The sequence below is a fragment of the Enhydra lutris genome, unplaced genomic scaffold (assembly GCF_002288905.1).
Source record: "Enhydra lutris kenyoni isolate GAN:26980312 unplaced genomic scaffold, ASM228890v2 scaffoldscaffold27, whole genome shotgun sequence".
Classification (NCBI taxonomy): domain Eukaryota; kingdom Metazoa; phylum Chordata; class Mammalia; order Carnivora; family Mustelidae; genus Enhydra; species Enhydra lutris.
The window spans coordinates 7764350-8052707 of record NW_019154111.1 but is presented as its reverse complement, the minus strand read 5'-3'; the positions used below and the strand labels follow the sequence as shown (position 1 = coordinate 8052707).

The 288358-nt window shown below is 41.4% G+C and overlaps 4 protein-coding genes across 9 annotated transcripts in view; 1 reads left to right on the top strand and 3 right to left on the bottom strand.

Moving 5' to 3' along the window:
• The window catches only part of LOC111151902 (WD repeat-containing protein 91-like), a 6618-nt gene extending 3216 nt beyond the window's left edge, over positions 1-3402 (bottom strand). The window contains exons 1-3 of the mRNA XM_022510117.1: positions 3270-3402; positions 1911-2090; positions 1143-1350 (exon numbers count right to left, since the gene is read on the bottom strand). Coding sequence (XP_022365825.1) covers positions 1143-1350; positions 1911-2090; positions 3270-3392 — 511 coding nt within the window. The 5' untranslated portion in view covers positions 3393-3402. The remainder of the gene's footprint in view (positions 1-1142; positions 1351-1910; positions 2091-3269) is intronic.
• A 16722-nt stretch (positions 3403-20124) lies between these two features.
• LOC111151849 (stimulated by retinoic acid 8) lies at positions 20125-37375 on the top strand. The gene is made up of 8 exons (XM_022510063.1): positions 20125-20316; positions 22550-22625; positions 23210-23294; positions 25078-25290; positions 26130-26415; positions 32408-32481; positions 34118-34229; positions 37301-37375. The coding sequence occupies exons 1-8, from the start codon at positions 20125-20127 to the stop codon at positions 37373-37375; spliced, it is 1113 nt and encodes a 370-aa protein (XP_022365771.1).
• A 2762-nt stretch (positions 37376-40137) lies between these two features.
• LOC111151845 (solute carrier family 23 member 1-like) lies at positions 40138-91620 on the bottom strand. The gene is given in 13 exon segments (XM_022510058.1): positions 40138-40394; positions 40523-40669; positions 41668-41763; positions 41860-41968; positions 42350-42514; positions 47451-47704; positions 48518-48674; positions 49760-49877; positions 50730-50911; positions 56844-57003; positions 73636-73793; positions 89053-89199; positions 91579-91620. Coding segments are annotated over 13 exon segments (1992 nt in total).
• Positions 91621-118351: 26731 nt separating this feature from the next.
• On the bottom strand, positions 118352-258372 carry LOC111152086 (CCR4-NOT transcription complex subunit 4). Of its 6 annotated transcripts, none has more exons than XM_022510390.1 (12): positions 258136-258372; positions 197773-198038; positions 189359-189556; positions 181590-181676; positions 180762-180863; positions 179948-180073; positions 176146-176279; positions 156886-156943; positions 152828-153077; positions 150859-151356; positions 120418-120630; positions 118352-119750 (listed from the first exon to the last, which is right to left on the bottom strand). In XM_022510390.1, exons 2-12 carry the CDS (start codon positions 197944-197946, stop codon positions 119449-119451), a joined length of 2142 nt encoding a protein of 713 aa, XP_022366098.1. In that variant the 5' UTR covers positions 197947-198038; positions 258136-258372; the 3' UTR covers positions 118352-119448. The 6 variants fall into 6 exon arrangements, with proteins under 6 accessions (XP_022366098.1, XP_022366099.1, XP_022366100.1 ...); XM_022510391.1 differs by having other exon boundaries at positions 176155-176279; XM_022510392.1 differs by lacking the exon at positions 120418-120630.
• Between the last annotated feature and the right edge of the window lie 29986 nt (positions 258373-288358).

Below are 288358 nucleotides of genomic sequence, written 5' to 3'. Positions count from 1 at the left end.
TTTCTGCAGACTGGACAGTCCCGTGCCATGCTATGAATATCATTCTAGGTCAGGGTGTCCATCTTTCCCACCACCTTAAACAGCTTCAGTCAAGGGGAGCACAAAGCAGGCAAAGGGTCTTGGTCCTGGGGAAGTGAACTGTAGCTCAAATGTGTGTGACCTAGTTTGCAGGGCACTGTCTTGCACTGAAAAGACCTTCAGTGACATTTCCGATTTCCATAGAGGGCCCATATGGTCGTGTCATAACCACCACTGGGCTGAGCCCCCTGCTAGTCTAGCCTGAAAGCCCTCAGGATAAAAAGCAATAGGGGACAAGGAGGAGGAGGGGCTTTTATACCTGGCAAGAGTGGAATTCACCCTCAGACCCACAGCACAAAAGGAAGGGGCACCCTTCCTACCTCCACCAGCTGTCTCTCCCAGAGGCCGAAATGGGTCACCTGTGGGTGGGCCCATAAACACCCAATTTGTCAGTGACTCACCAGGCAGCAACCTCCAAGCCGGATTCCCTTTTCCTCCTCTAGAATTTCAGCCTAAAGGGCATGAGCCCTGGAGGATATCCTGGGCCTCAAGAATGCAGGCTTTCCACGACAAAATGGTAAACCCGGTGGGCTACAATTTATTTACATTCTCCCTCTCTTAACTATCCATACACACATTCTGAGAGCCGCTCTGTTTTCTGGCAAGTTGAGAAACACGGAGGTAGCTGTCAGAGAGTGACCCAAACGCGAACACAGGAAGGAAGCTCTAGCCCAAGAAGTATTCTGACCTCCTACCTGATCTCAACAAGGCAAGTAACACCCTGAGGGGCACAGGGCACGCACGGACAGGGTATTCTCCAGGCTGGCCAGTTGCAAAGAGCAGCAGCTGCACCAGCTCAGCCCTATCTGAGGGCTCCCAGCAGGGCCAGGCACTTGGACCTCATTGCTACTACTGTCCCAACTCGTGCATGTCAGCTACTGCTTCAGCAGCGGCACAATGAAGATTCATGATTTCCTGGCCTGCTGACAAAAATAACCACGGTCTGTCCAGCCCCCTCACATAACACATGACAACGATGCTGGGGCAGTGCATCGAGAGCAGCGGCCACTGATCACGCTGTCTGGGCAGACCAGGCCCACAGCCCCAGGCAGCTGGGAGGATATGCATGCACTGAAACAGGACGCTCAGGAAGTTGTGCAGGGACACAATGAAGGTATCGGCCCACTGTCGAGAGAAGTAGGTAGCGAAGGTGGGGTTGGTGTCTGGGGATGGCAGGAAGGGCAGGACAAACCAATCCTTCCACTCGGCCTGGTTCTGGAGCTCTGTGGCCTGCTTTGCAAAGAACTCTTGAGCTTTGTCATTTCTGTTTGTCTGCCAAGACAAAGAGGAGGCAGCAGAAAGGGGTACGAGACAGAAGTCCAGAATTAAGATAAGTCATTACTGCACAAAAGAGAGCCTCTAGATAGCAGCCTACCAGAAAAGTGGCCAAATATAATCTACAAATGCCATAAAGGATAATACTTTTCTCAAGTTCCTTGTAATTTCTAAGAAGCTGGTTTAAATTGAAACCCTGAAGATAAATGCCATCCTAAAAATTGATTCCTAGTTGATTTCCAAACAATCCAAGTGACTTATCCCCCGGGGTCAGCTATAATTTTTATTACTCAAACTTTAACCCAGCTACTTATATTCTTTGAAACGCCACCCAGGCTTATGTGCTTAAAACAAGAAAGGAAATAGGAATGAGGAAGACAGGTCAGCTGATCTACAGAGGAGAAGGGAAAAAAAGTAGGAAAACAGTAAAAAATAATTCGCACTATAACTGTTCCCCTCTTTCCCACAGGAACACAGAGTCCTCCCTAGAAATTAAAAAGGAAATCTATTTCAGGGTCAAAGAACTCTCTCCAAGGAATCCCGGAATGAACAAGCACCTGGATGGTGTAGACAAGATAAAAGCGGAACAGGCTGGTTTTCAGCTTGTTGATGGTGGGTCTATATATATCCTCCAAGCGACTGAAGAGTCGCCGTTCCAGGTAACTCCAGTAATCCCGAAGGGCAGCCAAGTCATACACCTGCATTAACTGCTGCAACTGGTCCACAATCTTGTCCACCTGGTGGAGAAAGATGAGATGGAGAATGTGGTGAAGGACAAGAGGGAATTTTCCCATCACTTCACAGAGCTAATACAGCTTTTTCCTCTTGCTGTGGCTTCTGATGTTAGAGGGTTTTTTGTTTGTTTTGTTTTGTTTTTTAATTAGCCATCTATAAAATGTACAAAACATTGTAATATAATAGCTTTTGAGTTATTTTCTGACGTTAGAAATGTGGTTTGACCCTGTAGCAAGCATGGAAATGTCAAGCGTAAAAGCACAAAGCAGGAGAACCTGAGTCTAGGTCTTGGATCAGTGTGTCTGGCTTATGCAACCAACTTGAAAATGTTACTTCAACTCTTTGGTCTCAGTGGCCTAAGATTTGAAAACAAAAAACCAGAGAGACAACCTCCATCATCCCTCTCCCAGCTCCACCATTCCAGGAGTCCTAGACTCAGGAAGAGATGCACTGACTGACCCAAATCCTGGTAGCTTATCAGACTGTCAACCAAAGAAGTCACCTCCATGTGAGAAATCACACCGGAGGACACAGTATTGCCTCTCTCTCAGTTCACCTGTCAACACCAGTTAGACTCAGCAAGCACACGAATCACACACATACACATTCCAAGAACCTCTAAACAGAAAATCATGTCTGAGCAGGGGAAATATAACGTTCTAAAATGTACAAGGTCTTCCTCAACTGCGGAGACAAAATTGCCAGTAAGTCCCCCACAATGCCATTTTAAACAAACACCAAAAGATACCCAGCTAACATTTTGGGCTGCAGACCCCTTTGCTCCCAATGCCATCAGAAGCTAACTTTTTCATATTTCTGTTGCCCAAACTTAACTATCTACCCAACCTTATCTCCTAAAACCCTTATCTTCATCCTGGCCAGTTGGCCAGCACCTGCTCGGAGACTGGCGTGGAGGACAGACACCCGGACCAGGAGTCAGGGCACCTGGGCTCCAGCCTCAGCGATGCTCCTGACTCGCTGGGCAACTTCAGGCAAGTCTCGTCCCCTCTCAGGACCTCAGTTCCTCATGTGTCAAGGGAGGGCCAGACGCGCTGATGCAGACGGTCCCCCCGGGCGCACTGACAGCGCGGCTCCCGCCCCGGAGGGCAGAGCTTGGGGGGAGCCCGCTCCAGTCTCCCTCGGGGCCGCCTCTGCCCGCGCCGCACCCGCCGGCCCCTCACCCGGAACCCTTTCTCCTTGTCCGCCTTGATCTCGGCGTCCAGCTGCCTCAGCGTGTGCGTAAAGCCGCGGAAGAGCAGATACTCCCGGACCAGCTCGTCAGTGCGCTCCACAGCCTCCGCCATCGCTGCGCGAGCGCCGTGAGCGGCCGCGGCAGGCAAGAGGCGGAGAGGCGGGGTCTCGCCGCGCGGGGCGGAGCCGGCCGCCGGCGCCAAGCACGTCACGCCGCGGCCCGCCTAGCAGCCCGCACGCAACGCGCGCCGCGCGCCTGTGGCCCCGCCCCGGTCCCGCCCCTAGCCCTGCCCAGCCACTTCCGTCAGCATCAGCCTCCGGGAGGAGCGACTGAACTACCCTTTGCTCGCCTGGCTTTCCAGGCGTCCCTGGCGCCGGCTTTGTGATCTGACTTATTGAAAGCGGCGGCTGCTGTCCAAGTCAAGCAGGGTTGGACCTTGGAGACCATCCCAGATAGTCACGAGGCGGGCAGGGGGTGAGGTGCCCTGCTCATTGGCATTCCATCGCGGAATCCTCTGTGCCGCGTCCTCGTTTTACAAATAAGGGAAACTGGAGTCCGGAGGGAAAGTGACTTGTGTGCAGTCACACAACTAGTTGTGTCATCACAGAGTGCTAGAGAAAAGCCTTGCTTTCATTAGTACGACTACCCAACTACAAGGCAAGATAACCAAGATAAAAGAAAAAAGAAAACAAATTTCAAAACAGTCTGTAAACTGCGGTCCCAGGTTTTTTAGAAAAGAAAAAAGGGTATGCGTGTATGCGTTTGTGTGTACCTTTTGAAACTTAAGGAAGATTATACAACTCACCGCTTATGGTTGTTTTCTCTAAGAGGTGAGACTATGAGGTACTTTCACTTCCTATTTTTTACTTTTGTTTGAAATGCTTACAAACTAATTTTATATATTTATAAATATTTTTGTAAGCAGGGAATAGCCAGTATCTTTGAGACTTCCATTTCTCCTCTGTAAAATAGTGACAGTGATATCAGAGTATCACTGCAGAATAATGAAAATTTAGTAAGATTGTTGGTGTAAAAAACTTAGCACAATGAATAGCCCATCATTCAAATGCAGTATTCGATCCCTTCTTCCCTCTAGTGGTATGGCTTTCTGTGTTTATCAAAGTACAACTCACAGAATCATTACCACCACTTTGTCTAGACCCTCCCACCCAAATATATGGATATTTAACTCCAAAGGGGGTCTGATATGCACTAGGGAGCCCCAAAAAGATAACAGGGAGCAAGCCACAATAAGACAAGTTTCACCTTCTGCCTGCTTTAGCTGTGTTCACAGGTGTCAGTATTCCCCAGGCACCCAGGCTTGACCCACAGGGCACAGAAGGAGAGTCACCGCTGTGACTAGTAGGAGGACCAGACCAAAATCCTACTTTGACTGGGATGTCAGATCATCGAAAGGGAGCTTGGGAAATCCCGAAAAGGAGCACGGGCCAAGACCTTTGCCAATAGGAGTGTTGCCAATTAGATTCTCCTAAGGCACCTGCAGGGCTCAGCCACAGCGGCCACCTCCGTCACCTCCACCTGCCCTGGCAAGTCCCAGAGCAGCACCTGTAAAATCAGCCACAGTTGCTTTTCTGGTCAATGCAAGGCAGCTCCTCCAGGCTCTGTCATAAGCTTTTTCCTCTGTCAGGGATGTCCTCTCCTGGATACCCACATGAAGGCGGCTCCACGCGTTTGTACTAACGTCAGCTCGGAAAGGCTCTCTCTGACCATCGTGTACAGCAGTCCTCTCATCTCCAGAATTCTCCCCCTTGCCTTGCTATATCTTTCTCACACTTATCCCAGTGTGACAAACTAGATTTTTTACTTATTTTTTCTTTCTCTCTCCTCTATGCTAAAATATAAGCTGCATGAAAGCAGAGATTTTTGCCTGAATTGTTTGCTAGCATATCCTCAGAACTTAGAACTATGTCTACCTTATGGGAGATGCCCAATAAATATTTGTTGAATGTATGAATGAGGGCAATTTCAGTGAGGGCCCAGCCACCTTCAAGCAGGATCGCCCTGCTAGAGGGAATATAAACTCTAGGATCACTCCCATGTATGGGCTCTATAGGCTTCTGGCCAACCTGGTCCCTGTCCAGAGCATTCCATCTTCCCATCTTCTCTCTGTACCATTTTGCTTACACTTTAAAGATTTCTGGAGACATTCAGCTGAGTTGTCTTTATGTAACTGGAGAGGGCACTAGATTCTCCAACTCATTCATTAGCTCTAGTTAGTTGGTCTGATTAATCTTTCACTGCTTATGGCTGCTCCGAAAGTAGCCTGGGGTTCCTTTAAGAAGGTGCTGTCGGGAGCCTGCAGCAGTGCCATTACGCAAAGCAAATTATGCGGCACCCACAAGGTGAACCACAAATTATCTTTTCTTCTAATCCAATCATCTCTCTTTGCCTCTGACTTGGGAGAGAAGGGAGAACAAGGATGGTGATGGGGGCGGGGGGACAGTAAATAGTTATGAGCACCTAGTCGATGCCAGGCACTGTGCTAGGTGTCAGGGACATGTTAATAAGGAAGCCCAGGGTGTCTGCCCTCAGAGCTAACTCCCCTGGGGGTTGGAGAAGCCAGACAACTGAAGTCTGAATCTCTCTCTCTCTCTCTCTCTCTCTCTCTCTCTCTCTCTCACACACACACACACACACACACACACACACACACACACCCTGGCTGCAGAATGGAGGCTGGATGGGACGGGGACAGGGCTGGAAGGAGGATGGAGGCCAGACAGGAGGCCGAGGCATTCCAGCAAGGGATGAGACTAGACCAGTAGCAGTGGGGATCAAGAGCAGGGGGAGGATTTGAGAATTCCCGAGAAGGGCAATCTTGTGGGCTTGGTGACTGACTAACACAGGTGAGTAAGGAGCAGGGGTCTTCGGTGATTGGCAGGTTTCTGGTTTGGGTGACAGTGCCATTCGTGGGCAGAGGGAACTCAGGAAGAGGAGACTGTGGGAATTCCCGACTGGTTTTGGTGGCCACTAAAACAGAGACCCAGAAACAGGATATAACACTAGGTCCTGGAGCGTGGCTCTCCCACCTCCCTCCCATGGAGGCTTCAACTATTATCTGTACAGCCCAAGTCTGTACATCGCACAATTTCTGAGATTCCTTTTCACCCAGTCCTTTGCCTGATGACAGCCCGTGGTTGTTCATTTGAACTCCTTCCATCCTTTGAGACTCGGCCTGGTTATCCTTGGCCCTTACCATCTGGTAGCACTGGGTGTTCTCTCTGTTCCCATGGTGTGGCACCCTGTACGTGCTGATCGCACTGCTTTGTAACCATCTGTCTGTCTTCTCTCCCTGGTTGTAAACTCCAGAGGGCAGAGAGTATGTCTTGCTGACCCTAGTGTCTCCGGTGACGAGCATGGTGTTTTGAAAGTACATGCTCTGCTGGGTGTTCTATGCAAACAATGAATCATGGAACACTACATCGAAAACTAATGATGTACTGTATGGTGACTAACATAACATAATTTTTTAAAAAGACATTAAAAAAAAAAAGAAAGTAGGTGCTCAATAGCTGTTTGTTGAATTAGTGAGGAAATAAAGTCCATGTGACTGTACAGCCTAGAACGTTGTTACATATGCAGTACAGAGTGCCAAGGCCAAGGGCAGAGGAATCTTTTCTACCTGTGGTCAGTGCCATAAAAACTATGAGTGCTTCTGACAACTGGAAGAGGTCCACCATGACCCACGTAGCAACTCAGTTTCCTTATTGATGCCCCTGGACTCTGCTTTCAGCCTGTTTATACATAAATGTTTAACTCACTGAAAGTTAATAGCATGCTCATTAAAAAAAAAAAATCCTCTCTCCACCTATCAAAATTGCATTTTTTAAAAATATATCGTCCAGTATTGATAAAAATAAAATGAAAGGGGTATTCTCATGAACTTCTTTTCCAGGAATGAATTTATAAATGACCAAGCCCCCCAGAATGTTCTTACTCTTGAACCCAATGATTCTACTCCTAAAATTCCCCTTAAAGAAATAATAAAAAATGACAAGATTCGTGCCCAATAGGGTTGTTTCTAAGAGTGTGAGTTATTTGTAACAACGAACGTTATTTACAGTAGTGGAAGTTGTAAGTACTTGGAGGCCAAAATGGTATGTCCCCCAACAACTGAATGAGGAAATTGTACTTCCCACTGAGTGTCAAACTGCAAAACCCTCTCAAATGATCAGACACCAAAGACACAAACTCCATGGAAAGACAGAAAAGCTAGTAGGCTCACAGGACTGGATTGAAGGGCATCAACTCACAAAATAAATATGGTGTCAGTCAGAAGAGGTTTTAAATGCAGAAATCCAGAGAGGTACTATAGGAAGAGCCCACTGAAACCCTCCTACCCAGCTCAGCCAGTGGATGATGTCCTTGTGCTCTGTCCTCTGTCCTCCTCAAGATGAGAAGGAGGCTGTAGGCCACCCCCAACTGGACCATTAAAGACACCTCACTCCCCTTTTCCTGGTTCTAAGTTCACCAAGGGCCCATCTGATTCTCCTGGCACTTGACTACATGAAGATTTGTGGCATCGTGAAGTCTTTCTCCTGGCAAGCTAAAAGGGAATTTCCGATTATGACAGCCTTCCAATGAAGGTGGAAAGGGATGTCGCTTATGTCAGTGCTCCCATGAACCCTCCCTGTCCCTGTGACAGTTGTATTGCTCATTGAACGATGAAACACGGGACACTGCGATGTCTCCCTCGGGGCCCTGTGCAACCAAGTCACCATGAATCCGTCCTTCAGAGCCTGCTCACCCCTGGCCACTGTGAGAACCAGCTCCAGCCGGCCTTTTCCCAAACCTCCACGTGCAGGAGTCTATTCATGATTTCCACGGGGAAAAAGAAATGTGAAACAATCAAAATATTCCACATTTGGGGAAAGCTTAAATAAATCATGCTACATGTATCCCACGCAATATTATATCATTGTTAAGAGTCATGTTTCTTTAAAGACTAATTACTTAGAGAAATAGTCACACAGCATGTCAAAAATGTATGATTCACACTGCAGAAAAAACTCCGGCAGTTTCTTATAAATTAAACATGCAATTACTGTAGGACTCCCTAAGGGTCCTTTTGAGTATTTATCCCAGAGAAATGAAAACTTACCTTCACGTGAAAACTTGTACATGAAAATGTATAGCAGTTTTATTCCTGATAGTAGAAAACTGGAAACCACTCAAATATCCTTCAATTCTTCTTGATAGAAGCTAAAATAAGGAGGGCCAACAGGCAATCCGAGAACCCAGAGCCAAGCCGTCCTACCTCACCTCCTCTGGATAAACAAACTGTGGTCCATTCATACCGTGGAATCCTATTCAGCAATAAAGAGAAACGAATTAGGAGCTCACTTTGGCAGCGCATATATGAAAAAGAAATGAATTAGTAAGATACACACAACTGGATAGATCTCAAGGAGATTTGCTGGAGAAAAAAGCCAATCTCCAAGGGTAACGTGCATACCAAAGAGGATTCTATTAGTATAACACTTTGGAAAAGACAAAATTTAGAATTTAGGGACCAGATCAGTGGCTGCCAGGGTTCAGGGGTGAGTTGGCACATATGTGAGGTCGGCGGTATGATTACGAAAGGGTCCAGCAAGGGCTCTTTGCGGGGATGGAAGTGTTCTGCATCTTCTTGGTGCTCATGTGTGTGTGAACCTACACGTGTGATAAAATTGTGGAGAACACACACGCACATGTGTACAAGTAAGATTGGGATATCTGAATAATATTAGTAGATTATAAATTTCAATATTCTGGTTGTGCTACTGTACTATAGCTTTGCAAAATGCTACCACTGGGGGAAACTTGGTACATGGATCTCTCTGTATTATGTCTTACAACGGCATGTGTGTCTACAATTACTTCAAAATAAAAAATGTTTAATTTGGGGGCGCCTGGGTGGTTCAGTCAGTTAAGTGCCTAACTCTTGGTTTCGGCTCAGGTCATGACCGCAGGGTCGTGAGATGGAGCCCTGAGTCGGGCTCTGTGCTTGGAGTGGATTCTGCTTGGGATTTTCTTGCTATCTCTAAAAACAAATATAAATAAATAGATAAATAAATAAATAAATAAAAAGTTTAATTTTGAGAAGTGTGCTACGTAACTGTAAATATTATATGGTTGCCTTATATGATATCTTTGATATATACGTACACACACAATGTCTATAATTATTGGCTATACATGCTGGAGGTGTGGATTTTATGGGTGATTTCTGATTTTATCTTTATACTTTTTAATATTCTTCAAATCTCTTACCATAAACATATTGATTTTATTTTATAGTTATGATGAATATCTTTAAACGTAGCATGTTCGTTTTTCAGAACCATATTTCCGTGTTGACACACACAAAGCTCTTATCAACTGTCCCCCCCGCAAAACTTTTAACTGCAAAATGCCGCCAAACTGAGAATTCCCAGTTCTGTGCTTATACAATTCAATCTTTGGAACAAAATAGAGGACCTCATACCTGAACTCTGATAATCAAGTTGTGACATTTCTCTGGCTTGCCTTCCTCATCTGTAATAAAGATCTCAGATCAGAAAGACCCTGAGGTCCTCCCAGCTTTTCCAGGCCATGGGCCTCCCTCTGGTATAAGGCACCTGCTGGGAACCGTGGTCTGTCTTTCTAGTGATAATGAGCCCCAGAGACTGAAAATGAACCACCTTTCTCAGACCACTGTGATCATATCCCCCCCCCGCCCCCCGAGGAGTAGCTCAGATCAGAGTGAGAACCTGCCCTCCCACCCCAGCCACGCCTCCATCTTCCACCCCAGAAGGCAGCCAAGTCCCATTTACAAGGGCAGTAAACAACCAATAATGGCCTTAGACTGCCAGGAGCAGGAATCCATAGGTTTATGAGTCTATAAAATCATTTACTTTCACTGCTGGGACAATCCAAGACTCCCAGGTTAATAAGTAATACCGCCTTCACAGACAGGGGAAGCCTGCATGAAGGAATTCCAACCCTATCTCCACACTTCCTAAAAAACAGCTCCCTGACCTTTGCAATCTTGCTTCTATCTACTATGCTGACTGGGGCAGCCCCTCTGCCGCCCACGGGTACATATGAGTATATACACATATGTATGAATGAATGTCCATAGATACTTTAGTTCTCTGAAGAACCCTAATACACATTGCAAAATATTTCTTCACTTCCATAGGAATTCACCTGTCCTTCATTGTTGTCCAGCACATGGAATACTGTGCAGCGTGAAAACCCTTCACCCCTGTCCTTTACCTCTCTGACCCCATGTCTCACTCCCTCACTCTGTTGTCAGCCACAGGGACACCTTGATTTGCACTCAGAACAGTCTGCTCCAAGACCTTTGCACACACTATGCCCTCTGCCCAGAACACTCTCCCCGCTGATAAACACACAGCTTGTTCCTTGGCCTCCTTCAAGTTTTGGCTCAAATCTCTTTTCTGAGGGCTCTTCTCTGACCACACTATTTAAAATGGGCCCCCTCCCCTGTACTCCCTATTTTTCTCTGTAACATACACACTCTCTCTCTTTTTTAAAGATTTTATTTATTTATATGAGAGAGAGTGAAAGAGAGTGAGAAAGAGCATGAGCTGGGGGAGAGGAAGAAGCAGACTTCCTACTGAACAGGGAGCCCAATGCAGGGCTCCATCCCAGGACCCTGGGATCATGACCTGAGCCGAAGGCAGAGACTTAACTGATAGTCACCCAGGCACCACAAGATCACATTTTCTTTATCCATTTTTCTGCCAATAGACATCAAGGTTGTTTCTACCTCTTGGCTATTGTGAATAATGGTAAATGAACACAGGAGGCAGACATCACTTTAAGATCCTGCTCTCAGTTCTTTTGGATAAAATACATAGAAGTGGCGATTCTGGATCATAGGGGAGTTAGTTCTACTTTTAATTTTTTGAGGAAACTCCCTACTGTTTTTCACAGTAGTTGAACCATTTTACATTTCCACGAACAGTGCACGGATTCCAAATTCTCTACATCCCTGTCAAACTTTTTTTTTTAATATATAACAGCCATCCTAATCAACATGAAATAATAGTTCTTTGTGCTTTTGATTTGCATTTCCCTGAGGTTTAGTGATGTTGAGCACTTTTTAAAATGTATCTGTTGTTTATTTGTACATCTTAAATAGAGAAATGTCTATTTAAGTCCTTTGCCCACTTTTAAAAATTTGAATTCAATTTAGTTAACATGTAGTGTAGTATTAGTTTCAGGGGTAGAATTTAGTGATTCATCAGTTGCATACAACACCCAGTGCTCGTTACATCACGTGCCCCCCTTAATGCCCATCACCCAGTTACCCCATCCCTCCAACTCCCTCCCTCCAGCAACCCTCAGTTTGCTCCCTGTAGTGAAGAGTCTTTTCTGGTTTGCCCCCCTCTCTGTTTTTTATTTTATTTTCTTTCCCTTCCCCTACGATCATCTTCTGTTTTGTTTCATAAATTCCACATATGAGCGAAATCATATGGTATTTGTCTTTCTCTGACTGACCTAAAGGTCATTTGTTTTCTCACTATGGGGTGATAGGAATTCCTTACATACTTTGGGTATGAGCCCCTATTAATCCCTTATCAAATACAAGATTTGAAAATACTTTCTCCTATTCCGTAGGCTGCCTTTTCACTCTGTTGATTGTTTCTTCTGTTGTGCAGAAATTAGTTTGACCTAATCCCACTTGTCTATTTTTGCTTTCCTCTACTGTGCTGTTGGTATCATATCCATGAAACCATTGCCAAAGCCAATGTTATGAAGGTTTCCCCCTACATCTTCTCTGAGGAATTTTATAGTTTCAAGCCTCAACTTTCTTTATCAGTATTTGTACAGGTCTTTCTACACTGCAAAACATTTTCATATACATTAAGTCCTTAAAATAGAAATCTCAGAAGGAGGTTCCTTGGAAGTTGGTGTTGCGTCATGATGACAGGCTCTGAGCCTTTGGGAGTTTTACTCTGGAGGTCAGGGGAGGATGGGAATTCTCATCCTAGGACATGTCTTGGGAATCCTATATCAGCTCTCCTACCGGAAAGTGTTGAGCCACGCTGGCTTAGCAATCCTGACCCCATGAAGGAGCTTACTGTATCCAGAGGCTCTCCTGGAAGCCAAAGTCCGGCCTTGTGCCAAGGAGATGGTAGGCAAGAGCCCATCTGGGATTGTGTTCCAGGTTTCTTTTAGCAGAAAGGAGAGCCCTTACCTGGAGTCAGAGAGTATGCCCTTCTGCTGACCTCTATGATTCTCATCTCTCCCTAAGAGCCACTAGCCACAAACCTTGGTTCAAAGCTGTGGGTCTTTTGTTCTGAAACTTATCAAATCATGTAAATTTCTCTCTGGCCTCAGGTAGCTGATACTCATCTCACTAACCATCACCCCAAAAGGCATGCAGAGCAGAGAACCCAAAAGAACCTTAGATGTGCGGACCTTCGGCAAATCACTGCCCTTCTCTGCATCTGGCTTCCCCATCCAGGAAATGGAGGTAAGACTCTTCATAGGCTTGCCCATAAGGACTAGGAACATAGTAGAGACTCAAGACACAATCCATCTCTCTCTCATTTCATTTGAAGTGTAAGAAAAATGGTGGAGTCTAAGGCCCCTGCCCTTTATCACGAGGTGGATAAAAACCAGCAATGGGGAAGAAGTACATAAGGCTGTCCTTCCGACCAGAAAGTCAGGGCTGTGGGGCACAGACCAGGGGAGGCCATACTGGGTTGGCATTAATGCAGGGATCTTTGCTAGTGGACCTGGTGCTGAGCTGGATCCAGGAGGTGGGAGTGCCCCCGACCCTCCACCCAGGGCAGGATCTATGTTATGGTGGGGGGATATTCCAAGGGCAGGATCTATGTTATGGTGGGGGGATATTCCAAGGGCAGGATCTATGTTATGGTGGGGCGATATTCCAAGGGCAGGATCTATGTTATGGTGGGGGGATATTTCAGGACAGGATCTATGCTACTGGGTAAGGTGGGTATTTCAAGGGCAGGATCTATGTTACTATGGGGGCTATTTCAGAGTGGATCTATTTTACCATGTAAGGGAGATATTTCAGGGTGGGATCTAAGCTGCTGTGTAAGGGGGAATATTTCAGGGCAGGATCTTCTGTCACTGTGGAGAGATATTTCAGGGTGGGATCTATGCCACTGGGAGGGAGGGGTCAGGGTCAAAAGGTGACAGCGTGTGTGGATGTTGCCGGGGAGAACTGTGATTGTATCAGAAGCCGAACAGAGCCACCAGGAGGTACCAGGGTTCATGAGCAGAGCCTTCCTCCTCACAGCTGTGGGGAAGGTTGGCTGAGCAGACAGAGATCTCCATTTGCAAGAAAGAAATCAGGCGGCTGCAGGTAAGGAGTTCTCGTAGTAATACCCCCTTGCCCCTGGGCTGCGTTTCTTCTGGGTGCAGATCTGTCCCTCAGTGGGGCACATCCGGGAGGCAGGTGTGTGTGGTAGTGGTTGAAAGATGATGTTGGGGGGGGGTGATTCGATAAAAACCTGGGGCAGGCAGGTTTCTGAACCTCTCTGTGCCCTCTCAGTGCCCAGACGAGGCTCTCCAGGACACAGCCTCTGCTCCCGGGGGCCCCAGCAGAGCTGCATGTGGGCCGGTGGTGGGAGGCCAGGAGCAGGACCAGGGGAGAGAAACCAGGGAGTGGGGGTAGAGGGGGAAAAGCAGCTCCTCAGGGGTGCTCAGAGACCCTGCATCCAAGGCTGCCCCAGAGCCAGAAGGGACAGGGCCTCAACCCAAGTGGAATTTGGATTGAAATGAACCGTTTACACTTACCCTGAAATCTCAGGTGCTTTCGATGGGACCGTTTCTTTAGACATAACACATAATTTAATGGTCCACCAAAAGTCTTTTATAGATGAGTCTGCCACTCACTGCAGCTGAATTTCAGGAGGGTCCTCTGAATGGCAGGTGCCCCACGGGCGAGGTTCAGGTAGGGCTCACTTACGGTCCACACAGTCACTGCCAGGGCGCGTCTGGATCAGATCGAAATCCGCGTGCCCCCAAGCCTGTGCCACTTCTGCTGGGCGCCTGACCCCTGTGTAACCCCTTGCCCCGGGGTGAGGTAGTTCACCCGCCAGAGAGCAGCAAGGGGGCGCCTGCCCGGCCAGTGCTCCTCATACATGGCCTCGTACTTGGCTGAGGCGGTGGACCCTCGGGATAATGTTAGGCCACCAGGAAATACCGCGGCAGGGGGATCCAGGGAAAAGTGGCCAAAAGACCAGAGTGTATTCTCTGTTTGGAGAAAAGGAATTTTTCCCCCTTAAATTGGAACACTACCTGCTTCCTCTTTTCCCAAAGAGTGACTCCTTTTTCCACCTCTTTTTGCTATTTTAATCTGAGCTTTGGACGTTCTCTTCTGTGCAACCCCTCTCATGCGCCGTCCCCAATTGTTTCTTACCTTCTCTAAAACATCATTCCCCCGGTCCCCCTCTCCTTCATGCGTCTGCTCCCTTCCCACCCACATGTCTGCATCTTTTCCCTTGAGATGGGGAGCCCCTGGTTCTCTGGACCCCGTATTTAAGCTGTCTTCTGTAAGCCTCAAGGTAACTCTAGACGGTAGGTGTCATCACCCCAAGTGACGGACGAGGAAACTGGGCTCCATGCCAGCTGAGTGGGACCAGTTAGGGGATATCCATTCAGTCCTCTGTGGGCACAAAGAGGATGCATGGGGCACCTGGGGTGGCAGAGGCAGTCCCCCCCAACCCCCACCGCCTCCACCTGAAAGGGAGCTACCACCCCCACCCCCACCCCCATCCCAAGGTGAGAAGGTCAGCTTTCCCCTCCTGCGTCTCCTGCAGACAACTCGTTACTTTCTTGCTTCCACGGCCGGCACCCTCATTGGCCCACCACCAAGCATCCCCATTGGCTGTGGGGGCCGGAGACACGCTCTGATTGGCCCGCGCCCAGTGCCCAGGAGCCGGGTCTGTCTCCCAGCTGGGGCGGAACCATAGTCCGCAGGCTGGCTGGCCCTCGGGACAACTGTCACGGGTGTCAGAGCTTCAGGTGGCCTCCCGCATGTCCGGGGAGGGGGGACGTCGTGAGCCCGGGTGCCTGCCTCCCTCCTCGGCGCGTGACTATGGACTAAACGCTGCAGGTCCCGTGCCTGAGCATCTTTGGCAAGGCGCCCTTGGCCGTGTGCTTGTTCCCGTACGTGCGGTGGATCCATGCCTGCGGATCCAAGCGGGCGACCACTGAGGTCTGGGGCCAGACTTGCAGTGAGCGTTTGTATCACCACCACAAACCAGACCGTTCTGAGGATGATTTTGGATTTTTTTCTCTGACATGGTCTGATAAGCATAGTGAACCAAAGGAAGATGCCTGTGGGTTGCAAAACATTATCCAGCGTATTGTGTACGTTTGCCTAGGGTTTGCTGAAGACAACCACACTCAGATGTTTTGTGGAGTGGTGCTTAAAAATGATGAAAATTTCTCTGAGTCTCAGAGAGGGTGAGGTCATATTTTTAAAAAAATTCATCTAGGTAGTTTTAAAAATGTCAGCTCCAATGGGTATCAAGCTGCATTTTAATACCTAAGTATTTGGTAATGTAAGTATGCTTTCCCTTATAGATGAGAAATAATAAAAGATAAGGCATGACCATGTGAATTGTCACAGTGCCTTTCCAGAAGAATGCATGGAGGCAGTGGTCCTCTGACTTTGTTAGACTGAAGAGTGTGCTTAGCACGCTGATCTGATGAACAGGTTTGAACACAGTAAAGAGCTTTTGAAAGGGAATATATATCAGAGATCTGCACATTCTGAAATGACTAGAATCTTTGGCCCCAGTTTCCTGCAGAATGAATGGGGCTTGCACAGAGAAAGTGCCCAGTGAACAGTTGTCCCTGGGGCCACAGCGCCCAGAATTCCTTCAGATGCAGCTTCCCATGCTGCTGTGGGACCAGTTAGGGGACACAGTTAGGGGACAGCTCTGGGCTCCATCCATGTCTCATGGGATATGAGCCGCCTGTGCTGCGTGCCTTTGCCCCAGATAGTCATAGAATCGTGACAATGACCTTAGAGAGGCTGAAGAGTTTAAACTATAATCTTGTGAAAGGCTTTCTCCCCTCCTTTCTTCAGATAAAGACATTAAGACCTCAGGCTTCTTGGCTTATATAAAGTCACACGTCTGCTTATCACAGAGCTGGAATTACAGCCCAGATCTTGAGCCAATCCCCACTCCAGCCTGCCTTTCCCTACACCAGTTTATCCCACTAGCCGGTACCATCTCCAGGTGTGGCATCAGGCATCACCCCACCCACGGTGGGTCCTTAGGACTAGCTTCCCTCCACCAACAGCTCTGTACTGACTTCCCTAGATTCGCATACATTTCAGTTGCCCAGACATTCAAACTCAGCCTCCGAACATGGCAGGTTTCCTGAGTCAGAATAGGATATCCATGTTCTTGCTCCGGGTAATCCCTCCCCAGCCGTTTTATGGGACAACTGGCCAGCGTTCCCTTCCAAAGCTTTTTAAACTTCTCAAAAGTGTGCCTCTCACTGTGAGTCTGGCTGAGAACTGAATTCAAGAGATCTAATGTTTAGGCTCCAGAGCAGTCTTTCGGGTTTGGGTCAGACTAGCTGTTATTCCCTGCCCCCAGAGTCTTTTCTTAATCCTATCCTGTCGTTACCCTGTTCTGACTCGACCTGGGGAGGGATACTTTAGATGCTGGATATGTGAACCCTGACCAAGGATCTTACTAATTTGTTGGCAAAACAAAATTAAGTTAGAAACTGGTGTGGATGGGACTGGGCGACTTCTTAGAGGAGATGGGGCCTACCCTAGGTATTGAAGGGCAATTTGGCTCTCCATAGGTAGAGACTGGGGGTGGGGGACAGAGAGAGGGGCCGTGTCCCCAGTGGGAGGACAGGCAGTGGGCCGCAGAATAGAGGGTGGTGGGCAGGAGAGCACATGTTTCTGTTGCTGGTAGTGAGAGAAGGGAAAATGGGGGGGGGGGTGGCTGCTCTTAAAATGCAGATTTCCAGGCCTTGGGGAATGACAGCTCAGACTATATTCTCTACACTGCTCTAATTCCTCACACCGATGGGGGCAGTCTCCTTAGCACGCTTGGCACCCGCACAGGACATTTAAGAGAAAAGGTTTGGTTTTGTTTTGTTCTGTATTAAAGAAAACATCCCTTCTCAACCTCATTTTTCCAGTTAGTTCTCCCTTTTCTAGCAAAAGAGCCAACCTGGGAAAAAGGCAGGAGGAGGGTCCTGCCTCCCCTCCCCACCAAGACTGTGGCTTCTCTGGTACTCATTCCTGGGCGAGCCACCCCTGTCACAGGTGAAGACGGCACAGACCCCCCCCACCTGTTTGATGGCAACAAAGAGCTCGGTCTGAAAATATCCACCTCAGCTCCCGTCAGGTCCCCGGCGCAAGTCGACAAAGATACCTCGAGAAGAATGCCTTCTGGAGATCACAGCAGATCGTTCCTAGCAGAGAGCAGGACGCAGCAATTAGGAGTAGGCATTTACAACTGTGTGAGGTCTTATCAGCCTTAATATCAGGTTTAATATCTGCTTAATACGTCTCACCATCCCCGCGGCTTGCCCCCCGCTCCCACGTCAAGAGCTTCTGACTCTGGGCTGAGGTGGGCAGGATGGTCTGGGACCGTCCTCACCCGCGGTGGCAGGCAGTGAATGCTGTCCCTTGGGGTAGAAGTAACAGGAGGGTCTGTCCGCTGTGGGAGAGGCAGGGAGCTGCACGCTCACACAGGACTGAAACCACACAGCCATTTAGGAATTTGGGTGGAGCATGTCTGGGTGGAAGCCTGGGAGGAAAGCCGAAGTATCAGCATCGGCACCTCGAGAACTCCAGATTCCCCACAAGCCCAGGACCTTTGGTGTCAGTATTCTGAGTTCATTAGAGAATTCTATACCTTGGGAGAACCCTGGCATTTTTACCTCTGTTCGTTGACCTAAATTCCCTGGGGTCCAGGCACATTCATTTCTCCCAAATTTAAGCAAATAAAGAAAACCTGTGTTCTTAGGTTCAAAAGGTTCCCATTGCTCTCTAGGCCATTCAAAACTTCCCTTGTTTCGTTTTGCCTCCCATTAAAGATGTGTCCCCAGGCTGGATGGGCCTGCATGGAGTCCACGGCTGCCCTCCACGTGCTGATGGTGCCTTTCCTGGTAATAAATGTTATAGGAACTTCAAGGTCAGGGCAGACCCCCACAGCGCACCCACTTCCGACATTGTTCTGAGAAGCAAAGCGAGGGCAGATACGCCGCTGGAGGAGAGTACATTGTTCGTAGAAGATTCACTTTCTGCCCTAAATGGTGTTTTACTTTATCTTATTTTTTAAAGATTTTGAGTAATTATTTGGCAGAGAGCACGCACAAGCAGGGGAAGCGGCAGGCAGAGGGAGAGGGCGAAGCAGGCTCCCCACGGAGCAAGGAGCCCGATGCGGGGTTCAATGCAGGGCTCGATCCCGGGACCCCGGGCTCATGACCTGAGCTGAAGACAGACACTTAACCAACAGAGACACCCAGGCGCCCCATCCTAAGTAGTATTTTAAAATCCCACACTGCCTGGTCGGCTTCTCTGTCTCTGTGGCTGAATTCTCCCCCCAGAGCTTAGCGGGAAAGCTTTTTCAAGCCTCCTCCCCTGGTTCCTCCCTCTACGGAGGAGAATCCATTCCCAGCTCCCAGCTGTGGTTCGTGGAGAGACGTGTCACTGCATGTGCCTCGCAGTGGCTCCAACCGTGAACATGGCTGCATGAGCTGGGGAGTAGGCTGCCCCCCAGATGCCTGGGCTTACCCTGTGAGATTCAGAGCCGGTGTTGTCGAAGTGGGGCCTGGGCCTGTGTATTTCCTCCAGTGCCCCCCAGTGGACTGGCACACATCAGAAATGGCAGGCCCCTGGTTGAGGTCGTGCGTGGTCCCCACGCAGCCGGACTGAACTCAGGGCCGCGTGGACCCAGCGGAGGGCTCCCGTTGTAATTCACTCAAAACCCCAGGCCTGAACACCTCTTGGGGGGACAGGGGTGATGAAGATTCAGGCCCTCTGTTCACAGAGCTGCCTGTCCTCTGAGTGGTGGGGTGAGCACCCGAAGGCGGGGTCCCGGCTCAGGTAAGAGACTCCAGTCCTTGTCTTCTGTTAAAACTGTTCTGTATCAGCCCTGGAATCGCCTCTCCTTGGGAAGGGCTCCTGGTTTGTAAACTCAGATGGGACAAGAGACAACATAAGTGTCATCTTCAGAACCCACTAGAAGCAGGACAAGGCAAGACTGCTTTCACTTCTCTGTCCTTATGTGACTTTTTGCTTTCACAGGTAGAAGGCTGCATCTCTTCTATTTGAGATATCAGATATATGTAATATTATATATTAAAAGGTTCATGACTCCAAGAAACACAGTTGGATCTCCTTTTGTATAAATACCTGTGTAACCGCTACCCAGATCACAGAGGGGTGATTCCCATGGTGGGCAAGTCCTCGGGGGGGGGGGGGGGGGGGCACAGGCCTGCACAGCGTCGCACAGACTGTGAGGAACGAGGTCTCAGGGCCCTGCTGGCTCTCCTCGGCCACCGCCTGTCAACTAACAACTGTCTGGTGATTACCGGCAGTGTTCCGGAAATTTTCCCGTCTGAAGCACCCTTTGGCTGTTGAGTCAAATAGGAGTGGTTTGTGTTTCTAGGAGTCCAGCTCAAATAATGGATTTTGTGTCATCTATTTTTGGGTATCTGTTATTGATTGTATTCACTGGTTGGGGCCCCGTTCCCTGGGAATGGTACCCCCTTTCTTTCTCCTTCGATCTTGCCTTCCTCTTTCTTTAACATTGTATCTTTATTATTTAGGGCCCCCCGAAGGGTGTAATATTACATTGCAGCTTCCCATGGCAACCTCCGGAGAAGGCGGAAACCCCAGTGGCAGAGCGCCCCCTTGGCCCCTGGCACAGCTACAGGAGCTCGAGCCACGGGTGGCCCGCCGACGCCTGTCCCAGGCCCGCCACCGAGCCACGCTGGCCAGGCTGTTCAGCAGCCTCAGGAAAACAGTTTACTCCCATTCCGATCTCACAGCCTCGAAGGTATGGGGAGCTGGGTGTGGGAGAAACAGTCTCCACACAGGGAGGGACTGTGGGGCGAGGGGAGGGGGGATTGGCCGGGCGCTCCCACTCCCACTGTCCCCTCTCCAAGGGCAGCAGCCTGGGTGGGTCAGGGATCCGCTGTGGGCATCTCCGATCGGCTGTTTGTGGCCACACGTGGGTACAGCAGGAGCTGGGCCTTCCCCACCTGGGGCAGACAGGCCTGGCACTGGAAGGGAAATAATAGGGACTGGCCAGCCTAGCCCTCCAGTAGACGGGGTGAGTCTCCAGCAGCAGCTTCTGGACGCTGCCATCTCCATCGCGTGCGCACACACACACACACACACACACACACACACACACGCAGCTTGGTTTTGTCCACCAGTCAGGTCTCTTCCGCAGGCACCGGAGCTCTCCAGGTCAGCATTTACTTTTTCCTGCTCTTGATTTCACCTCTATCCTTCTGTGGTTTCTTTCTTGCCTACTCGTGCCTCTGGCAGAGCATGGAGGAAGGTCCAGGTGGTTTGGGTGATGCTGGAAGGCATGAGCTCCTATCATTGGAGGAGCATTACAGGAGGTTTCCAACAGGGGAGGGGGCTCTGAGAGCCTGTTCCCTGCCCTCTCGTAACAGAGGAGGGACTGGAGTCTGAAAGGATGCATCAACCTGGCTGGGGGCAGGACGAGGAGAAGAGCCTCCGTTTCCAGCTCCGGGCCTCATGCTCAGAGCCAGGGCGTCTGGGAATGTGTCTTGATTTTAGTGGCGGCCCCCCAAGCACCTTGGTGCAAGGTGCCAAGTAGGGGTGTGAACGTTATTCCACCAAAAGAATCTGAGCAGAGATCCCATCTGCTCTCGTAGAAGGGCGTGGAAGGTGAGAGGTGTGGGGCGGGCTCTTCCTCCTCCCTCTGCTGAGCCAGGCGCAGGGGCTTAGGGCCAAGAGCCTGTCTAGCACGGCTCTGCACCGTGTCCCCTGGATGGACAGGAATAGGCTGCCTGTTCCCAGGGGTCCGTGGAAAACCCCAAAGTCCCGGTCACTGGCCCATGAAGAAGTGCACACAGTCTGGGGTGTAACCAGAGAAAGACCATGCGTTCAGGGCCCCGAAGGAAGGAATGGAAGTAAATGTAGAGGAAAACTCACCTGCACCTGCTACGGTTTGTACCTCACGACGTGGTGGCTGACAGCCTGGCGGACGCGCCTCCATCCGTGGGAGACATGTTCCGGGCCAGGCTTCACTTACCGCGTCTGTTAAACAGGCACGATAGTAACGGGGTCCTCAGGGGCCTGTGGTGGCCTCTCATGAGGTGGCTGTGTGCAAAGGTGTGGCGCCATCAGAGTGGTTTAAGTGTTAGCATTGCTTCCCAGCGTGTTCGCTCATTTAGTCCCTGCAGTTCCATTCAGATCACCCCATTTTACAGATGAGGAAACGGAGGCATCAGGAAGTCAAACCGTTTGCCTGGAACGGCACAGCTGGGAAACAGTGTGCAGACCAGGAGTTCTCTCTGTTCTCCTGTCTCGGTCCTGCTGGAGGGACAACCCTGAATTTTGCTTTTGTAAGATCCAAGAAGGCAGGATCTGAGCTACAGGAGTCCGGTGGTCCTGTCAGTTTCCTAGGGCTTTCGTAACAAGATACCAGACACTGGGTGGATTGATGCAATAGAAAGTTATTGTGGTGGACATCTGGAGGCTCCAAGTCTAAAATCAAGGTGTCCACAGGGCCACGCTCCCTCTGAGAGAAGCCCTCTCTGCCTCCCAGCCTTGGGTGTTTGCTGGCAATTCCTCACCGTTCCATGGCTTAGAGATGCCGCCCTCCGATCACATGGCCACTTTCTCCCTGTGTCTTCACCTCGTCCTCCCTCTGTGTGTGTTTGTCTCTGCATCCCCCATCCCGCCCCCCCCACCCCCGCACTCGGAGCTGCTTTTCGCTCCTTGTTCATTCCACCTTCGAGGAGAAGCGTATATGGTTGCTTGCCTTTTGAAGCCCTAGTAGTTTGCCGAACACGGCTTATTTCTAAACATTCGAGTATTTCTGGGAGAACCATTTCCAGAATACAAATTAAACTTCATGCCTTCTGTGCGTCCGAACACACTTCCCACCCTTTTTGTTGACAATGTCAAGGAATGTGGCTTGGCCTCTGAGGGAGGATGGCCTCAGACCGGGAATGGACTCCTGTGTCCTCCAAACCACAGACTGGGTGGTGGAAAGCTGGCTTTGCATCAGTGTCTGTCTCTGTCCTCAGTGGCAGGTTTTGAATAAGGCGAAGAACCACATCCAGGAGCTGGAACAAACCTTGGATAATCTGCTGAAGCTGAAAGGTAATAGACCCCCATCCGCCACCCCCATCTCCTTCCCATGGAAAGACTCGTTGGTTTTTCCATCGAAAACAGAGAGAGTGCCTTAGGCCAAGCAAACAGATACTTACTGCATGCCTACCGTGTGCCGGACGCTGGGCTAGGCCCAGGGGTACAATGAAAGTCATGCCCCTGCCCTTGGGGACTTTATAGTCTGGCAGGACAGACAGATGTTATCAGGTACCTGATCCCATCTTGAGATACCAGAGAGGACACAGACCGGCGCTTGTCACACTCAACAGCAAAGCCAAAAACATGGCTCCCTTTCTTGGCACTCAGTCTGGGACAGGCGGCGGCCTGGGAAGGCGGGTCTCAGAAGCTGGTGGAAACTGAGCTCTGAACGGGATGTTTCGGTGTCTTGATTGAGAAGGGCCAGTTCAAGAAGCTCACATCTAGAAGGAGAGGGGAAACTGGACCCTTGACTCCCTTATATTGAATCTGGGGGGGCTTAGGGACCACTCATGGTCCACCTGAATCGGGAGGGCGGGAGAGACTTGACAAAGACCAGAATTCCCCCTTTGTGACCCTTGCCTTTGCCTTCCCAACAGAGTCCTTCAACCTGGAGGATGGGAATGCAAATAGCTTAGAGGAGGTCAAGGCAGAATACGCCAGTGTGTACTCTGGCAATCCCAGGTAAGACTCCCAAGCATCACCTCACGATGGGCAAGGTGGTCTCAGCAAGGCAGACAGTTGCATTGGGGTGTCCCAAATGATTAGCCACTGATCCCAGCCACACTCATCACATAAGCCATCCTTTCCTTACCGATTTAAGATACACGCTTTATCCCATACTAAAATCTTACCAATACTTACATCGAGGGCCCACATGAGAACGGCTAAATTTCTTTTAAAATCATAATAATTGGGATTTTTCACTATCAGTATTTTAAACCCGCAACAATGAAAAGTATGGCATCAGCTCAGGAACAGATTACATTTCATAATTATTATATTTTAATTAATTACACTGTGAAGGAAATTCAGTGCCTTTGTTCAAGAGCATTTGTATTTCTTCCCGGGAACTTCTTGTGACTATTTTTTGCCCATTTTCCTGTTGGGTGGGTGGTCTTTTTCTCACATAGTTGTAGAAGCCCTCTACGTGTACCGAGAAATTAGCTCTCTTTTAGGACATGACTTGCAAATAATTATCCCTTGGTCGTTTGTTTTATTATTTTGCTTTTGATGTTTTGTTGTTGTTGTTTTGGCCATGCAAAAAATGAAGTCTAATCTGCCGACCTGCCCCCATGACTTAGGCTTGGGAGAGTACTCAGAAAGGCTTCCTCTGCTCTGAAATGGAAAAAAAAATTTTTTCTCTTTTAAGAAGGATCCTCCTCGGTTTTCTTCTGGTGCACTTGTATTTTGACTCAACATGATACCTCCTTGGGGATTATTCTTATCAGGATGAAGAGATTTGGGGTACAAATCCTGGTTTTCCAAATTATATCATGTCGTTCCATTCTTTTTTTTTTTTTTTTAAGATTTATTTATTTATTTTAGAGAGAGAGAGAGAGCATGAGCAGGAGGGTCAGAGGAAGAGAGAAAGAGAATCTGAAACAAACTCTGGGCATGGAGTGACGTGGGCTCGGTCTCGCGACCCTGAGATCACGACCTAAGCCAAAACCAAGAGCTGGGCACTTACCCAACTGCACCACCCGCCGTTCCGCTCTGTTAAAACTGCCTTTTGAAGAGCAGAATTTAAAAATTTTGATAAAGTCTAACTTATCCACTCTTTCTTTTTCAGACCGAACTTATGGTTTAAACCTAAGCATTTCATGTTTGGGGTGCTGTTGTAAGTGGTACTTCTTAAAATTTCAATTTCCAGTTGTTCATCACTAATATGTGGAAATACTATTGGTTTTCCTTTATTGACCTTGTATCCTGCCACCTTGCTAAACACGCTTCTTAGTTCTAGTCCCATATTTGTGTGTGACTTCTGCCTTTCCAATCTATTTATCTTTTATTTCTTCTGTTCGCCTTATTGGACTGGTGAGGATCTCCAGTACGATTTTGGATAGAAGTGGTAAGAGTGGACATCCTTGTCTTGATCCTGACCTAGGCAGGGAATATTCAGTCTCTTACTGTCAACTACGATGTTAGCTCTAGGTTTTTTGTAGGTGTCCTTTATCAGGTGGAGGAGTTCCCTTCTACTTAGTTTACTGAGAGTTTTTGTCATGAATGGATGTTGCATTTTGCCGAGTGCTTTTCTGTATCTATTGAGATAATCGTATGGTTTTTCTTCTCTAGTCTGTTGCTCTGTTGAGTTCCACTACTTGACATTCAAAGTTTGAACCAGCCATCTTGTACTCCTAGGACGAGCCCTGCTTGGTCCCAATACTAAAATTGTGTTTGGAATCTCAGTGTTGGTGTTCATGAGGGGCATTAGTTCGTAGTTGTCTTGTTTCTGTTTTCGCACTAGCCTGGTCTCAAATAAGGTTCTGCAGAAAGGTTCTGTCACCTGGTGCCCAATCCAGGCAGTCGGGAAGGATGCTGAAGTGGAGGAAGAGGAAGAAGAGGAGGAGGAAGACCAAGAAGAGGAGGAAGAGGAAGAAGAGGAGGAGGAAGAAGAGAAGAAAGTGGAGCTCTTACACTCCCCAGTCACCTTGCTGCCGGACCTCATGGAATTTGAACGGTGTGAACGGCTGGGAAGGGTGGCTTCACACGGAGCCTGTGGGGAAGGGGACAGAGGCTCTTTCTGAGCACACAGTGTCCTCAGTTCACTCTCAGACAAGAGCCATAATCAAGGAAGCTCCAGAATTTCCATATGGGAGGGGTTGGGGATGAGGTTGGCAGAGGGACTAGAGAAATCATCTTGAAGCTACATTGTGCAACACATACACTGAGCTTCCTTAGACCAACTTCCTTATTTGGAGTTGACTTTGGGGGAGCTGTTGATGGGGATTATGAGGACCAAACACCCCCATTCACACAAATACACATGCCCTACCTGTATTCCTGGTCTCATAGTAAGAAACAAGGTGAATGACTAACTCAGATGGCCATGCACAGCCCCTCTACAGACTCAAGACCCATGGTGGCCATGTTGGCCTCTGGAGGTAGGGGCCCAATAGAAGGAGGGTCCTTCCACAGCTGAGCCTGAATTTCAGGCCCTGAAGTAAAACAAGAATGTGTCTGCACATTCATAGGGCTTGTAATTTGAAGCGGTTTTCCCATGGGCTGAGAACTGAGCAGGCCTCACTCCTAGTTTTCTCTTCTGTCAGGCAGAGTGCTCCATGGGGACTCTGGGGAAGGACCTGGGGACAAGAGCTATATCATCCATGATGGCTCCTGCTCTCCAAGGGTCAGCGGCAGGCAGACTAGGAAGGCAAAGCCCCTGGTAACCCGCAGAGCTGTGGCAAGACTCATGTGCTATGGACCACAGCCTGCTAACGGAATCCTGAGGAGACGGCTTGGGGAGAGACCTTCGGCCACTGGCTTCAGGTCTGGGAGATGATGCTGTTTCTGTTACAGGTATCTCAACTTTTACAAGCAGACAATGGACCTTCTGATCGAGAGCGGGATTGTCTCCTTACACGAGGTGACACTCCCCATTGTCTCTGCTGCCATCTCCCACCTGTGGCAGAACCTCTCTGAGGAGAGGAAGGCCAGTCTCCTGCAGGCCTGGGCACAGAGGCACAGCGACCTCCAGGGCCTTGGCGGGGCCTGTCAGGAGCCGGCCTGTGCCGACGGCAGCATGAAGGACAGTGGGTTTGACAGCCAAGGAGCCAGCTGCTCGCTCGTCTCCACCCCGGAGGAGGTGAGCAGACCCTCTCTGGGCCGGGTGGAGGGGGGCGCAGGAACGACTCGGTCACCTTTGGCCTGGAGGCACCAGGGATCTGCTTGGAGTCATTTACCGAGTTTGAGGTAATGGCTGGATTCTGACTCACACAGTGAGTTTCTGATTTATCTGATGTAAACTCCACAACCACAGAATGGCCTTTCTTTTTCTCCTTCTTCTGGACCTTTCCATGGGGACTATAGAAGAGAAGGCTTAGAAGGTTGTATCAGTTGGGATTATTTTGAGACAAGTTTCTTGCTTTTTAAACCATGCAGAAATGTACTTCTCACAACCAGGGAGGTCCCAAGGTCAGGAGCGCTTCCTGCTGGTCTCAGGGACATCAAAATGGACCTGGTTCTTCCCCTTTCCCTGCTCTGCCTCATCGTAAACCTGGCTTCTCACCTTCTCTCCCCTCCCTACGTTACCTATCCCACGTTGACTGGGGAATGGCAGCTGGGAACAACCAAGCCCTCATCTCTCCTCCTCTACGTCAGGTCAGAGAGAGAAAGATTCCAGCGGCTTGTTTTTAAGGCTCAAGGAAGAACTTTTCCAGAAATTTCTGCCATACCTCTCCTGCCCTCTCATTGTCCAGAACTGGCCAGATGACTGAGCCAATGACTGACATCGTGGAGACAGTATTGTGTGTGGACCCGTCAGGCCCAATCCCTCAGAGGAGGTCAGTTCCCATAGTAAAGAGCATTGCTGCCATTCAGTGAAGGGAGAGGAATGCATGTAGAGAGGCAGCCATACCTTCATTACAAACGCGCTTCTCAGAGCTCCAGTTGTCGGAAGCCATGGACGGCAGTGCCATGTGTCTGGTGGCGTGGGGGGGGGGGTCACTCAGTGCTGAGATCCGAGTGGGCCCTTCAGCTGCACTTCCAGAATTAGGATGGCCTCCGGAGCCTGTGGCTACCACACGGGCCACGTCTGTCTGACCTGCTTCTCCAGCCTGGGGCAGGCAGGTCCTCGCTCTCCAGGCCTGTCTTGTGCCTTGTAGGACATTCAGTACCTACGGTCTCCACCAGGAAAATGCCTCCACTCCGGTTGGCCCTGACTTCCCAAACACCCCTCTGTGGGTGGTCCCTTTCAGGAGATGTCCTGTAGCCCTCTGGGGACCCTTACAGTCAGACAGAGTCCTAGTGCCCATGACCCTGGGGAATAGCCCTGAAAGGCCCATCCTTCTGGAACTTTCCCAGCCCTCAGGGCCCTGGGCCTGGAGAACAACAGAATGCCAGTCACCCAGTCCAGTGCTGCTGGTTGACAGATGAGGCCTAACGAGTGGGGTGACTTATCCAGGAGGCCCAGCTCCTGGATCTCCTTCACCACAGAATTTCTAAAATCTTTCTGCCCTTTGGTCACCTGTGTGTGGTCAACCTTCACCGTCTCCCCTGATGCTTCTTAAATGGAGTTTAGTAAAGAGGCAGGTACCTGGCTAATATCTCACACCCACTGAATCAGAGTTCCTGAGGGGGGCAGCTCAGAGCCTGCATTTTAAACAGGCAGCCCCGGTGACCAGTGGACGAGGGCATTGCTGGAAGGAACTCCCAGTTCAGACAAGAAACAGTCATCCATATCTGCTCCCCTTTCCCAGCCGTCCCTCTGGGGACTGTGGTTTCTCATCTGTTTGTCCACTAACGTGGGGTCCACCAGGAGAGAACCTGAGCTCTCCTCCAGTCCAAGCGGAGCTGGGAAAGCAACAGCTAAGGACCTCATACCCCTGGCCCATGTCAGTCAGCCTGGATGTCCTTGTACCCCGAAGTGCCTTTTCCCAGAGGCTCACACAAAGCAAAAGGAAAGCATCTGCCAAATGTGCGGACAAGTCTGTCCCACTGGAACCTGACTGTGTGTGCGCCTTTGCAGCACGAACTTTTCCTCAAGAAAGAGCCGACCCAAGCCACCGTCTCATGTCCCCAAATCATGGAAGCAGCTTCTCTTACCTTTTTCGGGAATGGCTGAGGACTCCCATTCTCCTGCTGTTGGGGTAAGCTGGCAGCAGTCCCTCGGCTGTGCCCAGTTCAGAGTTCTGTCACACCACCATCCCCAAGCTTGGGCCAAGCCAGGGCTGAGTGACAAGGTAAGCAGGACAGAGTGTGGTTCCGCGCAGGGCAGGGACAGAGACACAGCTACTCCCATGCTGGCTTCCAGATCAGTTGCATTGAAACCTCTGGTGCTCCTGGTTCATCCGGAGAGGTCGTACAGCAGGACAGTGGTGTCTGGGGCGGGCCCCTATGTGCAGGGTCAGCTGTGCCGGGAGGCTCTGAGAAGCATGGCCCCGTAAGTGTGCTGGGCGCTTCCGGACGGCCACGGAGCCTGGCAGTACCCCTCCCAGGCTAGTGGCAAGAGGGCTGTGCACAGGTGAGGACGGTGGCCCAGAACTTCAGTGGCTGATTGGCTAAGGCAGGAATTTAGGGCCCAGGACCCAGCCTCAGACCTGCTGGGGAAAGCACACACAGTGGATGGATGAGCTTCTGGACTGGTTCTTTCAGTGGCCTCTTTCCAGATCCTCTTCAAGATGAGCAAAGGAATATTAAAAAGAAGGACACCATGAAATGTCCAGAAGATCAGAAGAAGGGCCATCTACACGGCCTGAGTCCTGGGGGATTCAGTTCAAGGGAAGCAAATTGTAAGAAGATAAGAAGGACAGACACAAGACTTCCAGAGAAAGAGCAGTGCGTCCCAGATAAGGGGACAGGAGAGACCTTGTGGAATCTGCCAGAACCTGCCAGAACCTGCCAACTTGGGGCCAGAAAGCTCCCTTTCCTCTTCTTGGGGTGGTTGTGCTCATAAACAAGGTGTCAGACACAGTGAGGCGTGCCCAGTGAGAGTCTGGATGTAAGAACCTCCTATGCAATATTGGGCCCATTCTCACGCTAAAAAATGATTCATTCTTTATCTAAAAATTCAAACTTAACTCGGCACCCTGCATCTTTATTTGCTAAATCTTGCATATTTCCTAAATGTATATCACATTCCTGTGGAATATTTAATAGTCTTCAAGAATTAAAGCAAAGCAGGACTGAAAAACCCATCTAAATAACAAGATTGTAAAATTGGAAATACAGGCTATAATATGCCTCAGGAAATGACTGGAGGGAAATAGGTTAGTGTGTCAGCAATGGACCCCTCTGGCTGGGATGGTTTCTCAGTAATATTATCTGTTTCTCTTTTCCAAAATTTGCACAATAAACATGCGTCTCTTTTATAAAGCCGGTAATATTCAATAATAGCCAACAAATTGGGCATTATTATGTGCCTGGTGTTTCACGTAACTCATCTTTTTAATTCCTGCAACATCCCTATGGGTAGGTTCGGTTGCGATTCCCTTTGCATAGGAGAAGGATTTGAAAAACGAGGTCACTGCCCCGAGGTCACACAGTTTAGTGAGCGACAGGACTGGGAGTTGGCTCTCTTGCAACCCAACCCCGAACCACCAACCTCTTATCCTGCTGTCCTGGCACGAGACTGCTAGCTTGCAGATCCTGGGCACCAAGAGCCTCTGCTTCTTGGGAGGTGTAGATGAGCCCTCTTCTGGTGTACATGGAAGCTCTGGCTGTTGCATTGAATGTCTGAGCTCCCACCTTCTAGAAAAAAAGAGATTTAGGGGTGCCTGGGTGGCTCAGTCCATTAAGTGACCAACTCTTGATTTTGGCTCAGATCACAATCTCAGGGCCATGAGATCAAGCCCTGCTTTGGGCTCCTCGCTTCATGGAGCCTGCTTGGGATTCTCTCCCTCTCCCTCTGCCCCTCTTACCCTGCTTGTGCTCTTTCTTGCTAAAAAAATAAGAAAGAAGAAAAGAAGGAAGGGAAGGAAGGAAGGAAAAGAGAAGAAAAAAGAAAAGAAAAGATGGTAAAAGAAAAGAAAGGAAAGAAGGGAAGGAAGAAGGGAGGGAGGGAGGGAAGGAAGAAGGAAGAGATAACCACAGTCCCTGGAGGCTTCCCCATCCCTTGTAACCACCTCTGGGGTCGTGGTTTGTTCTGGGTAGACAAGAGCTCACTAGGTACTGCCTGGGAAGGTCACCAGACAGTGACCCTGCATTTGGGCCCCATTCTCTGCCAGCAGCCCAGAGCAAACACCCGTCCGCAGTTCTCTCTGACCATGTTCTTTTTTTTTTTTTTTTAATTTCTTTTCAGCATAACAGTATTCATTGTTTTTGCACCACACCCAGTGCTCCATGCAATACATGCCCTCCCTAATACCCACCACCTGGTTCCCCCAACCTCCCACCCCCGCCCCTTCAAGACCCTCAGGTTGTTTTTCAGAGTCCATAGTCTCTCATGGTTCATCTCCCCTTCCAATTTCCCTCATCTGCCTTCTCCTCTCCATCTCCCCATGTCCTCCACGTTATTTGTTATGCTCCACAAATAAGTGAAACCATATGATAATCGACTCTCTCTGCTTGACTTATGTCACTCAGCATAATCTCTTCCAGTCCCGTCCATGTTGCTACAAAAGTTGGGGATTCATCCTTTCTGATGGAGGCATAATACTCCATAGTGTATATGGACCACATCTTCCTTATCCATTCGTCCGTTGAAGGGCATCTTGGTTCTTTCCACAGTTTGGCGACCGTGGCCATTGCTGCTATAAACATTGGGGTACAGATGGCCCTTCTTTTCACTACATCTGTATCTTTGGGGTAAATACCCAGTAGTGCAATTGCAGGGTCATAGGGAAGCTCTATTTTTAATTTCTTGAGGAATCTCCACACTGTTCTCCAAAGTGGCTGCACCAACTTGCATTCCCACCAACAGTGTAAGAGGGTTCCCCTTTCTCCACATCCTCTCCAACACATGTTGTTTCCAGTCTTGATAATTTTGGCCATTCTAACTGGTGTAAGGTGGTATCTCAATGTGGTTTTAATTTGAATCTCCCTGATGGCTAGTGATGATGAACATTTTTTCATGTGTCTGATAGCCATTTGTATGTCTTCATTGGAGAAGTGTCTGTTCATATCTTCTGCCGATTTTTTGATATGATTATCTGTTTTGTGTGTGTTGAGTTTGAGGAGTTCTTTATAGATCCTGGATATCAACCTTTTGTCTGTACTGTCATTTGCAAATATCTTCTCCCATTCCATGGGTTGCCTCTTTGTTTTGTTGACTGTTTCCTTTGCTGTGCAGAAACTTTTGATCTTGATGAAGTCCCAAAAGTTCATTTTCGCTTTTGTTTCCTTTGCCTTTGGAGACATATCTTGAAAGAAGTTGCTGTGGCTGATATCGAAGAGGCTACTGCCTATGTTCTCCTCTAGGATTCTGATGGATTCCTGTCTCACGTTGAGGTCTTTTATCCATTTTGAGTTTATCTTTGTGTACGGTGTAAGAGAATGGTCGAGTTTCATTCTTCTACATATAGCTGTCCAGTTTTCCCAGCACCATTTATTGAAGAGACTGTCTTTTTTCCACTGTATATTTTTTCCTGCTTTGTCGAAGATTATTTGACCATAGAGTTGAGGGTCCATATCTGGGCTCTCTACTCTGTTCCACTGGTCTGTGTCTGTTTTTATGCCAGTACCATGCTGTCTTGGTGATCACAGCTTTGTAGTAAAGCTTGAAATCAGGCAACGTGATGCCGCCAGTTTTATTTTTGTTTTTCAACATTTCCTTAGCAATTCGGGGCCTCTTCTGATTCCATACAAATTTTAGGATTATTTGCTCCAGCTCTTTGAAAAATACCAGTGGAATTTTGATCAGAATGGCATTAAAAGTATAGATTGCTCTAGGCAGTATAGACATTTTAACAATGTTTATTCTTCCCATCCAAGAGCATGGAATGGTCTTCCATCTTTTTGTGTCTTCTTCAGTTTCATTCATGAGTGTTCTGTAGTTCCTTGAGTACAGATTCTTTACCTCTTTGGTTAGGTTTATTCCCAGGTATCTTATGGTTCTTGGTGCTATAGTAAATGGAATCGATTCTCTAATTTCCCTTTCTGTATTTTCATTGTTAGTGACCATGTTCTGTGCCTTCCTCCAGATACTCTTTGAAGACGCCTTCGATGTGGCCAGTTTCCTGGACAAAAATGAGGCTCCCAGTACATCCAGCTCTAGGTGAGGAAGAGGGTAGGACACAGTCTGGGGAGGGGGCGGCTGGGGTGTTTAGGAGCCGCTCCCCTGCTGCCCGACAGAGGGGTGCAGAATTCCATGAAGTTCTCAGAGATCTGCTTTGTCTGTGGTTCAAAGCAGGCTGGGCCTAGAATTGTGCGGCTGTCTGGGGAGGACTCGGTGTGGGGCTTTTGCGCATAGAAGGTTCTCCCATCCTGGCCCAGGATGGAGACGCAGCAGGTTATGGGCTGTGGGTTGTCCCTGTGCTCCATCTGCCCAGAGGGAGGGGGCTGTGGGCATTGCCACAGTGTCTGCTCTGAGAGCTGGGCAGGGGCTCTGGGACACCGAGAGCCTGGGCCAACATGGAACCGGGCCTGCGCCCTGAGCGGAGGGCTTCTCTGAGCTGTGCAGGGGGAAGCTGCTTTGCACTGGGCTTCTGAGGACAGAGGTGGAAAGAAGGGAGGATGGGATAGCTGACCCTGTGGAGTGAGACGACACAAAGCGGGATATGGAGAGAGGGCAAGACAGGGCTGGTTTAGGACTGAAATTCCCTTGCCATTTGAAAAGCTGTGGGCTTAGAGCCTGCAGGCACAGACCCTTAAGAAGGCTGAAAAAGGCCTGAACATTTTGTTTTCCTGCTTTGGGAGTGAGGAGACATTCCTGTCCTCATATTCCAACGACTACCCCCACTCTCCTCCGAAGCCATGCAGCCCCTGGTCACCTGGCTGCCTGGGGGATGGTGGGGGGGCACCGGACATCAGCCTGTCTCCCCACAAGTGGCCAGCTCCACCCGGCTTCAAGGGACTCGCCCAAACCCTCCAAAGTGATTTTAGGGGGTGACTCCCGCTCCCATCAGCTATGTGTGGGGTCTGGTTTTGCTGAAACGGGCTGGAGGTGGACTTTCCTATTTCTGAGCCAGGCTCCGGCCGTGAGAACTTTGGTAAGAAGTGGCCAGAGTGTACTTGCCAAGCAGGATCTGGAATTCCTTGCCCTGCTGATGGAACATGGAAACGGCCTACTAGAAAACGTTTTCTGCTATCCCTGGAGAAGGCAGGGATTGGTGCCAGAGGGTTTCTTTGTGGCTAGTGGGACCCACTTCTGAGAGAATGTGAGGTCAACACGTAGGCTGTCCCGGCACTTCAGGCTCCTGACATCATGGGGCTGCTCCCACGTCCCAGGAAGGCCGGGGGAAGGAGCCTGCCACACAGGCCACCTCCCTGCATCATTGGGGCTTGCCTCCCCATGGAAGGGGGACATCTCAGGGGACTGAGCTCCAGTGTAGCCTGTGCCCCTGAGCTCTCCAGGCAGCTACGGGGACCAGGACCGCGGGGCAGGGCTCTCTGAGGGGGACTCTGAGGGAGAGAGGCCATTTTGCTCCTTCTTCCACAGGCCACAGCCCAGAACACTAAATTAGGGCACAGGAGCCAGTCTCCCCAGGGTCTCCCTTTTCCCGTGGGTTCCACACGTGACATGGAAGCTGAGGCAACACAAACCTTCCAAAGGGGCTCCAGCCTGAGAATGAATTCAACGGGGTGTTTACGAGTGCCCAGTTCATGCTGTAATCCAGGAATTTTAGGGGGGGCCAGCAGAGGCTAAAGAGGAGGGTTCTGAGGATTGCTGTTCTTCCCCTTTCTGTCATCAGTTCGGTGTTTGCCGGCTGCAACCCAGAATATCCGGAGGAGAAGTTTCAGCTCTACATGCAGATCATCGATTTTTTTAAGGGCCTTTGCTGTATTAACCCTCAGTTAAAACAGGTAGGACGGAGCGGAGCGCGAGGAGACCTCGCCTCACCTCCCTTAGGATGGCGGGAAGGATCCTTGAGGCCTCCCCACCAGCGGGACCTCACCTCACACCTCACCTCACCTCACCCTGGGGGCAGACGTCCCTTCGTTCTTTGGCCTGTTCCGTGGATGGTGGGCATCAACCTGACACATCCTGGGGGATGGGAAACATCCAGGGAAACTGAGGGAAGAGGCACACGGATGGTCTCCAGGGCAGGACTGAGACAGGGGGTCCCCTGAAGTGTCGACCAGATCCCAGGGGCCTCTTTGCAGGCATTTGCCAACATTGTGTGACTCGTTTCCAAGAGGCTACGCTGTCCTGTTGTCTTCTGAGACCCTGTGCTATTATTTGCTCTCGGTGTTCGAAGGGTATTAATTTCCACTTCCCCAAAGCTGGTTGTGGCTTGATTAGAAGGGACATCCCAGAAACTTCCATGAGGGAAGGAGAGTTATGCCTGAATGGGACAGACCCTTTCAGATTCATAGCCAAGGATTTTCTCTACCAATTCAGCAAAGATACAACTGTTTCTTTAAAAAGGTAAGCAGTATTAATGGCAAGGTTTGTCTAAAAGTAATTGGGGCAGCTTTCCAATAGACCAAAGTATAATTTGGGCCTCTTCCCACGAATCCTTCGCTTCCCTCTGCCAGGTCCACTTCAACTCTCCACTTGGAGCCCAGGCCCCCCCCTCTGGCTGCTCCCCACCTCCCATCAACGCTTGGCTGGCCGTCTGGTCCTTACCACTGTGTCCCTGTTTCTCTCGGACACAGGGATGTCAGTCCACCTTCCCGAGGCCTGTGGAACAGAGTAACAGAACAGTTTTGGCTTTTCCTGCTTCCTTTCCCTGAATATAGTAGAAAAGAAAGCTCAAACAGGATTGGAGTATCCGAATAAAGTAGAGATGCTTGAACTTCAGTCGTCCTGGGAGCTAACTGGAAACACAGATTCCTGAAGCCCCAGCACCCCAGATTCTCATTCACTGTTGTGAGGCGGGGCCCCAGGAATCTGTATTTTGAACAAGCTGTCCAGGTGGCTCTGGTGTGGAAGGCCCCTGGCCTTGGCTATGCGGAGCTGTGAGGAAAATCTCATTCTCTTCCCCACCCTCTCCCCCGTCAGCATCACGAGGTCATTGGATGAAACCTTAACCAGATCCTGGACAGTACCTAGGACCGCTATAACAAATGACCAAACACAGTAGCTTAAAACAACAAAAACTGCTTCTCTCACAGTCCTGGAGGCTAGAGGCCAAATGAAGGTGCTGGCAGGGCCATGCCACCTCTGAAGGCTCGAGGAAAGGTCTCTCCTTGCCTCTTCCTAGCTCTGGGGGCTCCCGGCCATCCTCCGCATGCCTCAGCTCACAGCTGAATCCCTCCCACCAAGGCCTCCTGCCTTCGCAAGGCCTTCTGGGAGTCTCTCTAGCCCTCTCACCTTCTTCTAAAGACACCGGTCTTTTGGATTAGGGGCTCACCCTAAACCCAGGAGGAGCTCATTTTGCAGTCCTTAGCTAATTATACCTGCAAAGCCCCTGTTTCTGAAGAAGGTTCCAGGTGGGCATGAATTGGGGTAGGAAGGATACTATTCAACACACCTCAGCACCCAGTACCAGCAGGCACCTCTCTTAGCCTCTTGCTTTCCCAACCCTGTAGCTTAAAAATACCTCAGACACCATTTTCGGGGGCTTAGAGAACTATACCATTCTGAACAACATTCAAGCAGTCAGTGTGACAGAGACTCATGGGCTGTCCCTCCCAGGACTCTTGGCCTCCTGGTGCCCCCTGCGCTCCACTCTGCCTTTTCTCAAGCTTTGCTCTGGTCTTTACCCTGAATGAGGGGGCCCATGTGATTTTCCCGGAGACCCCCTGCTGCCAACCTGGCCGCTGGTCACCCCGGGGACCGGGTCCCACATTCATGGGATGGTTGACTGGGTTTTGGGATGCTTCCCAGGGCCCCAGGGGACCAACCCATGACAAACTATAGGGATCATTTTCTGCCAAGATGGGGAAAGACAGGAAGAGCGAAACCCAGGAACATCCTTTTAGGGGAAGAGGTGATGGGGGGTCAGAGAAGTCAGTGGGAGGTCATTATAAAGGGAATTAAATAACCTAGAGCTACTTCTTAAACAATTAGTTAGTAGTTGACCCACATACCTACTTTAAAACTTTAAAGTTACCAAAAGAAATACAAAGAAAACTCAGTCTCTCTCCGACCAGCATCCCTTCCTGACACCCCATTCACTTCCCCAAGGCGATCACCATTACTAGTTTCGGGACAACCACCCAGAGATAACCTACAGTGATTTATATAATCCTTCAAATACAAATGAGAACCTACACTACACGTTATGTTGTACCTAGCTTTTTTTTTTTTTTTTTAAGGTTTATTTGAGAGAAAGGACACAAGCAGGAGAGGGAAAGAGAATCTCGGGCAGATTCCCCGCTGAGCACAGGTCCTGAAAGGGGTGGTGGGAGGGCCTCGATCCCACGATCCTGAGATCATGACCTGAGTCGAACCCAAGAGTCAGACACAACTGACTGAGCCACCCAGATGCCCCCTCTTTTCTTTTTAAATAGTATATCCCCCAGAGAACGACCTCATTCCTGTTATTTCAAACAGCTGTGTGGCATCCCCTTGGTGGGCACCCTGCGGTATAATTCGCTGTCCTCCACAGAGGGGCATTTGGGTAAAGCTTGGAGAGGTCTCCCCTCTGTCTTATGGGATCCTGTAAGTGTCCAGCATGGAAAAGAAGCCAGTTCCCTTGTGCCCAGGAAAACCCTTTCTGAAGATCATAGAGTGTGGCAGTTGCGTGAAACGGAAATGGGACATCCCTCCCCCCCCCCGCCCCCACCTGGATCCCTTACTTCCTGGCCGGAAGCTGGAGAAGGAGGTGCAGCCAGAGATGGGGTAGACTCGGGGGTATAGCTCAGTGGTAGAGCATTTGACTGCAGAGATGGGGTAGACTCTGCGGAGAATGCCGGGGCTGTCCCACATGCCTGGGGCCTGGATTCCTTAACTACATGCTGATCCTCTGCCACCCTACGTTTTGCAGGAACCAGACCAGTCCATTGACGATGAGCTGGTAATGCTGAGGTGCCTGGAGACCTTTGACGATGAAGATCTGTGACACGGAACGGCTGGGACGGGAAGGGGTGAAGGCAGTGGGCAGTTTCCAAGTATTAATGCCGGCAGCCAAGGCTGTATCCACCTCCCCCTTCCGGGATATTGCAGAATGTCCCAGAACATTTTGTTGGTTTGAGGTTCTGATTATTATAAAGGCTTTAAAAGTAGTGTGGCTCTGTGTCAGTCTTTCAGAGTTGTTTGCCGTCATGTCACCTGGCCCGCTGCGAGGTACACACCTGCTTTTCCTTTGCTCCTACTCAGGGGGACCTGGTGCAGCCTGGCCGGAGCCCAGTCCATGGGCATTTCAAGAAAGAACAGGCAGGGGGTGCCTGGGTGGCTCAGTGGGTTAAGCATCTGCCTTCCGCTCAGGTCATAGTCCCAGAGCCCTGGGATGGAGCCCCGAATTGGGCTCTCTGCTCGGCGGGGAGCCTGCTTCTCCCTCTCCGTCTGCCTGTCTCCCTGCTTGTGCTCTGTCTCTCAAATGAATAAATAAAAATCTTAAAAAAAAAAAAAAAAGGACAGGCAGGGTTTGTCCCCAGAGGTACCATGACACCAGGTACTTTTGGCACAGGTTGGGTTTGGAGCATAGTTCTGATGGGTTCTAGAGAGTTCTGGAGGCCCCTCGCTCATCATGCATGCTGTGGCAGCCCAGGAAGGGTGCTGACCGTGCCTGTGCTATAGGAGCTATAGGACATGAGGGTAGAACGAGCTTCATCTGCCTCTTCTGGTACCTAAATGAAGCTCAAGCCCGCTCCTGCCGGGTTCTGAGTGCTTTCTGGCAAGGTTCCCGGGCGCGCACACTGCACGGGACAGTAGAGTCTATGTGTCAGCTTGACCAGGCCACCGTACCGATACTTGGTCACACATGATTCTCGATGTTTCTAGGACGGTATAGTGAGGTGAGATAAACATCTGAACCGGTAGACTTTGAGTAAATGTGGAGCGATTAGCCTCCTTGAAATGGGTCGGCCTCATCCAGTCAGCTGGAGGATCGAATCGAACCAAAGACTGACCTCCCACGAGGGGGAGGGAAGCGCCTTCAGACACGAGCAGCAACTCTCCCGCCACTGACAGACATTCCGGCTTGCAACGTCATGACAGCCCGCTCCTGAACATCTCTCCCCCTGCGTATGTGTGTACGCACGTGCATATCGTGTGTGGACGTGTGTGCGTGCACACACACCCACGTCCCACATCCCCAGGGCTCTCTTTCTCTGGAGAACCCAGACTAACCCGCCGGCCATGCAGAGAACGGCTTCCCCGGCTTTTTCAAGTTTCCTGTCACCGTGACAGAGGCTCCCGTGCCCTGAAGGCCTCTTGAATACTTCGGCTGTTCCATCTCCTCTGGAAGAACCTGGCGTGCGGGTCATGTGTTAGGGCCTGAGCGCCGTCCTGCCTGCCCTAAGCCCCCGGGGCTCACGCCTCCCCTCCGTCCCGTCAGCAGCCCACCCGCAAGGGCTCACATGGCAGCTCTGCAAGGACCGTAGGCAGCACATCACTGTTGATGAACCACCCAAAGGAGGGGCGGGCAGGCCTTTATCCTCGGGGTCGCCCACACGGGGGCTGGGAAGGAAGGGGAGAGGAGCACTCACACCTACCCCGTCCAGGCCCCCAAGGACAAGGTCAAGGACAATCCAGCATGTGGGAAAGGAGAAATCAGCCTTTACAGAGGTGCCTGCACATAGTAGGTCCTCAAGGAACGTGTGCCAGCTCCAAATGGCCCCCACACACTCCGGTGCAGCCCCCATTCCTGGAGCATTGTGCGGCAGGGGACCCTGGCCAGGGCAGACCTCAGGGGAATGCTGTGTCCTTTCTCCCCGTGGCCATGTGCTAGGAGTGTCCCTGCCTCTACTCTTCAGACCGAACAGCCCTCTGCTCCCCCCCCCGCAGGGCTCACTGGCTGTGGTGTCGCTTTAACATCCCCTCCGATGGGCCTTGCCCTCCCGTCCTCCCCACTGAGGCCTCTTCCTGCAAAGGTCAGGTATCTTCCTGTGTCTTGACTGGTATCGTCTCGTATGAGCCAGCACCTATCTGTCAGAGAAACAGACCCCAGAGGACAGGTAAAGGTACGGGGGTAGGTATCGGTTTAAGTATTAATGGTGGAGACCACAAATCTGAAATTTGCAGGGTGGACCAGACAGCTGGAAACTCAGGCAGGAGTTCATGCTACACTCTCGAGGGAGGCCATTTTGGTGGAGTGGGTTCTGATCCCTTGGCAGCCTGCAGGAGCAGGGCAAAGCCTAACGTGCACGTTCCAAGAAGGTGCACGCTAAGAACCTTCCATCGCAAACAGCCTGAGCCGGCGGCGGCCTGGAGCACCCGGAGATCAGAGCAGGCGCTGGGGCAACAGAGGGTCCTCATCTCTCCTGAAGAGCCAGCCCCAAGGGGCAGGTGCCAGGGAGGGGGAGGACAAGAGGGGCTCAAAGACAACTGTTCCTGGTGCCTTCCAGCAAACAGCCCTGCCTCCGTCCCCTCTGCCACCCCAGGCCTCTTCATCCCAAGGCATCAAAGTATGACCGAGAATGTGTGGGCCGAGCACGTCTGGGCGAACCCTGGGTCACACGGGCTGACACTGGAGGTGGGAGGCTGGTTTTCGCTGGAGCACGTGGAAGGCTGCGGCGTCCAAGCAACACCCTCGTCATGGCCTTAATCAGTACCCATCTGGCGGCCCCGCGTGCAGGGTGCCCACCCCTCCTCGCCGGGCGGACGAGCTCCTGGGGTTGGGGGAGTGAAGAGCGCATTGGGGCGGGCGTGAGGACATTCTTGTCACAGCTTGGTTTCGGAGGCGCCCCTCCCGCGCACTCCGGAGGGGTCCTGGAAGAGGCAGGCCAGCAGGTTCCAGCCCCGCTCCCGGTTCCCGGCTTCCAGCCTGGGCCAGAAGGGGAGGTACTGGGTGCAGGAGGACGTGCAGACCTTGGTGCCGATCCCCCAGGGCAGGCGGTACACCTCCAAGGCCTTCGCAGTCTCTTCGGAGTCCTCCTGGATTTGATTCCACACCAGGAGGCCTCTCTCCTCCAGGCTTCCTAATGGGAGACAGCGAAGCAGTCAGCCCCTGGCACTGACCCAGCACCATGGGGCCGGGGAGGCCTCTGGCGCCCCCTGCAGGCACTTGTGGGGTCTCTGCTCTGCGCCCTCCCGGAGCCAACAGCACCTTCTCTTCCTGGTCCATCCAGAGTCCCATCTCAGGGGCATTCCCTGAGCTCCCACTGCAGGAGGAAACAATCTTCTATGAGCACCATCCTTGCCCCACCTTCAAAGGGCGGGTCTTTCCACGCTGTGTTTCTAGAATGCAGGTGCACTTTACACGTGGAGAGAACAAATGTGGAAAAGAGAGCACCACGAAGAGGGTGTTATCCTAAAGGTTCTCTAGAGAGGCCATGGGAGGTTCTAGAAGAGAGCATTGAAAGCCATCCACGAGGGCGGCCTGCACTCCTCACTGCGACGTCCTCAGCACCCGGACCCTCGGACTGCTCCTCGCCACATGTATTACCCTCTATTCTCATTGTCTGTTCTCTTGTCTTCCTCCCCTGTTAGCCCATGGGTTTCTGGAAGGTGGGAGGCATGTCTTTCTGCTCTTTGTATTCTCAGGACACAGCCTGGAACACAGTAGTGTTCAATGGGTTTTTTAGAAGGAAAAGAAGAGAGAGAGGAAGGGAGGAAAAGAATGCATGTGTTCTCTCCCTCACCAACTAGACTTTGGGCTCTTAGCTGTTTTTCTTTCTGCTTCTGGTGTGTTTCTCACCTTAGGGCTTTGAATTGTGGTTCCCCACCCCCAGATCATAAGTTGAAGCCTTAATCCCACTGTCTCAGAACATGAATATATTTGGAGATAGGACCTTTAAAGAGGTGATTCCGTTAAAAATGAGGTCTTCGGGGTGGACCCTAATCTATTATGACTGTTGTCCTTATAGAAAGAGCTCAGGACACACAGAGAGACACCAGGGAGGCACCCACCAGAGGAAAGGCCATGTGAGGTCACAGCAAGAAGGCGGCCATCTGTGAGCCAAGGAGAGAGGCTTCGGGAGAAACCAACTCTGCCAGCACCTTGATCTCTATCTTTTAGCTTCCAGACTATGAGGAAATCCACTTTGGCTGTTTACACCAATCGGGAGTGCTTTGTTACGGCAGCCCTAGAAAGCTAATATGGACCTATACCTCCCACCCAGACCCAGGGCCTGCTCAGGATATGCTATGTTCAGCTTGACATGGTACTAAGGGTCCAAGAAGCCACGAGGGCCAGCCAGATGCTTCCGGTCTATCCACACCACCAGCCTACAGAGCGAAGGCGAGCCCTACCAGGGATGGTGTTGTCCAGGAAAAAGCCCAGAAATCCACCAACAAACATGCCCGTGGTCAGCAGCACCTGGATGACCTGGTCCAGTTGGAGAATCCCTGGAGTGAAGACAAAAGAAACAGGTATTCCCAGGGACCAAGGTCCCCACTGGCCTTGCCCCTGGGGCGGTCACAGTTTAGAAGACAGAGACTCACCTGTCTGGAGCTTCTCAGCGTTGTTGTTCACCCAGTTGGGAATGGCGAGCCCACAATAGATGGAGAAGCCAAAGATAAAGAGGTTCCTGGATGAGTTCATGTCCACATACTGCAGGAGAGAGGCCCCCATGGCAGCCCCAAGCCATCAGCACCTGTATTGCCCAGCACTCTAACTCCCCTACCCAGGGTCCCCTCCCCTCCCGCTGCCACCAGAGGTGGGGGAGGGAGGCCAGACTCAGCACCACACCCAGGGGGCAAACCAGGCACGGATTCCCACGTGGCCCTGGGAGCTGAATGGTCTGGATGACCCAATGCAAACCAAGGCAATTTCTGTTTTTCAGAAGCCTGGATGCTTCTGGCTGTTTCTGTCTTCTATTTAGAAACCACTGTAGTGTCTGGGACCAAGGATTCCTTTTCCTCCTCCCCAGCCCCAGCCCTGCCCCTTTTCAAGAGATGCACCAGCTGCTCTTCTCAGACTGCCAAGCCTCACCTGCAGATTGGAGATCCCCACGGCGGTGATGACCCCGAACATCACCAGGAACATGCCCCCGATCACCGGGGTCGGGATGGTGGCAAAGGCAGCCCCCATCTTCCCGAATACGCCCATCACCAGCAGCAAGCAGCCGGCAGCGACCATCACCATTCTGCTCCCCACCTGCAGGGCTCAGGAGGACGAGAGGGGAGCTCAGCACCAGCCGGGCCTCCACCCTGCTCCGCAAACAATACTCTAGGCGACATGACCCCAAAATGCACCCCCTTTGGCCCCACATGGGGTTGGAAAGGAAGAGGGTGTGACCTTGTGTCCCGGCATCTGGCCTCATCTCTTCACTCACTGCTCTCTCCCTGCCTTGAAGTCCTAACTCAAATGCTCCTTCCCCAGGAAGCCTTTCCAGTGAGGCAAAAGGCCTCTCTTGGAGGCAGCGGCGCAGGGCTTAAGAATGGGCACTTGGGTCAAAACCACAATGAGATACCACCTCACATCAGTCAGAATGGCTAAAATTCACAAGTCAGGAAATGACAGATGCTGGCGAGGATGCAGAGAAAGGGGAACCCTCCTGCACTGTTGGTGGGAATGCAAGCTGGTGCAGCCACTCTGGAAAACAGAACGGAGGTTCCTCAAAAGGTGAAAATAGAGCTGCCCTCTGACACAGCAATTGCACTACTGGGTATTTACCCTAAAGATACAAATGTAGTGATCCGAAGGGGCACACATACCTGAATGTTTATGGCAGCAATGTCCACAATTGCCAAACTATGGAAAGAACCTAGATGTCCATTAACAGACGAATGGATCAAGATGATGTGGTATATATATATATATATATATATATATATATATAATGTAATACTATGCAGCCATCAAAAGAAATGAAATCTTGCCATTTGTGACGACATGGATGGAACTAGAGGGTATTATGCTTATCGAAATAAGTCAATCAGAGAAAGACAATTATCATATGATCTCCCTGAAATGAGGAAGTTGAGAGGCAACATAGGGGGTTTGGGGGGTAGGAAAATAATAAATGAAACAAGATGGGATCAGGAGGGAGACAAACCATAAGAGACTCTTAATCTCACAAAACAAACTGAGCGTTGCCGGGGGGAGGGAGGTACGGAGAGGGTCATGGGGTTATGGACATTGGGGAAGGTTAAAAAAGAAAAAAAAAAGAATGGGCATTTGGGGACACCTGGGTGGCTCAGTGGTTTAAACATCTGCCTTCGGCTCAGGTCATGATCTCGGGGTCCTGGGATCGAGCCCCGTGTTGGCCTCCTTGTTCAGCGGGGGAGCCTGCTTCTCCCTCTCCTTCTATGTGTGCATGTTCTCTCTCTCTCTAGCTCTCTCTCTCTCAAATAAATAAATAAAATCTTTTTAAAAAATTAGGAAAGCAGGGGCGCCTGGGTGGCTCAGTGGGTTAAGCCTCTGCCTTCGGCTCAGGTCATGATCTCAGGGTCCTGGGATCGAGTCCCACGTCGGGCTCTCTGCTCAGTGGGGAGCCTGCTTCCCTTCCTCTCTCTCTGCCTGCCTCTCTGCCTACTTGTGATCTCTTTCTGTCAAATAAATAAATAAAATCTTTAAAAAAAAATTAGGAAAGCAAATTCAGCAGCACATTAGAAGGACCATACATTGTGACCAAGTGGGATTTAGCCCTGGGATGCAAGGACGTCTCAACATGCATATACAATAAATGTGATACACCACAGAAGCAAAATGAAAGACAAAAACTGTACAATCGTCTCACAGATGCAGAAAAAGACTAAATACATCTTTTTGTGACAAAAACTCTCAACAAATTGGGTATAGAAGGAACGTACCTCAACACATAAATGACAGCAGAGATGATATGATCTGATATAGAGAGAATCCTAGACTCAACCAAGAAACCATAAGGCCCAGTCAATGAACCAGTAAAGTCACAGAATGCAAAAATCAACATACCAGTTGCATTTCTATAAACTAACAACAAAATATCTGAAAATTAAAATAATCCAGTCACAATAGCATCAAAAACAATCAAATACTTAAGAATGAATTTAACCAAGGAAATGACAGATTGTGCTAAAAACTGTAAGATACTGATGAAAGAAAGCAAAGAAGACACAAACAAATGGAAAGATATCATGGGTTCATGGATAAGATTTAAAGTCAAAATGTTCATACTACCTAAAGCTGTCTATAAATTCAATGCAGTCCCTAATACAAACCCAATGGCATTTTTCAGAGAGATAGAAAAAAAAAAAATCCTAAACTTTGTCTGTAAATACAAAAGACCCTGAATAGCTAAAGCAATCCTGAGAAAGAAGAATAAAGCTGGAGGCATCACATTGCCTGATTTCAAACGATACTACCAAGCTGTAGTAATTAAAATGGTATGGTCCTGACGTAAAATAGACACATAGACCAAAAGGACCGAATTCAGAGCCCCAAAGTAAACCCATGCATATATGGTCAGCTAATATTTGGCAAGAAAGCCGAGCATATTGTGGGGGAGAGGATATTCTCATCAATAAATGGGGTTGGGAAACCCAGAGAACCACATACAGAAGGATGAAATTAGACCTCTATCTTGCACCACTCAAAAAATTTAACTCAACGTGTATTAAAGACTTAAATGTGAGATCTGAAACTATGAAAATCCTAGAAGAAGACATAGCGGGAAATCCCCTTGAAATTGGTATTGGCATTTTGGGAGGTAACACCAAAAGTATAAGCAACAAAAGCGAATGTAAACAAATGGGACTCCATCAAACTAAAATGCTTCTGCTCAGCAAAGGCAACATTTGACAAAATAGAAAGGCATCCTGCAGGATGGGATAAAATATTTGTAAACCGGCTACCTGATCAGGAATTAATATTCAAAATGTAGAAAGAATTTGGATGCCTCAATAATAACAACAGTAATGATTTTTAAAATGGGCAGAGACACTGAATAGACATTTCTCCCAAGAAGACTTCCAGATGGCCAACAGATCCATGAAAAGATGCTCAACATCCCTCATCATCAGGGAAATGCAAATCAAAACCACAAAGAAATATCACCTCACATCTGTTAAATTCAGTTATCATAAAAAAAGATTAATAACAAGTGTTGGTAGAGATGTGCAGAAAAGGGAACCTTTGTGTGCTATTGATGGGAACGTAAGTTGGCAAAGTCACAATGGAAAACAGCATGGCTTTTCCTCAAAAAATTAAAAATAGAATCACCAGATGACCCAGCAATTCCTCTTGTGAGTCTTTATGTCAAGAAACCAAAACATTAACTTGAAAAGATATCTGCAGCCCATGTTCATTGCAGCATGATTGACAAGAGCCAAGGTATGGAAAAAACCTAAATGATGGATGAGTGGAGAAAGAAATGTGGCATATATGTGGAATGTTAATCAGCCATAAACACTGAGATCTTTCCATTTGCAACAACATGGACAGAGTTTGAAGGCATTATGCTAGGTGAAATATGTCAAAGAAAGACAAGTATCTTACGATACCATTCCTATGTGGAATCTAAAAAAGCTAAAATCAGAGTGCCTGGATGGCTCAGTTGGGTAAGGGTTCAACTCTTGATTTCAGCTCAGGTCATGATCTCAGGGTTTGAGATCGAGCCCCTCCCCCCCCCCCCCGCCTTGGGCTCCATGCCAGCATGGAGTCTCCTTAAGATTCTCTCTCTCATTAATTAATTAATTAATTAATAGATGGATTAATAAATGAACAAATGAACAAATGAATAAAATAAGTAAAAAGATAAATAAGCGGGGCGCCTGGGTGGCTCAGTGGGTTAAGCCTCTGTGTTCAGCTTAGGTCATGATCTCAGGGTCCTGGGATTGAGCCACGTATCAGGCTCTCTGCTCAGTGGGGAGCCTGCTTCCCACCCCCACCCCCGCCTGCCTGCCTCTCTGCCTACTTGTGATCTCTCTCTCTCTGTGTCAAATAAATAAATAAAATCTTTAATAAATAAATAAATAAGCTAAATTCACAGATATAGAGTAGAGTGGTGGTTACCAGGGTGCTCAGGGTGCAGAAAATGGGGAGATGTTCGTCAAAGAGTACAACCTTTCAGTTAAAAGATGAGTAAGTTCTGGGGATCTGCATGTACAATATTGTGACTACAGTTAACCAGGCCTCCCAATTACACATTTGAAAGTTGCTAAGAGGACAGATCTTAAGTGTTCTCACCACAAAAAAAAGAAATTATAATTATGTAACATGATGGGAGTGTTAGCTCATGGTCATCCTGTGGCAAATCAGGAGTGTATCAAATAAACACATTTACAGCTTAAACTTAAGCAATATTATAGTATAGTCAAGTATATCTCAGTAAAGCTGCGGGGGAGGAGGTGGGAAGGAAAATCCGTGTGTCTGGAGTGCGGGGGGACGGAGACAGACATGATGAAGACCAAGGCAAGGCTCTACCATAAAGGGCAGTAAGGGCCACAGAGAGGAGCTAGAATGAAATCCAGACACAAGGCATAAACGAAATGCGGTGTATATCCGTCCACCGACAGTCCCGACATTCTGCTAAATGAGATAAGCCAGTCATAAAAAGACAAGTCCTGTAGGCCTACACTGTTAGGAAGTCCCTGGAGTCATCGAAATCAAAGAAACAGCAACTAGAATGCTGGTTGACAGGTGCTGGGGAGAAAGGGGAATAAGGACTTGTTTGGTGGCTGCAGATCTCACTTTTTATGTTGTATGTCTTTAACCACAATGGAAAGTATTTTTTTAAGTATCTTTCCCCACTCTAGTGGCAACTGCTGTGGTAAGAAAGTAGCAGATCCTGCCTTTGCTTATTTTTCTTTCCCATCTAAGAGCTTATTTATTTAAATGTCCTCGTGACAAGACATGTGGTAAGGATTTACCACGTCAAAATAAATATTTTGGTTGTGTTTGTAATCCTCATAAAGGAACAAGAAAAAAGGCTTGCCTCAAAGCTAACGGAAACTCAGCCCCGTCAATATTTTTATTTTAGGCCCTGAGCCCCGTGTTGGACATATGAGCTCCGGATCAATCAAATAAGCATCTGAGTTGCTTGCAAAGAGACTCACAGGGGCATAATGGATGCAGGTACCCGGCCTGAAGCCACTGTTGGCGGACTTACCCTGGTGATGCCCAGCGCCCCGATGTTCTCGCTGTAGGAGGTGGTGCCGTTGCCTGTCCCCCAGGCCCCCGCCAGCAGACAGCCGAGACCCTCGATGCCGATGCCGCGGTTGACAGCATGCCTCGGAGGCGGGGGGGCCCCCACCAGCCGGGCACAGGCATAATAATCGCCTACGGACTCCACCATCGAGGAGATTACCCCTGCAATGATCCCAAAGACCCCAGCCAGGCTGATGGTGGGGAGGCCCCACTGTCCTGCAGGAGCGATGCAGAGGGAATGTTAATCCAGAAGACCATGCGTTGCTGCGCCCAAAATAACTTCTGTGCCGGAAGGGGTCTTTGGGAAGCTTGCAAGACCCGGCAGTGTATCTCCCAACCCCACAACTGTCCAGAGGCTTTGGCATGGACTCCTGCCCCACCACTCCTCCCTGAGGGCAAGCATACACCCAGACCTTGCGGGCACTGTTGCACCAAAACAGCCAGCAGCGGGGCCCCTTCCTGGGCAGATCTTGAAGCATTTGGAAGCAGAGATTCTTATTCAGGGAGGCAGGAGCTCCACAGTCCATGGGGCCCGGCCAGCCCACCCTGGAACCTGGTTATTAATACACCTGAGCCAAAAGTGCTGGGAAAGGCAACCAGAAGTGGGCTAAGGGATGGTCTTGACCTCATCTTCCCACAAATGTTCTAATTCAGGCTAAGGCTCCCTTGGGTAGAATCCAACTAATCCAGGAAGAGTCCCAAAGTTCCGGCTAGAAGGTCGAGACCTCTCTGATCTGCCCGCTCTCAGGCCATGGGTTCTAAGTAACATGGAGAAGGGGAGGAGAGGAAGGTCCCGGAATGGGAGCCTTTGGTCTAACATCCCCAGAAGATTCTTAAGACAACCCAAGGGTCTCCTTCTTCTCTTAGGGGTCTCATATGGACCCCCTAGGGCCTGCTCCTCCTTGTCAGATCTTTTGGAGGAGATCCATCCCCTGCCTCTAGTCAACTCTCCATTCAGTGCCCTTGACCCCACGGACAGTACTGGAAAACACGTGTCCCTGGTAGAAAGGGGACCTATCTTCTCATTACCTGGGTAAGGGAAGCGAAACCAAGGAGCCTGGCTCAGCACATTGCCTTTGGTGTCAGTGCGGGCCAGGTGCCCATAGGCCGTGGGGGCCGTGGGAAGGGCGTTGGTGACTGTGAGCACGAAGCAGAGAAGCCACGAGAGGCAGAGCGCCAGCAGCACCTGCAGAGGGAGCCCCCTTCACTACCCTGCCCAGGGCCCCAGGCCCTGCCAACACCTCCCAGAGGTGCTGGGCCTGGGAGGGAGGTCAGGGAAGCTCTGTGAAATGAGGAAATGCTGGGTTACGGGCCCTTCCAATGCCAACAGCAATCTGTGTCATCATTAGCGCATTTAAGGAATGTAGGAAACAAACTGTGGAAAAACCTTGGGTCAAATGAAGGCATAAAGGTCTAGCAAAATGGGCATGGCCTGGGTCAGAAGGATTATTGTCTGTTTCTCTTTCCACCATTGGCTGGTCACATGACCTTGGATCAAACTCTCTGAGCCTCAGTTTCCTCGTCTGTACAATGGAATGACAATCAGTGTGCTGCAGAGCCTGAAGCTCTACTGATATTTAATCCCTGGGGACAGAGTCCCAGAAAGGTGCATTTTTAGCAACATCCCCGAGTAAGGCTTGTGCACGCAGAATGGTAGGACCACCAGACTGCAGGGCAGTGAGGGATCAGTGAGATGTGGAAGTATCTTTTTACAATGTGAAGTGTAGCTCACAGTGGAATTAAAGCTGAAAACATACTGTGTGGTTGGCAGCCACACAGATCTCACACCGAGATGCAAATCCAGCAGAGCAGTGTCTGAAAAGGGAGGGACCAGCCCCATTGCAATGAGTCCAGATTACCCAAGAGCCACCAAGACCTTGATCTGAGCAACCAGGTCATCAGTTTTGTATAATTAGCCATGAACCTTGCTATGGGGATGGCCCCAGGAATGTATGACAAGGCTGTCCCACACGGGTGCCCAGAGCCCCAACCTAGGGCAGAGTTCTCTGCTCTGGGGTGAGAAGCTTCATGAACAATGGGGACTGCATTACACCAAAAGCAGAGGAGTGTTCCCATGGATGGCGGGGCTCCCCCTGACCTCCTTGTACAGCAGAGGGGTGGGGGTCAGGGAGGAGAAAACCTGCACATGGGGAAGCATTTGCCTTGGGGACCTTCTGGGAGTGCAAGAGGCTGACCCTGACCCTCACCCTCCGGGCGAGTCCACTAAGAAGGGAAGTGCTTCTTACCAGAAGCGTGGGGAGTGCTTCTTACCGGGAAGACCTGAAACGGGTAGAACTTAGACGTGTGGCACTTCTTTCCTCCATAAGCTGGCACAGGTACTGCGACGTTTTTCAGGTACTGAGAAAACAGTACGATGAGGAAGATGGTCCTGAAACAGAAACAAACCACGCCCAGGCTGGCTAGCTGGGGCTCGTCCTGAGCAAGGGTCCAGGAAGTTGAGCCACCACGCATCTCTGGAAGGGGGTGGCAGGGGCCACACCAGGAGGGTCCCCAAGGAGGTAGGTCCCATCCCTGAGAAGGTGGGTTGTTCCCTTTCAGAGCTACTGGTGGCTGGAGAGGAATACTGGGAAGGGGGACTATTCCTCTCTGTGGGTCAGCTGCTGGACAGATCCCAGCAGATGGAGAGAGTGAGGCCAGAGTCAGAGACTGTCTTCTCTCCCAGGTCATTCTGCAAGTCCTCGTGATCGGACCATCACAGCAGCGTGAATGAGTGTGTCTGGTGCCAACCCCAAGTCCCTTCGAGGCTCTGTGGAAGTGCCTAAGGCCTCTTCTTTCCCTAAAGCCTTCCTGATCCTTCCAGTTGGCTGTCATGGCCCCCTTCCCTGGACCATGCATGGCATTCTATGATTCTTATCACTGTCTCCTGGTGTCACAGCTCCTTAGACCCAAGGCTCCTCTCTCTCCTATACTACAAGATTATGGAGAGAGCTGGAGCCCTGTCTTTGCACCCTTCCCAGGTGCCAGAGGTCTACAAAGATTGGCTCAATGAAAACCGAGCAGGCAGAGGACCCGCAGTATCAATATTTTGTAAACACGACACTAAGTATTCTTACATACTGCCCATGATTAACTCCTTGTTTTTGAGGACTAATCATGTAACAAATAGTTGTGGTATCTGTAAAACACAAGAGTTTGCCAATATCCAGAACATATTATTCTTACCGGGTGATCTTCCACCGGAAAGAACTGAGCTGCCATTCCATTCCCAGGGAGTACTTACACGGCGGCAATCCCCCAGTGGACCCCAGCGTTACTGCCCGCAGAATCAAAGAGAGGCAAGGCCACCAAGGAGATGGTCGGAGCGATGGTCAAGGGGCCAATGAAGCGCATGAGAAACCCAATGAGGCCTGAGAATCCTACTAGCATCTGGACACAGGATGCAACCATAATGGCGCCCTGCAACTGGAGAGAGAAAGTACAGCTCAGACACCTTGAAGCTTGCAGGAACTGTGGACCTCAGCCCAGCCTGGGCCATCATGGCAGACCCAGGGGCACAGGCCACCTCTCAACCTGCTCCCCCCCACAAAGGGGGCACCCTCAGAGGCACTGCAGGATCAAAGCTGAATCCCAGAGTGAAGGAGGCAAGGAGAGCCCTGCTCTTGCTCCTCTCTCCAGTTCTGGATTTCCATCTACCTGTTGGACATGTTCACTTCATTTGAAGGTTTTCTGGAAATAGCCTTCAAAAGTATTTATTGGTCATGGTGACCATGGTGGTGATGTCTAACGTCACTCCATAGCGTGTTGAACCTCTTGCTGCCTTATTTTTCTGTGTTCCCACTTTCTATTGCAAGAGTTGGCAAAAAAAAATATTTTTTTTTTCTGTAAAGGACCACATAGTGAATATTTTAGGCTGGAAGGGCCATATGGCCTCTGTCGAAACTTTCCCAGACAAGTTGTGAACAAATGAGCCTCGCTGTGTTCCAATAACATTTCATGTGTAGATACTGAAATTAGCATTTCATATAATTCTGACACATCATGAATTCGTAGTCTTCTTTTCCAACCACTTAAAGTGTAAAACCGTTCTTAACTTGTGAGCTATATAAAAACAAGCAGCAGGCCAGATCTCGTTTCTGGACTGTAGTTTGCCAACCCCTACTCGACTGGACCGACTGAATTTACTTAATGGCTCCTTTCTTACTCTCCTAGTTTGGATGTTATGCACTCCGTTTTATCCCTGAAAACTTTTCCTTATTTTAAAGTCTGCTCTTTCTGAAAGTAACAGAGCAACTTCTACTTTCTCTTGATTAGTATTGGCCTGGTGTATTTTCCTCCAACCACTTACTTTCAATCTCTGTGTGTCTTTATATTTATCTTTTAAAGATATCTACTTATTTGTCAGACAGAGTGCGAGCACAAGCAGGGGGAGCAGCAGGCAGAGGGAGAAGCAGGAGGCTTCCTGCTGAGCAGGGATCGGATCCCAGGACCTGGGATCATGACCTGAGCCGAGGCAGACGCTTCACCGACTGAGCCACCCAGGCGCCCCTATGTGTGTCTTCATTTAAATAGGCTTCTTACAGACAACATATAGTTAGGTCACCTGTATTTTGTATCCCCTCTGACAGTCTCTGTCATTTAGTTGGTATATTTAATCCACTGACATTCAACTACATAGTTGGGTTGATATCTACCATACTCGTTACTGTTTTCTACTTGCTGACCTTGGTTCTTTGTTCCTATTTTTGTCTTCCTCTCTTTTTGTAGTTTTAATTGAGCATTTCATAGGGTTCAATTTTTTCTCCTCTTTTAGTGTACCAGTTACACTAATTTTTTTTTTTTACTTTTTTGAGTGGTTGCCCTAGAATTTGCAATGTACTTTTACAACTAATCCAAGTCCACTTTCAAAGAACATTATGCCATTTCATGGGTTGTCTGAGCACCTTATAATAACAAAATAATTTTAATCCCTCCTTCTCATTCCTTCTATCATTGCTATCACTCATTTCACTTATATCTAAGGACACATAAGTAGGTACATAAAAACTACCATGATACTGAAAGGTGAAGTTTGAACTGGTCTAAGGTGTTGAAAACTGAACTTGCCTTCTCTTCCCAGTTTTTTACTCTTCCTGCTACCACCATGTCCTTAAACTAGATTCACTGTTGACTCTCACTTCCCCATTACGTGAGCCCAGTAAGTAACAACCTTCCTGTTGGTCCTGCATTTGCATCACCTTCACTGGGGACTAGTATAATGAGACATATGTGGTGTGCTGACCACCAGTGGTTTCAGTCCTTGAGATGTGTGTGGATAAATACAATTCAATTGAACAGGGAGACGCTACCTTAAGTTCCAATAGCCTAGTTACGTGAATTCAACCAATCAATCCAATTAATGAAAGGAGGTGGGAATTTGCAAGAACTTTCTCGGACTTTCCAGCACTGGTGAAACGCATCAGACCAGCAGATGGAGCTCAACTACCACAGATAAGGATCCGGGTTTGGCTCACTGTGTCAGACCCTTGGAGATAACGTGGGGAAAAAAAATAGTGGAGACTATTGTCCTAGGACAAAAGGAATCCCTACCCTGGGCCCTGGGTTTCAGGGCAGGAGTTGGCAAACTTTTTCTATAAAAAGCCAGATAGTAAATATTTTAGACTTTGTGAGCCATGTGTGCTTTCTACCACATTTTCATTTCTTTTTTTTTTTTTTTTAAACAACCTTTTAAAATGTAAAAACCATTCTTAGTGCGTGAGCAGTTAAAAAAGAGACCTCAGGGGGCGCCTGGGTGGCTCAGTGGGTTAAGCCTCTGCCTTCGGCTCAGGTCATGATCTCAGGGTCCTGGGATCTAGCCCCGCATGGGGCTCGCTGCTCAGCGGGGAGCCTGCTTCCCCCCTCTCTCTCTGCCTGCCTCTCTGCCTACTTGATCTCTCTCTCTCTCTCTCTCTCTGTGTCAAATAAATAAATAAAATATTAAAAAAAAAAAAAAAAAAAAACAGACCTCGGACTGGATTTGTTCCCAGAGCCGAAGTTTTCATATTCCTTTAAAGGACTTTAAAGGACTCTGTATATCATAAACACAAAAATAAACAATAAGCTTTGCACAGTGGCAGTATTGTAGCCAATGAGGTTTATCCAAGGCGCGATTATTGCTAATCGAAAAATAAACAATAAAGATTAAAGAGAATATGGTATCTCTGCCACTTGGGGTCATATGTTTAACACAGGTACAGCATGACCCATATCCCTAAACACCTCCCTCACTATTAATACTGTTCAAGCCCCAGGGAAATTATTTTCCAGAACTCTTGCCCGGTGTCCTCGAAACACAAGGCAATGGCTTCCAAATGCGCTGAAGGTTTGTGAGTTGTGCTATGATAGGGCTGGAGGCAGATGCTTCATTAGGACCCAGGGAAGACTTGAGCAGACGTGCTTAGGTAGGAGAAGAGACAAATGAATGCGTCAGATCTTTCTTCTTGGATACTGTGCAGGCAAAAGACTCCTGCAGAAGAAATTCAGAGCTTAGCTGGTCTGCGTGGAAGGGAAACCTTCCTTCCCTGGCTTCTAGCAGAGGAGGGTGAGGAACCCCCACTTCTTGTTCTTTGCTTGGTTTTAATTTGGATCTAATGAAGCCAAATATGGGCTCCCCGGGGGGACAGCAAAAACAAACAAATAGACAAACACCCACAAGCCGTGCACGTGTTCTGTGACTCATTCTGTCAACGGCCTCATAAAACCAGGCTTCCTGAAGAAGCATAGCCTGATTTGGAGAAGGCACTACAACACGTGGCATCTGAGATTGGCCAGTGTATCTGGCAAAAAATCCAGGACCCACCAGCTTGACAAGTGAAATTCTTAGGGAATATCTTGGTCCAGAGCTCCCACGGGAGTGTTCTTTAAAGATTCAAGAGCCTTGTTAACTAACTCTGGGTCTAACCTGAGATAAAAAGGAAGCACAGGGCCTTGAGGGGGTGATGGAGGGACTGAGCACTTTTGGCTTCTCGGAGCACAGGTGTGTGCAAAAAGGCTGCTTCTGAAAGGGAAGAAGAACCGCAGAAGGTTCAGGCTGACATTCACGGGTCTGGCTCAGATGGATGTCCTCTGCCCTCACAGCTCAGTGCTCCCTGAGGTACCACAGAACCCACACTGAATGAGGACGGACCCTGTCAGAAGCCGGGAGCTTCCGCTCTGCCATGGGGCTTCGGGTGAGGCTGGGGTCTGGCGCAGCTCCTCCATCGCCTCCCTTTCACAGACCATTACTAACTAGTCCACCCTGTTTGGAATTAGACCACTAGTGAATAGCATCAGTAGCTCTGATCAGAGACCCGAACCGTATCTTGAGTAGGGCCAGAAAGACATTCAAGTTTTTGCTTGATTAAAGGAACATTTACTGATTAAAGGAAATACTGATGGGCTCCTGGGAGGATCAGTCAGTCAAATTTCTGCCTTTGGCTCAGGTCATGATCCCAGAGTCCTGGCATCGAGTCCCGCATCGGGCTCCTCGCTCAGATGCGGGCCTGCTTTTCCCCCATCCCCTCCTCCCGCTTGTATCACACTCTTTCTCTCAAAAATAAATAAATAAAATCTTTTTAAAAAATAAAGGAAATAGTTATGGTCAGGCAAAGAAAAGGCAGTTACATAGGAGGAGTTCCTAGGATTCATGAGCCAGTGACAGTCGCTCCCACCCAGGACAGACATTACCTCACAAGGTAATCTAATTCAAGCAACAAAGACTTGAGTTTCACCATGTGAGTCCCTGAATTCAGAGAGCATGGGTGCTGCTCACCTAATGGAGAAAGGGGGAGGCTGTTAGAGTATTTAACACTTCCACAGAAGGCCCTTGGTGGGAAAAAGAAAGCAAGTCTAAATGCAGCCTGTGGGCTGAGTTATGGTGATACTACACACGCGCATAAATGCCCAGGGTTGCCCCTGTGGGCTCAGGGCAAGGCCAGCGACTAGCAGTTCGGTCTGACAAGTGGATCGTACAAAGCTTTGTTGAAATTTTACCTTGTGTGGGATAGGAGTTTATAGTTAAATCTCAAATACTGGTGGTTCATGGTGATGCATGCCCCTGAGTCTTAAAAAGAGGGAGGAAGTATGACCTCGAATGTAGTCATGAGGGTCTACAAGTTGATACCTTGGGCTACAAACCACGCACATGGGGCCCCCAAACAACAGAATCCCTATCTCCGTCTGAAGGCGCTTGTGTTGCCCACGGTGGTCCAGATTGTCAACAGCAATGGGCACGTGTGCCTTTGGTGGGAGAATAGGAGAGCGTGCGGCCCATCGCAGAGCTGGCAGTCTGCCCAAGCCTGACATTTCACAGAGTATGGAAGGATTTTGTATTTTTAAAAACTGGTATTCACGGTGTTGCTGGTTTGAGCTTTGCCTATTCTGCAACTGAGGACCCGGCCCAGACTACTGTGAAAAAGACTTGGCCGCCCAGATTGCCCACCGGCATGAACATCGATGTCTGCAGCAGACAGCTCAAGGATTTCCTGGCCTCCTTCACCACGTGAGCCAGTTCCTACAACACATCTCCTCCTGCGTGTACCTCTACACATCCCGTTGGTTCCGCTCCTCCAGCAATCCCTGACTGGCACACACACCCTGTGATTCGGCCAGCCCATTCCTACATGTCTGTTCGGTGGAAATACATAGATATGTTCACCTAAAAGTACCAAGTACACAGACATCCATAGCAATACTATCTATAGCAGCCAATAACTGGAAACTACCCTTAAACACAGTTTGGGTAACAGCAGAATAGAGAAGTAAATTACTGCGTAATTATGTAACAGACCGCTACTCAGTAAAGAGAATGAAGAGTCTACCCCTACATATAAAAGGGGGGAAGACTCTTGTAAAAATCATGGTGAATGAAGAAGGCAGACACAAACTAGTATGTTCTGAGGAGTTCTGTATAGAAAGTTAAAAACCGGGACGCCTGGGAGGCTCAGTTGGTTGGACGACTGCCTTCGGCTCAGGTCATGATCCCGGGGTCCCGGGATTGAGTCCCACATCGGGCTCCCAGCTCCATGGGGAGTCTGCTTCTCTCTCTGACCTTCTCTTCGCTCATGCTCTCTCACTGTCTCTCTCTCAAATAAATAAATAAAATCTTTAAAAAAAAAAAAAAAGAAAGTTCAAAACCAAGCGAAACTCATCTATGGAAACTCATCTGTTTCCTTCCCGTTGCTGGTAACAGGAGCAAGTTCAGCTTGGGAAATTTATCGTGTTATTTTCTATATGTCCTAATTAAAATTTTAAGGTTCATTTATAAAGGGACAAGGGCAGACTTTGGAAGGAGGCAAGAGAAAAACAGAACTAGAGCAAGTTTATCAAGCACATCGTTGTAGTATAACATTGCCTAGTCCACCTCCCCTTGGCCCATTACCTCTCGGATCCTCTTCTGCCATTCCTCAGTGAACTCAGGAGAGCTGGTGTTCACCAGACTGGCATTGAATGTCCACTCAGGGCACTTCCAAGCGGGAAGGGAGAGCATGGCCAGGGAGGGTGCCACGAAAGCAAACGTCCCGCCCTGGAGAATGGGCAGCCTGGAGGAGGGGGACAAGGAAGCAGTTACCCACAAGATCTGTTAGCACGGGTCTGAAACTGGGCCCAGTGGTGGTTCTTTAATCCCAACCCCTAGCCTGATTTAGAGGCCATCCATGACCTAGCTGGTCTCAGTACACAGGGCACTCCTGCCGGGCTCCAAGTCAGACCCAGGAACCCTGCCAAACCTTGGACAGATAACATGTCTACCCTGGTCCCGGAGAATCTTCCCCAGAGCCCAGGATAAAAACACAGCTCCCACGGGGAGTTCTCCCACCAAGAGAAGCACAGCCTAAAATTTGGGCTGCCAGACTCCTTTGTGTCTTCAAAATGACCAGCAATCCCAGACCTTGACCTCCAAGCTTCCTTTTTATCACATGGACAGAATAGTTTTTAGGTCAATTATCAGGGCAAGTTCCTTCCATCCAGGCCCTTCTGACTCCTGCTCAGCCTCTCCCTCTGGCCTCTGAGAACTTCTAGAACTTTCTTCCCTTTGAGGTAAATGCAGCCTGATAAGTCAACCTCCAACAAGCCTCTCTTATTAGATCAGAGGCTATCTGGGCTAGCCTAGTCTGCCCACCCATGACATTAATATTGGGGAAGGGTGGCACAGAGGCATCCCAGCATTTTGCTACACCCTATACAAGAAAGGTATACTCAGAATTTCACAAAAACCTCTTGGAGGATTATTCTTGAGAATGACTCAGTACATCCTATGTAATGAAAATATAAATTTTGTTATAGTTTTTTAAAAAGATTTTATTTATTTATTTGACACAGAGAGAGAAGGAACACAGCAGGGGGAGTGGGAGAGGGATAGCAGGAAGCCCAGTGTGGGGCTCGATCCCAGGACCCTGGGATCATGACCTGAGCCGAAGGCAGATGATTAACAACTGAGCCACCCAGGCACCCCCTGAAAATGTAAATTTGATGGAAGAGTTCGGCTGCCTAAGTGGCCTTGGTATCTTGGCTGAACGTGAGAGTCGATGATGCCTGGGCATCAGCCTGAGAGGAGTTGGTGGGCTTGTCTAGGACTGTGCCCAGGTACGGGGTGTACGTAAAGCTCCAGGGGATTCTAGTGTGCAGCCAGGGTGGAGGACAGCTGATCTACCTCTGTAAGTCTAGACCCGCAAGGTTCCACGGTAGAATAGAATACATCGCCCACACGAGGCAGGAATATACAGGGGATGGTATGGGTATGTGTGAATGCTTTCTCAATTTAAAAATTATGACTCTAAGTATCTTTTTTTAAAAGATTTTATTTATTTATTTGACAGAGAGAGAGAGAGAACACAAGCAGGCAGAGCAGCAGGCAGAGGGAGAGAGAAAAGCAGGCTCCTCGCCGAGCAAGGAGCCCGATGCGGGACTCAGTCCCAGGACCCCAGGATCATGATCTGAGCCAAAGGCAGCTGCTCAACCGACTAGGCTACCTAGGCCTCCCATGACTCTAATTATCTTGACAGAGAAGGGAAACATGCTCTACTTTGATCTTTAAAAAATCCCCTTGAGCTTTCAAAGTGAACATATAAACCTTTGTATATGGATATAACCAGAGTGACATGAAACAACTTGCATTGTAATTTTTTGCTGTAATTCCATACGTACGTTGCACTCATTCACCAAGTGTCTATTGAGGATCTGCTCTTGGTGGGCAGTGGCTGCCATGATACTGAGGATACCACGACGAGTGAAACCAAACTCCCATTTACATTCTAGGGACACACATCTCAGCCTCATACTAACAAAATAACCACTTCCAATAACTTCCTCTCAAGGATTACTTTAAACACCTCATGACGATGCTCACGTACAGTCTGCCATGCCTGCCATGTCCATTCTACTGGGTTCCACAAGGGCAGGGATTCATTACCTTTCATTCCCATCCCTCCAGCGCTGAGCCTGGCGCCCCCAAAAACCTGCCAACATTGGACTTACCCTTTTGTTTTTTTGGCATGGAATGAAGCCCTAACAAAGATTATTTTGCATTTCATTAAGCTAGGAGAGATGTGCACTCATTCGTGTGATATAATGTCTGTTCTCTATAAACTGTCTGCTCATTACATAGGGTTTGGATACAGTCAAAATATACTTGTAACAATTCTTAGGATAGTGAGCTTTCTTTTCATTAAAAAAAAAAAATGTTTTCTGTTACTATATACAGGAATTCGTCCCCAGTTCAGAAATCATTAAAGAGAGCATTTCCAAATTTTCAAGCAGTTGAGCTCCTTTCTAATCCTGTTCATGTTATTTTCTTCCAAGATGATTACATGTCATTGGGATAATATGATACATGGACTTTCTGCCTTTTGGTAATTGCTAAATATCTTTTATGTCCAAAAGCAAGATGAATTTTTTTTCCATTTATTTGTCTAAGCGTATTATCATGTTCTACCTTTAGGTTCACACAATGTATCCATAAATTTTTCCCTTGTTATTTTATCCTTACACCTTCCAGTTCCATTTTCTATTCCTTCTGCCCCATTCCCATCCCCATTTTATTAGGTATAACTTTTTTTAAGATTTTATTTATTTTAGAGAGAGAGTGCATGAGTGCAAGCCGGGGCAGGAGCAAAGGGGGAGGTAGAGAGAGGGAGTCTCCAGCAGACTCTGCTGAGTGTGGAGCCCATCGCAGGGCTGGATCCCATGATCCTGAGACCATGACCCAAGCCAAAACCAAGAGTTGGATGCTTAATGGACTGAGCCACCCAGGCACCCCAGATGTAACTTCTTATCAGTACTCTTTTGGTATATAGGTAAGAGACAGAGAGAGAGAGATCTACATATACACCTTGCATTTCTGCTAGTTCTTCCTTTATGCATGTCCCCAGTATGTGTATAGGGTATGTGCACTCAGTACTATTCTAGACTTTTGTTGTTTTATGTATGTCTTACCTTTGGTGGTGACTTTAATGCATGTCTGTATTCTTTTCAACTTCCTGATTCATTTTATCTACTACCATGATGACAACCTCTATATTTTTAAAATCTGCACATGAGTATGATTCACTATTATTCTACATGTGCCTTCTGACTTGCATGTTTCTCTTATAAACTATAGACTGTTGATTTGGAACCAACTGAACATTTTAAATCCGGAAGAGCCTCTTGAAACATATCCAGCTTGGTCTTGTCATTTGTATAGGTAGAGGATCTGGGCCTGAGGTCATAGAGTTAACCAGGAGGAGTGCTCAGGGCTCCTCCCTCTTCATCCAGGTTCCTCGCTGCCCTGTGATAATGAGAAAGAGCAGGAACACACCTACGGCAAGTTTAAATCCGGCTCTACCTCCTATCAGTTGTGTGACCTAGCTAGGCATGCTGCCCAACTTCTGCAAGCCTTAGTGTCGTCTTTGACAAAATAAGAGTCCTCTCCCCAGGGAGTAGCCGTGAAGATTAAATATGTATACATGTGGAGGCCAGTGCCTGGGGCCCAGAAGACCTCAGCAGACAGCAGTTATTGTCATTACTTTATGACTCCCTCAGAAATGTGTGGGTACTTCCCGAGAAGGTGGTGTATGTTACATTTTCTTTTGTGTTTTCTCTTATAGATGCTCTATTGTGGGCTTTTTTTTTTTTTAAAAACCGTTGTCTGCCATTCCCAACTCTTGCAGGTGGGTTCTCTAAGATTTGTTTTTCTGCATCCTTTGTTTTCTTTTGTGTTGCTGGAATTCCTGTGCTCAGGCTGGTCCAAGGCTGTGTCTTTGCGTTAATTATCCCCTTGCTCTGTGGCCCGTTGTACTCAGCCCTGCAGGTCGTACAGCATCACCTGCACGGAGCTCCAAAGCTTCCACTTTACTACTGATCCAGTTCTTAAAACAGACACAATCTCTCTACTGTAGGGGCTTGTGTTAACATTTAAGGGTTAATGTCTGAGGCACAGCTCTCTTCGTATGATGTCACAACACGTGTCTGTTGGGATGGAGTTGCTTCTGTTGCATCTACTCATCACTTGGAAGCTTATTACTCTAGTAGTGTTGTTGGACCTATTCCAGCAGTCCCCCTTCCCTGGTTCTTCTTGTTTTTGTTACATTTGCTTTGAAAGAGGTGCTCTGACCGTGTCTCACAAGTTCCAACACGCTATGTATTACTTTGAACATTTACACGTCACCTTGTGTCAAATAGGATTTAAGGGACTTACAATTATATTACAATATAGTAAGGACCTACCACTCTATACTCAGACCACCCAGTTTCACTTTCCGGCTATTCCTCTCCTCCTCCCAGCCCCACTCACTACATACCCAGCCTCATGAACCTTTACAGGAAGAGCCAGGCTGGGCTCAGAGTGGGATCTGGCTGCAACTCTCCATCGCTGTCCTCACAACATCCGGTATAAAATGTGGGCAGACTACCCCAGGGCATCCTACTCCTTCCGCCCTTCGCTCTCTCATGTGGATGCTCGAGTCTGAAGAAGAGAAGATGCCCTGCCATTCTTCTTTACAACAATGATTTGCCAGTTTCCTAAGAAAAGGTTAAACGTCAAAATCTGTATATTACATGTCTTATAGGACAGGTATATTGGGTTGGCAGAGCCAGAGGAATGTGTCCCCAGGGCTACTATTAACATCTACGTTTACCTAGTATTATAAAGATAAAGTATAAAAGTATAAAGATAAAGTATATATAGATATTATAAAGATAACATAGGTTATCTCAAGAGCCCTTCAGGGAAGTGACGCTGCACTTCTTGTGCTGGAGGAGACTGGGGGCTGGGGGTGGGGAGGGCAAGTGGCGGTAGGAGGGCTCAGCTCGGAAGTGGGGAAGCCCTGATGAGAAAGGCTGAGTCACCCGCCAAATTGCAACAATGTGTTTGTTATAAAAACAACTGATGACAAGACATGAGCTAAGAACAAACTAGAGTTTATGTTCATGATTAGAGGAGACATTTTTCCTCCTCTCTTTGTAGTCCCAATTTAACCCAGAAACAGAAATATCTACCCTTTTGAAAGTAGTGGGAAGATAAACTCCCACCCTTCTCTCTGAGCTCTCAGGTCTCCTGTTGAAGAAAAATGTATTCATGACACTAGTTAAAGACATTCCAGTGACTTTATTCAAGGAGACGACTACAATGTAGTTCTGTAGTAGGGGAGAATGATCAGGCTTAATTTCGAATACCATAAGAAAAGGTGGAAATTTTCAGCCCAGGAGCAGGGTTGGGTCAGGGGCTGGAAAATTACCAAGAGGAAACATCAGGGATAAGATAGGAGGTGGGGAAATCCTGCTGAAGGCAGGCCAGGGTGATCAGACATCACCTGAATGATGGTAGAGAATGAGGAACCCAATCAGATGTGGAAGGTGAGGATGCTGACTATACTGAATTAGCAAGATTCTTGCTGAAATTGGAAAATGCAGAGACCAATATGAACACTCAAAAGTCAGACTTAGTGTCTGTTGGGACTTAAGAGAGAATGGTCATAGATGATCTTGTCCATTAGACATTATGACTACATAGATCTCTTCCAGTTAAGTGATGAATAAACAGAAAACTCATGGACTTGGGCCTGAAAAAGATCTTGCAGAAGAGGGGAAATGTTTTCCTGCTCTGAATTTAGAGGAAAAATTTCCTTTAAGAAGCAAGTGAAAATTGTTGAGTATGGTCAAAAATAACAGATGATATACCTGCATTATAGAATAACTCGGGACAATATTTTTTCAAGATTTATTTATTTATTTGAGAGAGGGAGAATGAATATGAGGGGAGGGGCAGACCGAGAGGGAGAGAGAGAGAGAGAGACTTCACCCTGAGCATGGAGGCCAACACTAAGCTCGATCCCAGGACCCTGAGATCAGGACCTGAGCCAAAATCTAAAGTCAGACCCTTAACTGGCTAAGCCACCTTGAAGCCCCACTTGGGATATTTTTATTTTATTTACTTATTTATTAGAGAGAAAGAGTGAAAGCACAAGCAGGCAGAGGCAGAGGGAGAAGCAGGCTTCCCTGATGAGCAGGAAGCCCCATGTGGGGCTCGATCCCAGGACTCTGGGATCATGACCCAAGCCAAAGGCAGACAATCAGCCAACTGAGCCACCCAGGTGTCCTCTTGGGATATTTTTAAACAAAATTCTAATAGAAGATATATGATGACTTAGCTAAATGAGGCATATACCATGTTCCTTGAACAGAAAAATTGATATTATAAAGGTGTCACTTATTCCAAGTTAATCTTTAAATATAATGCAAATGTAATCAAAATCCCAATGAGAATATTTTATTTCATATAATGATTTAAAAATTCATCTGGAAGAATTTAAAAATTAGAATAACTTATAAAGACTTTTAAAGGAAAGAATAATGAGGAAAGCATGCCCAGCTGAATAAAGTACAGTAGAAACTTATTAATTTTAAAACAGTGTGGGGGGTACTTGGGTGGCTCAGTTGGTTAAACATCCAACTTTAGGTTTCAGCTCAGGTCATGATCTCAGGGTCATCAGCTTCTGCACTCTGCATGCTCCCCTCTCTCTCTCAAATAAATGAATAAATCTTAAAACAAAACAAAACAAAAAACCCCAAAAACGAAGCAGTGTGGTAATGGTTGAAGACACAACTAAGAAATTAATGGCAGAAAACAGTAGCCCTGAAACAGATAGATGCTCGGATATATAGGAACTTAATATGTAATGAATAGTCTCGATTCTCATTTATTCAACAAATGATATTGAAAAAAATTGGCTTTTAGGGAGAAAAAAATAAATTTGAGGACTCACTTCTACAATACACCTAAATAAATCCCAAATAAATTCAAGAGTTAAATTTAAAAGCCTAAACAACACACATATAAGTACTTTTTTAAAAAGGTGATTATTTGTCTTATCTATTGAATATAGAAAGGATATCTAAGTCTAAAAGTAGATCGAGAAATAGCAAAGGAAAAAAGTAATAAATTTTACCAAAGAAACATAAAAGCTTTGATATGGCAAAAATTTCTTAATCAAAAATAAAGACACAATAAAAATGTTTATGGCAATTAATAAATACAAAGATTCAATATTCTTAATGTGTACTGGATTTTTTTTTTTTGCAAAGTAAGAAAATCATTGACTTCTGAGATTATACAATCAGCCTCTCTTGAAACGCCAATAAAATGACCTTAAAATATATTTTAGAGGGATAAACCACAAGATAAGATCTGAGCAGGAGATCTTTGAAAGATAGAGAGTAGATTGATAGTGGTAACTGATCTGACCGCCCCCGGGGAATCAGTATTCTACGCTAGCAATAGGTAAATGACATTACATTGAAAAACTCACAGCATATCGAATATTGGCTCTTAATGTAAGAGTAAATGTGGAGCTAAAACAGGTTTAATGTCTTTTTCAGAACCAGTCAGGTAACTGTCTTTTCCCCATCTTGGCAGAAGACTAGTTTATTCTGTGGAAAAGGCAAGACACAGGGTCTTTGGATTCTGCAGAGAAACTGGCACAGTTGAAGTGGAGATACCATACTGAACACTGGGGTGATTCATTTATTATATACACACGGAACACTAAAACATCCAGCTCACTTTCCCACTGAGCTTCTAGCACATTTCCAGCCAGCCCTTTATTCTCCAGGCAAGAGGCTAGAAGTCCCTTTTCTGGAGGATAGGACAACCTGAGTGGAAAAGCATAAAGTTGCTGAAATTCAGGCTTCCCCAACTATGCTAGGAAAAGTATAAACATACTTGAAATTCATGACAACATGTCAAGAGTACAATGTGAATGGTGGCCCTTGCATTTGGTTTATGTGGCATTCCTATGTATCATGCTGCAATGAAGTCCAAAGTGAACAAGATCCAGTCTCAGGCTCAGAACCTACAGTCAAGCTTTTGAGACCCAACCTTTAAATATGAGCAGATATACAAGGATCACGAGACAACACAGGACCTTAGATGACAGAGAACCAAATAAAGAAACAGATGAAAGTAACTTGTCCTGTAGGAAGATGATAATTTTCTTAAAGATTTTATTTATTTATTGGAGACAGAGAGAGAAAGAGATAGTGAGAGAGAGCATAGGTAGAGAAGAGAGGGAAAAGCAGACTCCCCAAGAGCAGGGAGCCCAATTCAGGGCTCAATCCCAAGACCCTGAGGTTATGACCTGAGCTGAAGGCAGATGCTTAACCAACTGAGCCACTCACGGACCCCAAGAGATGATAATCTTTTTCAAACACATTCTCATTTCATTTATATCTTTGGCAAGTAAGAAGATCTTACGTTCATAAAACAAGAATAGGATGCATAAAACAAGAATATTCAGAAAACAAAAAAAAATCTCTTGAAGTATTAGAGTAGAGATAAATTCAGTAGACATGATGGAAGATAAAGTTGATTAATTTCCTCCTCCCCAAAGACCAAAAACACAAAAAGTTATAAATAGGTAAGAAAAGGTAAAAGAATTAGAGGATCATTCCAGGAAATCCAGCATGTGAATAAAAGGAGATTGAGAAAGAAACTCAAACAAACTGAAAAATAACTCTTCGCATATTAAAGGGAATTACTGAGTACACAGTATAATGGATGAAAATAAACTCAGGCCATGACACATAACTTAAAAATTTACAACACTGGGATTATAAAGCAGTTTTTTCTTTTTTTTTTTTTTCCAGCTTCTGGGTTGGGGGAAGGGGGAGAGATTACATAAAGTTTTGGCTTTCTTAAAATCACACTGAACGTTACAAAGCAATGGAATGATGTTTTCAAAATTCTGAAAGAAAATTATTTCCAACCTAAATTTCTATACCCAGCTAAGCTATCAATCAAGTGTGAGAGTAGAATCCAGATACTTTCTTATAAACAAAGTCTTACAAAATTTATCTCCTGTGTTCTCGTTCTCTCTCTCTCTCTCGGGAAGCTACTGGATTATTGTGTTCCTCCAAAAAAAGAAAAATATATGGGAACAAGAGACGTAGACTTGTGAACTGACATGAAGGGAATTCCCAGGATAGGGATGTAGGGGCATCTGAGGATGACATATATAATGTATACCAGTTATATACAGCAACCATTCAAAATAGAGAAAGTCAGAGAGTTCCAGGAGATAGTTCATCAAGATGAAGGTAATGTGAATGAAATTATTTTATTTATTATTATTTATATTTTATTCATATAATTTTTTTTAAAGAGACAGAGAACATGAGGAGGGGAGGAAGGGAGTAGCAGAGGAAGAGGGAGTGAGAGAATCTTATGCAGGATCCACGTTGAGTGTGGAGTGGGGCTTGGTCTCATGACCCTGTAATCATGACCTGAGCTGAAATGAAGAGTTGGACGCTTATCCTAACGAGCCACCCAGGTGCCCTGTGAATGAAATTATTAAGAAGAAATTTAGACGATAAGCAAAGAGTATAGAATTGAATTAGAAATAAGTACATAGAAAATTAAGTATATTAGAAACAAGAAAGATGTAAACTCCAGGGAAAACAAAAATCTGGGCAGGAAAAGGGAACATGATTCAGCTCCAAATAATATCATCGTCATTAATTATAATGTTGACACGGAATATTGAACTAAGCTGGGAGCATAGAAGAATAAGAGGATGGGAAGTCCGCTTGTATGTGGTGAGTGAGGGTCTGTGAAAGAAGAGGAGACCTCAGACATCAATACTGGCACACTGATTAGTAATACCTTAAAGGGAAGTGTGTTAATTAGAGATTTGGAGGATAGTACCTAAATAATCAGCTTAAGAGGAAGAAATGTTTGCCTCAGTCTAGAAAAAAAAAAATGGAGGGAGGAAGATTTCTGGTAGGAAGGAGAAGTCTGTTTGTCTATCTTCTTTAAACCTATCACTGCTTACTACTCTGAGAGTACCCCAGTCCCACCGCATCCCTCTGCCCAAAGCCAGTGATGGATTGGGAGCCATTGCTCCAGCTCTCCCTTCTGTTCTGCTCCAAAGACATACTTGTCCTTCTTTGTTTTTAGGGCTTTAATGCTGATCATGGAGAAATGCAGTCAAATGCTCTACCCCTGAGCTATACCCCAATCATGGAGAAATGAACTGGGGAAACAAAGATGAAAGCAGGTGAAGTTGCAAATGTTGTAGGCTCCCAGAGTTTGTCTCAAGGCTGGGGCCTTCATCCATAGCTCTCAGTCCCACCTCCAAGATAATAAGAGGCAGCCTACTGGACTTTTGCTCTCAGGCACAGGTTCAAAGGGTATGGCTCACAAAACATGTCCCAAAACTGTTCTAAAAATACATTTTAAATGGTTGTTACTTTTCCCAGTTATGAAGTAATACATGGACACTGAAGGAAAATAAATGGCAATAAAGAAAAATATAAAGAATAAATTTAAATCACCCTAATTCTATAACCTGGAAATGATTAACATTTTGTTCCAGTCTTTTTTTTTTATTTTTAACCAGATAAATGTTATCAGCACTCATATAACATAACAATATACCTTTCATAACAAACATAACAAATACCTTTCATATATAATGTAAACCACCCACCAATAACCTTAAAATTTCTATCAGTCTTTTTCTGTCTTCAAATAGAGAAATGATTCTCAGTATACATATAATTTCTACCTCTCATAATTATAAATTACATTGGCTGCTATTACCATAGTGAAAATCTTGAAACAGTTTAAATGTTCTTTAATAGGAAATAGCTAAATAAATTAGAATATAATTATATATTCTAGAGAATGAAATACTAAGTGATCATTTTTTAAAAAAAATACTATTGCAGAAGTGTGTTTGCTAAAATGGAAAAATATTCCAGTGCATTGTATATGTTTAAAGAGCAAGAAGAGAGCTGTTTTTTACAATTAAAATTTTTTACTTATTAAAAAGGAGAGGGAGGGTACAAAATTTTGTGTATAGTACAATCCTTTTCTTGATGTGAAAAATAAATTTCTGTACCTGGCACTGAGCTAAGCTCCTTGTGTGCATTTTCTAATATAATTCTCTAGGCTTTAGAAAAATTAAAAAACAGTTCCTCTTCACAGAAACATGAGGACTTCAGGAGAAAATAATGCAAATATTGTCCAGGGTAGAGAGGAAAGGAAGCACGAAGTCTCCTCTAGGTAGAGCAATATGCCTTATGCACTTGAGAACCTGGATGATTGCCCTGAGAAGGTTTGGGGTTGGAACATGTGCAATTCAAGAAGCCTGTGGGTAAATGGGGAAGTGGTCAACAGTTGGGGACAGATGTGTCTGGAGGGTGAGCTGCTGAAATCCAACCTCACCCATGTCATCATTTTGATGTTCCCTTCTTGAGTCAATCCAATGAGTGGGTAAAGGATGATGTCACGGGGACTTTTCTTTGAAATTGATCAGAACGGGGAGCAGAGACCCAGGATTATAAGAGGGGACTGAAGAATTCCTCCTGAGTTTTAAAGGGTCACTGTGTTGTAAGAATTAGTGAGCACTCTTGAGTCCCAACTACTTCCTACTGGACATAGAGCACTTTGTTCATTTTCTACAGAGCTCCCTGGACCAGATAAGGAAATGCCATTATGTGCCTTCCCCTATTGGTAACTACTCAACTTAAACCCAGAGGAAGCAGAAGTACCAGCCCCGTCTTCGGGACTCCTCTGTTGCGATGGATGGCCCGGTCACTCTTCTACCCCCAAAGCCACCACTGTTCCTGCTCCAGCCAGAGCTCCATTGGTACATCTGGAGACCTGGCTGTCAAAAGGGCAGGAGCAAAGTGGCTGCATAACTACATATGCCTGTCAGTGGGTATGGCCTTTCTATAGAACCAGCCTAAGTGAGGAAGGCTCCTGGGGGGATGCACCTAAGACCCCTAAGGTCATACCAGGGAAGCAGCTATCCATGTTGCCAAGGAGTACAGCTGCCTGCCCCACATTGGGCGCAGTTCTTGTGAGCTCTGATACTGAGCAGTGGTGCACCTGGGCTGCTCAGTCCATTGAGCGTCCAACTCTTGATTTTTGGCTCAGCTCAGGATTTCAGGATAGTGAGATGGAGCCCCGCACTGGGATCCACACTGGGCGTGCAGCCTGCTTAAAGATTCTCTCTTCCTCGCCCCCCGCCCCCGGCCATATTGCATGTGCACTCCCTTAAAAAAAAAAAAAAAGAGCAGCAGTTATCATCTCTTATCATTTTTTTTATTATTTAATGTCATTTTAATCACTAAGATATTCTGAAATCTTATTGTAACATCAGCCTGTTTTGGGTTGTCAGCAAATAACCAGCAATCAGATCTACTTGGCCTTTGAGTCATAGACTATTAGCTAGGTTTTATAACCCATAATGTCTCAGGAAGTTACTCATCAGCAGCTGGGGGGAGGGGAGCTTATTTCCATGGGTAGAACCAAACGCACATTTATTCCTGCCCTCACCTTAGTCTAAAGACATTAGGGTGATTTTACTTCCTAATTTTATTTCCCTCTTTCTCTGCATATTTAATGAAGGGGTAAGTTCAAGTTCTTTGGATCCTAACTCCTGATTAGTTTGTGTTTCTCACAAAACCCACCATCAGGCTAAGCCCACAGGTGCTTTTACTACTGGTAATCCAATTAAAATAGGGCACTTCATCACCTTCTCTGTCAACATCAGAGCTGTCCATAACAGAGATCAAAGAGGCCTTCAGACACTGTATAGTTGAACTCCTTCACTTTATAGATGAGAAAACTGAGTCTTAAAGAGGGTAGGTGACTTGTCCAAGTTCCCATGGCACCGAAGCCAAGACTGGGGTTCAGGCCTCCAGTTTCGAAGCTCAATGCTCTTCCATGTGTAACTCTCCACAGGGCTGGGACAGGGGTGGGGTCCCCAGGTCCCCAGGCAGGTTCCTGCAAGGTCTCCCTAATGCTACTGCAGCCTCTTACATTCCTAGGGCCAATCCTGGAAAATGGGGGAAGGTATCTGCATTTTAGGGTTCTGAGAGAGAAACCAGAGCAAACCCTGTACCTCTTTGAGTCCTTGGTGAGAGATCTGGAAGAAATTTTGGCTCTAAGAGATGGTGACAGAAGAAAGAGAGAGCAGGGAACTAACCCACCAACGCTGTGGGCATGTGTGTCCCACTCCTCAGGAGAGATCGTAAGAACTTAAGCCTTGGCATATTGCCTGGAAATGACTTGCAAAGGAAGCACTTTGCAAAGTGCCTTTGATTGGGTTCAGGCAAAATGGCCATGCCGAGAGTGAATATAGTCCTCGGAATGCTGTCTACAGTCAGCCTCTCCTGGAAACAAGGGGCCAGCCCCGTATCATCTAGACCTGTGTGGTTTAATTCAGATAATTGACAAAGAAGACATGGATATTAATGTTTTCCTGTCCAGTCATTTTCTGCCCAGACAGGTCAGGCCAGAAGCCCACTGTAGGAAATGTTTTCCATTTCCCTTCACAACCCCAGGGCTGAGCACAGGCCTGGCACAGATTAGGTCAAATGGAGACTTTTGGTGAAGGGATTCTCACTTGCCTGACTCCTTCTAAAGTCCGGGGAGGGGTCCCTACCCTGCGTTCACTAGCCATATGTCTTTGTCGACTTCGCAAAAGTAAACAGTTTCAGCCACATTTGGCTACGACTCTTGTCTCTGTACCGCCACCTTGCGGACCCTGAATCTTGCATCAGATGGCATTTGAAAGGTCATAGGCACTTTTAGGATCTGCCTAAGGGGAAGCTGAGTCAGGATAAATTGAGTTTGAGTGTGGTAGGATGTACTTACGTGGCTTGAGACCACTAAGCCACCCACGGATACTTAATTTATTTCTAGCCACCTTGGTGTCATGATTGTTTCTTGCAATGCTCCTACCCCCAACCCCATGCCAGCTCGATCTACTTCACGACATGAGGGCACAGAACCTGAGGTCACATGATGTTATGAATGTGTCCCACTGCACCTGGCATTTGACATATGTGGGTGGTGGATGAGAAACAAGGTCTGAAATGCATGGTGCCAGAAGCAAGTCTGTGGAAAATCTGACCACCGTCAGATATGTCAAACTGCCAGAGAAGATTTGGTTCTCATTTCTATGCAGTCAAGATGGAAGCTGTCTCCTCTCAAGAATATACTTAATAGGGGCGCCTGGGTGGCTCAGTGGATTAAACCCCTGCCTCCGGCTCAGGTCATGATCTCAGTGTCCTGGAATCGAGCCCCGCATCAGGCTCTTTGCTCGGCAGGGAGCCTGCTTCCCCCTCTCTCTCTGCCTGTCTCTCTGCCTACTTGTGATCTCTGTCTGTCAAATAAATAAATAAACTCTTAAAAAAAAGAATATACTTAATAACGCACCATATACACTTATAAATGCAGTGCTCATTTTAAAATTTTTTGATAGAAATTAAATACAACAGAATTTCTGTGTTTGCAGGGCACAAATCTACAGCAGCATTTCTGTATCTCAGCTAGCAGTATTTCCAAGCAAACTTGGACGAACCCGTGCTAGAGGAGTGACTGAACGATCTCTCCTTCTCTTTATAAAATGAAGAGGTGATCAAAGAGTACACAACCTTCAATTAAAGAAGAAAAGAGCCCGCAGGCATAAAATGTGGGGGAGAAGTATGATAGGGTGCCGTAAGAATGTTGAATAATAAAAACGCCATGCTGTATTTTGGAATTTACGGCATTTGTGGTGTTTATTTACTTTTCAAAATTTGTGATTTGTTGTGATTTTTTCCAAGTTAATAATATTCTCTCTCACATATGCTTTTGTATTCATACTTCTGGATTCCTTTTCCTTAAAGAGGATGCCAAAAACTGTGTAAGCTTCAGGCGGAACAGAACCCGGATCTGTTCTTGGACTAGATGCTCAATTAATGTTAAAGGGAGAAGACACAGGACTAACAGGTCTGAGGTGAGGGGGTGAGCAGAAGAGGGCCAGAGAGGGCCACAGAGAGGGATTTCCCGAGCAGATGGCAGCCCAACAGAGCCACTGTGTGGAACTCTGGGAATTAAGGTGGGGCAGGGGGTAGTGGTGGAGAGCAGGAAGAGGGGAGGTGTGGAAATGAGGAGGAGGAAAGCTCCAAGGAAACATTTTCCTGGCCTCACAATTTGTCCAGGCCAGCGCCAGAGCAAAAAGACTCCATGTTACTCAGGCTAATTTTAGCGGCCTACATAGGTGCACAAGGGACTGGATGTTTTTTGTTTCTAAAAGGTGACTGCACCGATTTGAACAATTGCTCATCTCAGTGGGACCCTAAGGGAGGAAAGGCAGTGCCGGCATCGACCTTGTTTTATGGGTCCCAAACCACATATCCCACTAGTGAGCCTCTGCCATCTTGTCTCCTCAGAACAGAACTCCTCTTCCCTGCCTCTTTGGGAAATTCCTCAAGGGGAGTCTCCATATTTGTCACCCCGGTGGGTGAGAGCTGGGCATTTGGCTTACATTGCACCAATCAGTGCTCTTCCCTGGGATTCTAAAATGGGAGAATCTCCAGAGCAGATCTCACCTGCTTTGGGAGAGAAGTGCAAGGACTGCCAGAGCCTGTCTACACTCCTATGTGGGGAGTCTGTCTGTGCCAACAAAGTCAGGCACTGGCAGTGTGATGAGGAGACTGTCTTCAGACAGGACAGAAGAGCCCCCCACACCTAGCCCGATGCTCCAGAGGGCTCCACTCTGCCTTCTCTGGGAGACATGTCCACGTCAAACCCATGTGCCTCTCCCCCTTGAGAGCCAAGGATTCTCAGTGTAAATGGCCCTGAGTCTTTTCCAGAGGCTGCTTGGGTCTCCTCCCCAGGTCTGTCCTGCTGAAGGCCAACCATGAAGCAAATGTGTACACCCCCAAGCCTAAGGAGGGCCAAGCGTCTGCTGTTTGGGGAATCTGGTGTGTGTGTGTGTGTGTGTGTGTGCGTGTGCGCATATGTGTGTGTTGGGGCTGGGTGTGGAGCTTGGACATGCAGGCTGGGGTGTCCACATTCATGCATGTTAGACCATTTGTGCTCTGAATCAAAGCTTGAGGTAGGAAGAGAAGGGAGAAGGCCACAGGCTAGGGGTTGCCCCTGCCTCCCATGAGGCTAAGTCCTAAAGTAGAACTTTGAGCAGTGGCAGAATTCTAAATTCAAACCTGGCCTTCCAGGTGGAATGATCAGAACAGATCTTATTTAAGAATTTGTAACTTCGGTTTGTAACTCTCCAATATTTAGACACACAGTGTGTGGGAACCTGTTTGTATTCTTGCCCTGCATCTCACAAACGTTAGGGGCAGGCCTCTATAGAAACAAGAGAAGTCCCATCTTCTGAGTCCCTATTCCTGACATGTGATGCACCTTGCCTTTCTCCTACCTTGATCTTATACATTAATAAAGAACAAATTTTTGCCTAAACTAATCCGGATTTATGTAACTTTAATCAAGAATCCTAGCTAGTGGGATGCCTGGGTGGCTCAGTTGGTTAAGCGGCTGCCTTTGGCTCAGGTCATGATCTCAGGGTCCTGGGATCAAGTCCCACGTCGGGCTCCTTGCTCCGCAGGGAGCCTGCTTCTCCCTCTGCCTCTATCTGCCACTCTGCCTGCCTGTACTCTCTCTATCTTTCTGACAAATAAATAAATAAAATCTTTAAAAAAAAAAAAAAAAAGAATCCTAGCTAGTACAGACAGTTAAGTGTTGGAGTAAGGACTTGAACCCAGGCTCTGATTCCTAGTCCCGTGTTCTCTTTAGCAGGTCCCACCAGCTGCCTAACCACCTCTCCAGCTGCAAGCCGAGCAAATCTTGCTGATACTCCAGCAAGGAAAAGTCAGAAGCCAGGGAAAAGAATTTTACGTACCTGACTCCTAAAAACACTTGCAGGAGAGTGCAGAGGCCGGAGACGAAGAAAATGGTGCTGATGAGGTAGCTCTGAGTCAGGGGGTCATGCTGCAGGCACAGGTCCTTGGCCAGGATGAGCGGTACTGCCACGAGCCCCCCCAGGGCCGTGAGGAAGTGCTGTGGGCAGAGCAGAGAGAGTGGACAGGCATGTAGGTGCTGCGGCTGCCTCCCCAACCCTCATTCCCGGTCCCCCGCCAGAGGAAAGAGCTCTACCTCTGGTCTCAGAGGAGCCTGACCAGGAGTGACAGGCAGACATTCAGATCAACTGTGGGAATGAGGGAGACCAGCAGGAAGAAACAAAGACCCAGCCAGAGGGTCTGGGGTTCAAGGGCACAACCCCAACACTGGGAACTGATATTCTGGGTAAGAAACCCAGGCAGGGACACAAAACAGGAGGACATAACAGGAACCAAAGAGGGGGGTCTTAAGAATAAGAACAAGGCAAGAGGGGTGACTGGGTGGCTCAGTCGGTTAAGTGTCTGCCTTCAGCTCAGGTCATGATCCCAGGGTCCTGGGATTGAGCCTAGAAGCAGGCTCCCTGCTCTGCCTCTCATTCTCCCTCTGCCTGACTCTCTACCTACTTGAGCTCCCTCTCTCTGTTAAATAAATAAGATCTTTTTTAAAAATCTAAAAAAAATCTTTAAAAAATCTAAGAAAAAAAAAAAAAAAACAAGACAAGAGGCTCATAATTAAAACAATGTACAAGGTGAGAGCAAGACTAATGACCAGGAAGCCTTGAGCACATTCCCCTGGACAGATCATATGTTAAGTCACAAACAGCCTTGGCAAATTTAAGAAGGGAATCATACCAAGGGTCTTTTCTGATGGTAATGGTATGAAACCGGAGGAAAACCAGAAAATTCATAAATCTGTGGAAAGTAAGCAACATCCCCCTGAGCAACCAATGGGAATAAGAAGAAATCAAAAGGGAAATGACGAAAAAATAAAATGAGAAAAACAAAAATGGAAACACAAGATATCAAAATTCCTGGGCCACAGGAAAGTAGTTTTAAGAGCGAAGCTCATAGTGATAAAGGCATAGAAGAAAAATCTCAAGCAGCCTAATTCTACACCTCCAGGAACTAGAACAAGAAGAATAAAGTAAGCCTAAAGTTAGCAGAAGGGAGGAGGAATGTATGTCATTAAAATGTCCATACTAGGGGCACCTGGGTGGCTCAGCAGGTTAAGCCTCTGCCTTCCGCTCAGGTCATGGTCTCAGGGTCCTGGGATCGAGCGTTGCATCAGGCTCTCTGCTCAGCAGGGAGCCTGCTTCCCCCCTCTGTCTGCCTGCCTCCTCCCTGCCTACTTGTGATTTCTCTGTCTGTCAAATAAATAAATAAAATCTTTTTAAAAAAATGTCCATACTATTCAAAGCAGGTATAGAGTCAATGAAATTGCTGTCAAAATTTCAATGACGTTGTTCACAAGAATGGAAAAAAAACAATGCTATAATTTGTATGGGACAACAAAAGACCTCAAATAGCCAAAGCAATCCTGAAAAAGAAGAACAAAACTGCAGCCATCATAATTCCTCATTTCAAACTTTGTTATAAAGCTACAGTAATCAAACAGCATTGTACCTGAAAACTGGCTGTTATTTTCCTTTACCTTAAAAAGTACAGCAAAAATGAAATAATAAAAACATACCAGAATTTCATTCGTTTGCCAATGACATATGCAGATTTTTTGCAGAATCTGATAGCAGTTTTTGAAAACTGGAAGCATGTTATTTTCAAAAATCCAAAAAACAAGAAAGGAGAAACCAGAATGGTACTATCATAAAAGTAGACAAATAGACCAAAAGAACAGAACTGAGAGCCCAGAAATAAACCCATGCACATATGGTCAACCAATATTTGACAAGGAAGCCAAAAGACTCCTGGGGGAAAGGGTAGTGTCGTCAATTAATGGTGCTGCAAATAATAATAATAATAATAAAATAAAAAAAAATTAATGGTGCTGCAAAATGTAGACAGCCACACACAGAAGAAGGAAAAATGGAACTCCTATCCCGCACCACTCACAAAAATTAACTCAAAACGGAATAAGGGCTTAAATGTAAGGCCTGAAACTGTGAAACTCCTACAAGAAAACACAGCAGAAAAGCTTCTTAACGTCAGGTCTTGGCAAAGATTGTTAGCTATGACACAAAAAGCACCAACAACAGAAGCCAAAATAAGAAAGCAGGACTACATCAAAGTAAAAAGCTCTGCACAGCCAAAGAAACAGTCAGCAAAATAAAAAGGCATCCTACAGAATGGGAGAAAATATTTGCAAACCGTCTATCTATAAGAGATTAGTATCCAAAATTTTTAAAAAATATTTTATTTATTTTTTTATTTAGTTATTTAGGAGAGAGAGAGAGAGAGAGCGCACGACCAGGAGGAAAGGGAGAAACAGCCTCCCTGCTGAGCAAGGAGTCGGATGCAGGGCTCGACCCCAGGACCCTGGGATCATGACCTGAGCTGAAGGCAGATGCTTAACTGACTGAGCCACCCATGTACAGCCTTAATATCCAGAATATCTAAGGACTCAGTAGCAAAACCCAAATAATCTGATTTAAAAGTGGGCAAGAGACTTGGAGCTCGAGAGGACGGGGAACGGGTAGGAGGATCCTGAGCTCACCCCCTTCCATGCTCACAACTAGATATCATCCCCGTCCCAGTCAAGAAACCGAACAGTGATCCGAAGACCAGCAGAACAAATCCCGCAACTGAATATAGAGAAGAAGCTGCGTCTGAAAGGTCAGGAAGGTCGGAAAGATGGCGGGAGGTTGCCCGCCGCGGGGAGGGACCTGTGCACACAGAGAGGGCAGAGAAATGGGTCCTGGCACCAGGGAGCTCACACAGGGGAGACGAATCCCCGTACCCTTTGGCTTTAGGCACCAGAGCGGCTGCACTCCAGGAGTCTGTAAATCTTGGGGAGACTTGGAGCCTAGAGCTGCAAAAGTCAGCTGACTCAGTCCTGGTCCAATCAGAAGGGCGAGTGACAGCCGGGTCCCCGCCCTTAAAGAGCCAGCAGCCTGTGTGGCGAGGCAACGTAGAAATGGCAGTTTAGGGGCACCTGGGTGGCACAGTCGGGGAAGCGACCGACTCTTGGTTTCAGCTCGGGGCTCAGGGTTGTGAGACCAAACCCTGTGTCATTAGCTTTGCACTCAACAGGGCGTCTGCTTGGGACTCTCTCTCCCTCCCCCTGCCCCTCCCCCTCCAAGCTTGCTCTCCCTCTCTCTGTCTCTCTCTGTCTCTCTGTCTCCCTCTCTTTCAAACAAACAAACAAATAAATAAATAAATAAATAAATCTTGAAAACAAAACACGGCAATTTATACAACATCTGGAGCAAAGAGGAGATAGGTCTGTTCAAACTGATTGTGGAGCGTGCTTGGAGGACTTTTTTGAAAACGAGGGAGCTGGTGGTGCCCTTTCCCTCCCGCATCGCTGGCATGAACAGAACCACGTGCAGGGGGTGGGGCTGCACAGACACCTGTAGCCTCCGCCGGGCTCAGGGCAAATACTGTCAAAGCAGCACACATGCCCCACCAACCGCAGGGGGCAGAGCTGCTGGCGCTGTCCGCCCCACCATTGCACCGAGCCGGGCCTCACACCCCCAGCCGCCTGGCTCGCAGCCCCCAGCTGACAGCCGCCTAGGTGCTTCGGGGATCTGGCATGGGACTAGTGGCCTACTGCACTTGGCTAAAACTGCCGCCCTGCTCCCAAATTCCCTGGTGGGCATGCCCCTTCAGAGGTGGACTGCGCTGAAAGGAGCAGTGACTCAGACACCACAGCAACGTGTTAGCAACACACCGGAGACTCCCCTGAAGGGCCAGGTCCTGGTGAACAGGGGACACTGCCCTGCAAGACACTCAGGGCCTCGTCTTCATAAAGTCACTACTCTCTTATTTATTTATTTTTTTTAAATTAAAAGATTTTACTTATTTGAGAGAGAGAGACAGTAAGAGAGAGCATGAGACGGGAGAAGGTCAGAGGGAGAAGCAGACTCCCAATGGAGCAGGGAGCCTGATGCAAGACTCCATCCCAGAACTCTGGAATCATGACCTGCGCTGAAGGCAGATGCTTAACAACTGAGCCACCCAGGCGCCCAAGTCACTACTTTCAAGAGCCAAAGTCATAGCTGACTTTCTTAACACACAGAAGCAGACACAGAGAGTCAGACAAAATGGGGAGACAGAGAAACGTATCCCAAATGAAAGAACAGGACAAGGCCATGGCTAGAGAGCTAATCAAAAAGATATAAGTAACATGCCTGACAGAGAATTTAAAGAATGATCATAAGGATACTCACCAGACTTAAGAGTGGAAGACGTGAGTGAGACCCTTAACACAGAGATAAGGAATAACACAGCAGAGCTATAAGGGCTCAGTAAACAAAATGGGGAGCAGATGTGTTGGGATGAAAAACAGGGTAGAAGAAACAGAGGAACAAATGAGTGGCCTCAAAGGCAGAGTCATAGAAAGTAATCAAGCTGAACAAAAGAGAAAAAAGAATTACACAAAACAAGAATGGACTTAGAGAAATCCATCAAATGTAATAACATTTGTATTATAGGAGTCCCAGAAGAAGAAGAAGAGAGAAAAGGGGGCAGAAAATATATTTGAAGAAATGATAGCTGAAAATGTTCCTAATCTGAGGAAGGAAACAGACATCCAGATCCAGGAGGCACAGAGAACTCCTGACAACATCAACAAAAGCAGACCCACACCAAGATGCAGTGTAATTAAGCTTGCAAACTATAATTATAAAGAAAAAATCTTAAAAGCAATGAGACAAAAGAAGTCATTAACTTACAAGGAAAAAACCCAGAAGGCTAGTAGGAGATTTTTCAACAGAAACATGGCAAGCCAGAAGGGAGAGGCATGATCTGGTCAAAGTGCTGAATGGGAAACATCTGCATCCAAGAATACTCCCTATCCAGCAATAACATCATTCAAAAACAGAAGGAGAGAGAAAACGTTTCCCAGACAAACAAAAACTAAGGGAGTTCATGACGACTAAACCAACCCCTCAAGAGATATTAAAGGAGACACTTTGAGTGGAAAGGAGAGACCAAAAGTGACAGTACAAAGGCAGGAAACACAAAAGCAGTAACAATGAATATTTCTATAAAAAATAAGTCAAGGAACTCACATACACACAAAAATATAAAATATAATAACATATACTTAAAACATGAGAGGAGAGGGGCACCTGCCTGGGATCAAGCCCCGCATCGGGCTCTCTGCTCAGCAGGGAGCCGGCTTCCCTTCCTCTCTCTCTATCTGCCTCTCTGCCTACTTGTGATCTCTGTCAAATAAATAAATAAAATCTTTAAAAAAAATGGGAGGAGAGGAGAAAAGAATGGGTTTAGACTTAAACGACCACCAACTTAATACAGACTGCTATTTGTAGAAGAGGTTATAGACAAACCTAATGACAACCATATATCAAAAACCACTAATAAACATGCAAAGAATAAAGAGAAATAAATCCAAGTATGTCACTAAAGAAAATCAGCAAAATATGACAGAGAGAAAGACAAGAAAGGATCAGAGAAAATCTTCAGAAACAACCACAAAACAAGTAATAAAATGGCAATAATATCAATCAATAATTACTTTGAATGTAAATGAACTAAACACTTCGATAAAAATACATAGGGTGTCAGAAAGGATTTAAAAAAAAAAAGAGTCGTCTATATGTTGCTTACACAAGACACATTTAAACCTAAAGACACCTGGAGATTGAAAGTGAGGGAGAAATAGTTATCATGCAAATGGATGTCAAAAGAAAGACAGGAGGAGGGCACCTGGGTGGCTCAGTCAGTTAAGCATCTGACTCTTGGTTTCAGCTCAGGTCACGATCTCAGAGTTATAAGATAGAGTCCTGCATTGGCCTTCACACTCAGCAGGGAGTGTGCTTGAGGATTCTTTCACTCTGTCCCTCCTTCTGCTCATGCTCTCTCTCTCTCTCTCTCAAATAAATAAATAAATCTTAAAAAAGAAAGAAAGAAAGCCAAGTAGCGATACTTATTTCAGACAAAATTGACTTCAAAACAAAGAGTGTAATAAGAGACAAAAGACACTATATAATAATAAAGGAGACAATCCAACAAGAAGATATAACAATTGTAAATATTTATGCACCTAATATAGGAGCACCCAAACACATTTAAACAGCTAATAACAAACATAAAGGAACTAATCAATAGTAATACAGTAATAGTAGGGGACTTTAACACCCCACTTACATCCATAGACAGATCATCTAAACAGAAAATCAACAAGGAAACAATGGCTTTCAATGACACACTGGAACAGATGGATTTAACAGATATATTCAGAACATTTCATCCTAAAACAGCAGAAAACACATTCTTTTCAAGTGCACATAGAACATTCTCTAGAATAGATTATGTATCAGCCCACAAAACAAGCCTCAACAAATTCAAGAAGACCAAAGTCCTACCATGCATCTTTTCTGACCATAACACTATGAAACTAGAAGTCAACCACCAGAAAACAATCTGGAAAGATCACAAATACATGGAGGTTAAGTAATATGCTACTAAACAGTGAATGGGTTAACCAGGAAATAAAAGAAGAAAAAAGAAGTACACGGAAACAAAAGAAAATGAAAGCACAACAATCCAAAACTTTAGGATTCAGCAAAAGCAGTTCTAAGAGGAAGGGTTGCAGCAATAGAAGCCTAGATCAAGAAGCAAGAAGAATCTCAGATACATAATCTAACCTTATCCCTAAAGGGGCTAGAAAAAACAACAACAACAAACAAAACCTAAACCAGCAGGAAAAAAATGAAATAATAAAGATTAGAGCAGAAATAAATGAAAAACTAAAAATAAAAAAACAAACAAAAAACCAAAATGAAACCAGGAGCTGGTTCTTTGAAAAAAAAAAAAAAATCAGTATAATTGATACACCTCAGGCCAGATTTATCAAAAAAGAAAAAATAAATAAAGTCACAAATGAGAGAGGACAAATAACAGCTAACACCACAGAAAGTCAAACAATTGCAACAGAGTATCATGGAAAACTCTACACCAACAAGCTGGACAACCTGGAAGAACTGGATACATTCCTGGTAACACAAAATACCAAAACTGAAACTGGAAGAAACAGAAAATTTGAACAGCCTGATAACCAGGAAAGAAATTGAATTGATAAGCAAAAAACCCCCAACAAACAGAAAGCCCAGGGTCAGGTGGCTTCACAGGTGAATTTTAACAAACATTTAAAGAAGAGTTAATACCTGTTATTCTTTAACTATTTGAAAAATTGAAAAGGAAAGAAAACTTCCACATTCATTCTCTGAGGTCAGCATTATCCTGATACCAAAACAAAATAAAGACACCACTAAAAAGGAGAACTATAGACCAATATCCCTGATGAACATAGATGCAAAAATCCTCAATAAAATACTAGGAAACTGAATTCAAGAATACATTAAAAAAAATCATTCACCATGATCAAGTGGGATTTATTCCTGGGTTGCAATGGTGGTTCAATATTCCCAAATCAATCAATGTGATACATCACATTGAAAGGACAAGAGAAAGGATAAAGAGGAAAGGAATAAGTAAGAGAAAGGGTAAGAACCATATGATCATTTCAGTGGATGCAGAAAAGCATTTGACAAAGTACAACATCCATTCATGATTTAAAAAGAACAACAACCCTCAGCAAAGGAGGTTTAGAGGGAACATACTTCACAGGAAAAACCCACAGCTAATATCATCTTCAGTGGGGAAAAACAGAGAGCATTTCCTGTAAGGTCAGGAACAAGACAAGGATGTCCACTTTCACCACTTTCTTTCTACATAGTACTGAAAGTCCCAGCCACAGCAATCAGACAACAAAAAAATAACAGGCATCCAAATTGGTAAAGAAGAAGTCAAACTTGTACTATTAGCAGATGACATGATACCATGAAAACCAAAAGACCATCAAAAAAACTAGTAGAGAGCAGGTCAAGATGGCGGAGAAGTAGCAGCTGAGACTACTTCAGGTAGCGGGAGATCAGCTAGATAGCTTATCTAAAGATTGCAAACACCTACAGATCCAACGGGAGATCGAAGAGAAGAACAGCAACTCTAGAAACAGAAAATCAACCACTTTCTGAAAGGTAGGACTGGCGGAGAAGTGAATCCAAAGCGACGGGAAGATAGACCGCGGCGGGAGGGGCCGGCTCCCGGCAAGCGGCGGAGCAGCGGAGCACAAAATCGGGACTTTTAAAAGTCTGTTCCGCTGAGGGACATCGCTCCAGAGGCTTAACCAGGGTGAAGCCCACGTGGGGTGAGTGTGGCCTCAGGTCCCGCAGGGTCACAGAAGGATCGGGGGCGTCTGAGTGTCACAGAGCTTACAGGTAGTAGAACGGGGAAGCCAGCTACAGAGACAGAGCCGAGGAGTGACTCTCAGCTCGGGGTTACCTTGAACCGGTCGCAGGCTCGGTCAGCTCGGAGCGCGGCCGGAGGCAGGGTGACGGGAGTAAATCGGCGCTGTTCTCTGAGGGCGCACTGAGGAGTGGGGCCCCGGGCTCTCGGCTCCTCCGGGCGGAGACCGGGAGGCCGCCATCTTCATTCCCGCCCTCCGGACTCTACGGAAAGCGCTCAGGGAACAAAAGCTCCCGAAAGCGAACCCGAGCGGATTACTCAGCCCGGCCCGTGGTAAGGGCGGTGCAACTCCGCCTGGGGCAAGACACTTGAGAATCACTACAACAGGCCCCTCCCCCAGAAGATCAACAAGAAACCCAGCCAGGACCAAGTTCACCTACCAAGGAGTGCAGTTTCAATACCAAGGAGAGCAGCGGAATTCAGAGGAGGAGAAAGCAAAGCACGGAACTCATGGCTTTCTCCCCATGATTCTTTAGCCTTGCAGTTAATTTAATTTTTAATTTTTTTTCTCTTTTTCAATTTTTTTCTTCTTCTGCTAAATTTTTTTAACTTTTACCCTTTTCTTTTTTAACATTTTTTAACTAGTTTATCTAATATATATATATTTTTTTCCTTTTTATATTTTTTCTTTATTGGTTTTCTTTTTTTAATTGTTTCTTTTTTCTTTCTTTCTTTCTTTTTTTTTCTTTCTGAACCTCTTTTTATCCCCTTTCTCCCCCCTCACGATTTGGGATCTCTTCTGATTTGGCTAAAGCATATTTTCCTGGGTTGTTGCCACCCTTTTAGAATTTTACTTGCTCCTTCATATACTCTTCTCTGGACAAAATGACAAGGCGGAAAAATTCACCACAAAAAAAAGAACAAGAGGCAGTACCAAAGGCTAGGGACCTAATCAATACAGACATTGGTAATATGTCAGATCTAGAGTTCAGAATGACGATTCTCAAGGTTCTAGCCGGGCTCGAAAAAGGCATGGAAGATATTAGAGAAACCCTCTCGGGAGATATAAAAGCCCTTTCTGGAGAAATAAAAGAACTAAAATCTAACCAAGTTGAAATCAAAAAAGCTATTAATGAGGTGCAATCAAAAATGGAGGCTCTCACTGCTAGGATAAATGAGGCAGAAGAAAGAATTAGCGATATAGAAGACCAAATGACAGAGAATAAAGAAGCTGAGCAAAAGAGGGACAAACAGCTACTGGACCACGAGGGGAGAATTCGAGAGATAAGTGACACCATAAGACGAAACAACATTAGAATAATTGGGATTCCAGAAGAAGAGGAAACAGAGAGGGGAGCAGAAGGTATATTGGAGAGAATTATTGGAGAGAATTTCCCCAATATGGCAAAGGGAACAAGCATCAAAATCCATGAGGTTCAGAGAACCCCCCTCAAAATCAATAAGAATAGGTCCACACCCCGTCACCTAATAGTAAAATTTACAAGTCTTAGTGACAAAGAGAAGATCCTGAAAGCAGTCTGGGAAAAGAAGTCTGTAACGTACAATGGTAAAAATATTAGATTGGCAGCAGACTTATCCACAGAGACCTGGCAGGCCAGAAAGAGCTGGCATGATATATTCAGAGTACTAAATGAGAAAAACATGCAGCCAAGAATACTATATCCAGCTAGGCTATCATTGAAAATAGAAGGAGAGATTAAAAGCTTCCAGGACAAACAAAAACTGAAAGAATTTGCAAACACCAAACCAGCTCTACAGGAAATATTGAAAGAGGTCCTCTAAGCAAAGAGAGACCCTAAAAGTAGTAGATCAGAAAGAAACAGAGACAATATACAATAACAGTCACCTTACAGGCAATACAATGGCACTAAATTCATATCTCTCAATACTTACCCTGAATGTTAATGGGCTAAATGCCCCAATCAAAAGACACAGGGTATCAGAATGGATAAAAAAAACAAAACCCATCTATATGTTGCCTACAAGAAACTCATCTTAAACCCGAAGACACCTCCAGATTTAAAGTGAGAGGATGGAAAAGAATTTACCATGCTAATGGACATCAGAAGAAAGCAGGAGTGGCAATCCTTATATCAGATCAATTAGATTTTAAGCCAAAGACTATAATAAGAGATGAGGAAGGACACTATATCATACTCAAAGGAACTGTCCAACAAGAAGATCTAACAATTTTAAATATCTATGCCCCTAACGTGGGAGCAGCCAACTATATAAACCAATTAATAACAAAATCAAAGAAACACATCGATAATAATACAATAATAGTAGGGGACTTTAACACTCCCCTCACTGAAATGGACAGATCATCCAAACAAAAGATCAACAAGGAAATAAAGGCCTTAAATGACACACTGGACCAGATGGACATCACAGATATATTCAGAACATTTCATCCCAAAGCAACAGAATACACATTCTTCTCTAGTGCACATGGAACATTCTCCAGAATAGATCACATTCTTGGTCCTAAATCAGGTCTCAACCATTATCAAAAGATTGGAATCATTCCCTGCATATTTTCAGACCACAATGCTCTGAAGCTAGAACTCAATCACAAGAGGAAATTTGGAAAGAACCCAAATACATGGAGACTAAACAGCATCCTTCTAAAGAATGAATGGGTCAACCAGGAAATTAAAGAAGAATTGAAAAAATTCATGGAAACAAATGATAATGAAAACACAATGGTTCAAAATCTGTGGGACACAGCAAAGGCAGTACTGAGAGGAAAATATATAGGGGTACAAGCCTTTCTCAAGAAACAAGAAAGGTCTCAAATACACAACCTAACCCTACACCTAAAGGAGCTGGAGAAAGAACAAGAAAGAAACCCTAAACCCAGCAGGAGAAGAGAAATCATAAAGATCAGAGCAGAAATCAATGAAATAAAAACCAAAAAAACAATAGAACAAATCAACGAAACTAGGAGCTGGTTCTTTGAAAGAATTAACAAGATCGATAAACCCCTGGCCAGACTTATCAAAAAGAAAAGAGAAAGGACCCAAATAAATAAAATCATGAATGAAAGAGGAGAGATCACAACGAACACCAAAGAAATACAGACAATTATAAGAACATACTATGAGCAACTCTACGCCAACAAATTTGACAATCTGGAAGAAATGGATGCATTCCTAGAGACATATAAACTACCACAACTGAACCAGGAAGAAATAGAAAGCCTGAACAGACCCATAACCAGTAAGGAGATTGAAACAGTCATCAAAAATCTCCAAACAAACAAAAGCCCAGGGCCAGATGGCTTCCCGGGGGAATTCTACCAAACATTTAAAGAAGAACTAATTCCTATTCTCCTGAAACTGTTCCAAAAAATAGCAATGGAAGGAAAACTTCCAAACTCATTTTATGAGGCCAGCATCACCTTGATCCCAAAACCAGACAAGGATCCCATCAAAAAAGAGAACTACAGACCAATATCCTTGATGAACACAGATGCAAAAATTCTCGCCAAAATACTAGCCAATAGGATTCAACAGTACATTAAAAGGATTATTCACCACGACCAAGTGGGATTTATTCCAGGGCTGCAAGGTTGGTTCAACATCCGCAAATCAATCAATGTGATACAACACATTAATAAAAGAAAGAACAAGAACCATATGATACTCTCCATAGATGCTGAAAAAGCATTTGACAAAGTACAGCATCCCTTCCTGATCAAAACTCTTCAAAGTGTAGGGATAGAGGGCACATACCTCAATATTATCAAAGCCATCTATGAAAAACCCACCGCAAATATCATTCTCAATGGAGAAAAACTGAAAGCTTTTCCGCTAAGGTCAGGAACACGGCAGGGATGTCCGTTATCACCACTGCTATTCAACATAGTACTAGAAGTCCTAGCCTCAGCAATCAGACAACAAAAGGAAATTAAAGGCATCCAAATTGGCAAAGAAGAAGTCAAACTATCACTCTTTGCAGATGATATGATACTATATGTGGAAAACCCAAAAGACTCCACTCCAAAACTGCTAGAACTTGTACAGGAATTCAGTAAAGTGTCAGGATATAAAATCAATGCACAGAAATCAGTTGCATTTCTCTACACCAACAACAAGACAGAAGAAAGAGAAATTAAGGAGTCAATCCCATTTACAATTGCACCCAAAACTATAAGATACCTAGGAATAAACCTAACCAAAGAGACTAAGAATCTATACACAGAAAACTATAAAGTACTCATGAAAGAAATTGAGGAAGACACAAAGAAATGGAAAAATGTTCCATGCTCCTGGATTGGAAGAATAAATATTGTGAAAATGTCTATGCTACCTAAAGCAGTCTACACATTTAATGCAATTCCTATCAAAGTACCACCCATTTTTTTCAAAGAAATGGAACAAATAATCCTAAAATTTATATGGAACCAGAAAAGACCTCGAGTAGCCAAAGCAATATTGAAAAAGAAAGCCAAAGTTGGTGGCATCACAATTCCAGACTTCAAGCTCTATTACAAAGCTGTCATCATCAAGACAGCATGGTACTGGCACAAAAACAGACACACAGATCAATGGAACAGAATAGAGAGCCCAGAAATAGACCCTCAACTCTATGGTCAACTAATCTTCGACAAAGCAGGAAAGAATATCCAATGGAAAAAAGACAGCCTCTTCAACAAATGGTGTTGGGAAAATTGGACAGCCACATGCAGAAAAATGAAATTGGATCATTTCCTTACACCACACACGAAAATAGACTCAAAATGGATGAAGGATCTCAATGTGAGAAAGGAATCCATCAAAATCCTTGAGGAGAACACAGGCAGCAACCTCTTCGACCTCAGCCGCAGCAACATCTTCCTAGGAACATCGCCAAAGGCAAGGGAAGCAAGGGCAAAAATGAACTCTTGGGATTTTATCAAGATCAAAAGCTTTTGCACAGCAAAGGAAACAGTTAACAAAACCAAAAGACAACTGACAGAATGGGAGAAGATATTTGCAAATGACATATCAGATAAAGGGCTAGTGTCCAAAATCTATAAAGAACTTAGCAAACTCAACACCCAAAGAACAAATAATCCAATCAAGAAATGGGCAGAGGACATGAACAGACATTTCTGCAAAGAAGACATCCAGATGGCCAACAGACACATGAAAAAGTGCTCCATATCACTCGGCATCAGGGAAATACAAATCAAAACCACAATGAGATATCACCTCACACCAGTCAGAATGGCTAAAATTAACAAGTCAGGAAATGACAGATGCTGGCAAGGATGCGGAGAAAGGGGAACCCTCCTACACTGTTGGTGGGAATGCAAGCTGGTGCAACCACTCTGGAAAACAGCATGGAGGTTCCTCAAAATGCTGAAAATAGAACTACCCTATGACCCAGCAATTGCACTGCTGGGTATTTACCCTAAAGATACAAACGTAGTGATCCGAAGGGGCACGTGCACCCGAATGTTTATAGCAGCAATGTCTACAATAGCCAAACTATGGAAAGAACGTAGATGTCCATCAACAGACGAATGGATAAAGAAGATGTGGTATATATACACAATGGAATACTATGCAGCCATCAAAAGAAATGAAATCTTGCCATTTGCGACGACGTGGATGGAACTAGAGGGTATCATGCTTAGCGAAATAAGTCAATTGGAGAAAGACAACTATCATATGATCTCCCTGATATGAGGGAGAGGAGATGCAACATGGGGGGTTAAGGGGGTAGGAGAAGAGTAAATGAAACAAGATGGGATTGGGAGGGAGACAAACCATAAGTGACTCTTAATCTCACAAAACAAACTGAGGGTTAATGGGGGGAGGGGAGTTGGGGGGGGTGGGATTATGGACTTTGGGGAGGGTATGTGCTATGGTGAGTGCTGTGAAGTGTGTAAACCTGGCGATTCACAGACCTGTACCCCTGGGGATAAAAATATATTATATGTTTATAAAAAATAAAATTTAATTAAAAAAAAACTAGTAGAACTGATAAACCAATTTGGTAGAGTCACAGGATACAAAATCAACACACAGAAACCCGTTGCATTTCTGTACACCAATAGTGAAGCAGCACAAAGAGAAATTAAGAAAACAGTCTCATTTACAATTGCACCAAAAGCAATAAAATACCTAAGAATAAACCCAACCAAAGAGATGAAAGACCTATACTCTGAAAACTATAAAACAGTGGTAAAAGAAATTGGAGAGGACACAGAGAAATGGAAAGACATTCCATGTTCATGGATAGGAAGAAGAGATTATCATTAAAATGTCTATACTACCCAAAGCAATCTACACATTGGGGAATATTCCCTAACTGCATGATAAATGTATCTCTTTTTAACAGCTGCGTACAAAAGTCACCTGCTCAAATGTGTCACAATTTGCTAGACCCATTCCCTTTGAAGGATAATTGGGTTGTTTCTAGGGTTTTGCTTATTTGTTTGTTGTGGGGTTTGATGTTACTATCGCCATTAATGTTACAAGACCATCTCTGTACTTATCTTAACAGGTCTTGCCCTCGTACCCACAGAGAAATTCTTAAGCACTGGGGACTGGGTTAAAGGGCACATGATTTACATGTTGATAGAAACCACCAGTGGTCATCCAGAAAGGCTGCATCCGGTAGTGTTCAAACACAAGTGTTTGACAGTGCTTGTCTCCCCAAATTCCCCAAGCTCTGCTCATCACATTTTTTAAATTGTTGCGAATCATATAAATTGAAATAGATCTCGTGAAAATGATGCAGTTGGTATCCTTGGTGTGACCTATCCGCTTAGCATGAGGGAGAATCCTCTGCTAATTCCAACCCCTCATGCCCATCCCCCCACCCCCACCGAGAGAGAGAGACAGACAGACAGACACAAGGAGCTTGGCGTTCCCCCAGTGGTCAACAATGCGGAAGACAAGAAAGACAAGAATATTAGTAACTGAAGCTGTGGTTCTTGACCAATTCGGCCCCGGTGTCATGCGTGTGGCTTTTGAGGCAGAGCCTCCTTGGACCCCATGCCTCCTGGGTGGTGTTACCTGGATGCCCAAGAGAATGCAGAGGTACCATGGGGGGACATCCAGGACGCTATAGGTTGGCTGGCTGCTGCTGGATCTCCCGGCCTGCCCAGCCTTCTTCCCGCCTTGGCCATCATGGTGACAGTGGAGCCCGTCGTCCACCCTCTGCTGGGAACAAGAGAGGGACACACCTGGGCATTTTAGGAGGAAGCAAGTGGACTTCCTGGTCTCACCTCAGGGCTGGACGGCCTGCCAGGGGCAAGAGGCCATGGCACAGGGATCACGGCTGGCCAGTTTGGGATGTCGAGGTCCAGACTCAAAAGACCAGTATTTTGGGGCACCTGGGTGGCCTCTGTCTTCAGCTCAGGTCATGATCCCAGAGTCCTGGGATCGAGCCCCACATCGGGCTCTCTGCTTGGCGGGGAGCCTGCATTCCCCCCCCTCTCTGCCTGCCTCTCTGCCTACTTGTGATCTCTCTCTCTGTCAAATAAATAAATAAAATCTTAAAAAAAAAAAAAGACCAGTATTTTCCACATTGTACATCAGCAGGGCCCGCATATATGGTCTGGGGTCCCAAGAGGGGACAGGCCACTTTGCCTGAGGCCCGTCTGCACAGCAGCTGCTTTGTGGAAAAGGAGTGGGGGCCAACTCCAAGGTCAGAAAAAGGGGCAGATCTCCCTTCCAGACAGGTAGCTGGGGATCCTGGCCCCAGAATGCTGGAACTGCCCTTAGAGGCGCTCCCATGGGCCTATGTCTACACCTGCCAAAGCTCTCCTCAGGGCGCAGTTACCCCAACAGATGGCTACCACACCCATCTTTGCTGCGGGGCTGGAAGATCCTAGAATGCGCTGACTAGGCCTTACTCCTCCATGTGGCCCCGGCTTCAACAGCAGCCAACACCCGTGCTCAGTGTGGACCGAACGAGTGGAAGCAGCGTGCCAGTGTAAGTGGGACGGCCTGGGGCAGACAGGCGAGGCAGGGAGAGACTCAGGTGCAGGGACAGCAATGGGGTTCCCGGGAGGAAGAGGGGTCCCTTGCTCCACTGACTCCCCTCACACCTCCCCCGCCCCCAGCTTCTGGTCGCAGGCCTGGCCCTCTAGGTTGGTTGGCTAACACTCCCATGCACCCGGCGCTAGCCAATGGGGTTGTCCAGATTTCTCCAAATGTGGCCTCTGTTATCCTGCATCAGCATCTTAGCTCCCCCTGAGGCCCCCCTGGAGTCCCCTGCTTCTCCTTCCCACTTGCGAGAGCTCAATGCCTCCTCCCCATCACTTCTCCTGACCTCCCCACACCCACAGGAGTTTTCTCCCCACGGCTCTCTGTTGCATAATTCACCATCCTCTCTCGGACCAGAAGCATTTCTGCGTGTCCTGCATTCCCCTAGCTAGGCCATAAGCTTTCGGGGTCAGGAAGCTGTCTGCCCCTCCTTAATGTCCCTCAAAGTTTCTAGCAGGGCAACATGCATGCGAAACCAGACACATCCCTGAAGAGTGTGGCTGCAGACGAAGAGAAGACGGACCGCTGGAAAGAGGGTAGGTGCAGGCCCAGACCCGCCCCGCTCCCGGTGGCCGCAGGTGAACTGCCGTGTGGAAGTCTCTGATTTCCCAAGATGGTTGTTTGCTTCGATTTCTTTCTGTTTCCATGACAGTAGGGGCAGAAAGAATTCTGAAGAGATAAGCGGAGAGATGTCTGAAGGGCCTCCCAAGAGGTCCTGGAAAAGACAGCCGAGGGGCCTCTTCCCTGGGGGTGGCCTCCGAGGACAGCTGCGGGGATCCGGCCCAGGTTTGCGGGTGACACCCAGCCCCCAGGCACCCGGGGCTGCCGTCGGGCCCTGGCGCAGAGGAGCTCTTGCCACCTGTTGTGGAGCAGTGGCTCGAACAAGAGTGTCTTCACTCTTTCACTCCGTTCACCCCGCTACTTGCAGGTGCTCGAAAACGGGTTGGGAAGGTGGTGGGGCCAGGGCTCAAGGACTCGCCGGAGAAGCCTCCAGAGGTGTCACTGGCACTTCTCTGGGCCTCAGGTTCCTCATCCAGGAACAGAAGCACCTGCTTCGCTGGCTTGGAAGGAAGAAAATAAAACAGAGAGAGTGCCCGGGGGGTACTGGTGCTTTGGTAAATATTGGTTCTCTGTCTCACTCTCTGACGCCCTCTCTCTTTCCCTTTGCTTTGTTTTAGAAAGTCCTTCGGATCAAAGAAATCATAACACGGAGGAGCCCGGAAAGCAAATATTTAGACATTTAGATTCAGCAGACACCAACTGTGAGTAAAGGCAAAACTCAAAGAATCTTCCAGCACTTCCTCCGTGCTTGAGAATGCTCTCGCCGGGTTTAGGGCTCAGGGAGGAGTCTTGGCCTCATGATGGGGGGATCTGGAGAGCAGCTGCACACCAGTCTAATAATCTAAAATCTTGCCTTGAACGTAAGCCACACGTCCTGAGCATGAATAGTGAATTAGGGCGCCGGGACCCCCAGCCGGGACCTACTTCCATGCCCTTCTTCCATTCTACCTGCCCCTCTCTTCTCTTTCCCTCTCTTTCAGCAGCACTCACCAAAGGGTCAGGGTGCTCCCAGCCGGTGATAGCAGAGCTCATGGCGACCTGGGGTCAGCTCCTGTTGGCCTCCTCTCAGGACAGAAACGAAGGGAACCTGCTTCAGCAGAAAGAGATTAACGTCTTCACTGTCTGCCAAAAGGGAGAGAGAAGAGAGAGATCCTGGGCTGGGCTGGCTCTGGGGAGGGTGGGGCTTCCAGACTTCCCTTCTCGCCCCTCCAATCACCACAGCAGACCAAGGTACACTCAGGTGCAGCACATGTTTCATAATTTAATAAGTTTGAGAAAGTGTAGAGAAGTTAATGATCCTCTGTGACACTATGGAAATAAATCAGGTGCAGCCTTTTGGGAGTGGCACGAGAGTACTTTCTGGAAGCCAGATTCCAGCGGGCAGAGAAAAGAGGGGGGGTGAGGGTGAGGCCCTGGGTGGCACGCACAGGCTTTGCAATCTTTAAAAGCTGATTCTTTACGATGAGTTGAGCTGGAAAGGAAAGCAACGAAGAGAGAGTCCGACCAGCCTGGGCTCTGAGATGCCGTCATGGAGTCATCATGAGACAAAGGATATTGCTGTTGATCTGGGAGAAACTGTCAAGGTGCATTGGTGGAGCGAAGCCCTCAGGGGAGAACCTGAGAAAAAAATGCTGCTAATCCTTAGGTGTCTGTCTCCCTAACATGCAGAAACGTCTAACCCACCTTTCAGAGAGAGAAGTCCAGGAAAGAGTACGCCTGCCCTTACTCTGCACAGGATCCTCCTCAAAAACTCTGAATAACCACCACCCCCTGCCCACTCTGTAAAGCCCAAAGCCACCCAAGTGCCAGCTACTCCTGGTGGTGGAATGTTCTGGAATGGGTGGCACTCGGTTCTAAGGTTCAGGAAACACACGGTGGGATGCACACACGCATTGGTGGGAATTGGTCCAAGAGGAGCCCTGAAAAATACAAAAATGAGATGTTTGACAAGGAACAAGAGAGACCTGATTCGGGCTATGACAGGAAAGCCGGAGGTAAGGAGCTGACCTTACCGAATACTCAGCTATGTCCACTGTGTTACACCTTTTTTTTGTATTGCCTTACATAACACTCACCCCAAATTAGCATTCACATTCTTCTTTCACGGATTAAGAAATCGAGATGTTGATGGTCCTGTTAAGCTCCTCATTCAAGGTTCATAACCGATGTAGGAGCTGAGATTCAAGCCCAGATAGTCTTGTTCCACAGCCTGCAGAGGCCAAGAAGATCCTTACGGAAACATGGCCTCTGGGTCTGAAGAAGTAAAGGATGAGGCTCCAGGGGAGATGGAGGGACCCCGAGTTCACCTCAGTGGTGAAAGTGAGACTGCTCAGCTTTGGGACGGCACGGGTTCCCAACTCTGTTTAACACACTAAACGCCCAGTTCCCAACTGGGCAAGTTATGAGGTGAAGACAGACATCACGTGCCACCGTTCACGTGGATCTCTGCAGTGAGCAGCCTGGGCTTTGTTGCTCCAGGAAGGCCTGGTGGGTGTGGGGCAGAGTTGGGGGGGGGTGCCTTTGCTGCCCCACCACAACCCCTACCCTCACAGATCTGGGCACAGAGGCAAAATTGGGCTCATGTCAGACATCTCTTTTTCCCTGTCACGTTCTGAGATAACATGGAAGAAGTTGACTTCTTAAAGACTCGATCCTCCCCCACATTGAAGGTCTTGCCTTTCTTGGCTATGCCTCTCCCTGCTGCTTGTTTAGGCATACAGTTAAACTCCCCCATGGTATGAGGTAAAATGGTTAGCTCATCGGCTGAGGTAAAACAGAAAGACGGTTTCCTGTTATCCACTTTGTTTGGCTACCCATACAATATGTTCCAGAATATTCCTCACTCCTTAAGTCTTCTCCTCTGGGCCTGACACACTCTGTCTCATATGGTTCCTTGATAAGTCCTTTAGCTTCTGACCACTGCTGCTGCCCATGTAGCCCCCACCCTCCTCAGTAGCTCAAATGAGGAGCCAAGCCATCATTCCCCTTTTCTTATACCTTCCACCCCTTAGAAGTCACTCCCACAGACCATGGTCCCTACACTCATCATTGGCCTGGCCTGGCTTCTGCTGCCATCTCTTACCCGAAAGTGACTGGTATTACACAACTCTTCCACAGTCTTAGCTGCCACAGCTGGTGGCCTTTCTCTCCCTCACCTGCTGGAACCATCCTGCCATCCCATACACACACCAGCTTGAGGTTCTCCATACACAGCACATTTACACATGATTATTTATAACCATTGTGTTTCAAGTTAGGGAAATCAAGTTCTAATAATTAGCTCAGACAATGAGAGGAATTTAAGAATATAGGGCTTCTCTGGGAACCCATGATCTTTCCCCAGACACATGAAGGATTAAAAACTCTTCCATTACATTTTCACATCTAAACATCTAATAATTCCAAATTTGAAGCAGCTCCTCTGGCCCCAGGTACTTTGGAAGGAGAAAAGCACTGGGCCTCTCCATATATAATGCGCGGTGGTCCCATCTGGATGCACCATTTTGTATGTGGAGTAGGCTATACAGGAAGGCTTGACCTGGACACTTGCACCACTACAGATAAATTAGAAGTTGGCTATGGTAGGAAGGAATATGCTAAGAGACAGCTGTGAGGCAAATCACACCTGACACTAAGAATGAAGGAGGCCAATGGAGTTTCTCAAGAGAAGATTAAAAAAAAACCAAAAAACTGAAGGTGTAGCTCTTGGTTTTGCCATTCAGATCCCATCTAGCCTTCCCTCATTTTCCTCAGTGAACCGTTGTGATCCACAGCAAGCAGACCACATGCTTCAAGCGGAGTTTACTCTGCCCTGTGGCTACCTGGATGAGGGTGAGGGCCATTTGGGAGCCCTGCAAATCCCTGGCCACAGTCTTGGGCTAGCCAGGGGTGTGGTACCCAGCTAGAGTCAATGAGAGGTGTGAGACTTACTGGGACTTTGGGAAGAGAGGTGTTCTCTTTTTCACTGGACTGGAACCTAAAGGATGTTTCCCTGTAGGTGTTGGCAGCCATCTCATGACTTTATAGAGCCTACAAAGGAAGCCGACATGGAGAACAGAGCTAAGATGGAGAGAGACTGGGTCCCCGTGATATTGAATCTATTTATTAAGCCACACACCTCTGCTAGTAACTTCTCTTTTGGTTTAAACCAATCTGATTTGGGTTTTCTGTCATTTGCAAACAAGAAAACAATCACAAACTTAACACTTTTATCTCCAGTCACAGACCAGTTCTTTTTCTAGAATTACTTGCACAATATTTGTTAATTTTTAAATCTTCAAATAACGATTGTTTAATTTCAAGAGCATTAAAAATAACTTAAACATCTATCCTGATGCTAACAACCTCAACATATTTTTACACAACAGAATCGATTGCCTAAAATGTGGCAAAAATAATCCAAGAGAGCATTGGTAAAGCAATTTCAAGGCTACTTGTCTATGAGATGCTTTACTCATGTGAATACCTAATTTCATATACTCTTGATCTGAAAGGCCAAGAAGCCAAACTTCACCATGGACGATGGGTTTTCTACAGCTTTACTGAGACCTGACCTTTTTTTTTTTTTTTTTTTAATCTGGAAATTGGAGTTGTAGACTTTTAGGCTTGGATTTGCAAAATATTTACTTCAAATTTTGATATGTTCAGCTTGGGAAAGCCACCTCAAGTGGATTATGGCCTTTGATTTATGACTTCATGGTCTAAATAATTCCCACGCTCATGCTTAATTGATTCTCAGTTTACAAAACAGGGGTTGGCAAACTGTGACTCAGGCCAAGTCTGGCCCATTGCCTGTTTATGTAAATAGAGTTTTATTGGAACGTATCACTACCCATTCGCTCAGATGCTCTCAAAAGCTGCTTTTGTGTCACAACGGCAGAGTTGAATGGTTGTGACAGCCTACAAAGCCTAAAACAATTTGCTACCTGGCCCTTCACAGAAAAAGTCTGTGGGCTCCTGCTGTAGAACACCGGTCCAAAAAGTGGATTTTTAATCATTCAACTTCGAAAGTCTTTAGCATATAAATTTTTTTTATTTTTAATTTTACAATGTAAATTTTTTAATTATACAATGTAAATATGATTTAAATAAATCATTTAAACAGAGTATACTTAACTACTTTTTTAAAAACCCTGTTTACAGGGCTCCTGGGTGGCTCAGTTGTTAAGCTGCTGCCTTCAGCTCAGGCCATGATCCCAGGGTCCTGGGATCGAGCCCCACATCAGGAGCAGCTTCTCCCTCTCCCGCTCCCATGGCTTGTGTTCCCTCTCTCTCACTCTGTGTCTCTCTTTGTCAAATAAATAAATAAAATCTTTCAAAAAAAAACCCCACATTATTTCTTCTTCTTCAGTGGAATCCTGCCTTTCTCTTCCAGAGTTCCACATACTACCAACTTTTCTTTGAGTTCGCTCCTGTAGACCACAGCAGGATTTCAGGGCCAGTTACCAGAAGTCATAATAAAACCCTTTTCTCTACATGCTCCTGCTTATCTTTGTCTTTCAGTGTCCAAACCCTTCTTGGACAGAGGGGAGCCGGGAGCCGGGAGCCGGGACTGGACACCTCGATGGGACGGAACTGACCTGGAGGCTGCCAACCATGGAACTGAGATCGGAACCAGCTTATGAAGAGTAGGGTTGAAAAGCACTACTCTAATGGGGTCAGGCGGTCAGCCAGCCAGCTCTGGTGTCTCTGTAATTCCCGTTCTTCCAATTGCGCACTGTGTTTCCCCGGGCTGGGCCAAGGGGGGAGGCTAGGAGAGGAGGGTGGGCTTCAGTAGTCTGGACAAGAGGGACCAGTGAAGGACTGATGGATTTTCATGCAGAGACACGTCTGCCATGAGAGGTCCTACACGTACAGACAACCCTCACCTTGAAGCTGTCTGTTGGAGTGCCCCAACTGACCTCTCACCTGATTCTGAGCACCAGTTGTCAGCCTTCTGTGCCACCTTGGGACCCATGTACCCAAGGGACAATATTCCAGAGTCCTTCTCGGAGACCCATGACTCACCCTCTTGCTTCATGGCCATTCGAGGATCCGGGAAATCACAGGATGCCTGATGGATGTAAACCAGAAACTGTGAGTTAGCTTTCTTAGGCACAAGCAACAGAAACTGCCTCTGACCAACTTAAGCAAGAAAGGGGTATTTATTTGGAAACCACTGGTGGCTCAGGGAGTGAAGATTTGAACAAGCAGGCACTGGGAAGGGTAGCAAGAGTGACTCCGGGGATGGGAATCCTGGGACTTTCTCTCTCAAGGTAGGACTGTCAGTGACTCCACACACCTTCTCTTCCTTGTGCCATCACTCAGAAGTCAAATTCCAAGGGGACAAGACCTGATCGGCATGTCCATCCCCACGGGCAGCCAGCCCGGACTGGGGGAGAGGAAGTGTCCTGCCCCCAGCAGCTCTCTGGGAGGCACACAGAACAGGGAAAGGGCAATTTTTCTGAAGGAAGGGGAAGAAAGGCAGGAGGAAGCCGTGGGAAGGAGGTAGCTGCTCCCCTCGGTTTCCATGGGGGAGCGTCCTGTGTGGGAGCCCTGCGTGTTTTCCCCAAGCTCGTTCTGTGCTATTACAGTGAGCAAACCAGCCATGCGGTCAGGAGGTACAACAGTGAGCCTGCTTCGTAGGCCTCACCGGCTGCCCCAGGAGCACTTTCCACCACCCCCTTCCCCTACTGAGCACAAGCGTGGAAGGTGATCGTCTGCTGCCCAGCCGCCTTGCCCCACAAACAGGAGGTGGGCTTAGCTGGCAGACTGTTCTCGAACTGTTAATGTATGTTTTCCGGACTGATCAAGATCCAAGAGGGAGAACCACTCCCGTGAGGCTCTGGGTGGCTGGGTCACATCCTGGGGACCTGGAGCCTCTCCGAGGTGACGCTTCTGGGTGCCTCGCCAGGCTGCGTCGGGGAGGGGCCCACAGAACACTAAATGGCTGGGGCAGACCCAGGGCCATCTGCAGGACGTAGAAAGCAGGTGGTATGGACTGTTTGAAGCCAGATTACTTTCTGATTCGCAGGAGAACACTTGAAACAGAGGGGGCATAGAAGGTGAATTTGAAGTCCCCTGTGCCAGACTTGGAATTTCTTAAAGAACTGACCCTCTTCCTGGAGAGGGAACGGGCAGTTCCAAAAGCACCTGCCAGGGGTCTGCCTCTAGAGCAGAGGGATTTTTACGAGCACCAGCAGTCCTGGCTGGCCACTTGCCGGGTGTTATGTCCGGCAGTCAGGGGCCTCTCTACCTGAGGCAGGTGAGACAGAGGGGCCCCAGGGCCCTCCAAATGGTCAGGGGCTCAGTGCAGAAACTGAGCTCAGGGCAGGTGCCTGAGCCTACAGCAAAGCTCAAATGAACAAGGTGTAGCTCTAAGATCATTCTTGAGGACTTAGAGCCTGTAAGTGTCCTTTTTGGCGGTCTTCTAGGATTCATTGACATTTCGTGGAAGACTTGATGCATAAACCCAGAACTCTCAGCTAAAAGTGTGAAAGGAGGTGTGCTTGGGAAGGTCTCAGGTGACCAGGGAGAGCCAAGGCAGGACCCATGAAGGTCCAACAAGATTCTAGACCCAGCTGACCCTACACCCCCGCCATGCCAGGCAGCCGAGGCTCAGGGACGGAACAAGGACTGAGGAAAAACCAGACGTGGCTGGAGACCAGGGGCAGGACACAGTGGACATTTCCTGCGGCGAAGTCTACAGGGAAAGCCTCCCTACTTGGATGAGATGTTCAAAGGCTAATCCAAATTCAAGAAAAGTTCTGTTGGGCCCCTAGTTGGGGAGAACACGGGGTTCCCATCAGGGGCAGGCACAGTACCAGGAGGAGGGAGGAAGGATCTTTGCCCACTGTCCAGTCTTGTCTAGCTCTCCCTGATGACTCTGGGGAGTGACTCTGCGAGGACAGTTTGTGTAGGGGCAGAGCCCTGTGTCCCCTTCTTTGTGAGGACACAGAAACTTATTAGGAAGACACCGTGGAAGAATAATGTTCTGGGAATAATAATAGTGTTAAGTTCTTCTGGCAAAAATAATCACCACTTGTGGAGGGAGGGATTTCAGCAGGCAGGTAGCTGAGGGAGTCACCGGTGAGGAGAAATGGAAAAGCAAGGGTATTGGGGGTCTACAAGAGGCGGCTGTGTGCCACGTTCTCAGGGATAGACCACCAAGAGGCCAACAAGACCCCACAGAAGGACCATTGGTATGGATGCCCTGCTCCTTGGACCACAGATAACAACCCCAGGAGAATCAGAGGTGGTTAAGCCAACCCACAGGTCTGAAAGACAAGGCCTTCTTAGTGGGACACACATGAATTGACCAACATAGTCTAGACCTACAATGGACACCTCAGGGGACACCTGTGAGCACAAGTGACTCGGGCCCAGAAGGGGCCCTCCCCTAAGCCTTGGCACCACCCAAGGGCTCCCAAATTTAACCACAAACTCCCAAAAAGGGGGAGAACCCCAACCAGAAGGTTGAATGTCCACCAGCCCAGTAGAATGGGGGAGCACAGTAAAAATTAACATGTTTTCCTTTTGGTTCACCTGAATTTGGGGATTGAAATTCACACTAGTTATGAACATCTTAAAGAAGAAGGAGGGCTGAGCATCTGAGTCACCAGAAAATGTCTCCAGGGGTAGCAGCTGTGGTTGTTGGGCTACAGACAAAGCAGAATCAGCTTCTGTCCTTCCCACACACCACCTCCATCAGACGCTCAAATTGGGGCCCAGTCATCAAGGAGGGTGCCCATGATTGGCCCCTCACCGCACCATCCCCGATGTTTTACTTACCCAGGTGCGTCTGGCACTGGGGTCCTTGAAGATTCTCTGCCCTCCAGGGCTTGACTGCAGCGGAGCTGGTGGGAGCCCGGGGATGATGACACTCCCCAGCTCCTGCAAGTCCTCCCCATGCTAATGTAAGCACTGGCTCCTCTTTACGAACAAGTTGCAGCTGGGAGGTGTGGGAGTCCAGGACCAGACACCACCGAACACCTGTGCTATAGACTGGTCTCTCCAAAATTCACGTTAAATCCTACTGCCCAATGTAATGGTATTTGGAGAAGGGGACTTTGGGAGGTGATTAGGTTGTAAGTGTTGGAGCCCTCATATATGGAATTAATGCCCTTATAAGAGACCCCAGAGACCGCTCTTGGTCCATCTGCCATGGGAGGACACAGAGAGAAGATGGCTGTCTAAAACCTTGAAAAATAAATGTTTGTTGTTAAAGCCACCCAACCTATGGTATTTTATTATAACAACCCAAACAGATTAAGACAATCTGGCATGTGTGGAATTCCCTTGTGATTGGCTTTATAAGAAGAAAATAGTGGTTTTGGACTCTGACCTTTTCTTTGCTCAATCTCTTCTAATAGGAGTTTGACCTAAATATTTCTTGCACACGGTGTTCATCTTCCCTTCAATCACTTCCACGGGGGCTCAGTAGCAATGAAGCTTGGGCTTCTACCAAGAAGCACACAAGGTGGCCATCATGGGTAGTTTCTGGCCAAGACCTACACATCCTCAGTCCTCCACTGAATGCCAGCCTAGCATAATGTTCAAAGGCTGACTTTGGTGCCCATTCATGTAAACATCACTTCCCTCTTATTTTTGCCTCCATCATCTTGATGAGAAATCTTCTTTCTGGAAAGTAGAACTCAAGATTATGAAAGCTGCAAAGAACCATAGGAAAAAACTAAGTCCCAGAGATGTCCCTCATCTCAGTGAATGATGTCACCATCCACCAAACACCCAAACCTGAGCTTGGTCCACCATATGCAATTCTTCCCAAGTTCTGCCAAATCTACCTCCTAGAGATGTCTTGTGTGTGTCCCATTCTCTCTAATGCCAGCAAATATATTAACTTCATCTCCTTCTTTCAAGTCTATGTCATCATCCCTATGATTTTATGCACAGCAATCTGGATAAACTTAAAAGCATAAATCTAGGCATGCCATTCCCCTCTTTAAAACTCCTGCTGCATCCTGTGCCCTGAGGATACAGTAAAACTAACCCTTAGCATGGTCTATGATGTCCCTCACGACTTGGCTCCTTTGAGCCCCATGGCTCACCAGGCCCACCACACAGTGTCTGGCGCACACACAGCAGGTCCTCCATTAACAAGAGTTGGGTTAAATCAAATGATCCAAGCTCAGTCAGTCTGTCTCAGTCTTTAACTTGTGACTCTGAACTCGGGCTAGGTCTTCGTCCAGAAAGATGTAGACTGACTTCAACGCCTCCCCTTTCACTGCCCAATGTTCTGGCTACAGAACAACAGGGAACGTCTGAAAGACCAGGTTCGGGGCTCCTCTGGCTCAGCCCGAGAAGGACAACATGGGACTGAGCGTTTGCGGGGCAGACCCTCAAGGCTAGAGGTGCTGCTGTCATTACCATGAGGGCAGGCACAGGGCTGGTTTTTCTCTAAAACTTTAGAAATCTTAATCTCCATTTCAGAGAGTGACATAGCCCCTTCAGGAGGGACAGAGCTTAACTAAGATCTTTGGCCTCCATGCTGGGTTTAAAATGTACCTGGGGTAGGGGGAAAAAAGGATTAATATGAAATTTCCTGCTAAGCACTAGTGAGGAAATCTGTAGGATAAAAACCCTGCCATTTCCTTACCCCACCCCCATACCCAAAGATGACCTGGGCCTGAAATAATCTTTTCTTTTCTTTGGCTAATAACTTCCTTGCCCCACCTCTTTCCTTTAAAAACCTTCCATTATGTCCAACTACTGCTTGATTCGTGGACCCCTTAATAAGACAATTAGGTCTTCAAAAAAGAAAAAACTGTACCAGGGATTTTGGTCTCTTTAAGGAATGGGGAGGTCAACAGATTGGGAGATGACTGCCATTGAAGAGGTATTCTGTCACTCACAGGTCTCAAGAGGAGGGGAGTGGCAGGCCTTGCCAGCCCACACACGAAGAGCCCCACTGTCAAGAGATAGAAGGGAGGGCACGTGGGTGGCTCAGTGGGTTAAGCCTCTGTCTTCGGCTCAGGTCCTGACCTCAGGGTCCTGGGATCAAGCCCTGCATTGGGCTCGCTGCTCAGCAGGGAGGCTGCTTCCTCCTCTCTCTCTGCCTGCTTCTCTGCCTACTTGTGATCTCTGTCTGTCAAATAAATACATAAAATCCTTAAAAAGAGAGAGAGAGAGAGAGAAGCGGGGGTGGGGGAAGCATGAGCAACAGCCTGTATTGTGTGTTTTTGCCAGGAGGAGTGAAGGAAGCCGAATAAATAGCTGAACAGGCTTAGGGCTGGCTGGTTTGCCCCGTTCTGGCCATCTCCAGGCCTTAGGTGCCGTCTCTCGTTGGCTGGTGTCCCACTCTGGAATGAGTAGTGCAGGAGGTAGTGGTTTGACCAGTAAAGGCAGTAAAGGTGCTGGTTGCGGGTTTAGACTCTGGATTGGTTGGTTGGCATATGAAAGTCCCCCTCACAGAGGCGTTGTCTGCTGTCTCTAGGAACTAGCTAGCCCTGGGAGGGGCCGTCTTTCCTTGCTCAGTGAGCCCTGAATGCCAGAAGGCCAGGAATACAGAAAATATAGTTGATACAGTGCCAGATGGAGAGCGTCTCACGAGCACACTGCCCACCAGAGAAGCTGCCCCGTGGCCTCCCCTTTGCCACCATCCACGTTGTAATAAACCGAGTCTCTTCATCCATGAAAGAGCAAAGGAAGACTTCTGGGAGAGAGAAGTGAGAGGGTTCAATAAAACTTTCCTCGTCGTTCTTTCTGAATAGGCTTCGTAGCAGGGTGAAAAAGAAGTCAACCAATGTCAGAGCTGAGAAAGAAGGGAGAGGGGGTGCCAACGATCTCAGGGGACAGGGGGTGCCCAGTAGCTTAGAGATCAGTGGGGTCACGTGGCCTTGGGTAACCTGCTTCTGAGTCACTTGGCTTTTGGTCTGATCATCCAACTGGCCAGTCCCAAGAGGCAGTCCTCAAGGATGTCTCCCGGCCTCCCACAGAATCAAGGGTCGAATCAAGGTGTGCAGAGGGCCGGGAGGGGATGCGGGTAGGGGGACACGGCCAATGTCAAAGCAGCCGGCTGGATCAGACTTAGTCGCTTGGGCTTATGGAAAGGAAGGAGATCAAGGGACCAGGGCGAGCAGACAGCAAAAGGCACCTGATTAAGTTCCTCTCTAGGTGTTTTTCGCAGTCATGTCAAATTTTAGGTGGAAATCAGGCACTGCATAAGGGAGTTGTGGGTTTACAAGGCTTAGGAATTAGAAGTAAATCGTCACGGCATTGAAATGATGAAGTCACAAGCAGAATCGTGGGACTAAGGCAGGACAGAGGCCGGGACAACCCCCTTCCCCAGGTGAAGTCCCGACCCCATTAGCTCCTGATCTTGGTCCTTTTTTGGTCTTTCCCTAAAGATTTTAATTTTAAGTCATCTCTGTACCTAATGTGGGGCTCGAACCCACAACCCAAAGATCAAGAGTCACATGTGCTACCTACTGAGCCAGCCGAGGGCCCCCAGAGTCCCCTGTTTTAATGCAACAGAGCCTCCTGCCTCTGAACGTGGAAAGATGACTAGCCCCGGCACTAAGAATTGTCACTAAGCCTCTAATCATTACCTGAAAACGTGTTCCCAGACCAGCGACCACTCCGGGATCCCAAATAGGGCCCTTAACACATTAGAGAATGGAAGGCGGCAGGAATCTGACAAATATGATTCCCAGAGGGAATGAAGAAAGGTGTCCTGTGGCAAGGGCCGCATTTATAAGCACTTGGATCTCTTGCAGTCAGGGTGGGCTTCCTGAAGGAGGTGGGCAGGAAAGAAGAGGAGGGAGGCTGGAAATGGAAGAACTGGGGGCGTGGTGGGGCCGAGGACTCGGGAGGCTAAAGGCCAGCTCTCCTCATGGCTCTCCTCTCTGGGTCCCCATGAAAGTGGCTCCCGTGTAGGGGGTGAAACCACGTCACAGTCCAGTGGAGGGCAGTTCTGTTGATTTTATATTCGATGACGCACTTTTTCCCACCACGGTTTCCCAGCACAGAGCTGAGAGGGTTTCTTCACGCAACTGCAGGCCTGACCAACAGAAGGTGACACGGATCCGTATTCCAGCTCGGGGACAGCGGGGACGATGGAGCGACTTCACTGAGATCATTTGGGACGCTCGGAGATGGAGTCCCTGCTGGGGCTTTCTGCCACAGTCCTGGAGGGCTGTTCTCTTTGGCCTTCAGAACCAGTTTCTAGCCCTCACATTTTGCTAGCAACTTGCCCCCATATTGAGCCTTTTTCTTTCCATCAGAGGACTGAGAAGGCTACTGCCCTTCCCTTGGTTCATCTAAAACTGAACAACGACCGACAAGGACCAGCTTCAAAATGAAACATCATCCCGCTTCGACGGGCTAAATCCGTTATACAGCATGACCCAAGCGGGCTGTGAAACCGAGGACCAACATGGACACCCCACATGGCTCCCCACGGGGGGGTCCTCTCACCCGACAGCACCTGCCCCAGCAAGAATGGGATTTTTCTGGATGTCTGACAAGAAGCCTGCTCCGGGGAGATTTCCCTCAGTCTGAGACTGAGCTCGGCACCCCCAGCAAGCATGCGCTGGGCTCATCTGGACAGTGTTGGCCTGGATGGGAAACGGGCCAGCTCCCTCATCCTGACTGGCAGGTTTCTCAATGTCACGCCTACTGTCACACCTTCGAGGGCTGCCCTACTGCCACTATTTTTAGCCTCTTGTACGAGGAAGCCACCAGCAGCACCTCAGCCAGTCTGTCCTCACGCATGACCACTGGCCATATGGGGCAGAATCTCAGCTCACTTCCTAAGAGCTTTCCAGCCCGGGTCCTCTTCCCACCTCCTCCACCCCAGACTCTCTAGATCGGCTCCTGGCCCTAAACGAAGCCATCTGCCGATACCAGGGCCCTACAAAGCCAGCCTAGGAGAAAGGGTGAGTGGATTAGGCCAAGAGAGCCAGAAACCAGATAAGCCATGAGGCCTTGGAGGGGACTAAGTGATACCTGGGGACAGTGAGTCATAAAAACCAAGTCCCAGGGGGCGCCTGGGTGGCTCAGTGGGTTAAGCCGCTGCCTTCGGCTCAGGTCATGATCTCAGGGTCCTGGGATCGAGTCCCGCATCAGGCTCTCTGCTTGGCAGGGAGCCTGCTTCCCTCTCTCTCTCTCTCTCTCTCTCTCTCTCTCTCTCTGCCTGCCTCTCTGTCTACTTGTGATCTCTCTGTAAAAAAAAAAAAAAAAATCTTTAAAAAAAAAAAAAAAAAAAAAAACAAGTCCCAGGAAGGACCTGGAGTTTTGCCTTATCCCCCAGCCATACACAGCACCCTGGCGCTGGCCAGTCATCTGGCAAACGGGGACCACAGTCACAAAGGGAAGGGAGTGGGAATGTATCAGAACGGGGAAGAATTTTCAGAATCACTTAATCCAAACCCTTCATTTTACAGATGAGCAAAGTGATTCAGAACAGTGTCACACAGGGTTAGAGGCCAACAGAACCAGGATCCAGGTTTTCTAACACCCACCGGATCCCATGTCAGCCATGTATATCACAGCACTGGGTATGTGAGTTTAGGTCCTGTTCGAGAATCAAGAACACTGTCCTAGCCTATGAGTTCCCAAAGCCGTGTTGTTGAAGAGATTCTCTCAAGAGTCACCAGAAGCCCCAATTTCCCACTCACCGTCTTTGCAGTGTCATTTGTAATTACAAAAGAGGTTTTTCTGTCTTCAGTTTAAGACTCTCACAGTTAGACGGAGAAGAGGCGCTGAGGGTTTCCCAGAGATGGGAGGTGTCACTGAAGACGGTGGCAGCCCATGGTCAACAGGTAAGACTGGGCTTTAATTGGAATTACAAGAGTAAACAAGAGATTGAGAATGAGGGTTAATCATAAAACTTCTAGTGCTCTTTGCAAAGGAGGGGAAGAATCTCATATTTTTAAGATTTTATTTATTTATTTGACAGACAGAGATCACAAGTAGGCAGAGCAGTAGGCAGAGAGAGAGGAGGAAGCGGGCTTCCTGCTGAGCAGAGAGCGCGATGCGGGACTCGATCCCAGGACCCTGGGACCATGACCTGAGCCGGAGGCAGAGACTTTAACCCACTGAGCCACCCAGGGGCCCCAAGAATCTCGTATTTTTAAAAAAACATTAAGGCCGCCTGGCGGCTCAGTTGGCTAACCATGTGACTCTTGATTTTGTCTCAAGTCAGGATCTCAGGGTCATGAGGTGGAGCCCCACATCGGGCTCTGCACTGGGTATGGAACCTGCTCGAGATTCTGTAGCTTCCTCTGCCCCACCCCCAACCCCTCCAAAAATAAATAAATACATCTTAAAAAAAAACAAAAAAAACGAAACAAAACAACCAAGTAGTCTCCAGTGACTATTACCACTTCCTCACTTCCCATTCACTTCTTCACCCACTAGGATCACACCGCCTCCTTCCCTCCGGAGAAGGTCCCTCTTACCTCCCAGTTTCCATATCTACAACTGTCTTGTCTTCATCCCAACTGGGACTGACCATGACACTCTTTCCTCTCTTAGCGTCCATGTTGTTGTTGTTTCCTGGTTCTTTCCTATTTCTTCTCAGTCTCATAAGCTGACATCAGTTCTTCAAGATCCCATTTATGGCTCTTTTTTCCCTCACTCCTTCCTAAATGATTTTGTTTCCATACTACGACCCACACACTGACAAGCCCTACATGGTTCTCTCTGGCTCTGTCTTCCTACTTGAGCTCCCCTGTAGTGTGTGTGTGTGTGTGTGTGTGTGTGTGTGTGTGTGTGTGTACATATACTCTTTCACCACACAGCAGACCCCCCCCAAATCCAACTCCTCGTTCTCTTCTCCCTGAACCAACATGTACACAGTCGTCCAAGTCAAAGACCTCAGCCATCTCTCTCCTTCTCTTACCTGACCTCTTCCTCCAGATTAAGTCCTGCCAATTACCTGTCAGCAATGTCTCTTGAATTAAAATTGCTCTTATTGAAGGGGGAAAAAAAGATAAAAAAGAATTGCTTTTTTCCTCTTTATCCTCATTATCTCAATTTGGACTCATGCACACTTTCTTACTGGGATGACCACAGTGGCTTTGTTTTTTGTTTTTTTTTTACTGTGATAAAATACACGTAACATAAAATTTACAGTTTTAACCCTTTTTCAGGGTACAGTTCAGTGGCGTTAAACACAGTCATTGTTGTGCTATCCATCTCAGAGCTTTTCTATCATCCCAAACTGCTAAACTTAAACTCTGGGCTCATTAAATAGAAACTCCTAATTTGCTCTTCTCCCACTATTCATTCCTTCTCCGTGGATTTGACTATTTTAGGTACCTCATATAATTGGAATCTTATAGTAGTTGTCCTTTTGTGTCTGGCTTATTCTCAGTAGCTTTTTAACTGATTTCCTTACATCTAGTTTTTATTCTTCCCCAACCCATGTGTGGAGTAAAATCTACATATCTTTGTAAGGCATGGTGTCTTTGTAAGATATGAAAAGTCCATGTTGACTACAAGGAAAAGCATATGCTCCTCAACTTGGTGGTCAAGGCCTTTTGAAATCTGGCCACAACTTACCTCTCCAGCTTCACCTCTGGCTTTTCCTCCAACAATCCCCCAATCACACCACACTACCTGGTAAATCCCTTCATGCCTTCCTCACTGTCCTGCACCTGCCACTTCCCTGCTTGGAATGCCATGTCCTTTCCATCCTCTGTGCCCTCACCCAAATCCCCAGGCTTCACTCAGCAAACTCTACTCATCCTTTGGAGCCCAGCTTCCATTTTCCTTCCCCTGGGAAGTTGGCCTTGATCTTTCATTACTGAACTGAACCTTTCCTCCACTGTGTTACTACATCACTTTGTATATATAGGATTTACGTACTTTTCATTTTGTCTTATGTTTTTCAATCAAAAAGCTTGAAGAAATATTGATGTCAGTCTCCTCTTTGAGGTTGTGATTTCCTGGTGGTCAGGAACACGTCTTTTCATCCTTGGTATTCTCACTGGTGGGTACTCAATGAATGTTTGTTCAAGGAACAAATTAAAATATTCATCCATCTATACTGGGTTAAAATGATAGATAAGGACGGACACATTAGGTGGTCCCTATGAGACTTCTGAGATACAGGATTCCAAAATACACTTTCGATACCCTGCACACACGGCATAGGAGTATCTTCTCCAGAAACGAAAAGCCGGGATAACAGTTGTTCTCACAACATCTGGTTATGATTAGTAGCTCTTTAAGTGTCAAACATAATAAGGGCAATTACTCAAAGTTGTCATCTTGATAGCCTGAAGCAATGAGACCCAAAGCTTCCCCCAGGAGGGTTCGTAGCAGAATTCAAATGTGGAAACGGCAGGTCTTCCCGATGGGAAACTGTGGGTGCCATTCCCCGGGGCGGGGGTGATATCCAGAATGCAGTGTGGCCTGTGGGGGCTGCCCAGGGGCTCCTTCACTGACACCAGAGACGTCCAGATGGCTGACAACGTAAGCCCCTCTACTCAGCCTGAACCTAGGCAGCAAGATTCCATGAGAAGAGAGCATTTCGCAGCAGCGATCAGACATTCTCTGCGTTTGTGGGGCACCTCAGCTCCAAAGCACTGTCATTCACAACATTTCATTTAGCTTCACAGCCATCTGCATACGATGATCCCGATGCGTCAATGAAGAAACAAGCCAGCCTGGGTGCTGTGGTCTTCCCAAGGCCGTGACAGTAGAGTGACACCTCTACTGCTTCAGACCGGGGGCCTTCCAGCCAGAGCCTGGGTATCTTGAGGTTATTGAAGGTTTTTAATACATAGCTCACAAGTCCTTTCTCCCAGTCCACTGTTGATCTGATTTCAGTTATGGTGTTTTGTTTTTAAAAGTCTCTAAAATTTCGGTTTGGTAAACTGATCAAGATTTTGCCTTTGGGGTCCTATACTTTGAGTTTTGCTTACAATGTTTTCCTTACCCCAAGATTGTAAACATGTTTCTCCTCATTTTTGATAGGACCGTATTATTCACTGCTGGACCATTTGCCTAATGGTGATCTCTGTCACCCAAATATGAACCCTAAGAAATAGTCATGTCTTTTGTTGTCAGCTGTATCCATACAGCCTGTCACAGCCTGGTCCTTCTGTGTTTAATACATGTTTAGACTTAAAAAAAAAAAAAAGAGGGGTCCCTGGGTGGCTCAGTGAGTTGAGTGTCCAACTCTTGGTTTCACCTCAGGTCATGATCTCAAGGTCAGTGACATTGAGCCTCATGTAGGGCTACAAGCTTAGCTTCGGATTCTCTCTCTCTCTCTCTCTGCCCCTCCCCGCTCATGCTCACTCGCTCTCTCAAATAAATAACTAAATCTTTTTACAAAATGATGTGGGTTTTATTAACAAGAGAATGCAGATATCCCTGGAAGAAAGTCAATATAGGAATTTGGGGTGTTGTGAATTTTATAAAATTCTGTGTACATTCTGTTAAGTTTTACCCTCCATGTCGAATTCTGGCTATTGCCCAGTTCTGCGGTAATCCCCAGAGAATTATAAAATCCCAAGTTTGGGAAGAAAGGTTAGGGATTGTGGAGGGCTCCTGCATCTTGGTTGGTGGGTCCTTCCTTCACAAGGCTCTGTCCCCAGTCACAGGCTGCTGAGTTTGTGTGCACAGTTGCTCAGACCCCAATTCCTCTCCTGGGAGACTGAAGTATGTTCTAAGAACATCCCCTACTGTTGGCCTTCTGTGGGCCCAAACCTTGTGGCAAGCACTTTGATTCCTTCCTGTCCCCCACCCCCAAAGTCCCAACATCAGATTTTCTGTCCTGTCTATGTAAGGTCTTGTGTACCACCTCCTTTCCTTTCTTTTACTCTAAGACTAAAACGCATTTCTGGGCAACATTAAATCATTCTGACCGGGACCATTTCAGATATTTGCCAACTTCAACTAGGTGCTTGTTACTTGTTTACCATTCTTTTTATCTATACTTTTCCCTTTCTAATACATGCCCCCAAGTGTAAGTTCTCAAACTCCAAATCCCCATTCTACACGTGGCTTCCTCACAATACTGAGCTGATGGAATCCCTTACCATTTCATGCTTTTACCTCAAAACCCTCTCTCTCAGTTGCTACCCTCTGGGAGGGAAAAGTATCCCTCTTACTAAGAGTAAACCTCCACTTGCACTCTTGATTCTGTTCGGTTGTTTTCTTGTTCAAATTTACTTTTGGGGGTACCTGGGTGGCTCAGTAGGTTAAGCGTCGGACTCTTGGTTTCGGCTCAGGTCATGATCCCAGTCAAGGTCATGAGCTGGAACCCCTGCATCAGGCTCCCTGCTCAGCAGGAAGTCTGCTTGAGATTCTCTCCCTCTGCCCATGTGTGTGTGAGTGTGTGTGTGTGTGTGTGTGTGAGCGCACGTGCACACTCTACTTCACACTTTCTCTCCGTCTCCCAAATAAATAAATCTTCTTTAAAAATTCACTTTTCGGGCGCCTGGGTGGCTCAGTGGGTTAAGCCTCTGCCTTCAGCTCAGGTCATGATCTCAGGCTCCTGGGATCGAGCCCCACATCGGGCTCTCTGCTCAGCAGGGAGCCTGCTTCCACCTCTCTCTTCTCTGCCTGCCTCTCTACCTATTTGTGATCTCTCTCTTTCTGTCTGTCAAATAAATAAATAAAATCTTCTAAAATTTTTTTTAAAAATTTCACTTTTTCAAATACTTTATCTTCTCTGACGTCTAAGCAGTTTGTGATTTCCCTCAGGGTGGAGGCTGCATCCTTTACTCTGTGTTTGCCTCTCAAACTGTGTTGTCATTATCCCTTTATCAGACTTCTTTGCAGTTTTATTTCCGATTCTTTAATTCCTAGTCATTCTTCATTCTTCAATCTACTGCAATTGGCTTTTAGTACCGCCACTGGATTAAAACCAATCCCTTGAAGACTACTGATCTCCTGCCAATAAAATGTAATAGCACCGCAGCCTCCAAAATTTCTTTCCTTCCCTTCCTCATTTACTTGAACTGAATGTCAGGAAGTATGCTAAGCCCTGGGGATATGGAGACAAGAAGAATCATCCCTTCAACAGTAAAGGCATCTATAAGGTATTAAGGAAGGTGGGACCACCTAAGTTTACTGAGGAGTGTAAGAGAAGGCTTCAAGGAGCAGGCTACCATGACGAGGCCATGAATAATATGTGCATTCTGGGTTGAGAGAACAGACAGTCAAGGAACAGGTGCATAGTCTCATGAAGTAGAGAACATCATTCTGTCTGCTAGGGGGGCGGCAGTGGGTGCCACACCAGCAAAACTTAAATTTCATTATGAAAGTACCGGGGCTGGGGGAGCTTTTAGAGAGTTTTGACAGGGAGGTGACATGACCCCTTCTAGATGCTCTAAACCACGGGAGCCAGTTTGTCTGTTGACCTCTTGTCATCTGTCCCCCACCCTGCTCTCCTCCCCTCTGTCGTTCTCATAGTTCTGATTCATTCCATCAGGATCCCAGTTTAGGTGCTGCTGATGAGAGGCACAGAGGTCAAACGTGAAAGGTCAGAGAGAAGTAGCTACATTTCGAGAGGTGGCAGCAGGTAGGCGGCTGCTGGCAAACGTGAGGTTTGGGTAGCTGCTTGTCAGAGACCTCCTGAGAATCACCAAGTGGGTGCCACGAGCAGCTGAGAGCTCCTCGGTGAAGGTTCTTCTGACTCCTGCACTTTCAGATCTCCGCAAAGCCAGCAGAGCCCCTCTTGACTTTCCCTCTCGCAGCCTTTCCAGTGGGTATGGATAGAAGCCCCGGCTTCCTGATGGAACTAGTTCCTTTTCGTGAGTCCACATTTCCTTTTGTAAGCCCAACACTATGATTCATGGCAGTTATCTGGCTCAAAACCACAGCCATAGCCTATTTCACCTTCATCCAATACTTATATTAAATATAAATAAAATTTTATTATGTGTTGGACCCTTGGTTAAAAGCTGAGGCTAGACAGGTTAACAAGCAGATGACTTCTTGCTCTCAAAGAGCTTACAGACTAGCAGAGGATCTAGAAGAAACCTAAGAAAGTTCTGAAGTTATTTTTCTTTTATCCTTTAACTGCGTCCAGTAACTTGCAAAAATTCAAGATTCTGAAATCCCTCTTGAATTCTTTTGCCTTTCCATTTACAACCCCCTGATCAACCAATAACCTCTACCTGGACTATTTCTCTAGTTTACTAGCCAGACTTTTTATTGTATCATGGATCTTTTTTATGGCTTTCTTTTTTTTAAGATTTATTTATTAGAGAGAGAGTATGTGAGAGCGAGTGTGCACATGCATGCACGAGAAAGCAGAGGGAGGGGCCAAGGGAGAGGGAGAGAAGCAGACTCCCTGCTGAGCAGGAACCTGAGGGGCTGAATCTCACCACCTCAGCTGAAACCAAGAGTTGGATGCTTAACCGACAGAGCCACCAGGCGCCCCCTTTCTTATGTTTTGATAAAACACACATACACATACTATATTTTGCAGGCAATTTCAGGGAGTCATCAATAGTCCCTTTGAGGAGCGCCGGGGTGTCTCAGTGGGTTAAAGCCTCTGCCTTCAGCTCAGGTCATGATCCCAGGGTCCTGGGATCGAGCCCCACATCGGGCTCTCTGCTCCGCAGGGAGCCTGCTTCCTCCTCTCTCTCTGCCTGCCTCTCCGCCTACTTGCGATCTCTGTCGAATAAATAAATAAATAAGTAAATAAATAAATCTTTAATTTAAAAAAAAAGTCCCTTTGAGGACAAACCCTACGTCCTTTAGGTTCATTCATTTACCCAAAAAAACCCCTCCATTGCCTCTCCCATCTTCCTCATTTCCATCTAGGGCTGTATATTCCTAAAGCACAATCCTCTCATGTCTCTCCCCTGAAATAGAAATTGGCAGTCACTCATTTCCAACAAAATCAGCGCCCAATCCACCCTCAGGCTTTCTCTCTCACAAGTCCCCTACACAAACCCTAGGTTTCTTCTGAACCGAGATGCCATCCGCAAACATTGCCTGTGTGATCTCATCTCCAAGTCTTTCTTTGCTCAGACTGTATTCCCCACCCCCAAGTCTCCGCTTATCTAAAGCTTTCCATTCTTTGAGCTACTTTGACATTTTGTACTTCAGACATTCATATTCAGTCTTGTTCTAGAGCCGACCAGCCTCACTTTTTCAGATTATGAGAATGGGGATCATCTTATCTTTGTACCGCCTGAGGAACCTGGCATTATGCCTGGGCCAAGCTAGATGTTTGAAAAAAAAAAAAGTTAGACTAAATTAAATCCAATCTCTTTCTCGTGTCTTAGTTTCAGTTGTGTCTTCTTCCTATGTCCTCTCCTACATAACCATCCTTCAAGTATTTGAAGACAATTACCTTGTCTTTGTTCCTTAGCTGTACAAAATCCAGAAGACACTGGCTAACTTGGTAGTCCAGTTTAATGTGAATAAAATGCCATATAAGCACAAAACAGTTAAGAGGTCCACAAGCGTCCTATTTCCCAACCAACCTTTGACTCACACTCTATGATTTGGGACAAAGAGTATCTCTTCAAACCCTTTACTTCCACCACCACTTAGTAACAATACAGGAGAAACAGATAATCCCAGCTTATCATAGTCATTCGGTAACTACAAGCAAGAAATTGCACAAAGCACTTGTAGCTTTGGAACAGAAAGGGAGTATGACGTCAACGTCATGGATAGATGTGGCTGAGGATGGGTGACAAGTAGTTCTAGTTCTTCTATTAGATCTGTGACCGGGACAAAAACCCAACTTTGGGCTTATTCACCTACTTTTTGCGTATAATAGAGACTGATAAAAGCTGAGGAATGCATGCTACCGGAACGAAATAAACTTTTCTGGACTGCATAGCAGTTTTATAACAGCATTTTAGTTTTGCGAATAGTAAAGGTGAAAATAAGAAAACTGCAGATCAGTATTTCTCTTCAAATGCTCTTATTTATAAGCCCTAGGGTTTTATTTTTATTTTTTTATTTTTATTTTTTTTAAAGATTTTATTTATTTATTTGACAGAGAGAGAGATCACAAGTAGGCAGAGAGAGAGGGAAGGGGAAGCAGGCTCCCTGCTGAGCAGAGAGCCCGATGTGGGACTCGATCCCAGGACTCTGGGATCATGACCTGAGCTGAAGGCAGAGGCTTAACCCGCTGAGCCACCCAGGCACCCAAGCCCTAGGGTTTTTAAATTCCCCAGCCGCCCCCCCCCCAAATTCTATTTGGTCGATTAATTTCGATTGCTCTTGTATACCTACTTCCTTCAACGATGAAGGGATGTTATGGAAGGAGGTGCCATGACTACACTTAGAGCAGACATCCACCTAACGCACTCAGTTGCCCTCAGGGATGGATCAAATGCAACATACATTCTTTACAGTGTCCGACTCTTTCTTTTCAAATGTGCCCTAAACATTTGGGCCAATGTTAATGTTCTTTCCCAACTTATTTGGGTTACCCCTAATAACATAATGATTTTACCCTTTAAGGGGATTTTCCTAATTATATACTCATTACTTTAAATTGATTGGTTCAAAAATAATTTTAGAAATGTGTTTTTGAAGGCAGCTCTTCCTGGTGGGGAAACTGCCTGAGCGTCTGAAGGCTGTATCAGAACTAAATTAGCAATGTGTTAAGCACAAAGGAGTACTGCTTTTTGCCACAAAACAAGTATTTGGTTTTTTAAAGAATTCACGCTAATGACTTGAGTCATCTTTCACTTGGATAGGCCACTTGGGTAGAAATAGTTACAACTGACAGGGTATATTTCCTGACATGTTTAAGGTATAGAAGCTAATTTTTTAAAGTTTACATACCCTAAATATAATAAGGACCTTAAGTCAAACGATGTTGGTAAAAATTAGCTAGAAAACTCAAATAACGTGTGCAGTGTATGCCATGTCTTCGAGTTCAGGCCATTGTGTGGGAGAGCACTACGTGCATTCTGCTCCATATTGGCTATCATGGCATAATCCTTGCGGAGAGACATTGTTGACAGTTATTACCTATTCACAAGTTACAATTCATATACAGTTAAGGATAGGGTATTCTCTCCTCCTCTGCAATTCCTAGAGTCGTTCTAATTCAATGTAGCCTAGAAAATGACCCACATCCATCTGACTTGCAACACCCTTCCCTCCAAACGACAGTAAAAACTTGCCTTTAACATCCAGACTAATATTTCAACCATTTAAGTAGTCCTCTGTATGATGAGCTTTTGGAAAGCAAACTACTGACTATAAATCAAGAGCTTCACCGGAAAAGAGGATGTTAAAAACCTGTTTGGAGAAACCACTTCAAGATCAACAAAACAAATTGTGGGCAGGTGCCACTCACACAGCAAGCCATATACAACATGGCGGCTAGCGCTCATTGGCCAATAGCAAGAAGCTCCCCCTACCTTATCGCCTCACAAATTATGCCTCGTAACTTATAAAATCAGAGCACAAATCTGGACTAAGATAGTAGATTAAACCTACATATTTAAATTCATTTCTTCCTAAAGGCCTACTGAAATTAGAATTAAAAAACAAAACAAAACAGGGAGATAGTGAGAAGAGACAGCAGAACAAAACTGGCAACCTAGAAAGTAGATGGGTTGAGTGAACTCAGCTGCTCTGGGAAGCCACAAGCTGAGATTGGGGAAACTGAGACCTAAAGCAATTTACACCACAGAATCTTCAAGGACACGGAAACTGACAGTGCCTTGTGTCCCTAGAATGAAAGATAAAATGTGCAGAGTGATGCTAAAATAAAGACAACGGAGAAAGCCGTTGCATACGTTAGCTCCCTAGATTTGTTTCCCAACCCACACAATGGTGCAACCACATGTCCCCTAAGTGGGCAGGTATCTGGAGACTTGATCCCTGGAAAGGAAACTCAAAACAGGGATTAAGAGAATAGAAGCATAATGAATACAGAGACTACCAATACAGCTGTGGCCGTCAGACCCTTACCTTCTAGGCCAGCCATCATATGACTCTCCATGAAACTGACCAGCCCAGAAGAAAAGGTCTAAGGACCTTGACAGTAGGGATTCTCCAACACAGAACCCATCCAGATCTTCCAACAGTACAGTTCAAAGTTGGCAAGACTTCATGCTTCCAAAACTTCCTATCAGCTTTTTATAGTCTTATTCATGAGCAGATAATAGGAGAAGTCTCTGATATGGAAGATAGAGATCAAAGCAAATAGATAAAACCAACTCTACAAACATAAAACTACAAATATAAACAATAACATTCAAATAAAACTTCCTAGAAAGAGGAGCAAAAGACAGAGACGGAAAATTGGAAAAAAAGAAAAGCAGAGAAAGTCCAGAGGGTCTGATATTTGAATAATGGGATTTCTAGACAGGGAGAAGAAGGAAAATAGCAAGAAATTCACTAGGGAAATAAGAAAATTTCCTGGAACTGAAAGACATGAGTCACTAGATCTTAAAAATCTGCATGCCCATTGTGTGCAGCACAATGAATTAAAATTGAGCCATACCAAAGAACTCCATTGTGAAATTCCAGAACAGGGAAGACAATTTTTATAAACTTTCAGAGAGGGAGAAAAAAAGATTACACATAAGGAACCAGAACGGCTTTGGGCTTTTTAACAGCAATACCGATAGGAAGAAGCCAATAGACTAATGCCTGTGAAGTTCTGAAGGGAAAAATATCTACAACTTAGAATCCTGTATCCACTAAACTATCAACTGAGAGTATTTCTGTGTATGCAAATTACTAAAATATTTATCTCCCACACACCTTTCTTTTCTCAAGAAGTTAGTGAAGGATGTCACTCCCCCCAAAACTGGAGACCAAAAAAAAAAAAAAAAAAGAGGGAGGAAATATATAAAGGGAAGTTGGGGGGGGGGGGGGGGGGGGGGGGGAGACCCAAGAAAGGAGCGAGGCAAAAGTAGCAGCAGGAATGATGACCCAGGAGAGACATACCGAAGGCTGTCAATACTAAGATTCCCACTACTCTTATGTCAAGACTGCCTGTCAGGTTCTTTTTGGTACTTATCTGATTTTGACCAAAACTAGTGGCATTTCTGTTCCATCCACCATGCCCCAGAGGGTGAATAAATCAGCCTAAGTTAAACGCCCCAATCCCATGGGTTATGCTTCGGCACTCCAGAGGACTGGAGAGAAGCAAGGGGGGTGTTCTGAGCTGAGACACAGAAAACAAGACAGCAGACTGCTTCTTCAGACTCTGTCTCTGCCAGACACCCAGGACTGGACTCACATACCAGCCCTGCCATGTGCACTGACTGTGGTGGACCCTGATTTCCAGGATTCACTTGGGACCTTGTGCACTGTCCCAGAACTGGCTTTTATGAATTATCAGGGAAGCTAAAACCAAACTATGACCCAGAGAAGGTTTTGTTGATCTTCTCCTAAACGCCTTGATCTAACGACAGTACTGCCCTTTCCTTGCGTGGCTAGGTTGTGGTTTACAGCTCAGCTTTTCCAGTCCAAACAATGGTTCAGGGAGACATAGTTTAAGTGGCAAGACTCTCAAGAAAAGAACGGTGAACACAGAATCGAGATAATAGTTGTTTGTGCATGGTGAGAAGAGGAAAGGGAGTGTAAGTGGAGAGGGGCAGGGAGGGAGTCCTTAAGATAGTGCAGGTTCTACGTTTAACTTGGGTGGTAGGCAACAGGTGTTTATTGTTTTATGATTATTCTTTAAATGACATTTATGTTTTATATGATTCATTGAACATACATACAATCACAGCACAGACTGCGAGGTCGAATTTCTCTTCTTTTACAGAAACAAGCAACATTTTTATTGATATATCCATATCTCAGGAATATCCAAGCCCCCTTCCCCACAAGCCTTGATTACAATTCACTGCTACCTGAATATTATCTGTGTGTTGACCCATCACTTTGTAGTACAATGTGAAAATTCAGGAGACCGAAGCCAAGTTCACAGGGCAAAAAGAATCTGCAGTTCCTAGTCCTCTACCACACGAACATTTCAATTAAAACAAAAAAACAAAAAAACAAAAAAACTCAATTTACTATTCATGGGGTAACGTCTATTTGCAGTGACATTTGAGACTAGCCTGTTTATGTTTTTCAGTAACTGTGCTGAAATTGGTTTTGGTGCATTTTGAAGTAAAAAGTATAGGCAAGAAAAAGAAATCAATCTGAAAGCGCAGAATGCATGATTTAGAAGATCAACTTGATTCATTCGACAATGATTCCGTTACTGGATGTGGCTGAAAAGGTGCAAACTCCAGCTTTGGACTTGGGAATGTAATCCAAGCCAGGAAATGCAAACTATGCAGATCTTAGAAATCTGGTAGGGAAGCTTCGTTCCGGCCCCCACCCTCTTCCCATCAGTGCTGTGACCATCTTCCCACTGTTAGGTACTCCCTAGAATGGGGTGGCCATAGAAGATCTGCCTGTGGGATGTCTCCGTCAGAGACATTATGGTCTCCCGATCTCTTCCCCAGCACAGCACTCACACATAGCACTGCTACGTGCATGCCACACCGGCTAGTCCCTCCAGGCCTCCCAAGCCAACCAACATCTCAGCACACCAACAGCTCATCTGCTCCTGTCTGGCACATGAGGCTTCTCGGCTGGGAAGGCTGGGTCTACATAACACGATAGCACAGGGAGGTATCTTCTACCCAAAGCCGCAGGAAGAGGAACTCTTGAGGACAAGGTGGGCTGATCTTCAAGATGGTCAAGACAGACAAGAAGATGAATTCCTTTTCTCATTTCTTCTTCTGTACCATTTTTCCTAGTGTTGAACATGAAAACCAATGGAAACATCTGATGACTGCTGTCACAAAATGTCTCAAAGTCACATACAACAAAATGGAAAAACAAAAACAAGAAAACCCAAGGGTCATCATCAAGTTTTCTGTTTTATTTAAGATTTTAGTTTTAATTCTGAAGAAAGAGGTACATTTCCTTGTTTTTAGTTTTAGCGTCAGGTTATAACCAGGTTTCTGTTTTCTTTTCTCCTGTCTTTTCAATACTGCACAAACGTCCAGAAACTACAGGGTTAAGTAAAAGCTGCAGGCAAGGAGGTCAGAGATTTGCTCCTGATGGTGATCAGATGGCCCCAGAGCAGTGCTATCTCAGAGATAACGCCCTAGTCAGGCGAATTTAAGGTAAAAGAAAAAAAGATTCTGACAGAGGAGAAAGACTGAAGAAATCACTTATATTTCAGCTCTTATGTTATGCATAGGTATTAAATCTGTGAACACTTTTCTTCTTTAAAACATTTCAATTTACTTTAAATCTAAAGCCCAAAATTTTTTTCTCCTTTAAAAAAAAAATCACTTCTCCCCTCCTCGTAAACTCTTTAGTGATAGGCCCGTTACTACTACACATCGATTTGTCTTTCTATCAACTTCCAATAAATCCTTTTGCTTAATGACACAATCAAGTCCTCTCCATCAACTTTGCCGAAAGAATTAAAAATTGAGTTAAATTAAAAGCATTTTCCCCTGCAATAGTGATAAGCTGAATACAAGATGGATGCCAGGACCACTGCTTTCCCCCATGCACTTAGCAATCTCACTTCAATTAACCTGGTTTTCAAACTTTTGCAGTTGATAATGCATTTACTTGACCTTTCCTAAAGATTAATCGTCATTTTCTGCTAAGCAGATTATGTCATTATTATGCGCAACAGACAGACAGTAATTTTCTAAGTATTGAGACTGCCCTTTTTTTTCCCCCTCCTTAAAAAAGGCATTTTTAGGAAACATTCAACAGTGTCACTCAAATGCTGGATCAACAGAAACTTTTACGATTAAAAAAAAAAAAAGAAGATGGTAATGACCCTGTGATCGCATTGCATCTGGGGGCGGGGAGAAAAAAAACTGATCAGGAACTGGATTCTTCAGAACGTAAGAGATGAGAAGGGAGCGGTAGGTGGGCTGAGGGGGAGAAAACAGGGTGGGACAAATCCTGCATTTTCTAATGGTTTCTCCTCTTTCCCTAATGGCGGTCCAGTGTTGAACTCTGTAGTAAATCTGTGGGGGTTTTGCTGGGGGGTCTGAAGGCTGTCTGAAAGCCTGGGGGTGGGGAGTGGAAGCTGGAAGGATTTGAAGGAGGTGGGTAGGGATTCCAACTGGCTCTGTGCAGAGGGATCTGTGTGCTGAAGGGGGCGCTGTGGTGGGTCTGTGACGGAGCAGCACTGGGGCCATCCATCTCTGTGAGGGCCTGAAGGGATTTTAGCCAGTGTGGAGGATTGTCATCTTGAAGAGAGTCTAAACTGTTTCCTGAAGTTGCTGGAATACCTGAGGAGAGAAAAGAAAACAAGAGGGGAAAATGGTGAGTCTGGGCAGAAAGAACCAAAAAGCCATCCAAGAGAGAATTTTTGAGGTATGATTAGTTTACCCAAAAAGAAACAGAAAAATTACAGTCTTCAACTCCTTCCAAATAAGACCTTTTTAATCTCACGTTCTTTTTGATCCTCCACCCCCCAAGGACGATTCATTGTGACAGAAACCCGTGCCCCCTCTTCCACTACAGACACCATCCCCCACTGTCCCCAAGTCCCCAGAGTTGTACGCCATCATTTCCCAATTGCGCTTCTCCTTCTCTGACAAGAGAGCCTTATAATAGAGAGCTTTATTTTAAAGAGTGGAGTATGTTCCTTTAAAAGGATAAATTAGATACTTTTGTACTTTGATACCTGAAAAATACACACACGTTATCAGACGTAAGCACCTCCTTGCACCCAAAGAACCAACCTAGGTGCCAAGTGCCTTATACAACGAGGCCGACAGAGTTAACCAAGACTGCAAGACCCCGGACCACGAAACCGGCCACACCACATTTGTGGCTTGGTGAGAAGAAGCTAGTGTCGAAGAGACCTGTTTTGTTTTGTTTTTTTTTTTATCTCATCGGTGCTAAAAACCTAACGGATGGCAGTCAGTGGAGCTGAAGGAGTGAGAAAGTTACCTGTGATGATGGCTGGGTCTGTCCAGCTGCCAGGGCTGTCCCAACTCAGGCTGTCGGTGGTGGCAGGGTTGGACGTTGGTGCACTGTGGTTGGCGTTGGAGGGGGAGGAGGAATTGGGCAGTCCACCAAAGTTGATGTTAATGTTGGGTAGAAGTGCCCTTAGCCCGTCCTGCCATTCCTTCATATTTAAACTCTCTACAGAACTGCTGTTGTCTGGGAGATTTACCAACAAAAAAATGAAAGATAAAAAAAAAAAATAAAAAGCTGACGTTAGAAACATATGTTGTTCTTTAGTGGTTAAGCGGGAGAAGAATTATTCTTTCTTTACTGAGCACTTAAGATGGGTTGTCCTAGCAAGATAAACGTGGTTAGGATTTTGCTCGTGAGCTGGGAGCCCCTGAAATCAGCGAGGAAAGACTTGCTCAAGGATCGGGAGAGGAAGCGTCTTGTCCTTCCTTACAGACACTTCACCATCTTGTGCTTGTAAATCAATAATCCGGTTTAAAGACTCCATGCTCCGGAGCACAGCTGAGTTCCAGCTACATTATGAAGTTTGAGTCAGTGAGGCGTTTAGCCGGCTGAGCTGATTTACGCTATCAAGCCTGCGAAGTTCAATATAGGAGCTCATTTCTGAGCCCGTTAAATGGAAGAAAAGTCATTTTATGAAGAGTAAACATAAGCCAACAGAAAAGGACAAATAATTAAGTTCTTCCTGATGATAAAACTGGTAATGCATTTCAGAGGAGAAAGGCAGGAACGAATAGGCTTTTGAATTTGAAAAGAGTGTATTTCCGTAGTCATCAAGGCCGAGCAGGCAGGGGCTGAGCTACCTTTCAGATGGGATCTTTTCCAGCACAGTCTACCTACTCTGTTCCAACAGTTCTACTGAGCATTTAAAACTCCAGTCCTGGAGTGCTTACAGCTAGTTCACTGGCTCTATTTATGAACAGTGTCATACACGACAAGACACTATCAATGTAAAAAGGCTCTTTATAAATTGTGGCTAAACTAACTGGATCTACCGCCATCCAGAATCCACAAACTCTGATTGGCTGGAGGGGAAAGGGTGAAGCAGGGCTACCAGAGTAGTTGTTTTATGGGAAATAGGAATGTAGATCAAACTATCACTGAGGTTTTTGAGAAGAGCATAGAGAATTGATTAGCAATCAGCACTGATGATGATGCGATGACGACGACGATGATGATGATACTCTATCAGGCAGTCTATGCTATTTGGTGAATTCAGAATTTTCTAATTCTGCTTTGCACCAATTACTGTTCTATGCCAAACGGTATCATGTTTCAGTAAGTGAAGCATTTAACCCTACTGACCTGATTTATAAAAAGAAAAAACAAGCTACAATCAAACCCAACAAAAGTCATCCCTGAATTACTAAGATGAAGAAGAGGCCATCTATGCCATACAGACAAGGCGAGATAAGGGAAAATAAATTCTTCAAACCCACTTTCCTTTCACAGTCAGTGCAGTTTCCTAAGGCTCCTCCTTCTGTCTGCATCCTGCTTTACATGTGCATTGAGTTGTACAATTCGCAAGGCCCTCTCATAGTCAATTATTTCATTTGACCCTCACGTTGTGAGGTAGGCAGAGCAGAGAGAATCCTCTCCATTTAACAGATAAAGAAACACACTCCAGAATAATTTGCTCAAGGTCACATCATTGGTATAGCAAGGACTTGAACCCAGACCTTATCTGAGTTGTTTTTTTAATACCACCAAGCTCTCTCTCTCAATCTACATGGTACAGACTATTAGCTGACTTTTTAACGGGCCAAATATTTAAGGGAAAACCCAGGAGCCTATAAGATCCATGACTAAAAGGAAGCAAAAAAGAAACACGGCAACATGACAGTATACCCACGGGCCATGATTAGCAGGATAGAGAAATATTTTGGGTGAAGGAACAAACTGGACTCGGCAGTCAAGTCAGGGGTTGGGGGGCTGGTTTCTGATCAACAATGCAATCATCCGACTGCATGAGACACTAACAAGATCACACTACAAAGTTCTAAAATACCCTCTATTACAGGAAGGTTTGGTGGTTATGCACGTTTGAACCTTTAAAGTGGTCAAAGTGTCGGACCAAATAACTTAAAATGGTTTTCCATCAGCCAGAGACTGAACTCTAAACAAGGAAAGCTTCTCAGCAAGGAAATAAAATCCCCCGATATAAAAAGATGATGTATAACTACAAGGGAAAATTCTGAGGAAGATCGATGCCATCGAACTAAGTAGCCAAAGTCAGTAAGAAGCCTATGCAGATGATTTGAGCCCCTCTTTTCCATGGAATCAAGAAGAAAATACCCCATAACTTAGTAATACAATTTTCTCCCTACTTTTGCTTTATATTTAGTGAGAACTGGAACTAAGGAACCCCTAATTTTGCATTAACAGAATAATATTTGCATTTGTATAAAAGTTTATTTGAAAATTAGTATTGCAATGAAGTCAAAAGACACTTGTGCACAGGGAGGGGATATACAGGAACTCTGCAATTTCCACTCAGTTTTGCTATAAACTTAAAACACTCTAAAAATCAAAAATTTTTTAAATGTTTCTCTGATTTTAGACTAATGAAATCAAGTCAAGAGTACGGCTGACTCTTAAACAACACAGATTTGAGCTGCATGGGTCAACTTACAGGCACATTTTTTTTTTCCCGATTAATATAGAACAGTCCTGCTAATGTATTTTCTCTTCCTTATGATTTTCTTAGTAGCATTTTCTTTTCTTTAGCTTAACTTTTTGTAAGAATACATATACAAAATATGTGTTAGTTGACTGTTTAAGTTATTGGTAAGGCATCCCGGACAACGGTAGGCTATTAGTAGTTAAGGTTTTGGGGAGTCAAAAGTTATATGTGGGTTTTTGCTGGGCAGGGGGGGTTGGTGTCCCTAACCCCAAATTGTTTAAGGGTCAACCCTATGTTGGCCAAATAAACTCACATATGGCACATGATACAGAAACAGTGAGAAATTCAGATCATTCCACGTGAACTACGATTATAAGATACCTTGAGAAATAAATTAGCTAGGTTATAATTCTTACAATCTTGCTAAAAAACAAAGTCATGTACCTAGACATCTTGGGACCCTGACAGAATGGATGACTGGTTTGCAGTGAAACTGCAAGTGGCATAGGGAAGTGGGACTGACATCTTTAGCTCTTGGAATGGGACCACTAATTCCAAGTAGCTTAGAACAAGAAGAGAAATGTTCTTCAGCTTCCTCCACTGTTGCTATGCCAAGCGCTGGCACAAAGGAAGGGCAAATGAAGGGAAATTAACTAAAGCTACCTTCATCAAAATAGCTCTCTCAGTCGGGCCATACTTGCAATCACCTTCTTTACCTCCCCTTCCCCCACTGCCTCTGACTCAAATTTGTTCTGGCAACAAGGGCTTCTGGTAATCCGATCCTTGTAATACACAACAGCATGGGTTATTAACCTCAACACTACCGACATTTTGGACTACATAATCCTTTGCTCTGGAGGGGTTGTTCTATGCATTACAGGATGTCTGGTAGCATCTCTGGCCTCCACCCACCAGATGCCAGGAGCTCACACACCCCAGTTCTGACAATCAAAAATGTCTCCAGACATTGCCAAGTGACTCCTGAGGGAGCCAATATAATCTCTCGCTGAGAACCACTAACACAAAGGAAGTCCGTTTTTTTGTATCTAGGGCTCTGAAAAATCCCACTCGAATACATATTTCCCCTTAAGATAGTACCAGAACTTTGATCATTGGACTTAACTTGATGCAACTTCATTTCCCTTTCTTTTTTTTAAGATTTTTTTTTTTTAATTTATTTGACAGATCACGAGTAGGCAGAGAGGCAGGCAGAGAGAGAGAGGAGGAGGAGGCAGGCTCCCTGCTGAGCAGAGAGCCTGATGTGGGACTCGATCCCAGGACCCTGAGATCATGACTTGAGCTGAAGGCAGAGGCTTTAACCACTGAGCCACCCAGGCGCCCCCATTTCCCTTTCTTGATACAGGTCTTCATACTGGGGTGCAATTCAGAATGTACAAGTCAGTAGGCCTAATGGAAAAAATACTGGGCTGAAAATTGCAGATGGACTGTATAAGTTAGCTCTACACTGGTAATTATTACAATCTAAGGTATCTAAGTAAGTCTCTCAATATCCCAGGGCCCTATTTCATAAGTAGGAGTAATATCTGACTTAGTCTCTTGTAGGGATAAAAGGAGAGAAGAGAAAAGCAATCTGGAGTCCATTTATTATTTGATAAGCACCTAACAATTTTTTTTTTATCAGTATTCAATACTGAATAGACAGTAAACTTTCCAAAAGGCCAAGGCAGAGGACCCCTCACTTGCCAGAAACTGGCTCCGTACAGTCTTCTCCTAGGGAATGTAGGGGTAACACTCAGCATCTTCACAGAGGGACTATGTAGTTGATCTAAATAATAAGCCTTGTTACCACCAAAATATTGCAAAGACAAATAAGATATGGGAAATCTCCTTAAACTTTCCACAAGCAAAGCACAATGAAAATCAAGTTACCAAACATATTTTATGTTAGACATGATACTATTTCAATTTTTAAAGTATTTAATTATTTGTAGCATAATATATTCAGGAAGAGCTGAGTATTTTTTCCTTAAGATTTTATTTATTTATTTGACAGAGAGAGAGAAGGAAAGAGAGGACAAGCAGGGGGAGGGGCAGAGGGAAAAACAGACTCCTCACTGAGCAAGGAGCCCGATTTGGGGCTTAATCCCAGGATCCTGGGATCATGACATGAGCTGAAAGCAGTGGCTTAACTGACTGAGCCACCCAGGCATCCCAGAACTGTATATTTTTATAGGATTGCAAATCATGTTTAAATGTTTTATAATGCTAAAAAAACCAATTTTAATTTATAATTTTCAGATATCTACAACAAAATACTATTTTCGGGTCTAAATAATTTGAGGACAGGAAAGCAGGCCAAGTTGTTTGTAGTAGCTTTATTTTTCAGTGTAGAATTCAAAGACATGAAATTTAAAATACCTTCAAGGTGCCAGATATCACATTCATATTTGCCGCTGGGTAAGAATCATCAGTACACTTTCAGTTTCCCTGGATCAGAACACCACAGGGAAGAAATTATGTCTAAAATTCGGCCAGCTTGCCGATTACTTAATAGCCCGTCTATAACACGTTGGTCACAGCACAGGAAGCAAGTTGACAAATCTGTTTTTCAGCAACAACAAAAATTTTTAAATGTATGTGTAAAAACTGCCAAAATCAAAGTCAAAGCAACTATTTACTGAAGGCGTACGGTGTACAAAGGGAACAACTTCAACTCTGTCTTCTGTTCTCAAGGAGTTTAAAATTTGGGCGGTAAGACAAAGTAAATATAGGAAAAGTTCATCAATTAAAGTCTGAATGAGCAACAGAGGAAATGCCACTGGCTTGCATGTGATTGATAAATGAAAAGTTTAGCAAAGTTTAGTAAAAAGAGATACCAGGGAGGCACACATGTGGAAATGTCTGGGAATGGGGGGTAAAAGGACAGGAGCAATCATTCATTCACAGAGTGGTTTTACTTACTCCACAGACACCCTGAGCCTCAAACACCCACAACACTAGGTTAGTCCAACTACTAAGTAGGATGTATAGAGGAAGACATGTTTTCTAAGCCATGGCTCGCTCCACAGTTGACCCTGACACAACATGGGCTTGAACTGCACAGGTTCGTTTACGTGTGGATTTTTTCCAGTACAGCACTATGAAATGTATTTCAGTTATTTGTATTAAATATATCTTCTCTTTTCTTGAACTCCTGCATTGTTTAAGGGTCAACTGCATTAGAAGATAAAATTAAGCTGTACTCTGACATCAGATTTTTGACAGAAAATCCTAAAGCAGGAGCAGATGAATGGCTTACACAAGAACACACAGCATTACAGCAGCTAAGTGGGTTTCTCTCCTTTCTGTTCCTCAGATTAACTGCGATGTGTTCATCATTATGAAATGCAAAAACTTTGCTACTGATAGCAAAATTGTGGGAAAACCTGCTCTTTATAAGTTGTCACTGGTGACAAGCTAATGAGTTTTTCCAGTCTGCATAAAAGCTTCACCTGAAAGAGTGATTTGCAAATTGGTTTCAGACTGCAAAACCATCTCAGGAACCCCTGGGGGTGAAGCTGTGGGGACAAGGCACTGGGACAGCATAGCCTCCTCCCATCCTGCTCTCATCTATGCCACACATTACGGTGCCATGGAAAACAGTACCTGCTGCTCAGTGTGAAGACAGAAGATTTGTGTGTAATGACAACACCGTGAGGTAAATCACACATAAGGGGAACCTGAAAACAAAAGTCCATTCCAAGTATTTGTTTCCTCTAATACAATCTGTACCATCCAGTCAGGGTTTTCTGTCTCCTCCTGGATGCCCTCCTCTACCTTCTTTTTGGCACCATCTCTGCAAGGTCTTTTAGCGACAAACACATATGCCTTATTAACTAAACTGACTAGATACAGCCAAATTCATAAACCACCAATTACTCTACTTTCGTGTTTGCTAGGTAGGACGGGCCCACATATTCAGCTGTAGGCCATTCCATTCTTATCTGCAGAGGGCTCTTGAGTTTCAAGTTCAATTTCTATCAGTGCTCAAACCCTTCCCAACTGGGCAGTAGTCCCAGATATGTCTAGAAGAGTTTATTCTGCTCCTCAGTTTCTAAGCCTTGTCTAATGGTTACTCCTCAAAGTTTCAGTTGGCAACCTGATCTTGTTTTCCAAAAGCTTTTATCTTCCTTGCCTTTACTCCTGTCCTTGATAGTTCAAAGTCAAAGGCTCCCTCCAGTGGCTAGGTTACTTAGTGAAACAAATCTTTCTTGGTATAAGCTGCTGTGCATTTGAAATTTAGTTCCCATTATGGTTACTCCTTGCCAGTTAAGACTCTCAAATATTTGTGCATTTTTAGGACACACAGTCATCCTGTCTCAGGCTGTACCCCTTTCTACAGCATCTCCCCTACCCCATCTCATGCTGTTATATATACGATTTCCTGTCAGTTTTGGATGGAGTGCATTTCCAACAGCACAGGATTTTAAGAAACCCTGAACTTTCTCCAAACTTCAACAACATATCTCTAAGCAACTCAAATATAAATGAATTATGTTTGTCCTTAGATGTTAAACCAAACTTTAAAGAGCATACAAAATTTCTCCAGAAATTTTGAACCAGAACTCAAAAGCAAGCTTTACTGTATTGGCATGCTGTACTTTTTAGGTTAGCCTCAGAAATAATTTCAATTTATAAACTAAAATTTGCTGGAAAAATGACTGTCTTGTGAACAAATTCCTTCAGGTTTATTAAAAAAATGTTATTCTGCTTAAAACAAAAAGAAATGACACTCAAATTTCTAAGATTATGCTTATTATAAATCAAGACAGGCCAGTACTACAGAGCAGATTTACTGGGGCACAAAATGTTTAGGACTTAATAGATCTGAAAATAGAAATTAAACTAAGTGAAAAACCCTAAGAACCCAAGTGAAAAAAAAAATAGTTGTGAGAAGAACTTGAAAAAAAGTAATAATAAAAAGCCACCAAAATTTGTCATTACTAATAGAAGGCTGAACTGACATAAACAGGAAAAGAGAGGCCGTGAGGGTCAGCTAAATATGGCCTGGGCTTCTTGGACTCTGCCTTTACTTCGTGCTTTTTTCCCCCCTCTCTAGAATGCTTTCCTGATTTCTTCTAGTTAATTTTTATTCAATCTTCCAAAAGTTGAAGTCTTTTCTTTTCCACTCAGATCATTCTAGAACAGTACTTGTGGCCCGAGCCATACCACTGGGCAGTAAACTGTTATGACCCCACTACGTTTGCTGCTCACCCTTACTCACATCTCTCAAACTCTACTGCAAGGCCTGTGAGGGTGTATCTTGTGCCTCAAGATATCTGCTGAATCAAAGATCCAGCTTGAGAAGACCTGAAACATCACTTTCCCCTAAAAAGCCTGTTTAATTCATATTTGTATAATGCTATGAGTCAAATCATTCTTTCCAAAGACACAAAAATCTTTCTGGAAGCAGGAATCAGCTAAGTTTGAGGGGTGCCAATAGGCTTGTCTGCATGCAAACAGAGGGAAAAGAGCCACTATAATGATAATGTTTTCAATAGTGTTTGAGATGCGTGTACACTTTTTAAAATCCAATGCACCAAAATTAAATAAGGAATGCTTGAGTGATACTAAATGTTCTTCTGGTATGAACAAAGTCCTGTGGGCATAAAGAAGAAAATGAACTGTTCTGCCATTCTGCATGCAGTTTATTTAAGTGGTAACTCGAGAAGCTGATATTGAAGAGGACATGGGCATTCCACACAGAACAGAGAGTAGCAGAGGCAGCTGATCTAAAATATAGTAGATGTATTTCAAAATATAGTTTTTGTTTTTGCATAATATGTACCTTTTTCTTCTAGAATGTTCCTACAAGTCTGTTTTAGGGGAGAATCAGATCATCCAATGAGAACCAGAAAAACATCCAGATAGCTGTCTTATGAAGGATCTAAGGAAGCAGAATCTGTTTTTTAAAAATGGAAAAATACTTATGGAAAGATGTCTATATATAAAGCTATATAGACTGTGAGGAAAAAGTACACTTAAAAGTTAATGCGAAAGGTAAGTACATCTCAGAAGCATTACAGACTTGAATAGATGGAACCTGAACCAGAATACAGAAGCAACAGAAATAAAGAACAGGAGGGGCAAAAATCAAATATAAGAAATCTATAAAATCCGAAATTGGAAGTGCAAAGGAAAGCATTCAAGTGAACACAAAACTGAGCACTATGAACAAAGCACTGTGAGGCGATCCAAAGACAATTGGGGGGGGGGGGCGCTTATTATCCACGGGAGCATATAGAAGTCACCAGAATATGGTTTCACCAAGACAAACAACAAAAGTACACAGACATGGGGGTTGTCAACCACCCTAGATCTGAGGTCTGAATCTGCTAAAAGATAAACCTAGCAAAAGTAACTTCCTGACAATCTCTCTTCCCCAAGGTGGAAACAAGAAGGGAAACTTTTATCCTGGACTTCTGACCAAAAAGGAACTGTTTGGCTGTTGCGAACATAACAGAAGCCTAAGCGTTTGTGGCATAATTTTAGGATTTACAGAAGCAAGAAATGGGAATGACTTAGACTGGAGCCCTTGAATGGCAGGTATCCTGGCTATTTCTGCAATTACCACAGTGCATTTCAAATACTTGTTTATGTGTTAGTTTTTGTCTACTAGACTATGAGCTCCTCCAGGAAAAGGGACCTTGATTTAATCCTCTTCATGTATCGTGAACAGTTCCCAAACCTGGACCTCAACAGATATTTAATGTTTCCTAAACAAACAGCCCTGAACATCTGTTTCCAGATTTTTGGAGAAAAACAGCTTTCCAAAAAAGGTGTAAAAAAAAAAAAAAAAACCATCACCATCATCAACAAAAACAACAACAACAACAACAACAACAACAAAACTATGGTTCAGGGTGGTCCCACAGTTATAGGAGACAGTGATTCACAGACCACAGAAGATGCTAAACTATGACTTTCTAATTATGCAAGAATAAATAATTCTAACAAAGAAAAGAAACTGGGGAGAAATCTAAAGAAAGAACATTTAGAAAAGATGGATGGAGGTTAAAAAAAACCCACAAACCTACCTGTAAGAGTGTCATAATCCTTGAGGACTAAAATCAGAACACATAATGATCTGAAGCTTGTGGACAATGTTGAAGGCAAGAAAAAGTTAAGTCTGGAATAGGAGAAAATTAAGAAAAGCCACTGTGCAGCCTGGTGTCCTAATGCTAAGCCCCAAGAGAAGGCAGGCCTATGCAGCTCCATCTTCATTTGACTTCCATCTTCTTTATAAAAAGAGCATGATCCTCAAACCAGAATGGACAGAGGAAGCAATGTGGAGAAGAGAGCTGTCAGTAAAGATGCAAAGACAGTAAAAGAACATCCACTCAATTTAAATGAGTTTTAAATCTTTAGGTGCAAAATGAACTCTATTCCAGGGAATTAATCCTTACAGATGTGATCACAAAACCACTTTTAAGATAAGTGCTGGAAAAGGAGAAAATGGCAGACTCTAGAAGCTACATGCTTGTAATTAGTTCTTGGGAAAATCTGAAATGGATTAGGAGCTAGATGATTTCTTCAGAAATGAGTGACAGGCTTAGCAAGGACTGCTGGCTCTATTGCTTGCATCTGGGGCATTTTTCATGGAAAATAATATGCAGCGTTTTGTCTAGAACCTTAGCTCCCTTCCATCTGAATTACACAGAAAGCTAAATTTAATTTTGAAGTGGAACAGGTAGGCATCAAGGAAGCTTCTCTTGACAATTGTTATCCACTGGAAACGTCCTCTTTCTTTACACCATGGTCCTTTTCTTTCTTCTTCTGCTGCCTGCCCAAACTCAAGACTTTGAAACCAGCTACTTGCCCATCCCACTGACACATAAACTCCATAAAACAAACGGAAAAGAGTGATCAGTAAGAGCCAAAATATGTTTCTACAAAGAAGCAGTCATATCAAAATAATTTATTCTGTGGATGGGCTTTCTGGGATATCCTAAGTATACTATATCTTCAATTGAGCAGGTTCTGGTAAGTCTTCTGATGATAATCTTTTGGGATAGGATGTAAAGTGTAGCATTGGGTAACAGCAATGTTTAGATGAATTTTTACGGAACTTAAGGTACTATGTATCAGCTTAAAAGTTTCTGTGATACTATTCCATTTACAACTGCACCAAAACCAGTAAGAGATCTAGGAATAAACCTAACCAAAGGGTGAAAAATCTATACTCTGAAAACTATGAAACACTAATGAAAAGAAACTGAAGATGAAATAAAGAAATGCAAAGATATTCCATGTTCATAGACTAGAAGAACAAATATTGTTAAAATGTCTACATTACCCAAAGCAATCTACATATTTAATATGATCCCTATCAAAATACCAACAGCATTTTTCTCAGAGCTAGAACAAACACTCTTAAAATTTGTCTGGAACCACAGAAGACCCCAAATAGCCGAAGCAATCTTGAAAAAGGAGAGCAAAGCTGGAGGTGTCACAATTCTGACTTCAAGTTATAATTACAAAGCTATAGGAACCAAAAAGTATGGTACTGACACAAAAATGGACACACACATCAATAGAACAGAACAGAAAACCCAGGAATGAACCCAAAATTATATGGTTAATTAATCTTTGACAAAGCTGGAAAGAATAGCCAAAGGAAAAAAGACCATCTATTCAAATGGTGTTGGGAAAACTGGACAGCAACAAACAAAAGAATGAAACTGGGCCACATTCTTATACCAAACACAAAAATAAATTCAAAATGGATTAAAGACCTCTGAAACCTGAACCCATAAAAATCCTAGAAGAGAGCACAGGCAGTAACTTCTTTGATATCAGCCATAGCAACTTCCTTCTAGATATATCTCCTGAGGCAACGGAAACAAAAGCAAAAATAAACTATTGGGACTACATCAAAATAAAAAGCTTCTGCACAGCAAAGGAAGTAATCAACAAAACAAAAAGGCAATCTACAGAATGGGAGAAGATATTTGCAAGTAACAGACATTATGAAGGATTACTAACCAAAATTCATAAGGAACTTATAAAACTCAACAACCAAAAACCAAATAACCCAATTAAAAAATGGGCAGCAGACATGAACAGACATTTTTCCAAAGAAGACATACAGATGGCCAACAGAAATAAGAAGCTTAACATCACTCATCATCAGGGAAATGTGAATCAGATACCACTTCACACCTGTCAGAATGGCTAAAATAAAAAACACAAGAAGAAACAACAGGTGTTGTCGAAGAGGTGGAGAAAAAGGAACCTCCTGCACAGCTGGGGGAATGCAAACTGGTATAGCCACTGTGGAAAACAGTATCAAGTTTCCTCAAAAAGTTAAAAATAGAATTACCCTATGATCTAGCAGTCACACTGCTGAGTATTTACCCAAAGGATACATAGCGGCATTATCTACAACAGCCAAGATATGGAAGGAGCCTAAGTGTTCACTGAGTGACAAATGGGTAAAGAAGACGTGGTATAAATATAGAATGGAATATTACCCAGTCATAAAAAAAAAAAAGGAATAAAATCTTGCCATTTGCAAAGACATGGATGGAGCTAGAACGTTATGCTAAGTGAAATAAGTCAAAGACAAATACCATACGATTTCACTGATATGTGGAATTTAAGAAGCAAAACAAATGAGCAAAAGGAAAAAAGAAAGAGAGAGAGAGACAAAACAAGAAACAGACTCCTAACTATAGAGCACAAACTGATGGTCACCAGTAGAAGGGAGATGGGCTGGCGAGAGGAGTTAAATGGGTGATGGGGGCTAAGGAGTGCACTTGTGATGAGGACTGGGTGATGTATGGAAGTGATGAATCACTACATTGCACACCTGAAATGAATATCACACTCTATGTTAACTGGAATTTAAATAAAATTACAAAAATGAGTAAGTTTCTGTGATACTGCTTCCTTTTTCTTTGACTCCATAATTTTTATCAAGCTCAGCAAAACCTACAAAGTTAATTTAAATATGCAAATGGAAGCCAATTCTAGAGATGACAGAATCTGTAATTAAAATTACAGCTACTCAATTAAAAATCATTGAGCTCTTCACACAAATGTTATTAATAATATTACCAATAACATTTATCTATCTCTTTACAATCACATAGTTTGTCTTTTTCATAAGACAAACTTGTAAGATGGTGATACACAAACAGTATACCTTAACCTCATCAAATTGAAGCACGAAGAGGTATATATATTCAGATTTTTAAAAATGTATTAGGAAAGTGCAGTATGAAAGAAATCTAACCAGTAATATATGTGAAAAAGGGGTCTAGTGGTATTACTCAATAAGCTTATATCTAATATGACAAATGGGTAATGGAATTTGTAAAATGATAACATTAAGACCAGGTAAACAGATGTGCAATGTCTACACTAGCTATTGTAGGACAACAGGCAAACCTCAAGGGATACCACTCTGAGCCTCAGTCACCTACAAAATGGGGGTAATATCTACCCCACAGGATAGTTTTATAAAAGGACTCTGAAAACTGTAAAGGAATTTACAAATATACAGAATAAGAACGGTTTTAATGAAAAATAGATCTATTTTCTGACCACATCAGGATTATTAAAGTGTGAGCTTTATATTTTAAGAAAAGCATTCACTGTCCAATCAAAATACATGTAGAGGAGAACTAGACTAGGCATGTAGAGAGAACTAGGATCCATGCTAACCGTAGAATGGTTGGAAGACCTAAGGAAGCTTCATCAACCTCTAGAAGTTACTAGACAAGTGGTAACTGCCTTCACATATTTCACAAGAAGTATAAATGGGAAATAGCTTTTGGTTTCACCAAAAAACCCACAAACTTTAACAATTACTAGTTGCCCTTAAAAGACTTTCTGAATTGTGTGTCTGTGCCTGTTTTAGGGGAAGACGTACACACATTCACACACACGTACGTATATTCATTTATGTATTTACATATTTATTTATGGGTATCACAAATGAGAAACTAGAGGTTAAGAAGAGCATTATTGGGTGACATTCTAAAAATGGTGAGAGTGTTTTGGGGGGATGGTACTGAAGAAATAAGTAAATGTCAAGAGCTGAGGTTTCCAGAGTTCGGAGATAAAGACGACAGAAGAGAAGGTCTGATCGTGCAGTGGAGAGGGGTGTCAACGCTGAAAGCCGCAGGACAACCAAGAGGAAAGTTGTGACTCATGTTCTAAGGAATCTGAGTAAGTGGTTCCGAAGTCTAGATGCAACACAAAGCACACCCAGGTCTTGCAGCCTCCAGAAGTAATCAGATACCAATATCACTCTCTCAACCATCAGCTTTCATTGAACAAACATTTTCGGAATGTCTACTCTGTATCTTCTTTCCTAAAAGTGATGCTGTTCTGTTTGTTGTTTTGTCTTTAGTGGTTCACTAGAGGCTGGCCACTGTGAGCAAAGCCAGTGATAGCTTTTGACTGTTCAGTGCCAATAAAATGCTTTTATGGGGTATAAGTTCCTCTTCAAGCTTGTATTCATAACCAAAGTATTTTGCTACCTATCCAGCAAATCCCTGTATGGTTATGCGTCTACTGAAATTCCTAAGATTTCTGAAGTTCACAATTTTCTAAATTAAAAGATTTCCAAATTTTCTAAGTTATTAAAAAACACCAAACCCAGTTTTTTACTCCATTTAATTAAACAGCTTACTTTTATTTTGACAGTGAAGATCAGTCTCATCTTTTTCTGAAAGATGGCTCTTATCTTATGGATTTAAATCAAAGTCAGAAAAACTCCCCCAAAAGACTAAAATTATCCATGTTCTGAAATACGACTTTAATTGACAAATTCTTCATAACCCAGCTATGAGCTTCATTCTTAGAAAATACCATTTCAGACATTAAAACAATAATTTGCTTTATTTCTCAATTTCAGAAAAAAAATTTCAGGAAATGAAATAGTTTTCTCATTATCTTATACTAAAACTAAATCAAACAGACATGGGTATAATCATGGTGATGTATATGGTGGTAAACATTTCCAACCCAATAGACCAAGCAAGCACATATCTTTAGGAGTTCTTTCTCCTTGTACTAGTTACAAACCAAAAAGATACTTGTTAAAGTTTGGGATTCTTTTACAAGTAAATGTTTGATTTTCAAAACAAGCATGTATATTGTGAAATTTAGCTATTTTAGCTATATGAAATGTCTGATTAAAAAAAATAAGACTATTTGCTTGTTTCTTCCTCTATACTACTTATTCACATACTAGGGAAAATAAAAAAACTTTCCTGCTTCCAATTCTCAAACGATATCTCAATTTAAAAAGAATTAGACCTAATAAGAATGCATCCTTTCCAGACCTACAAAAGATAATACTCCTGTAGAGATTAGCATTTCAAAAAGAACCTTGATGAATTCAAAGACTTAAATGCTCACCACCAGTCCACTAAGGGGCCTTAGTTTAAAAATCACTTAAAATATACATTTATTTAAGTGTTCATCCTTAGCTATGATTTATTAAAGTTGGATTTGAAAAGGACTGCCAAAGATATTCTTGACAGAACCAAATCTTAATCAATGTTGGGCCCTACTGAGAAGGAAGGCAGGAAGGAAAGAAGGAAAGAACACCAGGTGAATGAATACATTCTCAAATTCAAATTAGAAACAACAATTCTTATTTCACCATATCCTGGAGCTTTATACCGAACTAGAATTAACATGTCAGTGGAAAAAAATTAATTCTATTAAAAATTATACATATTTCTAATACACTGAATTTTAGTCATATTGTCTATAAGTATTAAATAATTTTTAAAAGAGCTAAACTAAATATATCAGAAGTTAGGGAAAGGGGATACTACTAGCTTACAATGTCAAAAATCTTTATCAATTCAACATTTAACAGTTGCAGTGGTTGTTAATCTACTTCAAAAGTCAAAGTGTACTTACTGTTTAAATGTGCTGTTTTAAGAGAGAAGGAAAAAAAAAAAAAAAAGGTCACCTAAAACTAAATGCCAGTTTGGAAATAAGCTGAAAGATGGTATAGACTGGTGACTCGGGAGGTAACTGGGAAGTAAATGATCACAGAGCCTCAAATAAACACTCCACAGCCTGAGAGGGAGAGCTGCTTCTTTGAAAAGGGAAATCCAGGCCTGTCAGGGATGGTGTGGGGGAATCACACAGGGAGTGCACATTATCTAGCAGAGAACTCCTCTCTAGCTGTGAAAAGTTATACGGGGAAAGACGATTTTCTTCTTTATCCAAAGAAGGGAAAAAAAAAACAAACAGAGAAGTAAACACAAGGTATTAGGATAAGACTCATGGTGGTTAAGAATTAAAACCTGAAAGTGTGTTTATAAAATGCAGGGATATATGTATGTATTTGGAGATTATGAGACCTTTGCTTATTTTAGTAATAGGCTTATTCCAATCAAGTATTACTTAAAATATAGGTGAGGTCTTGGGAGTTTACACGTAACAGCACTGACTACACTAAAACTCAAGATTTGTTATACCTATCTGAGTCTGGGGAAGACCACAGTTACATTAATTAATGGTTTAGAAGTAAAATGAAACATATCTGATAGCAAATCTTACCCTAAATTGGGGCTTAGGGGGTGCCCACTACGGCATATATATATCAGTAATCCGTATTTATAAGTTTCAATTAAAACTCGTGTTTTTAATGGAACAATGGTATGGAGCCCAACATTCTGCTTAAAGCCAATAATAAAACTTCCTACTTTGGTTGATAAATTCATAACCCTGGTCCTCCTTTACCTTTAGCTGGATACCCAATTGACAGATGTAAAAAGGGAAAAATAAGCAGCTTCAGGGTATCGGTCTTCTTACAAATGCCAACATATAAAATGATGATACTTAAAAAACATCCCAGTAATGTTCCAGATCACTATATTCTGCTCCATATACATATGATTTCAATATGCAAGACTGATAACAGAGTGTAAATGTTAGCACAGTCCTTAGGATAAGATCTCACCATATAAGGAAACAGCACTAGGCTACAAAAGTTGATTGCAGTCAGCTTTCCTGCATTTCTTCTTGGAGATGGTGATGGTATTATCATCTTTAAATCCTTGTGGAGCTTTCTCTCTGTTTCATTATGCTGAAAACAACAACCTCCTTGTTTGAAACATTATCAGCAGATATGCTATTGTTTTACATGGTGTAGCATATAGTTCTTCAAGATGAGTCTGAGATGACAGCTTTAGTGTGAGTATAGTACATCTTGGTGCCATTACTATTATATATATTTTTTCATTCTATTAGTGATGTCACCAGTCTAGTGATCATGCATGCTGGTCCTTAAATGCTCTTTGGCACTGCAGAAAATTCTTGGGTAAATTTAATTCCGCCTCTGTTTTATTCTTTATTTAGTTCTGACATTGGTATTTAGTTTAAGTCTACATTATGTACTAATACCTGCTAGGTTACATCCTCCTCCACCTGTCACTAATGTTACTCCAAGATCACTGGGTCACATTAAATATCAGTTTCCAAAACTTACAGGTTCTTTAGTAACAGTCATTAGCAGATAGACACTTTGAAAGCCTTCAATTCATTATTTGCACTGATATTCACAGTTGAAAGCCCCTGACTTGCAAGAACTACTACAATAATCAAGCTACAAGATACAACAAAGTTTACAGAAGAGATATATTCTGGATCTTCAAGTTTCCTTCTCCGTGAGTTACATGTAGGAAGGCAAATTCAGATGGTGTGGGCTAAGAGAACTTTATATTGTTAGAATGGGATTGTGGGCAAATCACAATCCTTCTGCGCATGTTTATTATTATCATTATTACTTGGTCTTTAAAAGTCAGACTGTTGGAGTATGTTATAGATTTCAAAGCTCTGAAATTTATTCTGACAGAAGTTTTCTTATTATCCTTTCCTTAGGTTTTTCCAAAGAGTATGACAAGGGGTTGGGTATGCCTACTAGTGAGACTAAAACCTGATGAGAAAAAGCTATGAAAATATTTGTTCAGATAAGCCTTGCTGCGTTTCAAAGGGTCTTTATTTCTTTAAAAAAAAAAATGTTTAGAAACAGACTATAAATGCATCATTTGTCCTGAACATATGAGTTAAGCAGAACATAGCAGGAATAAATACATGAAACGTCGCAGAAAAATGGCCAGAGGGTTTTTCCTCTGCTATGTTAAGTGGAAGATTTAAATGAAAATTACTAAGCATAAACCAACACACGTGCACACACACACATTCACCTTCACACCCATGGAGAGCACTACACTTATAGTATATATCTCTGCTAAGCAAACCTTTTCTTACATGATGCTAATCAAATGTCACAAAGACAGAAAGACTATTATTGCTATTTCAAAACTATTCAGATGGTTGTTTCAAACACTTTTACCTAATCAGGAAAACATGTATCCTAAAGCTTTTTTTTACCTATAGCTCCTTGCCTTCCTCCCTTTTTTTAAAGGGTAGTATATAAAAGTTGCTTCTCCCACAATCTTAGACTGTATTGTTGTGAAGAAACATGGCACCCTACAAGGTAAAACACCAAGTCCAGATGCACACACCCTCAACAAAAAATAGGCCCAAATTCTCACAGCTAGAGTGGGTTTTTTATTTTGCTATTGTAACAGTGAGATAATTAAAGAACAAGACTAGACCACACTTTAGTTATTTGTATGTTACGTGAATTTCCCTTCTATTTAACAACAACAAAAAAAAGGTACTAGGTGCTCTAGAGGCTTTATACATTTTTTGGAGGCGGGGAGGGGGGGAAAGCTTTTGTAGTGTTGCTTTGTAAGAGAGCACAATAGTGAGTCTGAATACTGAACAGGAGCTGAACAACAATAAGCACAGTGCGTTCCTGAGTCAAGTGGGAACTTCCAGGAACCCTCAGAATAATTGCACACATGAAGTGGCCTAAGAACGAAGTCAAGTCAGTAACTACCTTAGGAAGTACGGTCTGAAGGAGCCTGGAGAGAATGGATTGGTTCCTTAAGTACAACAACTTCCAGCTGTTTCATGGAATTTCTAGGTACTTCAGTTCAATTCTCAAGCAGCTTAGATTGCTTAGGCTTTCCTTCAGTCCTAGGTGCCCAACAGGCATAAACTAGACTTTTGTGTAACTCAAACCCAGGGCAGACTCCCTGAAACATTATGGAATAGAACAGATTCTCTTTGTGAATCCTGGGTTCTCAAGAATGATTCCTTGGGAAAAGATCCCGACTAAGGAAGCCGGTATTAAAGGCTGGTATGCCCAGCATTATAGGGTTGGTAAGAGTAATACTCATGGCAGCAAATCACAGGGCAGGAAGGAGATGGAAGGAGCAGTGGCTTTTCGATCCATCAACATGGTTTCACAAAGAGCATTCTTGAGCAATAACTCGTACTTTGAAGTATAATTGCTTGTAAGTATCACAGTTGATACGTCAGCTGACATATCATACATGGATCATACACACATGGATCAAGTCCAGTGAGTTTAAAAATGTGTTAATGTCCATTGGGGAGGGTATGTGCTATGGTGAGTGCTGTGAAGTGTGTAAGCCTGACGATTCACAGACCTGTACCCCTGGGGTAAATAATACATTATATGTTAATAAAAAAAAGTCCAATAAAAAATATGTTAGTGTCAATAAACTAAGAGTGCTTCCAAACTAGGCATATTTGCTATTAACTGAATAAAGAAAAAATGTTATTTATCTATATCTTTATCCCTGTTTCACTTTACCTTCAGCAATTTTCCCTAAAGGTCATATCTAAGTATATAAAATGTAAGAATAGATTAGTTCATTAACTTGTAGTTTATATCTATCTATTCACACGGCACATTCTCTTTAGGGACAAACTGTCAAAACATTTTTATAACCTGTTATAATAAAATTCTGAATTTCTCTTTCTACTCTTCACCAATCTACTACTTTTAATTCCAATGTGCCACAGAAATAAAGCAGAATGACCCAGTACAACTAAATAAGAAGGGTTGGTTCTTTCCAGCTTGTAAGTGTGCTTGGGAGAAACTAGCTCCTACTTGTAATACAGGCTCTTCAACTACCAGACCTACTGCCTCTAAGTCTTCTACATCATAAGTAACATGTCTACTACCCCTCTCACTGGGCTTACCTACACCTGTCCAGTCTCATCCCTGGCTCTTCCCAAGCCTTCCCCTGCATTCTGCAGGAACATTCATCCCACAGGGTGTTTTCCTTGGTCTTCAACTTACAAAAAACCTGACCCAGGATTCCCTAAGCGGTATTATGCTTTCTACAATTCTCTTTCATGTAGTCTGCTTTCTTACTCTCAAGAAATGGCTGGAAGGTAAGTGAGCAGAGAAGACACCACAGGGGCTACGAAAGCCAGGTGACTTTCCAACCCCAGCCCCGATGTTAGGCATTTATATGCCATCCTTTCTCTGGTTCTCACTCATCACTCAGCACTAACCGTCATCATGCTGACCACAGTCTCCTAATCTGTCATTCCCTTAACAACACTATACCTGTTCTGTGACCTCACCAAAACCTAAAGTCACTGAACTCCCTTCAACACACTCACACCATTGGTTCTTTCCTGCCTTAGTGGACTCTTCTTGACCACAGATTAGGTATTTCAATGTTGTCTTCCTGGATATCTTTGTATCCCTTTCTTTTCCACCTTCTAACGAAACTCTCAATATTTGCTTTATCTATCCTTGATGTTTTGTGCAGAACCAGAGAAATATACAAAACCATATACATGGACTCCAGAAATTTTTAATTTGATCCTTATCTTCACTCAGCAATTCTTGAATTTCTTTCTGATGTACTTCTAGGCTTATTTCACAGGTTTATTTAATCACCTTTCTTTACGGAGTCCCAACTTCACTCTTCACCCCCATTCTCACACAATATGCATTCAGTAATAACTGATATGAGTCGCTTCCTGTGTTCTCATTTTCTCTAATTTCACCTTCTCTTTCCTAGATTTTCTGGGTGTCCTTGAAAAGAACAGTGCCCTCTTCTCTAAAGCTAACTCCCTAACTTAACCTCATCTCGGGAGCTTATCTCCTCCTAGCATTAGAGATATCCGTTACCCTACTGGATTAGCCCGCCTTCTCTTTAGCACTGTCCATGTCTTCCTCTCAAATAGCTCTGTAAGTTCTGCTTTTAAATATTTAAATACCCACCTTACCTTAAAGCTATGCATTCTAAGATCTACCGCCCATCTGGTAAGCATCTTGTCTTTCTCTTTCCCTTGGTTGCCAAATGTCTTAAGTAATCAATGGTTGCTGTAGCCATATCCTTTATTTTTTCTCATGAATCCTAGAAATCTGGTTTCCATCTATACCTTTATGATAGTTAAATTTTTAAAGGTCACCAGACACCTAGGCTTTTTCCCAGATCTCATGTTTTCTGGCTTCTAATTCATCATTTCTTCTCTATTCCTACTATTACTGTTCTAATCCAGGCCATCTTATTTGCACTGCCCAGCAATATACATAATGGAAACTTCTAAGTTTCTTTCTAAGTGGTCCCAGTTTCAAGCAAACACATCATCAAGCTAATCTTTTTAAAATGCTACAATCAAGTTACATCTTCAGCAAAGAACCTAGAGTTCTCTATCACTGACCACATCCATATCAAGATTAAACTATCCTTCCCAGTTTTCAAGGCTTTTGCACACTTATTCTACTTTTCTGTATGACATGTATACCTCAAATGAGTCCATCTCCTTACTGTCCTCTCCTAATCACTAGAGACCACTCCAATCTCTGTCTCTGGTTCTTTGTTCCGTCTGTTCCCTTTATTCTATTTTCCCCTTAAATCAGCCATCCTTCCACATCGAAAAGCCCCATACTTTATGAAGCCTTTCCCTGCCCCACCTTACATTAACTTAATTCCTATTTTTACTTTTGTATCACCATAGCGTTTGATTAGTTCACTAGACATTTCATGTGTAAATACCTGCGTATATTACTGCCATTTACTCACCATAAGGAGACAGGCAGTAGGTACTCACTCAGATAAAAAAAAGGCTGAGAGGAGAAAGATACAGCACTAAGGGCAGAAGGACTAGCTTGACACTGGATAACTGACTTTGGTCTATATTTTACAGAAAAAGACATATCATTGCTTTGGGTTATCACGTCTTTATAAGATAACATTTTAAAAACATTATTGTGTTTTCAACTGTATGATATCCATCCCTTAAAGCCAATTAGGCAAATTTGGGAATACCTCAAAGATCAAATAAACAGAAAAATCTAAAAACCTTGTAACTCAAAAGGATAAAACTTCCTCTAGTTTTTAATGTATGCATAAAAAACACAATGGTTATCATTTTGTAAGACTTCTATGCACCTGCAATTCATTCCTCCTTTTTCTTGGCTTTCTAAGCCAACGTCTCTGTGGGAGTAGCTACCTTATGGACCTGTGTCACAGCAGAAAAGAGCTCTGGCAATCTTGAAGGTGCTTGGAACACAATACGCATAGGAAAAACGTCAATAAAAAATGTGCACAGACACAATACATTCAAGTATTTTCTTTAAAAGAACATATATAAAGTTCTATTTAACACCTAGAACACTAAGAGTTAGAGACATGAGCATGAACACATGACTAAGATACTCAAGTCAAAATTGTGAATGTATGTCTTCCCTATTAAGATTTTCATCACTCCCTCCAAATTATCATATATTTTAATTTTCAGGTATCAATATTTAATACCCTATGTTGCCACCGTCAGAGCAATGAGTAATAAAATGAGTCTAGACCACTGCAACTGTTCTGGTTAAAATATATTAAGAGCTGACCCTACAGAAACAACCTGAAATAAAACTGTCACTGGACTGTTATCCTTAATGACAGGATCTATGCTTTATTCAGCCCTCAAGACCTAACTAAAGGTCACCATACAGAATAGGCTCTCAAATATTTGACTAATATTTTGTTGTAATAAGGGCAGTATGCAAAAGCACCCCCTGGAAAAACATGCAACAGTTGAATGAAAAGGAAAAGATCATTAATCAGAAAATATTTTCTAAAGGAATCTTTAAGAAAATAAAAAAGAGGCACTTTACATTCATCATGACTTAAATCATTCACTCCAGTTCTCTATTTCCTACAGTGGCGCTAAAGTCATTTCAGGGTAGCAGTTCTTAACTTCTCTTCCCAGGGTGGGGGGTGGCATGGGGTATCACCAAGCCCTTTATAAATCTAATAGCTATAGATTTTCTCCCCAGAAAAATATGGACAGCTGTACATATGTACAAAACTTCGCTAGTCCATCCAAAGGGTTCTGAATTCTGGCGTTTACAGTTCCTGATTTAAGAAACACACTAGTTACTTTTTTTAAAAGTTGGGATGTAAAAGCATAAAAAGTTTCCCTTGTGCATGAGACATTCATTTAACAAAAATTAATCTGAAGTTTTTTAGAATTTTTCATTCTTTACCATCATTTGGCTTCATCAACTTACTTGCTATATGAAGTGGTACTTTCTTTTATGTGTTGTGTAATTTCTTCTGTGCTTTACTATAATTAATTACCACCATGATTTCAAGACTTAACTTTTTTAAAAAACCATACTATATGAAATACTATATGAAATGGTGAGACTTATTATTCTAGGCTTACAAGGGCTCGAAATTACAAAGTTAAAAGATAATCTTTAGCTTTTCAATGTGAAAATAATTAAACTGAAACCTAAGTGCCCAAGACGCATTTTCCTGATGTTTGGTGTGCGCCAAAAGTGTGAAGAATAAAGAAGCAGGCAGGGAGAGAGTTTTGGGTTCTAGCAAGTATAGATAAAATACCTGACAATTTTTTGGCCTTGGCAGGGAAGGAAAAAGGAGAGAGAAAGCGACCACAGGAAAGAAGCCTTGTTTAACAGGCAGATCGCTCTCTCAACACAAAGAAGTAAAGTAAAGTAAAGTAAAGAAACCATCTGTCTTGGTAAGAAGATCCAGGTGATGAAAGGCTTGCACTGATAGCTAGAGAAAGCTATGTACTAGTAAGCTTCACTACAGGGACCCCAAAGCCTAGGAACCCTTGCACCACAGAAGACATTAAGTGGATGTCTTGGCTTCTTACAGCAAAAATAAAACTGTAATTAACCCATGATCAAAGGCTTCTGTCTAATAAGTCGACAGTGTTTTACTTGTATTTTCTAAATTTCTTGTAACGCTGCCCTAAAGTCAGTTTTGAATAGAAATTAGAGATTGTCACTTATGCAGAATCTTACAAAAATAATTTAAATGGCTAGATAATTAGCTGTTCCTATACCTCAGTTAACCAAATCAAAGGACATCAAAGAACAGATTTTAGTTTACCCACTATACCTGAGGACAAAGTTATTCCATTTGCTGTATTATACCTAACAGAAAATAACCAGACTTCATATAGAGAGGTAATCTTGAAAAAATGCCAACATGATATTAAGTCTCATCTCCTAATGTGTTTTTTAAATAATTATTATTTTAAAATCCTCAGGATTCCTTTTTTGGTATTCACATTACTCTTTTAATATTTTTAACAAATAAAGGCATATCTTTTATCATAATTGTTTTTTGAAAACGTCAAGAAGAGATCTGACTTTCCCCATTCTTCCCAGATATTTAATCAGGCAGAATATGGTCATGTTTTCTGAATCAGCTTTTGTCCACTGCTCAGAACTGAATTCAGTTTATTTTATCAGCTTTAAAACTATTTTTGAAAAAAACTGTATATTATCCAAAAACATCACTGCATATCATGTCCTAATAAAGTACTTCACTATCCTCTGTGATCAAAATTACCTACGACAACTTACATGGCCTAATTTTAGAGGATCCCCAATCTCTTCTCCTCCACCTTAGTCTCATTCTGGCCAGGTACTTGTAATATAGCTTTATTATCACATTTCAATTATTAAACAATGAAGTTTCCAAACAGATATCTCACAGAACTACCGTTTGTTCCATAAAAATGTTACACTACTGTGGTTGCTTCTCACATACAATGTTTACCCCATATTCAAGTTTCTGATAAATCAACTGTAAGTTGAAATTCTGTTTCTGAGGCATTTCCTGGTATACTAGGCAGTGCATTAGAAAAGAGATATTGCATTTAGTCTATAATAATTAACCTTCTAAATATAATTAACAACCATTCAAAAAGAAAGTGCAAATGTGCAAATGAGAGACAACAAAAACAGTTTCTAAACATGTAATGCATTGATATAGGCTATAAATCCATACAACTAAAAATAATTGCTGACAACATCCTTCTGAGCATTAAACAACACCACCAATTTTGTTTTATATGTTTTCTTTCTTCTCAAGTATTCAAAGAAATGCAATAGACATTATCTTAATTTTCAATTTTTTCATGAGTATATTAGGATATTACCATTTTTTTTTTTCACAAATCAGAAAACAAGGAACTACCATTATCTTTGCATAATTTCAGTAATAGAGCCAAAATAAGAACAATTCTAGCTAATCTCATCTGGGATCTTAATTAGTACTACAAGTTTATTTGTGTGAGTTAAAAATAGTATCACTCATGAGAAACAATGCCAAAATTATTATGCTAATAAATCGTGTTAAAGGCCTAATGAAGAAATACTTTAGCAACTATGAGGTAACACACTAGTTGTAGGCATGAGGAACGTTTATATTGGCTCTTTTGGGTGTATACATTAAATGCGAAATCAGAAAGGAATCATGCAAAAATCCGGTTGCCCATGCAAGCACCCCAGAGTCTAATCCTCTCCTCTCAGTTCTGTTGTCAGGCCACAGTAGTGTGGAGACTTGTAGGCTGCTGTCCTTGTTGTAATGAATGGGAAGAGGCTGACAGTGGCATGGTCGAAACCTTCACCTCTTCTTCCCCTGTGGAAAAGTCAGTCATGGTCTAGTTATGGGTGACTAGATTTGTTAACAGTCCCTTTAAAAATGATTTCAATATTTGGAATACTGATACATATATAAAATACATGCTTAATGGCTGAAATCTGGGTGTGAAACAAGACATGAATTTTAAAATATAAACTTATCAAGTACCTAGAAAGTAGTTACACTATAAACACACCCTTCAATTTAATACTATGTCAGATATAAGAACAAATATAATAGATTTAGGATTATAAATAGACAAAAAGAAAAAAAAAAAAGAGAGCGAGACCAGGAAAGCCATTCTTTTCCAAGCCAATTGGACCCCTTTTAAATTCAGATACTCCTCTAACAGTTAATAGTATTTCGTGAAAAAAATTAAAAATAAGTTCACAGATGTGAAAATATGTTTTTTAAAAGGAAAAATGACAAATTCATGTTTTAAAGGCAGAAATTATGTCCATAAAAAATAAACAAAAAGTTATAAATATTAATTCAGCAAATTACCCACACAGCATTTGATAATTCACTGTGTACTTCTGGAGAATTAGAAAAGAATAAATGCTAACGGTACAACGATCCAATTGACTGAAAGCGAGATGACTACTTCTAGGTCAGAGAACTATACACAAAATGAGATCAGTTCTCCTAATTATAATTGATAATTACTGGACTGCAAGTGACTTGTTTCACATATGACTCAAAATCCAATCAAGTCACTATTAAAATAACTAATTCAGTAATAAAATTTAAAGAAAAATGTCTTATTACAAGTAAAATTTGAAATGAACAAAAACATGAAAAAAATCCAATCCTAAACAGTTTCAAGTATTTCTCTAAGAATATCTTAAACCAACAATGCTTAATAAACTGAGACTTACTATTATTTGTTTTCCAAATAATTTTTAGCATCATAGAATAAAAAACATCTTGGCAGAGAGTTCTTTGAAAAACAAATCTACAAAATTACATTTGGAAATATTTAACTGACAGATTTAACTGACACAATGAAGGAAGACTCTCAGCCTTTAGAACAGGTTATTTCATAATTTTTCAGTAAATTGGCCAAAATTCTATAAACTCCAAGTACACAGCAAGAAAGCTGTGTAGAGGAAATTCCAGGCTACAGTTCTTGGTGAGAACATGGTACTGATAAGGACTATGAAAGAGATTAATTTTTATCAAGTCGATAAACTTCATTCTACTTTGTAAGCTGTAGGCCATATCCCTGAGCTGGGCCAACTGTCTCATGAATAGATACTGTTGATGAAAAGGGATCTGCAAGTGTGTGAGAGCAACAATCAATTACTATGGGAAGAAAGCCAAGTTCAAGTACATGCCAGTGATCTTCATTTGTGAAGGTGAACAACAGCGTACTAGAAAAACACTTCAGTTTGAATGTGGGATCTGGGTACTTGTCCTAATTCTACTACTAATTGAATGTTTGACCTTTAACAAATTATTTAACCTTTCTGGAACACAGCTTTGCTTTTTCTAAAAGAACTAGTTGAACAAGATAAGTCGCTTTTTTAGGAAAAGTTACTTCTTAAACAAAAGCACGTTGTTCCAATAACAAAAAAGATCTGAATGGACCGACTATAATTGTCCACTAATCAAAGTTTTCCCCCAAGAATATTTATTTCAAAAATCCTTCCAGGCTTAGCAAACTGGATGAGCAGCCAAGAAAATGCTGCTAAAAAGATTTTACCTAATTAAGAAAATAACTTATTTTAAACAAACAAAAAAAGTTTTCATGTAGGCGTAAGAAATGGAAGCCGCATTTCTGTCAAGCCTCTGGCAACTGTCCTTTCCATGATAGGTTTCAGACATACCAATTTTTAATAATTTAACTGAAACAAACCAAAACTAAAAATTTAAATGCAAATATATAATAAATATAGACATGGTATCTGTAGGATATACAGGTGACTGACACCTGAGTGTTTGCTCCTAAAGGCCAGGGACCCTACCGTGTTTTGCTCTACATAGCTAAAGAATAAATAAATATACATGCCTTTTCCAGTGTTGAATACTGACTAAGCATATCTTAAAGTGGCAGGTATCATAGAAACAGAAGGTACTCTCCATTATGAAGCACTTCACCAACAGCTACCCTGGTTAAGATACCATGATATTCATATTGCAGGATACAAAGTTGAACCTATTTCAAAGGTTCAACTCAAGTACAACTGATTTACAACTAGGGGTGGGGGAGGCAGATATTGCCTAGGTATTAAATTGCTTCAAATCAGACACAGTTAAAATGAACATCGTTTTCTAGAATTTTACTTTCTGTCATTTCTAATTGTTACTGAAAAACCTAAATGATCCAGCTACAATTATATTAACTATTCTGTTTTGAGGTTTAGCACATTCATCTTCCTGAGATATTTGTCAAATATTTATAGGACATGAGAGTATTCTGTGTAACTCTTAATAACAATTTTAAATATTTTGTTGCATTAAACTACAATTTCTCTTGTCATCAGAGACTTAAAAATAATCTAATAATAAAGCTTAATCATAAGTCACCATTTAAATACCAAACAAGTATGCATAGTCAAAAACTGAAAATCTGAAATAACAAACTCTCCCAACCCCCCACAAAATATGACAATGATTCAGAACCTACAAGTTGGTGACTTCATTCTTAGAATTTCTGGGAAAAAAAAGTATTTTATGCTCTACAGTTGAGTATATGTTAAAAGGAAAACCCACAAAGATAAGACCATAATTTAATGCCACATTTTTTTTCATAAAGTATCTAGTTTAGATGAAGATTTCAAATGACTAACATCTGGATGACTACACTTACAAATCAGTAATTATTCATTACCGCTGTGGCATTTTCACAATATATACTGATTTGAAATATTGGGGTTAAAATTATTCTTTCTGTGCTAATGGAAAATATGGTAACTGTGAAATCAGAAGAACAGATAACTTACTGAGGATAGTCATGTAATAAGTCAAATAAAAGTATACAATGAAGACAACTAAGAACTGCAGTCCCACAAAGGCACCCTTCTTCCTATAATATCAAGTCCACACTGTGTTGCCTCACTGTCAGAGCTCCCCATGTTCTCGTCCATCCTATTTAAACAATACATGAAGCACTTCCCATTACTGAAGGCAGTTCCATTGCTTCTTAATGAAATGACATACTAATTCCTGCCTCCACGCCTTTACTCAGGAGTTCCCATTAGTATAAAGGTCCTTCTTTTTCCCCACTAACCCAAATCCAAGATACCATAGTACAGATCAATTCCTACTTCTTCAGTGAAACCTCCCCAATAATTATAGGCTCGATTGAGATCTCTCAGATTCCAGTTATCATACAGTTACCACTCTCATACATAATATTAAATTTATTTCTTCAACTACACTGCAAAATACCTGGAAATAGTATCCATATCATATAGTTCTTTTATATTACACACATGGCCTAGTTCATTGCTGGGCAAACAGGAACCCAAATACTGTAACTGGTTTATTATTTTATTTTTAAATGTTTAGGATATTTAGGGGAACTTAACTTTAACTCTTAATGTTATAATGAGTTATGAGATGCACTACCAGTCATTAAAATGCCACGTTTCTAAATGATTAAAGCAAAACAAAACAAAATTACACTCTAATATACTGTCTTGAATGGAAGGAAAAAAAAGCAGTATCAGGAACTGAGTACTTAAGTGTTTCACAAGTGAATATCACATAGAATGAGAAGACTGAAAAGTGTCATTCTGAATTACCTACTAACTACCATAATCAAATGAACAAATATCATGAGTCCCACTAATATACAAACAGCTACATTGGTGTATCATGCTTATGTAAATTAACTTCACTGTATCACCTGTTAAATTCACTATATCAAAAGCCACAAACCATATTCTCTTAACCCATCTATTTGTCTTGAAAATGAAATGTGGTTGGTCACAAAGAGAACAGAGCCAAAGAACTCTGATGGATCTCTTCGAATTCACCTATCAACCTTGCTAAAAACAAGAGAACAAACAACTTGCTGGTAATAGCACATGACTACAGTTAAGACTGTGCCATGCCATATCTTAAAGGCCATGACAAGGGATAACAATAAATTTTATGAATTATGTTAACAGAGTAGGGACTATTCTATCTTACTTCAGAAAATCAGGAGAGAGAGAAATTCTCCCTTTTACCAGTCATCTCTAAAGCCCAAATTAAGTAAATTTTTTAAAAAGCTATTAATAAGAAGAGTTCCTTTAGATATAGAAGTCACTCGATCTAGTAAATGTCATATGGGACCTTAAAACCCCAAAGTTCTGAAACCTTCAAGGGTAGCAGTACAAAATCAGAAGTAGTCTGGCATCACTTACAAGGAACCTAATGTTTTCCCCAGAAATAAAAACATGACAGACCAAAAGGGAAAGTAGCTCTCCTTGAACAAATGCTTTTTCACAGAAAGTATACACATATGTCTGTGAAACATTAATAATCAGAGTTCTCAAATATTAAGTATTTTATTAACATATAGCACAGTCTGTGTATGTGTGTTTGCGCATGTGTATCAGTCAAAATAAGTAACTGCCAAAAGTAGAGCGTGGCTTTATCCCTCATGCTCTCACTAATTACCATTTCAAAACAATTTTTTTTAAATCAATTTACTTTCAGAATGTGTAACTGGAATTTGTACCATGGTGTTGGACTTCCCAGCACCATAATTACAGAGCACATTTTTTTTCTTTTTCTTGTGCAATTATATTCCATATGAAAGTTTGGTAACTACCCTGTTAAATAAAATGCTTCCAAGTTATAAGTAGGTATAATACTCCACCATCCTTATAAAGCTCAATATTACAAGGCATCCATCCAATTAAAATTTTTTTACATTATGATAAGGACTTTTTTTCCCCATAGAAATTTCCAAGAATAATAAGTACTCTCTGTTATTCAAAAATTCCCTCCCTACCCACCCAACAACCTGAAGGCATGAGTTATTCACAAATTCTCAAAGGCTATAAACGAACCTACCTGCTATAGGGATCCCTCCCAGACCTGTGTTGTGCTGTGGCGGGAGATTCAAGTCCAAGAAATTACTATTTGAGGTGGGGTTTGCTGTGTGGTTCAAGTGCATGATGCTATTGCGTGGAAAGGCCATCCAAGGATAGCGGGCTGCCTGGCCTGGAAAACTGAATGAATTATAAACTGCTCGGTGCTGCTGAAATTGAGGGAACCTCTGTGGCAAGACTGAAAAGGTACTATTGAGAGAGTTGGCATTTGTCGGTGCAGCAGGATGCAGGAATCCAGAGCCCGGACCTTTGGCGGTTGTAGTGTGTGAAGAGGAGTTCTGAAGAGATGTGGGTGAAAGGGAAGGCTGGTCTTGGACTGACAGTTCCTTTTCAATCAGGTCTGCTAAGGCTTTTCGAGTGACATCAAAGGGATCAAAACCCAAGTCATCCTCTGGTTGTTTAGAAGAACCAAAGCCAAATGCTGCTTGCCAGTCTGTAGAGGATGATACTGGGATTGTTTCTGTTGGGAAGACAATTAGTGATAAATTTAAAATACATAGCTCACTTGTATACCTAACTGGTGTCCATACCAGTGAAAGTTAAACACATCGTATTACAAGATAAAAGCAAATATATCCAAAATCTGTATGATTTCTTAGCATATTAAATTATAATATTATAAAGAACCTAGATGTCCATCAACAGATGAATGGATAAAGCACACACACAATGGATAAAGAAGCTGTGGTATGTATATACAACGGAATATTATTCAGTCATCAAAAAGAATGAAATCTTGCCATTTGCAATGATGGGGATGGAACTAGAGTGTATTATGCTGAGTAAAATAAGTCAATCAGAGAAAGACAATTATCATTTGATCTCCCTGATAATGAGGAATTTGAGAGGCAGAGTGGGGGAGTTTGGGGGGTAGGGAAGGAAAAAATGAAACAAGATGGGATTGGGAGGGAGACAAACCATAAGAGACTCTTAATTTCACAAAACAAACTGAGGGTTGCCGGTGGGGAGAGGGTAAGGAGAGGGTGGTTGGGTTATGGACACTGGGGAGGGTATGTGCTATGGCGAGTGCTGTGAAGTATGTAGGCCTGATGATTCACAGACCTGTACCCCTGGGGCAAATATACTATATGTTAATAAAAAAAAATTTTTTTTAAAGATTATAATATTATAAAAGGTCTCATATACTTCTAGCAATGATTTCATTTTAAGTTACTAAGTTCAAAAAACTGAATGATTTTAGACTGATTTTGGTAATCAAAAAAACAAAGTACTTGAAACCCAAATTATACCTTAAGCTATTCATAAACAAAACCTGGAAAAAGTTCAGTGAAATAAGGTAATAAATATGATGTGAGAGACTTCAATTAATAAAGTTTATTTTTTAAAAATGCATTTATCAAAGACAAAGTCTAAGTAATTTTGAATATATGCTTTATATAATGCTAGGGGAAAAAATGTTAACAATGAAAAAAACCTACTTAAAACTTTACATATTTTTTTAAATTGTCTGCTCCACTGATAATAGGTGCTATATTTTCAATGTTAATTTTATGCCATCCTTCATAGCAATTAGAAAATTTACAATGAATAAAAATAAAAACGGCTCAAAAATGCCAAAATATAATTTTCAATATTAACAAACCTCTTCATCAGCTGGAGGAAAAAAAAAAACTTAAATTTAACTATCTAAACACAAATACAACAAAAAATGTAAGCCCTTAAAAATTCTTAGAGGAATCACCATTTTATTATCAGAGAAATGATCTATCCCTTGATTTCTAGGGAAATCTGTTAACACAGTAAGTTCTAGGTCATTTAACTACTTATCCAACCATCTTACTCCATGCAGTTTAAGTGTTTACAACTTATGAAAAATGGAGTGGGGGTGCTTAAAGTGGTAAAAACACATCAAGCAAGGTCTCATTTCAGCCTGAGTAAAAATATTAACGTGCAGTAGTACTGCTGAATACCTGATGTGAAGAGACTCTGTGGTTCTGGTGCTGTAGGCCAGTCACTGGATGTCTGTGGGGAGCTGGGGAAAGGAGGAAGCCCACTTGGGATTGGGTTGGGATGGCGAAAGTTATCTGAGAATAACGACTGTGACTCAGTTACTGCCCCTTCAAAAGGAGACCGTGCACTGTGATTGGATGAACTGATGGGGATGACTGGATTGGATTTTGATAAACCAGGTGGTGGTGAAGGCGTATCACTGTTAGATATCTAAATAGGAAAAGAAAAGAATAATCAATAGAAGTTTATACACTTTAATAAGCTGCCATTAAAAAAGCTTGGAACAGATAGCATTAGAACAGTGGTCTTCAAACTGGGGTGCTTAAAGACTTTTTTATGAGAACATGAACTTGCAAAAAATCCATCAATTACATATGTACTCTTTTCTAAAATTGACTCCTCCTTGAGAAGACTAAGCCAATCTCCTCTCCTTTCAGAACCTATCTTCTCACTTTACAAAGAAAAGACTATTACTGCTCACTCTTTGGGATCTAACTATAGTAATCTGACCAGGAGTGAAAACTTTCTGAGAGCATCAAATATATGATTAGAAATACTCAGGTTGGTGATGAGAGTGACTAATGACTAGATTGTTTTGCAAACTAAATGATTCCCAATACTTAAGTTTGTTTTTATCTTAAGATTTTATTTATTTATTTGACATAGAGAGAGAGTACAAGCAAGGGGAGCAGTAGGCAGAAGGAGAAGTAGGCTCCCCACCAAGCAGGGAGCCCAGGACTCTGGGATCATGACTTGAGCCGAAGGCAGACACTCAACCAACTAAGCCACCCAGGTGCCTAATACTTATACTTTGTGATTAATACTTTGTGTTTAAACAAAATGGAAAGAAGATCTTATCATGTTATTTCTAAACACATCATTAAAAATAATTTTTGTGGGGCACCTGGGTGGCTCAGTTGTTAAGCGTCTGCCTTTAGCTCAGGTCATGATCCCAGAGGGTCCTAAGATTGAGCCCCACATGGGGCTGCTTGCTCAGTGGGAAACCTGCTTCTCCCTCTCTCACTCCCCCTGCTTGTGCTCCCTCTCGCTGTCTTTCTCTGACAAATAAATAAATAAAATCTTAAAATAAATAAATAAATAATTTTTGTGATGGTTCTTCATATGATTCTTAGGTATTTAATTCAGAAGTTCAAAAATAAGATATGATAATACTCTTTCTTCCATCCACTTACATGAACAAGACACTCAGCATTGACATTTACAAATATGAAAACATGACCAACATTGTTGAAACTTGTTTCCTTGTACCAACAGGTAATATTCACCCATGGATACATGAAAACCAATTTTATTTATTTATATATTTTTAAAAGATTTTACTTATTGAGAGAGAGAGAATGCACGTGCACATGCAAGGAGGGTGGGGCAGAGGGAGAGGGAGAAGCAGACTTCCCACTGAGCAGGAAGCCCGATGCAGAGCTTGACTGCAGGACTCTGGAATCATGACTTAAGTTGAAGGCAGATGCTTAACCAACTGAGCCACCTAGATGCCCCATGAAAACCTACTGTAACAGAGACCTATCCATCTCATTAAAAAATGAATTTCCAATACAATTTTAGTGTTTGTGTTTAATGATTAATTTTATCAAAATTTCTATTTATATAAGTTGCTTTGATCAAATCAAAACTATGAATAAAAATTCAGAAGAGGGGCGCCTGGGTGGCTCAGTGGGTTGAGGCCTCTGCCTTCGGCTCAGGTCGTGAACCCAGAGTCCTGGGATCGAGCCCCGCATCGGGCTCTCTGCTCAGTGGGGAGCCTGCTTCCTCCTCTCTCTCTCTGCCTGCTTCTCTGTCTACTTGTGATCTCCATCTGTCAAATAAATAAAATCTTTAAAAAAAAAAATTCAGAAGAAAGTAAGTTGGGGGACGCCTAGGTGGGGCAGTCAGTTAAGTATCCGACTCCATTTCCGCTCAGATCATGATCTCAGCGTCCAGAGACTGAGCCCCCTAATGGGCTCTGCACTCAGTGGGGAGTCTGCTTAAGTTTTTCTCTCTCTCAAATAAGTAAATACATCTTTTTTGTTTGTTTGGTTTTGGGTGTTTTTTTTTTTTAGATTTTATTTATTTGACAGACAGAGATCACAAGTAGGCAGAAAGGCAGGCAGAAAGAGGCCACCAAGCAGAGAGCCCGATGCCCACTCGATCCCAGGACTCTGAGATCATGACCCGAGCCGAAGGCAGAGGCCCAACCCACTGAGCCACCCAGGCACCCCAGTAATACATCTTTTTAAAAAAAGTTAAAAAGGAAAGAAAATTAGCATTTAAAGCCTTGTGTCAGAAAAAAATACTGTTTCCACTTGAAAATTCATGTCTATTTTTGAGAGAGGCATACACCTGTCAAGAATAAACTATATTGCTGGGGCACTTAGGTGGCTCGGTCGGTTAAGTGTCTGCCTTTGGCTCAGGTCATGACTCAGGGTCCTGGGATCGAGCCCTGCATCGGGCTCCGTGCTCAGCATGGAGTCTGCTTCTCCCTCTGCCCCTCCTCCCTGCTCATGCCCTCTCTCTCATGAGCATGCTCCTTCTTTCAAATAAATAAATAAAATCTTAAAAAAAAAAAAACTATACTGTATTAAAATTCTGTAACAGCAGAAGTAGAATGAGTTCAAGAAGGACACGGAATGATGTAAAATTTGATTGTTTAAAAAAAGTATAAATTCTGGGGCGCCTGGGTGGCTCAGTGGGTTAAGCCTCTGCCTTCAGCTCAGGTCATGATTTCAGGGTCCTGGGATCGAGCCCCGCATCAGGCTCTCTGCTCAGCGGGGAGCCTACTTCCCCCTCTCTCTCTGCCTGCTGCTCTGCCTACTTGTGATTTCTCTCTGTCAAATGAATAAAGTATTTTTTTTTAAAGTATAAATTCTTAAAATGACAGAGCAACAAAATATTTGATATTTGAATCTCTTAGATACTTATTAAAAAGCAATGTAGTGCTTTTATTTAAAAATACCAATATCGGGGTGCCTGGGTGGCTCAGTTGGTTAAGCAACTGTCTTCAGCTCAGGTCATGATCCTGGAGTCTCAGGATCAAGTCCCGCATCAGGCTCCCAGCTCCATGGGGAGTCCTTCTGACCTTCTCCCCTTTCATGCTCTCTCTCACTGTCTCTCTTTCAAATAAATAAAAAAATCTTAAAAAAAAAATACCAATATCTACAATACCCTGAAAATTACATTCTTTACAATGATTCTTAAGTTAATATGAAAAAATCTTTAATGTTAACCTAAAATATACAAAGGACATATTGTTTTTCAAATTCTTTCATGGAACCGAGGAGCAAAAATTTTTGGAAAAGCAGTGTATTTTAGATCTCTAAGTTTCTCACAAACACTGTGGGGAACTGGCCATTCCTTATAGAACAGATTAGAACTACATTTTTCTGTACCAATGCAGGAAGGTATACAGGAACTTACGCAGTGAAAAGCTAGCACCTAGACAAGATGATACAAAGCAGTATACAAAGTTCAGGACTTCACTCAATGTGGATCAGTATCAATGTAGATACAACTTTGAACTATTTGGTTTATTATTTCAAAGCCCATAGTCATTTGGGGGAAAGAGAAAACTGCTGGGGGCAAGGACACTGTGAGAAACAGAAAATTAAAGCTGACAAGAAGCAAAAAGGGAAGCATATAACAGAGAAACGACTCTTGAAATCAAGAATGAAGAAGGCATGCTAGTCTGAGACCATTTTGGAGTAGGGTCAAAAAGATCAATAGTATCAGTAGATTCTTAGGACACTAATATATTGCCACACAGTACAATAAAACATGTGGTCATAAGGACAATTGAGTCATCAAGAAAGGGTTAAATTATACCCTAACAGTATATTCTGTGGAAGAAAGGAGGACTAATTATAACAGACTTTAAAATATCCATTAACAGTATTTTTAAATCGTTTCCGCATTTAAAGTATTTTCCACCACCCAGAAAATTTACTTGCATAGAATGCCATTTCAGGGAATGGAAGATAAATGAAGCGATACAGAATCATAATCTTACCTGCTGGGAATTATCACCATTCCCTATACTGAGAGAATCTGAAGGTTTGTCAATGGGGCTGTAAAAAGAAAACACATCAGAGAAAATTAGAGTAAAGTCATTCTCACAAAATAAAAACAAACTTCCCCAAAGCCAGAAAAATAGACATTTTATTATCATAACACTGATGTAAAGATATGATGTAAAGATATTAGGTGAGATGTTGAGGATACAAAGAAATATAAGATCAAACTCCTACCCTTGAGCAATGTACATTCTAATAAGATTCTCCAAAAACAATGGGTGAAATAATAACTTACAAAGAAAAAAAAGATACTGCTTAAAATGAGTATTATTGTAGTAGGTCAAAAATTTAATTCATTGTTCAGTTTTGTGCACATGATAAATAAATTCCCCACTAAAATTCTTGAAATACTACTCACCTATTTTTTCCAGGTGTTTAACAGAGGGCATAAAAGTCACTCAAAATGTTCTCTACAGGTTCTTAAGAGCAATAAATTTCCTTTACTATTTCAATATCCTACTTAGAACCCTAGGGAGGCATATGTGTATGTACGAATGCACACATACAAAACAAACTTTTGTGTAAACTATTCACTCTCAAACAAAGACATAAAACTTGATTTCCATATAGGGAAAATGCAGTACAACAGTAGAGTAACACAGAATTACTGACTTAGAAACAAAACAAGATCTTTACAAGCATTACAACAGTGACCTAGCAAGGCATTTCCATAACTAACTGTATTTAACCTAGCACATGAATAAAAGATAAGTATCAGTACCCAGATACTAATATTATAGAGAATTACAGCAAAACGAAGTAAGATTCCAAATTTCTCCAAATTATTTTATTGGTTGTAAATACATACAAAGTACCCTGACACCCAGACACCTTACTGGTACCACATTTAATTGCTCTAGAAAAATTTAACAAGGGTTAGTATCCGATCAGAATACCCAGTCTATCTTCTGCATAAACATCATCTTGACAGGTCTGGAATTCACTAAATAACCCCTTTAGTTAGTATTTTCACAAAATAGCAATAAATCAATTCATTTTATGGTCAAATGGGTATTATAAATAATTTTAAGATATAGCTCAGAGCCCACTACGTTTGGAGACATTTAGGGCAATGAGACAGGTGTACACCAACAAGTATCAACTGGTGCTGATTACTGAATGAACTGTTTAAACCATAAATGTCATAGGTCTTTAAAAGAAAGAGAAGCCACCATAAGTAGGGCAATTAAGAAACATTTCCTAGGGGAGTTCAAATTTATGTAGGTCCTTAAAAAGATTTACACATTAGCTGAGGGAAGGGGAAAAGGAGGAAAGAACATTAAAGGTAGGAATAGCAAGTATATCACGCATGAAAAGGCCACAGATGGGTTTGGGGGAAAAGTTAAGTAATTAGTTAAGTAATTAGGGATGATTCTGACAACAGTGGGAGATAAAGATAGACAAAGGGTAGACACCAGAGGCCAAGAGAAATTGTTGAGCACAGAAATGATATAAACAAAGCAGTTTTAGAAAAATTAATTTGGTGGTGGCATGAAGAATAGACTGGAACATAATACAGATGATATAAGAGGAACTTCTATATTTTCTGAAAATTTTTATTGTGGTAAAGCAGACTTAACATAAAATTACTGACTTAACCACTTGTAAATGCACAGCTCAGCAGCATTAAATACATTCCACCTGTTGTATAACCACCACCACCATCTATCCCCATCTCTTTTCATCTTATAAAACTGAAATATATATACCACTAAACTCCCCATTTTCTCCTTCCTCCCAGTCATTATAATTTTGACTCCTCTAAATACCTCACATAAGTGGAATCATAGATTATTTCTTTTCCTTTCTTTTTAAAGCTGAATAATATTACTCTGTATTTATACCACATTTTGCTTATCCACGCATCTGGCCACGGACACTTGGACTGCTTCCGTGTTTAAGCTACTGTGAGCTAAGACATAAGTGCACAAATGATCTCTTCAAGGTACTGCTTTCAATTCTTTTTGCTATATGCCCAGACGTGGAATTGATGGATCATATGGTAATTGTAATTTTTGAGGAACCACCATACTGTTTTCCAGAGTGGCTGTACCATTTTTCATGCCCACCCACAGAGCATAAGGGTTCCAATTTTTCCACATCCCTTCCAACTCTCATTGCTTTCTGCTTCTTTTTTTACTGCTGTTTTCCTCTTTTTAATGTTTCAAGTTTTTATTTATGTTCTAGCTAGTTAACATATAGTATAGTATTAGTTTCAGGAGAATTTAGTGATTATTTTTTCTGCTTTTTTGATAGTAGCCACACTAATGAGTGTAAGGAGGTATCTCATTGTAGTTTTGATTTGCATTTCCCAAACGATTAGTGATATTCAGCATCTTTTCATGTGCTCAATCACCATCCACCTTCTTTGCAGAAATGTTTATTAAAGTCCTTCACCTTTTTTGAATTAGGGTATTTTTGTTATTGTTTTTGAGTTTTAGGAGTTCTCTATATATTATAGTTATTAACCCTTTCTCAGATATATGATTTGCAAGTATCTGCTCCCATTCTGTGAGTTGCCTTTTTACTACAGTGTCTTTTGAGTCACAAAATTTTAAAATTTTCATTAAGTCCAATTTGTCTATTTTTTCTTTTGTTACCTGTGCCTTTGGTATCCTAGCCAAGAAATCACTGCCAAATCCAATGTTGTCAAGCTTTAGTCATGTGTTTTCTTTTAATGGTTTTGTTGTGTGAAAGAATTTCAATCTAATACAGAACCAGAGAATATAAGATGGAGAATCTCACATATGTGCCCCCAGGATGGTAAATCTAAGGACTAAGAGACTGAGTCCTCCAAAATGTCTGATTTACAGAAAGTGGATAGTGAAATTTTCTTGGGTGGGAGGATGATAAGAGGTTGTCCTATATTGACCTTGGGAAGTTTTGCCAGAGATATTAATGGAACATAGCTCAAATTGGGTTGATCCCTCATAATGGGATGACTCGAGCTTTGTTTGTGTGACTGGGAGGATTTTGTTTGCTCAGGAAATTTTTCAAGGCTAGTTTCCTGGTTTTGATTTTCCTGTTTTTGACTCCATTCCCTGCCCATAAATACAACCTACCAAAAACCTTCAGTGAATTCCCCTATGGCATGAGATAGTTTGCCTATTCCAAATTATAGTTCCTCTGCTATTCCTGAATGAACTTTTCTTCTTGAGCTTGCCTAGGTTTCTAACTTTATTTATAGTCAATAATTATTTTAGGTCTTACATTTAGGTCATTGATCCATTTTGAATTTTTGAATATGGTGTTAGGTAAGGGTCCAACTTCATTCTTTTGCTTGTAGATATCTAGTTTTCCTAGCACCATTTGTTGAAAAGCCTTTTCTTTCCCTCAGAGAGGAAAGGGTCTTGATACCCTTGTTAAAAATCATTTGACCCTATATGTGATGGTTTATTTCAGGGTTCTCTTTTCTGTCTTACTGGGCTATATATTTGTCTTCATGCCAATCCCATGTTGTTTGTTATTGCAGATTTGCAGTTATGTTTTGAAATTAGGAACTGTGGGCCCTCTAGTTCTATTATTTCAAGATTATTTTGGCTATTTGGGGTCCTTGAGATTCAATATGAATTTTAGGATGGGTTTTCCTATCTGCAAAAAAGCCCCCACAAACAAACAAAAACCATCACTGGGGCAGCTGGGTAGCATCGTTGGGTAAGCAGCCAACTCTTGGTTTCAGCTCAGACCATGACCTGAGGGTGGTAAGACCAAGCCCTGTGTTAGGCTCTGTACTCAGTACAGAGTCTGCTTGAGATTTGCTGCCTCTCCCCTTCTGCTTATTCTCTCTCTCTTTAAAATAAGCTTTAAGAAAAAATTACTGGGATTTTGATATGGAATCTTTGGGCAAAAGCAATATTTTAATAATATTGTCTTCCAATCCATGAATGTAGGATGTGTTTTCACTTATTTATGTATCTTTCAGCAATGGTCTGTATTTTCTTTGTATAAGTCTTTAACTTTCTTGCTTACAAATTCCTACGTATTTTATTTTTCTTGACACTATTATGAATAGAATTGTTTTTGTAACTTCAACTAGTCATTGTTCACATTTAGAAATACAAATGATTTCTGTGTTGACTCTGTATTCTGTACTGAATTCATTTATTAGTTCTAACCATTTGTTTTTTGTGTGTGTGGAATCTCTAGGGCCTTCTAGATATTAATACCATATTTTCTATAAAAAGAGATAGTACTACTTATCCTTTTTCTATTTAGATGTCTTTTCTTTTTCTTGGCTAATTGCTATGGCTTGAACATTCAATAATGTGTTGAATAGAAGTGGTAAAAATGGGCATTTGCCTTGTTCCTCATGGAAAAGCTTTCAGTCTTTCACCACTGAGTATGATATTCACTGCTGAGTTCTTCATAAACAGCTTTTATTATGTTGAGGTAGTTTCCTTCCTAGAGTAATTGTTTTTGTCATGAAATGGTGTTAAATTTTGTCAAATGCTTTTTCTGCATCAACTGAGGTATCCTGTTTTTTTTTAATCCTACATTCTTTTGATAGGACACATCAAAGTGCTCTAGTTTTTGTTAAACCATCCCTGCATTCCAGGAATGTATCCCCTACTTTATCATGGTTTCTAATTATTTAAATGTGCTGGATTCTGTTTGATAGCATTTTGTTGAGGATGTTTGCATCAATGTAAAGAAGAGGTATTGGTCTGTTGTGTTCTCACAGTGTCTTCAGCATTGATACCAGAGTTATGCTGGCCTTACAGAATGAGTTAGGAAATGGTCCCTCCTCCTCAATTTCTTGGAAAAGTTTGAGAAAGACTATAATTAGTTCCTCTTTAAATGTTTGGTAGAATTCACACTTTCTTTGTTGGAAAATTTTTGATTAGTGATTTGGTAACCTTACTAATTATGTATCTATTCATATTTTTAAAATTTCTTCATAATACAGTTTTGGTAGGTTTTGTTTCTAGGGATTTGTCTATTTCATCTAGGTTATCCAGTGTGTTCACATACAAAGGTTCACAGTACTCTCTTATAATTCTTTTTATTTCTGTAGAATCTGAAGTAATGTCCCTACTTTCATTTCTGATTTTATTTTATTTTTTTTTAAAGATTTTATTTATTTATTTGACAGAGAGAGATCACAAGTAGACAGAGAGGCAGGCAGAGAGAGAGAGAGAGAGAGAGAGAGAGAGAGAGAGAGAGGGAAGCAGGCTCCCTGCTGAGCAGAGAGCCCGATGCGGGACTCGATCCCAGGACCCTGAGATCATGACCTGAGCCGAAGGCAGCGGCTTAACCCACTGAGCCACCCAGGCGCCCTCATTTCTGATTTTAATAATTTGAGACTTTTCTGTGGTTTTTCATAGTCTACATGACACATTAAAGGTTTGTCAATTTTGTTGATCTTCTCAAAGAACCAGCTTTTAGTTTCATTGTTTTCCTCTACTGTTTTTCTATTCGCTATTTCATCTTCCTCTGCTTTAATCTTTACTTCTTTCCTTCTGCAAACTTTGGGTCTAGTTTGTTCTTTTTTTTTTTTTTTTTTTTTTCTATTTTCTTAAATTGTAAAGTAGGTTTGTTGACTTTGGGTCTTTCTTGTTTTTTAATATAAGCATTTATAGCTATAAATTTCCCCCTTTGCATCGTCTTAGCTATTTCCCATAATTTTGATGTTTTGTTTTCATTTTCATTCATTTCTAAGTATTTTCCAATTTCCCTTGTGATTTTTTCTTTAACCCATTAGTTGTTTAAAAGTGTTAATTCCCACAGTTTTTTGAATTTTCCAGATTTCCTTTTGATAATGATTTCTAACTTTATCCCACCACAGTCAGAAAAGATACTCAGTATGGTATCTAGATTTTTAAATCTACTGAGACTTAATTTGCAGCCTAACATGTATCTTATCCTGGAAAATTTCTATGTAAATGGAGAATGATGTGTATTCTGCTGTTGGGGAGAGTGTTATGTATGTCTGTCAGATTCAACTAGGTTATTATATTGTTTAAATTCTCTCTTTACTAGAGCACCTGGGTGGCTCAGTTGGTTAAGTGTTCACCTTTGGCTCAGATCATGATCCCAGAGTCCCAGGATCAACCCCCCACATCTGGCTCCCTGCTCAGCGGGGAGTCTGCTTCTTCCTCTCCCCCAGTTTGTGTGCTCATTCTCTCTCAGCCAAGTAAGTTAATTTTAAAAAATTTTTTAAATAAATTATCTCCTTACTGATCTTCTGTCTGGTTATTATAGCCATTATTGTGAATAGGGTATTGAAGTCTTCAACTATTATTGTATAACTATTTCTCCCTTCAATATTGTGAGTTTTTGCTTCATATATTTTGATAATCTGTCATTAGGTGCATAAAGGTTTAAAATTGTTTTATCTTCTTGCTGTATTAATATACAAAGTCCTTTGTCTCTCTTGATTTGAAGTTCATTTTGTTTGATAGTAGAACCCCCAATCTCTTTTGTGTGCTATTTTCATGGATTATCTTTTCTCATCTTTTCACTTTCAACCTGTTTGTGTCTCTAATGTGAGTCTCCAGTAGACTGCGTATAGTTGGATCATGTATTTTTATCCATTCTACCATTCTGTCTTTTGATTAGAGTTGAATCCATTTATATTTAAAGTAATTACTGATAAGAAAGCAGTGATTATGCCCTTTATGACATTTGTTCTCTACATGCCTTATAGCTTTCCCCCCATCAAATTCCTACATTACTGGCTTTTATCTTTAGCTGACATTTTTTAGTGAAATGTTCAAATTCCTTCCTCATCTCCTTTTGTGCATATCTTAGAGCTACTTTCCTTGTTATCATGGGAGTTATATTTAACATCCTAAAGTTAACAACACTCACAATTCATATCAACTTGATTTCAGTAACATACAAAAACTACTCCTTTATAGCTCAATCCCAACCCCTTTTAGCTTTTACACTAATATATTGAAACTTAAATGTACTGGTCTCTCAAAACATGTAGGTAACAAAAAGTATAGCTACAAATCATTGTTACAATCACACTAGTTTTTATATTTGCCCATTTATTTACCTTTACTAGTATCCTTCCATTTCACCTTGCAGGACTCCCTTGAGCATTTCTTACAGGGTAGGTCTAGAGATCATGAACTCCCTCAGTTTTTGTTAATCTGGGAATGTCTTAATTTCTCCCTCACTCTAAGGAAAGTTTTGCTGGATAGAGAATTCTTGGTTGATAGTTTTTGTCTCTTAGTACTCTGAATATATTGGCCATTGCCTTCTGGCCTCCAAAGCTTCTCATGAGAAATATACAATAATCTTATTGAAGATTCCGTCTACATGATGATTCACATCTCCTATTGCTTTCAAGATTCTCCTTGTCTTTGGCTTTTTAATAAAATTTTGGTTTGACTTTATTTGATTTTATTTTAGATTATGAAATTTTGACTGGATTTTGGTTTGGTAACAGTTTGTACCAATGTTTGTCTGAGTTCATTTTAATTAGAGTTCCTTAAGGTTGTCCCATGTTTATATTCATTTCTTTCATTGAATTTGTAAAGTTTTCAGCCATTTTTTCTTCCCCCCAAATATTCTCTCTTCATCTTTCTCTCTCTTCTCCTTCTGGGACTCTGACAATGTATGTACTGGTCTGCTTGATGGTGTCCCACAAGTTCCTAAGGCTCTGTTTGCTTTTCTTCAGTCTTTGCTCTTTGGTTTCCTCAAACTCACTGTAATATCTCCATTGTCTTTTCTTCAAGTTCACAGATTTTGCTACCTAATCAAATCTGCCTTTGAATCCTCTAGTGAATTTTTCATTTAAATTACTGTACTTCTCACATCCAGAATTTCTTTTTGCTTTCCTACTTTTTTTATTGACATTTCACTTTTGTTCATACTTTTTTTTTCTTACTTTCTCCACATCTTTTAGTTCCTTAGGAATCTTTAAAAGAGTTGTTTTAAAAGCCTTTGTCTACTATATCTGCTACTGGGTTTTTTTTCAGGGACAGTTTCTGTTGATCATTCTTTTCTTTTGAATGAGCCATACTTTTACGTTTCTTTTATATGCGTAACAGTGATTTATTATTCAACACTGGCCCTTTGAGTCTAGTAACACAGTACCTCTAGAAATCAGATTCTCTCTCTTCCTGTTAGCTTTTTTTGTTCTTTGTTTACTTTTTTGCAGGCTGTCTCCATACAAAAGGTCAGTCCTAGATATAAATTTGAAGTCTTCTCAAGGTCTTTTCTGAGCCTTTCTCTGGCCATGCACAAACCCTACATATTCCCCCATATGTGCAGTTGTTTTTTAATCTCCTAGTCTTTAATATCTAGCAACCAAAAGGAGAAAAAGGAAAAACTGAAAGGGGAAAAGAGGGTAAGGACACTAGTCTTTTAAATCCCCAGGGTATCATTTCAGCCAGAAGGGGAAGGGCCCACAACAATGGTTGCCTGCTCTTTGTCTGCACCTCTGTGATCAGAAGCAGTAATCAGCAATTACAGCAAAGATCCTCAATACATGAAAGACAGGGCTGTTTTTGCCCACCCTGGCTCCCGCTAGCTACATGTAAGCCACTCCAGGAGCATGTGCACAGCTGCCTGACCCGTGGCTGGGGGTAGAGGATAGATAGCCGCTTTGGCCCAAGAGCTGAAATTGACCAAAATTAACCCAAGTCTTTCCATGGAATTTACAAGCCTTCAACAGATTTCAGAATTCCAAAATAACTGTATCACTCAGATTCTGCCGGTGCAACTGCTGTCCAGGTGGAGAGACAGATTCCTGGTGCTACCTACTCCACCATCTTCCCCAAACTTAAGGCTTAAAGGTGAGAGGAAACAGAAACAATGGAAACAAAAGGATGAAAGCAAGACATTACAAAAGAAGAACTGCAGTGTCTTTATCTCAGTTCAGGTTCTCAGCCACCACCATTAAGGAGCACTAAGTAATAATTTTCAATTCAGGTGAGGTTAGTCTTTCTAATGTCAATGGCAATATATGAAAATATTGCACTCAGAATAAACCTTGATAATGTTTCTGGATTACAACTAATTAGAACAATTTATATCATCTAGTCCACTATGCTGAGGTTTCATAACTACTGATTCATAACATTTGATGGTTTACACAGGAAAGTTTTACCAAAGATACTTAAAAATTTCTAGATCAGTATCATCAAACCAAAGACAGCTGCTAAAAAACCAGGATTGGGCAAGGTATCAGTAAGCTTATGCTCCACTCAGTTTTAATACATTCTTCGATTTAAATTAACTACTCAAGGAATAATAAATGAAAAGCTTTAAGAATAAAGATACAACTAGAAATTGTTTTTATTTCCTATGTGGGTTGTAAAAAGTCAATTATAGTTAAACCTGCCATTGTAAATGCAACTTTATCAGTTTTGCAAAAGAAAATACAGATGGGAGAACCCCTGCAAATGCATGTATAATCTCAACAGGAAAAATATATATTTACAAATTCTAATTCCAATAAATGTGAACTCCTTGGACCTCTAATGGCTGAACAGGTAACACTTTCCCCAGGTTACCACTAACAGGTCAGACTAACAACTTCTCTAGTACTGGATGTCGACTTCCTTCTTTATCAAGCTCTGTATCTGCTTAAACTATTGTTGTATTAAATATTTGTTGTTTTACATTCAATATCCACCACCAACCCACTGTTACACCACAAAGGTTAAGAAAGGAAAATAAACTTTAATAAATACCACATTTAATAAGGAACAAAGACACCTACTCTATGAAATGGACTAGTTTCTGGTAAAGAACTACCAAGTCCTCATGATATCAGATGAAAGAAGTTTGGGTACACTAAGATAAACTGCACAGGGCTTTTTTATTTAAAAATAAGCAAACAAAAAATCTACAGGTTTTCTTTTTCTTTTCTTTTTTAGGTCAGCACAAAGTTTATTAGCCACTTCTGTTTAGAAATGCCTCCTTCTGAACAAGTCTGGTCCTCTAACATAACCAAGAAACATCAAAATGCACAGGGGCCCCACTTTCATTTCCATCTCAAGTTACACTAGAAGCGTATCACAGAGCAACAGTAGTTGTCTCCTGGGGTTCCTTGGGAATGGCTCTAGAACAGGCTCCAGCTTCCGTTCTGGTCCCAGGATTGGCTCTGGCACTCTTTGTGCCACCATGCCTAGTATGGGCTCCAGCTCCAGTGCTGCCCCAGATCCAGTACTGCCTCCAGCAGTAGCTCTAACTCCAGGCCTAGCTCTGGCCCTTAAGCCATCCTGGGCTCCAGCTCTAATGAATCCAATTCTGGCTCCTGCTAAAGCTCCAGCAGCTGCTGCAGTTCATCCACCTGTCTACAGCCAGCCCAAGGAGCCTATGTTTCAGGTATTTCCTCTGTTCCTCAAGATTAACTTTCTCGTGGTGGTAGTACCCAAAAGCCTCACTCCAGGAAATTTAGGGGTAGAGGAAGTACAGCATATTCTCAGGTATGTTCTCCCTCAGTAAGCATTTGATAGTGCTGGATGAGTTCAGTCAGCAGGAGTGACTGCAGTACCTCCCTGCTCTTGGGAGGCACAGAGTAGATCACCTAATCACTATCCTGATGGTCCACCCTGGAGCAGGTAATGTCCCCTTCCAATGATTCGCTGAAATGTAGTAGAAAGGCTCCAGAAATGGATCTTCTTCAGCAGCTGGTACTCCTGACTCCAGCTCACAAAGCCCATGATATGGCCATCATTCCACAGATTCCTCAGGTGGTCATATACCAGGCCCAGATTTTTGTGCAACCATGTCCAGAATGGTAGCTTGCATAAAGGGGGTGGGGGGGGAGGCTCGCCTGCTTAGTGAAGTCAGCCCAGGACAACAATGTACCCTTAATCCTAGAGTTCTGCCCAAACAGCTTGTACCTCAGCATGCTCAGCTGCTCCAGGTCAAGGTCTCAGCCAACACAGGACAAGAACTGCCAACTAAGAGCAGGGCCCAGCAAGCTCCAGGAGGGCTTTGGGCGGGGGGCTAGAAAAGAACTACTGATTCTGAGGGCTTATGCTGAGCAGACTGAACCAGAGAACCAATGCCAAAGCAACTGAGTAGCTTCATGTTAAAAATAATCACACAAAGGCTATCTGTTTTCAGCTCCTGCTTCAGACCCTGGCAGATGTATCCAACCATGACGGTGATAATGTGCAATTCCTCTGAAGCCCCTAATGCAGCCTGAAATCAGGAACCAACCAGAGTCAAGTAGCCAAAATTACGCATTAAACCCTGGCTCTGCCCCTCTCATGGGTCAAAGTTTTCTTGTTTGAAGTCAGAATGTTGAACTTCTAGAGACCCTGTAACTGAGGAGGGAGGCTTGGAGGATTCCTGTCCATGGTGACTTCTGTAGTCAGGGACCCACTGCCTTCCTGGAATCTCGCCAGCAGCCTTGTAGGACAGTAGACTTCCTCGCGCTCTTGAAGATGAAGGGCTGGTGGAAAGTTTGGGGGATGCAAAGTTGGGTTTCTACCACAACAGCTTTGTGAGCAGACACTTAAAGCAACTCTGTGAATAGGACCTTCCGCAGGTTCACCTCTTTGGTTAGAGTCATCCTGATAGCTAACCAGGTAACTCAGACCCTTCAGCTCCGCCAGCAGCTGATACAGATGAAAAACAACAACTTTCTTCCAGCCGTGAACACTTCTGCAACTGTTGCATCTGTGGTCTAGGTGGGCTCCAATGCAGGCATTTCACTGCTGGACTTAACCATGCCTCCACCTCTGGCAGAAGCTTGATTAGGATAGGTAATTGACTTAGCAGTATTAGCAGTAGCTTTAAAGGTATCCAGCACCTCCTTTTTCCTTTTCGTCCAATTCACGTGGTTTCCTCCAGAAGCTGTTAATGTCTGATCTGATGGGGGTCTTAAGATGACATTCTCACTGGGGCTGGGTCTTCTACTGGAAGTAGAAGACATCCTTGTGGTCTTTCAGTTGGCTGATGGATTTCACCAGTTTCTCAGTTTTAGCCCTTAATTCCAGGTTGATGGATTTCACCAGCTTCTCCAATTAAGCCCTTAATTCCAGGTTCCAGGATTCAGTCTCCTGCTGCTGGCTCTCCACAGGTTCTTTGAGGTCTGCCTCTCCTTGCTCCGATTGAGCCCTCTGAGCCTGAATCAGAATTAAATAGATTAAACATCATCTCAGCCAACTGGGTAGGGCCCTGCGGAAAGGCCTGACTGTCCCAACAGAATTTTCACAAGTTCTGCTGTGGCAACAAGCACTCGGGGTCCCAGCTGCAGCAGGCACACTCAGAGTTCATTTGGTCCAAGAACCGAAGGAATGGCATGTTAGCCTTGGAATCATCGTTGCCCAGTAATAATGCTGAGAGAAAGAGAAATCAGTACACCTAAAGTCTTTAAATACCACACAACTGACTGAAAAGTACTGGACTCAAGTGGGACTAAGCAGTTCTGAAAGGTAGGTGGGTCTCATAACACAAGATATTTCCAGTAGGCAATGCTGTGTGTATAAATGTCTGTAAACAAAAATTTGTAAACATGTAATATCTTCATATACAGAGTCTTGCTGAGTTTGTTTTTTTTTTAAGTTCTAGTCCTAAATAGTTCTGAAATCTATGGTGAGATTATAGATTTCTCAGGAGTAACTATTTTTCAACTAACCCTAAAATTGGAATCCAGTGCTATGGGACATAATATGTAAATATGTACATTTATTTTTTTGAAATAGAAAAATATACAATGCATATCCAGAATCTGTCTCTCGAGATGCTGATTTATTTAGTCTAAACTGCAACATCTGGTATCTGATCATTACTACACCAGTGCAAGTGAAGAGTACTGTTATCGGATTGTAGAGTAGAAGGAATTATTAATATCAAATTTAAAAGGTTTGACAAAGAAACCATGCGCTACAGCTATCTGCAAGCAGGCGGTGTAACGCAGCTACACCTCTGTTTGGATCCTGACATGCTAGTTTCTAAGTCGCCCGAAAGACAGTGCTCAAATGTGACTTCCTTTCTACTTCTTCGTAGCGATGCCACCAAACTCCTGAAAACAGTCTCTTGGCGGCTTTCTAAAATTTGCAACAAAAGACAAGTTGTTACATAGGAGAAGAATCAAAGAAAATACCATTTTCCAGACTGGGAGTGGGACAGAAAAAATACTGAGAAGGTCTAGTTCTCCTGTTCATCACATTGAAAAGACAAAGTCTCCATGATTGTGCTAATTAAAGTTGCATTTCAGAAATAAGGTATAATTTATGTCAAGTCATGGACATTTCCAAATTTCACTGTCATGTTACTGTATATACAAATACACATGCACACTGCTCCTATATTAAATACTCCATATTCATTTAGAAGAGTTCATTTTAATTATTTGTGCTCGCCCGTCTTCAACAACTGAGATCAACATTTGCTACTGCAAAGGACAAATTTAAATTACAGACAGGTAGCTTGCCTTTACAGAGTTTATTTGATACAGGCTTCAAATATACATTAACATTTCAAGTATTACTTTACTACTAAAATATGGCCACCTCTTACATAATGTGGCACAATGAGTTGCTAGCATGGTAAGGAAAAATGCATCAATCATCTGGGCTGATTATAGTTTGGCAAATATGATTTTAATTGAAACCTTCTCAGTAACACCAGGATGTACTGAACATGAGTGAAAATAAATGTTTTGATTACTAGTAATAAAAAAATCCAATTATTCTTAATATTAAAGTTGAAAGATAAACAACCACCATCCTAAACATGTAGGCTGTGGCCAGCTTTCAAAAGCAGCAAGTAAAACTGTCTCCATCTCTTCTTTTTCATTTTGCACTTCAGTAATAAAGGTTGATCTTTTAAAAGATACTATATACTTAAGTAGAATTTAAACACATAATTGCTCACTTAACTATCCATCCCCCCACACTCATTATGCCCCACCCTCTGGAAAAAAAAGTACCAGAGCTCTCTAACTTTTTTGAAAATATTCTACGTAGGTGGAACAAGACACCAGAACTCGCTTACTAGTTTTCCAGTATGTATGTGCACATGTGCAGTAACTTTACATTTCCAAATACAGAATGGGAATAAAATTTCTTAAAAGAAATAAGAAAAAAAGACTCTGAGAACAACGGTCAGAAAAATTTCATAGCTCACTAATTTTAATATATACACCCAATTTTAGTAAATCTTACTAATTTATCTACTTAGTTTACTAATAAGTAGCCCTGAGTTTCATGCAAAAACAAAAAAAAAGTATGAAACTGCAAATCATTTATCTACTATAAAAGGGGAAATGCCTTTCTGGGGATCCATTAAAAAAAAAAAAAAAGAAGTAGGCCACCTCTCATGGCTCCTGTCCATGGTTTGGAAATCACTGCTAAAATCACCTCTATCTCTAAGTACCAGCACACGCTGGTGTAATTTATAATTATTATTAGGTCATGAGTCCTCTCTCCAGAAAAATGTACACACACACACACAAAATCTGATAAAATTTAAGAGAGTTCACAGATGTGCTAAAGCCTATTTGTGATTTAACAAGCCCTACCCAAGACTATTTTCAACAAGTCTCTGGACCATACTTTTTCTAAATCATAGCAGACTACATGATGTCAGGGTAGGAGAACAAGATTAATGCGGTGACCACTCCCATTCCACTGAATAAATAAGGCACTCTGACTATGCTTGCAGTCTATCAAAGCTTATACTTGATTTTCAATAAAGATACAGCCATGTTTTTAAAAAGACATGCATTTTCTTTCAATGTGATAAAAACTAACAAATTCCTATAGTCCTGTTCCTTTCTTTAGCTTTTCCTCTACTGCCACCAAACTGAGGTTTAGGAAAGCTTTTGCTTAAAATACCATTAATTCCTTGGATGTATAGTATATCTGATTTATCCTGAAGATAATAAGCCTTTCAGACCTGAGTTCTTCAAGGTCAAACTACATATTCGTTGTGACATAGTCTTCATTAAGTCAGTCAGTTTGATTCATGTTAGAGTTTTGATTCAGACTAAAATCTCTTAAGAATTTTACCTCCTCTAGACTGAGCTATGGCACAGTGGGAGAATGAGCCTGGGCGTAAAAGTGACAGCAACTTTGGTCAGAATCTGGTCTATCGCTTATTTGTGTAGGGTACTGGTGAATTATTTAAACTCTCTGAGACTTGCCAGTTTCAGTTTTCCTTGCCAGTAGTAAGGTAACAATGATATCTACCACGCAGGACAACTGAAACTGAAGGCACCCAAAAGACACCAACACCTCTTCACACCTAAGTCTGAAGACGAACATCCCTAATCTTTCAATTGTGGCTTCCCTAAGCCACAATATCAAGTCATAACCACTTACCTTGAGGGATCTATAGACCCAATAATTTGCTCCCCAAATTCTTACATAGGCCAACTCACTGTCCCTGGGCTCATTAGCCCATCTAGCTGCTATTCCCTTCACAGTTCTCAACTGGGACACAAACAGTGTCTCAACCGAAATTAAGGTATTTCAAAGCCCCAAACTTACAACAGCCAGTCCCAAAGCATCACTACTGCATGGCTTCCTTATTTCCCATTCTGTCATTTGTATTCATCATTTCAAAGTAACTGATTAATATAGAAAAGTAGCACATCTATACTCCATCTAACTGATGGAATATAACTCTGGAATGCATCATAATGACGGGTAGTGAGAACAAGTGACATATACCCTTTTATAATTTATTGTTCATTTAAGCGCAACAGGAGTAAGACACACTACAGGAACCTCACTTACATATGGTTCAGTGAGGATTCAGTAGCTATGATACTCTGAATATTTGTACTCTGGCTTAATCAGAAATAAGAGGAAACTACATTTTAGGTTTAGTGTCAATTCATAAGGTTCCACATTTTGTTTTCCTGCGATTCTTGCAAAACTGCTATTCACTACATGTGAATGACAAGAAGAGACAGAAAGAAACCATTCTTTTTCTTTCTTCCCTAGAAAGCTTAATTCTCAACTTACCTTGACTAAGAAAAACTTATCTGCTGGGTAGGACCATGGAAAGGGTCATGTTTATTTATTTTTAATTTTTTATTTTTTGGAAAGGGTCATATTGTTCACCTTTCTAACTTGACAAGTCTTCCCTATGGGAAGAAGGAAAATTATCTACAGATTCATCCCTACCACTATATCCTGTACAGTGACAATGTGGAAATGGAGAACAAAGCAGACCTTCAGTAGTAATGACAATCAGTTGAATTTAATCTTGTGCAGGGGTTGGCATGTTAAGAATACAAGCTACAGGAGCTTGCCAAAACAAGAACTCTCTGTACCTTGGGCCATCAACTGTCCTTAAATTTGGGGGACCTGAATTAAACCAACAAAAAACAACCCTTCTTCTTCCCCAAGGAAACCTTCTTATATTGTGTACTTATGCAAAGCACAGCTAACCATGTTAAAATTTATTCTGATCCTAGGTGAGGTTCAGTAACACTGGCTTTGGGCAGTTATTTAATGAGTACATTGTTTTAATTTAAATCTCCCTTTCTCTTCCTTTTACTCTGTGGCATCCAGGACATTCCCCTCTTGCTACTGAAACAGTTATGTGTTCTGACTATACTTTATATGAAGGCAAAGGCAATAATATATAAGTAAATCTAATAATAACTGATCACAAAAAAATAAAGAAAAACTAAATACTTGTTATAAACGCCAAAAGGACATTTGGTAGGTGTCAATTTTCACTTTCAATCTAAAGAAAAAAACATATTAACAATAACAAGGTATTCTCAATACTGTGATTAAAAATACTTCTCTCAAATAAATGGTTAAAATCACATTTACAAGTGAATAAAACACCAGAGACAGCCTTATAAAATAGGGAGATAACCCTATAAAAAAAATGAGACAAGGATACCTGATAGCCCCACTTTCTAACACTGGTCTTTAATTTTTAGCCTCGGAATTCTCAAATAGGAAGAGGTGGTGGGAGATGCAATACAATAAAGCAGGGAAAAGACAGCAACAAATTCTCTTCTATGAGATACAGAAGACTTGGAGAGATATATCATGTTAATGGTTCAGAACACTCAGTATTATATTGCAGAACAGAATTTCTTCCAAAATTGATTTATAAATTCAAGTATTTTGAAACACAAATAGACTGGTCAACTAATTGGGGAAAGTTAGTTCTGTATAATGCACATACAACACTTAAATACATGAATAAAACATAACAAACAGATACGAATTCACAATCTATAAGAAGTTCACTCTATTAGTCAAATACAAATTAAAATGAGACAGTTTTTATGCAATTGGCAAATGTGCAGAAAAAATATTCAATTCAAGGAAATAGATACTCATCATCTTTGACTCAGCAGTTCTACTTCAAAGAGAATCAAAGCTACAACCAAAATGTTTATAGGAAAAAAATGTTCATCACAGTGTCATAAATAAGAGCACCAAAATGAAAATAATATACACCAGCAGGAGGTTGTTTTAATAAATTTCAAATGCTCATGTATAATGAAATACCATGCAGCCATAAAAAATTATGTTTTCATGACAAAGGAAAATATTCATAATAATGAGTATTAAGTTTTAAAACATAACAAACCAATGTATTTTGTGTATATATACATTCACAAGAAGGAAAAAGACTACAAAGAAATACACACTGCAAGAAACACATCAAATCATTTTCAGGGAAAACGTCTTGAGCACTGAGATCACAGACAATATTTACTTTTTTCTGTTTGCTTTTATATATTTTTCAAATTTCTTTAAGTAGAAACATATTATGTTCATATTCAGGAAATAAAGAACATCTCAAAGAGATTATCTAAATTTTAAATTTCTGGTCTGAATTCTCTAGGGGCTATAAACCCAGATTATGGTTTTAATTAGAATGATATTTTTAATGAAACGGTGATGTATATAAATGTTAAAAGCATCGGAAACAAATTTTTACTACAATAACCCCATTCTTATATGAAGCACTATTGAGTTAGCAACCAATGAAGTAAGGAATAGAATATGGTTCATAATAAAACATCCAGGTGTAGAAAGGAGTAGGTACAAAAAGATCAATGGAAAGGGTCAAAGCTTCTCATCCCAAAAGATTTCTGTTGGACTTAGCTTTAATTCTTAGCTTTGATATAAACAAATTTTACACAGTTTACTATATAGTAATTTTATGTTTTGCTCTGTGGCCTCTTTTATATATATTTATATACACATGTATGTACATGTGCATATGTGTATATGTGTGTGCATATATAAATAAATTTGAGTAACCTTATAAATAATCTTTACCACCAAAGTGAATAAACTTAAGGACTTCAAGAATTTAAATACAAGAATAGGTAGTTGAAGAAACAGACCTGATGACAATGTATGTAGTTATTATAAGCTGTATTTGAAAAATGGCCCTTATATTACTTTAGTGCTAAATGCTGGACTGTTAGCAAATAACAACCAGACATTTAGAATATCACTTTAAACAAATTTAACTTTGGAGTAAGTTTTTTAAAAAAGAAAATCAACATACCTAAATTAATTATAACTATATATTTAAATGAATTCATTTTATAAAAATTAAACTTACCAAATTAAAAAAAATTACAAGATCCTAACACATGAAACTTAAGGAATATTCAGGATAGAGTACAACCCCAAATTACTGTTTTTATTAACCATACTATTTTCTGACAGGCCATAACCAAAATATAACCCAAAATGTGAAGATCACCATATCAGAATGAGACTCAATACCTTAGACTATAAATTTATTTAAACATTGACATAATACAGGTCTACACAAAAATAATTTGTTTCTTGAGATGAAAATTCTGAATCCTCCTCATTCAGAGGATATAAGACTTTAATGATTCCTGCGACTAGAAAACCACAATTATTTGTGTCCCCAACATACAATGCTTCAGATAACTCCCACTTCCCCTTTTACAATATTTTACCCCTCAACTGTATTGGGGGGAACCCTAATTAGGCAATAAGAGCCCTTCAATAACCAACATCCCTTAAATTCCTTTTTTTTCAAGGAGGGTGTTCCCAGGGTCCAGGGCAGTCTGCAAATCAACGCAAAGGGGTAGCCATCAAGAGGCTCATCTGAAGTATTACCAGGGAGCAGGAGGCAGCAAACATTCAAACCCAGAAACTGTGACTCAACATTTCCTATATAATGCAATAATTCTGCACAAATGATAGACACTGTCAAGAATTCTGCCTGAAGTAGATGTAAAATGAGAAGAGAAGATCGACAGACATGAAGGTAAGGTGTCCGATTATACTAATATCGGTACTTACGTATCATACCTCTGCAGTGGTGTCACTTTGTTCTTATTCTTATCAACTGAACCCGTAGATAGTTGAAGAAAATTGGGGTTTAACTTATATAATTCTTGAAGTAGTTTCTGTTCATATTCTTGGTGCTTACCCGCCTAATGGAAGAAGAAATTAAAACTGCAGTGGGGTTCACAAAAGGGCTGGTATAAAGTAATGACTTACTTTCTGAATTATTAAAGATATCCTAAATAAAACATGTAAGGGTTTTTCATGGCATTAGAGAACCCTGTGAGGATGTCACAGAATTGCCAGACCAATGAAAGTTCTTCCAACAAAACTACAAAATATATATGCCACTCATTAAGGATTTCATCAACCATTTATTGTGCAGAAAGCATTAATTACAGACAACTTTTTTGCCAGCTCAAAAAACTAGAGGTCTAGGGCACCTGGGTGTCTCAGTCTGTTAAGCATCTGCCTTTGGTTCAGGTCATGATCCCACGGTCCTGGGACTGAGTCCCACATGGGGCTCCCTGCTTGGCAGGAAGCCTGCTTCTCCCTCTCCCACTCCCCCTGCTGTGCTCTCTCTCTTTCTCTGTCAACTAAATAAATCCAGGAAGGAAGGAAGGAAGGAAGGAAGGAAGGAAGGAAGGAAGGAAGGAAAGAGGAAAGGGAAAAACAAAGAAGGAAAATAACAACTAGAGGCCCTTTTCAACTTATTCCTCCATCTTTCATTTAAGAATGAAGTCTTCTAACAGGGCCATTACAGAATTTTCTGAAGATCACCAAAAATATTTAATTTCTCTTTTTAAAAGAGAGGAACAGGGCACCTAGATGGTGGCTCAGTTGTTAAGCATCTGCCTTCGGCTCAGGTCATGATCCCAGAGTCCTGGGATCGAGCCCCACATCAGGCTCCCTGCTCAGCAGGAAGCCTGCTTCTCTTCTCCCTCTCCCACTCCCCCTGCTTGTGTTCCCTCTCTTGCTTGCTCTCTCTCTCTCTCTCTCTCTTGCTTTCTGTCAAATAAATAATCTTTTAAATAAATAAATAAGACAAACATGTTGTAAATTGTACACAGATGAAGAGTATTAGTAACATTTTTCATTATCTTGACACAAAGTAAAAATTCCATTACTTTGTTTTTATATAAAAATTAATGTTATTTTAAACTCCAAAACCGGAGCTGGCAGTTTACAGCCAGCCCCTTTGTTTCTCTTGTGTGTGTGTTTTTTAAGATTTTACTTATTTATTTGAGAGAGAGAGAGAGAGAGCACACAATGCACAATTACGGGGAGCAGCAGGCAGAGGGAGAGGGAGAAGCAGACTTCCCACTGAGCAGGGACCCCAAAGCAGGACTCAATCCCAGGACCCTGGGATCATGATCTGTGCCAAAGGCAGACACCAAACCAAGCCACCCAGGCGCCCCCAGCCCCTTTGTTTTTATAAATAAAGTTTTATTGGAACAGTCATGCTCATTCATTTACTTGCTGTCTATGGCTGGTCTCTGCTTCAACAGAAGAATTGAGTATTTACTACAAAGACCATATTAGCCCAGAAAGCCTAAAATATTTACTAACTGGCTCTTTACAGAAAGTTTACAGATCACTGCTCTACACACTGAGAGAAATCTGTATTTACTATAGTCAGTTGCTGTATATCAGAAGACAACGTCACAAACATTATCGGGGAAATTAGGCAAAGACTGCCTCTGGAAATTAGTCTAACACAAAAATAAGTTACAATGAGGGGCGCCTGGGTGGCTCAGTTGGTTAAGCATCGGCTCAGGTCATGATCCCAGGGTCCTGGGATTGAGCCCCTTACTGGACTCCCTGCTCACTGGGGAGTCTGCTTCTCCCTCCGCCCCTCCTCCCCCTGCTCGTACTTGTGCTCTCTCTCCCTCTCTCTCAAAAATAAATAAATAAAATCTTAAATAAATTACAGTGAAATTACTTTGAATAACTTTTACTATTTGCATGTAAATCATGACTGAAACGACATTTTTACTTACCTTAAGGATTGTTTAATTATTTTAGAAGTGTGGTCTAACTAGATGTTACAGGAAAACCAAACCCAGAATGGACAGATCAAAAAAAACACAAGACAGTAAAAACAAGCAAGGCCAACATCACCTAATCAAGTAGAACTGTGTTATATACGCTGCGCAATGCACTGTGCCCTTCCAAGGGGGCTCCTGCCTGTTTCAAATGGATCTATAAATATTTCATATGGTACCAAATTTTTAATTATGCAGTAACAAGGAAAGATCTTCTGATTTTTGCCATGACATAATTTGTTCAAATTTCCTTTCTATATAGAGGAACTGTTTCAATAAAGAAACCTCTTTTCAAATTAATTTTAAACTCACATAAAGAGCAGATGAATTCATCACAATATGAATTTTAAATTATTAAGAAAAAAATACAGTAGAGTGGATGTTACATCTTTAAAACATGAAAAGCCTTGAAATTTTTTTCTGCAATCCATACTTCAAGAGACATTATGGCTTTCATTAGCAACTAAGCGCTAAAACTAATACTCAAATGATTTTACAGGGGCAGTCCAGAAAGACAGGTTAAAGCCCATTACAAGTCAGTTCCATGGGACTGTCTGTCCATTTTCATTTACAATTCAGGATTACTCAAAAATGAGATCAACTAGGGCTTAGAAATTCTTTGGCAGAAATTTTCAGTATAACAGTAGCATGAGTAATGCATGTTCTCTACATGTCAAAATTTATTCTGGAATGGTTTGACCTTAGATTCTACCCAGAACGTTTCACCCAAAAAAAGAAAAAAAAAAAAATCAAGAAGCATTTATTAAGTAAGAAGTCATCTGTCCCCATTAAATATCACAGAGACCTTATTTTAACATTGTTTTTAGACCATAAAGAAACACGATCGAGAAATTCCAATGAATCAATTATAATGGGATTTAAGTCTGAAATAACTCCAAGTGAAAAAAGGGTAATATATCATTTTAACAATCTGCTCTTAACAGAGACCATACCAGGCTCTCTCTAGTTTGACCTGGAGAGCCCAAGGTAGCAATCAATGGCCCTCTACCTTCTAAATGAGAAGTATTACAGCAAAAGTCCACAGCAACAATCTGATGTCCTCATCTATAATAGGGAAGTGCAGCATTGTGCTTTGGTATAATCCTTATTTAATATGCATACGGTCGACAATTTTACTTGTAAAATCATGTTTATAATACTACAAATTGAAAGGAGACCAGAGAATAGAAAATATAAAAAAGAACACAAGATAATAAACCTTCAATCCATCTTCATAGGACACTGACTCATTGTACACTTTCATGAGGAGAATCATTTTATAAAAATGTTAGGTTATCAGCAACATTTGATAGGTTATTATCTTCTAGCATGTTCTATAAAGAGTGGAAATTAGGAAGGAAAAAATCTCATAATTACAGTAACCCACTTAGCTTCCAATTTGTTGATATTCCCCCTAAAGTAGCATTTACCAAAATGCTTTCCTTGGTCAATTAAGTCCTGATTGTACATTCCTTTCTTGGATATGTATTAGTATATTAAAGACTCTGAGAAGTCCTGCAGGAAAGAAAACTATTTATCTTCATTAATCTAGCATTTTCAAACTTAATCTAGCATTTTCAAACTTTCAAACAGATCCATTTTTAATAGAACAATATTCTGTAGAACTGACATTCCATGGAACACTGTTTGGAAAATGCTACTTTAATAATAATAATTTTTTAAAAATCCCTAGTTTTTGCTTTTGCAATATTAATTTATAAAGAACAATACTTCCTTTTCTGCAAAGTTTATAATTCACATTAATTTACTACCTGCATTTCCTCTTTCGTGAAGCTGGCCGCCTCATCCCCCAATTCATGTAGATACATGCAGTCAGGCTTTGGACACTGCATATTCTTTAAGAAGTAACTGCAGTATTTTGTTGTACCTAGAGATGCCTGCAGAAAGAGGGGGAGGGGAAGGACCCAAAATGTGAATTGGTATTTTCACTTCACCTCAAATGAGGCACAGACATGACAAAGCAAGAAGAGAAGTATGGCTCTGAATACTGGAGAACTCAAGCTGCTAGCAGCATCTATTAAAGATGATGCTCCTTTGGGAGAACTAAAGAAAGCACCTCAGTTAGGTTTTCCAGAACTTGAGTACCCAAATCATCTTCCCTAGAGAAGATATACGAAACCTATTCCATGTTACAGAAATTAGGCACCTAAGCAAATTCCTTTTTCTAGTTAGGCCATCCTCTCTCCATTCATATAAAGCATGGCTTAGTGCAACCCTTTACTCAAACCTTAACTATCAATGGCCAAATCTTTAAGGATGACAAATTAGAATCATTATCTATTTCTGATAAGAGTAATAGATCCTATTTTCACAAAATAAGACTATGTGAAAATACAGATTTTTAAAGATTATTACCTAATAATGAATGTGTTTATTCCTACCTGTTAAAACAAGATCCTACATAAGCTGGCAGTAAACAAATTAGCGGTCCTAAGTTAGTACGGATGTTTAAGAAGCAATCTTCAAACAGACTCCCTCCAAGTGTAATGAGTAAATGCTAAGGCTCTCCCCTTTTTACTACATTTAATCTCTTCCCCCTTAAAAACAATCAAGAGGCCATATTACCTTAAGTGTTCTGCCATCTACTACCACATTGTTGACACACTGTATGGCTCTGAGAGCATCTTCTGACCGGATATAGGTTACATAAGCACTGGCACTTGGACCCTAAAGTGAAAATACACTGTTACTAATTTCAAATTCAAGAAAAAAACAATTCCTTTGTACCCTGCCTAGGGAATTCTAAACGTCTTCACTACTATTATCATTAATAATAATGACCATAATCAGAAATAGTAGTAGCTTTGATTAAACCATGTAATAGCTCATCTTAAAACAATCATACTTATCTGATTTTAAGTAGACTAAAATATAATACGGATAAAGTAGCATCTCTGGCTTGGTATTTATTTTTCTAAAGTCATTTGACAGGCTCGTCAAGGTTACAACAAACTCTGAAAGTTAGATTTAAAAAAATAAAACTTCAAGACACTGTGTCAAATTATGTTCTCCCAAAAATAAATCCAATTTGCAAGACTTTTCTATCTCCTAATACCAGCATAACAAAGATGCTCTATTAAGTTTTCAATATCTAAAAAATTAGAAATCATCATCTAATTATTACATTGCCTGATAGTAGACTCAACTCCCCTTCCCCCTCAAACCATCACTTAATCTTTGTTTTACCATTTCTTATTACAATCAATTCACTGTTAAGTCCTGAAGTCAAATAAGCACCAGAAATTCCCCCACCCCACCAGCAGAGGTCACTACACTGCTTAAATCCTTGACCCTCAGGCTTTTCTACTCCCAGAAAGCAGATTTTCCTTCTGAACAGCCCAGGTCAAGCCTAGACCACAGGGAGGAAAGGCAAAAATCCCTATAATTAGTTACCTGTGAGCCTGCATATGATGTGCTATTATTGATGACAACTTTATGTATTTTACCAAACTTCCCAAAATATTCTGGTCGTTTTAAAACCTATAAAAGAAGAAGAAATAAGGTATAATGTGTCCCCATTTTCATCAATGTTATCCTTATAATGGGGACATACACCATCCCTCTTCAGTGAAAGGAAAATAACTTCTAAAGTTTTCTAATAAATGTGACACTTTCTAATTACAATTTGTGTGATTAACCTACAGGAAATCATCAACAGTCTAAAAGCTATTTCTTATTGACCCACTATATGGAAACTAAGACTCACTAAGTTTGGTATTATGGACTATGTTCTAATATCTGCACCAATAATCCATGGGATCTTATCTTCACAGTGTGAAGATACACCAAACAGATCAAATATCTTAACCATATTTTCATTAATAGATAATCCTTATAAAAAAGTACTTCTCAAAACAATGACCAAAATAATCATGTATTAAACAGAGACAGAAACTCAAGAACAGACATAATAGAGTCTTTAGTCATAAATCTATTGTATAAAACATCTGATATATTACATTAAAGCTACAGATTGCAAATATGGTAACAATATTGCTCAACCTTTCCCTTCATGATTTATCACTATGTGTGTGTGTACTTAGTTTCTTTGTGTTAATTTTACCACTTCTTGATTATCTCCTGTTTTTTCTTCCTTTTTCCTGGTAAATGACATATATGTGGTGATGGATGGAAAAAATATTAGGAAACAAATTTATACATTTCTTTCTCTATTACCTGGTTACTTCTTGGTGGTTATTCCCCCTTGTACCTGTGTCACTTCCTTTACTTTGTGATCACTAGCCCTCAGGTTCCATGGTGTAGTGGTTAGCACGTCTGCCTTACTTTGTGATCACTATATGTACTCATTTAACTTCTCTTACAAACTTACTTGACCTCAGCTAATCTGACTCATACATACCTTGATACAAAAACCTCTCCTATAATTTGCTACTTCAAAATTAAACTTTGTATTTTTCCTAGAATTTACCTATAGACCTTTCTGTGTGTCGCTATCCACATGTGTGCAAAGTATTCTTTTCAAACACTTTAATTTGATAACATTCTCACATACTTACAACTTAGCCACTATGTTCTGCATTTGACAGAATCAAGGATTTGAACTGTCTGGCTGAGGTACCATCAATTCTTAACAGTTTTCAAATTAATTAACATAATTATTTTACCACATTTTTACTTTAGGTTCTTGTAAGCATAAAGCTGTTATGTTTTCTATAGCCAATTTTAATGGATTATAAGTTGAGGTGACTGTATTTGTTTTCAATCTTTTTTCCACCAAATCCCCCAAGACAAATGAGACTGTTAAGTGGCAAAAGCAATGACCCCCAGGTTGTACACAGCAAAGTCTCAGGGCTGATGAGTAGGGAAGAGTTTCTGTTCAAAAGCTTCCTGGCTGGTAGAGTTTAGAACTGCACTCAATATTCCAAGTGGATGCACACCAACTCAGCACAGGGCTTCAGAGCCAAAATACCTGCTTCAAGAGTTAAGGCTGGTCATATGCTGTGCTGCATCAGCATCTCAAATCACCTGTGAGTTTATGGTAGTAGCGCTCAAAGAAGGCAGCATTCAAGGGAGCGTTTTTAAAAATCTGTGGGAGCTTTTATTGGGGGAGGTTGTCAAAGTGACTGGGAGGCGATACTTATGTTCAGTGGATGGGAGCCAGGAATGGCTTACAATGCTCTGGCTCGCCCTGCACAATAAAGAATTGTCCTGCACAACTTTTGAATGTCCTACAAGACATTCATATAGCTGAAAAGCCTATTTATAATTGTGTGAACCTAGAAACAAATTCCATGTTATATATAAACTCAAAAGTAGTTCCCTACAGTTCTGACATATGTTGTATTTATAGGAAAGCAAATAATATATAATTAAGGGAAGACTACAGGTGCTTTGTTCCGAATTATACCAAGAGTTATTCCAGAAAAATCACATCACTGGCTCTTCATACTATCTGGATTGCCAATACATATACCTATAACAATCTGCCTTTGTAGGTATCACATTCACAGTGATTCTGCACACAGATGCAAGCATCTTACTACTTTATTGTGTATTTAAAAACAGTACTTCCCAAACGTGAATATGCATACAAATCATTTGAGGATCTAGTTAAATTGCATCTTCAGATCTAGCAGCTCTGAAGCAGGGCCTGAGTTTACAAAATAAGCTCCCAGGGAATACTAATCTACCAGCTCAGAAACCACACCTTGAGTAGCAAGGTAGAGTACTAGAGTACTGATACCCAAATTCTACATGTAGAAATAGTCTTTTTAGAAATTATTTCCTTTTTATTCCTTTTATTTCTTTATTTCATGAAATCACTTCATAAAAGTCAAAGAGTGTTACAAAATATTTTAAAAAACGGGTACTGGCTCTGATAAGGTTGAAAACCACTCACTTATGGAAATAGTTTCTGGCCAGTATTTGGGTACAACACCTTCAATACAACATAACAACTTGTATGTAATTATACTGACATGTAACAGTGGAGCCAGAATGATTATTTTCAAGGCACAAATCTAATCATGTCATTGTTCTTAAGAACATTCAACTGAGCCTGGGTGGCTCAGTCCTTAAGCGGCTGCCTTCTGCTCATGTCAGGACCCCAGAGTCCTGGGATTGAGTCCCACATCAGGCTCCCTGCTCAGCAGGAAGGCCACCTCTCCCCCTCCCTCTCCCCTGTGTCTCTCACTGTCTCTCTCTGTGTCAAATAAATAAATAAAATCTTTAAAAAAAGAAAGAAAGAAAGAAAGAAAGGAAGGAAGGAAGGAAGGAAGGAAGGAAGGAAGGAAGAAAGAAAGAAAGAAAAAAAAGAAAGAAAGAAAGAAAGAACATTCAATAGGTTCCCACTGCCTTTAGAATAAAGTACAAACTCCTTCGCACGGTTAGAAAGCCCTTCATAGTATGTTACTACTTACCTCACCCGCCTCATCTCTCACCACTGCACTCTAATCTTCCAAACAAATCACTTGCAGACCGAGATCTTTCTCATCCTGAAGAATCTGTACAGCTCCTGGACCAGAAGCACTGTACCCCAAAGACAGTGGGAGAGTACATACCTCCCCAACAAGATCGGGTGCTCTCTCTTGTGCTTCCATAGCACAGAGTACTTCTCATGTTATGTTATATGGTTAGTTTGAAAATAAGCAAGGACTACCTTTGTATTGGTCAGTGTATATTCAGTGTCTTACATACTGCCCAGCACACTGTAGGTACTCAATAAATGTTAACCGAAAAATAATTTGTTTTAGCACTGAACAAAGAGAATTACATGGATAAAGAACATTGGTGGGCCTCAAAGTATTAGCAAATGGCCTATGGCTGATAAGAAATAGCTTGCCCCAGCAAGGGAAATTCAAATAATTTAAACTTCCTATATTAAGTTAAATACTCCAAATTCTACCTAAACATACAACTAACAAAAGAGCATTCTAGTGATTAAGAAGTATGGGGAGTAGGGGCGCCTGGGTGGCTCAGTGGGTTAAAGCCTCTGCCTTCGGCTCAGGTCATGATCCCAGGGTCCTGGGATCGAGCCCCGCATCGGGCTCTCTGCTCAGCAGGGAGCCTGCTTTCCTTCCTCTCTCTCTGCCTGCCTCTCTGCCTACTTGTGATCTCTCTCTGTCAAATAAATAAAATCTTTAAAAAAAAAAAAAAAAAAGAAGTATGGGGAGTAGGTAAGCACCCTGCATATCACCACATTATCCATATATTCAATATTATATATTTACTTCAGTGAGCTGGCTTTAATACTAATATAGAATACAAAAGGCCACATGACAGAATTATAAATGCCCAATAGCATGCCTAATGTTTAATATGTCTTCCTATATATTCTTTGGGAACACAGTCAAGCGTTCACGGATACTACAGAGAAAATAAAAAATTTGGTCAGCAGAGAGAGAAGGGATGAATGGATAAATTAGGTGAATGGATGAACAAGAGACCGATTATCAGTGTAAAATATACTGGAATAGGACCTTTAAAGAACTGGTGGGCTGGGAAGAGGGGTGGTTCTTAGTCCTGGCTCTGCTATGAAATAGCTGCATGATTCCAGGTCACATAATGAAGTCACTTAATTTCCCTATGCCTCAGTTTCTCATTTGTAAAATAACATGGTTCTGTCTTTATAAAGTCTTTTATTTCCTCAAACAAGCTGCTCTCTTGGACCACCACATACATGGGACAGTCCTGTCCTTATCTGCTGCCTAGCCAATCTCTAGTAATTCTTTTTTCTTCTCTTTTTTAAAGATTTTATTTATTTATTTGACAGACAGAGATCACAAGTAGGCAGAGAGGCAGGCAGAGAGAGCGAGAGGAGGAAGCCGACTCCCTGCTGAGCAGAGAGCCCAATATGGGGCTCAATCCCAGGACCCTGATCATGAACTGAGCCACCCAGGCTCCCTCTGTAGTAATTCTTAATTATCCTTTCCTCTGGGAGACTTTTTGTGGATTTCTATACCAGCCAAGTTTCCTACTGTTATATGTTCCCCCAAAAAACTTTGTAGTTCCCTGATTATAAATCCCCAGCACACTTACAAGTACCTAAATTCAGGGCGCCTGGGTGGTTCAGCTGGTTAAGCATCTGCCTTCAGCTCAGGTCATGATCCCAGAGTCCTGGGATCAAGCCCCATATTGGGCTCCCTGCTCAACAGAGAGCATGCTTCTCCCTCTCCTCCACACTTGTGCTCTCTCTCAAATTAAAAAAAAAAATCTTAAAAAAAAAAAAAGTACTTAAATCTTGTCTTACCAATAGTCTGTTAGTTTAGGGTACAGACTGTGTCTGGCTTGCTAAATTATTTTATTTCCAACATCAAAGTACCTAAAACATGGTAAGTATTCAAGAGTTAATTTATAAAATGAATGAATTAGGTTCCAGCAAATTGCAATTTTTGGATTTGGAAGATAATTACCCCTAATCACTGCCTCTAACTACCTACCATATTTTCTAAAATAGTTTTTTTTTGGGGGGGCCCCCAGGTGGCTCAGTCGGTTAAGCATCTGTCTTCAACTCAGGTCATGATCCTGGAATCCTGGGATCCTGGGATCAAGTTCCATGGTGGGCTCCCTGCTCAGTGGGGAGTTTGCTACTTCCTCTCCCTCTATCCCTCCCTCATTCATGCTTGCTCTCTCTCTCAAATAAATAAAAATATTAAAAAATAAATAAATAAAATAGGTTTTTTTATTGATTGATAAATGAATACATTTGACCATCAATCCTGGTATTAAGTTTTCTGATGTACAAAAGTCATTTTCAAAATAAGCTTGAATTTTTCCTGAACTCTCCTGTTTTTCTAATCAGAATTCACTCAAATATCAAATTGTTCATCATCCAAAAATAAGTAAATTGGGATCTTCTTTGACCTGAAAGTTACACTAACAACTTGAAACCAAGTTTTCTAATAAAGCCAACTTCAAGTTTTCCAAACTGAAAAGACTATGCAATAAATTAAGAGAATTTGTTATATTATAATTTAGAAGTGTTAAGACTGAATAAATAAAACACTGGTCTTCTAGAGTTTTGAGAGAAATCAATGTTTAAAAAAACTGCCTATCCTCTCACCAAGCAACAATGATTTCAAAAGTATAAAACAAGTAGAATGTTTTTTTTTTTAAAAGATTTTATTTATTTATTTGACAGACAGAGATCACAAGTAGGCAGAGAAGCAGACAGACAGAGAGAGGTGGAAGCAGGCTCCCTGCAGAGCACAGAGCCCGATGTGGGGCTCGATCCCAGGACACTAGGACCATGACCTGAGCCGAAGGCAGAGGCTTTAACCCACTGAGCCACCCAGGTGCCCCAAGTAGAATGTTTTTTAAGGGCACATGTAGTATCATGATAAAGTACCCTCTCTCACTAGTCACCACCTAGATTAATTTTTTTCGGTGTAATACTTCTTCAGATTAATGTTACTGGAGTCATGTCATTTGAAGTGGAAGAAAGAAGCCTCTATGTAAGTAAGAACAAATCACAGAATCTAAAGAGGAGACAGGAGACCTATAATCCAAACACCAGACTGAGACTAGCTCGATTTTAGCCAGCTTTCAGGTGCTGCTCCCCATATGCCTCCAGTACTATGGGTGACAGGATCCAGGCAGGATTTATTAACAAAATCAAGTACATGCATACATAGGAGTTGTGAAATCAAAATTAAAGTTCCACTAGTTTACTGGAATAGCAGTTTCAGAAATGCCAAAGTAGGTTCTAATCAATAAGATTAGCAGGAGTAAACAGAGACAGATAAAATAAAAAACTTGCAAAGGCAAGAAATGCCCTCTGATTAGAAAAAAGGCAGAATTGAAAGGGGAGAACAGAAGGACTAGTGTATAAAGTGGTAGTGGTATTCAAGAAAATGGTCACAGGGGAATTGGGATCTGCCTGCCTGAGGAATTAAAAACAAAAAGAACGAACTGGCTGCTGAGGTTCAGTCACAGGCCTAAAATGAGCTCTCATCCTTAACAGCTCTTACTGAAGTCTTTTCTTGTAGAACTCTAGATCAGCCCCCTTTGGTTTTGGAAAGAACCTGGTCTCCTGAAGGATTCATGCCACCCACTAATACCAGTATCCCTGGACTTAATTCTAAGCAATTCTGGAAGTGCTGGTGATATTATTGCCAATGATAAAGGCTTCTTAGTAAGGTCTCCCTGACTTTCTCTTCTACTGAATCTGACCCCTTCACAGTCTCAATTACATAGTAAACTCATCATTTGTAAATATGCATCATTTCTCTAAATTGACTGTTAGAAAATCAATTTTTAGAGTCCTTAAATTTCCTTCCTCTGGGGTCTTTGCCCACTTAGCCAAGTCTGGAGATTACCACCTCCCTAAGCATATTCACTATAATCCTCCCTCTTATGGGTACCATGACGAAGAGCGTTACTCCAAACCCTTTTCAAGGAGTACTTCTGGAAGATCTCCCAAATCCAACTCTCTCCTGCTGAAGGAAACACTCTAGCTGTCAATCAGCTTCTACCTGCTCTCCTATCAATCTAGTTAGCGCCTCCTAATACATCAGAAACTGACAATTAGCAGATGTACATCCAAGGGTACCAGGGAACATTATGAGCTCAACATTACCCTTACAATGCAGGTGGTGAAAGGAGAAAAAAGAGGAAATGAACAAAAGTGTTAAGGCCTCCCCTGCCTCCAAACAAATGACAAAAAAGTCATCAAATTCTTTTCCCAAAGTTGGATTAAAATGAATGAATATAGAATGATGGTACAGTGTAGCAGCAGGTCTGTAACTGTATAACCAAGAATCACTATGTGGACAGGATTAAAAAAGAAGTACAGATCTCTAGTGGGATTGCACTATGTAAATGCATGTCCACTGTGAACCCCTTATATAGCTACAGAAAAAAAGAAACTGAGTACTTATGTCACATGTTAGCCTGAATAGCAAAACAACCATTATCCAACTTTCATAGATTAGGAGCACTAAAGGAGATTTCAGAGATCTAGTTCAACTGCCTCGTTTTACAACTAAAGAAAATGAGGCCAAGAAAGATTAAGACACTTGCCTAAGATCAAAACTGGCCATTGGATCCTTAGAGATAATTAAAAAATCATTTCCCATTCTCTCCCAAGTTTTAATAATTTCAGGAGAGTCCTGCAAATAGGCAAGGTCAGCTGTTATTTCCAAACAGGATAGGCAAAAAAGAAAAAAAGGTCAAGGTGACAAAGAAAATGGAAGAGGACTTACCTCTGGGTCTGCTAGGCGCTGAGACAGACCTACAACAAAGACGAGGTTTTTTTGTACAACACGTACACTAGCCAAATGTTTGCGGTTTTCTGATATTTTCTGTTTTCTCTCATTCTGTTTCTGTTTTTTCTCATTCTTTATCCTTTGCAATTCTTCCTGGGAAAGTGGTTTATAAACTGCTGGGTCTTCTGGATATGGCTTTAAGCACAAAACACAGAACTCAGCATTAAATAAGGAAAGAAGCTATATGAATAACCATTATCATTCTGGATGATGGGTATGTGGTTTTTTGTTTCACCTCCCTTTTTCTAAATCTTTTAATTGCCTGAAATATTTTTATTTAATAGATTTAAGATAAAATAGTTTTTAAAACACTTTTTTTTTAGAGTTTAGCACAGACCACTTTTAGTATTAAAACTTAAAACACCACCAAAGGTTCTATAATTAAAAAAAAAAAATCGTGGGGCGCCTGGGTGGCTCAGTCAGTTAAACATCTGCCTTCAGCTCAGGTCATGATCCCAGGGTCCTGGGATCAAGTCCTGCATCAGGCTCTCTGCTGGTCAGGAAGCCTGCTTCTCCCTCTCCCTCTGCCTACTCATGCTCTCTATCTTTCTGTCAAATAAATAAATAAAATATTTTTTAAAAAATACAATAGTGGTGTTTCCCCATAGTGTCTAGCAGAATTGACAGGAAAAGTAAGCTTCCAGGGTCCCGTGTAAGAGGCAAAGGGTAAAAGTTATCTCATCCAAACATATTTTATATGTTTTTGTATTTATATATTACAATCCACAAATACTTCATGAAAACTGTGCACTAGAAGATTAATGATGTACTTATTCTTTAATTCATTGTCCATCTAAAAGGAACATAAATGGGAAAATAAGCAACAATCCATAGATACTCTGGCTCAGGAGCTTGACTTTAGTTTCCAACACTTACTAGCCACGTGGACTTAAGCAAGTTAATGAAAGTCAGTATCCTCAATAGTAAGATGAAAATGATCTTAAAGGCTGGTTTAACAGTTATATAACTCTCATAAAGCCATTATTATCGTGAATAGCACACAGTAATCCCTCAATAAACATTAGCAATGACACTGTTGTAATTTTTCCCCCTTTCTTGTCATTACAATACTGTTTGCATTCCTACTGCTAATGCCAAGGGTACTGGTGACCTGAATGAGAGCTGTGGAATCTACCGCCTGGCTTTGAATCTTGGCTTCTCTTTACTATCTGAGAGACCTTGGCCATAAGTTGTGACCTGCCTGCCTCAGTCATCTCTTCTGTAAAAGAGGAATCACAGTACATTATTAAGAGGGTTCCTGTAAGAGTTAGAAAATATATATACTTATAAAGTGATTAAAACTGTTTCCTACACTTAAGCATTCAATAAGTCACTTGTTATTACTACTAATAAAAAATAGGGGCGCATAGGTGGCTTAGTCTGCTAAATGTCCGATTCTTGATTTCACCTCAGGTCATGATCTCAGGGTTGTGAAACTGAGCCCTGCATTGGGCTCCATGCTGGTTGTGGAACCTGCTTAAGATTCTCCCTCTCTCTCTGCCCCTCCCCACTAAGAAATAAATAGTTAATAATAAATGCAAGATGGCGACACATTAAATACAATCATATCTAAGTGTATATGAAGAGATCCCAGAAATTAAAACACAAAAACAAAACCCCTCAAATTTGTGTACACACTAAGATTAATGATGAAGGCAATTAAAAAAGTGAGACTTCTCTTTATGTTCCTCAGCTTCTACTGGTAATATCATAAGGTCTCCAAAAATCCTGTTCTTAAATATTCAGACATAATTCTTAGTGGTCCTGGAGGACGTAAGCACCCAGACCATTTGATTTCCACGTTTTAAAAATCTGAATAGAGACACCTGAGTGGCTCAGTCGGCTAAGTGTCTGCCTTGGGCTTGGGTGATGGTCCCTGGGCCCTGGAATCGAGCCCTACCATCAGGCTGGGAGCCTGCTTCTTCCTCTCCCTCTGCCGCCGCCCCCCTTGCTTGCACTCTCCCTCTTTCTCTCTCTCTCTCTGTCAAATAAATAAACAAAATCTTTTTTTTTTAAGTCTGAATAAAAATAATAAAATAAAAATCTGAACCTTCTAGCTAACTGGTCCTATCTGGCATACCACAACTGAATTGTGAGTAGGAGGCATATAAAACAGCTGACCTGGTAACTGGTGTGACTTTTGCATGACCTTAAGTCTTTCTCCAGGATGAAATATAAAGCTAGTAGTGCACATTTTAGGTGCTCAATATTTATTTGCCAAATGAACGCCAAGCTACTCTCTAGAATGGAGAATTTAATTCAGCATGGTTAATTTTCCTTTTTAAAAAAATCTCAACTTTTCAAGGTTCCAGAAAAAATTGGAAAAGCATGCATTCCATGACAGCTGCTCCACCACACACATACCATCATAAATACCTACTTTACAAACCCAATGACAGAAAATTAACAAGCTGGTACAAAGAGATGAGCAAGGGAGGAAGACTAAAAATGGGAGATGAAAAAACACATCTGGTTTACTTTTTGACTGAAACACATATATTAAACTTAATTTTCCAGGAATATAGCATCAAATGAAAAAGTACAAGCAGGAAATTTTTCTTTAAATATATTATTGTGTATTATATATCAAACTAATACAAAATATGACAACTGTGAAGAACCAGTTTTAATGTATAAAATATTTTAATAGTGCTAATTTGATGATAAATTGCCAAACTATTAATTACGATGGTCTCTAGTGTAATCACTTAATTTTTTTCCATGTATGTAGTTATGGTCTCACTTTCATTTCTTTTTTAAAGATTTTATTTATTTATTTGACAGAGAGATCACAAGTAGGCAGAGAGGCAGGCAGAGAGAGAGGGGGAAGCAGGCCCCCCACCAAGCAGAGAGCCTGATTCGGGGCTGGATCCCAGGACCCTGAGATAATGACCTGAGCTGAAGGCAGAAGCTTAATCCACTGAGCCACCCAGGTGCCCCCTCCCACTTTCATTTCTAATGTATCTTTGTCTTTTCTCTTTATTTTCTGATCAAACTTGCCAAGAGTTTGATTATTTTATTGTTTATATTATATTATATTGTTTATATTATTTTATTCAAAGAACAGGATCTAACTTTTATTGAAATACTACTTTTTTTCTATTTCAGCAAATTCTGCTTAATCTCTGCTTCCACTGTCACAATGTTTACTATTCTTTTTTGGTTTCTTAACCTAGAAATAAGCTAGAAATTTATTTTTTGTTCTTTGTTTTCCAATAAATGCATTCATAGCTTTAACTTTTCCTTCTCCTAGAAACAATGAAAAATACTATATAAAGTTTGTTTTTTAACCAGTATCTTAGAAACAATAATGATCTGCAGTGGGGAAGTCCCAAGCCAATTTCTGTATAAAAGTCAAAATCCAGAGAGATAAGTGTAAAGTTTGTGTAACAACAAATGGGGAGGGAGGGTCAGCATTCAAAGCCTAGGGTCAGCCCAAGGTGAGGAGTCTTTGGGGAACTCAATCCCATGTTAAGCTGAGACCCAGCCCGGTTCCCAAAAGGCTCATTCAGTCTCAGGATAAGAACAAACTACAGAGAGGTCAGAATAAGATAAAAAAACAAGAAGAAAAACATCCTGAAGAAGTTGCTGAAACCAACCTCATGGAAGATTTGCATCCTAGAGACCTAAGACCTTAATACTTGGCCTCATTTGGCCTCACCTGCGACCGTTATGCTTGAGGAATCCCTAATGGCACTGTTTATAGGGTCCAGCAGAAGGCAAATCAAAGTTTCTCTAGAGGAGGGGAAATATACCTTGGGCTCTGGACAACCCTACAAATAATTCAGTGACAACAACCAGGAAGCAGGCACAGATATAACCAAGCACATAAAGAAAGAAAACAACATGAACAATAACAAGTAGAAACATTCCTCACACACTTAAGCTACTGGAATTACTGGACACGTAAAAATAATGCTTATCTGTTTAAACAAATATATGATCTGCTGCCGAAACAAAACAAAAAACCCCTCAAATATGATAAAAATCTTTCTGTAAACATTAGCAAATTGAAAAGAAAAGGTGTACTATATCATGATCAAATGAGGTTTATCCTCGGAAGGGAAGGTTGATTCAAAAATCAATCAACCTAAATCACCATTTCTACAGAATGAAGAAGAAAACACATAATCATTTCAAAAGAAACAGAAAAGGCATTTGACAAAATGCAACGCCCACTTGTGATAAAAAAAAACTCTCAGCAAGGAAAACGTCCTCAACCTGATTTTAAAAAATCTATAAAAAACTCACAGCTGGGACGCCTGGGTGGCTCAGTTGGTTAAGCAGCTGCCTTCGGCTCAGGTCATGATCCCAGCGTCCTGGGATCGAGTCCCACATCGGGCTCCTTGCTTGTCAGGGAGCCTGCTTCTCCCTCTGCCTCTGCCTGCCATTCTGTCTGCCTGTGCTTGCTCTCTCCCTCTCTCTCTCTGACAAATAAATAAATAAAATCTTTAAAAAAAAAAAAAAAAAACTCACAGCTAATAACATACTCAATTGTAAAATACTCAATGCCTTTCCACTAAAGTGGGAACAAAGATAATTGTTCTTAGCACTTTTATTCCAATGTTCTACTGGAGGGCTTACCCAGTGCAATAAGGCAAGAAAAATAATTTAAAAACATAAAGGTTGGAAAAGAAGAAGTAAAATTGTCTTTATTCACAGAAGACATGATCATTTATGTAGAAAAGCCTAAGGAATCTATTTAACAAAATCAATTATTCTATATATGAACTGAAAATGGAATTTTTTAAATATCACATGCTGAAACTCAGAAAACATAAAATAGTTACAGATAAATATAACAAAACATGCTATACTACTCGATATGCTGAAAACTACAGAATATTGTTTTATAAATGTTTAAAACCTAGAAAACTGGAAAGACAAACCTTATTTATGAACTAGATAAGCCAACATTTTCAAAATGTCATTTTTCCTCAAATTGATCTGTTTATTCAAGTTCAATCAAAAGCCCAGTAGGTTTTTTGCACAAAATTACAAACTAATTAAAAAGCTTATGTGGAAATGCTAGTCTTAGAGGCCCAAAATAAATTGTATAAAGAATAACAAAGTTGAAAGATTTATCATACCAGATTTAAGACTTAGAGTAATCAAGACAGTATGGTATTGGCATAAGGATATAAACAATCATCTGCAGATGGACATGGATGGATTCTAGAAATGAACTTACACATTTATGAGCAACTGATTTTTTTTTTTAAGATTTTATTTATTTATTTGACAGAGAGAGATCACAAGCAGGCAGAGAGGCAGGCAGAGAGAGAGGAGGAAGCAGGCTCCCTGCTAAGCAGAAAGCCCGATACGGGGCTCGATCCCAGGACTCTGAGATCATGACCTGAGCCGAAGGCAGCGGCTTAACCCACTGAGCCACCCAGGTGCCCCGAGCAACTGATTTTTAAGAAAGAGTTCAAAACCATTCAATAGTAAAGACTCTTTTCTAGGGTGCCTGGGTGGCTCAGTTGATTGAGCAACTGCCTTCAGCACAGGTCATGATTCTGGAGCCCTAGGATGGAGTCTCACACCGGGCTCCCTGCTCAACAGGGAGTACGCTTCTCCCTCTGACCTTCTCCCCTCTCATGCTCTCTCTCTCTCTCTCTCTCACACACACACACATAAATAAATAAAACCGGAGCACCTGGGTGGCTCAGTGGGTTAAGCCTCTGCCTTCAGCTCAGGTCATGATCTCAGGGTCCTGGCATCAAGCCCCACGTCGGGCTCTCTGCTCAGCAGGGAGCCTGCTTCCCCGCTCTTTCTCTGCCTGCCTGTCTGCCTACTTGTGATCTCTCTCTCTGTGTCAAATAAATAAATAAAATCTTTAAAAAATAAAAATAAAAATAAATAAATAAAACCTTAAAAAAAAAAGTCTTTTCTACAAATGATGCTGTAACAATATATCTGTATGGGAGAAAAAAAAAATCTCAACCCCTGAAACATATCTGAGCCATTGCAGCATAATATGATTACTTTACTTCTCTTGTACAGCTTTGTGTTTCCCCTAGAGTTAACTGTCTGATTAGATCTGTATATGTTTCTTACTAATTCAACCACCAAATCTCCTCCAAATGTTGAAATGACCTCACAACACAATTCTTGAACTTTGTACATTCTGTTCTTCAGCCCACCCATAAGACTGCTCATCTGCAAGATCTCTAATCTGCTCTTTAAAATATATTCCTTCTACAACATAGATATGCCACTCTCTTTTATTTGAGAAGCGCCAATGACACTTTTAAATGTTTCTTTCTGTTTGCTTACTTCTGTTAGGTTCTTTTATTTACTGATTTTTGGTACTGATGCTGGTATTCCTGAAATGTCTGCTAATTCTTTGTTCTTAACACGTTTTACATGAAAGAACTCTGTCAACTAGTCTATAAATGCTATTTCTGTCTACTGCAGGATGCTCTTTTGTGACTGCAAAGAGGACAAACTGGTGGACAGAGTGTAACAATAATTCATGTTCTGAGCATAGGAGGTCTTAGTTCCTCCAGGGTATCTCCACCCAACTTAAGGCTCTGACCCAAATTTATAACCAGTGTTTCAGCTAGAGAGCATCTGTCTCTGCTACATGGCATAAAAGTTAGGCTGGATCCATATCCTGTTCCAATGCAACAGTGAAGCAACCACACTGATATTTTCCTTAGGATCTTAAAAGCACCACTACTCTTCTCTCAGCATCCTTATCCTGAGCATGTTTAAGCTAACACTTCTTTCCTAAAATTGATCCCAATGGCCTACTGCCTTTCCGATTCTTCATACTTGCTTGTCTTCCCAGAAAAGCACACTTTTATTGATAACCAGATCTGCTAAAATTATTTTGCTTTATCCTTAAAATTTTTCTACTTTTTTTCTCTACTTCCTAAGAATTTAAGGTGATTCTAGGTAATCCCCTAAAAGTGAAGTGAATTTTTTTGCCATTTCCCCAAATAACTGATTTTTCTCTAATGACTATTTAGTAAGTCGTCTTTTTATTAAGATTCCTCTTCATAGCACACAAAAAGAAAAAAAGAGATAAACTTATTAAGTAAAACAACTTCGCAAGCCTTATAGTTTCGGGCTATAATGAGAATTACCACTTTCAACAAAATAGTTCAATATAATTGTCTTCTTATGGAATGGCCAGGAGCCAATTTTTAAAATACGACTGAATGCTCCAAATCCACTAACATAAACTGATTACAAATTTTGACCAAAGCTAATATTAAGATTTTCATTTAGTTTTCATTCACATTCCTAAAATACATTAATACCAAAACTATATACATTAATCTTATAAAAAGATAATATATATACATTATAAGTATCTATTACATGTTATATATACTACATATACTGTACATAAACTCAACACTTAAGTAGATCTAACCTTTTTTCATTCATGTAATATATATTACATGCCCACTAGATTAAAAAAAACAACTGGATAATGCATTGCCTTCTAAGATATAATCTCTCTGATGAGGAAATTGAGAGATGAAATTTAAATATTCTAGGTATCTAAAACACATTCCTGCTTTCTCAAAATCTGTAGTAATGAACATAAGAGCTCTTTGAAATGGGTCAACAGAAAAGCTTAAACCATACCAAGAGACACTGAAAACCAAAGACCAAAAAAAAAAAAAAAAGGTATTTGCATTAACCTCTGGATCACAAAGTCCTTCAAAATACAAATGCAGCAATCCTACTCACTCTATTAAGTCACTCACTAGATTGTAACTGTTGGGCCTGCTTATTTAAACAGGACCCAGGAATATTAAAAATCATAGAACTATTTAGAGTTAGAAAAGACTCAAAAGATTTATATTTGAATCCCAAACCTACTACCCACTAGCTGATGCCTGTAGTTAAGTTACTTGAAAGGCCTAGTTTCATGTACACTGGGGATAGCATTACAGCCTAGAGTTGTAAAGACTCAACAAATGAGTACCTATTATCTTCTGAAACAGGATTTCTGTCATTTTAACCCATGACCTCTCTTAATAAATGTCAAAACTTTTTTCCTATTTTGTACTAAAAATTAAAGTCAATATCCTCCCAGCTGAATGTGTTTTTCCAAATTCACACTATCCTATCTAAATCCACTGTCTCTCCGCTCATAATTCTCTTATATATCCAGCACCACTGATCCTGCGAATCTCTCCAGATAAGAAAGCTATAGGTCAACTAGAGAGGTTATATGACTTTACCAAGGTCATACAGTATCTTTCTACTTCATTATTATCTTAAAAATGCGACACATGAAATCACCTGAAGTTTGTAGATTCTTTTAAATCTACTTACTTGTATGTTTGGGACCAAAAAAACCGTATACAAAGTTATTCTAGAGTATTTACCTTTCTACACGCAGGACAAAGCCCATTTTCATCAGTGCGAATTCGATGCCAACAAAATCGGCAAATCTGATAGCCACAGGTGCAAGGAAAAAAGTTGATATCATCTATCTCCAAGGGCTCCATGCAAAGAGGACATTCCACAGGGTCTTCCTTCGCATCAGGACTGCGAGACATCTTCACGTTTATTAAACAGCAGCAAAAGTTTATAATAACTTAAGGGAGAAGGAAGTTCAGCACTGAGAACTAAACTGTAGAACTTCAAAGACCTGCATGAGAAGAAACAAAGTATACTATTTACTACTGGGAAAAAAATGGCATTTCAACCATCAGGAACCATACTGACAAAAAATTTGTAAAATATTTAATACTAACCTAGTACTTAATCATAGCACATTTTAGGAGAATAAATAATATACAAATTTTACATGGGTACAAGAATAGACAAACTATTAAAGAACCTAAATACTCTAGAAACAGAACCATGAATTTATGAGGTTTTAATATTTAGTAACAGTGACATTTACAAATCAATATGGTAAGCATAGACCAGTTTATAAGCAATAATAAAATTCTGGTCTACCTACTTTAAAGATAGATCTGCATAGAAAGATATGGTCAACTTAGTAATGTGGAAAGAAGAAAAACACAAAATTAAAGGCAAGCAGCAGAGTAAAGGATATATTCACTATAATGAAGAGTTAGGGTCGAGTATACAAACAAATCTCACAAAGCAACTTTAAAAAGGCAATTAAGTCAAAATGAGAACAGAAGACAATGAGTAACTCACAGAATTACAAATAATTACAACACATGAAAAGGTGATCAACCTCTTTGGTCAGTAAACAGGGAGAGAGCATCTGTCCCCCATTAGCCTATCAAAGAAGTTAGTCTCCCCAGAAAGTAAAGATTATCACTGATCTAGTTCCTCTTTCAGAGAAAATAAGAGCACAAAAAATATCTTGCCTTAAGTTGCCTGGCTCTTAAATGGTACAGCCTGGATTCATTCCAGCAAGTCTTAGCCCCTGAATCTGTGCTGTTAACCATGCCTTTATACCACCTTAGAATCTATCCCACATAAATACTCACACCTGTGCACCAGGTCCTTTGCTCTGTTTGGCAGCACTGTTCCCAGAGTATAAAACTGCAAAGTCACTATCCATCAGTTGGGAAATCATTAAATAAATAATGATACAGCCATAAACTGGATGTCTTGAATCAGAAGATGTCTATTATACAGTTGTCAGGTTTTTGGTTTTGGTTTTGTTTTAAAGCAAGCTGGAGGGGCACCTGGGGCACTTAAGTCGGTTAAGCATCTGATTCTTGATTTTGGCTCAGGTTGTGATCTCCAGGTCCACAACGAGCTCCCCACTCACTGCGGAGTCAGCTTCGCCCTCTCCCTCTGCTCCTCCCTCTTCATCCCCCATCGCTTGCACTCTCTTTCAAGTAAATAAATAAAAATCTTAAAACTAGATTAAAAATAAATAAATAAATAAATCAAGCTGAGGATGCCTGGGTGGCTCAGTCGGTTAAACATCTCCCTTTAAGTCAGGTCATGATCCCAGGATTCTGGGATCGAGTCCCACATCAGGCTCCCTACTCAGTGTGGACAAATAAATACATAAATAAATCTTTAGAAATAAATAAATCAAGCTGGAGACCAACACAATTACTTCCACATAAATATCTAAACCCTGTATGTATATATATTTGATTTGTTTCTCTAAGAAAATAAAGCACATAAAAGGTTACACATCAAAACGTTACCTTATCAAAAAAGACAAAATGGAGGTAAGCAGATTTTACTTTTGAAATTAATTTTATTTTCAAAATTTTATTTTAGAAAAATCTGTATTTTATCTGATTTGTTACAAAATATTCTTTTTGTATTTAAAATGGCAAACCTTATGAATTATTTTCATCTTTTGAAAAATTAAGTTAAATCTTTCTTTTTTTAAGATTTTATTTATTTATTATGTCAGAGAGAGAAAAAGAAAGAGAGCACAAGCAGTGGGAAAAAAAGGCAGAGAGAGAAGCAGGCACCCCACTGAGTAAGGAGCCCAATGTGGGACTCAATCCCAGTACCCTGGGATCATGACCTGAGTCAAAGGCAGATGCTTAACCAATTGAACCACCTAGCCATCCCATAAATCTGCTTTTAATAATTAGAAGAAAAAGAAAATATCTTCCTATGACTCTATAATTATTTCAAAATAAATTTTTTTAAAGACATGGTATATATATATTATATACCATGGTACATAATAGTATATAATAAAATTTTTTAAAGACATGGTATATATATTCAGGAATCCTGGTTTGCAGACTCAATTTTGCTACTATCAGTTTCTTCATATATTAAAATTAGAGCTGATTTCTAATAGCTCCTCCAACTTGAATATCCCAAACTATACCTGCAGAAAAAGCAAACTCAAACATAATTTCCAACAACAGGAAACTAATTGAGAGGTGCTATCTACACTTCCAATATACTTTTGATTACATGATGTTATCTCCACAATAGCTTGCTTGAGTTTTAGTGAGGCTATTTATGGGATGCTGGAAGGTAAACAGCTGGGACTTAGGAACTGAAAAGCTTTCCAAAAACTAAATTACCATAAACAAAAGATGACATATAGAAGTCTTGCTTTTTGATTGCTTGTTTAAAAAAAAAAAAAAAAAGAAAAACTTTTTAAAAGATTTTATTTATTTGAGAGAGAGAGAAACCACAAGCAGAGAAGAGAGAGGGGCAGAGGGAGAAGGGAAAGGAGAAGAAGACTCTCTGCTGAGCAGGGAGCCAAACATGGGGCCTGGAGATCATGACCCAAGCCAAAGGCAGATGTTTAACTGACCAAGCCACACAGGCACCCCTAGGAAAATCTTTTTTTTTTTTTTTTAAGATTTTATTTATTTATTTGACAGAGATCACAAGTAGGCAGAGAAGCAGGCAGAGAGAGGGGGGAAGCAGGCTCCCCGCTGAGCAGAGAGCCCGACGTGGGGCTCGATCCCAGGACCCTGGGATCATGACCTGAGCCGAAGGCAGAGGCTTTAACCCCCCAAGCCACCCAGGCGCCCTAGGAAAATCTTTTAAAAGGTCTGCAAGAGTATGCATTTTCCAGTTTAGAGGGAGTAAAAGGAACAAGAGCAAGAAATCCCTTAAGGTGGTTAATACAAGTGCAAGTGCACTCTGTACACTTCTAGTACCATGGAGAGACGCCATGCAAGCCTGTTGCCAACGGGAATCATAGAACTGGTAAAATGTAGGAGGGAATTTTACCTTGTATTCCAGTGTGGTAGAACACTGGAATACAAGGTAAAAGAGCTGATTTCTGCCTCATGCCTCCACTAAATAGCTACATAATCTTGGATAAGACAATCAAAAGCTCTAGGACTCAATTTATTCATCTGGAAACGCTAAGACATGCAAAATTAAATGAAAATTCAAATATAGAGGAATTTCCTTTATATAACACCACTAAATCAAGCTTTAAAATAAGCTTTGAAATAAACTCTCTTCTCCAAATACCTTAGCCCAAATTTTCATTTAAGGAAGAATAATTTTATTTCATAAATATTAGTATTTATATTAAAACTGTATATTGTATAAATTATATATTTATATTTGTAGTATATTAAAATAAAAATAAAACAAAATGAGTTAAAACAGTAAGATTTATAAAGGTATAAGACATAGAAAGGAAAGATGTTTTTAAATGAAAAAGGAAAGTAAAGTCAATGACTTTCTGGAGGAGGTGTGGGGGGGCGTCTTAGGACAGAAGTGATTAGTTCTTGATTCAGTAATTAATTTTGAAAAAGAGTTCATTTTCACATACACTATCTAATCCTCACAGTGACTTGGTAAGAACACATTATATCCTTTATAAAAGGTGAAAGTGAGGCCACATGGGAAACTCTTAAGGGTTAAAACACACAAATCAGAAGACCACCAGCTTCAGAACCCATCCCCCTTTCCAGCATGATAAGACAGAAATAATCATTACTGAAGTTGCAGCTGCATATCTTTGTGTATGAAATGCCTATTTCCAAAAAGTGAAAATGGTATTATTTTCTCAACAGTCAATAATACAGAAAATCTCTACCTCATTACCCAAGATCTTATTCTCTATATCAACTGCAACTAATATCACAACATAGTATAAATTCTGACATAAATATAATGCTCCTGGAACACCAAAGAGTAGTGAAGTACACAAAATTAAAATTCTGTACTTGGGGTGCCTAGGTGGTTCAGTGGGTTAAAGCCTCTGCCTCCGGCTCAGGTCATGATCTCAGGGACCTGGGATCGAGCCCCACATCGGGCTCTCTGCTCAGCAGGGAGCCTGCATCCCCCTCTCTGCCTGCCTCTCTGCCTGCTTGTGATCTCTGTCTGTCAAATAAATAAATAAAATCTTTTTTTAAAAAATCCTGTACTCAAAACCATGCTCAAAAATCACTCATAAAGTGCTACATACATGGTTTTGCGCTTAGGACACTGCTGAAAATATTTGTATAAAAATATACTGTAGGGGCGCCTGGGTGGTTCAGTGGGTTAAAGCCTCTGCCTTCGGCTCAGGTCATGGTTCCAGGGTCCTGGGATAGAGCCCCACATCAGGCTCTCTACTCAGTGGGGAGCCTGCTTCCTCCTCTCTCTCTCTCTCCTGCCCCTCTGCCTACTTGAGATCTCTGTCAAATAAATAAATAAAATCTTAAAAAAAAAAAAATATATATATATATATATATACTGTAAAATGTGAAGTACTGCAGCCACTGTGGAGAACAGTTTGGTGGTTCCTCAAAAAGTTAAATACAGAATTAGCATTATGATCCACTTCTGGATATATACCCCAAAAACTGAAAGCAGGGACTTGAAGAGATACTTGTACAGCAATGTTCACAGCAGTATTATTCACAACAGCTGAAGATGGAAAGAACCCAAGTGTCCATTAACAAATGAATGGAAAATGTAGTGTACACATAGATAATATCTGGCCATAAAAAGAGTAAAATTCTAATACACGCCACAATGTGGATGAACCTTGAAAACACTGCACTAAGTGAAATAAGCCAGTCACAAAAAGACAAGTATTATATGACCCCACTGACATGAGGTATCTAGAATAGGCAAATTCACTGACATAGAAGAGTAGAGGTTACCAGGGGGTTGGGGAGAGGGAGAATGGCGAGTTACTGCTTAATAAATACAGAGTTTCTGGTTGGGATGATAAAAAAGGTTTTAGAAACAGAAAGTGGTATAGTTAGACAATACTGTGAATGTTCTTAATGCCACTGAACTATACACTTCAAAATACTTAAAATGACAAAGTTTAGGATACATTTTATTTAAAAAATCAATAAAAGAAAAATATACACTAGACACAGTTAAATTGGGGTATAAACAGCACTTCTGAGAAAACTTTTTAAGTATTTGGTTCCTTAGTCATTAATCCTTTAATTTTTTGCCAATCTCATAGCTGATTTTGTCATAAGGTAAATGTGTATATGATGTAACTCCACTGCATTGCAAATTATACTCCTGGATATACTACATAACCAAAATACACTGTAACAACACGTAATAGAGAGCTGTTTATAGATATGAAATACACACACACACACACACACACACACACACACATACACACAGGCTTTGAAAAAGCATCCAGAACAGCATCTTAAGTGTCCATAAAAAACATATACTCGACATATATACATAGAACTATAAACTAACATTTTTTAAAACCTTTAAGTATAATTCCACACCACTTACAGCTTACTTAATCACTGTTTTATAACTATAAAATTCTTATTTAACAACCAGTCCAGTCTCACTAGAGTGGAAATTTTAGTAGGAGAGCAGAGGAATTACCTGGTATATAACCTTTATGATGGTGTACCAAGCAGCTACAACATGGCCTGTGGCAAATAGCAAGTACTCACTTAGTTGATGAATGAATAATAATAAAAAATGGGAACACATTATTTGTTATATGTCATTTATGACTGACAACCCTCTTCAAAAACAGGAAACAACACTCTAAGTTATCCACAGTTTCTGTATCAGGCACCTATTTCACAAAGCATGTTACTTATATAATAAACTACACAAAAGCAAAAAGAGACTGAACACTAGCTATGGACAATTTGCTAAATAAAAAAGCAAGGTAAGGGGCGCCTGGGTGGCTCAATGGGTTAAAGCTTCTGCCTTCAGCTCAGGTCATGATCTCAGGGGTCCTGGGATCGAGCTCTGCATTCGGGCTTTCTGCTCAGCAGGGAGCCTGCTTCTCCCTCTCCCTCTGCCTGCCTCTCTACCTAACTTGTGATCTCTGTCTCTGTAAAAAAAAAAACAAAAAAAACTTCAAAAAAAAAAAGGCAAGGTAAGCTGATTGCCTAAATATCAACAACAATACTTCACCATTTTATTTATTTTTTTTAAGATTTTATTTATTTATTTGACAGAGAGATCACAAGAAGGCAGAGAGGCAGGCAGAGAGAGAGGAGGAAACAGGCTCCCTGCTGAGCAGAGAGCCCAACACGGGGCCAGATCCCAGGACCCCGAGACCATGACCCGAGCTGAAGGCAGAGGCTTAACCCACGGAGCCACCCAGGTGCCCGAATACTTCACCATTTTAAATTCAGTACCAAAGTATCAGTATACATATATTATGAATATACATATACTCAAGATTGTCTGTTTTTACCTTTAGGAACAGGAGGAAAGCTTATTTATGTTTTAGAAAAATACCTACCTAAGAATTTAAAGTCTCCTTCATAAAGGTTAAGATTCATTATACATAAAAGAATCAATTACATGGGAATGCTTTCAACCTCTCCACCAATGTGCTCCTCATTTAGTAAATTATTTTACTTGCAGAAGATATAAATCAAAATCAGCACCCAAGTGATCTCAAACACACTGTAACATGTCCCCTAAGCATTTGCTAAAGAAGAAGAGGTAGATAAGGGTAGGAGAAGATAAACAGAATCTTTTTCCAGTAGAAATTAACTCTTAGGAGGGAAGACACTGTCTTATTTATTAGCATATCCAAAAACCTCAGAACAGCTGGTATCATGAAACTATTTGTAAGTGGAAGGAGATCAACAAAGAAGGGATGGATGGATGGATGGATGGATGGATGGATGGATGGATGGGAGGATGGATGGGAAAGGGAAGGGAAGTGAAGGGAATGGAAGAGAAGTATCTATTTATTCATCCATAAATGTGTAGGCACCTATTAGAAGAGACAATGAACAAAACTGCCAGTCTTTTGAAGTCCATATGCAGCAAAATCATATTAGACATAATAACAGACTTTGCTGAACACCTCACTGAAAAAGCAAGGTTTTTCTTTTTTTAATTCACTTATGATGCAATATTCAATACTAAAAAAATGTAATTTGCTAATTTGGATGCATTCATTTGCAGGTAGAGGAATATGATCATTGATTTTGGGAGAGTTGTTATTAAAATTACCACCAATTTATCAGCTGAAGAAATCAAAGACAGACAAGATGACAAATCATTTAAATCAAAGCAATACGAAAATGCAATCTTTGCATACAAATATATTTCTAAAAATCTAACAATATGAAAATTAAAATGTATTTAAAAACTGATCACTTATGTGTAATATCAATTTATTTTTTTTGCTCAATTTTTTTTTAAAGATTTTATTTATTTATTTGACTGACAGAGATCACAAGCTGGCAGAGAGGCAGGCAGAGAGAGAGAGAGGAGGAAGCAGGCTCCCCGCTGAGCAGAGAGCCCGATGCGGGGCTCGATCCCAGGACCCTGAGATCATGACCTGAGCCGAAGGCAGAGGCTTTAACCCACTGAGCCACCCAGGCGTCCCTGTAATATCAATTTAAAGGAAAAAAATGATTTGCTACAAGTTTCTGTCCTGTAAAAAAAAAGTTTCCATACACATTTAAAATGATTCAAGTAAGAAAGATCTAACTTAAACCATTTGGGTGTAGACTTCTACCACTACTTAAAGTGGGCAGAACTTAACAATGACTAGTCTTTTAAAGAGGGAAGTTTAAAAAACAAAGGGTAAAAAAGCACATTTAGGCTCTCTTATCAAGAAAGCCAACTCGTTCTAACTGTATCCAGTACATCATAACACTAATTCCTTCTCCTCAAAAAGGTTCTCACTTTATTAGAAAAGTTTGATAGCTGACCAATGTACTTTCTGCATTCCAACAGTTCTTTTTTATCTTAATTTACTGAGCGATTCAATAAATAGTTATTCAGCTCTTCTTGTGTTTCAAATTCTAGTCTATGTTTTTGGGATACATTAGCGACCCCAATAAGCAAAAATGACCCTAAGGTATGAGGCAAATGAAGAAACATTTTCTCAAGAAAATCTGAAACTCAGGAAAAACAGCAAGACTATGTAGTATCTGAACCAAAACCTATTTACTTCCTCTCTTTCCTTCCTCCTTCCAGCTAAGGAAGGCTGAAACTTCAGACTGGTGTAGCCAGGAACAAAGAGTGCCCTCTCACCACAGCTACCAGTCCAAGAGCAATCTCCCAGGAGGGGCAGGACGTCAGCGTTTCTCATTCTGCTCAAAGCTGCCTGATGCTAAAGCTAAATTCCAGGCAAGTGCAGGTAAGGGCCTCTCTCTTCCACTTAACTGCTACTCACAGGAAAGCGGTCGTATGTTGCTGCTGTAGGCTGCAGGCTGAAAATACTAGGACCCAGACTGTCCTTCACCCAGCTACTTTGGAAAGCAGAAGTCCCACACCAAGACAGGCAAGACTAGGTGACCTGAGACTACCACCATATACGCTTCCGAGAAGTGCTCAGATCCTACTGGGGATGACACACAGAAAGAAGAGCACATCACTGTCTCTACTACGCAATTCCACAGCCAAAGATTTTGCCAGAAAGATGAAGCAGGCCTTAAAACCAATAACCCTTGAATTTCTTCCAAGGAGACTGTTCCAATCCAACACTGTTCCAATGCTGACTTTGTCTACAACAGAGTGTGAAGTTCAAGCCTAAGGGCCATCTCAAAACCTAGGGCATTGTAGTGAAGGGCAAACAGGAGGAGATTCAGATACAGGCTAACCTGTAAACCAGCTGGGTTGAACCCTCCTGGGGTCAGAACAAATTTCAAGCTCTGACCCAAGAACTATCCCTTCAAGTGAGCTCCAATTTTTTGGATCAAGCTGAGAAACAACTCATGTCCTAAGGCATTGTTGAAAACAATGGAGCAGGCAGGCGGCAATTAATGGAGCTTAACATCTGGGTGTAGTCAAGGAAAGAGGCAGTGAAAGGGAGCCCTGTGAAAAATTCCTGGATGAATGTGGGCATATCCAAATCTGCACCCCCTAGGAACAACACCAGATGCTTAACATGCCAAGAGAGAAAGAGAAGTCACTAAAATAATCCACCCAGTAACTAAACAAATAAGCAAGTAACAATCAGAAGCCCTGAGAAGGGCACGGGAGACCAGTATCAAGAGCTGCTACGATATTATAGCAGATGTCCAGCTTCCAACCAGAAATTACAAGCCATACAAAGAAATAGGAAAGTTTAACCCATACAGAAGGAAAAAAAGCAGGCAAAAGAAACTGCCTGTGTGAGCCACCAGAAGTCAGATTTAACAAAGACTTCAAAGAGTCATTTGCATATATTCAAAGAACTAAAGAAAACCATAATTAAAATAGTAAAGGACTATATGATGACATCATATCAAACAGAGTGTCAATAGAGAGATAAGTATTATTAAAAATAAACAATGAAATTCTGGAGTTCAAAAGTACAATAACTGAAATTAAATAGTCATTAGAGGGGCTCAACAGTGCATTTCAATTGGCAGAAGAATAAGATGGCAAAATCAAAGACAGATTAATAAAGATTAAAGATTATGCAATCCAAGGAACAGCAAGGGAAAAGAAAAAAGAAAACAGAACAGACCCTCAGAGAAAAGTAAAATACCATTAAGTGCATCAACATACTCACACCAGGTACAAAAGGAGAGAAAAGGATAAGAAAAAAAATATTTGCAGAAATAATGGCCATATGGAAATGAACTAGAGTGGGGCATCTGGGTGGCTCAGTCAGTTAAGCACCTGCCTTTAGCTCAAGTCACCAGCTCAGGATCCTGGGATCGAACCCCACATCGTGTTTCCTGCTCAGTGGGGAGCCTGCTTCTGCTACTCCTCTACTGCTGCTCTCTTTCTCTCTCAAATAAAATCTTTAAAAAAAAAAGAAAAGAAAATGAACTACACAAGACAGATGAATCTCACAAACTAATGTTGAGCAAAGGAAGCAAGACGAATATAACTACGGTCATATACATTTCAACAAACAAAAGAAAATATATTTTAGGGATGCACATAAGGTAATAAAAGTCAGAATATAAGTGCCTCTGAATGGAAGGGAGATGGTTATGAATGGGAAGAGATGTATCTGGAATGGGGAAAGGGTGGGTAACTCTGAGGCTACTTGGAATACTCTATTTTTGATCCAGGTTATAAAGATGTTTGCTTTATAATTAAACTGTGCATGTTTTATATGTTTCTCTATATTCCTCAATTTTTTCAGTCTTAAAAGAAAAATGTAACAGCTGCAGATTCCACAATGGTTAAAAATAATCCACAGACCCAGAGAGCACAATATATCTAAGTAAGATCAACAAATGGACAACCAGCTACAAGACAGCAAAACTGCAGAACATCAACGCCAACAAGAATCTTAAAAGCAGACTTTTAAAAAGGACCTCTCACCCAATGGAATGATAATTAGAATTAGAGCTGACTTCTCAACAGCAACAACTGAAGTTAGAAGAGACATACATATTGAAAGAAAATTATTACCAACCTACAACTGTGTTCCTGAGGAGAATAACCCTCAAGAATGAGAGTAAAATCATAAAACATTTTTTGAGATAATCACATGGACTCGATACTAGAGGGTATTACAGAAGTACTGTGAGTTAAGTATAGTAGTAGTATTACGTTTATTTTTTTTTAAAGCTCTTCTACGGGAGATCCACTCTGAAGTATTTACAGACTTCATGATATAGTATTTCAGCAGGAAAGAAGAAACAGAATGGCGAAGAGATGAAAGTAGAACAGTAAAATGTCTGTAAGTGCAGAAACTGTACAACAGAAGTAACTGGGTTTCATTACACTATTGGTCGACTTTCACGTATGCTTACAAATTTCCATGATAAAGCACTAAAAAGAATTGATAAAATAATGAGGCTAAATTAAAAACTAAAACAAATAAATGAAAATAGAAACAGTTTACCAGTAAAAGACATCCACTAAAGGAACTTGTGAAGATGTTCTTCAGGAAGAAGGAAAATGATCTTACAAGGCCAGTCAGAAATTAAAGAGGGGATGGTGAGAAAATATAGTAAAAATGTATGCATATTAAATCATGTACTTCTATACAGAACAGTATCATTTGTTGGATTTAACAAGGATAAAATAAAATATTAAGCAATAACAACATGTCAGTTAGGAGAAGAGTGATGTGAGATAAGCTCCTATAAGATCCAACTTTAAGAGGACTATGAACAGTAAAATTTCAAGGGTAACCACATATTCTCTATGATCTACTAATCCCACCTCCCTGTATCTTCCACACAGAAAGAGCTGCACATATACTAAGGCATACACAAACACTTCCAGCACTTTTTCATAATAGCAAAAAATGGGAAACCTAAATGTCCATCAATACCATATGACAAGATTACAGTAAACCAATAAAAACACTATACAACAATTTAAAAGACTAAAGTAGATCTACACATACAAACATACTGAATGCAAAAATTTAAACTGCAGGTACTGTACAACTTTTTTACATTATAAAATCACAGAAAAAATTACATACAAGCTGGTAATAGTAACTACATCTATAGAAACAACGAAAGAAATGGGATGGATTGGAAACAAGCCTTGTGTATGAGTCTTATAAAAAGACTATATTAATGCATTTCTTACATAATAATACATTAATTTTAAAAGTAACTTCAAAGTTATTAAATTTTGAATCCTTTAAATGCAAAGATCACATCTGTTGTGTTCAACACTGTGCCACAGGCAAATGTATAACAAATTATAGGTTCCCACAAGGAGCAGGGGGTTACATAGAATGACTGAAAGTGAAAATGCCGAAATAGCAGGGTAACTATGTTTGGTTTCCTCTCTTCCTCCTACTTTCCAATTTTTAGAAAATAAACATTTACATTTATAAAGGGAAAAACTATTTTAAATTAAAAATTAAGTGTATCTGACAAAAAGACACAAAGTGATGAGATGAAAAACTTTTAAATGTGTAATTAGAGAATCAGCATCAACATGCTTCCTATTAGCTTAATGTTCTCTCAGAAGAAAGCTAGGAGTTAAAAAAAAATTAAAGGCTAAGCCTGATGAAAGTGTTATTAATAAGATAAAATCAAATCTGCATAAAATCAAAGCAGAGACTAATTAGTGTGCTAATTAGTTCTCTACCATACTCACACAGGTTGTCAACAAAAGGAGTTGCCTATACCAGTACATTTTCCATTCAGAAAAACAAAACAAAACAAAAACACCCCACAAAAAATCCCCAGATCTATTTGTGGGGGACAGCACCTGGTAGAAGGGTATGTCTATTTTAAAGTCCTTAAGGACTGACCCAAAGAACTGTTTGAAAAAAAATGAAATCAAAGCATCAAAAATTCAAAACCCTCCTGGTCACTCTGAACATATATTAGTCCTTTTAGAGACGTGTCTGTACATCAGTTTATAGCACACCAGGAGAAACAGGTAAGAAAAAAATCAGTCTAGCAAAAACACTAAACTGAAGTACAAGAGCCATTCTTATCCTCTCAGTATTAAAAGACAAACAAAAATGTTTATTAGCACAGTTAAGTGGAACCTCTTCTTAAGTCATATTTATATGTCACCCAGTCATTTAGATTCTAACACCTCCTAAATTCTGATCCCAGGTCGCATGCTGCATGTTCCTCTTCCACCAAGAGATCAGTTCCAATTCATCCACCCCAAATTCTTTCATCTTGCCACCATTTTGGTCTTTCCTCTTCACGGCAAACAATGACTAATGAGGAAGCTCATCCTTTCAATTTTTTGGCTGGGTTGGACACACTCCAATGTGCTAGTTTTATTAATCTTTAAATTGTATAAAGGTATAATCTATACACATACTTTAAAAACAGTTAAAAAGTAAAAGTTCATGATCAATGAGTGAGGCAATTTATAAAGAATATATTTTTTAGGGGCGCCTGGGTGGCTCAGTGGGTTAAAGCCTCTGCCTTCAGCTCAGGTCATGATCCCAGGGTCCTGGGATCGAGCTCTCTGCTCAGTGGAGAGCCTGCTTCCACCTCTCTCTCTCCGCCTGCCTCTCTGCCTGTCAAATAAATAAACAATAATCTTAAAAAAAAAAAATTAAATATGCTAAGTAAAAATATACTTAAAATATTTTAAAAAATAAGTTTTTAAAAAAAGAATATATTTTATTAAAAATTATATTCATTTCTTGTACCCAAAATGATCTATTTAAGTAATTATACATTTCAAATAGTACCATGGAATTTAAGCTTATAGTTTAAAAAAAAATGACTAAAAACATTATGTGCACCTAATTCTGAGGCAATGGGAGATATTTACCTAATGGTGGAATAAAAAATATACTAACTCGTCCATACCACTGCCATCTTACAAATTAAAAGCCCCAGAGGCGCCTGTGTGGCTCAGTTGGTTAAGCATCCAACTGTTATTTTGGCTCAGGTCATGATCTCAGCTCAGGGTTGTGAGAGTCAGCCCAAGTGGGGCTCCCCACTCAGCGGGGAATCTGTTTGAGATTCTCTCCCTTCTCCCTCTGTCCCACTCCCTCATCTCTAGAAATAAATAAATCAATCTTTAAAATCTTTAAAAAAAAAAAAAAAGAAAGAAAGAAAGAAAGAAAGAACCTAAAAGCCCCATTTAAAAAAATCTAACACTCACGGGGTGCCTGGGTGGCTCAGTGGGTTAAAGCCTCTGCCTTCGGCTGGGGTCATGGTCCCAGTGTCCTGGGATCGAGCCCCACATCGGGCTCTCTGCTCAGCAGGGAGCCTGCTTCCTCCTCTCTCTCTCTGCCTGCCTCTCTGCCTACTTGTGATCTCTCTCTGTCAAATAAAAAAAAAAAAATTTTTTTTTAAAAAAATCTAACACTCACTAAAAGAAAAGAGGCTCCAAATACTTTCTGTGAAGGGCTGAATACTATTTTATTCTTCATGGGCCATACAAACCTACAATCACTCAACTCTGTTGCTCAAGTACAAAGACAGCTGCAGACAACACATAAAGAATTGAGTGTAGGGGTGCCTGGGTGGCTCAGTTGGTTAAGCAACTGCCTTTGGCTCGGGTCATGATCCCAGGGTCCTGGGATCGAGCCCCGTGTCAGGCTCCTTACTCAGCAGAGAGCCTGCTTCTTCCTCTCCCTCTGCCTGCTACTCAACCTGCTTGTGCGCTCGTTCTCTCTCTCTCGCTCTCTCTCTCTGTCAAATGAGTAAATAAAAATTTAAAAAAAAAGGAAAGAGTGTGGCTGCATTCCCATAAAAATTATTTATGGACACTGAAATTTTAATTTCACTTAATTTTCCCATATCACAAAATACTACTCTTTTGACTATTTTTTCAAACACTTGAAAATGTAAAAACCACTCCCTTGGGCCTTAGCAAAACAAGCAGCAGGGACCCCTGATCCAAACCTACAGGGAAACCTCACAAATCCGAGCATGAGCCTAAGTCTTGGAAATCTCTCCAATCTATTTCTCTTAACCTTCTTTCTGAGGCAATCTTTTTTAGTATTATATTAAACATACGGTTTCTCACCACTCCAAGCATTTACTTTATCAGACCCCAAAGTAATTTGGAGATATAGCCTTGCTTCCCAATTAGATAAAATTCAGAAAACAAATACAGTAACTGAGAAACACTGACATGAAATATTTACCTATCATACACACCTACATTAAAACCAAGACCATTCTGAGTAATACATTAAAGCATTAAGTAAAACTGTCCTGAATGATGTTAATCAATAGTTACAAAACGTTTAGAAAAAGTCTCCAATGTTGGGAGCCTCAGAAAGTTCAAAATAATCAAAGTCTTTGTATACAAAATACAAGAGTGAGAAAATTACCTACAAGTTTAAAATTGGGTGCAGTTTTGTATTTCATAGAAGGAAGAAATTCAGATGAAGATGCAAAAAGGAATAATGAAAGTAAAATATGAGTACTAAAAAATGCAAAAGCAAAAAAAGTAAAGACATGGAGAGGGATAAAATAATTATTAGAGTCTAAGTTAAGTTTTGACAAGAAAGGAAAACAGCTAAAGGTAAACTAATGACTGGTATCACAAGGGAAGCAGCTGGGTTTTAACTGAAGAGAAAACAGCTTATGTGAAAAATGGTGGTGAGAAATTAAAGGAGAAAGGGGGAATAAAAGAGCAAATAACCAAAAACAGCTTATGTGAAAAATGGTGGTGAGAGATTAAAGGAGAAAGGGGGAATAAAAGAGCAAATAACCAAAATTTAAAAAATTAAAATTAAGGGACACCTGGGAGGCTCAGTCAGTTAAGTTCCTGGCTTGGGCTCAGGTAATGCTCCCAAGGTCCTGGGATGAGTCCCACATTGGGCTCCTTGCTGAGCCTGCTTCTCTCTCTGCCTGCCACTCCTCCTGCTTGTGTACTCACTCACTTTCTCTCTGACAAATAAATAAAATCTTTAAAATAAAACAAAACAACATTAAAATTAAGTCACCATTTAGTTATCTAGTTATAATCCCCCTCCCCACCCCAGAGTATGGGATTTTTTTGCAATATAGCTATAGTCTTTTTATATGAAGTATGCAACCATTAGTTATTATAAGAACTACAGTATCTATTAATGGGAGCAAAGTTTAAGAATCAGACTGTTGGTACTGACAATATACATGTATAACAGCATGTGATAGATACATGTAAACAATGTTAGTATACTTACACATGTAAAAGTGTCTAAACTTTGACAGTGGCTATAACTTCAGCAGTTACCATTTCACCAATTTCCTGGAACTAGGCAAATTATGGTAAACTGTAACAACTCCAATGCTTCTAGAAGCTTTAATGCACAAAACAGGAATTTTTTAAATGAGATAATCCTGTGTTAAAGCAACAGGCATGTATAAAAATACATTAACCAAGCAGCAATCTACATCAAACAAAGAACCATGGAAGAACTAGCTAGCCTAAAGTGTTTCTGAGTTAACAACCCAGACTACAACCTATTAGGTGAAAAGATCCGCTTAACTAGCAAAATTAGATATCTAAGACTATGTCTCCCAAAGACTATTTAATAAATAAATTAGCCTTACAGGAAGGAACAAGGATAAGTATAAAGTGCTTTGTACTTTGTAGGTGCTTAATAATTATACAGAAGGATGAGGGAGAAAAATAGGGAGGCAAAGAGGGGGAAAACACAAAACATCACAAACTTAATAGCAAAATCTGAGATAGGAAACCTATAGATCATTCCCATGAAAACAAATACAAAAATCCTAAATATCAGCAAAACCACATCAACAATATTAAACTAAGTAGCATTTTTCCAGAAGTGCAAGGACATCATAATAGGAAATTATTTATCACTTCAAAAGATCAAAAGAAAAAAACTGTCCATCTCAAGAAATGCTAAAAAATCATTTAATAAAATCCAATTATCTTGTCCTTATAAAAAAATCTCTTAATAAACTAGGAAAAGAAAATTATCTTACAACAATAATGGATACCTACTCCAATACATTCTAATGATGAGACATTAATGGGATTTCCACTAAAATCAGGAATAATATAGAATGCTATCATTATATCAACATTATTCCAGAATGTTAGACAACATTTTTAAGTCAGGCAACAGTATACATAAAGAGTTCAAAATAGACAATGTATAAAACAAACACAAATTACCAGTGTCATAATAAAAAGGGTAATTATAGATATTATAAATAGTAAAAAGCATAAAAGAGAACAAGAAGCAACTTCACGCCAATACATTTAACAATTAAAAGGAAATCCCCAGATTCAATAAAAACACAAGTTTTTTATTATTTTTTTAAAGATTATTTATTTACTTAAAGATTTTATTTATCTATCTCAGAGAGAGAGAGAGAGAGAGAGAGAGAGAGAGCGCACATGAGCTCCCTGCTGAGCAAGGAGCCTGATGCAGCACTCGATCCCAGAGCCCTGCGATCACAACCCGGGCAGAAGGCAGACGCTTAACTGACTAAACCACCCAGGTGTTCCAAAAGACACAAGTTCTTAAAACTAACCCAAGTATAGAAAATCTTGATTGTCCTCTAGATGTTAATGTAATTTATTTTTTAAAACCTTTCCAGAGGGGCGCCTGGGTGGCTCAGTGGGTTAAGCCGCTGCCTTCGGCTCAGGTCATGATCTCAGGGTCCTGGGATCAAGTCCCGCATCGGGCTCTCTGCTCAGCAGGAAGCCTGCTTCCCTCTCTCTCTCTCTCTCTCTGCCTGCCTATTTGTGATCTCTCTCTGTCAAATAAATAAATAAAATCTTTAAAAAAATAAATAAATAAAACCTTTCCAGAGGGCTCCATGGGTGAATTTTCCAGATATTCAAATAATACCAAACTTTGACAAACTCAGAGAAAACAGGAAAATGAAACACTTCCCAAGGCATTTTATAAGGCAGCTACATTGTTGGCATAACCTGACAAAACTATTATAAGAAAATTACTGAACCTGCATAGACATAAAAATCCTTTAAAAACTAACAAAATACAGCAAATATATTAAAAGAAATAATATCATGACTGTGATTATATCAGGAATGCAAAGTTGATTTAACAACATTAAAAAAAGTCAGTGGAATCCACTACACTAACAGAATAAAAAAGAATCCTGATCATCTCAAAAAACATGGAAAAAGCATCTGACAAAATTTAACATCTATTTATAATAAAAACTCCCAGCAAATTAGAAACAAAAGGAATTTTCCCCCAATCTGATAAAGAGTCTATAAAAAGCCCACAGCTAATATCATACCTACCGGTGAACTACTAAACACCTCCCCTGAAATCAAGAACAAGTCAAGACTATCTGCTTTCAACTTACCTATTCAACACTTTACTAGACATCCTAGTTGGTGCAGTATAACACAAGAAAAATAAAGATATAAAGATCGGAAAAGAGGGGCGCCTGGGTGGCTCAGTGGGTTAAAGCCTCTGCCTTCAGCTCAGGTCATGATCTCAGGGTCCTGGGATCAAGCCCCACATGGGGCTCTCTGCTCAGCAGGGAGCCTGCTTCCCCCCACTTCTCTGCCTGCCTTTCTGCCTACCTGTGATCTCTGTCTGTCAAATAAATAAATAAAATGTTAAAAAAAAAAAAAAAAGATAGGAAAAGTACTAAAACCAGTCCTTATTTACATATGACACAACTTCATACACAGAAATTCCAAAGGGGGGAAAACTACTAGAACTAGATAAATTTAGCAAGATCAATGCATACAGAAGCAACATGCGAAAAAACCACTGTATTTCTAAGTATTAGTAATATACAATGGAGACAGAAAGTAAAGCCACAATACCATTTGTAATAGCATCAAATAAAATACCAAATACCTAGAAATAAATTTAATAAGAGGATATGAGGTACATTTACATTAAATCACAGATTTTTGCAGAGAGAAATCAAAGAGATAAATGGAGAGATACACAATATTTATGAATGGAAAAACTTGGTATTTTTAAGATATCAGTTGCCCTCAAATTAACATACATTCAATGCAATCCAAATCCAAATCCAAATGGATTTTTTAACTTGAAATAAGCAAGGTGCTTCTAAAATTTATATGGAAATGTAAAGGACTCAGAATACAAAAGCATTCTTAAAAAACAAACCTGGAGAACTTACACAATAAAATTTCAAAGCTTACTATAAAATTACAGTAATTAAAACAGTGCTGGCATTTGTGGTACTTAATTTTTGGACAGACACCAATAAAATTCAATGAAGAAAGAGAGGTGAGGACACAGAGTACCTATGTTGAAAAAAAGTGAATCTACCTAATATACATAATTAATTCAGATCAATCACAGAGTTAAATTTGAGTGCCAAATTATATTCTGCTGACAAAGACTCATACCTCAAATACATGAAGAACCCTGGGGGAAAAAAAGGGACAAATAATTCAATTTAAAAAATAAATGAGAAAATATATAAAGCTTTCAGAATACTTAGAAGAATATCTGCATGACTTTGGCCAAGGGAAAAGATTTCTCAGCATATAAAAGAAAATAAGCACAAAATTAAAAATGGATAAAATGGACTTCATCAAGATTAAAGCCTTCTGCACATTAAACACCATTAATGAAATGAAAAGCTACATACTACAAGAAAACATTCACAAAATACATATCTGACAAAAAAATTCATATCCAAAATACATTAAAAAACCTCCTACAAATCAATAATAAAAGACGATACAATTTACACAAATAGCCAATAAGCACTTCATGTGTCTAACACTACTGGTCATCAGGGAAAAGCACATCAAAACTACACAGAAACATCACTACATGAGATAGCTACATGAGAATAGCTACAATCAATAAACCTAACAATTCCAAGTGAGGGAAGGAAGCAACTAGAACTGCCACATTTTGATTAGAGTGTAAGTGGGACAACTACTTTTGGAAACTAGCAGTTTCTAATAAAGTTATTCACATACCCTATAACCCAGAAATTCCTCTCCTAGATATATACCCAAGTGAAATGAGTGCATATGCCTACAAAAAGACTTCCACCAAAAAGGTCAACAGAAGCATTATTCATAACAGTCTCTTTCCTCTCCCAGCAAAAAAGTATTTTATTCAAATGTCCATCAATAGCAGAGTGGATAAATTCTGCTACGTTCACACAATGGAATACTACTTCACAATAGAAAAGAAACTGATATAAATAACTATTTTGATAAATCTGAAATATATTATTATGTTAAGAGCAAGGAGTCATACACAAAAAAGATTATATGAGTCCATTATGTAAAGTTTTAAATAAGCCAAGCTAATCAAAATTACAGACTGGTCACCTCCTAGGACAGGCTGTGGTACTAACTGGAAAGGGACACAAGTTTAAGCTATCTGAAGTGATAAAAATGTTCCATATCTTGATCTGGATTTTGGAGACAAGTATATATACATATGTAAAAGGTCAATATTCTACTTGATATCAATTACACTTCAATAACATACTGTGGAAAGTTTAAAAAAAAGGAAAGAAGATGAATGGGAAAAGAAATGGAAGGAAGAAATGACACTTTAAACTTCATGGTCTGGGGCACCTGGGTGGCTCAGTTGGTTAAGAATCCAACTCTTGATCTCAGCTCAAGTCTTGATCTCAGGGTCATGAATTCAAGCCCTGCACTGGGCTCCAGTGGAGCCTACTTAAAAAGCAAAAACAAACAAAAAAACTGTAACTGGAAGAGGAGTTTAACAGTTCTATTTTCTTTAATTTGTCCAAAGACTTTTAAATTTCAATAGCGTATCCATTCTTCTAATACAATTTTACATATTAATATATTACCTGTTTGTGACTTCAAACTCTGTTCAAATTTAATTTGTCCATAGCAAAAGGTCAATTATTTAACTTCACCATAAGACAATCAGCAATAACAAAAAAAAGCAACAATTAGAAAAAAATGTTTAAGTCACACACATTCCCATATTCTAATGTATAAAGTTTTCTGCACCTACGTGGACATCTATTACATGTTTGTTTAAAACAAAAAGGGTAAGGGGCACCTGGCTGTCTCAGTCAGTGGAGCATGCAACTCTTGATCTTGGGGTTGTGGGTTTGAGCCCCATACAGGGTACAGAGATTACTTAAAAATAAAATCTTAAAAAAAAAAAAAAAGGACCATGCTACACACTGTTCTGGAATCCAGCCCCCTGCTTAATGCAATTAACAGCTTTCCTTTGCACAAATCACGGGTGATGATTCCCAGTGCATAATAGTCTACTACACATGTCCTGTAATTTATTTAATTAGTCCCATTATAAAACACTTCTAAATTTTCTTCCTACTACATACAATATTGAAACATACATTCCATCTGTGTTGATTTTCTTCATTTGGATTACTTTCACTGTAACTCTGAATGTGCTGACATGGTTCTCTGTGGCCATTTAGAACCTTTGCCATTTGATCTGACTCTGATCAGAAATGGCCAGATTTCTTCTTCAATGGCCAGACAGTAAATATTTCAGGCTCTGAGGGCCACAAACTATCTATGCTGCATATTCTTTTTTTAATTTTTACAACCTTTAAAAAATGTAAAAGCCACTCTTAGCTCATAGACCTTCCAAAAATAGTCCATGGACAGGATTTGGTCTGCAGGCTACAATGTGCTGACCCCTGACAAAGATTATGTTCTCTAAAGACCCACGAAGACAGGAAGTTACCCTAGAATTCTGGGTGGTGTGTGCCAGTCACCGTAGTTTATTGGACAGTCTAATGAAAGTAAGTTTGAGTCTTAGTGAGTTTTAAGGAAGAAATTCATTTTTCATAAGAACTCTTCTTTTAACTCCCATAAGACTACCCAACCCCATCCTGACTAGATAAAAAATTTTAGTTTTTAAAATTATAAAGGCTAGTATACAAAAGGACATGAATGATTTTAATTTTCAAGATGTTATTTATTTATTTGACAGACAGAGATCACAAGTAGGCAGAGAGGCAGGCAGAGAGAGAGGGGGAAGCAGGCTCCCCGCTGAGCAGAGAGACTGATGCGAGGCTCGATCCCAGGACCCTGGGATCATGACCTGAGCCGAATGCAGAGGCTTTAACCCACTGAGCTACCCAGGCACCCCATGAATGATTTTAAAATGTTTATCAGAGTAAGTGGTTTTGCTAATGTTTGCAACTCTTCAACTACTTTTATCAAATATTCAGAAGATAATCTTTGAAAGGCTACTGCTAACAAACACTGTACATGCAACTGTGGCTAACATCATGATTCACAGCTAAAGGAATAAATATTATCACCTAAATGTTCTCATCTTATTCCACACCCTGTCCTTGCTTTATCTAGAAAATCTTTAGAAATAACAGGTGGAAGAAATGCAACAAAGATAATATTAAAAAATGTATCTCAGGGCATCTGGGTGGCTCGGTTGGTTAAGCAACTGCCTTCAGCTCAGGTCATGATCCCGGACTCTTGGGATCGAGCCTCGCATCCAGCTCCCAAATCCATGGGGAGTCTGCTTCTCCCTCTGACCTTCTCCACTCTCATGCTCTCTCAAATAAATAAATAAAATCTTTTAATAAATAAACAAACACACACATAAATAAATAAATAAATAAATGTATCTCAGGGAGCCTGCGTGGCTCAGTTGGTTAAGTGTCCAACTCTTGATTTTGGCTCCGGTGATGATCTCAGGGTCGTGGGACTGAGCCGCACATTGGCCTCCACACTAGGAATGAAGCCTGCTTAATATTCTCTCTTCCTCTCTCTGCTTTTTACCTCCCCTCCACTCACTCTCTCTCAAAAATAAAAAATAAATAAATAAAAATAAAAATCTACTGGGTTGGTTCCTTTGGTTTCTAGTGACTGGATTGAAACAGAACAGGAAATTACAAAAAATTATTAACTTACTCCAGTTTTACCCTATGTCCCTAGATTCAATCTCCCTATTTTTGTCCAGTATTATATGTCTACTTTACAGTCTTCCTATCTGCACTCAAAGACAAAGGAGGAGAGCAAGAAGAAAAAGAGATGGAATAATGAAAGACTGGGTAATTATCAACCACATGTCCCTAAGACAAAGACCTAAGACTCTCTCACAAGAAAACATGGACTCTTCCTATAAATGGTTTTGTCCTTACAGGTTCTGGAAGATTTCTTACTAATGAAAACCTTTAAACATGCAAATATTGAACACATTCTCTATTTTAATTAGACTCAAGATGAGAAAGGGTCAGAAAATTAGGTATGCAGAGCAGAATATCTAGGTTATAGTTCTAATTGTTGTAATAACTAGTTTCAAGAAGTTGGTCAAGTTACTGACTTTCTATAGACCTGTGGCTTCTTTGTCTATAAAATAAAATTGACTTTCTATGGGCCTGAGGCTTCTCTATCTATATCAGATAAATATCTAAGGTCTCTTCTGATTCTAAAATTCTAAAAATGCAAAATGATTACATTAAATCTCTGCAGTTAAGCACAAAATATTTTAAGAGGATCAAATAATAGGAACACCTAGCTGGCTCAGTCAGTGCAGCGTACAACTCTTGCTCTTGGGGTTATGAGCTGGAGCCCCACCTTGGGTGCACAGAGTACTTAAAAACAGCATCTTTAAAAAAAAGTATCAAATAATATGATAACCAACAATAGGAATAAAATGCTACTTGGGAAATATTTAATGATAATCAACATTCTATGATTTTAAAATTTTAAATTGTCACCATTCTTAAGAAACTCTTTTATTTAATAGTCTAATGTTTTAATGTTTAATGTTAATAGATGGCTCTTAATTTTAGTGTTATAAAGTATTTTTAGAAAAATCTAAATAGAAGTTAATACATAAAAAAGCTTTTCCCAAGGCATAAGAAACATAAATTGAAGCTTTACTAATTTGGACTGAAAGAGTCTAAACTGGAGAGTACATCTTTGTATACACAGTGTATCTTATATATCATATTACTACTGATGCACTAAGTCACTGAAGATGATTTGAAAGACAGCTCAACTATTAAGCAGGTTTTTCATAAATCTGATTTATTTTCTAAGCTGATACTCTCTGGTTTTAACAAATTAATGTAATTTTAAATAAAAGGACAGGACTTCATTAGGTGTACCAAGAGTGCTGAATCCTATAAGTAATAAAACCAGATGAGAAAATACAAAATGCTTCCTAAAACTTACTTGACAAAAACCTCTAATTTTAAACATTTTTTAAGAGTATATTTTTGTGTATTATGTATAAAATCTCAGAAGTATGTATGCCAAACTGACCAGAGGAGCTAGTTAACTAAGTGATCTAAAGATCTAAATGGGCAGTGCACAGAAAATAGAAAAGAAAGGAAAATTTACAAATTCGTTCCATGAGGCCAGCATTAGCCTAATAACAAAACCAAATAAAGTCACTACTAAAAAAGAGAACTACAGGCCAGTGTCCTAATAAACAAAGTGCAAAAATTCTCAAAAAATACTAGCAAACCAAATTCAACAATGCCTTAAAAAAGAATTCACCAGGGCACTTGGGTGGCTCAGTCCGTTAAGTGTCTGCCTTCAGCTCAGGTCATGATCCCAGGGTCCTGGGACTGAGCCTCACTGTCAGGCTCCCTGCTTGGTCCGTACTTGGTGGGGAGCCTGCTTCTCCAGTCCCCTCTGCTGTTCCTCCCTGCCCACCTCACTTGTGCTCTCTGGCTCTCTCTATCTCTGTCAAATAAATAAATAAAATCTTAAAAAATATATATATACCATTCACTATGATCAAGTAGGATTTATTCCTAGGTTGCAAGGATGGTTCAACATTCCCAGATCAATCAATGTGATATACCATGTCCATAAGAGAAAGGATAAGAACCATATGATCATTTCAATAGATGAAGAAAAAGCATGACAAAGTACATCCATTCATGAAAAAAACCCTCAACGAAGTAGGTTTAAAGGGAACACACTTCAACATAATAAAGTTCATAAATGAAAAATCCACAGCTAACAACACCCTTAATAGTGAAAAACTGAGTTTTTCCCCTAAGATCAGGAACAACACAAGGATGTCCACTTTTACCACCTCTATCCAATTAGTACTGGAAGTCCTATCCATAGCAACCAGACAACAAAAAGAAATATATCCAGATTGGTAAGGAAGAAGTAATACTTTTACTATTGGCAGATGACATGATACTCTATATAGAAAACCCTAAAAGATTCCATCAAAAAACTGGTAGAACTGGGGCACCTTGGGGGCTCAGTCGGTTAAGTGTCTGCCTTCAGCTTGAGTCATGATTACAGGGTTCTGGAATTGACCCCCACATAGGGCTCCCTGTTAATCTGCTGCATGCTCTCTCCCTCTGCTTCCTCCCTGCCACTCATGCTCTCTCCTTACCCCCTCAAATAAATACATAAAATCTTAAAAAAAAAAAAAGGAAAAAAAAACCTGCTAGAACTAATAAACAAATCTGGTAAAGTTGCAGGATATAAAATCAATGTACCGAAATCTCGCATTTCTAATACACCAATAATGAAGCAGAAGAGAAATTAAGAAAACAATCCCATTTACAACTGCACCAAAGATAATAAGATATCTAGGAATAAACCTAACCAAAAAGGTGAAAGTCCTGTACTGTGAAAACTATAAAACACTTATAAAAGAAACTGAAGATAACACAAAGAAATGGAAAGACATTCCATGCTCATGGATTGGAAGAATAAATATTGTTATCATGTCTCTCCTACCCAAGGAAGTCTACATATTCAATGCAATCCCTATCAAAACACACCAGCATCTGTCACAGAGCTAGAACAATCCTAAAATTTATATGGAACCACAAAAGACTCTGAACAGCCAAAGCAATCTTAAGAAGGAAAACAAAGCTGGAAGGCATCGCAATTCTCTCATCAAGTTTTATTATAAAGCTACAGTAATCCAAACAGTATGGTACTGGCACAAAAATGGACACATAAATTAATGGAGCAGATCAGGAAATCCAAAATAAACCCACAATTACATGGTCAACTAATCTCTGACAAATCAAAAAAAAAAAAAAATACCCAATGGAAAACATCTGTCTCTTCAACATATGGTATTGGGAAAACTGGACAGGAAAATGCAGAGAATGAACCTAGATCACTTTCTTACACCAAACACAAAAGTAAATTCAAAATGGACTAAAGACCTATGAGACCTGAACCCATAAAAATCCTGGAAGAGAACACAGGCAGTAAGCTCTTTGACATTGCCATAGCAACTTTCTTCTAGGTATGTCTCCTGAGGCAAGGGAAACAAAAGCAAAAACAAACTGTTGGGACTACATCAAATAAAAAGCAAAGGAAACCATCAACAAAACAAAAAGGCAACCTACAGAATGGAGGAAGATATTTGCAAGTGACATATCTGATGAAGGGTTATTACCCAAAATACATAAGGAACTTTTAAAATTCAACACCCAGGGGCAAGTGGGTGGCTCAGTTTTTGGGTGTCTGCCTTCAGCTTCTGTCACGATTCCAGGGTCCTGAGATCAACCCCGGTGGCAGGCTCCCTGCTCAGCAGGAGGCCTGCTTCTCCCTCTTCCACTCCCCTTGCTTATATTCCCTCTCTCGCTGTCTCTCTCTGTCAAATAAATAAATAAAATCTTAAAAAATAAATAAAATAAAATTCAACACCAAAAAAATGAATAATCCAATTAAAATACAGGCAGAAGACATGAATAGGCATTTCTTCAAAGACATACAGATGGTCAGCAGACATGAAAAGATGGGCAACATCACTCACCATCAGGGAAATGCCAATGAAAATCACCATGAGGTATCACCTCACACCTGTCAGAATAGCTAAAATCAAACCACAAGAAACAACAGGTGTTGGCGAGGAGATGGAGAAAAAGGAACCCTCTTGCACTATCGGGGGAATGCAAACTGGTACAGCCACTGTGGAAAACAGTATGGAAGTTACCCAAGAAGGTAAAAATAGGGGGCACCTGGATGGTTCAGTGGGTCAAGCCTCTGCCTTCAGCTTGGGTCATGGTCTCAGGGTCCTAGGATCGAGCGAGCCCCGTATTGAGCTCTCTGCTCAGCGGGGAGCCTGCTTCCCCCTCTCTCTTTGACTGCCTCTCTGCCTACGTGGGATCTCTCTGTCAAATAGATAAATATTTTTAAAAATCTTTAAAAGAAAATCTCCCTTCTACCCAGGGAAGGACGCAGAGAAAGAAACAGACACAGCACCAAGGCCTGAATAATTCCAACCTCGGAAAGATTGCAATAGAGAAAAAGAATGCACGTAAAGACCACAAAAGATCATCCAGGAGAAGTAGGAGGTAAAAAAGCATAATGACTAGAGATTGAGAAAAGTGGTCAAGTTTGAGAAATTTTCTAATAGGGGATATAGTCTAGATGTTAAAGTAAGGAAAAGCAGTAAGTTTCAAGAATGACCCTCAATATAACTCCCACAGATGACCAAGAATATTCATTTATTCTTTAAAATATTGAGTACCTACTATGTACAAGGAAGGTACTTTTCCAAGCATGGGGATCACTTGAATAAACATATCTAGAGTTAAAACTTGTGAGGGCTGATGAAATATAAATTTTTAACTCAGATATTTAATAAAGCTTTGAAACTGAATATATGCCTGGACATTGATTTATGTATCCAAAAAGTTCCTCTTTTGTTTAGGCCAGTTTGGGTCAAGTTTTATGTCCTTTGGGACAAGAGAATGTCTTCTCTGGATATTCCTTCTTTAGTCTCACCTTTAATCTACTCTTCAAAAAGAAGTCAGAATAAAATTAGACATTTGATGATGTTACTCTCTTCAACTCTTCCATGGCTTTATACTGTACTTAAAATAAAAGTATATGAACTATAAAGTTATTCATGATATAGCCTTAGAGTCATCTCACTTCCATTCCCCTCTATACTATGCTTCAAACACCTGCCTTGAGAAAATTGTGTTTTTTGTGTGTGGGTGGGGTTTTTTTTTGCTACTTCCACCCCTCAGTCCCTTTGAGGAAAATAGTTGAAATATATACTTATCATAAAACCTAGCAATTCCACTTCTAGATACTTACCCAAGAGAAATGAAAACATATGTCCACAAAAGGGCTTATAAATGCATGGTGAGGGGCACCTGGATGGCTCAGTTGGTTAAGCATCTGACTCTTTATTTTGGCTTAGGTCATGATCTCAGGAACATGAGTTCGAGCCCTATGTTGGATTTCACGTTGGGTGCGGCGCCTGCTTAAGAGTCTCTCTCTCCGGGGCGCCTGGGTGGCTCAGTGGGTTAAGCCGCTGCCTTCGGCTCAGGTCATGATCTCAGGGTCATGGGATCAAGCCCCACATGGGGCTCTCTGCTCAGCGGGGAGCCTGCTTCCCTCTCTCTCTCTCTGCCTGCCTCTCTGTCTACTTGTGATCTCTCTCTGTCAAATAAATAAATAAAATCTTTAAAAAAAAAAAAAAAAGAGTCTCTCTCTCTCCTTCTGTCCCTCCTCCAACTCCTCCCTGCTCACATGTGCACGAGCACACACTTCTCTCTCTCTCTCTCTCTCTCTCAAAAATAAATGAATGAAGGGTTAATTTACGCAGCTTTAGTCATAATAGCCAAGATGAGAACAAACCATTCACCAACAAATCCATTCACCAATATGTGAACGGATAAACAAACTGAAGTATAGTCATTCAGTGGAACAGTAAATAGTACTCACAATAAAAAATAACTGCTGACGTATATGTAACACGGACAAATCTCAGAAGTATTACGCTAACTACAAGAAATCAGTCAGAAAATTATCCTACTTATATAAAATTCCATTAACAGCCAAAACTAAGCTCTGATAACAAACAGAACAAAAACTGACTGTGGAGTAGAAAGGGGTAGGAGGGAATTTTCTGGGGTGACTGGAATGTTACAGATCTCAATGGAGAGGTGAATTACACAGCTGCAAGCATTTATCACAGCTTAACTGAACACTCAATATATCTCTTATTACTCACATTATTTCATCACTTACTATATATTCATTACTTATCGCTTATTACTCACTTATACATCACTCACATATTTTACTATATGTAACTGATACCTCAAACTGTTTAAGTATCTTTAAAAAAAAATCAATAAAATCTTTACTTATCTGCTCTCTGTGCCTTACGGGTAAACCTAATCTATTACAATTTGGTTCTACTATTCAGCTGGTAGGAAAGACTTGGAAGGAAGCAAAGCACATAGTAGGAAGATTAGGAGAGGAAAGGGGGGGAAGTCTCCCAGTACATGTCCTAAAGGTATAAAATCTGAAATACTCAAAATAATTATCCTAAATGACCAACAAACCTTCAGTGAGTGAACTGGGAATAGAAAGAGGGGATCCTAGTTGATAAAAGTCACTATGCAGGGGCGCCTGGGTGGCTCAGTGGGTTAAAGCCTCTGCCTTCGGCTCAGGTCATGATCCCAGGGTCCTGGGATTGAGCCCCGCATCAGGCTCTCTGCTCGGCAGGAACCTGCTTCCTCCTCTCTCTCTGCCTGCCCCTCTGCCTACTTGTGATCTCCGTCAGTCAAATAAATAAATAAAATCTTTAAAAAAAAAAAAAGTCACTATGCATGCAAATCCAGTAAGATACCACTCAAACTACTAAAAGAAAATTGGTATCTTATAAAACATGAGATTCCTAAAAACAAAAACAAAAACAATGACTTAAACTACAGAACATTTTGCAATTATTAATTAGTATGAGAATTGTGACACAAGCACCACCTTCAAAAATGGTACTAAAATTGTAAATTAAGTACCTATAAAAAAACAAATTAAAGACAAATTTTGGGTACCTGGGTGGCTCAGTCAGTTAAGTATCTGCCTTTGGTTCAGGTCATAATCTGAGGGTCCTGGGATCAAGTCCTGCATCTGGCTGGCTCCCTGCTCAGCAGGGAGTTTGCTTCTCCCCTCCTACTCCCCCTCTCCTCCCTGCTCATGCTCTCTTGCACTCTCTCTTGCTCGTGTAAATAAATAAATTTTTAAAAAATTAAATGAAAAGACTAATTTTAAAGGAATCTGGTAAGATTGTTTTGGGAAACAAATCATCAAAAGATACAAGTAGAAAACAGCCTTGAAAGTAACTTATTGATTGTTCTTTTCCTTCTGTGAACTCCATATACTCAGCTCCTGAGTACACAATGACTTGCATTACTCATAACTATCTTATGTTACATGAGATAATCTTGTCACTCAACTAGACTTATGCTAGTGCCCTGAAGGCAGTGTTCCTAACCTAGCAGAGAGTTATACAGCACATCTACTAGCCAAATGAGATATTGCTATATATTATATTAATTGTTCCTCTACAAGTAGGTAATGGTAGAAAGCATCTCACATCGCTTAAGCAGTGTTCTCAAAGTAGCCCTAAAATGATTGGCTTCAAAAGAAATTAAAGAAGAAAAAACCTTAATTATACACCTTACAAATTATAAAAAAATTCTAAACAAATAAGAGTTCTAAAAAGTGTCACAAATAGAAAAGTAAATAAAAATATTCATTCACTCAACCTATTTAAGCATTCCTTGTTTTCGGACAAATGAGCTATGATGTTGTTAATTTTAAAAGATTATTTTTAAAGATTATTTCTAAACTTCGGTTAGTTAACTTACAGTTTATATTAAATATTATATAATTTGTATATTTAAAACTATATTCAAAAATAATAAGGAAGAAATGGGGCTACATTAATATTTTTTGGCTAAATGAAAAGAATAAACAAGAAAAACTATTAAAACAAGACAAAAGTAGTTTTTATATTCACATCCCCGAAAAAGATATTATGGCATTGCTAACTTGGCAAAGAATTAAAAATAAGGTTTTTTTTTTTAATGGACTGAACTGAGCTGACACAGAGAGACAAATTAAGCACAGTATTTACTGACAAACTGCAGGATAAAAGTAGTGTATTATTCTATTCAGAAACTAGAGGGACATCAGACAAAAGAAGAACTCCTCTGTTTCAAGAGTACAATAGTACTCTTTATGACTTTCCTTCCAGGGACACTCTATTTTATTATGTTAATAACCGATCTTAATTTTTTTTTATTTAACAGAGAGAGAGACCACAAGTTGGCAGAGAGGCAGGCAGAGACAGAGAGGGGGAAGCAGGCTCCCTGCTGAGGAGAGAGTCCAAAGTGGGGCTCGATCCCAGAACCCTGAGATCATGACCTGAGCCAAAGGCAGAGGCCTAACCCACTGAGCCACCCAGGTGCCCCCGATCTTAATTTTTAAACTGGTTTTGATTCAAAACATTAACATGGTGCTAGACGGCTGCATAACCAAATGTTCTGGTTAAGAGTTAACATTTTTTTCGACCTGCTTCTGATTTGTTGTTCCTGTTAAATTTCTACACAAAGCAGGGACGCCTGGGTGGCTCAGTGGGTTGAAGCCTCTGCCTTCGGCTCAGGTCATGATCCTAGGGTCCTAGGATCAAGTCCCGTATCTGGCTCTCTGCTCAGCACGGAGCCTGTTTCCCCCTCTCTCTCTGCCTGCCTCTCTGCCTACTTGTGATCTGTCTCTCTGTCAAATAAATAAATAAAAATCTTAAAAAAAAAAAATTCTACACAAAGCAAATGAAAATGTAAATAAAAGCAACTCCACAAGACCATTATACTCCTAGTTAAGTTAATGTTTTAAAACAGTGATACCGATTCTAAGTATGTTGAAACTGAGGTGCTTACGTACATATATAACATTACAATTGGTTCAATCCTTGTGAAAATCAATACAATGCAAAATCTATAATGATGACACTATCCTCTGCTCCAGCGATATTCCAGTGAATAATTTAACTAAAAGAAATGTAAGCTGTTTCAACCTTGCCTAACACTTGAGAGTGAAGTTATTACACCTTGCAGTCAATTTAAAGGAGCTACACAGTCTGGTTTAAGTCTGTTATAAAGATCTGCATTTCTAGCACCCAAACTGCCTTTGCTGTATTCCACAGGTGTTGCCTATGTAACAGAACCAATGGCAACTACACGAGAAAACTTTACCAAAGATATGGATAAGTCAGTCACATAAAAACAGAATTCTGCATTTTAAAATCTCATCACTGGAAGAGGAAGCCTCCAAAATAAGAGACCGACATCATGACTGTTACCTTTAAGGTGAGGGGCAACTGAAATACAAAAGAATTAGAACTGGGAAACTCACTGAATATGACAATAGAGTTAGGAGTCCTACAACATCAAAGAGAAATTGCTTACGATTTTCTCAAGGATTAGCTAAAAAATAAAGCATCAATCTTTTACCCAATTGGTAAAAAATACTAATAGCAGAGTTAATCAACAAAATTAAGCAGACAGACTAAAACTGTACGTGCTAAATATGTTTCTGCCTAAAACCTGGTAGGTTAACTCTTCTTGACAAAATTTCGATGTACAATACGTAAGAAAACCCAATTTGGGGGACACCTGGGTGGCTCAGTTGGTTAAGCCACTGCTTTCGGCTCAGGTCATGATCCTGGAGTCCCAGGATCAAGACCCACATCAGGCTCCCAGATCCGCAGGGAGTCTGCTTCTCCTCTAACCTTCTCCTCTCTCATGCTCGCGCTCTCTCTCTCTCTCTCTCTCTCTGATAAATAAATAAAATCTTTAAAAAAAAAAAGAAAAGAAAAGAAAAAAGAAAACCCAATTTGGTAGAAGCAAGATGGAAAGGAAACTAGCAAATATCAACTATAATCTGCAAAATTATGTAAGGACAAAAATCTAATCGATAAACTAAGTGTTTGTTGTGAAATGTAAGAGGCAGGGCGCCTGGGTGGCTCAGTTGGTTAAGCGACTGCATTCAGCTCAGGTCATGATCCTGGAGTCCCAGGAATGAGTCCCGCATCAGGCTCCCAGCTCCACGGGGAGTCTGCTTCTCTCTCTGACCTTCTCCTCGCTCACGCTCTCTCTCACTGTCTCTCTCTCTCTCTCAAATAAATAGATAAAATATTAAAAAAAAGAAAAGAAATTTAAGAGGCAAAGGACTGACCCCAGTAAAAATAATTTCAGTTAAGAAAAAAAAGTCTGAGGGGCGCCTGGGTGGCTCAGTCGTTAAGCTTCTGCCTTCAGCTCAGGTCATGATCCCAGGGTCCTGGGTTCGAGCCCCAAATTGGGCTCCCTTCTCAGCGGGAAGCCTGCTTCTTCCCTCTCCCACTGCCCCTGCTTGTGTTCCCTCTCTTGCTGTGTCTCTCTCTGTCAAATAAATAAATAAAATCTTTAAAAAAAAAAAAGTCTGAAATGACAAGTATAATGTCACTACATAGAAATCTGACCAATAAATCTAAATGATCCAACACAATTTTCACAGAAGATAATCTGATTAAATTCACATATATGCAGTCATGAGGAAGGAGGAGGCCATCCACCCAAACCACAAGATCAGTCACCAACCACGCAGTCAGTGGAGTAATATTCATATCAGAATTCTCGTGGTGGGACGCCTGGGTGGCTCAGTTGGTTAAGCAGCTGCCTTCGGCTCAGGTCATGATCCCAGCGTCCTGGGATCAAGTCCCACATTGGGCTCCTTGCTCATCGGAGAGCCTGCTTCTTTCTCTGCCTCTGCCTGCCATTCTGTCTGCCTGTGCTTGCTCCCTCTCCCTCTCTCTCTCTGACAAATAAATAAATAAAATCTTAAAAAAAAAAAAAAAAAAAAAGAATTCTCGTGGTATAATAAGCAACTGACAGGGATGCCTGGGTGGCTCAGCTGTTTAAGAGTCTGCCTTTGGCTCAGGTTGTAGTCCCAGGGTCCTGGGATCAAGTCCCACACTGAGCTACTGCTCAGGGGGAGCCTGCTTCTCCCTCTGCCTGTTGTTGCCCCTGCTTGTGCTTGCTCAATCTCTCTCTCTTTCTCTCTGACAAATAAATAAATAAATAAAATCTTTAAGAAAAATAAAAGTGGTAAAAATGATAACTGTGAGTTTATTTTATGTCCCCATCTTATTTCAGAAAGAATGGTAAGAATATATGACAACAGTAAAACAGTAATATCATGGTAAGTAAAATGAACACAAGAAAGTAAAACATAAAATAAGACTGAAAGGAAACACAGAAAAACTTGCAAAAAATAGTTTAACTTTGGGAGACTTTTGTTCTGCATGTCATTTTCCAGGGTTCTGCAATGAATATATACTAAAAATATTTTACTTTTACTAGTTAGTAAAAATGATAAAAATCAAATTACAACAAGTGTACCTATATTAACTCTTGTTTCCATCTTTTAGAACTCTAATGGCAACCACTATAAATAATTCCTGTGCATTCTTCAGATATATATAAACATATAAATATCTTCTTTTTATATTTTATTTAAATTCAATTAATTAACATATAATGTACCATTAGTTTCAGAGAAGAGTTCAGTTATTCTCAGTTGCATATAACAGCCAGTGCTCATTACATCGTGTGCCCTTCTTAATGCCCTCACCCAGTTACCCCATTCCGCCCCCCACCTAAACATATCTTTTTTAACTGAAAATGAAAAGGTACACTGTTCTGAACTATCAAGGTACACCATTTTGAGCCTTCCCTTTATCATTCAATATACACTAAGAATGTTTCTATCTTAATACATACTCCACACTTTTTCATGGCTATAACATATTCATCAAAGAAATGACACATAATTTAACAAATCCTACTGACATTAATTTCAACAGTTCTCAGTCTTTTGATATTACAATAATGCAATGCACACCCTTAAACATATGTTCCTGTGCATTAGTGTTTCAGAAACAAACCAATTCTCTAAACTTCAGTATGCTGAACAATAAACTCACCGAAATCACCAAATTTATAAATTCATCTTAAGGATCTGAACAAATGAGACATACAAACTCTATTATATTTTGTATTACTAATACATATTACACTGATACATTAACACATCATTATATGCATTTATAACATAGTATATATATATTTATATTTAATAACAACATGTATTGATGTTTATATATTTACATATTTGTTAACATAGAAATAAATGTAGATATGTTATATTTATAAATATTCTTTTTAAAGATTGATTTATTTCAGAAAGAGAGAGAGAGGGCAGGGGGAGTGACTGAGGGAGAAGGCAAGGGAATCTCAAGCAGACTCTGTGCTGAGCATGGAGTCCGGTGCAGGCTCAATCTTAGGACCCTGAGATAACAACCTGAGTGGAAACCAAGAGCTGGATGCTTAACTAACTGTGCCACCCAGGAACCCCTGTAAATATTATTTCTACAAATATTTTATATTTATTATTATGTTAATAAACAGATCTGTTAATTTTGTGTCTCTAGTCATTAAAATTTTTAATTTATCTTTTGTGATGAGATTTAGGTCCCTTTTTTTCATTTGCTCCATTCTTGCTTGAATGAAATATTTCATTATTCCAGTCTTTAGTTAATTTCATTATTCTCAATGCCTTAGTATCATTCTTGAGTTTTGTAGCAATTAACCAAAATATTAGCATTTCTTACTGGTATGGTCGCTCCAGATATTTTTCAGTACATATTTACAGTAAACACATGTTAGATTTATAGTGAAATGATGATAACTGACTGTGAAATGTCCTTTGGGAAATAAAATACACTCACAAAAATCAACAAAGCTATGACCCTTAGTTTACAAGTTAAACATTCCTTAAATAATGTTATGAGGACAAAAACTGTCAACCAAATCTCATCAAATATCTTCAAAACCTGGGCGCCTGGGTGGCTCAGTAGTCAAGCATCTGCCTTTGACTCAGGTCATGATCCCAGGATCCTGGGATCGAGTCCCACATCAAGTCCCACATCGGGCTCTCTGCTCAGCAGGAAGCCTACTTCTCCCTCTCCCACTCCCCCTACTTATTTTCCCTCTCCCACTGTGTCTCTGTCAAATAAATAAATAAAATCTTAAGGAAAAAAAAAACTTCAAGAGCTGTTTAAATCATTCCATCCAATATAAATAGCTGTAAATTTTATCAAAAACAAAAAAGCAAGGTTGGTATATGCACTTTAAATTTAACAAAAGAAATCTAAAAATACCAAAATGCTAAAATAAATAAGTAAAATAACTTTTTAGAAGACTTTAGAAAGCCGAAAATGCTGAGAAAAAAACTAAAATAACTTTTCAAAGGACTGGAAAGAAATCAGAGTATAAATGAAAAATCCTTCCACGAAATAATCTAATTTTGTCCACATTCACTAGGAAAATATTTTCCTGAAAACAATGATACAAGAAATCAGTAACTATGACAAAATTGACCTGTAGATTAAGTGACCTAGAGCCAGTTTATCTGTAGAAAAAATTCCTGGAAATGAAATTGTTGGATCAAGCAAGGTATATACAATTTTCCGTTTTTACAAACATTGCCAAATTGCCTGTTAAAAAGTTGCACAAATCTGCATTCTCACTAAAACCTATTAGAACCAAACATTTTAATCCTTACCAATCTAAAATGTAAATACGGCAATCACTGTTATTTTTAATTTGCATTTTTAAAAATGTGAGTGTATATACTTTAAAACGGAAATAACTCCTTTCAAAGCAATTAAATTATGAAAAAGCATGAAAAATATTTACATAATAAATTTTTAAGGCACACAAAATGGCTCTACACTAAACATAAGAATGTAGGAACAAGTTCTCATATTAATAAGAAATCATGATAACATGCAAAAAAATCCCCCCCATTTAAAAAAAATGAAAATGCTGTTTCTTTTCGGATTCTGGAATTATACATTTTTTTCATTCCTTTTCCAAATTTTCTCCAGTGTTATTATTATGCTGATTTTCTGTTAACAAAAAGTTCTAATGGCTTAGAAATAAAGAATAAGCACAGCTTTTTATGTCACTCAGGGTTTTTTTATTTCCTGTCAATGGCCCACCCAGTTTTCAACTGCCTGGTGCCAAAACTGGATCATAATCTTCAATTTAGCACCTTCCTCCATTTTCTAAATCCCCCTCCTCTAGAATCCAATTTGTATACAGTTCTGTCTGATTAACTTCCCTTTAGACCAGTGCTTATGAAACTTCATAATACATACGAATCAGTTGGGTACCTTGTTGAAAATGCAGATTTTGATTCTATAGGTCTGAGGTGGAGTATTAAATTCTGCATTTCTAATAACCTCCCAGGTTATGCTAATGCTTTACATGTACAGCATTCTTCAAGTCACTCTTCAGATTAATAACTTTTAATTTGGCTTACAGATTCCTGTTCAAATTTAAATTCTCTCCTTGTGCTCAGGAATCCTCTCTACCCTCCTACTACTGCATAACTCTACTGCCTCAAAGAATGTCCTCCTCACGCTCCTTCCCACAGGTCATGCTCATTTTGGGTGAGCAGTCTCCTCAGATAGATAATGTTCATTTCAACTTCCTTTCCCACTCCACCTACCATTCGGTCAAGTATTACCTTTTCAAAAGACCACACAAATTAATCCTGTCCCACATTCTTTAATTATTCCTTTTCTGAATTTGTATAGTATTTCTTCATTAAGCATCTGGTGTCTAATGTCTTATATATTAGAACCCCTGTAGAGGCATTTGTCTTATGTTCCACAAAGTATCATGAGGACACAAATTTTCCTCTCATTTAATGCCTAGCAATGTACTTAGCATATAATTCCTAATTCAGTCTAAATTTATCCAGAGAATCATACTTTGTGGGTGGCTTTTGAAAAAATAACAAAAACATACTGCAATACTTCACCTTGGAACAATAATATTTTGAGGCTAACTTGCCACTAGAATAAATGTAAATTACACTGCCAACATAAGAACTAGTGACAATTCAGAACAAAGAATATTACATATTGTTAAAAACTACAGAGAATGTTAAATGAGACATGGGACATAAAGGAATTATGGGAAATAAAGAATTTTTACTAAGGGGGAGGAAATAAGAATAAAAAGAAAGTTATTGTCAATGATGCTATACAAACCAGTAATAAAGGACATGAACCAAATAGAATGGATCAGGCAGAGAGTAAGAAGAGAGTTGCATAGGGAGAGAGGTAGGTGTTACTCCAGGAAAACTAGGCAGAGTCAAAAATAAGTAGGAGAACATACGTTCTTTTCAAGTGCCCATGGAACATTCAGCCAACCACCACCCTGGGCCATAAACATAACCAATTTCAAAATCACACACAGTATGTTCTCTGATCATAATGAAATCCAACTAGAAATTAATAAATCTCCCACACCTGAAAATATACCAACATACTACTAAATAATCCATGAGCCAAAGAGGAAATCTCAAAGGAAATAATAGAGCTTTCATGTGTCAACTCTACCTCAATTAAATAAATAAATAAATAAGTTGAGAAAAATATAAATAGAGCAAAGTGAAAATGAAAATGGGACATATCAAAATTAAGAACTGCAGCTAAAGCAGTAACCGGAGGAAATTTTATAGAACTGCTTACACTAGAAAAAAAGGTGAAGAAAGGTCTCAAATCAATGATGTGAGCTCCTACCTCAAGAAAGTACAAAATGAAGGGGAAAGTAAACTTAAAGTAAACAGAAAGGAAATAATAAAGGGCAGAGATCAAAATAATTGCAAACAAAAACAAGAGAGAAAAATTAATGAAACGAAAACTGGTTCTTTGGGGGGTAGGGGGAGAAGGAAACTGACAAAACTTCTAGCAAGTTTGATAAATATAAGAAGAGAAAAAACAAGAATCATAAATATTAGAATGAAATAGCAGATTGCTACTGAGATCCAACAGCTATAATAACGGTAATACTAAGAACTCAATGCCCATAAATTCTACAACTTAGAAAAAATAAACCAATTCTTCAGAAACTACACATTATTAAAACTCAAGCAAGATAAAACAGATAATCTGAAAAGATCTATGAACATTAAAGAAATCGAACTCATAGTTTAAAAGCCCAGGAAAAAGAAATCCTCTAAGTTGGCTTCACTGGAGAATTTTACCAAAAATTTAAGGAACTAATTCTAATTTTACACTATTTTTCCTTTAAAGAGGAGGAAATATTTCCCAACTTCATGAAGTTTTAAGAAGCCAGTATTTTATGAAGCCAGTATTACTCTGAGACCAAAATAAGAGCTACTACCAAAACCCAAAGACTTCAAACCAATATTTCTCATGAACTCAGATGTTAAAAACCCCGCACAAGATATTAGCAAATAAAGTACAGCAATGTATAAAAAGATTATTGGGATTTATTGTAGGTATGCGAAGCTGGTTTAACATTTGATTATCAATGTAATCCACCATATCAAAAGGCTAAAGGAAAAAAAAAAAACATGTCATACCGACTGACAGAAAAAGCATTCCATCATAGTCATAATAAAAATTCTCAGTAAACTAGGAATAGAGGGGAACTTCCTCAACTTGGTAAAAAACATCTACAAAAAGCCCACAACTAATATCACATTTAAATGGTGCAAACCATATGCTTTCCCTCTAAGCTCAAGGAAAGGATGGCAATCTTACTCCATACAACTATGGATGCTCCAGCCAACCAATAAAGTAAGAAAAGATACAAAAAGCAAATAGACTAAAACAAAGAAAAAAAAATCTATTCCTTTTTGCAGATGAAAACATATTTTAACTAGAAAATCCCAAGGAATGTACAAAAAAATCCCCTAAAACTAAGATTGAGTTCTACAAGATCACAGGATACAAGATTAACCCATACAGATCAATCACATTTCTGTACACTAACAATAAACACGTGAAAATCTAAATTACAAATACAATGCCATTTGGAATCGTACCAAAAAAACCCTGAAATACTTAGGTATAAATCTAATAAAACTTGCAGGATCTATATGTAGAAAATTACAAAACGCTGGTGAAGGAAATAAAGGAAGACTTAAATAACTGGAGAGAGGGGTGTCTGGGTGGATCAGTCATTAAGTGTCTACCTTAGGCTCAGGTCATGATCCCAGGATCCTCAGATTGGGCCCCACATTGGGCTCCCTGCTCAGTGGAAAGCCTGCATCTCCCTCTCCCTCTCTGCTGCTCCCCCTGCTCGTGCGCATGCGCTCTCTCTCTCTCTCTCTCTCTCTCACTGTCTCTGTCAAATAAATAAATAAATAAATTTTAAAAAATAAATAAATAACTGGAGACACTGACTACTGACTGGAAGTCACAACATAGTAAAGATTTCAACACTCCCCAAATTGATCTACCGATGTAATGCAATTCCCATCAAAACCTCAGAAAGATTTTGAGAAATAGATGAGCTTATTCTAAAAATTACATGAAAAGGGGAAAGTCCTACAAGACCTAGAGCAATTCTGAAAAAAATAGTCAAGTGGAAGGAATCACTCTTCCTGATGTTAAAGCTTACTATATAGCTACAGTAATCAAAACTGTGTGGTATTCATGGAGAAAGACCTACAGATGGATGGAAGAGAACAGAAAACCCAGAAACAGATCCTTACAAATATGCCCAACTGATTTTTGACACATGTGCAAGGAATTCACTGGAATAAAGGTAGCCTTTCCAACAGATGGTACAGGAGCAACTGTACTTAAAAGAAAAAGGAGAAAAGAACCTCAACCTAACCTCATGTCTTATACAAAAATTAGTTCGAAATGTATCATACACTAAAATGTAAAATTACTAAAACTTTTACAGAAAACCTTAGAGACTTAGGATGAGGCAAAGAATTCTTAGACTTGACACAAAAAGCATAATACATAAAAGAAAGAACTGACATACTGTCCTCATCAAAATTAAAAACTTTTGCTCTGTGAGGGGCCCTATGAAGAAGATGAAAACACAAGATACTTGCAAACCACATTTTGGGCAAAGAATTTGTATCCAGAATATATAAAGAACTCTCAAACTCAACAGCAAAAAAAATCCAGTCAGAAAATGGGCAAAAGACAGACATTTCACTGACTATGACATATGAATGGCCAATAAGCAAATGAAAAAACATTCTACATCTTGTTAACCATCAGGGAATGCAAATTAAAACTATGAGATAACAGAATGAACTACAGACCAAGAAAAGGGATAATACCCAATCTCATTAGAATTTAGAAAAAAACCGAATCAGTCACATAATGCTTGTGGGAATTAAAAATCATAAAGCAATTCTAGAAAATAGTCTTGGAGTTTCTTTTAAAACTAGTATGAACTTACCTAACAACCCAACTTTTGTGCTCCTGGGCACTTATCCCAGAGAAATGAAAACTTAAGTTCATGCTAATGTTAACAGCTCTATTAGCAATTGCCAAAAAACTGAAAACCAATACATCCATCAACACGATGCATGGTTAAACAAACTGCAGTGTATCCACACTGTGAAATACTACTCAGCAATTAAAAAGAACAGTTGATATGCACAACACAGATGGATTCAGAAATTTTTTTTAAGATTTTATTTATTTATTTGAGGGAGGGAAGGAGGGAGAGCACGTGCACATGCAAATAGGGGGAAGGGCAGAGGGAGAACAGACGCCCCCACTTAGGAGGGAGCCCGAAAGGGGACTCAATCCCAGGACTAGGGCACAAGGCAGACACTTAACGTCCTGAGACACCCAGGTGTCCCTCAAATTATTCCTATGGATCAATCTAAATCAAAGTCTGCATAGCCAAAAGAAATTGGGCCTATGCTCAAAGCTTAGAGGAAACAAAAAGGTAAACAGGGTATTCTAAGACCCAGAAAACTGACAAGCAGCAAAATTTTTCAGCCTATCAAAGTTATCCTTCCAATGCACATCTAAGAATGTGAACTTTAATGAGCTCACTTTCCTTCTTCCTTTCCACAATTCCTATTATCTATATTATCTCTGTTCTTTTCTCGCCATACATCTTTTCCCCAACTGTCCTTGTTTATAATTTTTTTTTTTAAATCAATTCCAGTCTTCTTTTTTTAAAAAAGATTCAAGGGGGCTGCCTGGCTGGCTCAGTAAGAAGAGCATGAGACTCTTGATCTAGGGGTCATGAGTTCAAGCCCCACATTGGGTGCAGAGATTACTAAAAATAGATAAACTTTTAAAAAAAGGATTCAAGCTTGTTGGCCCAACTTTACTTCTTGCACCTTTTATATAATTTTCAATACCTAAGGAGGTACTGTGGACTCTCTGGATGAGAATAAAAATAATAGTTCTGTAAATTTTCAAATGCTTAACAGAGCCATTTTTGTTAATATGTTCATGGTAACAACATATTGTGGATTACAGTGAAATATATTTGGAAATCAGAAGTCAACATATCCATAACTACCCAATTATCAGCTGCTCACTTAAAAAACTACCCAGATCTAAGCTATAAGCCTCTTGGACTTAAAGACAGTTCAAAGCTTAACCTCTGTAAAAAAGATTCACTGAACCCAAGATAAATCTTTTTTTTTTTCAACAGATGTATAATATAAATAAAACCATGAACTTAAATCTTTATAAAGTATTATAACATGGGGGTGGGGGGAGAAGAGCAGTAATGCTGACTAGAGTCAGCAGGGGTTGGGGGTGTTTATTCATCTGCTGGGTTTTGTGTGTAAGCAGACGAAATCTTTTCTCTCATACTTAGAATTTCCAATCCTTTTTTTAAACCAGATACAAATTGCCTTTAAAGTTATACGTTAATAATGGAAGGATTGTAACATGTACTATTAAATAGTCTAATATTAAGAAGAAGAGTAAATAGGGCACCTGGGTGGTTCAGTGGGTTAAACCCTCTGCCTTCAGCTCGGGTCATGATCCCAGGGTCCTGGGATCGAGCCCCACATCTGGCTCTCTCCTCAGCAGGGAGACTGTTTCCTCCTCTCTCTCTCTCTCTGGCTGCTTCTCTGCCTACTTGTGATCTCTATCTGTCAAATAAATAAATAAATCTTTTAAAAAAAAAAGAGTAAATAAAAAGATAAACTCTGATACTTTTTAAGTTCCTCCTTCAAAATTCTTCCAGGCAATGGAGATAAAGAACAACTTAAGTTTAGGTAGTGCTATGAGCAGGGTATGGCAAAAGTCAGAGGCTTAAAAGAAACTTAGCTTGAGAACATTAATACTAAGAAGGGTAACAACAGGAGTGCCTGGGTGGCTCAGCTGGTTAAGCATCTGCCCTAGGCTCAGGTCATGATCCTGGGGTCCTGGGATGGAGCCCGCTTCTTCCTGGGCCTGCAGCTGCCCCTGCTATTGTTTTCTCTCTCACTCCCTCTCTCTTCTCTGTCAAATCAAGAAATAAAATGTTTAAAAAAAAGAAGAAAAAGAAGGAGGATAACAATACAGGCAGTTGCCACCTCTGGGCCTGCCCTCTCTCCCACCTTCAGAAAGTACTTTCACGTTGACCACTATTAAACCCTTGCTAGCTTTAAAAAACAAAAAAAAAAGGGGGCGCCTGGGTGGCTCAGTGGGTTGAGGCCGCTGCCTTCGGCTCGGGTCATGATCCCGGGGTTCTGGGATCGAGCCCCGCATCGGGCTCTCTGCTTGGCAGGGAACCTGCTTCCCTTCCTCTCTCTCTCTGCCTGCCTCTCTGCCTACTTGTGATCTTTGTCTGTCAAATAAATAAATAAATAAATGGAAATCTTTAAAAAATAATAATAATAAAAAAATTAAAAAAAAAAATTAAAAAAAAAGGCAAAAAAAAAAAAAAAAGGCAAAAACACAACAATATAAAAGTATTTAACTTCGGAAAAAATGCTTTTAAAATACATCATACCAAATTCATTTTTAGTTGAATATAGAACAGATCATTAACTGAGTTAAAAACAACTCAAAGTATTAGAGAAAAGAAAAAGGTAAGTTTAGGGGCACCAGCTGACTCAGTCAGAAGAGCGTGCAACTCTAGTTCTCAGGGTTGTGAGTCTGAGCCCCACACTGGGTGTAGAGATTACTTAAAAATAAAATCTTACCGGGGCAGCTGGGTGGCTCAGTGGGTTAAAGCCTCTACCTTCGGCTCAGGATCGAGCCCCGCATTGGGCTCCCTGCTCGGCAGGGAGCCTGCTTCCTCCTCTCTCTCTCTCTCTGCCTGCCTCTCTGCCTACTTGTAATCTGTCTGTCAAACAAATAAATAAAAAAATTAAAAATAATAATAATAAAATAAAATCTTACAAAAAAAAAGTAATCATAATCAGTGTCTAAGAGAAATATAATGCAAACGACTACTATGATTTTAAATTTTCTACTAGCCACATTAAGAAAAAGTAACAAAAGGTAATTAATTTTATTTAACCCAATGCATCCAAAATACATGTAATCATCATTTTTTAAATTACTAATGAGATATTTTATAACCTTTTTGTAGTAGGCATTCAAACTCCAGTATTTTACACTCAGCACACATCTCAATTCAGACTAGCCACATTTTTCTTTTTTTTTTTTTTTAAAGATTTTATTTATGTATTTAATTCATTTACCTAGAGACAGCACAAGCAGGGGGAGGGGCAGAGGAAAAGGGAGAGAGAATCTTAAGCAGACTCCATCTGCAGCATGGAGCCCCACCTGGGGCTTGATCTCATGAGCCTGAGATCATGACTTGAGATGAAATCAAGAGTCACGGGGTGCCTGGGTGGCTCAGTGGGTTAAAGCCTCTGCCTTCGGCTCAGGTCATGATCCCAGGGTCCTGGGATCGAGCCCCGCATCAGGCTCTCTGCTCAGCGGGGAGCCTGCTCCCCCCCCCCCTGCCTGCCTCTCTGCCTACTTATGATCTCTGTCTGTCAAATAAATAAATGATATATTAAAAAAAAAAAAAAAGAAATCAAGAGTCACGTGCTTAACCAGTTGACTGAGACACCCAGGTGCCCCAGACTAGTCAGATTTCAAGTGCTCAATAGCCACCGCAGCTCATGGGTACCATAAGGGACAACACAGGTCTAAGAAATGGTTTGAGAAAACAGGCATATGTCTACTTTCAGACCAAGAGATTAAGTACAATAATCTGAAAGGATATGAAATCAATAGCAATATATACACAACATCATAATTTTGATGATAGTTGCTCCCAGTACAAGAAAACTTTCAGAAAGGGAATCTGAAGAAAACTGATTAGAGAACATGTGCCTTCACAGAAAAGAACGCAAAGAAATAAAAAAAGCAATTAAGTTCTTTCTTGCCCACCAATCTCTAAGCTTCTTTACATGTAGTACAGTATAACTCCTCCAGAAATTATCAGCATTATGACAAGTTCATTCATTTTCCCCACAGTTGTACATGTCATTTCCTTTCCACCTATTTCTATCAATTCCCCTTTTACTATCATGTTCATTATCATTCTGTTGGAAACTATTCACAGAAGTATAACCAACACATCTCCCAGCCCTAAGAATGGGTTTCAGGATATGTAAAAAGAGAGTTTAGAGTATAAAACACTAATTCAAATAGAGCCAAAAGTTAAGAAATATAATACTTCCATCTGGGAGTAGGAAAAAACAAAAAGGGCAGGGGTAGAGAAGACATTAAATTTAGCAGGGGATAAGGGAAAGCCAATGTTGCTAAAGGAACATTAGCAGCAGTAACAGCAGACCTCTATTAAGAAACGGTGGTCCACTCTTCCTTTCAAAGCAACTTTCTGAAATAGTAACCAACTCAGACCTTCTCTTTCCAATTTCTTCAGGGATATAGTCTTTCTGTGTGTAGGGCTGAAAAGATGATGGTTAGTGGGGCACCTGGGTGGCTCTGTTGGTTAAGCATCCGACTTATGCTCAGGTCGTGATCTTGAGGTCCTGGGACCAAGCCTGGCTCTGAGCACAGAGTCTACTTATCTCTCTCCCTCTTCCTCTGCCTCTCCCCCCAACTGGTGCAGGGGTACTCTCTCTCAAATAAGTAAATAAAATCTTTTAAAAAAAAAAAAAGGACGGTTAGTGAGGAGAAATGAGGAAGACCACGAACCATCCCTGACAGCTCTTTGTCTACCTATAAAAATGGTTATAATCAAAGCCTACATTAAATATGCCATCTGAACCAATGAGATAAAATAAAACCAGCAGAACAATCTTTAATCTTATCAATTCAAATGAAATTTCTCAGATGTGGCGCAAGATTTCTTGCCATCTAACTGATGTTTTCAAAAGATCATTCTAACAGCTATATTATTAACAAACTATAGAGAAAAGGGTAGAAGTAGAGAAATCCCTTAGAAGCCTGCTGCAATTACCCAGCAAGTAATGATGGTAGCTGTGGAGATGGTGAAAACTAGTTGAATTTCGTACATGTTTCAAAGGTAGAGCCAAAATTTCCTGATGGAATAAATGTGAAATAAATGGAATAAATGTGTGAGAGCAAGAGAGTCAAGAATGAGGTCAAGATTTCTGGCCTGAGCAAGTGAAAGCTGCCAGCCTCTGAGATGAGGAAGGCTATGTGGGTGAAGCAGTTAGGGGAGGGCAAATTTGGGAGGAAAGAGCATGAATTCTATTTTGGACATGTTGAGTTTGAGACAGTTAACAGCCATTCCAGTGAAGACATTAAGTAGGCAACTAGATATACAAATCTGGAGTTGAGGAGAGTAGTTGAGGCTGGAGAAATAAATTTGAGACCCATCAACATTTAGAAGATATTCAAAGCCTACCCCCAATCCGCCCCAAAAAAGATATTCAAAGCCGCAAAACTAGCAGAGATCACCAAGTGAGTGAAGGTAGAAAGTGAGCCCTGGGATATTCCACTGTTTAGAAGTAGGCAAAGAGGAGGATCTACCAAGAAAGACTAAGGAAAAGCAGTCAGTAAGTTTTAAGGAAAACCAAGGAGATGTGGTATCCTAAAAGGTAAATGAAACAAGTATATCAAAAAGGAAGAAAAAAATAACTTGTCAAAGTTAGACTGATCACATAATACAAAGAAATGACTCCTAGATTTACCACTGTCATTGTTAGTACTAAAACAATCTTAGTACAGTGAGTGGTAGGAGCCAAAGCCTAACTAAAACAGGCTTCAGAGAACACATGAGAAAATAACCAGAACAAGTACATTTAGACAATGCTTTAGGGGATTCTGCTGCAATGGAAATAGAGAAGAGCAAAAGAAGATATTTTATGAGGATAAAAATTATAAAATTACAGCATGTTTGCACATTAATGGGAATGACCCAGAAAAGGAAAAATTAACGATCTATAAAGAGGGAGGAGAATTACTTAGAGCAATGTTCAGAGTAAATGAAAGGGGATGGGATTGAATGCATTGATCCAAGGAACTGGATTAGACAGAAGCAAAGACAGTTCATCTATAGTAACAGAAGGAAGGCAAAGGTCTGTGAGTCAGACCATCAGGTACAGAGCTGTGGTGGTAGAGTCTGTAAATGTTCTCTTGGTGGAAAAGAAAGTAGGTCCATCAACTGAGAGTGGGTATGAGGAAGAAGGTTGGAAGTCTGAGAACAAAGGCAAGGGTATAACTAAGTCATCTGGGAGAGGGAAAAATGAATGGACTAAGGAAATAGATAATGACTGCCAGACAATATTAAGGGCCACCTGAGGTTTCTTACATGAATTTAAAGTTGAGAGTGCTTATCATGGTTGTGTTCTTCAGTCACTTGTAGCCACACAGGTACAGATGTGAAGTCCTCAAGAGAATCTGACAGCTAGAGTTGATGGTTTGCCAAGTAAGTATAAAGAAGTAAAAAAGGGGCAAAAGAGTAGAGGGCATATGAAAGGGAATGAATATAATTATCAATCACTAGGTAATAAATGTTTAATAGGTAAGAAGAAAGAAAAGCAAAGGGGCAAAGGACAGTCTGTAGACTGGAGATCCTAATGACAAGGTTGTTGTGTTATGGTCTTAGGTAAAATGAGCTGAAAAGATAAATGGCAGAAGGGGCTGCATGAATTGAAAATCATGGAAGGGTTCAAGTTATAGGTAATAAGAAGGTGTACGATACAACCACGAGTGAGTGACTGAAATGAGATGGTGAGCAAAATCTTTAGGGAAGAATTCAGAGAAGGCCGCAGTAGCATCAGAGATGGTACAAGCTGAAATTATGAAGAATTAAAAGAGTCAGAGTATCACCAAGAATAACAGTGAGCAAGGAGCTGTAATGGTCAAGAAAAGAGAAGATGTAACCCAGAGCGCAGTAGATGACAGCAAACAAGGGTTTATGGACAACATAACCTGTTAACAGACAAATTTCATAGAGGAAAGGTAAATGGAACATATCCGCCCCATTTTTCAGACTCAGTGGAACAAGGCTCCCTCTTCAACTGCTATATGGAGGAAGAATGGGAAATATAGTTTTCAATCATAGTGCATAGGACTCCCCACTGACCTTTGATGATGGCATACAAGAAAAAAATGAAAAATTTAATAGCCAACATGTTAGAGGACTGCAGGGGAAGCAGTGTTTTCAGAAAAGTGGAGAGTAGAGGAAAATGTTCAGGAAAAAAACAAGGATAGAAGAAATTTTGCTGATGATGGAGAGGAATGAAAAGCCTAGAAATGTTCAGAATCCTGTGGGGATTAAAGTACGAGACTAGTGGTGACTGACATAAAAAGGGATAAAAGACATAATGAGATTAGTCCAGATACACTTCAGGCAAGTAATAGTGTCAAGGCTGTGAATGCTGGAGGAAGGAATGACATGTAAGAAGCTCCCTGTCAAAAGAAGACAACAGTCTTGGGAAGCATGCTTAGTCTCAGGGCAAACGGCTTCCCCTTCATCCCTAATAATGGCTTACAAGAAAACTATGATGTACTTGTAAGGTTGTAGAATTTTTAAAAACTAATAAAGAGGTTAGAACGTTACCTAGTATCTAATAAGCACTCAAAGGTAAGCTTTCATTACCTAATCAAATGTAAAATATAGTTATTGTAGCAAAAAAGAAATTCATCTTACATTTTCCTTCCCTCAGCTAAATGGATTTCTCAAATGACTGCCAGGAAAACCACTACCAAAATGGACTTATTTCAGAAAGGAGAGGAAATCTTTGAGGTCAACTTCTACATAGTGTTCACCAATCTCAGAAAACCCTCCTCATTGGCAGAGTACTTTATTTTATTTTATTTTTTTAAGATTTTATTTATTTATTTATTTATTTGACAGACGGAGATCACAAGTAGGCAGAGAAGCAGGCAGAAGAGAGAGGAGGAAGCAGGCTCCCTGCTGAGCAGAGAACCCGATGCGGGGCTCCATCCCAGGACCCTGAGATCATGACCCGAGCCAAAGGCAGAGGCTTTAACCCACTGAGCCACCCAGGCGCCCCGGCAGAGTACTTTATTAATTCGGCAAGCATATATTGAGCACCTACTACTAACTAATATACCAATTACTATTCCCAGAACCTGGGATACATTAGGGAACAAACGCCCCTACCCTAACAGATGGAAATCAGCAACAAATAGTATATACAAAGAATAAATGGATTACGTGATATGTATGAGGATAAATATTATACAAAAAAATTTAAAAATGCAAATATTAAGGGAGAGGGGCCTGGATTCTAACCGTAAAGAAATAGGGTAGGCCTTACTGAAAAGGAGATCATTTGAGCAAAGGTCTGAAGGAGTTGAGGAAGCTATGTGGATATTTGGAAAAGTGTTCTTCAGGCAGAGAGAATAGCCAGAGCAAAGGTTCTAAGGCCTTTCCATTTAGTTCTTGACATTACTTCGCAATAATTTCCTTACTTTTTTTCTTTTTCAATGCAAACCTCCAATCCTACTCTCTACCTCAACAGTGGATGATAACAGCTAACTAACATTTATCAAACATTACCAGATACCAAGCATTGCTCTAAGTGCTTTAAAAAGAGTCAATAACTTAATCCTTATCACAGATCTATGAAATACATGCTACCATGGCCTCCACGTGACAAGGGAGAGTTAGAGAGTTAGAAGTGTGGAGTTAGTCTTCTCTATTACGAAACAAGAACATTCAGCACAAACTGCCTCAAGTTTTCTCTTAATATATAGAATCCCTCATAGTACACATTCAAGAACTATGAAAGCTGCTATTATAAGTTGTCTTCCTGCCATTTTTACAGTTATTTTCTCAACTGAATGGTTTTTACCTAGACTCTGCACTTAAACCTTCCTCAAGCTTCCCCCCAATCTGATTTTACATTCCCATGCAAGTAAAATTGCTTTAAGATGGCTCTTGACCATCACACCACAAGCCAAAGGGCTTTCACTATTCTCAATGCCTTTAATGTCGAATCAGACTGCGTCACTACTTTCTTTTCCTCTTAAAATAGAAGTGATACTATATTGGATTCTCCTATTCCTCATCTTTGCAACTTCTCTCTACTGGAAAATCTCTTTGTTTTCTGAAACTTAAACTTTATTAAACTTTTCCATTTTCTTTCTTCCATCTTCTTTCCACCTCTCCAATTATACCTTTAATAACTCTTTTTTCACTTAGACTTCTTAAAGGCAGAGTTTCCAAAAGTTTGAGTCCTCTGTGTTTCTCTCTCTGTTAACTCACAGTCTCCCTTAAGATTCATTCATCAGGTAAGTATTTATTGAGCTCTTACAATCTATGAGGCACTGTCTGAGCCATTTAAGGTAGATCCCTGAACAAAACAGACCAAAAAAAATTAAAAACCCTCTGTCCACATAAAATCAAATAATTCTATGCTACCAAGAACACTCAAAACCACCTGCCCCTAAATACTATTTTAAACACATCACTCTCCCGACTTAAAAAAAAAACAAAAAAAAACCTTACCATGATTGCAATGATTGCCCACTTAACAACCCACATCTAAATTTCTCTGTCTCAGTTCAAAACACTCCATAGTCATTTTCTATCATACCTATCCAGTTTCATTTTCTAATACCCCCTGATTCAAAAGAACTCCAGACAAGCCAGTCTTTCGACTATCCCTTCAAACACCTTACTTGTGTTTCCAGCTTGTCAAATATTACTGAAAACATATGTCTAGTAACTAAACATTAAAAACTGTATTGAATTAAAAAATAAGTTTTCAAAAATGAATGTTTTCTGATTTTTTCAAATGTATAATAATGTGTAATAATAGCAAACACTTATATACAGGGTTTACTACGTGCCAAATACTATTCCAAGCACTTTACCTATATTAACTCATTTACTCCACAGATAATCCTCACATCTCGATGCTACAAATGAGGAAGTTGAGGGCCACACAGGGTAAAGTAACTTGCCTTAGGTCTGACAAGTAATAAATGGTAGAACCAAGACTTACATTAAGGCAGTCTGGCTCCATACTACACTGCATACTCCCAATAGTAAACAATAAATAAAAATAGGGGAGAATTCGAAGGGCTTGCACAGAAAACGAGAAGCTATTAAAAACTATGTTCAACTATGAAAAATCATTTAAGTTAGTCCTTTGTTCCAAATACGGAAAAAATTATACCCTTTAATATCATGCTAAGTTTTAAAAATTGTGAATTTAGTTGTACATAAAATAAAAAAACCACAATCTGTAAACACAAGCACATCATGTATTATTCAGAGTTCACCAAAGCTGCACAAAATATTAGCTAGGCATGACAAAAGAATATACGGTGACACATGACTAACAAATGTTTTGTTAGCATGACTTTATTCAAAGTATTTTACTGTCATACTTGCTTTCATCAGGATCAAAACAGATTTGAATACAAAGCAGGGAAGGTAGCTACCTTAAAAAGAGATTCCTAGCTTTACTTTTTGGAAGAAAAATTCAAATCTAGGATGTGTCCAGTATGACAGGAAATATTTTAGTAGAAGTAAGAAATCTCAAAAAAGTACCACCAAGCATCAACTTACATAGGTGATCTTCAATCTATCATTAACTCCATGGTATGGACCTTTTTAAAGGTTCCTAAGGACTCATTTGGCAAATTCATGAAGCTATTTTATAACTGAATACATAAAATTAAAAATAAAAGGCAGAGGATTTTCCACAAAATAGTCTTAGTACACCACTAACATATAAGCAGATGAGGATTATCATACCAATGTTATTCTTCTCTTTCCTTCTAGCAGAGTTTCCCCTTTCCATCTAGCAGAGAAAAGACACAATTTGTCACGTTTTGAGCTGTAGAGGTTAAAATGCACAAAGCTGGACAAGGACACTAGTTTGATTTGGAAAAGGCTAAAGTCTATAGCCTCCCCAATTCGTACTAACAGTCTAACTTAGAAAAAAAGATGCTGAAGCACTTTGGGGGCACAGTCGGTTAAGTGTCCCAACTCTTGGCTTCAGCTCAGGTCATAATCTCAAGGTCACAATGTTTTTTTAAGCCCCATGTCAGGCTCTGTGCTGGCTGTGGAGCCTGCTTGGGATTCTCTCTCTCCCTTTGCCCCTTACCACCATACTCATTCATATTTCTCTAAAGTAAATAAACCTTAAAACAAAAAAAAAAAAAACCAAAAACAAAAAACCTGAAGTATGTAACCAAAGACAGCAAAGGAGCTGAACAATGCGTCAAAAATGCAGAGTCGCCATTGCTAGAATCTGAAGTCTTCTCACTTTATTTTCTGCCTCCCCTCCCCTTTCCTGAGTTTACAACACACCTATCCTGCTGGCCACCCAAGGCAACCCCAAAGCCACTCACACAAAGTCAGCTCTTTCCCAAGAACTGCATGAATGAAAAAAAGCAAACTATTAATAATTTGAGATTTATTTAAGTTATTAAAATTGAGAAAGATTTTTTGGAGTAGAGAACCATTTTCTCCCCACTACCACCCACTGTGACCTTTATAAATGGCTCCACACTCCAAGGGACTAAATTAAAATTTCTTGGGAAAAGAATGGATTGGCAGCTACCACTGAAGATATTCTCAAATACTAAGGCTCTCCCGTACTGTGTACTTGATACTTACTTCCCTTCCACATACACTGGTGGCAATTAAGATATACAATCTTTCTCAAGATTGTCCTGCATGAAGGGATCTCAACTCAATCTTAAATCCAAAATTAACATATTAAAGCCCCTGTTAAACTCCCAAGAAAGCAACAGCTTTCCATTCTATTGACCATATTAGAAAGCACAACAGATCGGCTAAATAAAGAAGTAAAAAATGTCAAAAATAGCTCTGTCATGCTACCAGGAGTAAGGAGATCATAGGATGGAGGGAATGTTAGAGAAAAACATACATGTCCCAATAATGTACTATGTTGCATCATCATCTGTATCCTTATCAATATTTCCTAAGTACCTAAAGGGTTCATGGCATTATGGTAGTTATACCTTTTAGAATAACAGGACCAAAAAAGATTGGTGAATAAAGATAAATTTAATTTTGAAGTTGTTGCAAGCACCCTCAGCTTGAGCTGTTTTCAGACTCTGTGAGAATCCTTAAGATCTACAATCATATATAGTCGAGAAGGACTACATGTGATATTGAAGGAAGCAATAAGAGAATAAATGGCAACACAGAAAAGAACATGGCAATACAGAACAGATTTAGAAAGCTGGTCTAATGAAGAGTCAACAAAACAAGAAAAGAACTTCCGGGGTCTCATAACTCAAGAAAAATTCCAAATAAGAATATGGCTGTTTAACCAAATCTATTTTTATTAATACCTTTGCAAAGCAGAGTATAACAAATTAAATCAAGGAACATGTTTCCATTTAATATTGTCCCAACATTCTTCTCTAGCCTGCTGACCTAAACTTAACCATCCTTAAGGGAGCCTGGAACTGACAATAGTTAGTGCCCTACTTCATCAAAATTTTCTGCCATTTCTTCAGCTCTCATCAGGTCATTATTAAACTTTACAGATATTTAATAATATATACTGGTTATAAGCTGTTCAGATAAGTTTCCTAATACTCCTTCTGAACTCATTCACACATAAGAAACAGATGAGGCATAAATTTCTCTTTTTTTTTTAAGATTTTTTTTTTAATTTTTATGTATTTATTTGACAGACAGAGATCACAAGTATACAGGGAGGCAAGCAGAGAGAGAGAAGGAAGCAGCCTCTCAGCAGAGCAGAGAGCCAAATGCGGGGCTCGATCCCAGGACCCTGGGATCATGACCTGAGCTGAAGGCAGAGGCTTCAACCCACTGAGCCACCCAGGCGCCCCTAAATTTCTCTTTTACAAGTGAGATATGTTCCATCTCTTATTATCATATGATTTTTTTTTTCTTTCTTTCTTTTTTTGAGAGAGAGCGCCCTCAAGCACAGGGGGAGGGTGCAGAGGTTGGAAAGAATCTCAAACAGACTCTGCACTGAGTCTGGAGCCCAATACGGGGCTCAATCCCTGGACCCTGAGATCATGACCTGAGCTAAGATTGGATGCTTAACCTACCAAGCGACCCAGGCGCCCCATTACAGTCATGTAATTAAGCCTGTCTTTTATTTTCCAAACTCTCATTCCCCAGTGAAAGAATATCTAAAATTATTTTAAAACACTGGTAGCTTTTTTCTACAGGAATTTTGTAAGGTTGTTATATATCGAGTATCATGCATCACTTCCCTTCCAAAAGCTAGGCCTGGATAATAAATTGAAGTTTACTATCAAAGATAAATTGACCACATTTCTTCAGTTTTTGATTCTCTGAAACCTTAGTGTTATTTCTGAATGTATAGACTGAAGAGAAGATGAAATCAATTAGCTGAAATCAATCTAGAATCCTCTAGAACTTCAACACTAACTTCTCTCTATGGGTCCTTACCTCAGTGGCCTAGTCATTAAATTTTCAAATTCAACTTAACTGTCAACCCCAAAATATGATGCACCTTACTGAAAAGCAATTCTTCTTAAAAAAAAAAAAAAAAAGCACCTTTAATATGTTATCTCCTGCCTCCTGACCAACTCTAATGGTTCCTCACAATTTCACCGATCAAATTCAACCTGCCACTGAATCTATCTTTCATAACCCAGCTCTATCCTAGTATACTAACTTATCTGACACCATTCCCAAAAATTAAGACTTCATTCCACGTTCCACTGAGGTCAGACTACTTACTTCCCTCTCACATCATGCTGGTCACAGCCAGTGTTTGCTCATGTATGGAACATTCTCCTTCTGGAGAAGCTCTCCCTATGCAGATGGTATGTATTTTTTATTCAAGTCCCACTTTCTCTAAGAAGCCTCACTCCTAGAACTTCGGTCTGAAGATATCCCTACACTGACATACTGGACCCAGACTATGTATACCGCACGTTATTTGGATACCACTTTGGATAGTGCTAGTTAAATTATTATGAACCTTTACCCAACAAGATAATAAACTCTTAAAAGCCTGGGTCATAGCACAGAAAATGGATCTATAAGTACTCAAAGACTATTTGACAAGCAGATTAAATATTCTTGATAAAATACCAAGATATTTTATTTTATTATGTCAAAAGAGTTCCAATACAAATGCAATAATGGGATGACTAGGATTTGCTTCAAAATAATCTAGGTCAAAGAGCAGAAGGATGAGAGGTAAAGTAAGTAGGGGTGTAGGTGAAACCAGACTGGTTATGAGGTGATAATCTTTGAAGCTGAGTGACAACTACAAAGAAGTTGATGTCTACCTTTATACTTATTTAAAATTTTTCACAATATGCTTATTATTTTAAAAGTACCAATAATGTCTTTACTTCATTTTAAATGACAAAATCAAGATACATTATAACATTTTCTTTACTCAACAAATACCTAAGTCCCAATTCAAACTAAGAAAAAAATTTCTGGAAAGATCTAACTGGTCTGGGTGGCTCAGTCATGACCTGCCTTTGGCTCAGGTCATGATCCCAGGGTCCTGGGATCCAACCCCACATCGGGCTCCCTGTTCTGCGAGAAGCCTGTTCTCCCTCTCCCGGTTCCCCTGCTTGTGTTCCCTCTCTCACTCTATCTCTCTGTCAAAAAAATAAATAAAACCATTAAAAAAATTTTTTTTCTTCTAAAAAGATCTAATTGAACAGGGATCTTGCAGCATCCTAATTCTAAGAATTAATAAAATTAGTTTAAGGAAAATAATGTTATCAAAATGGGAGAGTCTCTATCAAAAGAATAATCTTACTACCAAAAGCGATACTGTTTATACTTCAAATTTTCATTCTGTTACAACATTCATAAAAAGGTCCATCCAAACCTCAGAAAAAAACATCAAGAAAAAATCATAAGCATACAAAAGGTAGGGGGGAAAAAGTTGCTACAATGTTCAATAACACAAATCAGCCAGTATTATTTCAGGAAATTCACAATCTGAAGATACCTACTGCCCTCAACAGAGAATGAATTAGTAGGTTCTTAAATAATCAGAAAAATTAGCACTTCCTCTTTATTCCAAAGACTGAAAAACATGCTTAAGAAATTTCAGATATTTGGCTTAATGACAATGTATCTGTTTGTTGCTGCTAAGGAATGCTCCACGCCTGATATTTCAATCTATAGCTACTTTTCAAATTTCAATCAGTATTTTCCCTACAACATCATTCATTAACTTCTTCCAAAAGCAGAAATGCAACACCAGCTACCTTTAAATGTTGGCATCTTATTCTAACTACACTGCTCATTTTGCCTTGACTTACTGTTTTTCCAGACTGGTTTTAGGAATAAAACAATATGATTATTTTGGTTTTCCCGCCCTACACTGTCTCTAAACACTCAAGAGGTAATTAGCTGCCATAATCAAGAAAACTATTTGTTTTTGAAATGGTATCTCACAGACACATATACAAATAGCAAGGTTTATCTTCATAGCAATATATCATCTCATCACCCAATGCAATTAAAAGTTTAAAACAGGACAACACTTGTATAAATAGAGTTTAGTAAGAATGAAACCTTCCTCACAAATACAGTTCTTAAGAGAAAAACTCATCCTCAAACTCCCTTGTACTTATACTATCTTGAAAATTAACTTTTTCTATCAAGTTAAAGTAATTACCATTTTTTTGGTAGCATCTAAGTTCTCCCTTCTCACGGGGGAAAAAAAAACCTGCTAAAACGCTAATCCAAAGGCCAAAATTGTGTTGAAATTTTCTCTTCCATAAACTAATTTCTGACTAAAAAGTAAAAAAATAATACCATGAAAAAGAAATGTGACAAAATCCACTGAATTATATTACTATGCTTTAAAAAGTTAACATTTACCACACAATCTTTTCTAATAAAGACCACATAATAACAAGATTAAAAGCAATTTGGAAAAAAGTTCTTTCAGAAAACCACTAAATATGATTAAAAAGTCCCACTTATCTTCTTTCCTTGCAACACTACATGATTAAGTAAATTATGCCATCTTTATAATTTGTCTAATCTCAACTTCCAAGAAAAAAAATATTTATAACTATCTTTAGAATACCAGGGATACTGACATATTGACACATTTTATATATAAGGATGGGCATTTGCAGATTTTTCCTAGTATCTCTGAAGTACAAAAAATTTTTTAAATCTCAGAATGTATTAAGTTTTATCCAATACATGCAATTCCAGTGGGATAAAAACCATTTACAAGTTCCACTTAGATTAAGAAATCCTTTGAGAAAATTATGTGGTACATTCTAGTTATACTATTTCTAGAACATGAAAAATCTCTATAACCTATTTCCCTACTGTTTTTCTTTGGAACCAAATGGGCTAAATGTATCTTCCTTCACAAAAAGTCGAGACAGTATTACACTTAATGTCAGAAAGCGAAATTTTCATCAGGGGCTGAAGTTTTCACAAATTAAAACTTTCTATTTCACTCGAATGGTCTATAAAAATAATATGAGCTGAAATAGATTCAACTGAGTATTATCTGCAGGTACAAGACACACGTGCACACACACAATAAAATGAAGAGCATAGTTTCACCTTAAAACCAGGAGTAGGGAAGGAAAGGGAAGCCTACTAAAATCATACTGCTTACACTGAGAAAATGTTTTCTTCATTCTCTTAAGCCATTTAAAATCATTTTTAAAATAAAATTCCCCTAATGAAAGAAGTTAATCCTTAAGCAACACTCTCCTTTACAAAGCAATGAGTTGAAAGTTACTGCTAGTAAAGTTGTCAGTACAAAATTTAATCTTTTCCTGCATTCTGTCATTTGATTATAATTGTCTCATCCTAATAAAATTAAAGACTTGCCTATGTAATTTTACGGAAACCAATTTTATATAATAAGTTAAAGTAATTCATGTTCAAAAACCTTGCGACAGAATTCATGTATTCATCTAAAGAATTCAACCACTGAACCTGACAGAAAGTATTCCAAACTATCAAAAAAAGAAAGAAACAAAATCCACAGAAGTACGAAGTTGCAATGTTCCTGAAGCTACATCTAAAAACTTAAACCATACAAAAATATTCTGAAATTACAGCTTTCGATTTCCTATCAAAACATCAAAAAATTTTAAATACCTCCTTCAAATGTACTAAAGATCCCAAATGAATTCATTTTGACTTCCAAGTGCAGAAACTAAGAATCTGATGACTGCAGGAGGAAAGTATGGTGTGAAGAAAATCACTTGAGAATATATTTAGCTAGCTAAAGTATCTTTACAAAAGATGTATTAAAGTCATTCACACTCTTCTGCCAGACAAACAGTCCTCTCCTAGAACACACTGCTTACAACTCAGCCAAGTATGACGGCCAAGGGTTTCTTAAACCTGTGTGTTGGTCTTATTTACAGGTACAAAGTGGAAAGCTTCTCCAATAGTGATGAAAAAAGAAAATGATATATACTGTCACTTAGAGTTGAAGATCAATTGTTTTAAACACGTTCCTACTAATAAACTAAATATAGGTAATTTTTTAAAGAAAAACCTCAAGTTACAACACAGGGCAAGGCTTGCTATATAAATTGCTTACAATTCTGAGTAGGGATTTATTTAGTTTCCCCAAATTGGGGTGTAAGTGGCTCAAAGAAGAAGGAAGTTTTATAAACAGCTTTTCTAACCTTGGTTTATATTTGATAAAGCAGACCATTTATCACAATCAAGTAAACAGAATGTGAAATGAGGATTCCTCAAGTATTGTAAGCAAAATTTATAAAAATCTCAATACAGCAATGTGCAAAAGTGATTAAAAGGGTAATTGCATGTATTTGTATTTACATTTGAGGTTTTACTTTTGCAAGTAAGAATTATACTGATGCATGAGATTGCTACTGTGACTTTCAACATTTTTACATATAACAGTGTCTTCTTTATGTTTAAACTTAAAATGTTGAAATGTATGTATCTGATCTACATAATCCTGTTTGCTTTTCTGATAATTCTTTATTTCACAGTGGTGTGATTACAGGCTCATTATACCATTAGGGCATTTCAATTTTGCTTTCATCAAAAAATGGACATCATCAGCCACCCTTTGCTCCTAGTTTTCTGCTTTTTAATGTAGATAATAATGACAGCAAGTGCCAACAAATGCATATAAGAGCACTGCTTTGTCATTTCTTTTCCCAGCCCCCTTCTTTTCTGTGGAAAAAAAATGGGGATTTACTTTTGGGGGAAAAAAATTCATTTTTCTTTTGCATACACACCTAATGAGTTTTCAAGAAAAACAATTTACTCAGATATCTACCATTCTAGAATGTTAAAAGAGAACTTCCCAAATCCAAAAATACTAAGTCTGATATTGGCTGGAAAGGAAATTTCCACCCAAACCATAAATTATTTCATCAATTAAGCCAACCCTCAATAATCAATTTTCAATACGGAAAAGATGTGAAACCCACATATAACCAGCAGATAATCAAAACCTCTTTATTTTCTTGTGGAGTTCACAGATTAATTCGGTTGTATGCCAGATTTATCTTATTTTGAAATGCCTAGGTTAATATTTGTTGGTATAATCAGAGTTCACATTAAGTGTCCCGGGGAAAGGTAATTCAGTGGAATGCTTAGTAGCAGGGAGAAGCGGGTCAAAAATAGAAGGGAAGAAAAAAAAACACACACACACACACACACACACACACACACAACCCACGTCCCAACAGAGCGAATAATCCACAAATAGATCAACTGAAAGCCGAAAGAAAACGTTCCTCTCCCGAGTAGCCCGAATAAATGATCTTCACTCGTGACGTTTAACAGTATCCTACCTCACTCAATTCACTTCCCAACTTGACTTTTCAGGGGCCACCACGGGGCATCCCTTTTTTTTCTGGAAGTGTATGTTGAAAGAATCTGTATAGAAAAGAGGGAATGAACGGAATATTCCCAAGAAAGCTGTGAAACAGGTGGGTAAGAACGAGCAGCAGCATGAGCTAGATACTTAAGGGGCAGCTTTAAAATGACAGATGTGGTAAAAGGAACGGCTGCAAATCGGAAGCGCTAATGTGGCAGATAGAGTAGGGGCTGATTGCAAGCACAAGAGGGGGGCAAAGGCTAACTCCAGAGTGGTAGCAGTGGAGCAAAAAACAAACAGCAGGACGAGTGGGCAATGAGTAGTGGGACTGATGAGCAGCAGCAACTCGGGTCAGAGTGGAAGTGATGGCTTTGGTCCTGGGAGACGGGGGCTGCTGGGACAAGGACGTCAGGGAGGGGAGAGAGAGCTCGGAAAACAAGGGAGTACTGAGACCCAAGATTTCTGCCCCTACAGAATCGTAGGGGAGAGAGCTGGAGACGAGAATCCGCTTCGGCTCCCCAATTGAGGAAATTTTCGAAGGAGTCGGTGCTCGCCGCCGCGCCGCCTTCTGCCCGGCTCCCTTTTCCTGGCGGTAACTGCTGTGGCGTAGAGGGGAGAGGGAGGAAGAGGAGAAGGAGGAGGAAGACCAAGAAGGAGGAGGGTGAAGATGAGGCGGGGGGTGGGGAGAAAGGGGGGTGCGGCCTGCACAGTCCCAGCGAAGCCTCCGCTCTCTCGTAGCCGGTCAGCCCCGGGTTTCCCCTAAGCCCAGCCCCGCATAGACTCACCCGCCTGCCTTGCCTCGCTTTTCCCTTAGCCGACTCCACGCGCTGCCGCGTCCTCACAAGAGACCACTGAACGAGTGTCGGGGAAAAAACTCTTCAGAACCGGGCCTGATTGCTTCAGCGAGTCCGACCTTTACGGCTGAGAGACAGACTCTCAGCTTTCGGTGGGTTCCACAGCCAGACGGGCCACCATCTTACATTAGGGTAAGACTCCTCCGGCCTCCGGTGCGCAGGCGCACGCCGATCCGACTGGGAGGGGCGGGGGAGGGGCGGGAGGAGAGGCGGGCGGTCGCTCCCGCAGCACCCTGGGAGTTATAGTCCGCGGAGGATAACCGCCCAGCTGCAAGCCGGGAGTTGAAGTTCTTGCTCGGAGGGCGGACCGGGTCGCCCGCCTCACGTGGCAGCTAGATTACTGCCTTTCTTCGTGTTTTGCTTCGTTCTATGGCCGTGTGTGAAGCTCCGCTGTCATTTCGTCGGCGGTCTCCGTTGGCTGCTCCGTTTCCTCGGTGTTTGCTTGGGAATGGGTTCCCAGAACTCGGGCGAGCTTAACCAATTTGGGGCTAGCTGGGAATGGCTCCTCTGTGCTCCGCCCACCATAGGTAGCAAAAGGGGCGGGGTAGAGGCAGGTTGCGGGTAGGAGGAGCGCGGGATTTGATCTAGGTTGAGAATTTGATTCTGAATTGGCGTCTGGGACAAGTAAGCCTTAAGTCGTTTCTCGTGCTTGCACATTTCGGAGCCACCACCCTGGAGCCCCTCTTCATCGTTAATCTCCAGTGAAGAAGTATCCCGCATTATCCTGTACAGAGGCACAAGAGAACGAAAGACCCGTGCACTTACAAAAACCGGTTTCTGAAGGTACAAATTTGAGATTACGTGGACTTCGCTGCAAATTAGTTCGGTGTTGTACCTGTACAGCTCTATGCATGCAGTTCACAAACCACCACACATCAGTACATCCTAAAGAATGTAAGAAGGTACTCGCAATCTGTACGAGCGCCGAGGCATCCTCTATCACAAAAATCAAGTTCCTGGTGACTCCCTCTTGTCTCCTAGAACTCTGGTGAAAGGGGCGCTCGAAGCACTCAGTTTTGATTATTGCGTGTATTCTGCACCCATTCATACAGTAAATATTCACTGAGCTCCTCCTGTGTGCCTGGCATGTTCTATACACGGGAAGAGGATGGTAAGTAAAACACAAAATTCCCTGTTTGTATTCTAAGAATGCCTATATCTATTCTACCTGTCTTAGGGTGAAGGAAAAGGGTTAGGAGGCAATCAATGTTTAAAATATATGATTAAAATGCGTAGTATATCATAACAGATGAAAGTTTAAAACAGAATGGGAATAAGAGGAGAAATTGCAATTTTAAAATCTGTGAACCTAATCTCATAGTGAGAAGACTTTGTTTCATTTTTTTGTTGTTGTGGTTTTTTTTTTAATACATTGGTTCTTTGTGTTTCAGTTTCTTCACTATCAAGCCTAGAGGCAACACTTACTTGGTGAAAATTTAAAACGTATGATAGGGCGCCTGGGTGGCTCAGTGGGTTAGGCCGCTGCCTTCGGCTCAGGTCATGATCTCAGGGTCCTGGGATCGAGTCCCGCATCGGGCTCTCTGCTCAGCAGGGAGCCTGCTTCCCTTCCTCTCTCTCTGCCTGCCTCTCTGCCTCCTTGTGATCTCTCTCTGTCAAATAAATAAATAAAATCTTTAAAAAAAAAAAAAAAAAAAAATAAAACGTATGATAAACTCACAGTATAAATTTGAAATTTTAGAATCACGAAATTATTATCTAGCAGGGAAACGTGAGAAATCATTTGGACTCACCTTTATGTAACCCTCTAAAAGCATTCAGTGTAGGGACGCCTGGATGACTCAGTTGGTTAAGTGTCTGACTTCCAGGGGCGCCTGGGTGGCTCAGTCTTTAAGCGTCTGCCTTTGGCTCAGGTCATGATCCCAGGGTCCTGGGATCCAGGACCACATTGGACTCTCTGCTCTGCAGAATCCTGCTTCTCCCTCTCCCACGCCCGCTGTTTGTGTTCCCTCTCTCAATTTCTCTCTGTCAAATAAATAAATAAAATCTTTTTTAAAAAAAAAAAGTATCTGGGGCGCCTGGGTGGCTCGGTGGGTTAAGCCGCTGCCTTCGGCTCAGGTCATGATCTCAGGGTCCTGGGATCGAGCCTCTCATCGGGCTCTCTGCTCAGCGGGGAGCCTGCTTCCTCCTCTCTCTCTGCCTGCCTCTCTGCCTGCTTGTGATCTCTCTGTCAAATAAATAAATAAAATCTTTAAAAAAAAAAAAAAAAAAAAAAGTATCTGACTTCCGACTCAGGTCATGATCACAGGGTCCTGGGATCAAGTCCCACATTGGGCTTCTTGCTCTGCAGGGAGCCTGCTTCTCCCTCTGCCTACCACTCACCCTGCTTGTGTGCGCGCGCTCACCCCCTCTCTGATAAATAAATAAAAGCTTTTAAAAATAAATAAATAAAAACATTCAGTGTAGGAGACCTTTTTTAAGTGTGTGTTTATTTCTTATATTACTAGTTTTATAGTGGGACATAAACGAAGTAATGAAAAGAACAAAATAAAAGGAATCCTTTCCATTATTAAAGATGAGAACCCATTGCATTAAAAACTAAAAGGGATCTTAGTCCTCATCTATTTAATCCGATGTTTCACAACCTTGTTTTAACCCAACACACCTTTTTTAAATGACAAATACTTTCATAATGTCTCGTTTATTAGCCTAAAATGAAATTCATAGATAATATAACCTGCATATATGCATGGTTTTGGTTTAAATCAAATATAAAATATAAAAAGTACAAAGAAAGTAATTTATAATGCAGTGATTTCTGTTCCAATATAAATGCTCAAGCATAACCATTCTAGAAAATATAATCAAGTCATAAATCAAGTGGCTACACTTATGTGTAAAATCCCTATGAATGTGAAAGCTACAACCGACACAGATATGGTATTTCCACCTCTGGTGGACAATACTAATCTATCCTCAGTGTCCACTATAGATAAATTTCTAAAATGTTCACTTTTAGAATTATGTAAAAATAAAAAACAGCTCTGTGTTCATATGTAAAAATAGGTCAGATTTTAGGTACAGATAGTTATACACAGGATTTTCATCTACACTGGGGCCTTTCAAAGTTATGAGGGACACAAAATAATTTTTCATTGAGGAACGTTTTACAAGAGTCTCTGTTCCCAGGCTCTGCTCTCTAAAGGCCAATAATACCTGCTAGAGTATCCAACACTAGGGGGCAATACCACACCTGCTGAGGGTCGTTCACTCCTGGAAACCTAACAGGGAAGAAATGCCATTTCCTAGGTCACTAACTAATTAGTGCCCTCTCATGCCAGTGCTCCTTTTACTGCTTTGTATTACCAAGTTTTCATATATATGTATGTATACATGCATATCATTTCACTTAGATTTATCCATATAACATGTAATTCTCATACCATTTTAAAAGTTAATTTACATTAAATTCTATTACCTGACTTTCAGGGTGCCTGAGTGGCTCAGTCAGTTGAGTGTCTGCCTTTATCTTGGGTGATGATCCCAGGGTCCTGGGATGGAGCCCCACATCGGGCTCCCTGCTCAGTAGGGAGCCTGCTTCTCCCTCTCCCTCTGCCCTTCCCCGTCCACTCATGCTCTGTCTCTCACTTTCCTTCTCTCTCAAATAAATAAATAAAATCTTTCAAAAAATAAAATAAAAAAGAGAAAAGGAAAGAACTCTATATTGGCCTGAAAGAATGTCCATGATATATTGTTTGGTAAAGAATAAGTAAGCTGGGGGGCGCCTGGGTGGCTCAGTGGGTGAAGCCTCTGCCTTCGGCTCAGGTCATGGTCTCAGGGTCCTGAGATCGAGCCCCACATCGGGCTCTCTGCTCCCCGGGGAGCCTGCTTCCTCCTCTCTCTCTCTGCCTGCCTCTCTGCCTACTTGTGATCTCTGTCTTTCAAATGAATAAAATCTTTAAAAAAAAAAAAAAAAGAATAAGTAAGCTGGGACACCTGGGTGGCTCAGTCAGTTAAGCCTCCGACTCGATCTCAGCTCAGGTCATGATCTCAGGGTCATGGAATCAAAGCCCTGTGTTCAGGGCTCTGGGCTGGGCCTGGAGACTGCCTAGGATTCTCTCTTTCCCTTTCCCTCTATCCCCCTCCCCCGCCACGGCTCGTGTGCATGCATGCACTCTGGCTCTCTCTCTATCTCTAAAATCTTTAAAAAAATAAGTAAATTACAATTTATATAATGTATATAATGTATACATAATGTTATATAATGTAATTCATTTTTTAGAAATAAAAAAGTATCCAAAAATATGTGAATACATTTTCATCCAGCACAGAAAAAGAATGGGAAGATATGTACCCATCAAATATTTGCTGTGTGGTTGGTTACCTTGAGGAATTGCAACTGGAAAGAGGTGGGGGGTAGAATACAATGCTTTCTTTATAAATTGCTATATTCCTTGATTGTTACATGTATATATATATGTATATATATGAATTACTTTTAAGCGTTTTTTTAAAAATAGAAGAACACTCCACTGTGTGGAGAATGGATAGGAGAAAAGCAGGAATGAAAATAGAGCAAGTAATTTAAAGAACATTTTCGTTATCAAGGTGGTGGTTCTGGGGGCGCCTGGGTGGCTCAGTGAGTTAAAGCCTCTGCCTTCGGCTCAGGTCATGATCCCGGGGTCCTGGGATCAAGTCCCACATCGGGCTCTCTTCTCAGAGGGGAGCCTGCTTCCTCCTCTCTCTCTGCCTGCCTTTCTGCCTACTTGTGATCTCTGTCTGTCAAATAAATGAATAAAATCTTAAAAAAAAAAAAAGGTGGTGATTCTGGTTGAGGTGACAATGAAGTTAGCAAAGAGGTAATAAATTCAAGACATTCTTTGTGGGCCCTTGGGTGGTGCAGTTCGACTCTTGGTTTCAACTCAGGTCTGATCTTGGGGTTGTGTGATTGAGCCCCACTGCGCTCTGTGCTCTCACTCAGCTGAGAGTCCGCTTGGGTTTCTCTCTCCTTCTTCTCTTCCCCTTCCCCCTGCTTGTGCGCACGTGTGCGTGAGCTCGCGCGCTCTCTCTCTCTCTTTCTCTCTCTCTCTTGCATAAATAAATAAATGCATCTTTTGAGGGTGGGAGATATCTTTGGCCTTGGTGATGAACTGGGTAAGGGAAATGTGTTTATAAATGGCTCTTGGATTTTCTGACCTAAATGGCCTTGCAGATGGTGACTCCTTTGATAAGAATGGTGAACATTCAAACAGCATCTGGAGAGAATGAAAACAACATAATTAGAGGAACTACAGGATTGCAGGAAAGTAAGGATTGCATGTTTGAAATTAGAGAACTTGAAAATGATGGCAATTGTATTTTGTTCAACTTAGTGATTTTTCTCTAACAAAGGTTATGTACTTGGGTTTTACCACAGCAGCCGTGGATAGAAGGGCTTATCTAGGCTGAAGAGAATGCAAACAGGGAAGGGTTAATGGGCAACCAGCACTATGGGTTGTTTCCAATTTTGTCAACCTTCATAAATCATTAATATATGGATATTTTAAATAAATAAAATTTCCAAGTTACTCTTGGGGTATAGTCTCAAATGTAAACCTACTGGGCCAAAGGAAATTATCAGTTTTATGACCCTTGTCATGGCCAGGTTGCTTTAATATTAATGGATATCAATACCACTTTGTTTGGGGGGCCTTTTTTTCCAAAAACCCATTTACTCTGAGTTTTATCTTTCCTCCTTCATTTTAATTATTTAGTGAATAGTGGAGTGCTAAATATTGAGTGTTGGTAGGGAGGAAAGCACTAAACACCTCCAAGATGTTGGGCTTAAAAAGGGAAGACAGAAAACAATAAACAAAGTTAATAGCAAAAAAAACAAAACAAAACTCTACTTCTGTGTTGGCAAAGTATTAGGAAAGACAAAGAACAGAGTAATGGAACTATCAGGAGGAGATTTACTTTAGATTGGAAAGCCTCTCTAAAGAGAGAACTTAATCTAAAATTAAAACGTTTAGAAAGGATCACCCATTTAAAAAATGGCCCGTGCCAGGCCAGGAGGCAGGAATGAGTTAGCATATTCCAGAAACGGAAAGTTAGCCTGTGAGGCTACGGCATCCAAAGACAGAGTGGTAGAAGATGAGGTTAGGGAAGAAAGCAAAAATCCAGATTATCTGGGGTTCTACATGGAATTTGGACTCCATTCTAAGTAGAGTAAGAGACATTTGAACAGTTTGGAGCAGAAGAGTAATGTAAATCAATTTATCTTTTCGAAAGATCAGAGTGGCTACCCTGTAGAGAATGGATCGAAGATAAGTTGCAAATGTGTAAGTGGAGAGACCAGTTAGGATGTTAATACAGAAGTACAGCCTGGAGATGATAAATGGCTTAGACTAGGGCAGGGCTGGGGCTACGGTCAAGCGAGGGAAGTCTTCACCTTGGGCACAACATTCAAGCAAGCACCAAAAGATGTAGGAACCAAGGTAAATAATATTTTGAGATAACATTTTTAAAAATCAAAATTAATGCAAAAAACTCCACGACGAGGAAAATGTTAAAATCAAAAATAGAAGATCCAACCCTAAATTTAGAAAATGCTGCCTCACTTCTTTCCCCTTCCCCCTAACCCTGACCCTGGTTCCAATGAAATTTTATTTACCAAAATAGGTGGCTGGCCCACAGGCTATCATTTGCTGGCTTAATTTTTCTTTTTAAATCATTCATTTAAGAGGAAATACAAATGGCTCATTGATATATTACCCTACAACCAAACAGTTCCACTCCTGGGCAGGAGCGGTATATGTATAATGTATATAAATGTGTGTGTGTGTGTGTGTGTGTGTGTGTGTGTGTGTGTGTATTTATGTGTAAAATCTGACACCTGTATGCCAGGAGACTCAAAGGCAGCATTAGTTGCAGTAGCAAAAACCCTGGAAACAACCCAAACGTCAATCAAAGTGGAATGCATAAGAGTAGTTTAATATGGTGTAATTCTATACAGAAAAAAAAAAGAAAAGAAAAGAAAGAAAGGAAAAGAAAAAGAAAAAAAAGAACTATAACTACATATTTCAATTTCAGAGACTGATTTTCTCTCTCTTTTTTAAAGATTTTATTTATTTATTGGACAGACAGATAAGTAGGAAGAGAGGAAGGCAGAGAAAGATGTGGGGGAGGGAAGCAGGCTCCCTGCTGAGCAGAGAGCCTGATGCGGGGCTCAATCTCAGGACCCTGGGATCATGACCTGAGCCAAAGGCAGAGGCTTTAACCCACTGAGCCACACAGTCCCCCTATCTCTCTCTCTCTCTCTCTCTCTCTTTCTTTTTTTTTTTTTTTTTGAGATTTTATTGATTTATTTGACAGAGAGTGAGAGAGAGAAAGCACAAGCAGGGGGAAGCAGCAGAAGGAGAAGGAGAAGCAGGCTTCCCAGTGAGCAGGGAGTCTGACTCAGGGCTCTATCCCAGGACCCTGGAAGGCAGATGCCCAAACAACTGAACCACCAGGCACCCCTGATTTTCTTTTTAAATGGGCTCCATGCCCACTGTGGGGCTTGAACTCATAACCCTGAGATTAACAATCACATACTTTCCTGACTGAGCCAACCAGGTGCCCCTCAAAGAATGATTTTCAAAAGAATATATAGGGCAAAGGAAGAAAGTCACATAGGAATACATATGACGGTTAACAGTGTGATACATTTTATACAGAGTTCAAAAATAGGCAGAACTAAATAATATTGCCCAGAGATACATAGAGTTAAAATTACAAAGAAAAACAAGGAAACATTTTACACAAAATTCAGCACTCGGTTATCTCTATGGGGACAAAAAGGACCATGATCTGGGAAGGTTATGCAGAGAACTTGGTGTGGTGTGTTTCTTGATGGATCCTGTAGGCACACTGGTGTTCATGTTAAGTATTATTTTTAAGAGATGCAAATACATTTTGTACTTCTTTGTGTGATATGTTTCACAATGAAAACAATTATATTATTCAAGGACATACTTATCAAAGAATTGAATTAGTAGTCAGGTTTCCCGTCCTAAAAGACACTAATATTTTGTAGACATGAATATTTTGCAATCGTTCAAGATATAGATAATATCTCTCTTATTCAACTTTCCTTACTCAACTTTTAAACTTATGGAGATAAATACAGTATAATTTACCAAATCCATGGATTAAAATAGAAAGTACATATGATCATTCTAATAGATGCAGAAAAAGCTTTCAGTAAAAGTCAATGCTCAATGATTAAAATTTACATTTTTGCAAACTAGGAATAAAAGGGAACTTCCTTAATCCACTAGAAACCTAGAGCAAAAATTACACTTAATGGGGGAATTTCAAAAGCATTTTCTTTAAAACATGACAAGAACGTTCACTATTACCATAGTAATGGATGGTGTAGCCGATGTAAAAAGACATAAAAAGGAAACAAGAACAACAACTAGGAAGAAAGAGAAAAAAACTCTCATTATATATAGATAGTATGATTGTCAATGGAGAAATTCCAGAGAATGTATGAACAAACAAAACTAAAGAGATTTCAGCAAGGTTGTTGGTTTCATCATCACCCTACAAAAATCAATAGCATTTATATACATATCAGCAATTACAATCAGAAACAATTTAAAAATGCACATGACAAAAAATAGTAAAATTTGTTAAGTTTGGGGAATGGGTTTTTAACCCCGTGGGCTTTCTGGCTTTCCGTAATAGCATGAAAGATGATTCTGACCAGCCTTTCCTTGCACACATACCACTTAGTGTTGGATAGTATACATGCAAAATAAATTGGGTGGGGAGAACATTCTAGAAATGCAACAAAGCATCATTCCTCATTATCCCACATAGACATATGCTGAATTTAAGCCTGGCATAGACTGGTATACCCTTACAAAAAAGGGAGGGGGGAAGGGGTGGCCCCAGGACCACACCCCTGTGATGTGGTAAGTATATACAAAGAATGGGATCAGGAGACATCTAGGCAATTATGTATAACAAGAACCTCCTGGTTGGGAAATGACTGTCAGCAAAGAAAAGCTTCTGGAGCTCAGGTTCTGATAATGGCCCTTTTTTGTGTTACGATAACACCGATCTAGTGAGCCAGCTTCTTGCTAGGCTACTTGCATGATCAGCTATGGCCACAGAAGTGCTGTGTAACAAATGACCCCAGAAATGCAGTGTCTTAAAAGAATTATCATTTGTTTTCTCTCAGGCAGCTGCAGATCAGCTGAAGTTCAGCATATCTAAACTGGGCTTATCTGAGTGGCTCTGCTTCAAGATGCAGATCCAGCTGGGGTTGTCTCCTCTGCGGGTTCAGCTCAGGATTGCTTTCATTCGTGTTCATTCTGGGGCCCAGGCAGAAGGGCGGCAGCTTCCCTAGCAAAGTTCTTCTTAGGATACTGCAGAGATGCCTGAGGGCTGGCCCAAATACGCAAGCACATGGAAAGGCCCTCCTTGTACCACTTTGTCAACATTTCAGTAGTCAAAGCAAATCACATGACCAAGTTCCAATCAAAAGAACCAGGAGGTAGACTCCTCTCATGGAGGTTGAGTGGAGTGAATATTTGCTGAACCATCATCCAATTTACCGTGATACTGAAAGAGGGACCATCTAGAACTCTCTGTCTTCACTCTACACTCTACTTTCTGGTTCTTGGGGGCTCTTTAATAGAAATAATTTTTTTCCTCTCACTAAAGACCATGAAAAAGAATCTGCATAGGGGCACCTGGGTGGCTCGCTTGGCTAAGCATCTGCCTTCAGCTCAGGTCATGATCCCTGGGTATATCATGTCATGAACAAGCCCCACACTGAACTCATGCTCTCTCTCGCAATTTCTCTCTCTCAAATAAATAAATAAATAAAATCTTCATTATTTTTTTAAAGATTTTTTTATTTATTTGTCAGAGACAGAGCAAACAAGAGTGACAGGCAGAGGGAGAAGCAGGCTCCCTATCGATCAAGGAGCCTGATGCTGGCTTTGATCCCTGGACTCCAGGATCATGACCTGAGTGGAAGGCAGATGTTTAACCAACTGAGCCACCCAAGCATCCCTAAATAAAAATCTAAAAAAAAACAAAAAAAAGAATTTGGATAAATGCCAGAGTGTTTACTAAAAAGCACTGAAGTCATGATAATATAGTGGGCTTTGACCTGGGAAGGAGTTGGAGCTTAAACTCCTTTGAGTTGAGACCATTTCTGTCCAAGGGGCCTTTGCTTATGCAAAAGAAAAAATTTAATTTATTTTTTTTAAAGATTTTATTTATTTATTTGACAGACAGAGATCACAAGTAGGCTGAGAGGCAAGCAGAAAGAGAGGAAAGGAAGCAGGCTCCCTGCTGGGCAGAGAGCCCCATGTGGGGCTCGATCCCAGGACCCTGGGATCATGACCTGAGCTGAAGGCAGAGGCTCTAACCCACTGAGCCACCCAGGCGCCCCGAAAAAGAATTTAAGAGACAAGCCTGCCCTTGGTCAATGGTCAAAGGTAAGTCTTTTGGGTACCAAAGATAAAGATCCCCTTCTTGTTAAATATGCTGAAGGAATATTGCTTTTACCCTAGGGCCATTAGTTTACTTAAGGGGAACAGCTGAAAAGTAGGGCAGCTTCATGAACCTGGAGCTAAAGGAATAGGGGTTAGAATTTAACCTTCTGCACTTGACTGGGAACCTGGAATGCCGTACTTCAGAAGGTAAGGGCAGATACTCTCCAGCAGGTCATGGAGGTCACTTGATCCTGCCCTTGGCGGCTAGTCCCATCAAGTTCTTGGTAGAAGGAAACAAAAGTTCTCTGGAGAAACCCTACATTATTGTAGCTTTTAATATATTCTTAAAAGTAATGTTTAAAATAAAATGTCGAAGAGGGGCACCTAGCTGGCCCAGTTGGTGGAGCATGTGACTCTTGAGTTGTGAGTTCGAGTCTCAGGTTGGGAGTGGAGACTACTTGATTACAAATAAATAAATAAATAATAAATAATATAAAATAAAATGTCTAAGAAACAATAAGAAATTATGGAATACATTTCAGGTCAAGATAATGCAGGATTGAGGGGTGCCTGGGTGGCTCAGTGGGTTAAAGCCTCTGCCTTCGGCTCAGGTCATGATCCCAGGGTCCTGGGATCGAGCCCCGCATCGGGCTCTCTGCTCAGCAGGGAGCCTGCTTCCTCCTCTCTCTCTGCCTGTTTCTCTGCCTGCTTGTGATCCCCGTCTGTCAAATAAATAAATAAAATCTTTTAAAAAAAAAAAGATAATACAGGATTGAAACCCAGGTGCTCACCACAATGAGCTGATCATTAATGAGCCCTTTTTTTCTCTCTTCTACCTATGGATCTCACTACCCATGCTCCCTCACATCCTATTACGTCTTTGAATCTCCCATGTAACTACTTTCACCCCAGTCGGCTTCTGAAGGATTGCAAACTAGTACAAGAGAGGGGCCCCTGGGTGGCTAAGTAGGTTAAGTGTCTAACTCTTGATTTTGGCTCAGGTCATGAGCTCAGGATCGTGAGATAGAGCCCTGCATCAGGCTTAAGATTTTCTCTCTCCCTCTTCTCCCCCATTTTGCATGTACATTCTCTCATTCTCTCTATAAAATAAGTAAACCTTAAAAAACAAACAAACAAAAAATATTGGGGCACCTAGGTGGCTCTGTCGGTTAAGCGTCTGCCTTCAGCTTGGGTCTTCATCCTGTGATCCTGGGGTCCAACGCTATGTCGGGCTCCCTGTTTAAAGGGGAGCCTGCTTCTCCCTCTCCCCACTCTTCTTGCTCTCTCTTTCTTTCTCTCACTGTTTATCTCTCTCTCTCTCAAATAAATAAATAAAATCTTTAAAAAAAAACCCTAGTACAATTATACAATCATATAACCCCCACCACAATCAAGATATAAAACTGCCCTCACCCTAATAAGTTTCTTTGTGCCTCTTTGCAGTCAATTCTCTCTCCCTACCCTCAACCTCATGCTGCCACTGACCTGCTTTTATTACTACCATTTTGCTTTTTACATATTTTCATATAAAATGGAAAATTTAATTGATTTTTTTCCATCTTGTTGATTTTATTGCATGGAAGTTAAAGGAAATTTATTTTATCTGCTTGAAACTGTTGACTTCATCCAAGAAGTATCCTAGAGAGACTCCCATTTGTGTCTACCTCTGGGATTCACGGAAGTCTGACACCTCCGGGAGACAGGGACGGCCACCAGAAGTCTATGTATAGAAGATCTCAAGAAATTTCCTGAGAAGTGAGTCTTTGGGAAAGAACCTGGCATATAAGGTTATAACAAAACCTTAGTCATTGGAGGACCAGAGAATATTACTGAGTCAGTCATGTTTGTTACTCAGATCTGTGTCCCAGTTCGGCCCTCTCTATAAAATCGTATCTGAGTAATATGGGAACCCAAGTGCAGGTGTGTGTGCTGGGAAGAAGAGGAAATGTGAGCTATGAGTCAAATACGAAAGAGCAATTTCCCTAAAATCTCTGTGTGACATTGGTATACAAGCATCATGTTTACTACTCATTCATAAAGTGGGATATCCAAAGCACACTTGCCCAGAATTCAGAGGACCTTTGGCACCTTGACAAATCCAGCAACCCTGCCACGGTGATCTTTATTGAGGAAGGAGGTGGCAACAAGGGCAAATGACAGCTTGGCGAGCACCAGCAGTGTGATGGGCACATGCACGTGGTTTGGCAGGAAGCCGAATCCTCAGCTCTTACTGCCACTGGGGGGTGGAGGTGGTGTCTCGGAAGTAGACCAGATAGCCCAATGATTCAGAATTTGGACTTCTGGGCACGTGGGTGGCTCAGTTGGTTAAGTGTCTAATTCTTTATCTCAGCTCAGGTCCCTCATTGGGCACCTCGCTGAGCATAGAGCCTACTTGATTAAAAAAAAAAAAAAAAAAGCATTTGGACTTCAGAGACTGGTCCGTGCTGAAACCCCAGTGTCATTCTATCCTACCAACATGGGGTGCCCTGATATGCCAACTATTGGTAGATGTCTGAGCTTTAACAATTCTTTTATTCCCTCAAGAAATTCTTATTGAGGATCTGCCATGTGTCAGGCATCCATGAGGATGTGGCCATGAGCAAAGCAAACCACTAATGGAGAGAAGTGCCAAGGCTCAAGTAAGTCATTCTGTGCTGGGAGCACCGAGACTCATTCAGCCTGCTCGTGGTGTCTTACTATTTCCAAGTTACAGACTCCTTGACACATGCCACCAAGCTCTCCCTTTGAACAACTGAGTTTGGAATCTGCAGCTCTGACCTGGATAGTTCCATCGGTTTCTTCTTGAGTCTCTACCCTTCCCGTCTCCTGCTCCCCTTCTCTGAGAGAGGGGTGTTCAGACATTTATCCTCCTACAGCCCAGATAACTTCATCAGAAGGGACGGGAGAGAGAGAGAGAATCCCCAGAGAGACCTGTGTAACCCTAAGTACCTTTGCTCTGCTTCTGTCTTTTCTGATCTTACAGGAAGAGACCAAGGCTGTAGTTCAGTGTTAGAGGTTATCCCATGTAGGACCCCGGTTCTGGGGCTCTCTGGCCCTGTTCTTGTTTCTGTGAGAGTCTGGCTCCAACTCAGGTTGTTTTTGTCATTTTCACTGTATAGGGTTCCTGAATGCCAAGAACACCCCTGGACCCTGGCTAACATAAGTGGGAAATAAATTTATTAGAAGGATATTGGATGACTCAGAACTGGCTGGGAAATGGAGAACCAGGCTTAGAAATCGGACAGGAACCAGGGGGCAGGCAGCTGGAGCAGTCTGGTTTAAAGGACAAACATGGCAGGCATCATATCATCACCATTGTTCTGCATGGCTCCAATGGTACCGTTGTATCTGTTGCATACTGCCGCAGGTAGAATCGACTAACTCCTCCTCCTTGCATCATCCATTGAGTCCCAGAAAGAGCATCTCCTCGCAGGGCCTAGGTCATATGCCTGAGCTTTAGCAGTCCAGAAACTCAGGCAAAACAGATGGCGTATTCATTGGTTGCCCTCAGCTTCCCCTGGCTGATTCTCCCCCAAGTGGGAGGAGAAGGATTGGTCATAGGTCAAGATGTAAAATCATATTTGGCAAGAGGCTTCCATGGGTTTCGTGCTGATCCTGTTTGAGCCCATCATTGTATAGCCATCTGTCAGATATTGTTATTTCTTTTTAATTCAATAACTGTTTTTAGTTCCCTGTGACTCCCTTGCCCTCGTTCCCACCTCTCACTTTGCCCCATTTCTCTGCAACCTTATTTGAACCTATTTATTCTGCTGTCTTCATGACTAAGACCCTTCCTGTAGCCTTCATAATTTCAAATTTGTAGTCTTGTATTCTGTACTTTTTCCATCTTTAAGGCCTTTGTACACTGGAAAAATCTGTGCACTTGGAGCTCAGGTTATCTCTTTTCAACCATCCTGTTCTGCTATCTAAACACTTAATGTGTAAACCATTCTACTGATAGAGTAACTCATTCCAAAAAATTCAGTTTTCCTTTACATATTACAAACCTCTAATTTCTGTTATAGTTCATTATTCTCCTCAACTACTAGAAATTTATTTTTTTTCCCTTTTTAAAAAACTTTGGAAATAACTACTCTAAAAAAGGTTTCAAAGAATTTTCTTGGGGTACCTGGGTGGCTCAGTCAGTTAAGCATTTCCCTTCAGCTCAGATCATGATCTCAGGGTCCTGGGATCGAGACCCGCACAAGGTTCCCTGCTCGGTGGGAAGCCTGCTTCTCCCTCTCTCACTCCCCCTGCTTATGCTGTCTCTGTCTCTCTCAAATAAATAAGATCTTTAAAAAAAAAAATAAGAGCAGCTTTATTTCCAAAAAAAAAAAAAAAAAAAGAACCTTTGTTTTCAGTGTTTACCTGATGTTATTTTCCCTGTAAAAAGAAACATCTGTGGTTTATATGTTTAAGTATATTCTTTTCAGTATTGTTTGTAACAGCAAAATATAAGTTCTAACCATCCAAAGATAGTGGACAGGCTAAAAGTATTATGACATATTAATATTGGAAGTCTACAGAGTCACATAAATGAATGATTCAGATCTGTATATATAATGGTATGGAGCCCTGCCCATCATGTCCTGGTATGAAAAAAAAGCAGGGAACAGAAGTTTATGTATGGTATGTTATCATTTGGGAAAAAAAAATATGTATGCAAAGAATATCTCCAGATGGATATACAAGAAACTAGTAATAGTGATTCCCTCTGGAGAAAGAATCTGTTGGCTCAGGAGGTAAGATGAGAGGGAGAGATTCTTTGCACAGTACACTCAATGTGGTATCAAAATAAAATAAATTCCTTCTACTGGGAGAAAATCCAGACACAGAGACAAAGACTATAATAATTTATAATTCATCTGGAAGACTTTGAAAAACTACTCCATTTAAAGACTTTTGGTTTGTGGTTTAAATATTTTCTCATTTCTCCTCTGGGTTTGATTGCCACAAAAACTTTGGGAAAATAGGATTTTTGGTTTCACTTTATTTCTCTGGAGGAGGCTGATCTGCATTTTTGAAGAGCCATTCTAGAACAGAGGGGATGGATATTGGAACTGCATCTTCCCTTCTCTGTTACTCTCTCTTCAACAAGTATTTACTGAGCACCAGCAGGCCCGTGAGGCCCAGTGGCACACATTCAAGTGGCCTGTATGTTTCATACCCGGATGAGAATAAAGTGGGAGAAAATATACACTTGATTGATCATGATTAATTCTCGTTCCATTGTTCAGGGTACAGTTCTGGGTGATTTTTCTCATTCCAAGTCCTTGAAATACCAATAAAGAGACGTAAGAGTAAAAAGAAAAATCCTTATATGTTCAGGGACATTTGCTTCCCAACTGTGCATTTTTTTTTTCCTCCTCGTATTCCAGTAGGTAGCAAACAGTATTTAATAAATGAGGATCCTGGGGCGCTTGGGTGCCTCAGTGGTTAAACCTCTGCCTTTGGCTCAAGTCATGATCCATGATTTGGATCAAGCCCCGCATTGGGCTCTCTGCTCAGCAGGGAGCCTGCTTCCCCACCCCCGCCCCCGCCCTGCCTATCTCTCTGCCTACTTGTGTTCTCTGTCTGTCAAATAAATAAATAAATAAATAAATAAATCTTTTTTAAAAAATGAGGATCCTATTTTCATGGCATAAGCTTTTATAGAACAAACCAAGTATATAATCTACAAAAATGTCATAGTAGAAGTTTCCATTTAAATATTTAAATACGTATGTTTAAGGGCGCCTGGGTGGCTCGGTGGGTTAAGCCTCTGCCTTTGGCCCAGGTCATGATCCCGGGGTCCTGGGATTGAGCCCCGCGTCTGGCTCTCTGTTCAGCGGGGAGCCTGCTTCCCTTCCTCTCTCTCTGCCTGCCTCTCTGCCTACTTGTGATTTCTGTCTGTCATATAAATGAATAAAATCTTTAAAAATAAATAAATAAATAAATAAATAAATACGTATGTTTAATTGTATTTCAATCGTTTTCACAATTTGCTTGGAATCTGAAGAGATCAGTAAAATAATGCTGCATGATTGGAAATAAAATAAATCTTTTAACCTTCCCCCCCCCACATGGCATCTACTGACATCTTGCAATGCTGTGAGAATTCAGTTCTCTAATTCTTTTCCAAAGATTTAGACAGCTATTTCCACCTTGAGACATTTGTAGAGACTAAATAAAAAGCAGAGCATCTGAGACAGAAATATCTGGTACTTCACACACCCGTGTTGCAATTGTAATGCAAAGGCCAATGAAAAGTAACAAATCCAAGCCATAAAGAATGCCATGAAGAAACCACTAGGAAAACTACTTGACCACAAAAGTCTAAGGAACAGCAATCCCAGATTCCATAGTACATACAGATAGATAGTTTATGCATTCATTCATACATTCAAGAACATGGGCTCCAAAGTCAGACAGCCTCAGTTATAATCTTGACTTTGTTACTTACTGCTAATGTGACCTTGTTCAAATTACTCAACTTCTCTGTGTCTCAGTCTCCTTAAGTGTAAAATCATGCATACCTCCTAGGACTTTTAAATATCGGCTGTTTGCACAGTACCTGGCACAAGGTCAACATTATAGAAGATCTTGTGAGATTAATAATTATTTGAACAAGCCTGCATTGAGCAACTACTATGGTTCAGGCCCATTTACAGTGGTAAATGAGCGAGTCACAGCCTCTGCCTCCATACCTTTGAGGCTATGGAGAAAAACAACTAAATATGTGATTAGAGAAAATGTGCGGAGTGTTTGGACAAGGAATGTATAAAGTGTTACACTTTACATCTCTAGCTTAGGTCAAAGCAAAGTCCAGCTGGAAGAGGCAGTACCAGTATAGGGGTTAAGTGGCTCTGGGAAGTCCAGCTCTCTGGCTTTGTATCATGGTTCCAGCACTTCCTGCTTGTGTGACTTTGAACAACTTACTTAACCTCTCTGTACCTCGGATTTCTCACCTATAAAATGGAAATCATAATTGTACCTGCCTCTCAGAGGCAGGATTAAATGAGTTTTATTTAAAATACTTAAACAGTACCTAGAATATGGTGAGCACTCTAAGTGCTTATAGAAGTGTATTAATAGGGACACCTAGGTGGCTCAGTGGGTTAAAGCCTCTGCCTTCAGCTCAGGTCATGATCTCAGGGTCCTGGGATCGAGCCCCGCATCGGGCTCTCTGCTCATCAGGGAGCCTGCTTCCCTCCGCCTGCCTACTTGTGATCTCTGTCTGTCAAATAAATAAATAAAATCTTTAAAAAAAGTGTATTAATAATAAATAGTACTTGAGTATTACGTATTATTACTTAATAATTATTATCACATCATGAAAATAGGATAATACTATGATATTCTTATAGTTCATCTTGTCTAGCTCTCTTCTTTAGTTTTACCTCCCTTTTTATGAGACATGCAAAGATTTTAGAGCATTATGTTTTACCTGCGTCTTTTGCCTAAATCAATTGTATAACTAAAAGCTTCCTCCGTGCTTCCTCTCCTTTTAGGTCTGGCTTTTAGTACAGGTTGAAAAGGGACATTTAAAATTCTAGAAGCTGGAGAGGTGCTTGGCTGACTCGGTCAGTAGAGCATGTGATTCTTGACCTTGGGGTCATGAGTTCAAGCCCCACATTGGAGGTAGAGTTTACTTAAAACACTAGAATCTGAAGCCATTGCATGTACAGATAATACCCGCGTGCCTTATAATGTAATTTAGGCATTCCTCTTCTGGAAAGAGCACTGAACTTGTAGTCAGAAGACTTGGGTTTTATGCCGAGCTGTGTCACTCTCTGGATGCTCTTGGGCAAGTCACTTAACTCGTCTGAGCTTCAGTTTTCTCATCTGTTAGAATTGGAGAATAATAATTCCTCATTTACCTAGGTGGTATAAAGACACATGAGATAATGTATGAAGGAAGGAGGACTTCATAACTTGCAAAGGTCTGTGCAATTAGATACGCGGTTAATCTCATATGTGAAATGTCAAACAGTCAAACTCATAGAAGCAGAGAGTAAAAGTGGTTGCTGAGGGATTGAGGTGTACAAAGTTTTAATTATGCAATATAAATAAGTTCTGAAGATCTGCTCTACAGTATAGTGCCTCTAGCTAACGATTTGCTAAGAGGGTAGTTCTTAAGTGTTCTTAACACACAAGTAACAATATAATAATGATAATGGAGGAAGGAGGAAACTTTGGGAGGAGATGAATATATTTATGGCCTTGATGGTTTCACGGATACATACCTATCCCCAACCTCAAGTCGTAGACACTAAACATGCACAGCTTTTTGCATGTGAGTCATACCTCAATAAAGTGGTAAAAAAAAAATTAGAAATGCAGCACATGCATTTGCTTCTTATAATATCTGATCTAGTTTGTTGGGTTTTTTTTTTTAGATTATTTAATCTACTTATTTGAGAGAGAAATAGGGAAAGAGAGAGCAAGCAGTGGGGAGAGGGAGAAACAGGCTCGCCACTGAGCCAGGGACCCAATGCAGGGCTTAATCCTAGGACCCTGGGGATCATGACCAGAGCAGAAAGCAGAGGCTTAACCACTGAGCTACCCTGGTGCCCCCTGATCTAGTTTTCAACACATCTGGCCACTCTCATGGCCCATTCCTGTTGCCCAATAAATCTGCAGACATCTGCCCCAAAACTTGGGCTGCTTACCTCAATTCCAGATCAGTCTAGGAGCCCACCTAGGGCTTAAATTGCAAGAGGGGTAGGTTTGTAGGTATGGGAAAGAAACTAAATTTGCTTTCTTCTTTTTTCTCCTCTATATCCTGAAAAATCCTTGATCTACCCAATCAACAAAAGGAGTGGAGGTAAGAGGAGTTTTTCTTCCTGTCCCTTCTCTGTATTTTTAGGGTCCTTTATATCCATCTGTATCACATGGAGAGTCACAGAGCATTAAGGTTATGTGTTGATCTCCCTGTTACTCCCACAGACCTCTTTTTAAAAAATTATTTGTTTTTCATGGTGGGTTCTCGATAAATGTTTGTTGGATTGAATTTACCTGAATGCAATGTAAATCGAAGCTATTCAGGGCTCAGAACATATTTCACACACACAGATCAAGTGATTAATTCAAAAAGAGTTTCAAGGGGGTTAAAAATAGAAAGCTGGATCCAGGCAGTTTTGTTCAGAGACTGTTGGAGGGGGTAAAACAGCTCTGGCTGCAGGCTAGGGTCTTTGTTATGAGAAAAATGCAAATACGAAGAATTGCAAAACACCGCTAGGGAAATGTCTGGGTATTTTTGAACCTTTGGCAAAGATGAATTTCTGTCTGGAATACGTGTCCTTCCAGTCCCTCATCTCTCTAATCTTAGTCATGGCTTAACCCAGGAGCACATAATAAATAATCAAAATTTATAGAAATCTTTTTCTAAGCCCTGTTTGTCTTGAAATTATGACCTAGCAGTTTCTTCCCCCACCAATAATTCTGAAATTAACATGGTATATCAATACGTAAGCGGCACGTCTTGGCTTTGCTACCGCAGTTTTGCTTTAAAATATTGCCTCTCACTATCAGACTTGAGTCATTTTGGTTCATATTCACGGAGGTCCTCTAATAAATAGTTTGTCCGTGTGAGAAAACTACTATATAACATTATTTTAAAGGCATTATGCTTTGTTTAATTTTGTTTTTAAAATTGGATAGGGAGACTATTTGGATTCTTAAAGAAATTTTTTTGAACCATTTCCTGAACTTCACCAGCAATAAAAAAAAAGTAAGTAAAAATGCGATACCATTTAAAAAGAAAATCTTCCTAATAATATATGTTTTAAAATAGTAATAGTTGGGTTGGAGAGTCAGGTACATTCTGTGGCAGAAATATAAACTCTTTAAAACAATTTTACTCTATCTATTGAGAGTATTTAAAAAATTCATGCAGGGTTGCCTGGGTGGCTCAGTCGGTTAAGAATCTGCCTTCAGCTCAGGTCATGATCCCAGGGTCCTGGGATCGAGCCCTGCAACAATATATATTTCTTATATTTTTATATACATTTTATATATTAAATATGTATTTGTATATTTAAATATATCTATATATTTAAATATATTTATATACATATTTTGTTTTATATATTTATATTTTATATATTTAAATATATATATTTATTTGTTTTATATATTTAAATATATATTTTACATATAAATAATATAAATAATATATTTTTATTATAGTATATAATATATTATATGAAAATACATTTTAATATATAAATAATATATTTTGTATTTCTTAAATCTATATTAATATCTATGTGTCCAAATTAAATTTGTCCAAATAAATTTGTCCAAATAAAATTTATCCAAATAAAATTAAATCAAGGGGTTGGCTGTAGGATTGTGACAAATCTCAGTTTTTATTCTTTGCACCATTCTGTGTTTTCTAAATGCTCTTTTATGAGCATGGGTTATTGTTATCATCAGAAAAAGATCATTGAAAATTACGGAGCCTCAGTGAACCTCAGCATAGGGATGAAATATTACACATGGTTAGATGGGGTGAGTGACAGAGTAAGAAGTTTGTCTAAGAAATTCTTGCTTGGATGGGACGCCTGGGTGGCTCAGTTGGTTAAGCAGCTGCCTTCGGCTCAGGTCATGATCCCAGCGTCCTGGGATCGAGTCCCACATCGGGCTCCTTGCTCGTCAGGGAGCCTGCTTCTCCCTCTGCCTCTGCCTGCCATTCTGTCTGCCTGTGCTTGCTCTCTCTCCCTCTCTCTCTCTGACAAATAAATAAATAAAATCTTAAAAAAAAAAAAAAAAAGAAAAAGAAATTCTTGCTTGGAAAGAGCATCTCAGAGGATCCAGGGATCAGAGTTCACCTTTGCCAGTTGTAATCTAGAAAATATTTAAGTGCTATAAACCAAACTCATGGAAGAATCAGGTATGAGCATGTTTAAAAGAATTGGGAACCTGGCTGACTAGCAGGAGACATGGTCATAGAAGAGATCACTGAATATCGAAGGAGGGTGTTAAAAACAGCTATTAGCTCTGAAGCTGCACAGAGAGGCAGAACACCATCTTCTACAAAGATTGGCCAGGCACCCAGACAAGTCCTATACCTCTGTGCAGGAAGGCAGAAATTAAGTAATTAATTATTCTTTATTTTTATTTTTATTTTTTTTTTAAAGATTTTATTTATTTGACAGAGAGAGATCACAAGCAGGCAGAGAGGCAGGTAGAGAGAGAGGAGGAAGCAGGCTCCCTGCTGAGCAGAGAGCCCAATGCGGGGCTCGATCCCAGGACCCGGAGATCATGACCTGAGCCGAAGGCAGCAGCTTAACCCACTGAGCCACCCAGGCGCCCCTATTCTTTTTTTTAAATTAACATATGTATTATTTGCTTCAGGGGTACAGGTCTGCAAATCATCAGCCTTACACAATTCACAGCACTCACCATAGCACAGACCCTCTCCAATATCCATAACCCAGCCACCCCATCCCTCCTGCCCCCTCCCCTCCAGCAACTCTCAGTTTGTTTCCTGAGATTAAGAGTCTCTTATGGTTTATCTAGTAATTAATTATTCTTATTCTCATTCATCTATTTGTTTATCTAAGATATTAAGCACTTTTCAAGTGGCGGGCACTGTGCAAGTCCCAAGGGATATACTGGTGAATAGTATACCGAGAACCACACTTGAGGCTGAACAATTTGGATTTATTAATTCATTGCTATGCAGGAGAACACCATGGGGAGCCATGGGGCATTTCAGTAAGAGGGTATTAGAGGACTTGGGGTTAGGTTAGGTAATTTTGGGAAAGGTCTCAGGAAACAGAGATTTAGTCTGTATTGGTGCTTACAGGAAGTAGAGGTGATTCTATGATTGGACATATCAGTATATCTTATTTACAGGGAGGTTACAGCTGTAATTAGGAAAGAAGTAATAGTCACTTATAATAGCCGAAGGGAAAATATTTGGTATTTTGTACCTTGGAGACTGTTAATATTTTCTCTGTTCAGATATGATTATGAGTGGTTTGGTTTTGATCTTGATTCATCACAGTCACAAGTGCCCTTATCTCATGTTGATGCTGTGCATTATTGTGCTATTGTTTATGCTCATTGGGAATATATCAAGACCTGGCTGCGAGGGCCGGGCCAGCTCATAGCAACACCAAGTCCTAAGTGATAACATCAGGTCAGTTCCTGGGTATCAGGGGACTGCTTTTCTCTTTCTCACAAATAAATAAATAAATAAATAAATAAATGTAGAACTTCAAATTATGCTGAGCACCATTAAAAAATGAATAGGATGCAATGGTAGAGAATCAAGGTTGGGATGGGATCCATCCACACAGGTTGGTTGAAGAAAGCTTCTCTTAGGAAGTTATACATCAGTCAAGACCTGAAGCATGTTATGTTTGCTTATGTTTATGTAGACCCTGGATCACAGTATAAAATGTATTTTTTCTTTTTTTTTTTTTTAAGTGAATACCACACCCAATGTGGAGCCCAACACAGGGCTTGAACTCATGATCCTGAGATCAAGACCTGAGCTGAAATCAAGAGTTGGATGCTTAACTGGCTGAACCATCCAGCCTCCCCTAAAATATATTTCTTGTATTTTTTATTATGGATTGCCATTAAAAAAAAATTGGAAGCCATTGCATGATGAAGATAACATGGGTAAAAGAGGGGGAAGAGGTTAGGTCCCTTTCATACACATACTTATACACAAGGAGCTCCTGTTTTAAGTATTAGGTTGATCAATGTAAAATCATTGATTTTCATTTTGACCAATAATTTCACTTGGTTCAACTTAATACAGTGACACACTGTTAAAGGTTTTAGCAGGGGAGTGCCAAGACGATTTATGCTATAAAAAGACCACCTCGGCCGCTGTGTGGAGGGTAGCTGGGAGGCAGGTGAGACCAGTAAGGAAAAGGTCGGTAAAGATGTCATTGTTGTGAAACAATCCTGTTCTGATACTCAGTCTTCAGACTTGCTGGCTTGGAAATACGTTTTGTTAATTACCCATTAGAGTGTGGGCAGTAGGGAATTGACTCATGCTTAAAAAGAATTCATTAAGGGGCGCCTGGGTGGCTCAGTCAGCATCTGACTCTTGGTTTCAGCTCAGGTCACGATCTCAGGGTTGTGAGATCAAGCCCCACAGGGGGCTCTGCACTTGGTCTGGAGTCAGCTTGAGATTCTCTCCCTCTGCCCCTCCCCCTGCTTATATGCTTCCCCTCTGTCTCTAATAAATAAATAAATAAAACTTAAAAAAAAGAATTCATAAGAGATTGATAATAGTAAAATCAGAATGTTAATTTATTAATCCACGGTGAGAAATAAAACTATCAAACAACTGAATACTTATAATCATTGATTAATGCCATCTCCTTTATGTGAGGAACTAAATTCAAATCAGTAGATTGTTTGATAAGAATGCAAGGAATCAGAGCAAGCGGAATCAGAGCCACTGTAATGAACTTTGTTTACATGACCTCTAGTTGGAAATACATTTTGCCTGAAGACCTAGTTTACACTACACAAAATAGAGCTGAAACAAAATTTTTACAAATCAGAACATACTCTTTTTACTTGTAAGACACTGATACGTTCTGTTATATATATTTTTTTAAGTTAAAAAAGTTGAGGTGTAGGCCCAATACATTTATTTTAGGATCTACTAATGGGTCACAAGTTGCAAGTTCAAAATCACTCTTTTTTTTTTTTAAGATCTTATTTATTTATTACAGAGAGAGAGAAAACACAAGTGTGGGGAAGGACAGAGGGAGAGGGAGAAACAGGCTCCCCACCGAGCAGGGAACCCACTTGGGGCTCCGTCCCAGGAACTTGAGATCATGACCTGAGCTGAAAGCGGATGCTTAACTGACTGAGCCACCCAGGAGCTCCTGAGTCGGTTCATCTTTTTTTTTTTTTTTAAGATTTTATTTATTTACTTGACAGAGATCACAAGTAGGCAGAGAGGCAGGCAGAGAGAGTGGGAGGCAGGCTCCCTGCGGAGCAGCAAGCCCCATGTGGGCTCTATCCCAAGGACACTGGGATCATGACCTGAGCCAAAGGCAGCGGCTTTAACCCGCTGAGCCACCTAGGTGCCCCGAGTCGGTTCATCTTAATGCTAGCTGGCATCACACTGTGATCATCTAGGTTGGGATGGTGCCTTAACAGTAGTACCCCTAGACTCAGGGTGAGCCTGTAGGTTGCCCTCCACATCAACCTGGCTTTCATGTCTCACAGCCTTAGGCCATCTCCCAAGGCTCCATTCCCTGTTGTCCTCTATCTCAGTCCCCTTGTCAGCCAAAGTCGATTTCCAGGTCTCTGTCTAGCTCCTGGGTAATGAGCAGTATCTGCGTGAACTGCCTCCATTCTTAACCTTGTCTTCTCTTTACCCTTTTGAGTCAAGCCGGAGGAAAGGGCATTGAGGGATTGGAATCTCCTCCAGGTTCCAGGAAAGTACAGCTTCAGTGGAAAGGAGTGGGCCTGGCCACCCATGCCCGTACCTCAGCAACTGGTACCTCAGACCAACCAGGCTACCTTTGGGACGGACATGGCTGCTGTAAGGTCAACGGCCCCGGCGCAAAGCTGCCCAGCTTCGAGGGCTGCGTGTTCTCCCGGAGCGTTCCCTGTGCCCGGTGAGCCGCGGCGTTCTAGAACCTCTCCATGGCATCCAATATCACTTTGAATTGTGTCTGGTCCAATGCAGGAACTCATCCTGGAGCATGTAGGATGAGGACACCTATAGGGTGTTCTCCACCACCAAGTCGTGCTATAGAGAGAGCCCTCCCGAGCTGGCTTTTCCCCGAATGAAGGGCATCGAGGACTTGGCAGGGGAGTCAGGTGCCATCGAAGAACTTGTGGCCTGAAGCCACGCCCCAGCATTCTCCAGTTTGCTTGGAAGAAGACAGATACCGCGTGGAAGCCTTGGCTTTGGCCAGTTTTTTTGTGCTCTTTGACCTCAGGCTCTGCTGGGGTTTCCCAAGTACAACTGTTCTGTAAAGTGTCTTAGAAAGGTTCAAGAACAGGTTTAACAGTCAAGCTTGTGGTGTTGGCACTCCCGGGCGTCTCTATCATTGAGGATTCATCGAGCCCAATAAGTAAAGGATTGACTGGATTTCATTGGAGCAGTGTGAAAGTAATATTTTACATGGGAAGATGCTGTGCCTTGATAGTCAAATATATTCAAAGACACTTATCTTCCTAAAGCAGTTTGTCTCCCTAAATAAGCTTTCTCAGAGGGTGAAGTGTCTGGCAATTGTTTTTTAATATTTGATCAACAATCTATTTAGTTTGCACTGGACATTTTGGATTCTGTGTGCATTTGCGATGCTAAATAGAACTTTTTAAGTGAGAGAAATGTGCGTGTCAGGATGTTTTACCATCTCATTCTTTTGGGGACTCAGTCTGGTGGATGAGTCTGTCTTATGTGGATTGTTGCTGGTGTCAGACTTTCTTTGGAGCTTATTTGAGCTCTTGAGCAACGTAACAGAGATTTAACGTGAAACAGCTTATAAAAAAAGTTTTCCTTGCGAATTCACCCTTCATTCATTCAGCTCTCCTTTGAACCAGGTGGTTCAGCTAGTTGCTGAAAGTTAGCTGGAGAGGAAGTTGGTCTCCTCTCTCTTACTCTTTAGCGAGTTTCATTAAACAGTTAATTTGCCAAATAATTAATCTGAGAGTAAAATCAATCATGATTAGAAAACTAAAATAGTGATTGCATGGAATGGTTATTTGCAAGAAATCCTGTCTCAGTCCGTTCAGGTTGTTACAGCGAAATACGATAGATTGAGTGACGCACAAACTGCCAAAATTTGTTTCTCAGTTCTGGAGGCTCGAAGTTCAAGGTCAGCGTCCAGCATGGTCAGGTGAGGGTCCTCTTCCAAGTTGCACATTTTTCATTGCATCCTCATCTCCCGAAAAGGGTGAGCTAGCTCTCTGGAGCCTCTTTTATAAGGCTATTAATACTGTTCACCTCCTAATACATCACATTGGGAATTAGGACTTAAATACATGAATTTGAGGGAAAACAAACATTAAGACCACAGGAAATCCTAAGACACAGAGTACAAATGTGTTCTAGAAATTAGAAGACCCGAGTCCAATCCAGAGACAAGAGTGTGTCCCAATCTCATCAAGAGGTTGCTTCTTGAATTAATTCTGGGGGAAAAAAATGAACAATAAAACAAATTAAATAAATTAAATAAAGCAAAAATTTGTTAACAGAAACAGAGTGGTCTATCTTCTTGGGAAAAGAAGAGCAAAAGACTTAGATTTGTGACTGTCAGTGTCCTGTGGAGAGAGCACCTGGGCTAGCTTATCAATTTCATTAACAGATATAAAGCTATGTGGGTTTTCTATTTTGGAAATTTGTCTGTTAGGGAAAACTGACTATTTCATTTATACTGTCAAATGTATTGGCATGAAGTAATTCATAGCATTTCCTCACTGTCACTATCTTTTGTTTTTAAAATTTATATAATTTATTTTTTCAGAGTGTGTGAGTGTATGCATGAGCGCACAAGTAAGGGGGAAGGGACAGAGAGAGTGGGAGAGAATCTTTTTTTTTTTTTTTTTGTAATTTTATTTTAATTTTTTTTCAGTGTTCCAAGATTCATTGTTTATGCACCACACCCAGTGCTCCATGCAATACGGGCCCTCCTTAATACTCACCATCAGGCTCATCCAACCCCCCAACTCCCACCCTTCCAGAGCCCTCAGTTTGTTTCTCAGAGTCCACAGTCTCTCATGGTTCATCTCCCCCTCCGATTTCTCCCAATTCACTTCTCCTCTCCAACTCCCAGTGTCTTCTGTGTTATTCCTTATGCTCCACAAGTGAAACCATATGGAAAGAGAGAATCGTAAACAGGCTCCATGCCCAGTGCAGAGTCCAGCCTGGGGCTTGGTCTCAGAACCCTGAGATCATGACCTAAACAAAATCAAGAATTGAATGTTTAACCGACTGAGCCACCCAGGCACCCCGACATTGCTATCTTTTAAATGCATGTGGCATCTGAAGTGACACTTCCTCCTTCTTGATACTGTGTTTGATTTGTGTTTTTCTCCCTTTTTTCTTGATCAACCAAGCTAAAGATTTATCAATTTTGTTTTTTTTCTCCAAAGTACAAATGGTTGATTTCATTGGCTTTCTCTTTCTTTTTCTATTTGATTGATTTTCACTTGTTTATTGTTTTCTCCTTCCTCATATATTTAGAGACAAAATTTTTATTCAATTTGACATACTTTTTATATTGCTTGTGATTTTTTTTTCCTAGCTACTTCTCGATATTCTTTCTCCCTCAGTCTAACTCTGCCTTGTATGCTGACTTTTTTCTCCTATACGATGAGTCATTAAACAAATATTTGTTGATCACCTGCCATGGGGTATTACATATGGTTCTAGGTACTTAATGATATAGAACTGTCTACTTAAAAGGGTTAATTTTAAGTTATGTATATTTTATCACAATAAAAAGTAATGAGGGACGCCTGGGTGGCTCAGTCGGTTAGGTGTCTGCCTTTGGCTCTGGTTGTGATTCCGCAGTCCTGGGATCAAGTCCTGCATCAGGCTCCTTGGGAGCCTGCTTCTCCCTCTGCCTGCTGCTCCCCCTGTTTGTGTGCTCTCTTTCTCTCTAGCAAACAAATAAAAATCTTAAAAAAAAAAAAAAAATGAGTACCCAGCCTTGTTCTAGGTACTATAAAGATGTAACTTTAGAGAAACCAAGATGCAAAAATATTTCAATGCTGGACAATAACTTTTTTTTCATAAATTACATTAAAAAATGATTACCTTGCTTTGCAGTTGTCACACTTGTGGCTGGGGATTGAAATCTTAGAATTACAGTAAATTCAACTCTGATTTCCTGCAGCCACATCAATTTTCTATCTAATTTTGAAAGTGTTTAGTCTTATTACTACTTATGTGCTTATTAAATGTGCGGTTTAATATGTATAGAGTTGTGTAACATGGTTGAGTGAATACTACTGTGGGAGCCTCATTAATAGAATTCACTGATGCTTAACTATTATTAGTACGATGTTCATACATCTTTATTAGACACTCTTATTCCATGGTTCCTTTTTCTTTTCTTTAATCCCCATACCTTACCCTCATTACTTTTTTTTTTTTTAAAGATTTTATTTATTTATTTGACAGAGAGAGACCACAAGTAGGCAGAGCGGCAGGCAGAGAGAGAGGAAGCAGGCTCCCCGCAGAGCAGAGAGCCCAATGCGGGGCTCGATCCCAGGACCCTGAGACCATGACCTGAGCCGAAGGCAGAGGCCTTAACCCACTGAGCCACCCAGGCGCCCCACCCTCATTACTTTTTAGTCTGATCATCCTTATTCCAGCAGAATGTCTTTTAAGTGTTTTATGTTAAATATCCACGTTATTTCACTGAATCTTCACAGCATTCTTTTTTTTTTATTTTTAAAGATTTTATTTATTTATTTGACAGAGCGAGAGAGAACACAAGCAGTCAGAGCGGCAGGCAGAGGCAGAAGGAGAAGTAGGCTCTCCACCAAGCAGGGAGCCCGATGTGGGGCTCGATCCCAGGACCCTGGGACCAGGACCTGAGCCGAAGGCAGACGCCCAATGACTGAGCCACCCAGGTGCCCTTCTTCACAGCATTCTAAGGAAAGTATTTCTATTTTATTAGATGAGGAATCTCAGACTGAAGGGGTTGAATAACTTGGTCACTCTCCCACAGGAAGTCACAGGCAGAGCAGAAATCCAGATTCCAGGCAAGCTGTCTTAAAAAAGTCTCTCCTCCACTCCGCCAACACACTGTACTTACATAGTGTGTCAGTCCCTTCATGCATCTCAAGGGTTCCTGGAAGTGGGAAGAAAGTCCCTAAGCCAAATACAAGCAGAGCAATGACCCCAAATGACCCCACACAACAGCTTCATGTTCATCTGGAATTTTTCTTCAAGTCTCTCATGTTCATCTGGAATTTTTCTTCAAGTCTCTTTCTCTCATTTATCTAGTTTGCATTTGTCTGGACCAGGGAATGTTTCCTATTATCCTTTGTTTCTGAGTTTACATCATGTCTTGAACAGTGCAGTAATTTATTTCAATTAATAGTTTCTTGTTCTGTGTACAGTTTCTCTTGGAGCGTTCTTCTGATGGGATAAATGCTGTGTTCTGTCATTAGTCTCAGACTGAATTCTGCTTTCCTCAGTAACTCCCCACTATCCTTCACACACTCGTGCCCTACAAATTCTCAGAGTACAACCCAGACTCCCGATCAGGTTAAAAACAAAAACAAAAACAAAACAAACAGACAGACAAACAAAAAACAAAACTTCACCACCAGTGTTTATCCACTACTCCTCGTTTTCCTGTTCTGTGTCAGGCACCTTCTGTCATGACCAACTTCCCACACATACTGCTATGCAAACCTCTTAAGGGAATTAGCTGGAGCTAATTAGTTTCTTAGCTGGAGCCCTGGTGTTCTTCACAAGAAGAAATGTGGAGTACCCCATCCCCTCAAGTCCATGCAGGTAGTCCAGACATCAGAGAAAGATGATCCTGGCTTTCTTATCCAGAAGTATTCAGGGGGTTGTGAGAGAGGTGGTGGTTTATGAATCCATCTTCAAGGAGTCCACAATACAGTCTGGCAGTGAGTAGAAGACAGTGGCGTGACCTTTCTTCACCCTTAGTCATTCAGCAAACATTTATTGTGTACCTATTGATACCTCTACTCCTCTGTGTGAAACTTTTAGCGGAGGGGCAGACAGAAAGAGAGAGAGTGAGTGCACACAAATA

What these genes read in the sequence shown, in the direction of transcription:
- LOC111152086 (XM_022510390.1), bottom strand. Translation starts at nt 197,946, where the DNA reads ATGTCTCGCAGTCCTGATGCGAAGGAAGACCCTGTGGAATGTCCTCTT. An exon ending in TAGATGGCAGAACACTTAAG is followed by an intron (nt 180,074 to 180,761) that starts GTAATATGGCCT and finishes CTCTTTCTGCAG; the next exon opens with GCATCTCTAGGTACAACAAA. An exon ending in GGGAGGGATCCCTATAGCAG is followed by an intron (nt 120,631 to 150,858) that starts GTAGGTTCGTTT and finishes TAAATCTCCCAG; the next exon opens with ACAACAGCAGTTCTGTAGAG.
- LOC111151849 (XM_022510063.1), top strand. Translation starts at nt 20,125, where the DNA reads ATGGCAACCTCCGGAGAAGGCGGAAACCCCAGTGGCAGAGCGCCCCCT. An exon ending in CCGATCTCACAGCCTCGAAG is followed by an intron (nt 20,317 to 22,549) that starts GTATGGGGAGCT and finishes CTCTGTCCTCAG; the next exon opens with TGGCAGGTTTTGAATAAGGC. An exon ending in TCGTCTCCACCCCGGAGGAG is followed by an intron (nt 26,416 to 32,407) that starts GTGAGCAGACCC and finishes GCCTTCCTCCAG; the next exon opens with ATACTCTTTGAAGACGCCTT.